Source organism: Balaenoptera borealis (genome assembly GCF_965194805.1).
Source record: "Balaenoptera borealis genome assembly, chromosome: 1".
Lineage (NCBI taxonomy): Eukaryota > Metazoa > Chordata > Mammalia > Artiodactyla > Balaenopteridae > Balaenoptera > Balaenoptera borealis.
This window is the reverse complement of record NC_138860.1, coordinates 21,741,284-21,956,201: the sequence shown is the minus strand read 5'-3', so window position 1 is coordinate 21,956,201 and position 214,918 is coordinate 21,741,284. Positions and strand designations below refer to the sequence as shown.

Sequence of the window (214,918 nt, the reverse complement as noted above, 5' to 3'; positions counted from 1 at the left end):
ATTTTTATGGTTTCAGGTCTCACATTTAAGTCCTTAATCCATTTCAAGTTTTTCTTTGCGGGTGGGGTAAGATAGGGGTCTGATTTCTTTCTTTTGTACGTAGATATCCAGTTTTCCCAACACCATTTATTGATGGGATTATCCTTTTCCTATTGTGTGTTCTTGGAGCCCTCGTCAAAGATTAGTTGACTGTATATGTGTGGGTTTATTTCTGGACTCTCAATTCTGTTCCATTGGTCTATTTGTCTTTATACCAGTACTGTACTATTTTGATTACTGTAGCCTGTAATATAGTTTGAAATCAAGAAGTGTGATGTCTGTAGCTGTGTTCTTCTTTCTCAAGATTGCTTTGCTTATATGGGATCTTTTGTGGTTCCATATGAATTTTAGAATTGTTTTTTTCTATTTCTGTGAAAAATGTCACTGAAATTTTGATAGGGGTTGCATTAAATCCATAGATTGCTTTGGGTAGTATGGACATTTTAACAATATTAATTATTCCAATCCATGGGCATTGAACCTCCTTCCATTTATTTGTGTTTCTTTCAATTTCTTTCATCAATGTTTTACAGTTTTCAGTGTACAGTTCTTTCACCTCCTTGGTTAAATTTATTTCTAGGTATTTTATTCTTTTTGATGCAATTGTAAACCAGATTTTTTAAAAGAAAATTCTCTTTTTGATGGTTTGCTATTAGTGTATAAAATGCAACAGATTTTTGTATATTGAATTTATATCCTTCCCTCTTGCTGAATTTGTTTATTATTTCTAATAGTCATTTAGTGGAGTTTTTAGGATAATATCATGTCATGCAAATAGTGACAGTTTCAGTTCTTTTTTCCAATATGGATGACTTTTATTTCTTTTTCTTGCCTAATTACTCTGGGTAGGACTTCCAATACTATGTTGAATAAAAATGTTGAGAGTAAGCATCCTTGTCTTGATCCTGATCTTAGAGGAAATGTTTTCAGCTTTTCATTGTTCAGTATGATGTTAGCTGTGGGCTTGTCATATATGGCCTTTATTATGTTGAGGTATGTTCCATGTATAACCACTTTGTTGAGAATTTTTATCATAAATAGATGTTGCATTTTGTCAATGCTTTTTCTATATCTATTGAGATGATCATATGATTTTTATGTGTCATTTTGTTAATGTAGTGTATAACATTTATTGATTTGCATATGCCAAACCGTCCTTGTATTCCAAGGATAAATCCCACTTGATCATGGTGTATGATCCTTTAAATGTGCTGTTAAATTCAGTTTGCTGGTATTTTGTTGAGGATTTTTGCACCTATGTTCATCAGAGTTATTGGCCTGTAATTTTTGTTTCTTATAATGTCTTTGCCTGGCTTTTATATCAGGGTAATGCAAGCCTCAGAAAATGAGTTTGGAAGTGTTCCTTCTCTTCAATTTTTTCGGGAGAATTTGAGAAGGATTGACATTAATTTTTCTATAAATATTTGGTAGAATTCACCAATGAAGATATGTGGTCCTGAGCTTTTCTTTGTTGGGTGATATTTGATTACTGATTCAGTCTCCCTATTAGTTATAGATCTATTCAGATTTTCTATTTCTTCATGATTCAGTCTTGGTAGGTTGTATGTTTCTAGGAGTTTATCCGTTTTCTTCTATGTTATCCAATTTGGTGACATAAAAATGTTTATAGTAGTCTCTTAGAATCCTTTGTATTTCTGTGGAATCAGTTATAATGTCTCCTTTTTCATTTCTAATTTTATTTATTTGAGTTGTCTCTCTTTTTTTTCTTAGTCTAACTAAAGGTTTGCCAAGTTTGTTTATCTTAAAACAGCTCTTAGTTTTATTGATCTTTTCTATTGTTTTTCTAGTCTCTATTTCATTTATTTCTGCTCTGATCCTTGTTATTTCCTTCCTTCTGCTAATGTTGTGGTTATTTTTATTTTTTAGTTCCTTGAGGTGTAAAATTAGGTTGTTTGAGTTTTCTTATTGTAGGTGTTTATTGCTATAAATTTCCCTCTTAGAACTGCTTTTGCTGCATCCTATAAGTTTTGGTATGTTGTGTTTCATGTTTCACTTAATTTGTGTCTAGATTTTTTTTTATTTCCCTTTTGAGTCCTTCTTTGAGCCATTGATTGTTTAAGAATGTGTTGTTTAATTTCCACATATTTTTGAATTTTTCAGCTTTCCTGGTATTGATTTCTAGTTTCATACCATTGTGGCATGAAAAGATATTTGATATGATTTCAATCTTGTTAAATATTTTAAAACTTGTTTTGTGACCTAATATATAATCTATCCTGGAGAATGTTCTGTGTGCACTTAAGAGGAATGTATATTCTGCTACAGTTAGATGGGATGCTCTATATATGTCTGGTCCATTTGGTCTAAAGTATAGTTCAAGTCCAATGTTTCCTTATTGAGTTTCTGTTTGATGATCGATCCACTGTTGAAAGTGAGATATTGAAGACCCCTTATATAACTGTATTGCTGTCTATTTCTGCCTTTAGCTCGATTAATATTTGTTTAATATATTTAGGTGTTCCAATGTTGGGTGCATATATATTTAATAATTGTTATATCTTCTTGATGAATTGATTTCTTTATCATTATATAATGACCTTCGTTGTTTCTTGTTATAGTTTTTGACTTTTGATATAGGTAGAGCTACCCATGCTCCTTTTTGGTTTCCATTTGCATTGGTTTCCATGTCCATTCCTTCACTTTTAGCCTAGGTGTGTGCTAAAGTTGAAGTGAGTCTCTCTTAGGCAGCAAATAGTTGAGTCTTGTTTTTTTAATCCATTCAGCCACTATATGTCTTTTGATTGGAAAATTTAATCCATTTACATTTAAAGTAATTATTAATCAGTTTATTATTTTGCCATCTTGTTTATTTTTTTAAGCTGTTTTGTATTTCCTTTGTTCCTTTCTTCCTCTCTTTCCGTCTTCCTTTGTGATTTGGTGATTTTCCATAGTGATGTGCTTTGATTTCTTTCTCTTTCTCTTCTGTTTATCTACTATAGGTTTTGGTTTTTTTGTTTTTTGTTTGGCTTTGTAGTTACCATAAGGTTTACATAAAACATCTGATAGATAACAATTTATTTTTAGCTCATAACAATTTAACTTCAATTGCATAGAAAACTCTACCCTTTTTGTCCCCTCCCATTTTATGTTTCTGATGTCATAATTTACTTCTTTTTATATTGTGTGTCCACTGTTGTATTCATACAACAAATTATTGTAGCTATAGTTATTTTTAATACTTTTGTCTTTTTACCTTTTTACTAGATTTCACACCACCATTTCATTATGAGAATATTCTGAATTTTAGAATACACTTATCTTTACCAGTGAGTTTATACTCTCGTATGTTTTAACGTTACTAATTAGCATCCTTTCACTTCCACTTCAAGAATTCCCTTTAGCATTCCTCGTAAAGCAGATCTAATAGTGATGAACTCCCTTAATTTTGTTTGGGAAGTCTTTATCTCTCCTTCATTTCTAAATGGCAACTTTGCTGGGTAAAAGTATTCTTGGTTGGCAGTTTTTTTTTCTTTCAACATTTTGAATATATCATAACACTCTCTCTTGGCCTGCAAGGTTTCTTCTGAGAAATCTGTTGACAGCTTTTTGGGGATTCCCTTGGATGTGATGAGTTTTATTTTGTTTTTTTCTCTTGGTGCTTTCAAAATTCTCTTTGTCTTTGATTTTTGACAGTTTTTATTCTAATATGTCTCAGTGAAGTCTTCCTTGGGTTGAATTTGTATGGGGACCTATGAATTTCATGTACTTAGATGTCTATATCTCTTCTCAGATTTGGGGAGTTTTCAACTATTATTTCTCTAAATGGGCTTTCTGCCCCTTTCTCTTCCTCCTCTCATTCTGGGACTCCCATTATGTGAATTATTCTTTTGCTTCATGATGTCTCATAATTCACATAGGCTTTCTTCACTCTTTTTTATTCTTTTTTTGTTTTTCTCCTCTCACTGGAGAATTTCAAAAGATTTGTGTTTAGTTCACAGATTGTTTCTTTTGCTTGATCAAGATTTCTGTTGATGCTTTCTTTTGCACTTTTTTTTTCTGTTTCATTTTATTCTTCAGCTTCAGAATTTCTGTTTGGCTCTTTCTTATAATTTCTATCTCTTTGTCGAACTTCTCACTTTCCTGTACTGCTTTCCTGATTCATGGAGTTGTCTATCCGCATTCTCTTTAGCTCACTGGGATTACAAAAATAGTTATTTTGAATTCTTTGACAATTCATAGATCTCAATTTCTTTGGGATTTGTTACTGGAAAATTACTGTGTTCCTCAGCAGTATCAAGTTTTCTTGATTTTTTTTTTTTTGTGTTTCTTGTAGCCATGTGTTGATGTATGTGCATTTGATGGAGGAGTCACTTCTTCCAGACTTTACAGATTGATTTAGCTAGGGAAAGACCTTCACCTGCAGATAGGTGTGGGGGCACCAGCTGGATGGGGTATCGTGGTTATAGCTCTGGGGAAGACCCAGCAGTGTAGTCTCCATGCAGCTCTGTCAGCTGAGGTCATTGTTGGCAAAGATTGCAAGGATCCTTCATGGCCAAGGCTGTGGGTGTCTGCAGTGACAGCAAGGGCTATTGGGGTCTTCAGTGGCAAAGGCTGTTGATCTCTTTTACTCCTGGGGTATATCATGGCTGAGGAGATCCCTCTTGGTGCAGGGTCCTGCTTGTGGGTACAGTTGCCGTTTAATGCATGGGTGCCCATGGAGCAGCAATGTTGCTGGGGACTGGAGCATGGATGCTTGCAGAGCAACAGCAGCCCCAGGGTCCAGGGCACTGGCCACTCCACAGTGGTGGTGATGTATGAGACACAGGTACACACCAAGTGGCCATGAAGCTGGGGTCTGGAGTGCTGGCATATGTGGAGCTATATTGGCTCTGGAATCTAGAGCACTGGGTAACCTGCAGTGACATTGGCTCTGGTGTTGAGACACAGGTGCACACAGAGAAGCTATGGGGCTGGGATCTGTAGCATGGGCACGTATGAAGTGGCCTCAGAGCCAGGATCTGAATTGCAAGTGCATACAGAGCAACTGCAGCTCTGGGGTCTGCGGTGTGCGCAGGGTTGTCAGGGGTGCTGGTAACCCTGGTTCCTGGCAGTGCAACAGTAGCTGCTTCTGGAGGGGGTGCACAGCAGCATCTCCCCTGTGGTGATAATTTCTGTTGGTCCCCTCAGTGGTGCAAGCTGCTGGTGTTCTCTGCAGAGCAGGCCCCTGGATTCTGCACCAAATAATGCTATGGGGTCCTCCTCTGTGAAAGCTGTGGGAAGTTCACAGCTGTCATGGGGAGCTATTGAGGTCTTCAGTAGCAGAGGCTTTTGGGGCCCTCTTTAGGCCACTAGGGACCACAGTGGCCTCTGCCATGGGGCTGATGCTTATAATACCCACTCTCTTCTTTTTTCCTAAAGGTCTCCAGATGTCGCTGCTAAGCCAGTGTCCCTAGCAGTCATCTCTGTGCTGTTATTTTCCATTTTTCACCCCACTGTGTTACTGTAGATTCTGAGGTGGACTCTTGAACCCTCCCAAGGCTATTTTCATTTGTGGATAGCTGTCTAATTGTTTTTTTGTGGGGGAACAAAGTCTAGTATTTCCTACTCTACCGTCTTGCTGACATTCTCTCATTTGCCCATCTTTTAATTGGGTTATTTTGTTGTTGAATTGTAGGAATTCTTTATATGTTCTGGATATTAACCTCTTATCAAATATATGTTTTACATATTTTCTCCTGTTCTGTAGGTTGCTTTTCACTCTGTTGATTGTGCCCTTTGATGCACAGAAGTTTTTACTTTTGATGTAGTTCAGTTTATCTATTTTTACTTTTATTGCCTATGCTGTTGGTGTCAGTGCTTCATTTTTATAACTTGTCCATACTGATAGGACAAGATTGAAGAAGAAAAGAATTATCCTGTACTTTAATCCACATTTGAGGTAATTCACATTTTAGTATCTAATTTATGACTTTAACATTTTTAAAGCTACAATTTTGCACTTTGGTCTGATGATCTTTGTTGTGCCTGCATTGCATGGGCATACTGATTAGATAGCTCTGTATAAAGGTCTGAGAAATTCTGAAAGAAAGAAACAGATTTAACTTTGTTTAACCAGGTTAACCAGGTTTAACCCAGAATTTCCAAAACCTATTCCTTATTTTACAGAACACTTACATTTTACAGAACATCGTACAAGTTACTAAGGTAACTTGAAGGATAGTTTGATAATATCTGGATTAGTTGATTTTTCAACATTCCTGGTTAGAAGAATAGCCTTTTGCTTCAACAGCAGTAAGATAAAATTCTGATTTCCACCTAAGCCCTGCCTCTAGATCAGTCACAAGTGCAGTATGTTGGGCGACATGCTCCAGCAGAAACCAATAAGGAGACTGAAATCAGTGGTTGTTATCAGTCAGCTATTGCTGCAATTAATGCTACATAACAAACAGAAATTTTTATCTTTATTAATTTTGTCTTGAATGCATACAAGACATTTTTGGATCAGAGACAAATTTCTTATTCTACTCACAGCAAGATGATCACCAGCCAGAGTAAAATTGCAGGAATGCTTTATGGGATAGTAATCTCAGTCTGTAGGCCTAGGACACAGAGAAATGAAATTTCAGTGTTATGTGCAGAAAGAAGAGGCAGCTTTCTCACCTTCCCTTTCTGAGAGAGTCTCTTTGGAGTCTTATTGGAAGCATCCTTACCCTAATCCTTTGGCATGTAAATAAGTCTCTCCAGGGAAAAGATAAGCCCAGTGTCTCCAGTTTTATATCTCAGAGGTATCTCCAAAGTCCCAGAGCTCATCTTCCCTTGAAATGTGCACATACCTCCAGAATTAGGTAAATCTTTCTAGAGTTCTCTCTCGCATTCTACTCTGTTGTATATTGTCTTTCAGGGCTTGCTTTGAGCCCAGGAAGCAAATCTCAGTAAAATTTGTTTAGAAAGCACTAACTGTGCAGAAACATAAAAATAGTTTCTCTACAATCTCGTACCACCCCAAAATTCAGTGGCTTAAGAAAACTATTTATTATTTCTTGTGAAATTAAATATCAGGTTGGGGGTTCTGCTACCCTGGGCAGTGCTTAGCTCATCTCGGTGGAGCTGATTCATGTATCTGCCATCAGTTGGCAGACAGGTGAGTGGTGGCCTCGGCTGAGGTGGTCTGGGCTCTGCTCTGTGTGGCCTGTCATACTCCAGCAGTGCAGCCCAGCCTTATCTTCATAGCAGAAACAGGGGTCTGACAGAGAATAAAAATACACAAAGCCTCTTGAGGCCTAGGCTTGGACCTGGCACACTGTCACTCGTGCCACATTCTATCAGTCACAGTAAGTAACAAGGGCTGCCCAGACCCAAGAGGTGGAGAAACAGATTCCATCTCCTGATGGGAGGGGCCACAAGGGGTGGATACAAGGAGGAGTGGAGAATTGGAGCCATCCTGGCAATTCATCTTCCACAGGGGTGCTCAGGATAGCTTTCTAGTGAGGAACTGAGCTGCCTGACTTCAAAGCAGTGAGTCTACCCTGATTCCCATAATTTAGATGAGAAACATCAACTCATAATTCTAGAGTCTCTGCAGAGTCTGGTCTACAGGCAGGTGGGCTTGGGGCAGATTACACCATGTGTGTGTCCCCCTCTTCCCCACCCTAATCACACTTTTTTCTCTCAGTATTTATGCTGTTGAAAAAAGATTAAAATGAACATCAAGGATAGCCCCGAAAGGCAAAAGAAAGGATCAAAAGCTAGCAAGTAACATGACAGATATGTGATGCTGGAGGAGGGGAGGGGTGGTCCCAGGCCCATCCCTAATACTTTCAGAGCTCAAGGCAAGAGTACAAATGGAGAGCCATGGGCCCAGTGTCTGAATATGTCAAGTTCTGAATCTAGCCAAACATTAAGTGAAATCTGTTCTAGATTCCTATGTTGACAAATATACCTTTATGATAGCCTGTAGGCCAGATTTGGTTTTAAAATTTTTGAACTCCTTGGAGGTCTGTGCTGGGAGCATGGGAAGAGCTGGCCCCTGGTCCCCAGACCCTGGCCCACTGTCTGCCCCCTTCTCTTTTCACTTCTGACTGCAACCCATACTACAAGGGGCCTTGTGAACTAGTGTATTCACGCAGGTGTACATACACACGAGGGTACACTTACGAACACGTGCAAGTTCTGTCCACACAGCTGTCTACCTTTTGGCAGTTCAGATCTGGGGAACAACACATAGATGTCCTATAAGTGGACTGAGGTCATCTGGACAAGCGATTCTAGGGACCTGGGCACTGAGCACGTGGTGAAGGGGGTGATGGTAACTCAGGCTTTGGGTGGGCTTCCTATCCGATGGAGTCAGGTGTGGCTGGAGAAGAGCCAGAGTGGGAGCCTCTAATCCCAAGGTGCGGGGCAGGGGCTTGTCTAGCCTGAATCTTAGGGTGGTTCTATGTGGGCCAGCTAGTTTGCTTGATAATAATGGAGGATTTAGAGTTGATTTGAAAAAAAAATAAAACTCAGGTCCTTTTAAAGTCAATTCTTCTTCCCCTGATGACTATTTTCCCATTTTCAATCTAGTCACTAACTATGGCAGCACTATGGGTTGGGGAAGGAAGGAGAGCGAAGCAGAAGCCAGAAAGGGTCCCTTGAGTCAGAGGACCCCAGAGATGGCCCAAGATGGCAGCAGCAGCAGCAAGCCAGCCTCTGCCAAGTAGAGCTCTGGGATCTCAAGAGAACCACTCATCCCCTAAAACATCCTTGTGTGGCCCACATACCCACGCACAGAGAATGAAGCCATCCCCACCAAACCAATATGCCACAATCAAACCATGGACCTCCTGTGCAAACAAGGGTGAATTTATAAGCAGCTTCATTTATAACAGCCAGAAACTGAAAGCAATCCAGATGCCCTTCAACAGGTGAATGAATAAAGAGATCGTGGTCAATGGATGTTCAGACAATGGACTAGTACTCAACAATAAAAATGAAGGAACTATCAATGCACACAGCATCAGGGATAAATCTGAGTTATGCTGAGTGAAAAAAATCCAGACAAAAAAAGAGTGCATACTGTACAGTTCCATTTCTATAAAAGTCAAGCAAAAGCAAACTCATCTATAGGGACAGAAAGCAGATTCGTGTTTGCCTGAGGATGGGTGTGGGACTGGTGAGAGAGCAGGAAGAGGAGGAAATTTTCCGGGGTGATGGACATGTTCATTATCTCGATTATAGTGATGGTTTCACAGTTGTATACATATGTCAAAAATTATCAGATTGTACACTTCAAGTAAGTTCAATTTACTGTATGTCAATCATACCTCAGTAAAGTTGTTAAAAAACAAAATGAAATAAAACAAACCTTGGACCCCACACAGTTTTTCCTTAGAGTTGTTTGTGACCTCTTTACTAGGGAGAAGTAAGACATTATCACACCTGGTCTCAATTGGGTTCTTCTGAATAAGATGTTCTAGATAGCTTGGACCCCTAATGGTAGCATTTTCTTTTCCCTGGGTTGAAGGAGCCACTGTTTGGGGTTGGGGGACCTCTAAATAGCCCAGGTCAGCCTGTGACCTTCATTCTCTCCCAGCTCATTCGTTCATCAGAGCCCTTATCTGAGATAAAGTCTCTGCCTTTTTCACTTCCACATTCTGTGGACACTGCCCAGTGAGATCATCTTTCCCCACTAGGGTGTCAGGATACCACCAAGGTTGAAAATATAGATTTTAATCCCAAATGCTGAGTGTTCTGGGGCAAGAAAAATGCCTGGGACAGCAGGGAAACCTTAGGATTTTCATTTCTGGGCATTTCTACCATAAATCTTCTGGAGACTTTCTTCTCTAAGTGAAGTCCTGTCTCCCAGCAGGCACTGTGAAGACTAGCTAGATAATATTCAAAGGTATCTCAGAGGATCTAAAGGGCTACATAGCACAGCTGCCAGAGAGAGACTATACAGTGAAACCACAGAGACAGAAAGCGGTGTGATGGAGAGATCTGTCTCTTAGGTTTTATTCTCGTGCTGTCTGTCATCTACCATAGGCTAGAGGAAGGGGAAGTGATTTTCCACAATAGCTGCACTTAAAAGAGAAAATACACTCTCTCTTTATAAAAAAAAAATATTGTAGAGGCTTCTAGGGTCACTGACCCAGCATCCATTTTCTTGCTGTTCCCCTAATAGAATCCTGATTTTCATTTAGCTATCTTCTCCCCTGTCCCATGTGTTATGGGTTGAATGGGTCCCTCTAAAATTGATGTCAAAGTCCTAACCCTCAGTATCTCAGAATGTGCCCTAGTTTGGAGAGAGTGTCATTGCAGATACAATGACCTAAGATAAGGTCACACTACAGTAGGGTGGGCCCCTAACCCAACATGACTGGTGTCCTTATAGAAAAAGGGGAAATGTGGACACTGAGACAGATAAGCATACAGGAAAGGCAATGTGAAGACAGACAGGGAGGAGATGGTCATATACAAGCCAAGGACAGAGGTCTGGAATAGATCCTTCCCTCAGAGTCCTCAGAAGGAACCAATCTTGCCAACATCTTGATTTGGAACTTCAGCCTCCAGAATCGTGCAATGATAAATTTCTGTTGTGTAAGCCACCTAGTTTGGGTAATTTGTTACAATAACCCTAGGAAACTAGTATACCATGAAATACTCAGGGAAAAGCTGATGCTCCCTTGTTCCCCTGGCTTCCATCCAGTATCACCCTCCATCTCCCCGGCCACCTTTCAGTTCAAGCAGTGCAAGCCTTCTGGACGGCGTGGTGTGAGGGCAAGACGCTTGGGACTGTGGCAGGCCTTTCGCCTCCATGAGGAAGACAATTTTGGGAAGACAAAGTGGAGCGATGAAAGAAACTGGGTCCATGTCGACACTCTAGAGCTTCTCCGTCCTTCGGTCAATTCTAAAACCTGCCCTGGCTCGAGGATTTTATTTATGAACAAATAAGTCAGCTTTACTGTTCAAGGCAGTTCCAAGGACACTTTCTGCTTCCTGCTCCCTGAACCAACTTACTACAGTGTGGTAAGTGCGGTGCTATTAGGGTTAGTTTTCTAATGAAAAACATGGGAAGAGAACATCATTCTCTCTCCATCCATCTTTACCCCACCCTCCCTGCCTTGCCCAGTTCTCTCTGCCGCCACCGCTTTGTCCCGAGATGGGGAGAGGTGACTTAGTTCAACCAACACAGATTGTTTGCTATTGCAAGACATATACTAAGCATTGAGGGGGAAGCAGAGCCAAACAAGACCCCACCTAAAGGAGCTTAGAGTTTAGTGAGGTGGATGAGATTTCCACAGATGACTAATATGACGTATAATAAAGTAAATAAATACTGTAAGATAACTACATGGAAAACTGCATGGGTTCATGAAGCAGGGTTGACAACTAACGGTATAAAGAAAGCAGAATCCTTGTTTACCACTGGGGATAAGGTTTCAATTGAGTAAAGACTGGTGTATTAGTTAGGGCTCTCCAGAGAAACAGAACCAATAGGAGAGATAGAAAGATAGGTAGATGATAGGTAGATAGATGGATGATTGATAGATAGATAGATGATAGACAGATATAAAAATTGTTATTATAGGAATTGGCCCACATGAGTCTGAGAAGTCCCACAGTCTGCCATCTGAAAGCTGATGAACCAGGAGAGCAGTGGTGTAACTCAGACTGAGTTCAAAGGCCTGAGAATCAAGGGGCTGATGGCTTTAAGTCCTGGTCTGAATCTGAAAGCCTGAGAAACTCGCAGTATTCGAGGGATGGAGAAGGTGGATATCTCAGTTCAGGCAGAGAGAGCAAATTCGCCCTTCCTCTGCCTTTCTGTTCCATTCAGGCTCTCAACGATTTGATGAGGCCTCCCCCTACCACCCCCGCCCCGTACTGGGGAAAGTGACCTTGACTTAATCTGCTGGTTCAAATGCTACTCTCTTCTGGAGACACCCTCCCAGACACACACAGAAATAAAGTTTAGCAGTTCTCTGGGCATCCGTTAGCCCAGCCAAGATGACCCATAAACGTAACCATCGCAACCAGTATGTGTTGTGTGTCTTTAATGTGCTTGGCTGTGTGTCAGATATTCGATAAGAGGCGATGAGGTGGTCATTACCGCCACGGCATCCATTTCCCCTTTCCCCTTCCCAGTAGCTCTTGGTTTTTGTTTGGGGGTCCAGGTCAACCAACTTGATCCTAGCCCTGGAGGCAGTACACCTGCCCCAGGCAAAGCTCATCAGCACAACTGACCCCCAGTCACCATACATGGTGGCTGTCAAGTGCAGCCATGGGACCTTTCTCTTGGAATCCATGGAGAAGTTGTCTCTCTTCCTCCGAGCTCTCTTTCTCTGTCCCTGTGAGGCCTGGAACGATGGCAACAATTTTTGCTTCAGTGAGTAAATATAACTGAGGATAAAGCCGACAGACTGAGGAGGGCAGAGACAAGAAAGATGGAGAGAGAGAATGTAGGGCTTAACACTCTGTGGCCCTCTGAATTAACCCAGGTCTGAAAGCCACAAAATTTCTAGACTTTTTAGTTATGAGTTAATACATTCTTTTTATTATTTAAGCCAATTTGAGTTAGGTTGTCTGTTACTTGCAACTGAAAATGTGCTGATGGATGCAGAATTCAAGAGGATAATCCCTTATCCCATATCCCTGGAGCCAGGCATGTTTCTTTTTTTTTTTTTTAAATAATTTTCTTCCTTGTTATGTCTTTTTAATTTAATTTAATTTTATTTATTTTTGGCTGTGTTGGGTCGTCGTTTCTGTGCAAGGGCTTTCTCTAGTTGTGGCGAGCAGGGGCCAATCTTCATCGCGGTGCACAGGCCTCTCACTATCGCGGCCTCTCTTGTTGCGGAGCACAGGCTCCAGACGCGCAGGCTCAGTAGTTGCGGCTCACGGGCCCATTTGCTCCCCAGCATGTGGGATCTTCCCAGACCAGGGCTCGAACCCGTGTCCCCTGCATTGGCAGGCGGATTCTCAACCACTGCACCACCAGGGAAGCCCCAGGCATGTTTCTAATTCAGAATTTTTTAGATTTAGATAAGTAATCCAGTTCCTAAACTGTATATTACATAACACCACAAGTGGGGTCTGGAGCAGCACTCTGCAAGCAACACATTAGTATTTCTGCAGTGAAACATATGAATATTCATAGTGGGAGGATAAACCAATAGTCTTACATTGGTTCAGGTCAAATTGTACCACCTTGGGAATTTGCCTCAAACTTTGGGAAAAAAACACTATGGCTGTCAGAGCTTTATGGATTCCAGAGTTGCAGATAAAGAATTGTGGCTCATATTTGCAGGAACATGGATGGACCTAGAGATGATTATACTAAGTGAAAGAAGTCAGACAGAGAAAGACAAATATCATATGATATCACTTATATATGGAATAAAAAAATGATACAAATGAACTTATTTGCAAAACAGACTCACAGACATAGAAGACAAATGTTGCCAAAGGGGAGAGAGGTGAGGGAGGGATGGCTTGGGAGTTTGGGATTAGCAGATGCAAACTAGTATATATAGGATAAATAAACAACAAGGTCCTACTGTATAGCACAGGGAACTATATTAAATATCCTGTGATAAATCATAATGGAAAAGAATCTGAAAAAGAAAAAAAGTGTGTGTGTGTATATGTATGTATATATATATATATATACCTGAATCACTTTGTTACACCAGAAACTAACACAACATTGTAAATCAACTATGCCTCAATAAAAAAAAGAAAAAAAGAATTGTGGCTCATTCTACATTTCTTCCTTCCCTTAAGTTCCTTTCGTCCAGTTGGAAGACAATATTTTAATAATCAAAACATTCTACATCAAGGTCATCTGAAACCAGTGCTACATATTGTGGTGCAGTCAGTGTGTTGCAAATGCACTTAATGCCCTAGTGACAAGTATTTATTAACAGAATTAACGAACTGGCCAATAAATGTGTATTGAGAATCTACTGTGTTGAGAGCACAGAGCACAGAGAAAGAACAAAGGGAAGGTAAGGATTAACTAGTCAGTGTTTTAAAAACTCCTGGCAGGGCTTCCCTGGTGGCGCAGTGGTTGAGAGTCTGCCTGCCAATGCAGGGGACACGGGTTCGAGCCCTGGTCTGGGAAGATCCCACATGCTGCGGAGCAGCTGGGCCCGTGAGCCATAACTACTGAGCCTGCGCGTCTGGAGCCTGTGCTCTGCAGCAGGAGAGGCCGCGGTAGTGAGAGGCCCGCGCACCACGATGAAGAGTGGCCCCTGCTCGTCACAACTAGAGAAAGCCCTCGCACAGAAACGAAGACCCAACACAGCCAAAAATAAATAAATTAATTAATTAATTTGAAAAAAAAATCCTGGCAGACACAAAAGTCTATTGTGAATACACCGTGAACCTATAATCTCTAAATTTTCCTCTCCCTACTAGTGGCTCCTTCAAAAAAAAAAAGCCAGGGTGGGTTCGGACAGTGGGGGAGGGGTGGGGAGAGGATGAAAGGAGGGGGGACCTGGCTGGAGTCCTGGAGAAAGGAACCCCCAGAGTGTGGGGGACAGGAGGATGGGAGCGGGTCATGGAGACCCTCAAATCCCAGATCAGAGAATTTGGTCCTAATGCCATGGGAAAGGCAGTGTGGTGTCACTCAAAAGCTGCTTCCAATCTTTTCAGAAGATGTGGAAAAAAGATGGGGTTTGGAGTTAGGCAGACCCGGAACCAGATTTTGGCTCTGCCACTTGTAGCGTGACCTGGGATGAGTTCGTTTTCTCAATTAAAAATTATCTTGTGAGCCTGTGTTGAGGAATCCAGATAATAAATATATGTAAAAACATCCAGTTCCCAGGCTGCCAGGTAGGAGATGCTAATTCAGTGGTGCCCGTGATTATTACATGCTGTTCTGCACAGTGTGTCAGCGGTTGGGAAATGGGATATGGGAATATCCTGCCAGCCTCCCTTTCCTTCCATGAGCTGCCCCGTCCTTCTCTAACTGAAGAGTGTCTTGAGTATAGCAGTTACCATAATTTGGAAGTTATATATGAGAGGAAAAAAACCCTCTTCTGCCGTGATCTCAGCCCTGGATTTTTATGGAAAGCATCACACTTAGCAAACATAAGAACCTAGTTCTGTTCTTTTCTATTCTGTTCTGTTCTATTGTTATTGTTGTGGTGGTCATTATTGCTATTATTACCGTAATAAACTCTATGGAGCACTGACAGTGTGTGGGACACAGCTCAAGACCTAGAACCAGAGCCAGTCCCTGCCCAACCCCTGTAAGGCGAATCCACTATTGTCCCTTGACTTTCAAAATCATCCAAATAAGCAGTGGTCTCTTGGAGTAAAATTCATTCCTATTGGCATCTGAGTCACAAACATTTTCACAAGGATCATTACCAGGCTTTTAATTTTTTTTTTAATTTTAAAAATAAATTTATTTATTGTATTTATTTATTTTTGGCTGCGTTGGGTCTTCACTGCTGCACGCGGGCTTTCTCTAGTTGCGGAGAGCGGGGGCTACTCTTCGTGGCGGTGTGCATGCTTCTCATTGCAGTGGCTTCTCTTCTTGCAGGGGCTTCTCTTGTTGCGGAGCACGGGCTCTAGGCGCGTGGGCTTCAGTAATTGTGACTCGTGGGCTCTAGAGCACAGGCTCAGTAGCTGTGGCTCACGGGCCTAGTTGCTCCGCGGCATGTGGGATCTTCCCAGACCAGGGCTCGAACCCATGCCCCCTGCATTGGCAGGCGGATTCTTAACCACTGTGCCACCAGGAAAGTCTCTACCAGGCTTTTTAGACATGACTTTTCGAGAATTGTCTGCCTGGCAGCCATAAAAATGTGTCGCTCAGATCTTCCACTGGAAAGGAGAAAGGTTGACTGATGGCTCCAGCGGGATCCAACGTGGCCCTGGCATGGAGGCCAGACTTCCCCAGGGCTGGTCCCAGTCAATGGCTATGCAAGGCAGAGGTCTGTGGCAGGCCCATTCCTGCAGGATGGGGACTCCCTAGATGAGCCACTTTGCTTCGGAGACTTCCCATCAGTTTGGCAGAAGCTTTCTTAGAATAGAGCTGAAGTCTGAGACTTTCCCACCTCATCCTTCCTCCTCTGTGGCCCCTCCACAGGGGCCAGACCTGTACCACCATCTGTAGGCTCTCTTTCCTTCTCCTGCTCCCTCTCCTTTGTCCTTCTGACATTTTTCCAAGTAAAAATCTCTTGCTATCTTGGTATCAGTTTCCCAGAAGGCCTGAACTAACATGGCTTTGTACAACAATTTGACTGGTGTAGCTGGCTGTGAGGGCAGAGGCAAGGTTGTGGACCTCCAGGCCATTTCAGCCTTCCCCTTGGACCTCAAGCCTACTCTTGGACATGGGCTCGTCCACCAGCACATCTTTGTCCCACATGGATTAGATAAGATTTTCCCTCTTGGCAAAAGTTCTCACTTGGCATGTGTTTATCTTACTGACTGCTTCTGGCTGTTTTTGCTCTGAAACAGACACCAACCTAGATAAAAGATGAAAACATCTAGAGTTGGCAGCCTAAAGCAGCTACCAAACAAATCAGCATCTCAGTCCCATTCATTGTTTTAAACAGGAAAATGAATCTTCTGGTCTCGCAAATTACACTTGGTCATGTAGAGATAACGGTGAATTATCCGCTTTCAGAGAAGCCATCCTTTAAAGAGGGCAGGCATGTTTCATGCTATTTAAGTCGAGATTTGAATGTCAAAGGGAGTATATGTGTGGCACTTTATCATAAATAATATGACAGATTCTTATTCATCACCTCTAAGATACCAAAGAGAGGGAAAGAAAGAATATGGGTCTCTGTTGGGTTGCTTTGCCATATTTCTGAATCACTACGTGATGAGCTGGAACAAGTTGGGTACCAGTTTTGGCAGAAAACCCCCGTCAATTTCAAACTCACTTCCCTGTGGCATCGCTATGCAGAGGACCTAAGAGCTGCCACAAAGGAGCACCTGCTTCTCTGAGACCAGCTGGCCAGCCCTCAGAATTTCCTGTGTGTAGAATCGAGAAGGTAAGAGATGCAGGGGGGCTGGAATGTGAGCTGGAGCCGGCTGCTCGGCTTGGCTTCTACCCTTGCCTGTGGAGTCCTTGGCCACGCATCCCTCGGGTCCTGCTGCCCTGAGAGATTGGTGGACACCCTGGAACCCCCAGTGTCACCCAGGTTGAGTGATCTCCCCTATCAACCTGGCAGATTTCCAGCCTTGTTTCTCTGTGATTCCCAGCAACCTGGCTCCTGTGTCTCGGTGGCCATGTAAGATCTATGCTGCCCTTACCCTTCATTTATACCAGCACTTCTTCATTTATCCTCTGTGGTCTTGGCTGCTGTGTCTAAGATCTCAAGGAAAATCCCTTGCAAAGTGTACTGATGACTTGCCTGTTGAACCCGGGGTCTCTGCCTCAGTCCCCCTCATCCAGGTCTGACTTCAGCGTTTGACCTAAAGATCACCCACTCCTGACCCTCCCTCCTCTCAAAGCCTCAGCAGCCCCACACTTTCCCAGCCTCTTCTCCTCCCTCTCCTGTTCTTTCTTCCTCCCTCCCCCTTGGTTAACCCCCAAGGAGAGATTTTCACCTCTTTTCTTTCTCAAACATCCCTCTAGGTGAGCACATTCTGCCTCCTGCTAGCTGATGACTTGCACCTAGTGAAAGCAGTAACAGCTAATACGTACCCCGCACTCGCTGTGTGTAGGCCCTGTGCTACACGCTCTACATCATTTAAGAAGTCCTATTATTACCGCCACTCTACAGATGAGAAAACTGAGGCATATAGAAATTACATCCATCCTTCAGCTTGACTTTTTACCTGGTATTTTCTTCTACATTTTCAAGAACGTGGAATACATTTTTACCTTGATGCCACCCTTACCTCTAATTTATCATGTCCAAACCTTGTATAACCATTTCCTCTAGAAATGCGCTCTCTTCCCATCCCCACTCCACCTCCCCACCTATATATATAAATATATTTTTGAAGTACAGTTGATTTACAATGTTGTGTTAGTTTCTGGTGTACAGCAAAGTGATTCAGTTATATATATATATATATATATATCCTTTTTCATATTCTTTCTCATTATAGATTATTATAAGATATTGAATGTAGTTCCCTGTACTATACAGTAGGTCCTTGTTGTTTATCTATTTTATATACAGTAGTGTGTATCTGTTAACCCCATACTCCTAATTTATCCCCCTCCCCCTTCCCCTTTGGTAACCGTAAGTTTGTTTTTTTATTTTTATTTACACTCTTCCTTCCCCATGACCTTATTTCCAATAGGGTGACTCCTATTTTTCCTGTTTCCAAAGGCAGGGACCTAAATTTTCTCTCTTCTTCATCCCAAGTTCTGTCGCTGTTTTCTTCAAATGCCTATTCTTTTGTGGGTTGGGAGAAAAAGCATTAACTGAAGAGGCTGGCACAAAGTCCTTCTCAGGAGAAAACAGTGTCGTTTTAGGAATTCAAGTTAAAGGGTGTGTCTGGCTGGAAAGCAAGGCTGTCAGTGTGGACTGGTTGGGCTGGGGAAGGGAGTCCCGGGAAGCGAGACGGCTCCGAGGAGGGAGGCTTGTCAACAGCCTCCAGTTTCCTCTATTCTTCTAGTTAAAAAAAAAAAAAAAAAAAAAAAATCCCTAAATGTTCAGTGGGCACATGACTTCCCAGAATAAATCCCACCTGTAAATCCCACCCCCTTTGCAACCAGATACGACCTGTCGCCCTCCTTCTGCCCAGTGGTTTGTAAGAGAAAGAGGTCCAGGCAGCCTGGGGGAACTTCCCTCCCAGGGAGGAGTGGGGCTCTTACCTTCCTCTTTCCAGAGGCCAGCTGTCCCCGTCAGAAGGCTTTGGGAATGGAGGCCACACACGGCAGAGCGAGAAGACAGGAGGATCCTGGGCCCTGACACCACGGGAGGCCACACCAGCCCCGGGGGCACAGCAGATTCCTGACCTCGGCATTGTCACGTGAGAGAGAAATGAGCCTCTATCTTGAGTCCGAGCTGCTGTCATTTGGGGTCTGTCACTCACACCAGTGAGAACACTTGTTAAGACAGACGCAGTGGAGCAGCTTTTTAAGAACAAGGTGTCCTTAGGCTTCCTGGGGGCAGGAGAGCAATGTCACCTCCCAACACCCCATGCCACCATCATGACCCTACAAATCTTCAGTAAAGCTGACTACCCCCTGCTTTCCTGTGTGAGTAGTTTGGGAGAAAAATCAAGAAAAGGGGATGTCCCCCCTCCCAAGTCAGAGAGAAGCTACCAGCTCCAAGAAGTGAGACAGAGCGAGATCAGTGCTCAAAGGACAGCATGAGAAATGGCTGTACAAACGTCAGGCTTTGAAATCACAGAAACGTCAGGGAGGGCATAGGACCTACTGTGGGACATGGGAAGGTTCAGCCTGTTTTTAGTGGGTCTCGAAAAAAGACTCCATTGCACATTTGCATTCTACATAGATTTTCTACTTTCATTCCCATAAATATCACTTCATGTCTAGATTAAAGCAGAGTCCCTAATCTTAGGTCTTTCTCTGCTCTAGCCCCTCTTAAATATTACTGCCAGATTTGCCTTTCTGGAACGTTCATTTCATCACAAAGACTAAAATCCTTCCTGTTGCCTGAAAGGCAAAATCAGAGTCTCTATAGTTGAAACTCCACCCCTCCCACCAGGTCCTTTCCCCTCCCCAACCAAGTAACTATCACCATTAATTGAATCTCCTTCTTTCCAATTACTCAGGTGGAAAACCTTGGCGTCTTCCTGGATGCTTTCTTTCTCTTACACCCCAGGCTATATCATCGGCTACAGCCAGCTTGTTGAGACCACTTTAAAAACACACCCAGGGGAATTCCCTGGCGGTCCAGAGGTTAGGACCCCATGCTTCCACTGCAGGGGGCATGGGTTCGGTCCTGTATGCCACGATGTGGCCAAAAAAAAAAAACCACCACCCAGCCTCCACCATTTCTCACCTTCACGGCCACCACACTGGTCCTCGCCATCATGACCGCTTGCCTTGGTTGTTGCATTCTTTCCTAATTGGCCTCCTTGCTTCCCCCCACTCTTGCCAACCAAGCCATCAGAGAGAGCTGCTAAATCTCTCCTTATGTCACTCAGAGGACAATAAAAAGGCAAAGAAAGCCCATCCAGGGGTCTACAAGGCCCTACACAATCCACCTGCCCATGACTTATATAACCTGATCTCCTATTCTCTCTTTGCTCATTTCACGCTAGCCGTGTTGGTCCCTTTGCTATTCTGTGGATATGTGGATTTAGCTCCTACCCCTGGGCCTTTGCACTTGCTGGTCCATCTGCCTGGGTTACTCTTCCTTCAGCTCCTCACATGGCTCACTCCATCAACTCCTTCATAGTTTTGCTCAAATGTCACTTATCTCTGCCTGGCCTTCTCTAACCATCACATTTACATTTTGATACTCCTCAGCCTCTCCAGCTCTCCCTTTCACTCTCCCTGCTTTATTCTCCTTCATAGCACTTTATCGGGTTCTAAATACTATACAATTTACTTATTATTTTACTCCTAGAATGCTTCTGCCCACTAGGATATAAGCTCCGTCACATTCCCATGTGGTGGCAGTAAGATTTTCCTGTTTGTCCCTTGCTCTGTCCCCAGGACCTAGCACAGTACCTGCCCATAGTAAGTGCTCACTCTTGGCTGGGGAGTGGACCTTATTCACCTCCTCCCCTGGCCCTCTGTCCTGGACTCACCAGGCTCCTCCATGCCCTTCTGCCCCCTGGTGTCACCCTCAGCTTGCCCCCCACCCCCAGCCTGCTCAGATCTGCCCCAGTTCTTCACCCTGTTGGGGTCTCCCCTCCCCCTCTCTTTCTAATCATGCCAACATGTCAAAGACACAATCAGGTGCCTCGTCCAGGCAGCCTTCCCAGCCCTTTTCCTTCCACACTGACTTCTCCCTTCTCTGGGTTCCTTTGCACTTGTAACTCTGGACAGAGGTGGTGGCTGTGATTGAGCCCCATCACAGGGGGAACAAATAGCCAAATGCGGAATTCTTTAGAGAGGAGTTGCTTCTACCTTTTCCCTAAACCTTGTGATTCCCCCAGGAAGAGAGGAAGAGGGGAAGGGCAGGGGCCCCTGCAGAGAGATGGCAGCTCAGATGGGAAAACCCCAAAGGACATTCCCAGCAGCCCAGAGGACAAAAGTGTGAGGTGTATGAGGTCAGCCCCAGGGGAACAATCGGCGGTCGTGCCTGGTGTGGCCATAGCCGCAGACACAGAGCCGCCACCCTTGGAATCCCTGCAGGCAAAGGGGACGTGGCCCCACCTGGTGAGGGGCAGGGACATGGGCAACCTTGGCTTTCCAGGTCATGTGATAATGAGCTGTCACTGAGATGACCCTCCGTCGTCAGGGTCCACATGCAGCATCTGTACTTGGTGTTTGCTCCAAGGAGTAAAGAGTATCATTTGTTGATCAGATTTATTCAGATGATGAATATACTAGAGAGTTTGGCAGGAATGCCACATCCGGAAGAACAGTGCCTCGTTCACCTTCAAAAATACTCCGAGGGAGACCCATCCTGTAGAAAGGGTGTGTTTCCCAGGGATGGATGGCAGCCTGTAATTACGCACAAATGGTTAGGGCCACACACAATAGCATTCAGTTTCTCTCTCATTTTCTCACGTGTGCTAGTCATTCTCAGCAGGTTGATAATTCTGTGAATGGCCAGGACCATGTCAGGCTGTGCCGTCTCTTCCAAAATGCCTAGTTCTGAGCACACAATAGACTCTGAGTAATTTTTTGATTGCCTAGTCAATAAACAAAAGACGAACATCTTCCTATTTCTATGTGAGGGATGCATACATACTGATCTAACGTCTGGCCATTTTCTGAGAATTCAGCATTGGCATTATTCGATATCCTCTGTCCCCACAAAATTGTGCTCCATGTAAAGGGAGAAAATAGATTTTGAAAGGGATTGAGGGGCCTGGGAATTATTCCGAGAGAGAGTGTTAATCAGCTTTGTGACAGAGAGTCAGAGAAGGATGGCTTGGGCTGTAGAGGGCAAGTTCACGCAAAGCGCAGTGGCAGCTCTGACAAGTTCAAGGCCATGTGGACGAGCAAAGCACAGGGGCCACCTCTGAACAGCCAGTTTCAGGATGGTCTGCCCACCCACCAACCGCTAGAGTGCACCTGGGGCCTCCGCACCACCAGCGACCCTCTCCCAGCTGATGGGATGGCATCCTCTGGAGTAAGACCAAGTCTCTCTCTCTCTCTCTCTGGGACCCAGGATCTTTGGGGCAATGGGAGTAACCGCCGTTTTCCTTCCTGTTAGCAAAGATTCACAGCAAGTCACCCAGGGCTGTTTGCAGCCCTTGCAGGTATGAGCTGAGGGGGCCCCTGCAAGGACCTCTTTGCCCCAGAAGGCCACCAACCGTGGAGTAATGTGAGGTCCTCCAGCCGATGGGACACCGGGAGGATACAGAGGGGCACTGAAAACTTGCTTTAACCACCTCTCAGGACTGCTAAGAGCCTGCTGTTCTCCCAGCCTCTCCGTGTCCATCCAGGAAGCTTGCACAAAACATTTCACCCCACAACAAAGCAAACACCTTGTATTACAGGATCTGCAATATCCCTCCCAGCTCCAGGAAGCTGCGGCTCTAAATTCAAGGCTTAGCTCGGAGAGGACGCAGGTCCTTTGCTTCTTTTCCTCCTCGGCCTGCATTTGCTGTTTCATCGTGTTCCTTATCTCCTCCGCCTTATGGGGCTGAAAGTAAAGAGAAACTCAAATCCATCATTTTCACAGTTTGTTGGCAGCTCAAATTCACCGTTTTGCAGTTGTTTGCAGCTCTTGGGAAAAAAAATGTGTGTTCGGAAGGGTGATGGAACCACAGCCTGGTAGGAGAGACAACGGTGCGATGGGATAAATACAGGTAAAAGTCCTTGGAAGCACAGACAGGGAGTGACCAGCTGCTCAGGGATGTGAGAGAAAACTGCAGAGGGGCTGGCATTGGAGTTGAGTCTTCAGGAAAGATTAGAAGTTTCCCAGCCTTCATCTTTGCTGCCCCATCTGCCGAGAAACCAGTCCCTTGGCAATTCCTGTGACTGGCTCTTTTTTTTTTTATGTTAAGACTTTATATTTTTAGAGCAGTTTTAGGTTCATAGCAAAATTGAGGGAGTGGTACAAAGATTGCCCATATACCCCCTGTGCCCACACATGTACAGTCTTCCCCATTATCAACATCGCCCACCAGAGTGGTACATTTGTTACAACGATGAACCTATGAGAACACATCATAACCACTGAAAGTCCATAGTTTACACTATAGTCCACTCTCAGCATTGTATGTTCTTTGGGTTTGGATGGCTGGTTCTTTTCATTCTTTAGCTCTCATTTCAAACGTCACCTTCTTGAACTGAAGCGTTCATCAATGGATGAATGGATCAACAAAATGGTGTATCCATACAATGAAATATCATTTGGCCTTAAAAAGGAGGGAAATTCTGATGCATGCTTCAACATGGATGAAGCTTGAGGACATATGCTAAGTGAAATAAGCCAGCCACAAATGACAAATATTGTATGATTTTAATTCTATGAGGTACCAAGAGTAGTCAAATTCATAGGCAGAAAGCATAATGGTGGTCATTGGAGCTGGGGGCAGAGAGGAATGGGGAGTTAGTGTTCAATGGATATGGAATTTAGGTTTGGGATGACGAAAAATTCTGGAGATGGAACGTAATGATAGTTGAATAGCAATGTGAATGTACTTAATGCTACTGAACTATACACTAAAAATGGTTAAAATGGTAAATTTTATATTATGCACATTTTTCAATAATAGAAAAAATAGATGCAAGTTACAACTGAGAAAAGGTCACCTCTTCAAAGAGGCCTTCCCTGACCATCAGGTCTTAAGAAGTCTTCCTACTGCAGTTGGTTGGTTACTCTCTGTTTCATTGCCTTACTTATTTCCTGCACGTCACTCACCACAATCTGAAATTATTGTACTTGTTTCCTTGTAGGCTTCATGAGGACACAGATCTTGTCTGTTGCCTTCACAGCTATATCATGCTGCTTGTGCCATGCTTGGCACATACTAGATGCTTAAGTATTTAGAAGGAAACACTGAAACCTCTATAAAATGCAAAGTGCAATAAATATGTCAAAAATATTATTTATTTCATGTGGCTCTTCTCGATCTGGAAGGATTCCACATAGTGAGGCTAGTTCAGGACCGAGGACCAGATGTGACCAATTGTTGCTAAAGGCAGCCACAATTTGACTTTGACTGATGTAGGCCTGAAACAGAGCCAAGAAGTAGATTGACAAAGCCTCATCAGGGCATGGCTCCTTGAGCCTGCTTTTGGCTGAAAGAAACAGAAACCTCAACTCAGAATGGTTTGGACAGTAAAGACCATTGTCCTTATCATCTCCCATAAAAAGAGATCTCGAGGTAGGGTGCTGCAGGGGTTGGTTAATTCAGTGGCTCATCTAGCATCAAGGTCCCAGTTTCTGTCCATACTTCTATTCTGCCCTTTTCAACACATGAGCTTTGTTGTGAGCTCATGATGACTGCCTTAGTTCCACTGTGCCACACCCAGACACAATAACACAATTACTCTTGTGGAAGAAAAGAAACTATCTTTCCTTGTGTCTCTCTTGGGCAAGTGAAGGAATCTTTCATAGAAGCCCCACACAGATTTCCCCTCATGTGTCCTTAGCCAGGACCGCATACCATGTTCATGCCTAAACCGGTCACAGGCAATGGGAATGGGACCACCATGACTGGCTTAGACTCATATAGACCCTTGGGATTAAGGATGTATCCAGCTTTCCCCAAAGCTCATGGCAAGCTAATGGTAGATGCATGAATTACTCTTGGCATTAGGAAGATGGAAATGCCTATTGGGAAGGCAGCTAGTAGTGTCTACCTCAGGGTGAAATTAGAGGTTTGAATCCATGTCACAATAGCCATCCTGGCATGGAGATGGAAGCATGGGTCATTCAAGGGGGCACTGACTATGGAACACCATGGCAGCCCCCAGGCCCCTGCTTCTTACCCACCACTGACCTTAGCTTATTTGGGATCAAACTGGCTACAAAGGGTTTAATGAAATTGATGCACACCTAGGAACTTGCCTCATCTTGTGATTTCCAAGACAAGTAACCATCACTCAACCTTCATCCAGCATGAGGTTTGCATTTACACAAGCCTGTGTTCAATTCTTATTCTGAAACTCTTTCATTCTTTGGTTCAACATATATTTATTGAGCACCCATTTTGTGTCAGGTATTATACTAGGAACTGGGATATAAGAAATAAAATGTCTGTCTTCATGGAGCTTACTATCTGGTCTGGGGAGAGAACCAACTAACATATTTTTTAAAATTAATTTCACATATGTACTGATATGTACTAAGGCGAAAATAGAATGATGGGATAGAGGGTGGTGGGACCAACAGGCTACTTGAGCTAGACGATTAGGGAAACTCTCTGAGGAGGTGAGAGATCTGAGTTGTGAAGGAAAAAGCTAGAAGGAAGATTTGGGGGAAGGATATTCCTTGTAAATACATACTCTTTGTAGCAAGAATAAGATTAACATGTTTAAGTCATACCAAATCAGCCTGTGTTACTGGAGCATGGAGGGCAAGGGAGAGAGTGGTAGGGATGAGGCAGAAGTTTCAGTAGCCTTGGAGAAACTATTTTAGTGGGGGAGGGGAAAATCCAAGACTTGGGTTTTGGACATGTTAATTTATCTAGGTGGATTAGCCATTTAAGGGAGGATGTAAGAGGTCCAGAACACAGAGTTGTAGACATGAAGCTGGAAATTATCAGCTTATGGATGATATTTTAAATCTGGGTGAGATCACTTAGGGAGAGATTGCAAAAGAGAAGAGAAAGGCTTCTAGACTCACTAGGTGTATGATTTGAGCATGTTATTCAGCTTCTTTGAGCTTGTTATTTTTTTAATTAATTAATTAATTAATTTTTAACATCTTTATTGGAGTATAATTGCTTTACAATGGTGTGTTAGTTTCTGCTTTATAACAAAGTGAATCAGCTATACATATACATATATCCCCATATCTCTTCCCTCTTGTGTCTCCCTCCCTCCCACCCTTTGAGCTTGATTTTGAACTTGTCTATAAAGTGAGTTTTATCGTATCTACCTTGCAGAGTTGTTATAAGAATTAAGTTAGATAATGTATGTGAAAGCACCTGGCACAAGTCTTGGTAGAGTCTAAAGAACTGTTTTTTTCTTCACGCTGAGTATCCTCGTCCCATTTTGTTAGATAATAAAGGTATGTATGTGAATCATTAAAATTGGATCTAGGTAAAGTGAGCGTCCAGGATTTGACATTCCTTTTTCTGACTGATCAACTTTCAAAAAATCATTCTTAGGCACTGGTGGATAGATGAGGAAGGAGTTCTGTCATATTTTTCTGCTAAAAGAGAGCCCAGATTTCCTTAGATGGGTGAGGGAGGATAGGTGAAAGAAGAGCTGCAGGTATAGGAGAGGAAGGAAAATGAGAAAAAAGTATTTCAGACAGCATATAATGGAACAGTGATGGAAAGCTCAAGATTTCAAACCTTTGTCTTTAGGAGATGGTGTCACTGCCCAGAAATAGACAGATCGGATGAGGAGTTAGTCTGGGATGAACGTAGAAGTGATGGTGAGCTTAGTTTTGGCCAGGCTGAGTGTGAGCTCCAGAGAGGGCAACCTGGAGGAGACAGCAAGCAGGCAGCAAGCATTTAGGGAATTTTTGTAGCCCAGGAGAGAGGCCGGACCTGGAGCTACAGGTTTAGGGGGCTTTGCATGGAGATGACTGAAGCCTTGAAAATGGCTTCATGGACAAAGTCTATGGTGAAACCCTTCTCCAAAGAGCTCTTTTACTGCTGTTTAATATTTCATGTGGTTGTTTGGCTTCCCTGTTTGATTGCAAACTTAACTGCTCTTCCACTTTCTCAAAGGTGACTTGGGAAATTGCCTCTCTCAGCTTCAGTTTCCTCAACTCTCAAATGGGACTAATAATACCTACCACATAGACGGTTGGGAGGACGAAAAGAGATCATCTCCTGGAGCGATTAGCATCGTGCCTGGAATGAGGCAGGTACACAATGAACACTGAATGTCGCCTCGATGTTATTTATTTGATTCAAAACTAAGAAGTGTTCTTGCATACCTGCCAGGTGTATAAACACTTCCTGTTCACTCAGGGTACGTGACAGTGGGGAGGAGGGGTTGAGGTGGGGACTCTAGTCCTATAACTTCCTCCTGCCCAACCCTGAGGTCACATCCTAACTAAGCTTGGGAGAACTGCCCAATCCCTGGTTTATATCAGTCCCTCCCACATAGGAGGGGAATGGTAGATTGCTGCAGATTCAACTGAAAATAGTCTTTTCCAGTTGCCACGGCCCACATACTGCTCTGAAGCCCGTCTCTAGCACAGATATCTAGGTCTCTTTTCTCCTAGTGGGACTGCCCCAGCTGGACATATGGGCGGTTGTCAGAGGGCTGGCGGGCCCCTGAACAAAAGAGAGAAGCAGCAGGGACACATCTTTCTTGGAAACCAGCCTTAGGCAGCCCAGGATCCCACAGTCTTCCCACCTTCTTTGCTTTTCTGCTGGGATTTGAGGTCACCCCCTCCCCTCAGGAGACACCCACGTGGATCTGACCATTATGATTTGCTCTCCCCTAGTCTGTGCTCCCAGGGAGGGGAGGGGAAGAAGAGTTTAATTAGGTCTCTGAGTTTCCTGATGCCAGCAAGAGTGCCCTCAGGTTGTCTGATGTGTGAGTAGCTTTGGGCTAGTTTCGAATTATTTTTAGGACTGTAAGAAATCAGCTCTGAGACCTGAGTCATGAGCAGGCTTGCAGGAATCTGTGGACATGGAGCTCTTGGCCCCTGGCATGAAGGGGAAGGAGGGTCTTGCCTTGACCTTGCAGCTTTTCCCTCTCAGAAGCCGAGCAGACAACCCTACAGGGGGCTCAGGGTGTACAGGGTATGCGTCCTTTTAGAAATGCAGCCCTCCTCACCCCACGCCCATCCCATTTCCCCACCAATTTTTTCTAAGCTATTTTGAAACAGCCATGAAAAGGTTTAGAACTGGTTTAAATTCAGGTAACAGTGATGATTCTCTGTTTGCAAAGACCTGGAAAGCCAGCTGTGCCCTTAAAGCCAAGGAGAAGACTGGATTTAGCTATTGCTGGGAAAACAGCAACTATTTCTCCCACGACCCTGGTTTGGCAACATACAAACATACCTTCAGAGATCTCAAAGAAAAACTCAGATTAAAAAAAAATAAATGTTGGCCTAACTTCAATTTACAGAGCAGTTACAAGGTTAGGACAAAGAATTTCACTCAAATAAAGCAGACCTCAAAAATATTGCAGGTTTGGTTCCAGAAAAAAGAGTATCAAAGAAAGTGAGACACTCTAAGTTTTGTGGTTTCCTAGTGCACATCAAAGTTATGTTTACACTATAGTCTATTAAGTGTGCAATAGCATGACTAAGAGAGCATATATAACTTAGTTAAAAAATACTTTATTGTTAAGAATGCTAACCATCACCTGAGCCTTCATAATCTTCTCGCAATAGTAACATTAAAGATCACTGATCACAATCACCGTAACGAATATAATAATGATGAAAAAGTTTGAAATACTGCGAGAATTACCATAACGTGACACAGAGACACGAAGTGAGCAAATGCTGTTGGAAAAATGGCTCCGATAGACGTGCTTGACACGAGGTTGCCACAAACCTTCAATGTGTAAAAAACACAGTATCTGTGAAGTACAATAAAGCCCAATACACAAAGTCTGCCTGTACCCCAAATGTTAACATTCTACTATATTGGTTTTATCATTTTCTCTCTCACCACATATACTGATACAGGGTGAGACTGATACAATACTATTCCCTAACCTGCAGACTTTATTCAGTTGTCATCAATTTTCCTATAAAGTCCTTTATAGCAAAAGAAAACCCAGGACTATATTATTCAGTTGTTGCATCACTTTAGTCTGCTTTAATTTTGAACAGTTATTGAGTATCTCTTTGCATTCATGATATTGACATTTTTTCATAGCGCAGGCGACTTACGTTGTAGAACGACCCTTCCTTCGGGCTTGTCTGATGTTTCTTTGTGATTGCATTCAGGTCATATGCTCTGGGCAGTAACACCAAAGCTGTGGTGCTGGGTTTTTCTCAGGGCACCGTATCAGGAGGCACGTGCTGCTCTCTCTTTGTTTCATCACCAGTGATGTTAGCTTTGATCATTTGGTTAAGGGGGGATGGGCCAGATTTCTCCACAGTAAAGTGACTTAATTTTCCCTTCTGTAAGGTTACTTTGTAATTAATAAGAATCTTGGGGGGAGATACTTTGAGTTGGTCTATATACTCCTCTAAATTTCACCCACTAATTTTAGCATCCATTGATGATTCTGGCCTGAATCTATCATTATGTTGATGGTTGCCAGGTGCTGGTTTTCTAAATCCATTATTCCTTTTACATTTATTTGTTGGTTTTCTACTGTAAGGAAGAACTTTCTCACGTATCTATCTATCTATCTATCCATCTATCTATTTATCTCAGTTTTTAAAAACAAAACAGCATGTTAACTAAAAAACCCCGATGTATTCCCACAGTGGGTGTCCTTCCTTGAGCCCTCACTGACAGCAAACGTGTCCAGGCCGGTCTGGTGAGCTGGGGGCCGGCAGAAGGAGTCAGTACATAAGAACTGAACTGCACTGGGGCTCTGCGTGTGGTGGGGGATTCGTGCTGGCCTCTGATAAGGGGCAGGGTGTGGAGCGCAGCAGGCAGGGATTGAAGGAACTGTCTTGTGTGAGACACCATGAATCTAAGAATGTGAGCGGCAGGCATGTGTGTCCCTAGGACAAAGCAGGGCTCACAGTGGGGGACAGGGGAGTTTAATATCCTGGGCACACGGCACCCTGTGCTGTAGGACCATACAACCTGGCAGCAGTGGCTGTGCAGGAAGATGCGGACACTGGGGTCTCACGTGGGTAGTGCCAGTGACTCTGACGCAGGCTTTCAGGAGGACGGGAGCGGGACAGAGGCAGAACATGGCCCACAGGCATGACGGTGGGGAGGGGCACCTACTCTGGGTACTTCCAGAGGCGACTTTGTGGGAGTCCAAGATCTTATATGAGCAGGTCAAGACAAAAGCCAGTTCAATGTCAGAGGCTGGAGAGGCCATGGGACACTGGAGTTCCAATTCACACAGCACCTGCAGCCTGGCAAACAGTCCCTGAAAAATGAGACTCGTTGCACTAGGGGCAGGGCTTGCTTGGATGCAGAACATAGTGCCAAACTGGTGCGCTGCCCCACCTGCCAGCCGCCCATGCTCGTCAGCACAGTTTGGTTGTCGCCTGCTCATTCCTGGGTGCTCCCCTGGGTTCTGAATGGCAGAGGACCGGTCCTCCTCCTCCAGACTTATGTACACCCGAGGGGACTAACTCTGAACGAGGCACTCGCAAAGAGGGACGAATGCACGAAAGGAGAGCACCCAAGAAAGACGGAAAATGAGGAGACGTGGCAGCACGAGGGAAGCGGCTTCGCCACATCTACCAAGTAGCTCCCTAGGAAATACTCAATCTTTCGTTTAATTGAAGACCGGAACATTATTATCTCTGGCACGAGAAGGAGTTATCCTAAAGAAAATTTACAGTGGTATTATCATCGACTCAAAAATAAATTACACTTTGGTCTAGTTTAATTTAGTTTCCTAAATTACACTTTGGTTATATTTGGGTATCATATCAAATCAGGCCTTGTGCATCTGTCTGTGAGAGTGAAGAAATGCTACGTTAGAAAGCCTTAATTTGAAATGCTGGGTGCATTGTCCACTGTGTACACTTTAGCAGTTTTCACTTGGAAGTTGATGGTGATGCAGTGTTTCCTACAATACAATCTTTACGTCAGGCTTTCGAAGAAATCTTTTCGAAGATTTACAATGAGGAACAGCTCGAATGTTACTTCTGAAGTGATTTTTGGGAAGCTTTGAGATAAGCCAACCTGCACTCCTACAGCTGGGCTGGAGGAGGCCCCCAGGGCCTCAGACACCTGCCTGGCCACCAGAGGCTACCTGATCTGGGTCCCTCTTTTCAGGGTGGTGACGGGCACAGTTGTCTGATCACCCGCCCTTGGAAGCTGTGTGTATGATGGTTTCTGAGCTCCCCTGTGCAGAGGTCATTCCTCCTGGATCAGGGAGTCACGTGGAGTCACAGAACAGCTGTCAGAGCCTGACCGGGCCAGCAGGGACCTTCCCACAGAGCTATTACATTTCAATTTCAGTAAATATTTAATGGCAGTCAATACCAGAACAGATGCTCTGGGATGAGAGTTCAGGAAGTACAAACAGGACCTGCCTTCAAAAGATGGACAACCTAGTTGAGATTCAAGTAACATTTATTGGGGAAAAATGGAAGAGAGTGAACAGAGCTTGGGGCTGGAACCACAGGGTTTTGTGTTTGGGTTTTGATCTTGTCACTTATGGGTTTCGGGCACCCAGTAGGACCTTTCAGGGCCTCCATCCACAAGGAGCCTCCGTGTCTCCATCATACATGGAGAATAACCATTCTTACCGCATGGGTTTCTTGTAAAGATTAATGGGAGACTAGACAAAAAGCACTCAGCGTGGTGCCTGGCCCAGAATAAGAGCTCAATAAACAATAGCTGGTTTTTTGAGGGCTTTCACATGCTGGGCATGTTTACCTATGTGGCCTCCCACACCCCGCTGAGCAGGGTGTTATTATTATGCCCCATTTACAGATATAGAAACTCAAGGCCAGAGAGGCGAAGGGCTTGCTTTTAGTTAGCGGTTCATCAGCGGTAGGGCTGCACTTGACGGCCCACCTCCTGGCACCTGACTTGACACCATCCTCACTGTGACACGACTGGCCCTTGTGGTGTCGTGATCATCTATGGAGAAGAAATATTCTGGCATCTTCTCAGCAAACACACCACTAATAACAATGATCTCTTACCTTTGTATAATCCCTTTAACTTTCCAAAGTGCTTTCACATCTAGTATCATTTGATCCCCTCCACTCCAAAGAGGAGTCTTCTCTGTTCAACTTGCAAAATCAACTTCTGCCAGGACTTTTTCTGCCTGAAAGACTGAAGCATGGCAGAATAAATGTTCTAGACAGTGTCTTTTCCAGCCTGGGCAGCAGATAGGGTGGCTTTCTTTCTGGGCTGAAAAGGCTCTGTTTTTTTTTTTGTTTTTTTGTTTTTTTAATATTTATTTATTTATTTATGGCTGTGTTGGGTCTTCGCCTCTGTGCGAGGGCTTTCTCCAGCTGCGGCAAGTGGGGACCACTCTTCATCGCAGTGCGCGGGCCTCTCACTATCGCGACCTCTCTTGTTGCGGAGCACAGGCTCCAGACGCGCAGGCTCAGCAACTGTGGCTCACGGGCCCAGCCGCTCTGCGGCATGTGGGATCCTCCCAGACCAGGGCTCGAACCCGCGTCCCCTGCACCGGCAGGCAGACTCTCAACCACTGCGCCACCAGGGAAGCCCTCCCAAGGCTCTGTTTTTATTTTGGGCTTTTGTGCAGCACCCGTAACCCAGCCCGCCCCACTTCAAGCTTCTTCCTGCTTTACGTCATGAACTAGGGGAGCGTTTCCTATTTTCTTCAATACTTTGAAAGCCTCTGACTCATCTTGGGATGAAGCAGAGGTCACATTGGTAGGATGCTTGGACCAATCTCTCGTCCTTACACCCCTTGGAATACACACATGTGCACACGTGTGTACACCTGCTGCTTCCCAACTGCCCTAATGAATGAGGCTCAGTGAACACGAATCGATGAAGCTCCACGGAAGTCTGCCACTTGTTTATGGCTCCCTTCCAGGAGCTCAAATGTTGATTATCCACGTGTCTCATCTCCATCTCCTTCAACTTGGCTCAGGGGTGCTCCCATTAATGTTATAGTCACTAGACACATTATCTTCCTTCTCGTTGAGCGAAGTTATTTTTCAAACACTAAGCACAAATAATTATTGAAGAAACACTTTGCAAAAACAGCATTTATGGAAACCGTACAATTCAAAATCTATTTTAGAAGCTTTTACAAAAAGCAGGAAATTTAGCGGGGGAAGCAGGTGCTGCATTCTTTTCATGATAAATGGCGGTGTATGCCCGGGCGAGGGTGGGGTGGGAGGCTGCCTGACTAGTCCCGGATAGAGCGGTACCAGAAGGTTTTCCAAACACAGCCTCCAAACCAAAATGCCCTTAGACTCAAGCAGCTCTGACCATAAAGGTAAGAATGAGAGGTGTGTTTTGCTGATCTGAGATTTGTAAGAAGTGCAGTCAAATAAGCAGTTGATTTAGTATCTCACCCCCTCCCCTTGCAGAATTTACCATTTGACATTTGGTGCCTGTGACCTCAGCAGGAGTTCTAAGGACAAAGCAACACCTGTGTCGACTGAAGAGGACATATCTGGGGTCTGGAGGGTCCCCAAAGCGTCTTTGAAGGAAACGTCTTGAAATCAAAAGCCATCTGCTAAGGGAAAACTCTGTTTTTTGTGTTTTACCCCCAGGAATCACTAGGTTCCTAGTGGAGGAGTCCAGGAAGAAGAACAAGACTGACAACAACCATAGCTGTCACTTTCCAGAACTTCCTGAGCCACAGACTTCACATACATTATCTTGTTCATCTCATAGCAATCCAGTGAGGTGGGGACCATCCTTATGCCCATTTTCCAGTGGGGGAAACTGAGTCTCACAGTGGTTACGTCCCGCGTGGACAGTCTGTCAGCTGGTGAGTGGCAGAGCCGGCATATAAACCCCACACCATTTGACTCTACATCCCACGCTTTACCTCCTTACTGCACACTGCATTCCTGGACCCCTTCCAGCCGTTAGCCCCCCACCCAAGGGGAACCACTCTCCTGACTTCCACAGCAGAGATTAGTCCTTCTGTATTTGTACTTTATGTAAATGGAATCATGCAGTGTGTGCTCTTTGGTGTCTGGCTTCTTTCACTCAACATTAAGTTTGTGAGATTCACCCACGTTGTTGAGTATGGCTGTTGATCATTGGTATGCTCTTGGCCGTACAGAATTCCATTGTGTGACTACGCTTCAGTTTATGTATCCATTCTATTATTGATGGACTTTGCATTGTTTCTTGTTCTTGACTATTACACAAAGCTGTATTATGCATATATAAACTTTTAAGGTTGTAGATAAAAGAATCTATATAGACAATCATATCATCTGTGGATAATGAGAAATTTTAGGTTTTTTTCCCCTTTCCAAACCTTATATGTTTTCTTTCTTTTCTTTTTCCTTCCTGATTTTAAAAGCCTTCACTGTTTCACCATTAAAAATAATTTTGTGTAGGTTTTGGTTAGACTTCCCTTATCAGATTAAGGAAATCCCTTTCGATTCTGAGCTAGTTAATTTTTTAAATCATAAATAGATATTTTGAATTTCATCGAATGTGTTTTCTCTATCTTTTGAAATAACCATATTGTTTTGTTCTTGTAATGCTAATGGGGTGAAAGATAATTACAGATTTTCTGAAGTTAAACCTTACATTCCTGGAATAAACTCAGCTGAGTCATGATGTGTTATTTTTTTCATAAAGTGCAGGATTTATTTTGCTAATATTTGTGTAGGATTACTGTCTTTATGTTCCTAAATGAAGTTTCTCTATGATTTTTCTTTATTATATTTTTCCAGTTTTAGCATCAAAGGTAGAGTGGACTCATAGACTGAATTAGGGAATATTCTTTTTCTTTTTTCTTCAAAGAATTTGCATAATATTAGAATGATATGTTCCATGAACACTTGGTAGAATTTACTTGTAAAATCATCTGTGCCTGGTGATTATTTGTAGGAAAATTAAACAATTGATTCACTTGTTTTGATGGTTATGAGCTATTTCTATTTGAGTTGGTTATTTTTAAAAGAATGTGCTCATTTCTTCTAAGTTAATGCATCTTTATGCATTCTTTGACATGTAGTTTTTTATAGTACTCTCTTATCTTCTTAGTCTCTGATGGATCTCTCATTATATCCTTTTTTATTTTTAATGTTATTTGTGCATTTCTCTTTCTTGCACAATTCTGCTAGAGGCTTGCCTATTTTATTCGCGTTTTCTAAGACCCAACTTTAGGTTTTTGTAAATCTTTGTTTTCTATTTCATTAATTTCGACACCTAAAGTTATCTTTCTTTAAATTTATTCTGTTGTTCTTTTTCTAATTTCTTAAGTTGGGTACTTAGCTCATTAATTTTCAGTCTTGCCTCTCTTATACGAATAAGCATTTAAGTCTCTACATTTCTCTCATTTCTCTCGTAGTATGTTTTTTATTGCATTCCAGAAGCCTTGGTATGTTGTATTTTCATTATTGTTTAGTTCTAAATATATTTAAATTTCTCGTGGTCTTTTATCCAAAAGGTATTTAAAAGTGAGATTTAAAAGTTCTAAGCATATGTTTTTGAGGTCTAAATTAATTGCACTGTGGTTGGAAAACTTGGTCCATATGATAAGGGATATTTGAAAATTTTAACCTTTCTTCTATTCCATGGTTAGTCTTTGTAAATATTGTCATATGGAATCTATGTATGTTTGATAAATGAAATGATAATTGCATTTTTATATTTTTACTAATTTTTTGTCCTATCAATAAATAAAAGATGTACCTTGAACATTGCCCACTCTGATGATGAGTTTAATTTCCCTATGTACTCTATCAATTTTACATTACATGTAGCATAAGACTTTTTAGAATTCCAGATGCATCAAACATTTTGTTATTGCATTGAGGCCCTATCTATATAACGCTTTTCTGTATTAAAGCCTACCTTTTCTGACAGTAGAAATCTTTCTTTTGGTTAATATTTGCTTCATAAATCTTTCACTTCCAACTTTTCCCTGTCCTTATGTTTGAATGTGTCCCCTGTGAATAGCACATGGCTGAATGTTTTAAAATATCTAGTGTGACTATCTCAGTCCATTGTGTGGTGAGTTTAGTCCTGTTTCATTAACGTGATGCCATATTTGTCTGTCTTTCCACTATGCTGTTACCTTCTGCTTCCTATTTATTTTTCCCTCTGCCTATTTTTCTCTTCTTGACTATTAAAACTTTCCATTTTTATTGGCTTTCTCATTCCATTTTTCCTCCTACTCGTTTGGAAGTGATGCTGTACTCTCTTTCTGTTCTCTGATGGTTACCTTTGAAATTATACCATGCAAAACTACTAAACACTAACAATAGTACCTCAACCCTCCTAGCAAATTGCACAACAATTTCCTCTTTCAACTTTTATACTATTATCCTGAGTATTTTCATTTTGTCTTCTTAAACATTTTTATTTCTATAAGTTATGGAAATTAGATGTTAATATTATTTTATGGACAATATTAATATTTGCCTACTTCTTTACTTTTTTGCAACTCAGACTTTTCTTCCAAGATTATTTCCCTTCTTCCTGGAGTGCATATTTTAAAGTTCTTCTGGCTTAGGTCTACTGGTAGTAGACTTGGTTTCTGTTTCTCTAAAACTGTTTTTATTTCACTCTCATGAGTGGAGGTATTTTTGCTAGGTGGACAATTCTAGGATGACTGTGATGTGATTTCCCCTCAGCATTTAGAAGATATTATTCCATTGTCTCTTGGCTTTGGTTTTTGCTGTTGAGAAAATTGCTGTCATTCCTTTGAAGGTGGTACATTTTCTTTTTTAATTCTTTTAAGATCTTCAGTTTGTTTTTGGTACTTGGCATGTTGTCTTCAATATGTCCATGTTTGGATTTACTTTTTCTTTGTCTTGTTGGGTAACTGCCATGATTACTGTGTCCTTGTACTCATGTACCTCAGTTTTAGAAAATTACCTTTAAATTAGCCCTCTTACCTGTCTTTTCTACTCCTTCCTCCTGGACTCTGATATGATATTGGAACTTCTTACTCTACCTTCCTTGTCTCTTTTTTTCTCTCTTGCACTTTACATCTTGTTTCTTTGTGCTACTTTCTAGAAAATTTCTACAGATCTATCTTCAGGTTCACCAATTCACTCCTCAATTATGTTTAATATGCTATTACCGCACTCCCTGAATTTTTTTAATAGCTAAAACTATATATGTCATTTTAAAAAGTTCTATGTCTTTTTCAAATCTCCTTCATCATATTTGCTATTCCTTTCTGCTTGATCATCTTTATGATCCCATCTTTTTCTTTAAACATTTTATATATGGTTATTCTCTATTCTGATTCTGAGAATTCTAATATTTCAAATCCATATGCATCCTAATCTGTTTTATTTCTGCTGATAATCACTCATTATGATTTGTGTCCTTGTGTGATGATCTACTGAGCTCACATTTGGCTGTTCTTGGTCTGTGGAAAACAGAATAGGATGCTTGTCTCCAGAGTGGTTTCTTCTGCCAGGACCAGGAACGCTGCTGACCTGGACCCGTGTCATCCCCTTCCATAGTCCCTGGACTAAACTGTGAATCTCAGGGTCAGCTTCTCCCTCTTGACATACTGTTATTTGGAATTGTCCTCAGAGCAACTCTGCCTGTATGTCCTCAGAGCAACTTTCCAATACTAACTACTCAGATCTCTGACTATGTGTGTTTGTGTGTGTGTGTGTGTGTGTGTGTGTGTGTGGTGTGTCCCCATGGAGGTCTCCCTTATTTCCATAATCTCAGCAATGCAAAGAAGTTGTATTTTATGAAAGATATACCTGTTCTGAAACAGGAGGACCCTCAAGATCACTAATCTCCCACACTATGAGACGTAGAAATTTGGGCCTGTTTTTGCATTAATAAAATAGACAGGGAGTATGAGAGTTCAGGGAAAGATGGAAACATTTCATTGCCATTTAAGCAATGCTAAGTAAATCCTAGTTATTGTTTGTGGCATATAATTTCCTAAATCTCGTCATTCTGTCATTGCTTCCTGGCTACCTCATGTGTATGAAGCTTGCTTCCTGAGTGCCAAGGGCTACCCAATATCCTCTCTTCTATTTAGCATCTTGAGAGCACCCTTGCCCACTTCACCTCATTTTGTAATGCCCGCAAGAGGCCTGACTTGCAGACTGGATGGAGTATAATGCTGCATGCTATAAGGCTATAATAGACAGAGACAGGTCCAAGGGAAAGGCTTGGGTCCCAAGTTGGTCCAGTCCAAGTCTTTCCTAGAATTTTCCGTATTGGAGGCAGAGAAGTCTCTCTTCTTGGATTGCAAATAAGAAACACGTAAGACTAAGGCTGTTGGTGGCCATCTTCCATGCCACGTAGGGGAGAGTCAATCTGTAGCCTTGATTAACACATGGGTCTGTTTCTGAGCTGAGCTTAAGAGGATGGGATTGACATGTACTCACTGCTATATTTAAAATAGATAACCAACAAAGACCTACTGTATAGCACAGGGAACTCTGCTCAGTATCCTGTAATAACCTAAATGAGAAAAGAACTTGAAACAGAATAGATACGTGTATACGTATAACTGAATCACTTTGTTGTACACCTGAAACTAACACAATGTTGTTAATCAACTGTATTCCAATATAAAATAAAAAGTTAAAAAAAGAAGACATTTACAAAATGATTATAAAGAAGCGGGGGGGGGGGTGAGTAGTTCCTGGCAGCTCATATTTTCAGATGGTTGCAGGAGGACTCCCTTGCTGTGCCATGACAGGGACCTAAGGCTTCTATCCCTTTACCACCTTCAAGGCAGTGAAAGGGGCATGGCTTTAAGCAATTACCATCATCCACCCAGTATAAGTGTCAATTAGGCTAATGGAGAAAATAAGATTCAGAACCTTTTGAAGTGGTCCTTCCTCCCCTTTTGAGAATTAGCTCACCTCTACTTGACCTCAAAAATGTAAGCTTTCCAGTAAATCTGACCCCCTACTTCCTGTGAGTTTCAACATCTGCAACATCAAAGTGAAACAATCACTCCTTTAGAAGCACAGAAAAATTAACTGGAAATAGAATGATGCTGGTTTCATGTGCTATGAGAAAGGGAAATGGGTCTGATTGCAACTAGATATAGAATTGGAAAATACCCAGAACTTTCTGATTTTTAAAAAGGCAAAATCAAATTGGCAAGTGTTTGGTGTCTCAAAAAATAATTTTAAAAAAGTCCATTATTGACTCTTCATTATACAAGATACACGCAAAGGAGAAGCATACAGTTCCAGATCATTTCAGTGACATCCCATACCCAGGAAGGATTAATGCCTGAGAATACTCAGGTGAATCAGTATTTTCTCCCCTCAATGCACAATCACTACAGGATCAGCATAGAGTAGGAACATTAATAAAAGCTGGTCCAATATGGAATTAATTCAATTGGATAGTCAGGGGAGAAACACTTCAATCCCCTAGAGCCAAAGGTAACTTGTTTAAAACTCCTGATATCCGGTCAAATGCAATTAATATCACTATCTGTTGTTCAAATCCTACAATAAAAGACATATACATGTTAATGTTTGACAAAACTTGGGTTATTTTACCATTCATTCCTCCCAAATTCTGAGTGTCCTCGCAAATCAGATTTTCAAAAATACTTCTTCCTTTCTTCTTTTTGGTTTCTTTTTTTCAAAAATATTTTGTCCAGCATTGGAGTCAAGAAAATATTATATAATAAAAGCTAACGTGGAGTTTTTGTTGTGTGTTCAACACTGTTCTAAATACTTTACATGTGTTGATCCATTTAATCACCACGACCCTATGAGTTATGCACTCTATTTCCTTTATGTAAATAAAGAAACTGATGCATGGATGGGTAAAGAACCTTGCCCAATGCCCCTCTTAGTTAAATGATGGAGAATAGATTTGAACATGGAGAGCCTGGTTTCAGAGTCTGGGTTATAATCACAATGGTATATTTCCTTTTCATCACTGAAAGGCCGGTAATGTATGGAAACAGCATAGGGAGTCGGAGAGAACTGGGTTCAAATCCCAGCTCTACCACTTACTAACAGCAGCATCTCAGAAATATTTCTCAATCTCTGTAAACCTCAGTTCTTCATCTGTGAAATACCGTAGCTAACTTATGTTATAAAGGTTATAAAATAAAAGGATATAAATGAATGTAAAAGTGTCTAGTGTATGTCAAGTGCCTGGCACATAGTAAACTTTTCATAAGGTTTGGCTAGATGATAGGATGTTTTGATCCCATAGTTTTGATCTGCTAAGTACTGAATACAAATATTTAAGTCAGAATACTAAGGCTATTACATTTTCATTGAGAGAGTATTTTCTAACACAAACTCCTTTAAGCCAATTCAATTCTGTGATCAGTTTTCTAAATGGTACAGTCATTGCTTCCAAATTTTTCTATTTTTGTTTTCAATTTATGAAACTTCTTTGCATTGAGACTGGTTGCATTTATTTTATCAGTGTTCTTGACAATATCAAATGTGACCAATTACAGCTTCTGTTGTTGTGGGAATTATTTCTACCAAGTTCAATTTTTCCAGGCCAAATTATACATAGATAAATGTACAGAGAAAATGTGCTTCAATTTTTAGTCAGTAACAACTGTTACTATTTTCAGTTTTAGCCTTTGTTGAGTTTACTTTGTGTTAACAAATTTCTACTAAATCTAGTTTTCCTGGGTTCAGGTTTTGACGTTCTCATTGTCACAAACAAAAATGCATTTTTTTCCAGCAATCAATAATGTTAGTTTTATTTTATTTTTAGAAATCTTTTGAGATAATTGTAGATTCACATACAGTTTTAAGAAGTAGGACAGAGAGATCTTATGTGCCCTTTATCCAATTTTTCCTGATGATAACATCTTGTAAACTATAGTACAGTATCACACCTAGGATACTGACATTGACAGCCAAGATACAGAACATTTCCTTCACCAGAAGGACCCCTCATGTTGCCCTTTTATCGCCATAAACACTTTCCTCCACCTCCATCCCATCTATAATCCCTGACAGCCACTAATCTGTTTTTTGTTTCTGCAATCCTGTCGTTTCATTAATGTTATATAAGTAGAATCACACACTATGTAACCTTTTGGGATTGGCTTTTTTCAGTCAGCATAATTCTCTGGAGATTCATCTAAGCTGTCGTGTGTATCAGTAGTTGTTTCCTCTTCATTGCTGAGTAGTATTTCATGGTACGGATGTACCACTGTTTGTTTAACCTTTTAACTGTTGAAGGACATCTGGGTTAACTCAGTTTTGGGTTATTATGAATAAAACTGTTATAAACATCCATATATAGGTTTTTGTACGAACATAAGTCAATTTCTCTGGGATAAATGCCCAGGACTGCAATTGCTGTGTCATATGGTAGTTACATCTTTAGTGTTTGAAGAAACTGCCAAATTGCTTCCCAGAGTGACTGTACCGTTTTGCATTTCCACCAGCAATGCCTGGGTGATCCAGTTTCTCTGCACCCTTGCCAGCATTCCGTGTTGTCACTATTTCTTATTTTAGCCATTCAATAGGTGAATAATGATATCTCATTATAGCTTAAACTTGCATTTTCTCATCCCATAACTTGTCATTTTATCCTCTTAACAGATTCCTTCCCACAGCAAAAGTTTTTAATTTTGATAAAGTCCAATTTATCAATTTTGTCTTTTATAGATTGTGCTTCTGGTGTCAAGTTTAAGAACTCTTTGCCTAACTTTAGATCCTGAAGATTTTTTCCTGAAAACTTTATTGTATTACAATTTGCATTTAAGTCCATGATCCACTTTGAGTTAATTTTTGTATAAGATGTGAGACTTGGGTTGAAGTCTTTCCTTCCTTCCTCCCCTTCTCCCTCCCTCCTTTCCTCCCTCCCTCTCTCTCTCTCTCCCTCTGTTACTTCCTTACTTTTTGCCTGTAGATATCCACTTGTTCCAGCAGTATCATGTTGAGCTGTCTGTCCTTCTCCATCAAATTGCTTTTGCATCTTTGCCGAAAATGATAATTGATCTTATAAATGATCTTTATTCTGTTCCATTAATGTATGTGTCTATGTCTTCATCAGTATCACATAGTCTTAATTACTGCAGCCATGTAATAAGTCATGAAACTGGGCAGACTGATTCCTCTCACTTTCTCTTTTTCAAAATTGTTTTAGCTCTTCTAGTTCCTTTGCCTTTCCGTATACATCTTAGAATAACCTTGTCCATATCTACTAAAAATCTGAGACTTTAAGAGGAATTACAATAAATCTGTTTATCAGTGGGGGAGAATTGACATCTTTATTATGTTGAGTCCTCTAATCCATGGATAGTAGGTCTATTTATTTAGGTCTTCTTTCTTTCATCAACATTTTGTGGTTTTCAGCAAGTAAGTCATATATACGTTTTATTAGATTTATATGTAAGTTTTTCTGAGTTATTGTACATGGCAGTGTATTTTTAAATTTCAGTGACCATGTGTTCATTGATAATATATAGAAATGTGATTGATTTTTGTATGCTGCTCTTGTATTCTGTGATCTTGCTAAACTCACTTATTAGAAGATTTACATAGATTCCTTCGGATTTTCTATATAAACCATCATGTCATCTATGAATAAGGATCGTTTTGTTTCTTCTTTTCCAATCTTATGCTTTTTATTTTCTTTTCTTGCTTTCCAGCATGATGTTGAATAAGAGCAGTGAGAATGGACACGCTTGCCTTGTTCCTGATCTTGGGAGAAAGCATGTAGTCTTTCACTTAGGTGTAATGCTTGCTGTAGATTTTTTTGTAGATGCTCTTTATCAAGTTGAGGAAGTTCCCCTTTATTTTTATTTTTCTGAAAGTATTATTCATGAATGGGTATTGAATTTTGTCAGATGCTGTTTCTGTATTGATTTATATGTTCATGTGCTTTTCTTCAATTTGCTAATGTGCTGGATTATTAATATGGTGATTGATTTTCAAGTACTGAATCAGCCTTGCAGTCTTGGAATAAATCCAACTTTGTTGTAGTGCATAATTCTTTTTATATACTGTTGAATGCAATTTGCTAACGTTTTGTTAAGGATTTTTACATCTATATTCATGAGTGACATTATTCTGCAGGTTTTGTTTGTTTCACACTGTCTTTGTTTTGGTATTGTGGTAACACTAACTTCATGAAATAAATTGGGAAGTGTTCCCTTCTCTTCCATTTTGTTGGAAGAGGTTGTGTAGAATTGGTGTTATTTCTTGTCTAAGCATTTGTGAAATTCTTGAGTGTTACCATCTAGCCAGGAGATTTTGGGGGGAGAGTTTTAAAATTATGAATTTAATTTCATTAGTGATTATGGGCTATTCAAATGATCTATTTCATATTGGGTGAGTTGTGGTAGTTTGTGTTTTCGGAGGAATTGGTCCATTTATCTAAGTTGTCAAACTTTGTGTAAAGTTGCTCATAGCATTCCCTTATTATCCTTTTGATGTCTTCAGGGTCTGTAGTGATATTGCTGTTTCATTCATGATATTGGTAATTTGTGTCTTCTCTTTTTTCTTTATCAGTCTTGTTAGCGGTTTGTCTATTTTATTGAATTTTTCAGAGAATTTTTCAATTTTATTTGAATTGATTTCTGTTCTTCGATTTTCTTTGCTTGCTTTGGGTTTAATTTTGCTCTATTTCTAGGTTATTCTAAGGTGAGAGCTTAGATTACTGATTTGAGATTTTTGCCTTTTTAAATGTACTTAATTCTATAAATTTCCCTCTCAGCACTGCTTTTGCTGTGTCCCACAAATCTGACATTTTATTTTAATTAAATTCAATGTATTTTAAAAATTTTCCTTTGAGACGTTGACTTAGGGATTGTTTAGAAGAGTTCTGATTAATTTCTAACTGTTGGAGATTTTCCTGGTATCATTGTAATTGTTTTCTAGTTTGATGCTTTTGTGGTCAGAGAACACATTTTGTATGATTTCAATAATTTAAATGTCCTGAGTTTATTTTATGGACCAGGATATGATCTCTCTTGCTATTTGTTCCATGAGCGCTGGAAAAGAATGTGTGTTCTGCTGCTGCTGGCTGGGGTTTTCTGTAACTGTTGATTAGATCCTGTTAGTTGATGGTGTTAAGTTTTTCTGTATCTTTGTTGATTTCTTTTTAGAAGTCCTATCAATTGTTGAGAGAAGGGTGTTCAAGTCTCCAGCTGCAACTGTGATTTTATTCCTTTTTCTAGTTCTATTGGTTTTTGCTTCATATATTTTGTAATTCTGTTGTTTATACATAGATGTTTAGAACTATGTCTTCTCAGTGGATTGACTCTCTTGTAAGTTTATGATGGTCCTGTCTATGGTAATTTTTGCTCTGAAGTGCACTTTGTCTCATATTAATATAGCCACTCTTTTGCAAATGTTTACTCCCAGTCTGTGGCTTATTTTCTCATTCTCTGATCAAGAATTTTTTTCTTTTCTTCAGTTTTAGAAGTTTGACTATGATATGTCTTATGGATTTCTATGGGTTTACTCTTTTGGGGGGGTTCACTCAACTTCTTGAATATGTAGGGTTAGCTCTTTACCAAATTTGAAAAGTTTTCAGCCATTATTACCTTGAGCACTTTTTCAGCCCTACCTTCTTACTTCTCTCCTCTGGGGACATGCCATGACTGTTAGAACTTCTGTTATAGTCCCACAGGTCCATGAGGCTCTGCTAATTTTGTTTTTTTTTTTTTTTTTTGGTAATTTTCTATTTCTCAGAGTTGGTAATTTTTATTGTTCTGTCTTACAGTTCACTGATTCTTCTGTCCCCTTCATTCTGCTGTTTAGCTCATCCACTGAGCTTTTTATTTTTGTTAATGTGTTTTCCAGTTCTAAAATTTCGATTTGGTTCTTCTTTATATCTTTTATTTTTTTTTTAAGCCTTTCTATTTGCCAAGACAATTTTATTTTTTGCTTGTTTCAAGTGTGTTCATAATTGCTTGTTGAAGCATTTTTATCATGACTTCTTTAAGATCTTTAGATATTTCTAACATTTGTCATCCTCACATTGACAACTATTGTCTTTTTCATTCAGTTCGAGATATTCTTGGTTCTTGATATGAAGCGTGATTTTGAATTGAAACCTGGACATTTTGAGTATTGTAAGACTGGATCTGCTGTTTTATCTGGCATCCTCTCACACTGTTCTAGAAAGGGAAGAAGGTTGAGGCCTTATTATTGCCAGGCAGGGGTATAAGTCCAGCTCCCCACTCAGCCTCCATTGCCACCTGAGTGGGGGGGAGAGGGCTCTCTCCACCACTGCTGGGTGGAGGTGGGGATGTTGGCTCCCCTCTAGGCCTCCAGTGATACCTCCCTGGCTGGGAGGACTAGGAGTGCCTCATTACTGCTCCCCACATGACATCTATTGACACCAGAGGGGTGTTACTGATGGAGGGTGATAAAACTCCTCTCCACTAGGCTTTATCTGATACCACTCAGTAGGGAGAGAGAGGGGTGCCCTGTTGCTGCATCGTGGTGGTGGTGGTGGTGTCAGTAGTGGCTGAAAGTCTAGGCTCCCCAAGTGGTCTCAACTGACTCTGCCAGGGTGGGGAGCTCCTTATTACATCCTGGTGAGGGTAAAAGTCTAGGCTCCCCACTGGGTCTGTGGGGGCATGGGTAATGGTTGGGGTCAAAAAATGTATATATTTATACTGGGGATATATATGTATATATAGAATATATTTTTTTAAGGGAAAAATAGGGGAAAGTAAATGTGCTTCATCTTCTGTCAGTTTTATTCTGTATTGATTATTTCTACCCGTAATATTCATAAAGAATTGGATAAAAGAATGAAAGTCTGTATTTATTTCTTGGAGCAAAGAGCAAAGAACATTAGTAGGGTAAAGGCATGGGATATGGATGTAGGGTCAAAATATTGTGCTTAATGGCTTTTGACTTTATATTGCCCACCATGTTAAGCATGGGTATAATGACCCTGGCCTTAAGTAGCATGCAGTCCAGCTTGGAAGCCAAGATGGGGATTGCAAAACGGATATGCCAGCAGAGCAGCAATTTCTAAGTGCTCACTAAGCCATAAAGTGAGCAGCTTGTCAAAGAAGGCTGATGCTGAGATGGAGCAGCCACGGAGGTCCCACATTTCATACAAGAGGCAGGATGTGAGCTAACCTCAGAGAAATCAGACTTGGGTATGATGGGAGGAGGCAGCTGGTGAGAAAGCAATTAGATAGGGAGAATGGAATTGACAAAAATGGAAAGTCAGTAATATAATAACAACTGCAATATTTAATTACTGTGTGTGTATTAGGTTCTGGACACTATGCCAGGCACCTTAGATTATTTTAATCATCCCTCACAACACCCCTTTGAAGTACGAAATACAATTCTATTTTACAGATGAGGAAACTGAGGCCCAGGAAGGTAACTTCCCCAAAGTCACATACCTATGTCAAGAGGAAGAGTTAGATTCATGGGACGTCTGTCTGAGATATTTTAAACACTTTCCTAGAATGCTGGGAATGTACACAGCATTTGGCTGGAACAGCGTTAGCTTGGGTGAAGAGAAGAAAATAATAAGATTAGAAATTGAGCCAAGATGTATGGGCCTTTCTACTTTTGAGCAAAGGAGTGAGGGCCTGAGTAGGCCTCTTTGGGGACAGCAGACAGAGGGGAACTACGGCAGGGAAGTAGGCCCAGTTTCCATTATGTAAGATGAGAATATGGATCTCACACTGACCTTTGAACAAAACCCCTTGCCAGGTCACCTTTCATGTCATTTCAAAAACACTAAGAAGACACAAATCTTCCAGTGGGGCTTACTCTCTCCTCTTTTTTTTTTTTTTGAAAGACAAATGTTACATTAGGGGCATTTAAAGAACACCTTTAGAATTTTTCAATAGAGACTTTGAGATGTGATGGGTTAAATTCTACTTAGCTTCTGGCTCCTTATTTTTTAAATGTCGTGTTCCTGAATCATGCTTAGCCATTCATTCAGACTGGTTAGGTTAATTAGACACAATGTGGGTAGACAGAATGACATCACATACCTCCTTCAGAAGAGACAGAGGAGAAACAGAGGGGAAGAGAAGGATTCTAATAGAATTTCGTTCCAAAAGACTGGATGAGACTGACCAAAAGGGGCGGGGGGGGAAAGAATTGGACCAAAAGATTCCAGTGAGCTTTTGGACAGCATGTCTGTGGTGGTGCAGTCAATCAGTAGTGCTAAAGGAATTATAAATATTTCCTATTAACACAGGAAGGGAAGGCCAAAGAAGTGCAGCCTGGGAGGATCTACAGAGAGCTGTTTCCAAAAATATTTCACAGAACATCAATCCCATGGAAAGATCCAAGAAAAAAAAGAGTTCCGTGGTTTGTGAAAAACACTAGGTTAATCAAATGTGTCTTTACTGCCAGACTTTTCAGAGCCTTTAAAAATTTCACATGCATTATGAAATCCCAAGAGGGGCTGTAGTATGCTGTGTTCCCAAATATACTTGTTTACAGAAATTCCCCCCACCCCTACCCCCACACACTCTTTTTTTGCAGATTTTTCTTGCAGATTTCTTATGACAGGTACATCACACTTCACACTTTCATAAGTTCTGGACAGGGAAAGACTTACCTCATGACACAGAACTGTATTCCCCACTGTAGATTTTTCTTTGGTTCCTCAAAGATGTGTCTGACATATGCTTCTAAGATTACTTGAGAACTAAATGAATATTTTCTACTTAAATCCAAATGTACAAAGGCAAGTAATTTTCTTAAAATTTCCAAATTTCTACCCCAACCCTCTCAACCATCCAAATGAATTAATAAACTAGTTCATCAGAGGAAATTGCAGCTATTTTATATACTTTAAAAAAATGAATGCTCAATTATAATCAGATTATAAAATGAATCACATTGCCACATCTCTTTCTAGCCGCCTGGGCTGTAAGCTATTTGTCGTCAGGTTCTCAGTGGCCTCCTCTCTGCTGCCCAGCTCGAACCCGGGCCTCCCGCCCTATCGGATCAAAGAAGTGGTTGGCAAACTTTCTCACGTTGTCTGCCCTGGACGCCCTGGAGATCTTTTGGAATTCACCGAAGGGTGCATCTTTCTCTCGCGAGATCTGCTCCATCTTCCGTTCCTTTTTCCTAATGGCTTCCTTAATGCGCTCGATGTGGCACTTTTCCTCCTTCTCGGCTTTCAGCTTCAGGATGTGATGATTCTTCTCCCGCAGGACGTTGAGCTCCCGAATCTGCTGCACCTTGTCGCTGATATTCCTGTGGACGTTACTCCTGGTCTGCAGGATCTTCTGGTCCGCGAGCTCCACGGGCAGCCGCTCGTGCCCCTTCCTCTGCTCCCCGGACTCTTCCGCGCACCCCTTGACCTGCTGGCACTGCTCCTCCTCCTTCTTGACCTTCTCCTTCGGCTCCCGGTGATGCTCCTTAATCAGGCCCTGGGGGATCTCTTGGGACCACTGGGAACTCTGTTCCAGGGACAGCTTCCTAAGGAGCTCCTCAGCCTTGGCCTGGCAGTCCCTGAGGACCTTCCGGGCCTGGTAATTGACTAGGGAGCTAAGACGGGTCTCCTGGATCTTCTTCTGGCCCTCGGTGGTGTGCACATGCCTCTTTAGACAGGCCTGCTTCAGCCTCTTCTGCAGCTGCAGGCTGTTCTGCTCCCGCAGGTCCTGCATCATCCTCTCGTGCTCCTGCAGGCGCTGCACCTGGTACTGCGTCCCGCACTTGGCCTCGGTCTCAGAGGGGGCCCCCTCCAGCTTCTCCTGGCGCTGGTTCTCTTGGTCCTGTAGCTGCGCCTTCCACCTGCGCTCCTGCCGGATCGTGTTCGTCGCTTGCCGGTCCCGCCGTCGGACACGCTGCTCCTTCTCCTGCTGCCACTGCTCCTGGCTCTGCTGCAGCAGCCGCTTGCGCTCTGTCTCTAGGGTCAACTGGACCTTCTGGTCCGAGCGCTTCAGCTCCTCCCAGGCTAGGGCCGCCTGCTGCTGCAGCTCCCGCATCCTCTGGGCCTTCTTGAGCCAGGTCAGCACCAGGGCCACAATCTTCCGGTCCCTGGAGGACATTACTGCCTCTTCCAGCTTGTTCTTGAGGATCTGGGTGTGCTGGTTCTGCATCGCCTTGCTGGAGAGCGAGGGCTGGGAGTACTGGCTGGCTAATGACTCCACCGGATCATTACGGTATCTTTTCTGGAGGTACACGCAACCTGACTGCGTCCCGAACTCTCTGGAGGGCACAGAACACCTCTTCGTGTGAACCGAGGAAAGGGACCAGCGACCGAGACCTCTGCAGGCCGGCACTGCCCACTGGTCTCCGCTGTGCACCTTTTCTACCCCGAAAGTTCCACTCGGGGGAGTGTAAGCTCCCTGCGGGTAAGGTGGGGGCGAATCTCCCCGGGCCGGAGGGTAGTGCTGGCAGGGCTGAGGCTGTTGCGGTGGCAGCTGGGGCTGCTGCTGCCAGGCCGGGCTAGGCGGGCTGCCTCCCTGCTCCAGGGGCTTGGTACCCGCCTCCCCCCAGGCGTCTTCCAGGCGCCGGCTGCGGGGCCGGTGCTTCCTGGCGTGGGCCGGGGACCTCCGGGCCACGTCGGTCAGGCTGCGGCTTTCAGGCGGAAAGTCCGGGTACCGGCGCCGGCGGGGCCGCGGGGTGGGCGAGCAGCGCAGGTGCGGCCAGGGCGCCGAGGCCTCGCTCCGCTCGCGGGGAGTCCCGGGCCGGGAGCACAGGCCCTGCTCGCTCTGCGGCCCTGACCCGCCCAGCCGCGCCGAGGATGCGCGCTCCTTGCGGGGCGGCGGGGCCTCCCAGAGGTCCGAGTGAGGCCACGGGGAGAAGCGGCCGAAGCCCTCCATGCTCCCTTCCCGCGCACCCAGCGTCTGAGCCAGGGTCCCTGGACCTCACGGGGGGCGCTGCGAAGACCCGCCCCGCCCTCGGATCCCGGGGGTCCGGGCCGCCTGTGACGCTCTGGCCACTTCACAATGCGCCTCCGCCCCCCGGTTGCCGCAGCCCTCGGCCCTCGGCCCTCGCCCACCCCAGCCTTCCTAGCACCCCGCGCGGTGAGAGGAGGGGGGAGGAGGGGAGGGGAAGGGGGGAAGAGAGGGGGGAGGGGAGGGGGAGGAGAGGGGAGTGGGGAGGGGCTGTAGAAAGACAGGGTGACCCTTAAAGCTGAGGGTGTGTAGTGAACCCCCACTGGTGTTTCAGGCAGGAATTTGAACTCGCATTTGTACACCTTAAAGTAGCAGAATTTTAAAAGTAGACAGGTGAAGGCATTACCCCCAGAATGGAATGCGGCGGGCAAGTCCTTTAGTCAGGGGTCCCTCCGTCTCTGCGCCTCTGCAGTGTATGCAAATGAAGCGGCCGTGGAAGCACGTTAATTCACTGCACCATCCTTCTGCCCTTTTAAGTTAGCAAGCCCAAAGTATACTTTTTAAACTTTTAGAAGAGAGAGAGAGAGAAAAAATAAACAACTAATTTGTTTTCTCCTAATATGGCAATTACTGCTTTTGTCAAAATATGAATGTTAAGTGCACATTTCTGAAATAACATCAGTGGACAGCATGCCGAAATCCCATTGTTATTGTTGTTTTCCTTTTTCTCCAGTTTTGTGAGATTATTTTTTCTTGTTGAGGCACCCAGGGCTAATGGGAAAAGCACTGAATTTGGTCATGCAAACTTGAGTTTGAATCTCCTCTGCCACTTTCCACTTGTGTGGTCTTGGGCTAGTTACTTAACTCTCCTGACCGTCAAATTCTGGAACAGTGGACTGGAAGAGGGGCCGTGACAATAGCACTGTTGGGCTGCCCTGAGGGTCAGATGAAACTATGTATCAAGAGCTTAGTGCCTTAATGCATTCAATAAACATTATTTTGATGTCCTTCTAGCCTTCAATTACAAATTGTAAGGTTTAATATATGGGTTTACAAAAGTTTCTACACATTCCTAGAGAAGAAGAATGGAATTAATGTTATCCTAAAACAGTTTAGGTAAAGGATAGAGTGCTAGGGAGGGGCGATGCCCAGGTTCTGTTGTGTTCTTCCTGGACTGTGGATCATGGCTAAGTCACTTCCTTTCTCTGAGATGTAATGAGGAAACAGTTCTGGATAACATTCTCCAAATATGGTCAATCCTTAAAGAAGAAAATTAAATATTTACTGATCCCAATCCTCTTCACCCACATCTCCTTGAAGTTTCACAGTGACCCAGCTAGGCAGGGCCAGTAGAACTGATAACATTTCCTTAAGACAAATCTGAGACTTGGCCATATTAACTGATTCCCCCAAAGATCAGTTGGTCAATGGTGGAAGTTTTGACTTCAGGTTCACTTGTCTTTCCATATCATGCTGCCTTTCAGGAAATGTACTTTGAATTGAGACGTGTTATGGACCGAAAGTTTGTGTTCTTCCCAATTCGTATGTTGAAGCCCTAAACCCCAGTGTGATGGTATTTGGAGGTGGGGCCTTTGGGAGGTGATTAGGTTTAGATGAGGTCATGAAGGTGGGGCCTCCATGATGGGATTAGAGGAAGGAACCAGAACTTCTGCTCTCTGCCATGTGAGATCCCAAACAGAAGGTGGCTGTTTGTAAGCCCGGAAGCAGGCCGTCACCAAGAACTGAATGTGCTTGCATTTTCACCTAGCACTTCCCAGCCTACAGAACTGTGAGAAATAAATGTCTGTTGTTTAAGCCACCCAGTCTGTGATGTTTTGTTAGAGCAGCCTCAGCTGACTAAGATGACATGCTTTACAAAAAATTATGATCAGTATATATCCGAGGGCCATGACAGCCATGTCCTTGAAGCCATGTGGTAGCAGCCTTAACCAGAGTGACTGAGGCCTCCCCAGGAGCCCACTCTGCCTGGATGGGATCTCACATGCAGTCATTAGCACGTCTATAGCTGAGGACAGGAGGTTGTTTCTACCCTAGGTTTCTATTGGTGCAATTTATACCATTGTTAGAGAAATTATTTAGTGATTATAATTTTTACTAGGAGGCAACTTTTACATAAAATAAATCAAATTTGAAATGGAATCATTTAAGTGAGGAAATATTTGGGCATGCACTGAGTTGTGCTGATACCTGAATGTCATATGCCTTTGCGGAAGCTTTGTAAAACATTTTGTACATCTACATGTGGCTCTGGCTGGTATCAGGCCATTTCCTGTTACAGAGAAGCAGTGCTGTGTGGGCAAAAGTACAACCACCCAAGAGCCAGGAGACCTGCCACCAGGCAGCTCTGCCACCTGCTGAATCACCTGAAGTGGTCATCTTATTCTCTGTCTGGTGACTCTGGTGGTTTCTTCATTGCTGCAGGAGATGATCTGTAAGATCTCATTCAGTCCCCAATGCAACTAGAAAGAGGAGTTCAATTTAGTAACTCCTGCAGCCTTCATTCTGCAAAACAAAAATGAGTTAATCCCTGAAAAATGCTTACAGCAGTGCTTGGCATGTGGTTGCTGCCTTATAAAAATTAGTCACTAGAGTGATCATTATCATTATTCCAAGAGCATTAAAACCATAGCAGCGTAGGACTGAATTTAAAGACCTAGTTTGGCAGATGTAAGCTATTACATATGGAATAGAAAAACAACAAGGTCCTACTGTATAGTACAGAGAACTATATTCAGTATCCTATGATAAACCATAATGGAAAATAATATTTTTTAAAAGAAGAATGTATATATGTATGTAACTGAATCACTTTGCTGTACAGCAGAAATTAACACAACATTGTAAATCAACTATACTTCAATTATAAAGCAAGAAAGAAAGAGAGGAAGAAAGGAAGGAAGGAAGAAAGGAAGAAGGGAAGAAAGAAAGAGAGAGAGAGAAAGAAAGACATAGTTTGGAGCAAGCCAGATTCCCAATTCAGGGCTCTTTGGCCTCTTTCTTGCCCTGAAGGTTCTCAGAATTCCTCATGGAATTGAGAACAGCTCACTCACCTCTGTTGACGATAGAGGGGACACAGTCTTAACTTCATGATGCCACAAACATTTATTGAAATCTGGGCCAGGATTAGAAAGATAATCAAAGGCCCTTGCCCACAATATTGCTAGGAGAAACACGTCCAGGTAACAGATGTGGTAAGTGGTTAGACAGTAAATTCAGCAGTATTCCTAGAGGAGGGAGGGATTAGTTTATAACGGAAGTTCATCCACGTTGTTCATAAGGGAAGAGTTCACATAGAATGATGGTGCTAAACCTGGGAAGGCAACTAGGATCTCGCCATACAGGGATGAGCAGGAGGACACACCCGGCAGAGGACACTGTGTGGCCACAGTGTGAAGCCTCAGAAATGCCTGGCACGTGGGGTCACGTGTGGTTTGTGTAGCGGGGACTTGGGGTATGTGTGCAGTGCAGTGATGGGTGATGGCACCAAAAAGGTGGGCTGGACCCTGATTCCATTGGGCCCTGAATGCTAGGCCAAGGAGCACAGGCTTCCCACTGGGCAGTAGGGTTCCAGCTGTGTCCAGAAGTGCTTCAGGATTCCTTGAAGCTGCCGGGAGCCCAGAGGAGGTGGGGCTAGAGGACTTTAGGGCAGCCTCTGAGGCGTCTGTCCCTGCTTCACCCAGAGCAGCTCAGAGCAGCTCAGATTTTATCTGTTTTCTATCGTGGGGTTCTTGGTAACACGTTATTGAAAAAAGTTGGGGCTTCCTCTGCTTATAAAAAAGGGTTAAAATCCACTATGTAGACAACAGTGAGTCAATAAAAGTCTTGAAACCAAAAAGTGACCCGATTTAGTTTCTATTTTAGAAAGCTCACCCTGGCAGCAAGGTAGAAGGTAAATTGAGATGAGGAGTATGGGGAGGGAAATTGGAGAAAGGGGATCAGTTAAGAAATTGGTTCAGTAATTGGGGCAAGCAAGAAGGAAGTGAGTGTAAACCCAGACATTGGCAAGGGGAGAGGGAGGGATGGATTCAAGGTATACTGCAGAAGTCAAGGAACCATGACCTGAAGGTGGACTCGATCTGGAGAAAGAGGGTTTCTACCCCAGGGGCCTGGGAAGATGGCGAGTGGCAGTGACAAGAGGTCTCAGTCTAGGTGACCTTGAAAACAGTGATTTTGGAAATCAGGTGAAAGAAGCTGTAATAAAAGTGACTATGGGGCTTCCCTGGTGGCGCAGTGGTTGAGAATCTGCCTGCCAATGCAGGGGACACGGGTTCGAGCCCTGGTCTGGGAAGATCCCACATGCCGCGGAGCAACTGGGCCCGTGAGCCACAATTACTGAGCCTGCGCGTCTGGAGCCTGTGCTCCGCAACAAGAGAGGCCGCGATAGTGAGAGGCCCGCGCACCGCGATGAAGAGTGGCCCCCACTTGCCGCAACTAGAGAAAGCCCTCGCACAGAAACGAAGACCCAACACAGCCATAAACAAACAAACAAACAAATAAATAAATAAATAAATAAATAAATAAATAAATAAAAATTGTATAACTTAAAAAAAAAAAAAAAAGTGACTCTGGCACAGAGCAGCAAACAGAATGTCTGGAAGAGGCTGATGAAACTGGGAAAAGAAACCTTATCTTTTGAGGTACCTGGTGACGAGGCTCCTGCTTAAAGCATAGCTGCCCAAGCGGGACAGGTGCTCTCACCTGCATTGTTAGCATCTGATCAAGATCCCTGGGAGAATGACTAGCTGGGAAGCCTATGTCAGCTCTTCCATCGGGCAGATGAAAGAGATGTTTTGTAAATGTTCAGCTGCCAAGCATTCCCTTGATACTAGGAACAATCAGCCTCCTTTTTATTTGGCAGAAAAATCCTCAGTGTATTTCACTGGAGGCCTCAGAATTTAGACCTTCTGCCAAATGAGGACATGGGCCTCTTTTCTGCATTTGTTGGAGACTTGGAAAATATGGCAAAATGTGCTCTAACCTCACAATCTGAATTGACTTATGGAATAGACATGTGTTTTGGGCCCTTACTCAGAATGACTGTTAGTGGGCCCTTACTTAGAATGACTGTTAGTGGTAGTGACTTCAAATTTGATTTCTTGGCACAAAGCAACTAGTTCTTGGATGGGCCAAAGGGGAGAAATAAACTAGAGTTTCTCCATCCAATATAGCAGCTGGCAGCCACACATGGGTATGAGCATTTGAACATGGGTAGTTCCAATTGTCATGTGTTATAAGTATAAAATACACACTGATTTTAAAAACTTACTATAAACAAAAGTTAAATATCTCAACACTTTTTATAATATTGGTCACTTGTTGAGATGGCATTTTAAACACAGTGGACTAAATAAAACATATTATCAAAGTTAATTTCACATGTTATTTGTTTTAATGTGGCTATTAGTCAATTTAAAATTATGTATATGTAAGTATATATCACGGTATATTTCTATTGGACAACACTACTCTAGATAATTGAGGTTCCTCAACATTCATGTTGCAAGTGAAAGCTTTCAATGTCTAGGTAATTTTTATTTTATGTAAATTTATTGCTTTGAGTAGAAGGGTTTAAAATGGCGGCATAGGAAGACCCTGAACTCAACTCCTCCCATGGACACAACAAACTTACAGCAACATATGGATGATTTTCCTTTGAAAAGGACCTGAGAACTAGATAAACAGTGCCTTGACAACAAAAGATAAAAAAGATGCATTGAGACAGAGAAGCAGAGTGTCTCACCCAGGTCCCCACCCCAGAAGCAGTGACCCACAGTTGGGAGGGATCCCAAAGATATAAAACTTTCCCTCAAGGAGTGAAGGGATTGAGCCCCATGTGAGGCACCCTGACCTTTGGGTCCAACACTGAAAAGACGAGCCCCACAAATCAGTGGGGATTAAGTCCAGGAGAACCATAAAACTATAGGGAACAGTGAACCCACTCTTAAAGGGCTTACATGCAGACCCATTTGCAGTGAGATCCAGGGCAAAAGCAGCAGAAAGGCAAAAATGGCAAAGAGCACCTAGACCATAAGTGAGGGAGACCCACTTACTGATTTTACAGTAGCTGCCAGAGAGGTAGGAACCTGCTGGTACTTTCTTGGGGATGGAAGTGCTGGTGGACACCTTTTTTACAATCTCATCCTAACTTGCTGGTGAAGAGCTGGTGAATGCCATTTTTGGCACCCTCCCTCTAGCCTGATAGCACTGGAGGGCATGCTCTACCCACCCCACAATACAACCCAGCTGGGTGAGGGCCTTGCCCACCCTGCACAGCAGCTGCGCCACAACTGGGCTGGGCGAATGCACTGTGTCCTGCCTTCCCCATGCAGTGGCCATGCTGCAACCAAGTCAGGTGAGCACCCGAGGGCCCTGCCTTTTCCACACAGCAGCTGAGACCCCACCACAGCTGGTGTGTGCATGCAGCCCACACGAGGGCCTCCCCTTGAGCACCTGGCTCTGGTGTTCAGGGAAGACTGTGCTTCTGGGCCCCAAGGGTCATCTCCTACACGAGAACACTCCTTCAAGACTGAGAAGTAGGTGTTTTGCCTGATACATATACACAAACACAGGTAGTCAGACAAAATGAGGAGACAGAGGAATACGTTCCAAACCAAAGAACAAGACAAATCCCCAGCAAAAGACATTAATGAAATGAAGATAAGCAACCTACCTGATAAATAGTTCAAAGTAATGATCATAAAAATGCCCACCAAACTTGGAAGAATAATGAATGAACACAGCAATAACTTCAACAAAGCAATAGAAAATATAAGAAAGTACCAAACAGAAGTTATAACTGAACTGAAAACTATACTTGAGGGGTTCAACAGCAGACCAGATGAAGTAGAAGGATGAATCAATGAGCTGGAAGACAAAGCAATGAAAATCACCCAGAGCAGGAAAATGAAAAAGAATTTTAGAAAGTGAAGATACTTGAGTACCTCGGGTCCATCATCAGGTGGAATAACATTTGCATTAGAGTGATCTCAGAAAGAGAAGACAGAGAGGAAGGGCCAGAAAAATAATCTGAAGAAATAATGGTTGAAAACTTCCCTAATCTAGGGAATGAAATAGATATCCAGGTCCAGGAAGTCCAGAGAGTTCCAAGTAAGATGAGCCCAAAGAGAACCACACCAAGACACATTATAGTTAAAATGGTAAAAGTTAAAGGTAAAGAGAGAATCTTAAAGGCAGCAAGAGAAAAACAACTTATAATGTATAAGGGAAACCCCATAAAGCTGTTAGTAGAATTTTCAACAGAAATTTTATGGGCCAGAAGGGAGTGGCATGACATAATCAAGGTGCTGAAAAGAAAAAATTTCCAGCCAAGAATTCTCAACCTGACAAGGTTATCATTCAGAATTGAAGAAGAGATTAAGAGTTTTCCAGATAAGCAAACGCTAAAGGTGTTCATCACCACTAAACTGGCCCTACAAGAAATGTTAAAGGAAATTCTCTAAGCTGGAAAGAAAAGGCACTAATTAATAATAAGAAAACATACAAAAGTAAAAATCTCACTAGAAAGGTAAATATACAGGAAAGATAGTAGATCAACCACTTATAAAGCAGGTATAAAGGTTGAAAGACAAAAGTAGTAAAATTAACTAAAATTATAATAATTAGTTAATAATTAGTCTGACCACAATGACCACTATGAAACTAGAAATCAATTACAAGAAGAAAACTGGAAAAACCACAAAAATGTAGAGATTAAACAACCAGTGAGTCATTGAAGAAATCAAAGGAGAAATTGAAAAATACCTGGAGACGAATGAAAACAGAGATACAATGTACCAAAATCTATGGAATGCAGCAAAAGCAGTTGAAGAGAGAAGTACATAGCATTACAGGCCTACCTCAAGAAACAAACAAACAAACAAAAAAACCTCTCAAATAAACAATCTAACTTTACACCTAAAGTAACTGGAAAAGGAAGAACAAATGAAGCCCAAAGTCAGTAGAAGGAAGGAGCAGATCAGAGCAGAAATAAATGAAATAAATACTAAAGAGACAAGAGATCAGTGAAACTAAGATCTGGTTCTTTGAGAAGATTAAAAAAAATAGAAAATAGAAGATAAAAAATATTGAAAAGCCTTTTGTTAGACTAACCAAGAAAAAAGAGAAAGGGCTCAAATAAATAAAATCAGAAATGAAAGAGGAGAAATTGCAGTTGCTACTGCAGAAATACAAAGGATCATAAGAGAATACTATGAACAATTATACACCAAAAAATTGGACAGCATAGAAAAAAAGGGACCAATTCCTAGAAACATGCAATCTACCAAGATTGAATCATGAAGAAATATAAAACCTGAAGACTGATTACAGTAGTCAAAAACCTCCCAACAAACAAAATTCCAGGACCAGACAGCTTCCCTGGTGAATTTTTCCAAACATTCAAAGATTTAATACTTATCCTTCTCAAACTCTTCCAAAAAAAAATCAAAGAGGAGGGAATGCTTCCACACTCACTTTATAAGGCCAGCATTACCTTGATACCAAAACCAGATAAGGGCATCACACACACACACAAAAATTACAGGCCAATATCCTTGATAAGTATAGATGGAAAAATCCTCAACAAAATATTAGGAAACCAAATTCAATAATACATTAAAAGGATCATACACCCCATGATCAAGTGGGATTTCTTCCAGAGATACAAGGGTGATTCAACATCTGCAAATCGATCAACATGATACACCACATTAATAAAATGAAAGATAAAAATTATACGATCATCTCAATAGATGCAGAAAAAGTATTTGATAAAATAATAACATCTGTTTATGATAAAAACTCTCAACAAAATGTGTATGGAGGGAACGTACCTCAACAAACAAAGGCCATATATGACAAACCCAGAGATAACATCATATTCAATGATGAAAAAGCTGAAAGCTTTTCCTCTAAGATCAGGAACAAGACAAGAATGGATGTCCACTCTACCAATTTTATTCAACATAGTGTTGAAAGTCCTAGCCACAACAATTAGGCAAGAAAAATAAATAAAAGTCATCCAAATCAGAAAGGAAGAAGCAGAACTATCATTATTTGCAGATGATATGATGCTATATATAGAAAACCCTAAAGATTCTACCAAAAAACTCTTTGAACTAATAAATGAATTCAGCTAAGTTTCAGGATACAAAATCAATATAGAGAAATCTGTGGCATTTCTATCAGAAAGATAATTTAAGAAAACCCCATTTAAAATTGTAGCAATAAGGATAAAATACCTAGGAAGAAATTTAACCAAGGAGGTGAAATACCTGTACACTGAAAACTATGAGACACTGATGAAAGAAATTTAAGAAGACACAAATGAATGGAAAGATACACTGTGCTCATGGATTGGAAGAATTAATATTGTTAAAATGTCCATACTACCCAAAGCAATCTATAGATTCAATGCAATCCCTATCAAAATTCCAATGGCATATTTCACAAAACTAGAACAAATAATTCTAAAGTTTGTGCAGAAACAGAAAAGATCCTGAATGGCCAAAACAATCTTGAGAAAGAAGAACAAAGCTGGAGGTATCATGCTCCCTGATTTCAAGCTATACTACAAAGCTATAGTAATCAAAACAGTATGATACTGGCACAAAAACAGACACACTGATGAGTGGAACAGAATTGATAGCCCTGAAGTAAACCCACACATATAAGAACAATTAATTTATGACAGAGGTGCAAAGAACATACAATGGAGAAAGGACAGTCTCTTTGATAAGTGGTGTTGAGAAAACTGGATTGCCACATGGAAAAGAATGAAACTAGACTACTGTCTTACACCAAACACAAAAATCAACTCAAATTGAATTAAAGACTTAAATGTAGGCCTAAAACAGTAAAATTCCTAGTAGGAAACATAGGCAGTAACCTCATTGTCATCAGTCTTAACAATGTTCCTGTGGACTGGACTCCAAGGGCAAGAGAAACAACAGTAAAAATAAACAAATGGGACTACATCAAACTAAAAAGCTTCTGCACAGTGAAGGAAACAGTTATCAAAACAAAAAGACAACCTACTAAATGGGAGAAAATATTTGCAAATCATGTATCTGATAAGGGTTAATATCCAAAATATATAAAGAACTCATAAAACTCAACAACAATGAAACAATCCAATTAAAAAATGGGCAGAGACACTGAATAGAGACATATCCAAAGACGACATACAGATGGCCAATAAGCACATGAAAAGATGTTCATCAGTACTGATTATTATGGACATGCAAATCAAAACCACAATGAGATATCGCCTCACACCAGTTAGAATGGTTAGTATCAAAAAGACAAGAAATAGCAAGTGTTGGAGAGGATGTGTTGATGGGAATGTAAACTGGTGCAGCCACGATGGAAAACATTTTAGAGATTCTTCAAAAAATTAAGAAAACTACCATACAATCCAGCAATTCCACTCTGGGGATTTATTCAAAGAAAACGAAAACAATAATTCAAAAACATATATGCACTCCTATGTTCATTGCAGCATTATTAACAATAGTCAAGATATGAAAGCAGCCTAAGTGTCCTTCCATGGATGAATGGATAAAGAAAACGTGGTATGTATACACAATGGACTACTACTCAGCCATAAAAAGGAATGAAATCTTGCCATTTGTGACAACATGGATGGACCTGGAGAGTATCATGCTAAGTGAAATAAGTCAGAAGGAAAAAGACAAATACCATATGATTTCACTCATCTGTGGTATCCAAAACAAAGCAAAACAAAACAAACGAACAAACTCATAGATACAGAGAACAGATCAGTGGTTACCAGAGGGGAAGGGGGTTAGGGGGTGGGCAGAAGGGGTGAAAGGGGTCAATTTTATGGTGACGGATGTGGTCACTTTGTAGTGTATACAGATTTCGAATTATGATGCTGTACACCTGACACTAGATAATTAAAAAATGTATTGCTTTGAAATTACCTTTTCTAAAAAGATAATAATTGGGTCAAAAGGTTTTTTCTTCAATGGCTGGATGATAGGTTAAATTATTAAGTTTCAGATTTTAGCTTTGCAGTAGAATTTCACAGGAATTCAGTTTTTTCACGCCCCACCCCCACTTTTTCCTTACTGCACAAGAATACGATGCCCCAAAGCAACAGTATCTGAGAATACAGAATAGGCCACTCTGTACATGTGCCTATGAGATATGAACTCATTAAAAATACCAGACCCACAAAACAGTGAAAAAAAATTTTTTATGGGAACACCCACGGCAGTGAATGAAAAACTTATGTTAATGCTGTTCTAAGAATGAAACTTGTAGCTTATAAACTTCTTTAAAAAAAAAAAAAAGAAGAAGATAGTGGGATAAGGACCTGGAAATATGAAAGTTAAGTTCCCATGGAAACAATCATTTACCCGCCATGCAAATATTCCATGTGTATGAGAGTAGATATGTGTAGAAACGAGGGCTGACCCATATTAAGTTGGAGCGTTGGAGTGTTGCTGTAAGTGCTTTATGTGTAAACTCTACCACAATGAAGTGAAGTAAGGACTGTTTTTTCTTGGGGCACAGAGAGAGAATCAGAAGATCAGGAAGCTAGCTAGCAGTGGAGCCAGAATCAGAACCCTGGCCCTCACCCTAACCTCTACATTGTATGCCCTTCTGAGCAAGTGCAACATAATTATAGTCAGAGAGAACCACGTGGGGACCAGAGAGCAGGACAGGATTTTAAACATTTCTAGTTTTGCTTCATCTTAGCATTCTGATGTTTTTCACATTTGTAACCTTAATGCAATTAAAAGCAGGAGATGGTAATCAACCAATTCTTATGAAGGAAAGAAGGACTTAAAATAAGTACTTTGAGAGCCGAAAGGGAGTTCACTTCCACAGTGTGATAACGGGATGCAGTTACTGGATCACTCAGCAGTGACACAGGAACACAAAACTGTGCCATAACGTTATTTATTTTTGAAATTTTATCACAAATAATTTGTAAAGTTAAACATAGGAAGAGGCTTTTCCAATGGAAATTTGCAAAAATAGTCACACTTAATAACTTACCCAATTTGGAATTCCTTCTTCATCCTCAACATAATATAGATATTATATTAAATTTTTTTAAAGAATGTGCTTTGCTGAAACTTTAAAAAATGTGTGGGGTTTTTAAAGTTTTATCTTTTTCTGTTTTGCTAAAATTGAGCCTGGCATTTTTAACTTCAAAGGAAATTTGTTTTTCCGAAAGGTCTAAGTGAGGGGAGATAGCTCTACAGTACAAGTCTGATGATGGATGGTTTGCTGTGAGTGCTGACTCTGCATGTAGTGTATCAGTAATAATGTTGTGCATTGACTTCTTTTTTTTAAAAAATTATTTATTTATTTATTTATTTATTTTTGGCTGTGTTGGGTCTTCATTGCTGTGCACGGGCTTTCTCTAGTTGCAGCGAGCGGGGGCTACTCTTCGTTGCGGTGCACGGGCTTCTCATTGTGGTATCTTCCCTCGTTGTGGAGCACAGGCTCTAGGCGCATGGGCTTCAGTAGTTGTGGCACGCAGGCTCAGTAGTTGTGGCTTGTGGGCTCTAGAGCGCAGGCTCAGTAGTTGTGGTGCACAGGCTTAGTTGCTCCGCGGCATGTGGGATCTTCCCAGACCAGGGCTCAAACCCATATCCCCTGCATTGGCAGGCGGATTCTTAACCACTGCACCACCAGGGAAGTCCTGTGCATTGACTTCTTTACTGATGTCATCAGCAGGGTAGGAACCCTCAGCCCACAAAAATTCCAGCCGCCACATCCAGCAGGCTTATCCTACTGTGGATATCATATGGTGTCTTTTCACTCAAAGCCACCCACACACAGGGCTGGAGTAGAATCTCGACAACCATGGGTGGCTTTGTCTGTGTGCTCAGCAAACACTTCTGTCCACAGGAACCTTACAAAGGTGCCTTTGTCTGCCTGCCTGGGACTCTGCATGGTCCAGTTCAGGGCAAAGTTATGAGCCGTTCTCCCTTCTGTATGGATTGGTGCTCCTTCTTCAAGTCTTGGTTTGAGGCACGCCTTCCCTGACCTTCCTGACCAGATGAAATCCCCTGCCATGCCCTCTCATAGCCATTTTAGAGCACCAGCTCCTCTCCTTGGTGGTATGTGTCCATTGCAGGGCTACACTTGGCAGCTCTGTGATTAACAAAGACCTCCACCAGTAAGTTCCATGAGAGAATGGGCTTGCCTGTTTTTGTCACTATCATTCACTGATGTTTCTCCAGTGCCTGGCATGGTGCCTGGCATGTTGTAGGCACTTGGCAAGTATTTGCTGAATGAATGAAATAAATGGTTGGCTGCACCTAAAATTCAGTATCTAACCACAGCTGAGCCCCCATGGGTGAGCATCAATCATTCTCTATGTGTATATGCACCTCCTGCAGCGATGATTTCCAATCTTTCTTACTTGACTCAATGCCCAAACTTGGCCCGCTCACTCTTCGTTCCTGTTCTCAGCCCCTACGTTTTAGACAATATCAAGTGTTATCAAAGCAAGCTTCGTCACCTTCCCCTTCCTCTGGACCTTCACCCATTTTCCTCTTCCTTTCTGACCCAGAGCAGAAATTGTCCCCATCCCTTGCCAAAGCCAACTTTCCCCGTACCCTGATCCTGCCCCCCCATCCTCCCCCAGGCCACTGCTCCAACCTGCATCCCCTATCTCGACTCTTCTCTCTTTTTCCAACTCCTTCCTCTCACCTCACAGCCATGCTCAGGTGACTCCCATCTTCCCAATACGTTGGCCCTTGGTGGTTTAGCTCTCGAGCACCGCTGTCCAACGGAACTTTCTGCAATGGGGGAAATACTCTGTATCTCTGCTGTCACATATGGAGGCTACTACCACATGTGGCTATTGAGCACTTGAAATATGGCTAGTGTGACTGAGACATGAAACTTTAATTTTATTTAGTTTTAATTAAATTTAACATTAAAATACACACATGTGGCTAGCGGCCTCCATATTGGATCCCACAGCTCTAAAGTGTAAGTTCCAAAATCATATTGTTTAGGTTAAAATAAATTACAGCTGTACCACCTCCTAACCATATGGCCTCGAGAAAGCTACTTAAGTACTAAACTTTTACATCTAAAATTATGCTAATGGTACTATAGTATAGAGTTGTTATGAATAAGATAATTCATGGTATTACATTTAGTGCAAAGTGTATATACTCAAAATGTATTTGTTTTTGTCATCACCATCATCTTCACTGTTATCCAATCCTATTGAGACTGCTTTTTCAAGCTTCAGGTCAGATGCTTTAATGACCAACAAAATCAGTTTAGTGGGTCTTGACTAGCATTTTTTTAGAGAAATAGACCAGACTACAATAAGAAATATGAGTGCTTCTCATGCAGTAGAAATAGGTATTAATTCATGAAACATTTGTTTCTATATACGAGTGCATTGTGTACCAGGCAATGAAGTAAAATATATTTCTCACCATGAGTTGCATAAAAAGAGTTGTGTTTCTCTAGAAGTGCTGCTTCCGAGTTGAGAAGGTCAAGACTGATATACCAGAGGCCAGATCCGCTGGCCTCTTCTCAACCTTATCTAGATTTCTCAGTCCTATTTGGCACTGAGGTCCACCTTCTGTTTGATTTTCTTTCCTCTGTTGACCTTTACTCTTTCCCATCCAGTATTTCTTTGAGGGCTACTTGCATCAGAATAACTCCAGGAGGGTAGGGACATATGGTAGTCAGCCTCCAAGTTGCCCCTCCACCCTGATTTTGTCTCCTGTCACTTCTGTGAACTCTCCTCTCACAGTAAATAGGACTCACCTATGTAACCAATAGGATTTTGCAGAAATGACAAATGTGACTTCTGAGGCTGGGTCATAAAAGATATTGTGGTCTCCGCCTTGCTCTCTTGGATCACCTGCTCTAGGGGAAGCTGGCTGCCACTTGATGAGGACACTCATCTTGGAATCAGAGCCTCAGGCCCAGATAAGTCTTCAGATTTCTGGCTTACAACTTGACTGCAGCCTTGCGAGAGGCCTCGAGCCACCCAGCTGAGCTGCTCACAGATTCTTGATATCCAGAAACCATGAGATCAAAAATGTTGCTGTGTTAAGATGTGAAATTTGGGGGTTATCTGTCATGCATCAATAGATAATGAAGGGAGTGTTCTCTTTAGATTGTATGTTCCTACTGAATCTGGTTTTCTGGGGAGGGGTCTAGGAATCTGCATGAATGTCTCTGGGTGATTCTTTGACACTCTAGAGTTTAAGAACCACTGCTCTTTTTTTCACTGACTGCCCTCCCTCTTCCTTCCCTCCCTCCATTCCTTCCTTCTCCTACAGTACAGTTCCCAAAAGCTCTGTCCAGGGCCTCTTCTCTTTTTATTGTGCACTCCCCAAGCAAGTACATCTATTCTGTGGCTTTAACAGACAGACTTGGAGCAACCCGTGGACCTACTTCTTCCACACCGAGCCCTCTTCAAAGCTCCTAAGCCCTATTTTCCAACTGCCTGCCTGATATCTGCATGTGTATTTCCCTCCAGCAAGTCAAACTCAATATGTCCAACATTGAATTCATAACCATCCTCATGAAACCTTTTCATTTGTGTTCCCTATTTTTGATAGTAATTTATAGCTTAGTCTCCTAGGCTCTAAATCTTCATATCATCCTTGCATCCTCTTTTTCCTTACCCTCAACACATCCGAAGATCTGACAGTCCTCTTCTTCAGTCCTCCATTCTCCCATGGCCACTGCCACCACTCTGGTTCACACGTCATTACCCCTTACCTGGCCTGTTGTGACGGCTGCTCCATTGTTTTCTCACTCTTCTCTTTCCCCACAACCTCTTCCATTCCAACCTTCAATCCACAACCTCTCCATTGTCTTTTGAATAAAGTTTAAACTCCTTGGTGTGTCATGTAAGGTCCCTAACAGTGAGGCCCTAACAGGATGTTCTACGTTTATTATTAATAGCCATCTCCTAACTCACCCCTAAACACACATACTCTCTCGGCACAAGACGTTATCCATAATTTCCCAAACATGCCTTGAAGTGGTCTATAACTTTTCTCATACTATTATGACCCCTAGAGAATTAAAATTCTCCTTTGAGAATAAAAAAAAATCATACTATAAAGCCCATTGCAAAATTTATTTGTGGTGCAGTTGCAATGGTAGATGTAGTTCATGTCTGCACCCTCTCATCCCAGTCCCCAAACCAGGTCAGGAGAAGGCAGGGGGAGAGTGTGGGTGCAAACCCCATTGAGCTTGCAGCTACTTTGTTGCCTTCGGACATGAAAAAGGCATTTTCAGCTTCCTGTGGGTCTTCACCTGCTTTAGCTACACAGGTTGTACTTTTGTGAAAAGACGCACTCATTATTCATTTATTGAGCTGATAAGCATTTATTAACCCTGTCCTAGCATCATGGTGGATATCAAAGTTAAGACCTAGTTCCTGCTCTTTGTCAACTCTGGTAGAGAGTAGCAATTGCCAGAAGATACTAAAGTATCAGGGGACTTCACAGGTAAAGGAAATCACCTCTAGGTTGGAAGGGTGGGGAGTGGGGATAAGTTATTGCCTACCTTCCTCTCCTTGAATGTAAGCTCCAGAAGGGCAGGCATCTTTGTTTTGTTCAAGTCTATATTTCCAGTAGCTAGATCAGCAACCTACACGGAGTAGGACCCGAGATATATTTGTTGAATGAATGGATGACTGAATAAAAACTTTTACGTAGAAAAAGTGTAGGTTCAGGTTCATAACTGTGAACTTCTTAAAGGCTGAGATGATAGCCATTTGCATTTTTATGGATTTGCATTGTGTTCAGCATACCTTAGGCACTCAATAAGTGCTGGATGAATGTCGAGTGATTCCATAGTGAGGTTTGTTTTCTCCCACCCCTTCCCTGGTGTCATTAAGTGTTAGCCTTCCAAAGAAAATATTTATGCTAAGTTGACAGTGGTTTTAAAGGTAAGAGTCTTTAAAAAACCAAGAAAAAAAGGCAAGGTGAAAGAAGATGAGACAAGATAAAAAGGTCAGGAAAATAACATTTTTAATGTAATTAACTACTGAAAGTGTTCCTGAAAGCACTGGTTTACCTTTACCTAAGAGTCAACTGAAATGGAAAATCTGACTATATGTGACATTGTTAAACCATCTCATTAGCAACACTTGTTTGATTTAATCCAAGAACCAAATATTGCTATATAGAGGTCAAAGCTTAAAGTTATTGAAGACTTATCCAATTCAGAATTAAATAAAAAGGCCAAAGGCCCAGAGAATGTTTATGCTGCTGTTCTTTTTTCCCCCCAGTGATCTAAATTTAACTAACTGAAATTATATTCTAAGTATCAGATATTTATGCCAGGCTCTTAAGTGGCAGCTAATTTGCATACTGAAATTACTTGAGACTTGTTTTAGTGAGAAGCCCATTGGGTGCAGAAATAATTGCTGGGGAAGAATCAAAAGCAAGAGAACATGATGGTCTTTGCCCTGAAGCAGCTTACCATGTAAGCAGGTGAAACAGATATTAAGAAAGCGGGGGCTGGGGGGGTGAGGGGTGGGGGGTGGGGGGAGGGAAGAAGTAAAGAAATATTTGAGTTCAGATTCATTTACAGCCTTTTGGCACAGCCTGCTAGTTGGCCATTGAAATCTGAGCTTTCCTTCTTCAGAAATGGTTGTCCCTGGGACTACATTTCCCAGCTCCCTTTGCATCTATGTGAGACTATGTGACTAGTTGGCCATGTGACCTCATTCTGGCCAATGGAATGTGGGCAGAAAAGATGTGGACCACTTTTAGGCCTGGACCTTATGCCTTACCCTCCTTCTTCTATGGGCTGATATAACTTTTTTTTTTTTTTTTTAATTGTACTGTCTTGTCCCAGTTTTGAAGCCCTGAATAAGAGGCTGGTCAGTCAGTTTCCCTTCTTAAACAGCCGATTAAGTCCACATCCCAAACCACTTCATTGTTGGGCCCTAACACTCTGGGGCCACGAAACATATACCCTAATTGCCCCAGAGTCAGGTACCGGACAACTAGGGATAACCCCCATGCCCAGAGCCCTGCCCCCAAATTATTCAACTTCGCCAATCCACAGGAAGACCATGAAACCTAGCTAACCCCACCCCACTTGCCATAAATCAGCTGCCCCCTAGAGCCCCAGCCTGCTGTTACTCTGTTCCTGGGTACAATCCCCTGTGTGGGCCTGCCTAGCAACCTTCTCTTGTTCAGAGCTCTAAGAATCAAAGAATTTTGCCTTTCATTTATCCAAGTGTCATTGTGTTGGGTCTCACCATCTTTAAATCTTATAAAACAGCTGAAATGGCAGTGATCACAGATTCTTGGAAACTATGTTGATGATGACAAAGTTGCCTTCTGTCTGGTCCTGAATGTCTTCCTCTAACTCTCCCATCCCTGCCCCACCGTCAGTGCCCTGCACTGTCCTAAGAGAAAGGAACTTCTATTATGTTGTTACTTGTTTTGGCTTATCGGTTATGTCAGTCTAGCCTACTATAATTATTATAGGAAAACAACCAACCCATTGCTAGGGATATAGTATGAAATGAGGAAGCCTCCTGAGAGAGACAAGGGAAACCAGTATCTCAATAATCTCTATGAGGAGGGGAGCTCAGGGTTGATCTTTTACAAAATGGCAAACTAGTTTTGCAGTTAGTCCTTACTGGACATCCCTCCACTCCTGTCCAAGGAAATGCTTCAGTCAAAAGATGCCTTATGTAGATAGATCTCCATTATCTCTAGTTTCAAAAAATATACCATCAGTGCACAGTATTCTCAAAGTTAACTTCATGTCCTTAGGCCCCAGGTTCATTCCGACCTTTTCCTCTTCTATGTTTATCTTTTTCCCCTCCTATCTTTTCCTTTGCATTGCAAATTAATTTCTAACTATCTAAGCATTACATAATAATATTCTCAACAAAATTATATACAGATAAATAAATAATGAAAGTAAAATATAAATTATAGAAATAAAACTATTCTTTGATTAATCCTCCCCAACAATTCCATCTGCTCTCACCAACCCAGATGCAACCCCACTGTCTTCTGTGCATGGTTTCAGGCATTTTTCCTTTTTATTCACATTAGTTGATAGAAAATCTATGGTATTGTTTTTCCATAAATCATGTCTTACTGTCCATTTTGTCCCACAATTTGCTTCTTTCACCCAACAATGTTTTGGAGAGCTCTCCATGGTCCTACATGGAGATCTAGTTTATACCTAATGACTACATACTGTTCCTTAGTGTGACTGTACCACAATTCATTTAGTCATTCCATTATTCAGGGTGTCTCCAATTTTCCACCATTACACAAATATCTTCAGTGAACATCCTGGGACATGCTTGCCTGAGTACTTACTCAGTCCTGGGTGCTCTTCAGGTGCTTTCTAGGAGATCCCATTTAAGCCTCTCAGCAGCTGTATGAGGTAAGTACTGACATCATCTTTGCTTAGTGGGTGAAGTGTTTGAGTTGAACTTGCCAGGGCTTCTTTAGGGGTAATAATGAGTGGTGCGTTTGCAGGGCAGTTTACCCTCCTCTAAGTGTAGCATGTTTTAAGGACACCAAAGGCTTTGTTTTAATCAGATACAGTAAGACATGTAGACATGGAAATGACTGTCAGGAAAGAGGTGTTTTTCTTTATACTCACAATTCCCTAGAAGCAGGAGGCATGGCAAATCATTCAGGGCCACTTGCGGAAGCACCAGAACCGGTCAAGAGGCAAAGGGAGTGAGGGGTGCAGTGGGGAATGTGTGGTTTTTATGGGAAGGAATGGGTGAGGTGGGTAAACAAGTTTATAATAGGCTAGTTTGAATAATTTCAGTGGGCTCTGAGGCGTAGGGGCTGTCCCTAGTTGTCTGGTACCTGGCCCTGGGGTGATTATGGCAGGGGAATAGTGACTCTAAGTGTGAGAGACCATAAAGGAGGTAGTGGGGTGTGTGGGCTCTAGTTTACTATCTCTAGGAATTGCTTAGCCCTGGGAAGGGCAGTCTCTCCAGGGTCAACAAAGCGCCAGGTGTCAAAGCATCAGAATACAGAAAATAAAAGACATGGTTAATACATAGCAATTTACACTCCTACCAGCAGAACATGGGAATTCCCTTCTGCCTGCATCGTCACCAAACACTTGATGTTATCAGACTTATATTTGTAGTCCATCTGATAGGGGAAAACAGTGTCTGTTGTTTTAATTGGCATGTTCTCATTAATTAGTGATGTTGAGTACCTTTCATGTATCTTTGGTCCAATGGTGAATAGTCCATTCCTGGCTCCTCTCTCCAATTTATTTCCACTCCTCCACAGTCTTCTCTCTTTTTCTTCAGACACAAACCAAACGTCCCTCCATGACTTTCCAAGCCTTTCTCAGTATGGCACAGGTGCTTTTTGGAATTTTTACTTCTTGGCGTTTCCCAACTTGTCTTCTAAATTCTACACTTGGTCTCTTTCCCCACCCCCTCCTTCCTGGTCTTTACACAAGCTGCTCCCTCTGCCTGGAAACTCACTGCACCTTCTCTTCCTTTTCTTCCCTTTATACACACACATGTGCGTACACACACACACACACACACACACACACACACTTCTACTCATACAACATATGAAGTCACCCCCAGGATCCTTTTCCAGCACACTTCATCCTATCTGCTTTACAATCTTAGCACTTAGCCCATGACCCTGTAATTGCAGATTTACTTTTCTACTCTCTCCATAGGTTATAAACTTGTTGAAGACAAAGATTGTATCTTTTATATTTTTGTATCCTCCACACCTAGTACAATGACTGAAACATGTCAAGTACCTGAGAATACACCTTGAATGGAGGAAGAATGGGTGAGAGGTGACTGAATAAGCACTTTTTAAAATTTAAGTATAGTTGATTTACAATGTCTCAGGTGTACAGCAAAGTGATTTAGTTATACATATACACATATATATATTCTTTTTCAGATTATTTCCCATTATAGATTATTACAAGACATGGAATATAGTTCCCTGTGTTATACAGTAGGTCCTTGTTTATCTATTTTACATATAGTAGTGTGTATCTGATAATTCCAAATTCCTATTTTGTCCCTCCCTCCTTTCGTAATCATAAGTTTGTTTTTTATGTCTGTGAGCCTATTTCTGTTTTGTAAATAAGTTCATTTGTATCATTTTTTTAGATTCCACATATAAGAGATATCATATATTTGTCTTTCTCTGACTGACTTCACTTAATATGATAATCTCTAGATGGACCTATGGCAGGGGGACAGTGCTGGCATGGTACCAGCATGGTACCAGCATGTTGCTGCAAATGGCATTATTTCATTCTTTTTTATGGCTGTGTAATATTCCATTGTGTATATATATTAAAAAAAATATATATATATATATACACGACACATCTTCTTCATCCATTCATTTGTGGATCGACATTTAGGTTGCTTCCATGTCTTGCCTATTGTAAATAGTGCTGCTAGGAATGTTGGGGTACATGTATCCTTTTCGAATTAGAGTTTTTGTCTTTTCCAGATATATGCCCAGGAGTGGGATTGCTGGATCATATAGTAACTCTATTTCCAAATGAGCACTTTTATCCTGTTCCACACTCCAGCCTTGGAAGTGTGTCTCCTCACTGAGTGTGTTATCCATCCAGGGCAGAGGTGGTGGGTGGATCATATGCTATGACAATTCTAGATCTCTACTCAAACCCAGCATCTAGTGCAATGCTAAGCTATGTTCTAGCATGTTCTGAGCTCATTAAATGGGTTGTGGTTGATTCTATGTTTTCCTGGATGGGGAGGATTGAGGAAACCCAGAGAGAAGAGAGAAGAATATCAACTGACTTCAGTCTGGTTTTCAATGCCAGGGCAAGATTGGTGGGGAAGGTCTCCTTTCCTTCTGCTATTAATCAGTTAATTCAGAAAATAATTCTTGATTGCTCTACTGTGTTCCAGGCTCTATGTTTAGCAATAGGTGGAACAAGTAGAGAAACACTTGCTCCCAGAGAACTCACAATCTACTCAGAGGCACGGTACCAGTCTGCTAAATGCAAGCACGTTGGGATGAATGAAAAGGTGTGGACTGTGGGAGGTGCTTCGTGGAGATAATGTTTAGACACTGAGGGTTGATAGGACTGTGAAGCAGTGTGCCTTCAAAGCTGGCATTCTGGGGTTCAGGGGTGCAGGAGCTGAGAGGTGCTCAAGAGGGAGGATGAAAGGGCCACAGAGCGCAGAGTGGTAGAGTGTGGTTGATGCCATGCTGGACATAAATTCTTTCAGACACTTCCTGTTCAAGTGCCATCGTGTCCTTTCTCTGCTCACAAACCTCCAATGGCTTCTCTTCTCACTCTGAGTAAAAACCAGATCCCTGCCAGTGCCTCTAAGGCCCACCTCAGTAGGAGACCTCTCTGACCTCAGCCCCCCTAGTTGTCTGCATCACTTACTCACTCCAGCCTCATTGACATCCTTCCTGTTTCCTGTACACAACAGGCAGCTCCTGCCTCAGCGACATTGCATCTGTTCTCCCCTTGCCTGGACATGCTTTTCTCTTAGAAAACTGCATAGCTCACTCCTTCGGGTTTTTACTTAAATGTTACCTTCCCAGTAAGGGCTTCCCTGCCTACTTTATCAAAAATTTAAGCCTTGATCTTTGCACAGCACATGTGATAGACTGCCAGTTTCCCCTGACCCCTTCAGTCCACTCTCTTCTTGCTTCTGGTCACCTGGTTGCCCCATAAAGACTACATTTCCCAGCTTCCCTTGTAGCTAGATATAGTCATGTGACTAGGTTCTCACTAATGATAGATGAGAGAGCTAATTTTTGTGTAACTTCTGCCTCCCTTGCCTGAAAGGAAATTGTTTGCCTTAGATTCCCTTTTCTTATCACTTTCCCTCAGACTGGACCCCAGACAGATCGGTGACCCAGCTTCTGTCCCACACATGAAGACAGTATCTTAGAGGATGGCAGAATAATGAGGTAGAAGGAATCTGGGTCCCTGAATGACCCTATGGAGCAGAGATGCCCCATCCACCTAGAATAGTAAGACATTCACATAAGGGAGAGATAAACTTCTATTTAAGTTACTGAATATTTGGATCACTTTGTTATAACGACTCTGCCTATGCTCTAACCTACATATCTCCTCTATAAATTCCCTGATTTATTATTCTGCCTACTACTTCACACCATCTAACACTCCCAATGTTTTCTTCTTTTGTGTATCATGTATTCCTTAAGTAGACTGTGAGTTATTCCAGGGCAGGGGGTTTAGCATCTTTGCTCACTACTGCATCTCCAGCACCTAGTACAGTGCCCAGTTCATAGTTGGTGCTCAATGAATATATTTGGAATGAAATGTTATTGTCCACTGAAAATGAAATCAAAGGCTATGCCATGAAGACAGAGCTTCAGTAAGTTTTGAAAAAGAATCCTAGGGCAAGGTGGGGGGCAGTAAAAGGATGGGAGAGGGGAGGGGAAAATGAGTGAAAACAGTGAGGAATGTCATTCATGGAGGGTTGAGAGAAGCGTGGAGTCCGAGGAGGGGTGGAGTTTTTAATCAGGTCAGAAAAGCCCCTCAGCTCTCCTGTGTTTGGGAGGGAGACTCTGGAGGCTTTGCTTCAGCATGTCTCCCCACTGGTATTGGTTTTGGCATTGACTTCTATATGAAAGAGGAAGAAAGATTAAGTTTTTTCCCATTTAGCAGGAAGTAAGTCATGCTCTCTCCTGCATTCCATCTACCCTTATTCTCGTCCTCTTGAGAAAAATCTACATCCTATATTCAGGATAACTTACCTAGAATCCTTGAGGTGGAAGGTATTCATAGCAATAGCTGTGACGTATTGGTAAAACCATTAGGATGGAACTGAACTGCTTTAGGTTTAATCTGATGCCTCCACTGGCTGGGTGGTCGTGAGTAAATGCATTGAACTCCTTTGTCTTTAGCATCCTCGCCTGTAAAATGAGTGTAACACTGGACACTGAATTGTGTCCCCCCCCCCCCAACCTCCAGTACCTCAGAATGTGACTGTATTTCAAGACAGGGCCTTTAAAGAGGGAATAAAGTTAAAATGGGCTTGTTAGAGTGGTCTCTAATCCGATATAACTGGTGTCCTTATAAAAAAGATTAGGACACACACACACACACACACACACAGAGGGAGACACCAGACACTTGCACACACAGAGGGATGACCATGTGAGCACACAGCAAGATGGTGGCCATCTGCAAGCCAAGGAGAGCAGCCTTAGAAGAAACCAAACCTGCTGATACCTTAATCTCGGACTTTTGGCCTCCAGAGCTGTGAGAAAATAAATCTTTGTGGTTTTATGACACCTAGTGTGTGATATTTTGTTATGACAGCCCTAGAAACTAATACATGAGATAATGTGGAAAGCTAACAAAATGGTGTGCTGTACCTGCCCTCCAAATGCTTGTCTTCTAAAGTTGCATTAATAGAAGCAAATTATTTAAAATACAGGATGTGCCAGTCCTATCGTATGCTGGTCAGAACCCACAGAGTGAATGTGGAATCCCCTTCTGGAAACAAACTCTGATTGCTTGGGGGTGGGTGGCCATTGGGAAACTGGGTCCCATCCAGAGAAAGGCTACAAGGCTGGCGAGGAGTCTAGGCACTGTGACACTGTGCGAAGTAGCTAAGTTTAACCCAAAAAAAGGAAGAGTTAAGGGGACATAAAGCCATCTCCAAATGAGTAAAGCACTGTCTTAAGGAAGAGGCATTCCATTTAGCTGTGTGGGCCCAGATGGGAGAGCCAGAACCAGTGTGTAAAAGTTTCAGGGAGGTAGGTTTCAGTTTAGTACAAAGAGGGCTTTTCTAAGAGAGCTGTGGGCAAACATTACAGGCTTCCTCAAGTATTCCATGAGGCTGCATGACCACTTAGCAGAAATGTCAGAGGTGGGACTCAAGCACAGGTCCTGTGTTTGCACCAGATAAACTTGGATGTTTCTTTCAATCCTGATATTCTCTGTACGACTGGATTGTATTTATCAGCTGGAGAACAGGTCTCAATAGTGCTTAGACATATCTCTTATGATTGTAAAGACATACACATGGTCAACAAATGTTTTTGAGTTTGTTGATTTGACGGCTTATTAGAAAGCTTTAGAAAATTTACTGAGAAAAACAATTACATAAATATTCAAACTCTAGAGGTCAGTCATAGGACCTTGGAAGCGTGGGTACCCAACTAAGATTCTGGAGCCCCAAAGCACAAGCTTTAGCAGAAACGAACTTGTGCTAGTGAAAAATCTTAAACTTATTCTATGCAAAGCTGCCATCTCAGTTTTACAAAGCAAAAATAAATAAAGAGAAAAAATGCTGAGTTAGATTTATCTGCTAAAAGTTAATCTATCCTGAAAGAATTTGTTCAAATTACTCCCAGTAAGAGTCGACACAGTAAAAGCTGTAATTTCCTGACTACCATCAGTATGTGAGATGTGGGGAAAGCCGACGGAAGCAGAGGATGATTTGGTGGTGGCATCCGAAACATGGTTTTCATATCCACAAATTGCTACAGAATAATGGGGTGCCGCTGGTTCTAAAGTGCCGCCTGCCTGCACCACCTCATTAGCTCACACCCCTTAACTACCGTGGCTGGGACGTAGGCCCTCGGAGCCAGGCAGGCCGAGGAAGGCCAGCCTTGCGCAGGGCCAGCGGGCGGCCAGAACCAGTGGGGAGTGAGTTGCACCCTTCTGCGGGCTGGGCTCGGGCACCAAAAGCCACACAGAGACAACACCGACGAGGCAAACTCTCTCCACCGGGGGCTGGGAGGGCAAACACCCTCGACCCCCTTGGGTTCCGATCCACAGCCCCAGAAGCCCCCCACCCCACCGCCGCCCCCTCCTCCGTACTCAACCTTCTGCAGCTGCACCGAGGACCCTCCCTCTCCCCGCAAGGAGAGCGTGCGCCGGGCGGAGGTTCGGAGGGGCCAGCGCATCTCCCAGACAGGCTAAGAGTCCTCCTGCACAAAGCCTGTGGCTCGCAAAAGGGCAAATATCAAGGGAGCGGGAGGAGGGGGAAGAGTGTCATTCGGGCTCTGAGGGGACACGCAGAGCCTTGGTGGGACGTGGTGAGGTGCGGAGAGCTAAACGCAGGAAAGGAAGACTTTGGCAATTGGCCGTCCCCCGCCCCGCCCACGTGAACCCCGTCGGTGGTGAGGGTCTTGGGGTGGGGACCGGCCGCCCTGTGCACTCTTGTCCCACGGGTTGGAGCCGCCACCGCGGCAGCAGCCTAAAGCGGAGCCCTCTCCCGCGCCGTGCCGCGCTCTGGGGGCACCGGAGGACGCGCGGAGGCCGCGGCGGCCACCCGGACGCGCGCGCAGCGCAGGCGGAGACCGCCGTCCTGCACCAGGAAAGGGGCGACCCGGCCCTAGGCCTGTGCCGACAGGTGCAGGCGCGCGGGCTTCCGATTGGTTGCGGCGGCGGCGGGTCCCTTCCCCCTCCCCGCGCTCGCGGGGCCCCTTCCCCAGCCGCGGCGCTGGCTGGGTCTGCGGAGGCGCGTGCCCGCCGCGTGCGTGTCCGGGCTGCGCGCCTCCGCCCCGCCCCCGCCCCCGCCCCCTCCCTCTCTCCGCGCCGCCGCCGCGCGCTCGGGAGCTCAGGTAGCGGGCGCGCGGGTACCTCCTCGGGGGCGCGCGGCCAGACTGTCGTCCTTCCCCCCGCAACTCCCGCACGCGTCCGCTCCCGGAGCCTGGGGAGGGAGAGCGCGGGCGCGGGGAGCTGGAGCCGGGCGCCGCCGCCGCCGCCGCCGCCGCCGCCGCCGCCGAGGCTTCCGTCTCGCTCGCTCGCGCAGCGGCGGCAGCAGAGGTCGCGCACAGATGCGGGTTAGACTGGCGGGGGGAGGAGGCGGAGGAGGGAAGGAAGCTGCATGCATGAGACCCACAGGTAAGACCGAGAGCCCCGGAAGGGGCTTTCTATCCCGGGGAGGCGCTCGCAGGCCGAGGAGGGGGAATTGGTGCCTGGCTCTGCTCCCCGAGGGAGGAATTTTTTGACAGCGCAGAGAAATCTCACTGGGGACTGGGCAGTAGGACCCATCCCGATCCTGGGGAAAACCAGAGAAGTAGCTGGGGGGATCCGGTGCCACCTCGTGAGATTCCTAAGAGTGAAATGTATAGGCCCGGGGAAAAGTGTTTTTTCAGCCCCAAGAGGCTGGAAGGCTTTAGACTTTCCTGTCGTGGTCACAGCCGCTGAATCCGGGGGACCGGCGCGGAGCCAATGTGCGCTAACCCCTGCCCTCCTTCCCCTCCTCCATCCCTCCCGCACGCGCAGCATCCCGCGGCGGCTGTTACTCAGTGTACCCCGCGCTGGGGAGAAGCGGGGGGAGCTCGCCGTGGGAAAGGGGGCGGGGGCCGCGCGGGGGAGGAATGGGGAAGGAGCAGGGGAAGCCGAGGGTCCCGGTCCCAGGGCGGAGGAGGGGGAGCGTGGCCCCCGGCGCCCCGGCAGCCTGGGGTATCGTCGTGTTCGCTCCTGGTTGCAGACTCTTGCAAGCCGGATGCCCTCTGTGGATGAAAGATGTATCATGGAATGAACCCGAGCAATGGAGATGGATTTCTAGAGCAGCAGCAGCCTCAGTCCCCCCAGAGACTCTTGGCCGTGATCCTGTGGTTTCAGCTGGCGCTGTGCTTCGGCCCTGCACAGCTCACGGGCGGTGAGTGACCCCGCCGTGGCGGGGAGGGCCTGGGACGGCAGGGAAGGGGAGCCTGGCCCTTGCCACTCCGCCCCCCCTACACCCCAGACTTCTGGGGTACCCGAGAATCCGAGGAGCCCCTGTGTCCCAGCCTGAGACCACCCTTCCTCAAAACCCCTGGAGTTCCCAGAAAATTCCTCTGTGGAGCCTGTATAGATTCACACGCCCACATTCTGTCTGGAGCTTCCCACCAGCCGCCCATCCTGGCTTCTCTGAAGGAAAGACAATAAGCCTGGCCCACTATTTTCACTTTGGCCAAAAGAGAGAGAGAGAGAGAGAGAGAGAGAAAGAAAGAAAGAAAGTGGTGTATTTGTGGCGAACGTGTGTTTGTGGACCTTTGACCCTGGTCTGTGCCCTCAGCAGGCAGAGGTCGGTTTTCAGCTTCTGGATTTAGGCCAGAGTTGCAAGAACCACCTTTGTGAATGTGAAGGGTCTGGAAATGTGACCAGACTGGCTGCAGGACAGCTTTATTTGAAAGTTAACTTTCTCTTTGGCTTGGGAGGTGGTGTGTTCAGGCATGCCCGTGCATGTTGGCGGTGGGGAGGGCATGCAGAGGTGTTCCTTCAGATGTGTTTCTGGAGAACTGCTTGGCTTCTCCAGGTCTGAGTTACAGGGGGAATAAAGTCGAGTGCTTTTTCTATGAAGTGGAAGTTAGCTGAAATCAAATTCAGAGCCTCAGTCCTCAGGGGCGGCTGATCTCTGACGCATTCGGTTCTGGGGGGGAGGGCTGTCTTTTGGTTGTGGTGGAGGAAGATGGATGGCATTCCTGTCTGGATTTCAGAGCCTGAGGGTCTTTCTGCCACCACTGCCCTTTGCTGTCCATTCCAGACTTCCTGTGAGAGCTTGCTGATGTGGGCATATTAAGAGGACAGAATCATGTTTCTGGAGCTGAAAAACTGTTAATCTACAAATAAATTATAATTGGTGGAAAAGCAGGCATTGATTGATACAAGTAAACCATTTTAGTGTTTTAAAATATTGCCGTTTTAGAGAATTCAAAGGTGAAGATGGAAATAATGGGTGAAAAATTAGTAGAGGTGGGGGAGGGCACTACCAAGTTGGGCTTTAACACAGAGGAATCAATAACCCAGGTGTTGCACTTAGAGGTCTGAGAGATGCCAGGAGTCTAAACGAGCTTCCTGTGATGTGCATATTTATCGGAATTAGTGCGAAAACACTCACTTTGGATGGGGGACCCGGTTTTGGTTTTTCAACAAGCGGTAACTTTTTTGGTGCTCCCTTTTTTTACAGAAATGTCTCTGAGGCAGGTGTCCTCTTCATAGAGGACAAGGTCAAGTGGGATGCCAGGCCAGCACCTGTGTGGCCTGCCAGGGCTCTGGTCACAGCCTCTGTCCGCCCGTGAGCTTTAGCTCCACTTGGAGGGTGAGTGGGACCAGGTGGGCAGGACAGCCTCGAGCAGGGCCTGGTCATCACCTGCCCTCTTCTCTTTTCTTGCCTCCAGTTATAGCTGTCATTTCCTTAAACCAGGTGCACGTGATTCTCCATCCTCTCTGTTCCTTTCTCCAGTGTAGATGGCAGGTTAGTCAGGGTTCATCTGTGTGTGTCTTGACTGTTGTTATTGGAAGTGTGAGGTCTGAGCACAGCCTGGACTTGGTTGGCCCTTGGTTCTGCCATTTGTGTTTACAGAGCATCCCCCCACTCAAGGATCTCAGAGCTCAGTACACAGCACAGCCCCCTCAGCCTCACATTAGTCACCCGTGCGGTTGTACAACACGTCTTTCGCTCCCCTCTTCCGAGAGGCAAAGATATCAACAAAAAGATCCAGGGCCTTAAAGAAGGCGGGACGAGGGTCACCTATCACCTCTCCCTTCTTAGTTCCCACACGCCGCAGAAAGGCTGGCCATCAGCTTTGTGTCATCTGGAACTCCCTCAGGCTGAGTGTGATTTCTGGAAGATGATTTATCATTTCAGAATTCTTCCATGAATAAACAGTTTGGGTGGAAAAGGGTGGTGGAGGTTGCTCTATGGAGTTCACTGTACAGAGATTTCTTTCTTCGGAAAGAAATCCACGTGGAGGCTACAGGATGGTTTCATTAAAGCAAATTCATTTTAATTCTAGACCAGTGCTTCTAAAATTTTAATGTACTTACGAATCACTTGGGATCTTGCAAAACGGCAGATTCTGGTTCAGCTGGTCTGGGGTGAGCCTGAGAGTCTCCGTTCCCAGCAAGCTCACAAGCGATGCAGTTGCTGCTGGTCCCAGGACCACACTTTGATTAGCAATGCTTTTGACGACGAATTCCTTAAAACAAGTTGGTTCTGACTCCAGACTTTCTGCCATCTCTCTCAAATACCCAAATACAAATGGCCTGTAAAGAGGCAGAAGTCTCACCCAAGTGTCTAATCTTTAGGTGACACACAGAACTGAAACTGAGCCCTCAGAGAGTGCTGTCTTTTTTTTTTTTTTCCAACCATGAAAAGGTGCCTCTTTAATAGACACTGTTCTGAAATGTGGATTTTCATTTTTGATTGCTTTCAATGGAAAAGGAACATGACAATAGCAAGATATAATAGTCTCAGCTAAGAGGAAAAAAAAAAAAAGAGCATGTGCCCAATACAAGAGTTACAGAAAAAGCCTGAACTAGAAAGGGAAAAATTGAGAAAATGATCAGATGAAGAAAAGGGGGGAAAAGAACTCTGTCAAAAACGAAATGCTTTCTCCTAGAAAGCCAGAGGTTCCATTCAATTCTTGGAGCCCTAAGGGAGCTTTAATGAGCCTGAGTTGGCCTGAGGTGACTTTTGGATGGCTCTTTCCCGGTTGCCGTTTATATCTTAGGAAAGAGGGCCCACATTTGGGGCCACTAAAACCATATACCGTGAGAGGAGTAACATCAGGTTTATAGGGAGACACAGGGCCTCGCTGTTCCCAGAATCTGCACGCAGCACAGCTTCGGCTGCTTCTCTCTTCTTCCCTCGCAGTATGTGTTCCCTGAGATGGTTTTTGGGTATTTGAGGGCTGCCCGGAGTGGTCCACCCAGGCTCAGAGGAAGAGAGCTAAGAGTTTGCTTTATATTTAGGTCCTTGAAGGCGAACTCATTAGTACAACCTTATAGTATCAGGAACACCGGCCACGCTCTGCTACTTGACAGCTTTGGGGCTTTGGGCATTGGAAGCCTCAGTTTTCTCATCCATAAAATGAGGATGGTGCTGCCTAACTTCCGGGATTGCTGTGAGGGATGGGAGTCATGAACACACTCAGTAAATGTAGACAGTAGTGAGCAGGGAGCTAACCAATCAGGAAGGAGCTAACCTTCCCGGCCTTTGTTTTATTCATTCAGTAAAACCTGTGACAAGCACTGCTGTATAGAATGTTCTTTTTCCCTCGAAGAACCCTTCCTCCCTCTCTATTTTTTGCTCAGTGAACACATTTCTCTTTCAGACCCAACTTAAAATGCCATCATCTCTCTCATATTTCACTTCCCCCTGCACTAGGTATAACTCTTTGTCCTAGTGTCATCTCATCCACTAGAGCATAAGCCCATTGAAGGCAAGAACCTTGACTTTATTTATTTTCATGTCCCAGGCACCCAACACAGCATCTGACACACACAAGATGCTCAGCTAATGCTGACTGACAGCAAGAAAAAACATTCCCAAATTGCTGCCACACCGTTTAGAAAATAATTACCATGGGCGGTTACAAAAGGACTGCAAGAGCGTCATGGCGATTGAGGCCACTTCCACTTGGAGGAGGCCTGGGAGGTTGGAGGAAAACTCGGGAAAGGTTCTAGAGAAGAGGTGGCACTTAGGATGAGATCTGAGGGAGGGAGTGGTTGGAGCACCTCAGGGGAGAGACACCTTGTGCAGAGGTGTGGAGGTGGTGATGTCATTGAACTGTTCAGGGAGACAGAACAGTCTGGATCGTCTAGAACATGGTAGACCCGCAGGGAACCAGGAGGTAAGGAGGAGGAATAGATTGGGACCCAATCGTAAGCCCCGGTGAGGATTCCGACTGTCACACAGCAGGCAGTGGGAACCACTGAAGGGTTTAGAGCAGGAAGGTAATATCATCTGAGCTATGCTCCTTTTCCTTTCTCTGCTTCCAAGTCTCTGACCCAGGGCACTCCCCATTGGGCTGCCCTGTCTGCACATCAGAGGTGTGGCACTAGTACCGCTGGCTTAAGCTCCTGGAGGTCTTGTTTGGGCCATGTGGCCGTAGCATTGAGCTGTGTGCCAGCAGGCAGGAACAAATGCTGTCTGCCCAGCTCACTGATTTGGAGGTGCCAGTCTCTTGGAGTTTGAGAAAGACTTCTTACGTGGTAGAGCGTAAGCTTCTCCTGCAGTGTTATGTCTAAAAGCCACAGTTTCAACCTGTACTTAATTCCATCTGTAAACAAAAGTCCCAGTGCCTCAAATTATAAAGCATGTTTCTTCAACAAAAGGCCACTCTAATATAAACAGCATGGAAACGCTTTTGATTTATCCCCGAGGTGAAATCGGAAAGCTTTGGGAGACAGGAGAAGGATTTCATACCACAAGTAGCGAATCTCTCATCTCAGAGGCCTGAAGTGGCAAGTTGGAGAGAGAGTCGGTGGTTCTTTAATTCCTGAGAGTAACGAAGAGTGTAGGTGAAGATTGCTCTCCAGTAAATATTGATTAGATACGTGAAGAAAAGCACCCATGTGACACTTTTCCTGGTGTCAGAGGCATATTTCAAAAGCTTCCAAAAGGCCACGGAGACTTGCCCTTAGCTGGGAAGCTCTGGTACAGCTTGAGAGCCCTGCGTTCTTTATAGGGGTGATAGATCAAGTTCAGTCTCTGCTGTTAAATAGCTTCATGGCTTTGGGCAAGTTGTGTAACTTCTCCTGAGCTCAATTCCTTCCATATCACTAACATTCTTTAATTCTGTGATTATAGGAATTTGATGGGTTCTGAACACTGTGGGTAAAAAAGCCAGCTCTGTTTTTTCCGTTCATGCATCCATCTTTTGCGAGTGTCTGTTGCATGCCCTGGGGATATGAAGATAAGGGAATGTAGTCCTTGATCCTTAGGAAACTGACAAGTAAGGGCTGGTTTCTTCTGGAAAGTTTGAATGCAGAAGGTTGCATCAAACTGTTTTCTTCATGTACATTTTTAATTCAATTGAAAATTTAGTGTTATTTATTGATACTGAAGAGGAAGGTCATTTTTCCAGACTTCTTTTATGCTTGTCTTATTTTGCAAGCTCATTTGGTGTTTGATAATTGAAACAACCACACTTAGTAACAGTATGTCTAAAGAGGTCATTGGGATCATTGTCTCTGAATTGAGGGAAAGAAAGGGGCAGAAAAATAGGTTTTCTAATTTGTTTATAAACACAGTTGCATTTGGCCAAAACCAACCACAGCACTTAGGACAGATGCATCAGATGTATATTCTCATGGATCAGATACAACAGTTTGTTGATTTATTGGTCCATTCTCACAAGAACAAACTGTCAACTGTTGCTAACCATGGAAGATTGGAAAAAGATGGGACAAGTTTTATTTATTTTATTTTACTTTTGGGGGGGGACAAGTTTTAAATTGGCCAGCACCTGAGTGATTGATAAAAATTTGTCAATTGTTGTAATAATACTAATGGCAAACCTTTAGACAGTGCTTACTCTGTGCCAATGCTCTTCTCCACATTTACATATATTAACTCATTTAATCCTCATGACAGCTCTACGAAGTAGGAAATATTATTGCTCAGGGTCACCCCGATAGTAAGGCATGGTGACCCATATTATCCTTTTAATTGTAAACTTTCTCCATAGGCATGGAAATGCTAATCTCTAAATGCATTTTTTTGCTTTTTGTATTTCAACCCAAATATTTCTCTTTAAGCCACAGTTATCAAATATTTTGGAACTGTGGCCTGCCCCACCTTGGAATAAGAGAACTCTTTTTTTCAATTAAAGTATAGTTGATATACAATGTTACATTAGTTTCAGGTGTATAACATAGTGATTTGATAGTTTTTAAGATTATACTTCATTTAAGTTTATTATAAAATGTTGGCTATATTCCCTGTGCTGTACATTACATCCTTGTATCTTATTTATTTTATTTTATTTTTAAATTATTTATTTATTTATTTTATTATTTATTTTTGGCTGCGTCAGGTCTTAGTTGCGACATGCGGGATCTTTGTTGAGGTATGCGGGATCTTTCCTTGCGGCGCGCGTGCTTCTCTCTAGTTGCGGTGCCCAGGCTCCAGGGCACGTGGGCTCTGTAGTTTGCAGCACACAGGCTCTCTAGTTGAGACACACGAGCTCAGTAGTTGTGGTGCAAGGGTCTAGTTGCCCCGAGGCGTGTGGGATCATAGTTCCCTGACCAGGGACACAGGGTCAAACCTGTGTCCCCTGCCTTGTAAGGGGGATTCTTTACCACTGGACCACCAGGGAAGTCCCTCTTATTTATTTTATACACAGTAGTTTGTACCTCTTAATCCTCTTCCCCTATTGTGCCCCTCCCCTCACTGGTAACCACTTGTTTGTTCTCTGTATCTGTGTCTGTTTCTGTTTTGTTATACTCATTTGTTTTATTTTTTAAATTCCACATATAAGTGAAAACATGCAGTGTTTGTCCCTCTCTGTCTGACTTACTTCACTAAGCACAATATCCTCTAGGCTTATCCATGTTGTTCCAAATGGCAAAATTTCATTCTTTTTTATGGCTGAGTAATAGTCCATTGTATATGTGTACCTCATCTTCTTTATCCATTCATCTGTTGACGGACATTAAGGTTGCTTCCATATCTTGGCTATTGTAAATAATGCTGCTATAAACATGGGGGCGCATATATCTTTTCAAATTAGTGTTTTCATTTTCTTTGGATATATGCCCAGGAGTGGAATAGCTGGATCATATGGTAGTTCTATTTTTAATTTTTTGAGGAACCTCTGTGCTGTTTCCCATGGTGGCTACACCAGTTTACATTCCCACCAACAGTGTGCAAGGGTTCCCTTTTCTCTACATCTTCACCAACACTTATTATTTGTTGTCTTTTTAAAAAAAATGTTTATCGGATTATAGTTGATTAAAAATGTTGTATTAGTTTCTGCTGTACAGCAAAGTGAATCAGTTATGCATATACACATATCCACTCTTTTTTAGATTCTTTTCCCATGTAGGTCATTACAGAGTACTGAGAAGAGTTCTCTGTGCTACACTATTAATATATTAATATTTGTTATCTTTGTTATTTATTTATTTATTTATTTATTTATGGCTGTGTTGGGTCTTCGTTTTTGTGCATGGGCTTTCTCTAGTTGCGGCGAGCAGGGGCCACTCCTCATCGCGGTGCGCGGGCCTCTCACTGTCGCGGCCTCTCTTGTTGCGGAGCACAGGCTCCAGACGCACAGGCTCAGTAATTGTGGCTCACGGGCCTAGTTGCTCTGCAGCATGTGGGATCTTCCCAGACCAGGGCTCGAACCCGTGTCCCCTGCATTAGCAGGCGGATTCTCAACCACTGCGCCACCGGGGAAGCCCCAATATTTGTTATCTTTTTGACGATAGCCATTCTGACAGGTGTACGGTGATTTTTCATTGTGGTTTTGATTTGCATTTCCAGGGGCACTCTTTTGTGTTGTGACTCAAAAGCAGAAAATATATAAGCAAATCAACAACAGCAACAGAATCTCTCAACTCGAGAAAAAGTGAGGGCCACAGTGCCTAAATCTTGAGCTCCAAATGGAGAAAGGGAAGGGGCTAGAAACTCATGAACCTATCAGGATGTGTTTTATTTCAATTCCAGTCTCTTTGTGACTGTCTGAGGAAGGGGGTCAGAATGAATGAGATATGCTCTGAGTCTTACCTGCCCTGAGGAGCAAAGGGTGTGAGAACAAATGGCTGGTCTCTGGGGCCTTCCGTTAGTGACTGTCAGGCCATCACCATCCCCTCCTGTTTATTGTCCCCAATGAGATAGCCTTAGCGACTGTCAGGCCATCACCATCCCCTCCTGTTTATCGTTCCCAATGAGATAACCTTCCCTGGAGGGGTCCTTTTCCATGCCATGTTGTCAAGCACTAATAATAACTTTAGCTAATATGTGCTTAGAGTGTTATGGTTTGCAAGGTGTTTTTACATGTATCACTACCTTTAATTTTCTTAACAACCCAGTGAAATGAAGAGACTTTGCTTTTTTTCTCTCTCTCTCTTTTTTTTTTTTTTTTAATTTGAAGAAACATTCTCTGGGAGGTTGATCTCCTAAGGTCCCACAGATAGACAAAGATGGATAAGCAGCCAGGCCTATGGGTCGAGACTCTTTTTTCTTTGTTGTTCGGGGCCAGCCTTTAAACCTGTCTTTTCATTTATACGATGTAGATGATAATCTAATTAGTACATATCAAAAGATAAAAAGAAAAATTATAGCTGAGGATCATGAAGATGATGAAAAGTTCCTTCAACAGCTTTGAAGTAAGAATAAGGTTTGGTATTTGATGAGATCTGAGCTCTGTTTACTGTCCAGGAAGATGTTTATGTTTGATGGTATGAGCTGAAGACACTAAGTTTTAAGGAAGAATTTGGCCCAGTATTTCTTCTTTAAGAAAAAGATTGCTCTACTATTCTAAGACAGAAGAAATTATCCACTCAGGAAGAAAAACAAATAGAAATAATTAAGTGAGTTGCTCACAAACTGGAATTGAAAGTGCATTGTAAAATAGCTTCTTAATTGAGAGTATTGTAATTGCTTTATTAATCTGAAACAAGGTAAACTGGGAACATCGGAGAAGTAAAACAAAATAATTCTTGACATTGTCTGGCGATTCCAGTAAACTTGGGAGCACTGTGGTGGGGGAGCCTGCATTAATTCACCGTGGGGTAAAGCCACAGGCAGACCCAGGAGGGCAGAGGGCTATGGGTGTACACAAGTGTGAACACGTCCAGTGAATGCCTGGTCTCCAGAAATGGATTTTTATCCTTAGAGGTGAGAGGACTTGCAGAGCCCAGTAAGATTGGTTAATAATCATTTCATCATTATCCCAATAAACTGACCTTTTCAAGAGAGAGGATGAGTAAGGTTTTCTGGAAATGACAGTTCGACCTGGTTATCTCCTGTTTCTGTTTGAAACTGGTGACTTTTATGTCCTGGAATTACCAGTGAGGGAGCAGAGCCGAACAAGGAAGGTCACTCGTGTTCAAGACGCCTTTTTTCTCCGAGTAACAAAATACAAAAAAGACCTTATTTCTTTGGTTTGATTGCATTTATAAAAGGTATATGTGATTGAATTGGGTGAAGCAGCAAGAGAGAGGTTCTTTTAAGAAAGAAAGAAAATCCATTCTTATCGTGGATTCTTTAAAACCTGGATGTTGTACAACACTGTGGCTCATCTAGCTGGTTTCCAAATTCAGAGTCTCTGTATGTAGAAGAATCCTTTAACACTTAAAGTCAGAAGATTCTGATTCTCTCCAGGCAGAAATAACAGGATCTACTTGTTTTGTAGAAACTTGATAGGTTTAGAGGCTTAATCCTGGGAGAGGCTCTCAATTATTCTATTACACTGCCTCTGTTAACTAACTCTGAGTCTCAATGTCAGAATCTAACCCAAGGATGCATTTTCAGGGTACTTTGGAGTACTTTGGAGTCAGTTTTCCTTGCTATTGTCACCATCTGGCTAAGTGATGGTAACCTATTTGCTGCCTCAGTTTCATTATTTGTGAAATACTTGGACCATCTGGCTCCCATGATTGTTGTGAGAATCAAATGCATGACTAGGGGGAAGAATCATAACTATCTGAGGTGTCAACGTCATCACTAACAAACTGATGATGAATAATGAATGTTTGCTACATTCACCATGCTGGGGTTAGCCTACCAAGAGCTTCATTTGTTTTGAAGGAATATAGTGTAACAAATACATAATAACACCCGATGGCACAGGCTGAGACAGGTGTGTGGTATTGAAATCACTAAGAGGTCACCGGGCCTTGGCCCCGGTATAGAACTCACTGTCATAATTCCTATAGCAGGTCCTATAGTGGAGATGTATCTTGGAGACTCTGGGGAAGGAGGAGGAGCAGGGGGGAGGCTTACCAAAGAAGAGGACACTTGAGCTAAGTCTTGAACAATAAAATAATTTTCCAGTCAGAGAAAGTGTTGGTTGAGAGGTGCTTTCTTTTTTTCCCTCCAGGAGAGAGCATACAGATACTAAGATTGAAAAGAATATGTACCAAAGACAAGGACTAGCCCAGGGCAGCCTTAGTAAAGCGCAGATAGATTGAGAAGACACAAGGGAGGGGGCCGGACAGGCAGGTTGGAGCTACATGCCCAGCTAATTACGACGTGTAGGAATTTGAACACTGGGGTCAACTGGTGACCTACAGAATATGTCTTCGGGGACATGACGTGATTGGATCTTTGCTTTAGGGAAGAATTTTTTAGCAATGTGAAGATGGAGGAGAGATAGAGAGACCTTTGCTCATGAAGGGTTTGCTGTGACTTGGTGGAGGATCCAGTGAGGAGCAAAACAGCTCTGACCTCAGGGAACTTGTATTCCAGCAGGGGCCAGTTAGAAGAATCTTGCGTTGGCCCAGGAGGGACATGATGAGGGCTTTAACTACAGAGGAATAAATGCATGTAACATAGATGAAGAAGGAGGAGGAACTGGGGCCAGACAGCTGGCTGGATGTGGGGACGGAGGAAGAGCCGTTAGCAGAGCCCCAGCAGCAGTCATTTGGAGGGAAGCTAATGAGTTCAGTTTGGACTAGGAGACTTGCATTGCCTGCAGGACACCCATTTGGGCACCATCCGTCCATCAGGCAGTTGAAAACTCGGTTAGGTGCTCAGGAGAGGGATTAGAGCTGGAGACTCAGATTTATGCATCAGAATCCCCTGGTGGTCCAGTGGTTAGGACTCCACGCTTCCATTGCAGGGGCCACGGGTTGGATCCCTGGTCGGAGAACTAAGATCCCATATGCTGCGTGGTGTGGCCAAAAAAAAAGTGGCAGGAGCTGCAGGAGGGGCATGACTTTGCCAGGAGGAGAGTGTAGAAGAGGGTTTGAGGAGGAAGCCCAGGAAACATCCACATTCAAATGTCAGGAGAAGCCAATAAGGAGGGTGAGGAGTTGTGCTGCTAATCAGTATTGGTGGTGATAATAACAAAACAGTGACAACGACAGTAGAACTTGATTCTGACTGTTGATGTCCCATTCTGTTTGGGGGCAGGAGGTTTAATCTTATGTTATTATCAGGATGATGTTTAAGTACTTTGAATTCGGGATGCCTACACCCACCGGACAGAAAGGAAAGCAGGGCAGGAGGGAGGAAGGCTCTGTTTGGGAGGATGGAGGGTCTGCACAGAGATGTTTGATGCTTGACTGCAGAAGCGTCGCAGTCTTTTCCAGCCTTCACGGGGAGGACGGAGCTAACGCGAGAACCAGAGCTGGACACGGTCACTAGGTGGTGTTTGTGTGTTCCCCCTCCTGGGGATGTTGAGCAGAGGGGATGGTGTGTGTGAGTGCGGTGAGGGTTGCCTGGGGGACCTCCTCCCCGCAGTTGCCCCTTCCTCCGAACTCCTGGGGGGCTGGGATATTTTACGAGCTCCGTGCTTCAGCTGCACATCCTTCTTACACAAATCCTTTGGCAGCCCTGTTCTCTGGTTCTTCAAAGATTCAGTCCTCTCAGGCTGTCAGTTAATCTTCAAAAGGTGCGATTGTCAGAGAGAGAGCCCTCTGTCACCCCCACCCCCTGTGACCAGCTCTGTCACCTCTGAAGCAAGTCACTTAACCTCTCCATGCTTTGGTTTCTTCATCTGTAAATCAGGGGCAACAAGGCTCGGTCCTTTACACTCCGCAGGGGGCCGGATGTGCAGGTATGGAAGAGGCAGGGGCAGAAGACAAGGGGTTTTATAAATACAAGACAGAGTTAGGATTGCCGGTCTGGAAGGAGACTTCTCCTCTGCGCCTAGGGCCATTTTTGCCTTTTGCTTTCCTAAATCCAAAAGGAAGATGCCCTGCACAGCACGGAAACACCTCCCCACGTGCGGGTCCTGACCCCCTGAAAGCTCATTTTATGCAGACACGATGTCAAGGCAGCTGGAGGAGCTCTTTTGCTGCAAAGGGGAATGTGCCAATCTGTGCTCCAGCCCTGCTGCCGGCGCCTTCAGTGAATGGTCGCGTCTGGAGATTGAGAAGGTCCTTGTACCGCGGAGAGGAACTTCTCAATAGCTGTTGGCCCAAGCCCAGTCAGCCCCTTTTGTGTGCTCACAGATGCCCCAGGAAAAAGCAATTCAACATGTGAGGCAGGCAGGGGATGGATTAAAGGTGCTTCAGAGGTCCAGGAGCGAGGCGGGGGCTCCGCGTGTCCCTCTCCGCCTCCTCCTCCTCCTGAGTCGTATTTCTCTGCCGGAAGCATCCCGGCACGCTGGGCCAGCAGCTCCGGGCTCAGGTAGGACAGTAGCATGAATTGGGAGCCGCGTCTGGATCCAGAGACTCACTAAGTGCTTGGTCTACGTGGAACTCCAGCTGCATACTGGCTCTAATCCTCCAGACTCTCTTTATAGCTTTGCGGATGGGATGCTGCTTTTGGGTGTCTGTGGGCTGGAGACCTTGGGACTCCTAGTCCTTAGCGGGAATGCCTGGAAATCCCGTTTGCGATCCATCCTCAGAGCCCTTCAGGAAAAGCCTGTTAGCCGCCAAGGGCGCCTTGCTGCAGCAGCCTCTCGGGTCCCCAGCTGTCCTCAACCCTGGAATGCCGGGTCTCATTTTGGGGAAGGAGCCCTTTAAAGGACAGCCCAATCAGTGGGCTTTGAATTAATAGAAGAGGGTCCTGCATGGTTTAATGAGGTAGCAGGGCATTTATCGCCTGAGAGCGGCTTTGCTGAAAATCTGCCTTGTAGTTTTCATTTACATGGTAATGAGCCCAGAGCTTTTGCCCTTTGTCACCTCCAGATGAAGGAAGACCCAGTTCTTTGGGGACTCCCCAAACACAGAGGATCTAAAACTGGGAGTGAACCTGCCCTGTCTCTGTGAGGATCGCCTTTGCGCCCTGGGCAGAGAACCGCAGCCACACTCAAGGGCGGATTCCTGAGAGTCTGTTGTTGCTGCTACTGTTCACATTGTTCTCTGTCGGTTTCCTCCAGCCGTGTGGCTACCAGAGGCTCTAATCAAAAGCAGAGCCGGGGACTGGTCTCTACCTCCACTTTGTGGCATCTCACCTCCCATGGGCCTTGGTCTTCTAATACTTGGCATTTTCTCTAGTCCCTGCTGTGTCGATGTTGTTGCTAAACTGGGTCATGTTCTCAGTGATGGAGCATCAGCTAACTTCCACGGAAATGCAAGAGGCTGCAGCAAGCCCGTTTCTCCTGGACCTTCCATTTACGTGCAAACTCTATTTTTTCAGTATCGTTCCTGGATGAAGGTACACATGTAAAGTTGCTCTCATCAAGTTGAAGAGCCAGATGACCACATATTCGTTAAAAGTTCCAGAAGAAAGATGATGCACTAAAGATGGCCCATGGACCTGGAAAAACAAGGGTGGGACAAAATTCAAATTGGATCTGCTGAACCCGTTCGTTTGCTCTGCCCTAAGTGAGGGTTAGGGTTAGGGTTCCTTGCCCCCCAGCTGGCCTTTACCCGGGCCTGGAACATTACCCGCCATCCTCTTTCTGCCTTCACTGAGCCTTCCCGTCCCCGAGGAGACAGCTTACATCTCCCTTCCACACCTTCTGAGACTCTTGGATGATCTCTGGCTTCCTTAGCTCTGCAAATCTTCTCTGTTGTCAGAAGTCTCACAGCACTGGAATCGTAGACTGTTGAGCTGGGGAGGACCATGGAGATGGTTGGTCCAGGGGGTTTGCACAGAGCCCCTTGGCTCCACCTACAGGGTTTGCCTGGACAGAGTGGGCACTGAGTGGGGACCAGGCTGAGCAAGCCACCCCAGGGCCCCCACCTGCTTCCACCTGGGTGTGTACCTGCTTTACATGGCTGCGCCTCCTCTTATTCTGTCATCAACCTATGAAAACACTGCACCCTGTCCAGCCCCACTTTCTAAGGAGGAGGGAAAAGAAGGTCTCTGTCACCTATGTGGCACTTTTAGTCACTAAGGACAAGGGGTCTGGAGACAGATCCCTGGGATTGAATCCCAGCTCTACTCCTTGGCTGCTTTATATGTGAGGCAAACTACTTAATCTGTCTCTGCCTCAGTCTCCTCCTCTGTGAAATGGGGATAATAAAACCCATGTCATAGAACTGTTGTGAGGAATAGATAGGTTAATATATGGAAAGCATGGAGACCAGTGCCTGGCTCATAATGAGATTTCATTAAGTGTTGACTGCTACTCTTCTCATTATCCTCATCATTATTATTTGTTTTGTTTTTACTTATAAAAGCTCCTGAAAGCTAGGGTCCATAGCTGATTAATCTTTTTTTACCTGACCATGTTCTGCGGGTTCTAGATACTCAGTAAACACGAGGCTACTGACTAATGAAGGTACCAAGGACCCAGAGAATATTTCCTAACTCAGACCTCACAGCTAGATTACAGGTTCTTTCAGGGCAGGCACCAGGCTTTCCCCTTGGTGATCTCGCAAAGCACCGCTGACGTAGCTAGTGGTCCCTTACTGGTGGCTTGGTCAACGGGTTAAAGGACTCTGCAGCCAGGACCTGCTCCCATATGAATAAAAGATGTTGTTGAGTTGAGCATTTTATTATTTCTAAACTGTCTCTTCCCTCTTGCATCTGACATCTGGGCAGGTGGCCCCAACAGCTGCAAGTAATTGGCAGGAAGGACACTGAGAGGGTTGACGTCTGGCTTTGCCTTGAACTGAATTATGCCCCTAAATTCATATCTTGAACCCTTAAACCCCAACATGATTATATTTGGACATAGGGCCTATAAGGAGGTTAAATTAAACCTATTAAGGTTAAATGAAGTCAGAAGGATGGGGCCCTAATCCAATAGGACTGGTGTCCTTATAAGAGACACCAGAGTGCTCCCTCTCCTTCCCCTCTCTGTGTCCCTGCACACAAACCAAGGAAGGGCCATGTGAGGACACAGCTAGAAGGCAGCCACGTTGCCTCTCCCTCAGTGAGTGACAGCACCTGGAGGGTCTGAGGTTTTTACCTACTCTGACCTGAGGGGGTTTAAACATAGCTCTGAGATTCTGAGGGTGAGAAAGGGAGGAGGTCTTTGCAGCCTCTTACCTCCACCCACTCTTATATTTACTCAACAGGAATTTATTAATCACTTACTGTGTGCAAGGACCACATTAGGTACTAAGACTAGAAACAGGAAGACGATACAGTCTCAGCCCTCAAGGAGCTCGTGTGTCTGTGCATTGGTACTGTTGTCAGTCTGCTTGAGCTGCCGTAACAAAATACCACAGACTGGGTGGCTTAAACAACAGAAATTTATCTTCTCACGGTTCTGGAGGCTGGAAGTCCAAGGTCAAGGTGCCAGCAGGGTTGGTTTCCGGTGAGGGCTCTCTTCCTGGCTTGCAGATGGCCGCCTTCTAGCTGTGTCCTCACATGGCCCTTCCTTGGTTTGTGTGCATGGACAGAGGGGGAAAGAAAGGGAGCACTCTGGTGTCTTTTCTTATAAGGACACCAGTCCTATTAGATTAGGGCCCCATCCTTCTGACTTTATTTAACCTTACTAGGTTTAATTTAACCTCCTTATAGGCCCTGTGTCCAAATATAGGCATGTTGGGGTTTAGGACTTCAAGATATGAATTTGGAGGGGGGGCATAATTCAGTCCTTAGCAGATATCAAAGGAAGACAAATGTTAATTCTAATAGAAAGATACTATGAGGATCCAGAGCTCTTATCCCAGCCAGGGGAGATCAGGGAAGGCTTCCAGGAGGAGATGATAGCAGAGCTGAGTGCTGAAGGAATAGTGGCAGTTAGGTGCACAAGGGGAGGAAGAAGCAATATGAGTCAAGGGTACAGCCATGTGAACCTGCGTGTGTGTGTGTGTTTGTGTGTGTGTGTATTTAAGGGGGCTGGTTTACAAGCCATTCACTTATGCATGCATCTCATGAAGTCATTCACCAAACATTTCTTAAGATTTGCTGTACACAGACAAACCACATACAGAGTCTGACAGTGGGGTCCAGAGATGATCTGAAAGCTCAGATTTGCAGAGTTTCCCAAATGAAAGGGCCATCATATTCGCTCTAACCGAATCAATCTACGGCTAGGCGCTCCCATTATTCCATTACAGTGGCAAGTGTAAATGACCACTAAAAAATCTATTGCAGATGGCTCCCCAGGCCACCCGGTGGGCCCACCCCTGGTTCAGGTTCAGGTCGGGTAAATGTTGGATTATTATGTGGAGTTAGCCTGTGGGGAAGTGACGGGTTAACATGCACAGTAGCAGGAAGCTATCTTTGATTGTGTTTCTAAGTCATTTCGGAAGTATCTTTTATAGAGCAATTTTTTCTCTCCTAGTCAAAACATTTCCTCTGTTCTTTTCTTTTTCCCTTCTTCTTATATTTTAAGTTGAAACAAATGGAAGAGCTGAATGATTTGTGAGTTCAGACTGGGTTGTGGTGCTGTTTTGAGGGGCCTGTGTTATGAGACCCTAATCCCTTTTGGTTAAAGGAGAGGTGTCGTCCAGACCAACCGAGAAGGCAGTGCCAGGTCAACTGAGGCCTAGCTCCCCCTCCCCTCTCTGATCCCCATAGCCTAGGAGTTGCGGCCTTGTGCCTGTGGACCTGTGAACCGGCTTATGGAGGTCTGGGAACCGTCCCTCCCCAGGCCCTGCATGTGTTTGAAGACGTGTGTGTGCATTTCTCTGAAGAGGGTGTGTCGCTGTCCACAGATCCTCAGATGGGTTCATGACCCGAAAGGGTTAAAAAAACCACAGGCTCGGTACAGAGTGCTGGGGAGTGAGTCTCTAGCAAGCTCCTGATGGAAATGGTGCAGAGAAGGAAGCCGTTTTCAAGGGCCTGGCAAATGATTTTTCCTCCTTATGAGTGCCTTTCTCTGGAAGTTTTGGTCTTAAACACCTAGGGGCTGAGGTTCAGGGTGTGCTGGGGAAAGAGGGTGTGAAGAGGAACAGCAGACAGGGAGGCTGACAAATTCATCTGGACTGGTGGCCATTGGAGAGCTGCCCCTTTAACTTAACCCTTCCTCCGCCCTGGCAGTGGCAAACAAACGCTGTGCGGTTTAGAACTCTCTGCTATTAAGTGGTTCCTCTATAAATATCAAAAGAATAAATAGAGAAGAGGTGGGGTGATCATTTACTCAACTAGCATCTGTGGAGCCTTTATTATGTGCGAGGCCCTGGGCCAGGCAGGGTGGGAGAGGCAGAGGTGAATGACAGGCGGGACCCGGGAGCCTGTAGGGTCATAGCACATGATGTGCGAGAAATATTCATCTTTATTTTTTCTCCCTGAAAATGTGGGCAGAACGAGAAATAGTCCAATAAATAGGCAAAAGCAATGCTTTTGTCTCGCTTATCTCTGTAAGTCAGCACGTCGCTGTGACACACTGAAGCATCAAGTGTGCCGATGCTACTGCTTCCAGTGTTATACGCGGATGGTTTAGTTGCTCATGAAAATAAGTTTTTTTGGTTATGTTTTTGCCATAATGAATATTAGGAGCATGATGGCCGTTCCTGTGGTTCAGGTGTGTGGTCCACCCAGGCTGGGCTTTGGATTAGCAGCGGTAGAACTGGAGAGCCCTACGGGTTTTCTAAATTGCTGGTGTGGAGATGAAGGCCCAGAGTTGGGGTGTGTTGTGGGTTTCACAGCCGGTTATTGGCACAGCCAGGCCTAGGGCCCAGTCTCTTCTCTGCTGGGGATTTTCTGTGACATCATTCACCGTCCTCCAGACACTTGAGGGATTATAACAATAGGGCCCATCTTTTGGGGGTTATTTGGATTAAATGAGAAAAGCATTTAACGGGAAAGCATTTGTAACTAGTTCTGGCCAGGAACAGAAGCTCAGTGAACGCTAGCCACGATTGCTTCTGCCATTCCTTCCTTCCCTCCCTCCCTCCCTCCCGGGAACCTTGTTCTCCATGAATTCCCTTAAAACCCTTCTTCCACAGGTCCTCTGCCCCCTGTGTCTTGGGTAATGTATTTCATATGTTTATGAACTGCTAAGTACTTTTTAATTTCCCTCCAATACATTTAGAGTTATAGGGGACACTCAGATCAGCCTGGCATGTTTTTTGTGTAATTTAAATACGCTATTGTTCTTCACACTTCACCTCCCTGGGAAGATGAGTGAGTCATTTTGCCCCCCTCTGTCTCCTCATCTGTCCGCGTGCCTGAGTCTCCCTGGGCTGGGGCCGGGGATCCAGTCCCCTTGAGGCCTGGCCACAGGGCAGTGGTGCTCAGCTGCCCAGGCCTGTGGGCTGGCCCAAGGCTGGTGTGACAGGTTCCTTTCTGATGATGGCTCTGTTTTGGTTTCCCGCAGCACAAGAGGTGATATTTTCTCCAGGGAACAGAGACCCAAACTCTCAGGCCTTTTTGTGCCATCCACTGATGGCCGGCAGCCCATTGTTTCATGAATACTCTATAGTGTGAATTGTTTTCTCTGAGCCTGATTCACTCACACAAAGACTCAGGAGCAGTGTAACGGGAAACCCTTCCCTTCATGCTGAGATCTTCAGGCTCCTGAGCAGGAACTGTGAGGTTTGACTATGTTTTAGTACAGGGAAACTATCAAAGCCAGCACAGAAGCAAAACTACGAGGAAACGATTGGTGATTTATGTAAGAATATTAATTCAGCACTTAACATACTAAAAAAAAGTGGAGAAATGGTATGCTTACGACTTTAAGAACTGAAAGTTTGAACACTTTTCTGTTACAAATATATGTTAGCAAGGATATCCACCTCAGTACCCTGAAGTTTGAGTGTAGTCAGTCTTCCATATCCGAGGGTTCTGCATCTGCAGATTTGACTAACCACAGATCGAAAATATTTGAAAAAAAACTTCCAGAAAGTTCCCCAAAGCAAAACTTGAATTAGCTGGGCACTGGCAATTACTTATATAACATTTACATTGTATTTATAACTATTAACATAGCATTTACTTAGGTACTATAAGTAATCTAGAGATGATTTAAAGTGTACAGGAGGATGTGCATAAATTATATATATATATATATTATATGCAAATACTATGCCATTTTATATAAGGGACTTGAGCATCTATGGATTTTGGTATCCTTGGGGGTGCTGGAACGAATCCTCCAAGGATACCAAGGGGCAACTGTATTTATATGCCTTATAATGCTCCTCTCAGACAAGAAATCATAGTATTATAAAATAGTATCTTAGATTAATTATTTCCTTTATGCATTCAAGTTAGAATTACTATGTGCAAGGCAATATTCCAGGTTCTGTAGAGTGACCCCTAAGGTAGGGGTTGAGATGTATTTAGTTGGAATAATTCTATTCCCTGTACTTGTAACAGAAGAAAGTATGTGTTGAGTACGTAATCATAGTGTTGTGAGGTCCAGGAGCGGGAAAGATGGTTTTTGGCTTGTTTGAAGAGAGAAGGATTTGTAACAGAAATGACACTTGCGGTAGGCCTTGAAAGGCGTGTACAATTTCTATAGGAGGACATGGAAAGCAGAGGATTTTCGAAGAAAGAGCATGAACATAGGCATTTGCCGTGGGCAAGCATAAGGTGTGTTCACTGCCACGTAAGGACTCACTGCGGCCTGAACTGAGAGCATGTTTTGGAAACGTACAGTCAATAAGGCTGGAAATGTAGTAGCGATATTATTAATAATGGTAATAGTGATGGCTAATGTTTATCAGTTACTTGCTTCATGCCAGGCACTTTTCAAGTGCTTTATTCATATTAACTCATGCAACCTTATGAATTAGGTACTGTTTTCAGACAAGCAAACCACAGCAGAGAGAGACGAAAGGACAGGCCCAAGGTCCTAGAATTAAGAAGGGATGGGCCTGGGGTCCAGTCCGCGCCATCTGGCCCTGGAGCCCTGCGTGTCCACCCCTCCTTGCCTCACTGTCTCCAGGCAGGGGTACCCTCAGCCATGAAGCCTCAGCTGTCAGACCAAAGATGAATCTGTCAGCTGCCCTCTCTGCTTTGGCTCTTTACCCCTCTTCCCCAGTACACCTTGAACCCCAGCCCAAAGGTGGTGGAGCCCAAAATCTCCAGAGAAAGGAGATCATAAGTAGGAAACATAATTCCCTAATCTCTTGAAGACTGTTTCCTTCCTGAGAAGTCGTTGGGAGGACATTGGCAAGGCACTGAGAGTTTCTGAAAGGAGCAGCGTGTTTGAGTCATGCTTTAGGGCCATGGTTCTCAACGAGGGCGATTTTTCCCCTCCAGGAGACATTTTGGGGTCATGACTCGAATGGGTGGAAGGTAGAGGCCAGGAATGCTGCCGAACATCTAACAACACACAGGATACCCGCTGGCAGCAAAGAAGTACGCAGCCCACGGTGTCCATGGGGCCGAGGTGGAGAAGCCCTGCTCTGGGGTGATGAGTCTGGCTGTGGTTGGGACAGGGTAGGCTGGAGGGGTCGTGGAAGCAGGTAACCAGGAGGAGGTATTCCAGGGGAGGGGTGCTAAAGGCCCAGAGGAGGCCCACTGGCAGCAGGACTGGGAGGGGAGAGAAAGCCGGGAAGACCTTTCAAAGGATGGATTCAAGAGAATAGAAGGGAAGATCAAGGAAGACCTTGTAGCCAGAGGTTCCCAATGTGGGTGTCAGAGAGAAGAGTGGAATCATTAACTGTAATGGAGATGTCAGGGAGAAAAGCTTACTTGAGAAAGATGATGAGTTTGGTCTTAAGATGGTTAAATTTTGACATGCAGGTGGGATTGCCCAGCAGGCGTTGGAGAATGAGGATGGAAAAGAGAAGTTGAGGGTATAAACGCGGATGTAGGAGTATTCTTACGGGAAGCAGTTCAGTGGTCTAGAGAGGAGATGGAGGGGCCCGGGGGCCTGGGGGTGACTCCCCTGAGGGCTGGTGGAGAGAGAGAGAGTCCGGAGGCCTGCATTTGAGTCCCAGCCCATGTCTTAATATGCCCATGATCTGGGACATGTCCTGGAACCTCTCTGTGCCTCAGTTTCCCCACAGGAGACCAAGGGAAGTTTCAGAGAGACAGACAGGGGACCAGGATAGGGCAGTGTTACCAAACTCTGGGATAACATGGTTTAGGGAGGGGGTAGTCAGCAGCGTGAAACTCTGCAGAGGGGGAGGGAACGGATGAGGGCAAGCAGCGGCCCCTGTGTTGGGAGCTCATTTGTGGCTTTGGGGCGGCATTTCTGTGATTGGTTTGTGAGCACCCTTCAATACAGGTTAGCCTCACTGGTATTATTATTACTATTTTACAGTGGGTGACAGAAGTTGTGCATATGTGGACTTAATAGTGAATTACTGGCATTATCTTTTCCCCCCCTTAAAGTAAGAGAGAGAAGCTGTAGGAGAAGAGAGAGAAAGAGGAGGCCCAGATGAGTTAGGAATGGGAGGGAAGAGACAACAGAGGGGACTTTGGGAGTATTTCTGCAGAATCTGTTTTTCTTCTTAGCCCCAAACTCCAAGCCTTGAACGTAAGAGATAGCGCTAAATGTTCTAACTCAGGAAAGCGGTCCAGATGGGCTCAAGGGAGCAAGCTGCCTGCCTTCCCCAAGTGCATGGCAAAGGGGCTCCTCCTGGATGGACCACAGGACAGGCCTGCTTGGTTTGAGAGCTCAGCGGAAGGCGAGTGCGCCCCAGCCGCAAATGGGAAAGGTCCATCCCCATTAAGCGGGGCCACGGGGTCTGGGGACCGTGAAGTGTGACCGGCAGTTTATCTGGCCTTGAAGTCCGCATCTCACTGGGACTGAAACATGCCCAGCCCACACCGATACGGAGAGCGGACTTTGTCCTTGGCGGCCCTTCAAGGGGAGGTGTTTTCTCAGGGATGGACAATTCTTGAGCGGTTCCACCAGTGTATTAAGTGCAGGCTGGCTCCATCCTTACCTACCAATAAGCAGGCCAATTTCACTCTCAAGAAAGGAAGCCCCAGGAAAGTGCGGTGTCAGCACAGGCTTACTGTGTCAAGAACGCCAGACCAGTGGGGTACTTGAACTCTCATGAAATGTATCTTTTCGTTGTATGAGACCCTCACCTGAGAAGCTGGGTCCCCTTTCCACCCCTCCCCTGACCTTTGGCAGCAACACTTTTCCTTCCCGGGGTCTTGCTTGTGTCAGACATCGTGTATGCCCGTAACGTACAAAACACGCCCACCTCTTTGAACTATTGTAAGCATGATCTTTGTTGTTCAGTATTAAAACTTGCAGTTGCCCCTTTGTCCATTTTATTAGGTGGTCAGTCTGTCTACATATATTCATTGAGTAGACATAGTTCTCAAGACTAAGCACAGATTTCTCATTTTAACTGTTCTTGGGAGTTGGGCTGTTTAGTTTTCTTAAAGTGCGGTATGATCTTTCGTTTAGTTTTTATTTTCTGAAGACAAGTAATCTGGGGCTTGGAGGTGGCTAAACAGAGTTCTGTACGGTGCCTTGGAGCTAGGCTCTTTCTTTCTGTTGGTGTAAATGAAGGTAGAGAGGTGGTGGAGGGTCGGGGGAAACTTATGGAAAGGGACACCCAGTGGGCTCCTGTAGGAATCACTGGACTCTGGGTTGGAGAGGAAAACCATAGCTCGTTTCAATCTTTTCCTCTTATTAAAAAAGCTATATATGTATGTGTGTGTGTATATTCACTGTTGAAATTGTAAACAAAAATTTGGATAAGCGAAATTAAGAAAACAGACGTCACACTAACCTCCTGTTAAAAATGTGATGTATGTCTATTTTCTATATGTACACGTTTTCCCCCCAAATGGTACTATATACGTGATTTTATAACCTGCTTTTGTTTCTTAACAATATATCATGATATCTTTTATACTCTTAAAATTAATCTTCTATAACAATTTAACTCACTGTGTAGAATTCCATTTTATGTGTATCATGTAATTTATGTAACCCTTGTGCAGCACATAAAATGATCAGCAAAAAACAGGCAGTTTATCCAGAGCGGGAGAAAACAGTCTGATAATTACAAAAATAAATGTATAATTACCAGCTGTAAAAAGTGCCAGGAGGAAAACTACTTGGTGTTGAAAGACTTGTAAAGGAGGAGGGAGGGGAATCTCATTTAGTCTGGGTTGGGGGAGTGTTTAAAGAGGGCTTTCCTGGGGAAGTTAGCTTTGACCAGAGAGTTGAGGGATTTAATTAGGTGAAGATGGAGGGAGAGGGTTCCTGGTGGAGGGAAGAGCTTGTGCAAAGACCCCGTGGCAGGAGGTGGCATAGAATGTTCCAGAACCTGAAAGAAGGCCAGTGTGGCTGGAGTGAAGAAAACCTCATATCTTTTTTTTTTTTTTAACATCTTTATTGGAGTATAATTGCTTTACAATGGTGTGTTAGTTTCTGCTTTATAACAAAGTAAATCAGTTATACATATACATATGTTCCCATATCTCTTCCCTCTTGCATCTCCCTCCCTCCCACCCTCCCTATCCCACCCCTCTAGGTGGTCACAAAGCACAGAGCTGATCTCCCTGTGCTATGCGGTTGCTTCCCACTAGCTATCTATTTTACGTTTGGTAGTGTATATATGTCCATGCCACTCTCTCACTTTGTCACAGCTTACCCTTCCCCCTCCCCATATCCTCAAGTCCATTCTCTAGTAGGTCTGTGTCTTTATTCCTGTTTTGCCACTAGGTTCTTCATGACCTTTTTTTTTTTTTTTTCCTTAGATTCCATATATATGTGTTAGCATACTGTATTTGTTTTTCTCTTTCTGACTTACTTCACTCTGTATGACAGACTAACTCCACCTCACTACAAATAACTCAATTTCGTTTCTTTTTATGGCTGAGTAATATTCCATTGTATATATGTGCCACATTTTCTTTATCCATTCATCCGATGATGGACACTTAGGTTGCTTCCATGTCCTGGCTATTGTAAATAGAGCTGCAATGAACATTTTGGTACATGACTCTTTTTGAATTATGGTTTTCTCAGGGTATATGCCCAGTAGTGGGATTGCTGGGTCGTATGGTAGTTCTATTTTTAGTTTTTTAAGGAACCTCCATACTGTTCTCCATAGTGGCTGCATCAATTTACATTCCCACCAACAATGTAAGAGTGTTCCCTTTTCTCCACACCCTCTCCAGCATTTATTGTTTCTAGATTTTTTGATGATGGCCATTCTGACTGGTGTGAGATGATATCTCATTGTAGTTTTGATTTGCATTTCTCTGATGATTAATGATGTTGAGCATTCTTTCATGTGTTTGTTGGCAATCTGTATATCTTCTCTGGAGAAATGTCTGTTTAGGTCTTCTGCCCATTTTTGGATTGGGTTGTTTGTTTTTTTGTTATTGAGCTGCATGAGCTGCTTGTAAATTTTGGAGATTAATCCTTTGTCAGTTGCTTCATTTGCAAATATTTTCTCCAATTCTGAGGGTTGTCTTTTGGTCTTGTTTATGGTTTCCTTTGCTGTGCAAAAGCTTTTAAGTTTTATTAGGTCCCATTTGTTTATTTTTGTTTTTATTTCCATTTCTCTAGGAGGTGGGTCAAAAAGGATCTTGCTGTGATTTATGTCATAGAGTGTTCTGCCTATGTTTTCCTCTAAGAGTTTGATAGTGTCTGGCCTTACATTTAGGTCTTTAATCCATTTTGAGTTTATTTTTGTGTATGGTGTTAGGGAGTGTTCTAATTTCATACTTTTACATGTAGCTGTCCAGTTTTCCCAGCACCACTTACTGAAGAGGCTGTCTTTTCTCCACTGCATATGCTTGCCTCTTTTATCAAAGATAAGGTGACCATATGTGCATGGGTTTATCTCTGGGCTTTCTATCCTGTTCCATTGATCTATATTTCTGTTTTTGTGCCAGTACCATACTGTCTTGATTACTGTAGCTTTGTAGTATAGTCTGAAGTCAGGGAGCCTGATTCCTCCAGCTCCATTTTTCGTTCTCAAGATTGCTTTGGCTATTCGGGGTCTTTTGTGTTTCCATACAAATTGTGAAATTTTTTTGTTCTAGTTCTGTGAAAAATGCCAGTGGTAGTTTGATAGGGATTGCATTGAATCTGTAGATTGCTTTGGGTAGTAGAGTCATTTTCACAATGTTGATTCTTCCAATCCAAGAACATGGTATATCTCTCCATCTGTTTGTATCATCTTTTTTTTTTTTTTAATTTTATTTATTTATTTATTTATTTATGGCTGTGTTGGGTCTTTGTTCCTGTGCGAGGGCTTTCTCCAGTTGCGTCAAGCGGGGGCCACTCCTCATCGCGGTGCGTGGGCCTCTCACCATCGCGGCCTCTCCCGTTGTGAAGCACAGGCTCCAGACGTGCAGGCTCAGCAATTGTGGCTCACGGGCCCAGCTGCTCCGCGGCACGTGGGATCCTCCCTGACCAGGGCACGAACCCGTGTCCCCTGCATTGGCAGGCAGACTCTCAACCACTGCGCCACCAGGGAAGCCCTTGTATCATCTTTAATTTCTTTCATCAGTGTCTTATAATTTTCTGCATACAGGTCTTTTGTCTCCTTAGGTAGGTTTATTCCTAGATATTTTATTCTTTTTGTTGCAATGGTAAATGGGAGTGTTTTCTTAATTTCACTTTCAGATTTTTCGTCATTAGTGTATAGGAATGCAAGAGATTTCTGTGCATTAATTTTGTATCCTGCTACTTTACCAAATTCATTGATTAGCTCTAGTAGTTTTCTGGTAGCATCTTTAGGATTCTCTATGTATAGTATCATGTCATCTGCAAACAGTGACAGCTTTACTTCTTCTTTTCTGATTTGGATTCCTTTTATTTCTTTCTCTTCTCTGATTGCTGTGGCTAAAAATTCCAAAACTATGTTGAATAATAGTGGTGAGAGTGGGCAACCTTGTCTTGTTCCTGATCTTAGTAGAAATGGTTTCAGTTTTTCACCACTGAGGATGATGTTGGCTGTGGGTTTGTCATATATGGCCTTTATTATGTTGAGAAAGCCTCATATCTTTAAAAGCCATTTGTATTTATTGGTTTGAGTTGTTGGTTCATGTACTTTGTCAATTTTTCTATTGATGTTTTTATCTTTTTCTTATTCATTTGTAAAAACTTTTCAAATATTCACCCTTTCACGTGTATTACAGTGATTGTCCTTGAAGTTTCTGTTTGCCTTTAATTGCATTTATTATAAATGTATCAACCTTTTTTCTCTACAGTTTCTGGTATTTGGTGTCATGCTTAGAAATTTCTTTGCCAGCACAAGGTTATTTAAATATCCACTTATATTTCCTATATTTTATTTGTTATATTTAAACTTTTAGTCAATCTGGAAATTCATTTGTGTGTATTCAGAGAAGTGGGGATATAGTTTATTTTCATCCAAGTGGTTAGCCAGTTGTACCGACACTATTGATTGAATAGTCCATCCATTTCCCACTGTTTTGAAATACTAGCTTCATAATATACTAACATGTTTAGATATTTGGGTCTGTTTCTGGACCTTCTATTATATTCCATTGATTTGATGTCTCTTCCTATGCCATTACCACACTATTTTACTACTTGTACCTTTTAAAATCTGATAGAGCAAATCCCCACTCACTACTTTTCTTTTTCAAAATGTTCTCAGCTAGTACCATGAAATTATTCTTCCAGATATATTTTAGAATCATTTTGTTAATTTCGTAGATTAATTTGGGGACAAGTGACATCTATTCAATACTAGTATTCTCAGAAAAAGGGCAAGTCTCTCCATTATTGTGAATCTCCTTTTGGGCTATTGGGTAGAATGTGTCTAAAGACAACAGCAGCCCTGAAGATACTGCCTTTTCATCTAGGAAATATCATCTAGAAAATATGACTGAAATGAAAACTCGACCGATAGCAGGACACCGAGGGCCCGCCGGTGGTTTTCCCTGCCCTGTATGCCCCAGGCCGCCACCTGTCCTCCTGACCATGGCTCCACTGTGACTGTGGTCCCCCAGGGCAGAGCTCAGTCACTGCCATGAAGGAAGTGTGGGTTTATCACGGCTCATTTATGCTGCCCATCCTTCTCTCTGCTTTGTATGTTGCCTCATTTACTTTTTTTCTTTTTTTTAAATTAAGACTTCAGTTTTAATATGAGTATTTCACGAGCAATAACAATAAAAAGTTTAACTCTTCAGGACATTTCAAATAAAGGCAAACATTTTCAATAAAGCCTCATTTACTCTTAACATGACCAGAAAATTAATGATCATGAGCTCTGTTTTACACCAGAGTCTGAGACCCTAAGAAGGGACAGAATTTGTCCTAAACAGGGACGGGTAGTGATGGGCGACCAGGAAGCCGGTGGTGCCTGCTGGCAGATGGTTGGAACGGGTTTGGAACCCAGGCCTCTCTGAAGACGAAATCCCACCTCCTTTCGCTAGACCGAGATGTTTGCTTCCCTCCCTCAGGCTGAGAGCAGCCCCTCGCTGGTCATTAACTGGGGAGGGGGAGTCGGGGGCGCCCCCTGTGGGTGTGGCCGCACACGCAGTTGTGTGGTGCTCTGGACGTGGGGAAGCAGTGTTGGATGTGTCCCTCGGTGGCTTGTGTATTTCAAATGAGACCTGGACCTGTGAATCCTCGGACGCCCGCCGCATGGCGGGACCGGGGACCACCGGCTCTTCTGCGTTGGGCGTGGTTCCTGGGAAGCTTGATGGGAGCCGCCCCTTCCGCTTCCCACGCCGTCATCACAGCTGGAAGGCGGACACTCTGCAGGCTCTGCCGGCGGCAGCTGCCCTGCCTCGCGTGGAGCCTGGGGTGGCGAGATGCAGCCGCAGCTCCGCTATTTTTAAGCTGTCCGCTATGCTCCGGTGGAGGCTGCCCGCGTCTGATGCTGAATCATGATCCAGCTTGCTAATTGCAGCTGCGCCTGTAGCCTGCCAAGTACCCAGACAGGCATCTGGTTCTGCATTTTGGGTTCTGGTGATCTAGTGGGGGACAGGTAGGGTGACAAACGACCCCCTTGACAGGGGTACCCGGCAGGCCCAGTACTGCCACAGCTCTTGTAAATACCTTTGGATTTTGTAAATTTACAAGAACCACCTTTCTCCAAAGAACAGCAGATCATGACCGTATCTGCTTCAAGCTGAGGACTTTGCACATCAAACACGTGTATTTTAGCCATCAAAGCTACTTTTATTCCCTCCCTAGAACAGATAGCACCTACACTCAAACCAGATTAAAAGACCATGTGTAACACACAGGAGGTTAGCTATATGAGGTCACGTATGTCTTTTTCGGGAAGACAGTTTTGGCTAGGTGATGATTATGTTTCTGAAACAATGGAGGTTGAAGAAATGCTCCTACAGCGAGTCCGGCAGCCTTTGATGTCCTCTCTCCCGCCACAGGCCTGATTGCATGGGTTCTCTCTCTCCCTAACTGCCTTAACTAGTTCACAGGACTGAGAGAGACCACATTTCACCTTCTGTGGGAAGAGGTCACTCTCTGATCTTTGGCTGGAACCTCTCTGACCCAGCCAGCGTCCTGGAGGTCAAAGCAGGTTGAATCCTGTGGCCTCTGGACTGAAGCCCCTTTGGATTAGCGAAGATAATAAAGGACTAAGTGTTGACATCCCCTTCCTCGCCTTTACTCTCAAAGCCTTCTCTGCACCTGGATGCCCTTCCTGTCTCTTCGCTGACACGAAGCTGACTGCGGTTTTCCTTCACAGCTGCAGCATTGCACGCTTGCCCAGCTCCATACCCCCAAGTGAGGACTCATGGGGTCAGGCCATTCCTCTGTGTCTGCCGAGGTGCCCAGCTCCTCCCATTGCCCCCCTTGGAAGGACTGACAAACCTGCGGTTCTTCTAAGCTTCCAGAGCCTGAATTCTTGTCAGTTCCGGGGGACAGGACCAATTTCCCGAGAGCCGAGCTGAGTCTTGGGGGAAGGAGTGATGGGCACAAGTGTGGCTCCCCTGGTTCCCAGACGAATAGGGTGTTTAACTTCTTGGCATTGTTCATTCTGTCTTAGGGTACTGGGCCTGGCACTCAAGCTCGTGTCACAGCCAGAACGTTCTTCCAGGACTGGGCTGTATGTAGTCATCCTCAGGGAATGTGATTCAAGCAAGAAGATCGCGGGGCTCTGTTACCTGCAGTTCTTCCCAGCCCTGTTGGGTAAAGGAGGACAACTTTAAGGAGATAAAGGATTTCTGTCATTGCTCTGTAAGGGGAAGGCCGGTGCATGAGGGCCCCAGTCCCTTCAGCTTCGCAAATTAGCCTCGGTTTCTCTCAAGACTGTTGGAAACTGCCCTGAACTGTGTGAGGGCAGGAGCGGTGGGTAGGCCTCATGACCAGCCGGTCCTGGGTGAGGGGCGGACCAGGCCCTGCTTCCTGTGGGCCCTTCAGTGTACGATTCACAAGGCTTGTTAGTTAAGTTAGTGGTGCCCCAGCGCATCAGAAACCACTGGGGAATTTCTACCAAGACAGATTTCTTGACCTCGCCTCCAGAGATTCTGAGAAGGCAGATCTGGGTGGAGCTTGGGGATTTATATATTTAACCAGTGCCACGAGATTCTGATGGGTAGCTAGCTAGGATTGGTAACCCTTCTCTAGTGACCCCCTCAGTCCCACACCAGATCTGAGAGGACTTGACGTCCCTGAGGGAAGGTGGCCACAGCTGCACTGCATCCCAAGACAAACTGGCCAGCGGGAGATGCCACCTTCTGAGCTATGGTAGGCAGGATGGGAGCCAGCGAGGTGGGGAGTATGGGGTCCCTCTGTTCCATCCCACCACTGCCCCTCCTGGCTCCTTCTCAGTCGACAAATAGACCTAATAGCTCCCCTTTAAAATGGAGACCCTTCCTCGATCCTGGCCCTGCCCTAGTGTTCTCCCTCTGCAGCCGAGCTCCTTGAAAATAGTCCATATTTAGTCTCTCTGCTCACTTCCATCTCACTCTTCAACCCACAACGATATGGTTTTCCCCCGCACTGCCCCACTGAAATTCCCCTGGTAAATGTCACCGCCAGAAGACATGGGAGCACTAAGTCCATGCCCACCATGGGGTCTTGTCTGTTCTCCTCTTTCTTGAAATCCTCTCCTCCCGTGACGGTGAGGACATCACTTTATCACCGGAGTTTCTTGGCCCTCTTCTCTTCTCGCGACACACAGTCTGTCCCATGCAAGCTTATCTCCACTTGTGGCTTGAATTACCACCTAGAACTGCACGTATTTCCCCACTCAGAACTTTTTCCTGGACCTGATGGGGATGTGCAGCTGCCTACTGGACATTTCTACTGAGGTGTCCCCCTCATCATACCTCAGCTGAATTATATTCTTCTCTCAAAGTGCTTCTCTCTCCAAGTTCCCCGTCTCGGTGACTGGCATTCTCATCTGTCTGGGCCTCTGATCCAGATCGGAGGACTGGACCCACCGAGTCTCTCTATCCAGCCCGCCCTGGCAGTTCTGCACCATAGGCACCTTGAGTACTGCCCCTCGTCCCCAGCCCCACTGCCCCCATTCCTGCTCTCTTCCTATTGTTCCTGGGCCATCGGAGAAGCCCAATTGGTGGGTTCTGTGCCTCCAGTCTATCAACCCTACTGCTAACAGAGTTGTTGTTCCAAAACACATCTTTGCTTGTATCATTTTCCTGCATGGGTCCTTCACTGGTCCCCCTTACAGTTGGAGTGTAACCAAATCACCAGACACAGAGCGCTCTGAAGGCTGTACCTGCGTCTCTCCCCTGCCTCAGTTTGGCCACCTCCTCTCTTTTTTCAGCTGTACTAAATGCCTGCAGGGTTCCTGGATACTCTGTGCAGCTCTGATCGGTCTGATTACAAAGCCGAGGACCTAAATATGCCTCTGAGAACAGTGGCTCCCAGCCTTCACCCCTCTGGATCCCTTTTATTATTTTCAACCCACTGACTTTGTGTCCTAAAAGAGAGGGACTACCTTTATTCAGCAATAGTTCGTTCATTTCTCTCCTTTTTGATTAAAGAGGTATGTGGATGTGAATATCAGCTTTTTCACCACCTTATAGTCCCAATCAAACAAAGAAACCTGGATTTTTATGTTGGTCTATGTGGATTTGTCCTGAAATAAATGTACTATTTCCATTCATCTTTCTAAAGAAATGAAAAATTGTTCAAGCATCCCCTCAGAGTCCGGGGACCTTGGGTGGAATGGATCTAGTCCTGCTTGAGAAAGAAGCTCTGCACAGAGGGATGGGTGGCCTCGGCCGGGCAGGCTCTCTGAGGGGCTCCTGGGATCTTTCTTCAGGGATTTGGTGTGCTTTGGCCTCATTTTTTCACTCTAAGCCTCCTTTGTTTTCTCCTGTGTTGATGCCAAAAACAATAGCCCTGCCTCTTGAGCTCCAAAGCAACCCTGAATGATGACTCTGTAAACAGATCATGTAGCAGGTAACCACACAGCTGACACAGGCGAGGGAGGGGACGTGCGACCTGCCACTTGTGTACACAGCTCACAGCCATGAGCACGTGGTGCTGGGCTTTCGGACTGCAGTGTCCTAATTGTCGTCTTCTGAGTAGATGGCTGATGCCGGTGGTGTGAAGGTTGCAGAAGAGCTTCTGCGATTCACACCCGGTTGTAGCGAGACCTCCCATTTCCTCCCACCCCCGTCGTCAGGAGCTCATCATTGGATCCTTCTATTTGTCCCTCACACCTTATGCTAAAATTAGCCATTTAAGGTCTCATCCACTGGGCACAGTCCATGGGGAGGCTCTAGGAAGTGTCATTCATGCATTCACACATTCAACTGATATTTGAGCGCTGAGGGCGCCGTGGAGATAGACACAGCCTGCCCTCATGGAATGTGCAGTCGCGATGAAGATGGACAGGAAAACAGTAACAATGAAGTGTGAAGCGTGCAGAGAATACGGCAGGAGCAGGGCTGGAGGAGCGAGACCAATTTGGGAGCCGATGGCGGTAGCCTGTCCTACCTTCTCTGTGACTCACCCGGTTTCAGGCTCTCCGGGGTGTTTCTGGGCCATGCAAGGTGTACTGGAGTCACAAGCTGAGGGGCACAATAAATCACACCTTCACCAAATACTCTTTGAACACCTCCCATGAGCCAGATACTGTGCTAGGTGCTGGTGAGATAGAATTAGCACTGAATTTAGAGTCAGAAGAGCTGGGGTCCAAGCCCGCCTAGAATACTAGCTGTGTGGATTTTGTTAAGTCCTTACGGAAAAATATGTGTATAGCTGTAAAAAGAGGATAATGCGATAATACAAGTGAAAGTATTGAGCAAAACGTTACGCAAGTATAAATATGGTAGTAGTGGCTGTTATCATTATTATGTTAATTTCCAACCTGGCCCATCAGACGGTTTTCTTCTGGGTGAGATAGTCATAGCTGAACCCCAATAAGAATTAAGGCCAGCTCATTTTTTTCTTAATAGAACCACTTTGGCAGTATCATTTCTATTCAGGCACCACTGTGCTTTTCCTGATGATTCTAATCGAATGCTAATGCTTTGAGCAGATTTCAACTTTTCCTTTCTTGGAAGCAGGTTTGCGTTTAGTAGTTGAAAGTATCTTTCTCATAAAACAGTTTCTAACAGAACATTTTACTAAGTCAGGCTACAGCTCTCCGTTACAATCACCAAGAAGCTATTGCATAAACGATGCAGACTCATACAAGTCCATAGGGCCATTGACGGAAATTCTCACCTGCTAGCCAAGAGTTTTAGGACGCACAGAAACTGTGACCTCTGGGTAGAGGTTTAACCTGGGAGAGAGCGGTGCCCTGCATCACCTCTCCCTGGCCTGAGTTCTGCCCCTCTGAGGCAGCCACTGTCAACACTTGTCACTGCTCACGAGGCTACCTTCACTTTTCTAAGTCATTTGCTTACACTGATATCTCTTGATTTCTAAAACTTAAAGGTATTAAAAGTTTTAGATACTACCTGTTGACTTCATATGGGAAGTTCCCTCCCCCAGTTCCCATTCTTTCTGGTCTCAAGACAGTTGTCTCCTAATTTTTGTTTAAATCCAGTCATTGTTTACATTCCATTGACGTGGTGAGTATTGTTCACTATACTAAGCACAAAAGTATACTCAGATAACATTTCCTTTTTTTTTTTTTTTTCAATAACTTTTTATTTTTCCAGGAGTTAACCATCACTTTGTTGGTATTTTGTTTTGTTCTGAAGTATTTTCTGTGTCCCTGCAATTAATTCTTCCCTAAATCTCCAAAACAACTCTAAATCTTTCTTAATGCTATTTTCTGTATGGTTAAATGCAATCAGTGATCTATCGATCGCATTTTTCCCTGGAGATATCCTTCCTGGAGTCCTCCCCCCACCATCCCAATTTGGACTTCCTGTTCTCCAGGTCTGCTGCCCAGTTATCTGGAGGGTTTGTCTGCCCTCCAGCGTTGGATTCCCTGTTTTCCGAATCTGTGTCTTCCCGTTTCTTGGATTACCCCCTGATTTTGATGGGGCAGATCCTTTAGTAGCTTCCTGAGTAAGGGGTTCGAGAGGTAAATATTTTGAGATTTGACTGTTTGAAAATGTCTTTTTTTTCTACTCTCACATTTGACTGATAACTTGGTGTGAAGCATAGAATTTTGAAGGAATCAATTCGTAGCCTTCTGGCTTCTAATATTTCTGATGAGAAGTGTGATGTCATTCTGATTCTCAGTCTTTTATACGTGACCTGTCCTCCCTACACCAGAAGCTTAGGATCTCTTTCTATCTCTTAGTTTCCTGAAATTCCAAATAATGTACACAATATGGGGTCTGTTCCTTTACTGTGGTCTTGTCCATTTGGAGACTTGTGCCTTTCATTTCTGGGAAATTTTCTTATATTACTGCTTTATTTTCTCCTCTTTGTTTTCTTTCTTCTTTCTGGCTTTCCTATAACTCCTAGATTGGTCCTTAAATGTTCTTATCTTTTATCTTCAATTTTCCATCTCTTTGCCCTTTTGTTCTCTTTTCTGAAAGATTTCCATGACTTTTCTTCCAGATTTTTGTCACATTTTTTTTCAGCTGCATATTTAAATTACTAAGAACTCTTTCTCTAGTTGATTCTTTTTTAAATAGCATTCTGTTCATGTATCATGGATACCTATCTTCTATTATATATTTGAGGATATTAACTGCAGTATTTTTCTTTCTGCACTGTTTCCTATTTCTTTATAGATTGCCTTTTAAATTGGAAACTTCCTTGCCCATTCGTAATTAATACCAAGACATGTAGGGAGCTCTGTGTGTGCAGGTGGGGTTTGTCAATTCCTGGGCATCACTGAAAATTGATTGGGCTGGAATTTCAGCCATTTCACTGAGGGTGGGGGGAGGTGGTCCCCAACTATCCACATCTGTAGCATCCATAAGTGTTTTCTCTGTGGCTGTTCATTTCTCCAGAGGAGAATCCTCTGATTTCTCGCCTGGGGTAGGGATGAGGAGATTCACCTGGATACCACCTTTCCTGGAGAGGGTAGAAGGGCAGTGAGGAGGGGTGTTTGGTCTAGATTTACACTTTCACTGAAGCCCCTGTTTTGTGTATGGTGCCTTTTCCCTGATCTCTGCTGTGCCTGGTATCCCCGAGTCTCCGAGTCTGGGACTGCCATAAAATGAACCTCTCCTCTCCTGCTGTGGTAGGGGAAGGATGATCACCTGGAGGCCCCAGCCAGGAGAGGGGACCTGGGTCTCACCGCTCCTTAATACATTTCAGCCCCACTTTCTGCAGAAGCTGGTACTGCCAATCTCCCAGCCTTTCTGAGGTTTCATGGCTCAGAAAGGGTGCCCCTTACTTTATTCTTCACAGCTCTGCTAACTTCTCTGTCCACTTTCCAGTTTCTTAAAAAATTAGAGACATTTTTCGCATTGTTGCTTCTCTTGTTCTCTGTGTCGTTGGGGGTTTACACCTTTTCATAATCCTTTATTTTCATTTCAGTGAAGTTTTGGGAAGGAGAAAAATTATCCATGTGTTAAGTGTGCCAAGATCAGCAGGAAACTCTGATTTCATTTTAATTTCTTTCAGAATGATTTTTTTTAATTGAGTGCCTACTAGTACCAGACGCTGTTCTAAGTGGTTGTGTGTATCATCTCGCTGAATCTTCCTGCTTGCTCTATAAGGAGGTACTGATATCCCGGGGGTACAGCTGTGGACACTTAGGCAGAGAGAGGTTTAGTAATTGCCCTGGTAGTGAGTGGTAGAGTCTGGTTTGAAGCACCAGTGGGGTCTAAGCTTTGACTGCTGCATCTTAGGAAGGGGAATGTGTGCCTGATTGTCCTGGGACAGTGATCTGGGCGAGGTGGACAGTTGGGGCAGTGTCACCCAGGGTGCTAGGAGCACGTGGCCAGGGGCAGTCCTTGGAGTGGGAACGTGGCGGAAGATGGGCAGGTGAGGCACCGCTAGAATGGTCCCCATCCTCCCCGGTGCCCCATTAGCCAGAGGGATCTATAAAGGACAAGGGCAGTAGACGGAGGGGTCCAGCTTCGGACCACCAAGCCACGGGAGGAAGTTTTAACCCCTGGTTCTATTTCCCTGTGGCCTGAAGGAGAGGCTTGTCTGTGGAGGCTCCCATCTTCCCACAAGTACTTCCAGTCACTGAGAATTGCAGAATAACTCACTCCAGTGGGGTCAGGCCATGTTTCAGTGCCCAGGATGCATATTTTAAAGTCTTGAATCCAAATTATAGCCTTAAAAATAACGAACAACCTCTAGTTGAAATGGGCAGATCCTAAGAAACTTTATATATCTCAGTGCAATGAACGAGGAAGGTTGGTGTGAAGTAATGCAGAGTGCCTGAAAATTGTTATAGATACCAGCAGCAGTAAGTATCCAATTTTTGCAAGAGACCTCACCGAAGTAATTTAATCCCTTTGATGCTCAGTGGAATTCAGGTACCATGTCTGAATATAGATATGCCATTTATACACATACTATAGTATTTTCTGTAGATACGTGTGTATCTGGTCACGTAGAAAACAAGCTGCTTTGAGGTAGCCTAGCCATGCTTCCTAATAACACCCTGCGAATATTTTATGAACTGCATCTTATGTATTTTACGGCTGCCTAGAGCATCCCGGACGTACCGCCCTGCCTGCTGCCTCGCGTAGTACTTGGCCTTTGACTGAGAGGACTGGAACTCAGAAGCTAGAGAATCGGGGGGCTTGTACCGGTGCCACACGGGTCCTCTGTCCCCGTGACTCAGCCCTCTCTTTGGGGGTTCCAGGTAGCAATCTAGAACCGCCAAGCTGGGATTTTATGGAGCTGAGTGTAGGTGGGAGGTCAGCAAGGTGGGAGGATGGGAAACTGGAATTCCCAAGTGTCCCTTTAGGCTTTATGAAGGACCCACTTGCTGCTTCATCCACTAGGAGCTGTCTTCTTCTCACTTTTGCTCTTGTTTTCAGTACAACGTGGACATTTCGTCATTGCCCTTTGGGGGGGTTTGGGGGTGGTTTTCTGGCAAGCACGGGGAGAGCCCACATCCTCCCTGGCCTCTGTGGGGCGCCAGCTCCTGCCTGCAGGGGCAGATGGCTTGGACGGATCCTTTCCGGCCCGGCTGAGAAAAGCCCACGAAGTCCTGCAAATCGAGACCTTGCACAGTGTGTGAGTTAGTCAGGGAGGTTGCTGTTGAAAAGTCTCAGGCCCCAAGAACGCCAGTTCTGCCTCATATAGGTTGTATCAAAGGCCTTGGAAATAAACCCAGGGCCTTCCAGGAAGCAGTGTGGGATGACTGTGGTTTCCAGGCCAGACTTGAATTTGCTTTTCCGAGGCCCTTTCAGTGGTGCTCAACCTGGACCGTGTGGGGACACGGGTTCAGCTGTGGTTTTGCTGGAAATGACAGCGCTCTGTTGGCACACAAGATTTCCCAGCTGGCTTGGAACGAGAAGAATAAATGTTCAGAAAAAGCTTGCATGTGGGACTCAGTAGCTCAGAGCGTTGGTTCCATGCTAAGGAATGGGCCTCTCTTGGATGCTGGAATTGGAACTCTAAAGGGCCACCAAATCTAAGCCATTGTCATTTTTACTCTTGATTATGGGCAGTGGTCGCCACTCCGAGCAGTTATGATTGCCAGTGCCGTCAGAGAATATAGTACGAATCTGATGTCGAAGTGCAGGTATAGAAATTTAAGGGGTGACATTGAGTGGATCCATTAAAGGGCTTGTTGGGCCTTTCACTGCCTCGCAGCAGGACAGTCGCACGGGTGGCAATCCTCCAGCAGTGATCTGACAGTGCGGGGGAGGGAGACTCAGCAGAGCTAGCATGTGGGTTCAGGCATTTTTATTGGAACAAAGATCCCAAATCACCATTTGGCAGCCCTCCTCATTCTGTTCCCCTCTCTCTGCCATCCTTACATCTTTGATGTCCAGTGGGTAAATACTTCCGTGATGACGAGGCCCCAGCTGGCTACATGGGGCTCTTCTCCCATAGGAGCCCCCTGATTTTGCATGAAACCCACCAGCTACAGTGGCTAGCACCGTGAGACTAAATGCTGCAATCAATTGTGTCTACAATCTGTTTACTTGAATTTGTCTCTACTGTACTTGAACTTTGTGGCTCCTGATGCCTGGGGTGCTGACTGTATGTTAGCTGCGTGAGGCTGGAGACACACAGTTTTATTTCTATTAATGCCAGGAGAGAGAGAAAGTTAAAAGCAGTAACTAAGACAAATGGCATTGCTATTGGCAGATATTCATTTGGCTGTCAACTAACCTGTTTTATTTTTCTTAGTGTGGACTTTATTTTCTCCTTTGCTGTTTTCTGACTCTCCTTGCTTAAAACTTAAAATTTGATGAAAATGGGCAATGAGAGTCTTAGGAAAGAATAAAGATATTTCAAGAGAACTGGGAAGGCTGTTAAGCAGGTGAGAGAAGGAAGGCCTGGGGAATTTTCCAAACAGAAAACTTTTATTTCTTAAATATGAAGTGAGAACAGTGATATGTGGGTTGTGGTTTAGTCAGAAATCCAGCCCTTTAAGTTCTGGACCTTTTATGGCTTTCCCTTGCTACAGCTTGCCAGTGTGCTTTTAATTTAGTGGTGGCAGCAGAGAAATTGCAAAACCTCCCCAACTGAGAACGTGCCTAGGAATGAAATGAGTGTTATAATGAGGATGAATGTGAGTTGCTTTTCCAAAGAAATACGAAAAGAGAGTAAGTTGTAGTAGTATACCCAAAAGAAGAGTCTCCCTTCTCTCCTCCTCCCTGCTACCCATCTATCATCCACTCATCTATCTACCCATCTGTCCATCCATCCATCCCTCCCTTGGTCCACTCACTAAACCAACTTTTTCTGAGCTCCACCCATCTGAAAGGCCAGCAGTAAGAACTTTAGGGATGCAAAATTGAATCAGGAGTGTGTGCCTTCCAGGAGCTTAGAGTAAAAGGTGAGCACAGAACACTATAAATATAAATGACTATGAAATAGCGAAAGCAAAAAAAGGAACATGTAGATGAAGTGCTGGGGAAGGTTAGAGGAGGGCAAGTTACAACCTTGGGAAAAAGGACTTGGAGTGTGAACGCGTGGGAAAAGCAGGGCAATTTCAGGCAAAGGTGTTTTCAAGTTTTTTGGAAGAAGATTATAAGTTATTGTCAGAACAGACAACCCACAGTCATTCTCGTTCCTTTATTGATCAAGAATAGGATAATTCGGGGAAATGGAGGCCATCAATAATCCTTATATTTTTGTCTGCATGTGTTTCAATCTTCTTCCTGATTATAAACAGATTACTGGACTTAAAAACCCTTGTTTCTCACTCTTCTCTATACCTGTTTTTAAGGCTGCTGAACTGAAGTGAAAATCGCCCCTGGGGAGTTCAGTGATCTGAAGAAGAAGAGATGTTAGGAGAGGGAGGCACGCCAAGTGGTAGGACAGGATCCTCAACTTCAGGCAACTGAAAGTTAGGACTAAGCACAGCAGCTGATTTTTGCTCTCTTGGCACGATCCAGTGACAGATGGATTTGGAAGCCTAGTGGGTAGAGCGTGGTGCTAATAATGGTTGTCAATTCCAGGCCAAAATAAAAGTTTGTGGAGTGGTGGTAGGGACAGATACCTCGAAAGCCAGGACTCACCTCCATCGGGAGCCAAATTTGACCCTGAATCGCAGAATCCCTTATGGATTCTCAGGAGCCAACTGGTCTACCAGCCGAGGTGGCAGGGACTGCCCCTGAGGCCTGGCTGCTGACACAAGGGCCTGATGGTCCTGGCTAAGTAAGGCTTATACCCAGCAAGCCTTGCAGGTGTTCCTGATGTCAGGCCATGGGGAAGCAGTGAGACTTGGGACACGGTTGATGAACGGCAAAGGCAGCAACGTCCTTGGTCTCCCTTTCCCTGGATAGGTGCACTGACTCTGAATGGTGTGGGCAGTCAGGTGGAAAAAGCAAACACAGAGATACTTTTTGACCAGAGAGGGTTTCCTGATAGGTTTCACCAGAGGAATCAGGAACTTTTCAAGAACAGAATAGGTGGATTCTCTATTCAGGGCAATTCAGACCACCCTGCCTGAGTATAGGATAGAGTAGGAAGGGGGCTGGTGTAGGTTTTAGCGCTGGCTCTGCCACCTACGCTAAGACCGTAAGCAAGTCACTTAACATCTCAGAGTCCCGTTTCCTCAACCCTGAAATAAAGGATGTAAGGGCCCGGTAGGAAGGACTAATAAGTGGGAGCCCTTAGAAAACATGAGGAGTCAAATAAATGTGAGATATTTTAATAATAGTCATACTTGGACATTTGGACACCATGATCATCATTTCCATAGCAGAGATGAAAAATGCCAATTTTCTTTAAAAAATTTTTTTACACAGCACTAATGATTTTACTCATGACAGATGACATTACCCTTGTAGTGTTCTGTCTCTGTCCAATCTTGGGTGCAGAGGAAAAGATTGCCTTTGTGGATAAAGAGATTGGAGGCTGCTGTTGAGAACTCTCTTCTCTCTGCTGCACGCTTCCCTGTGGACCAGAGCCAAATAAGAAACTACCCCTCAAAAAAAAAAAAGAAAGAAAGAAAAGAAAAGAAAAGAAACTACCCCTTAAGAAGATAGATTTTCAGCAAAATTGTGCTTTCTAAATGACTACAGATTTTTAAAAATTGAAGTATAGTTGATTTACAATGTTGTGTTAGTTTCTGGTGTACAGCAAAGTGATTCAGTTATACGTGTGTATACATATTCTTTTCCAGATTTTTTTCCATTATAGGTTATTACAAGATATCGAATATAATTCCCCGTGCTATACAGTAGGATCTTGTTTACCTCTTTTATATATAGTAGTTTGTATCTGCTAATCCTAAACTCCTAATTTACCCCTCCCCCCCTCCCCTTTGGTAACCGTAAGTCTGTTTTCTATGTCTGTGAGTCTTTCTGTTTTGTAAATAAGTTCATTTGTATCATATTTTAGATATGATATTTGTCTTTCTCTTTCTGACTTCCCTTAGTATGATAATCTCTAGGTCCATCCATGTTGCTGCAAATGGCGTTATTGCATTCTTTTTTATGGCTGAGTAGTATTCCACTGTATGTATATACCACATCTTCTTTATCCCTAAATGATTACAGATTTGACCAAGGAGACTTTTTGTATAAATGCCATGTCTTATTGAATGTGCCCACCTGTGATTATACAGGTGGCCCCCAGTTTTGCTCACCCTGGCTGGGCTCTGGCCTGCAATTTTCATGTCTGCCTTTTTCTAAGTGCACAGAGGATCCCTGTGGGCGAGTAGTGGCTCTGTGCCCCTCGCTGAGTTAGAGTAACAGGGAGGAAGTAGGGTCTGGGAGCCGCTCTCCAGGAGCTCAGCAACTCGTGGCCCCAAGCATGGTGGGGTCACAGTCACGTTTTAACCATATAATAGAAAAGCCACTTTCTCTTACTCTGTCTGGCAAATGGGTGAACTCATAGGATGAGTTAAACGTGGTTTACAGGAGACTGTGCACATTGTCGAAGCTTGGTATGAATTATGAATGATCTCTCCTTCGAATTCTGTAGAACTTCCATACCTTCCTAAGTTAATCTCCCCTGCCACTCTCAATATATTTCTGTTAGAGTCATGTTCTTTTCTGAATTTTTTCTTACAGCTAGATTCAATCAAATGATGGTATTAGTTGGGAATTCTTTTCTTTTTTAATTTGCTTGTTGAATTTTAAAAAAATTAAGATCTCAGCATAGAGGAGGGATACTGGTGCCAAACCACGTAATGAGAGCCGGCTTTAATTCCAGTCCTGGTTGGGGATGACCAAAGCGCGTCATTCAGATTTCCTGGTGCCTTGGTTGCTTTCCCCCCTTGGCGAAATGAAGGCCGGGGATTTCTAGGCCTGTCTCAACTGCGTTGTGGCAGTGGGTGTCACAGAGACACGCAAGAGAGAACTGCAGACTGGAGTGGCAGTACATTGATCATGGGGTGGGGTGGGGAGAGTGCGTGTTTACGGATAAAAGCCCTTCTGCCAAGAAGAGCAGACGCAATTACGGTAAACCATGTAGACGGTTCTCCCACGAGTGCCCATCACCTCCCTGTCGCTCGTTCCTACAGAGATGGGCTCAGTCCTTGCCCTCCCAAGGGCTGACATGGCCTCTCGGTGCAGTGGCAGCCGGGATATCCTCATGGCGCTGGGAAGGGGCAGGCTGGTCTTGAGCTCTCCTCCTCTGAGTCCTCGCCCTGGGCACCAGGCATCCTGCTGGCTTCCAGGACGGAGTCCACAGCTGGTGTAACCTCTGGGGCTGAGGTCCCTCGGCGTGGCCATCTGCTTGCCTGCTCTACACGCTGAGTCCCACCTTGTTCTCCATCCTGCCCCCGGCCTGGGTGGTTCACCTTGCAGTTTAGGTATGAAGCCCCCTCCCTTCTCCCGGCAGCAGCCTCATGGCACACCTGCTGCCTGTCAATTTTCAGCTACCTTCCAGGTCCTCACTGGGTCCCTTCATGCCACCTGGAAGCCCAGGGGCCCCTGTGGGTGCTCTCCTGGCCCCTGCCTTTCAGAACCCTGGACACACCACTGCGTTTCCTTTCTGCAATGGTCGTCTCCTGTTGATGCCAAGGCATCTGCAAGGTGGTCCTTACCCAGCGTCTCGAGAGGATGCAGGAAATAAGTGCCCTCCGCTTTTATCTTCTTCTCTTAACCTCTCTCCCTCCTCCTTCCCTCCTCCCTCCCTTTTCCCCTTTGCCCTCCCCATGTTGAGAGTCAGCCCCAAGGGGAGGAGGAACAGGACCCTGGTGCCGCCCTTACCCCTCCCTATTCTCTTCTTCCAGCCCCGCCCAAAGGCAGCAGGCTGTCTGTCCACCATCTCCGCCTGTCGGGTGGCAGGTGGCAGCCTTTCTCTCCATGCCCGCCTCCTTCCCTCCCTGGCCTTCCTTGCTGCTCTGCTCCCCTCCTTTGGGGGAAAGACTTAGCTGTAATTGTGTGAGGGCTGCAGGGAACATGATTATAAGGGAGTGAAAAATACATCTGTTTAACATTGTCAATATACCATTCCTGTTGCACAGACATAAGTAAAGCATGGTCTGTGTCCATGAAAAGCTCACTTTAGTCAAGGAGATGATAGATTGATAACTTATAATTTCAAAATAATTTGATAGATGCACGACTGTCGTCCAGTCCTCTACTCCCCACCACACACACACACACACACACACACACACACACACACACCCGAGGCCCCCTACCCTTCTAGTCACTTACGTTATGGCTTTTTCCAGCTTTTATCTTGTGTCACAGTTACTTGCGTACAGATTCTAGCTTCTAGAGGGCAGGAGCCTCAGCATCTGTTTGTAGCACTTGGCACAATGTCCTAAGTTTATTAAGTTTAAAAAACAATGTGTTAAGTCCTTCCTGCATACCAAGCTCTGTATTTGAGGCTGAGATTACAAAGATAAACAGAACAATGAGCTCTTAGAAACTCACAGCCCAGATCAAGGTTCCCAATGGAATTCAAAGGGTCTATGAGTTTAGATTAGAAAAAAAATCGCCTTTTGATTTTCACTAATCTCTAACTGAAGTGTAGCGTTTCCTTTACTTATAAAGGCAGGGGATTGACCAGAGTGATATCAGTAGTCCCTGTGCCTTTATCACCAATAGAAATGACAGATATTTCATATTACTTATGGTTGTTGTAAATATCTCAAAATATCATTTATGTTCATCACTCCTTTAAAATCAGGGTAATTATGAGACCCAGCAGTACATCCTGTTATTTAAAGTGTTAATAAAGGAGAACATAGATTACCATATCACAGATCTGTTTTTGAGAAATATTTTGATAACTGTATTTCAGTATGATTGGTTTCCTTTAGAATCCTATGCATTTTATTTTATGCATTTAAAACACTGCATTGAGAAGGGGTCCCTGGCCTTCACCAGGTTGTCAGAGGAACAAATACGTGATCTAGTTGGATCGAAAAACACATGGCTAAATAATTATAGCAACATAGTAAGTGCTGGGCTGGTGATGTGAGCACGACATTGGGGAGATACAGAGGAAGAAACACACGTACTGCCGGGAGAAGTCAAACATCTTCCCAGAAGAGATGAAGACCACTCAATAATGATGATAATAATAGTCAACATGTATTGATTGCTTACCAGGCACCAGGCAGAGCTCTGAGTGCTTTAGATATCATATCTCCTTTAAACCTCCTAATTGCCCTAAGAGGTAAGGACTTCACTGTTCCCGTTTCACAGATGAGGAAACTGAGACCCAGAGAGGTTGATTGACTTGTCCCAAGTTACACAGCTAGAGATGGGCTGATTCCGGGTTGAAGGCAGGTTGTCAGATGCTGGTGTCTGTGTTTTTCTCTGCGTGTGTGCTGCCTCCCGAAATGTTGCAGGAAGGAACACTCAGGGCCAGAGCCTGAGCCTGGAGCAGGCACTGTGCTCCGTCCTGAGTTGGCTCAGGTCGGCCAGCGTCTTACTGACGTTGCTCTGGCATCACCATCCATCTCAGCACAAGGGCCCCGTCTCCCTTCTCACCGGCTGGCTGTGTGCTGTCAGTGCTTCCGTCAGAGGCGGGGCGAGTCCAGTGCACCTGGGCAGTGGCCTGATCAGAGGGGCAGGGCTGCCGATGGAGAGGTGTCTGCAAGGACCCGGACTCACGTCTGGAAAGGTGCATCGGGAGAGCCGTCCGGATAGAAATCCGAAACATTGTAAACCATGTGGCTTCAGAGACTGTCGGAGTCAGGGGCAACCTTCCAAACTTGGAGGAAGTCAACTTAGGAAAACCTTGAAGGAAATGCCGTCTCCCACAGAAGCCGGGGCACCGTCAAAATGGTTCCAAGGAGAAGTAGGGCAAGTTTGTGAATGGCAGGGCTGTCAGTGGGGCGGGATCCAGTGGCACGGGGGCACAGTCCTGTGGAGGTGAGACCCTGTCCCAGGACAGCAGTTCCTGAGCCCGGGGCCATTGAGGGAAGAAAGAGACTTTTATAGTAGCAGACCTTGTCACCACTCTCGGGGGCTGTGGGGACTCGCAGAGGGCTTTTGACAGTGTGGCCTGGATGGGGAGGGGCGCCACGTGCCCTGAGACCCTCAGACTGAACCAGCTGTTTGCCTCTCCCTGGGGAAGTGGCCGGGTGCCAAGGCTAGAGTCAGCCACTTCCCGTTTTTAAGGACTCTGCCCCACTGTTCTGTCCCCCCCAAAGGAAATGTGGATGTCAGTGGGCAAACCCATTGTCCACGGGGGCTTCCTTGTGTGGCGCCCCAGGAAGCAGAGGGACAGGCCATCCTGGGCCCCGCCTGGGTGGGCAGAAGCAGCAGCCCCAGCCCCTGGGGGCTCCCGGCCTCCTGATCTTGTTCCGAGAGCGGAGCCCACCTCAGCTCACTGGCACCACACGTGGGTGGTGGAGCCCTGTTCTCCTTTCCGCCTTCCTTAATCCCTTGACCAGAGTTCTTAAGGATGGTCCCATTCCCACCCACCCTCCCCCATGTCGAAGACATTAAAAGCGAAGCAGGGCGGAGACCACGCGGGGCACTGCCTTGCTCGAGGTGCACGATTTCTTGAGGTGGCAGGGAAGCAGAGAGAGGAGATGAAGTTAACTTTTCCTACTTTCACTGACATTTTTAAAGGACAAATTATCAAACTCGTAGAAGAAACCGTTAAAGAAAAAAAAAACAAACAAACCTCTCCCAGATGAGGAAGGGCAGAAGGCAGCTTATTGAGGGCGTCACGCCCTTACTCAGCACGTTGCTTCATTGAATCCTCTCCATGACTCAGCCTGTGTTAAACTGGTTTTGCTGATGAGAAAACGGAGTCACAGAGGGAAAAGCAGCCTGTCCAGCCAAGACCACCCGGCTGACCAGTGGCAGAGCTAGACTCGAACCCATTTCTATCGACTTCAAGCTCTGGCCCTCCCCGCTGTCCAGTCCATTCCCCGACACTTCTCCCTAGAACGGAAAGGGGTGCCTCTGAGCATATTTACACCTTTATTTTCTTCGCTGGTTGGAAATGTCAGGAGGGAGCTTTTGACTTTATTGGAAAACATAAAGAACTGTGGATTAAAATTCAGCAAGAAGAAACTCGCCTTTAGAAAAGAAGTCAGTGCCGCTGGAAGCGCAGCTTTGTTCCTCCTGCCAGTGAAAAGCAGACCATCTGGCGCTCCCCATCGCGGCTTGCGATTTTCAGTGTGTGTTTCGGGTGCAGGCGCCTGACCCGGCGCTGGAGTCAGGAGGTGTCTTCGCGGGGAGGTTGTTAGGTCAGCCTCGTGAGGGGCAGAGCTTGCCGGGCTCATTAATCCCGCATTCAGAAGGCGAGTTAAAGAGCTTCCGCTCCGGTGCGGTCAAGGCCACAGCCAAGCGGACCTGGAACAGATGGGCTTCCTGGCCTCATGAGAAACAGGGATTTGAGGTTTTGAAAAATAAACAAATGATGTCCTTCTGGGAGTAGGAGGGATATGAGCTCTTGGCAAAGACCACTTCCCCAAATTTCTTGAGGGCTAAGACTCAGAGGAATTTCAGAGCAAAGTTTTCGCAGAACCAGGTTGAGATCTGAGCGACTCACGACCCTGATGCTTCACTTGAAGGCCTTCCCCCACCAGCCCACTCCCTTGTTTGTGGCCGCCCCCCATGAGATCCGGCTCCCAGACCTTCTGACCTCCACAGGGCCACCCCCCCCACCCCCGCCTCGGAGGCCCTCCCTTGCCCTCTTAGACTCACCGGCCTCTACAGTTCACGGCCTCTCCAGGTGGGGTGGTGTCGGGAGAGAGAGTGGGCTAGACAGTCCTGGATTCAGATCCTGGCCCTGTGACCCACTAACTTGATGACCTTGGGCAAGTTGCTCAAGCTCCTGGAGCCTCAGTTTCCTCAGTTGTAAAAGGAGGGTGTGGCGGGGAACCCCAGCCCCGCCTAACTTCTGCGCTCCACTGAGCCCGGCACTGGCCTAGCAGAAGTCTGTTTGAATGAGGGACGGATGAGGGAGAGACTCATCCTCAGGAAAGAAAAAGGCAGATAACCAGTGGCAGTTATCAGGGCGAGGAGAGAGCCCAGTACTGCCTGCTGTCTCCCTCATCCCCCTTCCTCCAGGGTTGCTTCTGGCTGAGGGCATGGAGGAAGATGTGGGAGAGGATAGAGAGAGAGGTCTAAGACTGCAGGAGCTGTTTTCAGTGAGAATTCTGTAAGCCACTGGGTGCAAGACAGTATTATTTTGGCCTCCCCATCAGACTGATGTAAAAAGGGAGAGACAGTCTCTCCAGAAGCACTTGGCCTTGTGCCTGGTTTCTGGATGCTGGGTAAATACACAAATAGTCACTCTCCATCCCAACCCCCTACCATTTTTTGGTCCTGAAGATTTTTGTAAGTCGTTTTAGGTTCTATCCACCATACTTTCCTGTCACTCTCCTTGCAAGCCCACCCCACAGCTTTATGTGCATCCGTGGTTACCTTGATGCCCTTCCTTCCAGCCTTTGTATGCAGGTCTTAACTTTTTTTTTTTTTTTGGCCGTGCTGCACCATGCTGCGCCGTGTGGCTTGCAGGATCTCAGTTCCCTGACCAGGGACTAAACCCGGGCCCCAGCAGTGAAAGCCCAGAATCCTAACCCCTAGGCCACCAGGGAGCTCCCCAGGTCTTAACATCTGAAGCCACTTTCCTTGAGGCTGAGGAAAGAAGAAGAGCATCTCAACACTTCTGAGTCACCTTTTCTTCTAGAGCCTTGCTATGAAATCAGCCCTATTTTTTCTTTGATTTGTTTTGAAAACCTGCTGTTGTAAGTACAAGCTTTTAAGACAGGCTGTGTAAATCTAGCATCCCCTTCCTTGCAATCAGAACTTCTAATCAGCAGTCTCTCCCTCCCAAAGGTTGGTCACTTTAATTTTGTTGTCTGATTCTTGAAACTCAGGATAAAGTACTGGGGAGGAGCCATCCTAGCAATCAGAGCTATTCTCTAAAACAAACTCTTTTTTAAAAATAGTGGCAGAAACGTTTTCCAGATGATTTTTTTTACCTGTAGCCCCCATATAGGAAACATGAAAAGTGGGGGGGGCCCCAGAGCCCCAATCCCTCAGCTTCTCCTTTTCCTTCGAGGCTGAACCTGGAACAACCCCTGTTCTAGGAGAGAGCGTTCTCAGTGGGGATCACTTGTCAGACACTCTGCTCAAAGAAGGAGGTTTTCAGAGCATTTCTGGATCATCTTTCTACTCTCAAAACCTATCTGCCCCACTCACTTCCTGCCCCTGACCTGCAGGCCACGGCAACATCATGCCCCCAGCCTCCCACCCTGAGGCTCAGGACCTGACCGAGTTGCTGTTTTACCCACCTCTGGGCTCTACCCCACAGCTCTGCTCAGATCAGACCTCCACTCCTGGAATGTTCAGGACTTGGTGTGACATTTCATTCAGTCCTCGTAACTCCACGTGGCAGGTATTATCTCCACCATTTTACCAACCAGTCAGGACACTGAGTCTGGGGGAAATTAACAGGTTTAGTAACCTGAATAAAGTCACAAAGCTAACTTGACCATAAAGTGAGAATTCAGCCCCAGGTTTGCTGACTGAAATCCAGATCAACATCACTCATCCCATCTTTCACTGCCTTCCTGCCACCTTGGACCCTAAGGGCCTGCAGTGCAATTCTGACACCAACTACCGGACTCAGCAGAGACCCTGTAAGTTAAGGGTAGGGTCCCCAGTAAGACTGCCCCCACTTGAGACAAAAGCCACAAGCTCTGGGGGTTCCCAGGCCACCTACTGGCTGCAAATTTGGGGGTTTCTACTCCCTCAGGTTTGATAATTCACTGGAGTGACTCACAGAACTGAGGAAAGTGTTATACTTATGATTATAGTTGTATTATAATGGAATCAAATGAGGACCAGTCGAACAAATAGACGCAGGTTGAGGTCTGGGAGGGTCCCCGAACAAAGTGCCCTTGTCCTCAGGACACACCACTCTCCTTCTATATCAGTGTAAATCACCAGCCAGGGATGCTGCCCTGAGCTCCGGTGGCCAGTGTCTGGACTGGGCTTTCATCACCGTGGGCACGAGTGACTGAATCATTGGCCACATGGCTGAACTCAAGCTCCAACACCCCACTCCTCCCAAGAGGTCAGAAAGTTGAGCTGGACGTCACCTGGCTCAGTGCTCCAACCCTCTAATCACATGGTTGGTCTTTCTGGCATGGCCTACCGCCATTCTGAGTCATCGCATTAGCATAAACTACTTGGAGCCCAGCATGAATAATAAAGACACATATGACTCAGGACATTCCAAGGCTTTAGAGGGTAGCTCCTAGGATCCAGGGCCAAAGGCCAGCCAGATTCTTTTTTTTTTTTTTAAAGTTTATTTATTTATTATTGATTGATTGATTGATTGCTATGTTGGGTCTTCGTTTCTGTGCGAGGGTTTTCTCTAGTTGCAGCAAGCGGGGGCTACTCTTCATCGCGGTGCACGGGCCTCTCACTATCGTGGCCTCTCTTGTTGCGGAGCACAGGCTCCAGACGCGCAGGCTCAGTAGTTGTGGCTCACGGGCCTAGTTGCTCCGCGGCATGTGGGATCTTCCCAGACCAGGGCGTGAACCTGCGTCCCCTGCATTAGCAGGCAGACTTTCAACCACTGCGCCACCAGGGAAGCCCCCAGATTCTTTATTATACATCAGGGCTCTGTATACTCTTTGCTTCCTGCCCACCTCCCCAACTCCACTTGGTCTGCATGGTCTACAGACTTCTATCAGCAGGCTACCATGACTTGTCACCAGGTAGCATCGCCCTGTTTCTAAGTCGGAAATGACCTAGGAAACCTACTGACTTTCATCCTCCCTTTCTCCAACTGCCTCACTGGCCAAGGGGTAACAACCATGAACAGAGAAAGAGAAACATGTAGGGATTTTCCTTGAGTCTCTGAATAAGGGAACCCAGCCTCTGGGCTGCACCTCTATGATTCAGGTCAAATCTGCCACCCTTGGGCTTCAGGTTACCAATCAGGTCATTTCCAAATCGCATTCGAATAGCCTTCCAGAGTTTTCAAAGCACTCAGGGATCCTTACCTCTCCAGGTGCCCCGCAGCTCTGAGATATGGACAGGGTCATTCCAAAACCCTCTTTTTTAGATAAGGGAACGAAGATCTGGAATCTTCTGTAATTTGCTGAAGGTCATGGGTCACTGCAGTGATGCAGCCAGCCTAGCAGCTGTGATTTACCCGCTCCCCTCCCCATCAGAGTGAGTGAGTAGCTATGCATCACTTTTTTTCTCTCGTGCAGAGTTGAGGCCAGAGCAGCTTTAGTTCCCAGCCTATCCTATTTGCCAGCTAATGAGACAAATTGTAGGCGCCATAAAAATTAAATAGCAGCTGGCTCATTTTCTTCCTATCCAACTTTGAAATTATGACAATCTCATCTACATGGTTGCTCAAGGTATGCGTGTCTGGGCCTGCAGGATCCAAGAATCCTTAAATGCACCCAGAATCAGATTTTTGTGTTTTTTCAGATTGGCTGGTATAAAAGATTGTGAGCACCACCTCTCATGAACCAATTGGAGTACATGATTCCTGCTCACCCTTGTTAGCTGCTAATTAATAATACCTCACAGGTGGAGGCAATACCTGCGGCTTCTCGCTGAAATAATAGTGAAGAGATGAAATTAGAAAATGAATTGCGCTTAGAGAAAATTAGCAAACAGACGAATCCTAGAGCACAAAGTTCTCTGCTGTTCTTCCAGCCATAAGAAGCAGCAGAGATAGCGAGCAAGCCTCAGCTTACCCTAAGTGCAGATTTTTCTATTTTGTTTTGTTTTTTGGCCAATAATGATAGTACAGGCTGCATGTTGACACTCAAGAAAGGACGATTTACTTGCTTCTATGTTATAGAAGGTTGGGATTTTATAAATTTTGCAAGAAAAATAAATAATAACAAAAAACCCAAACCTATTGCTAAATAAACAAGTATCTAATTGCATTTTTCTTTGCATTCATGTTATGCATTTATTCCTCTATTCAACTGCCCACAGACACCCTCTACCTCCTTCACAACTGTAAGACTGTAACATGACGTTTAAAACCATAAATTAGAGTAGAAGTCTGCAGATAAAAAAGGGCCAACGTTTCGATGCCCTTTAGTAACTATGATTTTTTTTCCAAGCAAAGCTGCTCGTCAGTAGCCCAAGGCTGCCTGGAGAATGTCTTACGTCATTGGTAGCGTTTCCCTTTATCCTCCAGGTAGCGTGTAGGCTAAGATCAGAGGGAAGGATATCTGTTTGGGGAACCAGTGGTATTTTGTCAAACCATTTCTGATTCACCTCCTTTCCTCACAAACCCACTGACTCCATTGACAGCATGTTTATAATACAGTGTTTCAGAAATTAAGTAATTTCAGATAGGATGTAGTGGTTCATTATCCATCCCGACCAGACGGCTGTGTTATCCTGTTTTATCCTTGGCATCCATCTGTTCTGCTTCTCTCCTAGTCTCCTGGTGCCTGCCCAGGGTGAGCACCATTTATTCTCAGGGTGCAGGCACCCCTCTTGGGGAGCAGAGCTATAAACCACGCCAGCACAATTCTAGATGTTAACAGCCCTTAGACGTTCACCGCAGACCTTCAGAGTCTTGGGCACTCAGAGTTAATGCCGCTCCTTGGGCAGGGAGATGATTTAGGGGGACCACTAAAGGGACATTCTGTTATTTGCAGGACCCTCTGTGGAATTCATACCCACCAAGGCAGAGCTAGTCCTCAGTACCGCGCTCCTCTAGAAGAATGTCGCAGTTTTGTTCTGTTTTGAATCTTTGAGACTGTGTGTGTCTGTAGAGAGCCCCACGGGCCAGCTCTCACCCACCTCAAATTTAACCCACCCTTGCCATTAGTGTTCACTTTTAAAAAGTAACATTTGTTTCTTTTTTTTTTTTTTTAAACAAGGAGATGCCTATTTTTTTAATAAATTAATTTATTTATTTTTGGCCGTGTTGGGTCTTCGTTTCTGTGCGAGGGCTTTCTCTGTTGTGGCAAGCGGGGGCCACTCTTCATCGCGATGCGCGGGCCTCTCACTATCGCGGCCTCTCCCGTTGCGGAGCACAGGCTCCAGACGCGCAGGCTCAGTAATTGTGGCTCACGGGCCCAGCTGCTCTGCAGCATGTGGGATCTTCCCAGACCAGGGCTCGAACCCGTGTCCCCTGCATTGGCAGGCAGATTCTCAACCACTGCGCCACCAGGGAAGCCCCGCATCCTTTTTGTATAGTTAAAAAAAAGTTCGTGCAGTATACACTTTTTGGTGTTTTGTTTTTTTCATTAACTACATGTGGGGAATTGTCCCATAATCATTAACATGGAATGATCAGGAAGTCCTCACAATGTAATTTTAATGGGTTCAGAGTGTTTTATCGTATGAACAGGTACTAGCAATTATTATGGTCCAGGTGCCGAATGGACAGGTGCTCCTGAGAAAATGCTATATGACCAACATGTTTGCAAACTGGGATGCTATGAATTTTATACAAGAGTCCCCAGTAGAAGAATACAGGGAGTGCACATTCTTGCTGCAGCCCAAGGCCATAGCACCACTGCTGTGCTCAAAAAAGCATCACGGCATTAGGCATCACGACAGAGGTAGGCTCTGACACCAGGGCACCATCCGGATTCACTGCTCTCTCTGCTTGGTTAAAGGCACTGTGTCAGTGCCTGTCCAGCCTAAGGAGAGGGATGCCTTTGCAGGACCACAGGACCCAGTAAAAGATAAGATGTGCAGCCTTTTCAAGCTGAAGGTCCATCTCTAACTCGTCACCAGTGGGCCACAAGTGAGGCCACCCCGTCATCCCAGGCAAGCCCTGGTGCCGGAGTTCATGGGCACACCGGATGTTACAACTCAACCACAGAATGCTGAGTGATGTGACGCTTTCTAAAGCAACGTAGGTCACGTGGGGAAACCAAATTAGCTGTGCTTTGTGAACGATACAATAAGGTCAGGAAACTCTGCCAATCAAAGACATGTCAGGGGGTATCCCAAAAGACTAGTCCTTTTGGTGGAATACATCTTATCCCCAGGGATGGCTTTCACCCAGGCCCCGTGCATTCTAGGATAGCTGCTACCAGGGTGGCTCCTCCCTGTTCGAACCAAACTTACGTACCAGGAGCGAGGCTTCGTGTGGAAACCAAGAGGGAAGAAGTGGCACAAATTCCTGTATTTCTCTAGAGCAAATGTAGTTTGCTTTGAGCTCCTAACTGCCTGGCTGATGAGAAGTTCAGTCTTTGTGTGTGCGTGTGTGGGTAGCTCATGGGGAACATGGGAGGCTCCTTCTCCACGTCCACATTCGTTGCATCCCACAAGAGTCCTGGGCTTCCGCGGTGCCAGGCAAGGAAAGCACTTGACTGCTGCTCTGTTACCATCCCTTCTTCAGCTGCCCGGGTACCTCCAGCCAGGGTCTCCGGTCCTGCTCCTCTGGGAGGGCTCAGGCTGCCCCCAAAGCGCCCCTCAAAGCTGAGCAAGACCCCAGGTACCAGCGCTCTTGGCCCTGACATAGCACCTGTGTAGCCCCTGATCCCCTCCTATCCCTGGAGAAGCCCTCCAGAGCCTCTGTCTCCCCGACCCTGGCCCCTTCCTGCTTCCTCCAGCCTAAGCTTTCTTCTGTGACAAAAATAACTGATCATGAGTAGGTAGACAGCACAGTGAAAGGCATAAATGGAATACTTGGCAGCCGTTCGGAAGAAGGAGGCTGATCTACACGTGGTGGTCTGTGAGATGGCTGGGAATACGTGCGAACTAGGTTGCCTCTTTCTAGTTTCACTTTGAAGCCCTTTTTGGCCTGTTGCAGGGAGGTTTTGGTAATGTCTTAGCCCGCTGTGCTCTGAGAGGGTTTGTTAGAAGAGGGAGAGAAAAACACCTCTCTATGCATCAGAAGAGCAATGTTGCCCCAATTTTTATAGTCAGAGAAGAACCACATACTCTACAAGTCTGTTAGAATGAATTCACATAGTTATCCTAGTTTAGAGGAAATCCTTTAGATTTAACAATCTGATCCCCATACGTTTTCCTGGAGGTAAATTTTGGTAATGGTCCGAGGTAAAGGTGCCATCATGGCAAGATGCCCGTTCCAGCAGGGGGCAACGTAGTGTAGCCCCTCTTTGAGGTTTGCCTTCTCCCCTCCAAGTAGGAAGAAGCCTGGATTAGGAATCTGGACCCTGTGTTCTAATCCCTCACTTAGGGATTTACTGTGTGAGTCTGCACAGTCATTTAAACTTTCTGTCACAAATTTCTCAGCTAGAAAATGAGGGGGAAATTATTTAGGTGACTTCTAAGATTGCTTCCCGCAATAACATTCTGTAATTTCTGTATTGCTAGAAAGTTCCAGCTTATATATACTTGCATAATGTTTTGTAGTTTTCAAAATAATTTTATAAAGATCCCATTTGACTTAAATAACCTTGTAAGGGAGATAGGTGATAAAACTGTATCTAAAATACCTTGCCATTTAGTAATCTAAAAAAAAGGTTCTGAAGAACTTAGGGGCAGGACAGGAATAAAGACACAGACGTAGAGAATGGACTTGAGGACATGGGGAGGGGGAAGGGTAAACTGGGACGAAGTGAGAGAGTGGCATGGACATATATATACTACCAAATGTAAAATAGATAGCTAGTGGGAAGCAGCCGCATAGCACAGGGAGATCAGCTCAGTGCTTTGTGACCACCTAGAGGGGTGGGATAGGGAGGGTGGGAGGAAGACGCAAGAGGGAGGAGATATGGGGATATATGTATATGTATATGTATGACTGATTCACTTTGTTATAAAGCAGAAACTAACACACCATTGTAGAGCAATTATACTCCAATAAAGATGTTAAAAATAAATAAATTAATTAAAAAAATAAAATAAAATACCTTGCCATTTAAATACGTGATCCTGACACATTCAGATAGAGGACCTGCTGGCACAAATCCCAGCAAGGAGAAGAGTGTGGCTTTGACCGAAGATAGCTGAATCCAAGGGAGACAGAACAGAAATGGTGGTTCCTGGAACATATGGGCACGGTTTGTATGGTGACTTTATATAGGTGATGGAAACAAGATTTTCCTTGAGCTAAGGGCATCTTAAAAACAAAGAAAGAAACGAACAAAAAACCCAAAACAGAGCCCTAATCTCTTTGTTACTTGCATGTACCGAGGTTTACCTGTTAATAGGACTGAAGACTGTCTTGGTGATAAAAGAAGACAGTCTTCTTGCACGATCTGGGCCTCACTCAACAGCTTCTTTTCCATCTTCTATTTCGTTTTGTATCTTGCTCTTCCTGCCCGTCCCCACATGCTGAAAAAGTCCCAGTGGCATTTGAGAATGTAAATAAAGGTTAGAAACCTCATGATCTGGACTCTAGTTGGTGACTGAACCATTCAAGGGAGGGAATATACAGTGTTTTTGAAAAGATTGTGGGTACTGTTAGAAAAGTTAGTACTGCTAACAGTTGGATTTTTATAAAGTGGCTGGGAAAGTGAATCCTATCAGACTGTTATCTTGATCTCACAGGGTTGGCGTGTGGGTGAAATGAGATTGTGTATGCAAAACACTTTGTAAACTGTAAAGTTCTCTCCATGTGGAAAACACTTTTCGTGTTGCTCTAAAGCTGTTGATTACAGAAAAGAAAGGGAATTTGATTTTTAATTACCTCTTTATTTAAAAAAATTTTAATTGAAGTATAGTTGATTTACAATGTTGTGTTAGTTTCTGGTGTACAGCAAAGTGATTCAGTTATACATAAATATTCTTATTCAGATTTTTTCCATTATAGGTTATTACAAGATATTGAATATAGTTCCCTGTGCTATACAGTAGGACCTTGTTTATCTATTTTGTATATAGTAGTCTGTATCTGCTAATCCCACACTCCTAATTCATCCCTCCCCTACCATTTCTCTTTTGGTACCTTAAGTCTGTTTTCTAAGTCTGTGAGTCTGTTTCTGTTTTGTAAATAAGTTCATTTGTATCATGTTTAGATTTCACATATAAGTGATACCATATGATATTTGTCTTTCTCTGTCTGATTTCCTTTACTTAGTATGATAATCTCTAGGTCCGTCCATGTTGCTGCAAATGGCATTATTTCATTCTTTTTTTTATGGCCGAGTAGTATTCCATTGTGTATATATATAAACCACATCTTCTTTATCCATTCATCTGTCAATGGGCATTTAGGTTGCTTCCACGCCTTGGCTATTGTAAATAGTGCTGCTATGACCATTGGGGTGCATGTATCTTTTCGAACTATAGTTTTCTCCAGATATATGCCCAGTAGTGGGATTGCTGGATTATATGGTAGCTCTATTTTTAGTTTTTTTAAGGAACCTCCATACTGTTTTCCATAGTGGCTGCACCGTTTTACATTTCCACCAACAGTGTAGGAGGGTTTCCTTTTCTCCACACCCTCTCCAGCATTAATTGTTTGTGGGCTTTGTAATGATGCCCATTCTGACCAGTGTGAGGTGATACCTCATTGTAGTTTTGATTTACATTTCTCTAATAATTAGCAATGTTCCCTTTTCATGTGAAGGGAATTTGATTTTTAGAAAATAACAAATAACCACAAGTATTTTGAAAGTGTGTTATAGGATTTTTTTTAACCAACCATGCATTGTCTTCTGGGCCACTTCAGTCTGAGTGCTTGTGCTTTGGGAGGTTTCTACCAATTTTTATCAAAAAGTGACTAGAAATCATGGAATTTGGCAGTGGCAGAGATCTGATAAATCATCCAATTACCTCATTCAGTGATGAGATGTTAAAACCCAAGAAGATCGCGTTACTTATCCAGGGTCACAGATCTGCTAGACAGGTCACCTCATTATACTCAATAAGGATTTGCTTTCGAAAAGAGCCACATTTTTAACTTCGCAGTCAGTTTTTAAATTTATCCTTGCCTTCTTCAAATGTTTTGTCAACTGGTAATCCTAAAGTTTATATAAACTGTGAAATTTCGATGCCACCATGTTCCATTCTTCTTCCCAGCTGATGGAAGAAATCCTCAGATTTTTCTGATGAATGGTTTATTTCAAACAGATAACGGTTTATTCTGTTTTTCCCTGTTATAATATCACAATCTGGAATAATTTTATTATGTTGCTGGACATGCTTTTACGGAGCAGTATCATGAGACTAGAGTGAAATCACATTATGAGTTAACATTGGTATCAGTTTTATTGGAGCTGAAACTGAGTGAAAGGACTTAGGAGTAATTGGGTAATCAAAGCGAATTAAATCAAGAGGAGAAAAATATCAGTTCTGGCATCAAATGGGGAGTGCTATGACTGCCACATCTGTAGTCTTTATCCATTTTAATCAAGTCGAAATTATGCTATTGAGACTTATTTCTGCTACATTTACTTGCTCAGACGTAGCCGATGTTATATTCATCTCTGGATATTTCTTGAAACATTAAAACATTCTCACTATTTCTTGGGAAATGTTACCTAACTTGATTACCATACAAATATTCCAAGTTTCTATTACGTTTATAATAGAAATACTGTGTATGCAGTATTCAGTGTAGATTCTGGGTAATGGAATCCAAAATACTGAGTTTTCAACCCACCTAGATAAATCCTGAGCCCCCCAACACATTGTTGGTTCTTCAGAAAACTAGGTTTAAGTGATATCCTGTTAGTATAAATTTGCTATAATAAATAGTAGACGGTACACAGCTAGTAGTACACAGCTAGAAAATGGCAGAGTCGGGATTCAAAGTACACAGTCTCACTGCAGAACCTGAGCCCTTAAGCACCCACTACGTTATTTGAAGTGAATGTATGTTATCATGTGGAATGACAAGGTGGAGTATATTTAAAGCAGTGTTTTTCAAACCTTTTTGACTGTGAACCACTGAAAGAAATATATTTTACATTGCAGACCAGCATGTGTGCACAAGCAGAACTAATAAAACCACACAAAACAGTACTCACCCTTACCATGGAGGGTGCACTCTGACTTCTCCTTTCTCTTTCATTTCTAAAAAGTGCTGGTTGTGACCCTGAAAATTGATTTCATGACCTACTGCAAGGCCACAGCCTGTAGATCAAAAACTCAAGGTCCTACATGCAGGCTGGCTCTGCAGGAAGTCCCAGTTCATGCCACCTGCTGAGTGAGCGCCCGTTAGCTCCTTCCCCCAGCGCCCAGCACTGTTTGTTGAGTGAGTATATACACAGATTATATTTTCCTTTCCCCATCTCTGTTTTAGTAAGTGCCCTCTCCCTTTCTTTCATTTTCTTTTTAAAAACAAAAAGCTGAAATTTTACCAAACATAGAGATGATTTAGACTGGAACAGAGGAGGTCAAGAAACACTGACTAATGATCTTGTTATGGAGATATGGTTTATTAATGAATCTTTATAAAGCAAATTACATTTTCTCATTGATTTTAATTGTAATTTCCACAGTGTTAAATTGTTAAATTGCTGTTTCTACCACATTCTGACTCTGGGACCTCCTCTTATCCCAGCAAGGGTCTTCTGTGGCCCACTCTGGCTTCTCTCCTCCAGGTGGGTTCATTTGGGAGGGGCTTACCAGCTCCTCCATCTCCATAAGAGTTGAGGCATTCCAGCAGCCTTGGGGCCCGGGTTACTCAGTCCTCCTAGCATTTCCTGGAAGATGTTTGGCAGCCCCTAAACTATCTAGCACCGGGGAGGGGGATCCTCTAATTGTTTGAGCCTGACCCTGGCTCAGGACGGACCTCCAGAATATGTAGAACTTCTCTAGGATCTCAGGCTCAGAAGGAACATCCACTGATGTTCAACTCCAGTGTGGCATCACCTTGAAGGGATGTCAGGAGCCTCTGATGGGCTGACAGGCAGAGAATGGACCAGCCCAAAAGTGCAGTTGGCTGCCAGGTGGCCGGAAACTTCTGGCACGTCAGGTAGTTCTATGTTATCAGGTCACCTATAGCCGACCTGATACACAGAAGCACTGTGTTTGAAAATACTGATGTTAGAGAATTGATTTATTTGCTGAATAGATTTCGCGTAATATGATTTCTGTAGTACTGCCTCTATCTTCCTCTTCTTTTTGTTGCTGATGCCTTGTTACAGATACAGCACCAGCTCACACAGTTTCTGGAATAAGGCAGGCTATCAATACATGTGTTCATTAACAAAATTAATTAAAGTAGTTCTAAGAGCAAGGGATTCTTGAGACGGTGGGGAAGATCAAGGTGAGGTGTGTGTTGGCAGTAAAGAGACGATCAAAGGGGCCCCTCATCAACAGATCCTCAGGACCTTCCCAATGCATTTTAGCTTGTAATTCAACAAGCCCAGATAATGAAACTTTCAGAATCTTTAAGAATAGGAAAGGTTTTTTGAAGATTTTTCTCTAATGCGGCAGAGGCATTCCCTTCTCGGTATAAATGCTTTTTGAAGCACAGTGATATTTTACTAGTTGGGTGGTTTAAAAGAAACTTGGTCTGCATTGCTGGTGATGAGAAAAAGAGAGATTTCAGCCCAAGGCAGCTGGAATTGGAATGTTCACATCTAATGGGGGAAAAGCCCTTACGTGGTCAAGAGGGACTTTCTCAAGCTTACTACGTCCTTCTCCATTTATTCTTTTGCTGTTGAGGGCAATAGGTGCTCCACTCACCAGGACTAATTCTGTTTCATGAAACTGATATCTGAGGTTAGGTCGTGATCCCCTCAAGAGCATTTTTCATCACCAGAAATGCTCTACAGATCCCCGTTGTGGTCAATGGCTGTCTGGCGGCTGACTGCCTGGATTCTTGAATGTTTGGGGGGGACCATAAAGCTTCCCCAGCCTCTTCATTCTGAGACGGTGTGCTGGGAAGTGTCAGCTTTGGGGGGAACCATGAGGATTTACGTCCTATTGAATCATTAACTGTTTCACCGTTGCTATTGGCTCAGTCCTGTTTTAACAGATACAGGGACTCCAAAACATTTACGAATACTCTTGCCCTCAAAGAGTTTAGGATTCATGAAGATTCGAGTCATTCACAAACGTGAAATACGACAGGAAAAGGCTAAGGGGGGACAACATCGTCAGTGGCAGGAGCACTGGATTGTGAGTCGGATGCCGAGGTGTCAGTTCCAGCTCTGTGATCAGAGTGATTGGACTCACCCTTGACCTCCGCAGGCCTCCGTGTCCTCCTCTGGGAGACAAAGGGGTCGGACCAGAGACCCTCTAAGGTGATTGTAATGCCGACCGTGTGAGACCGACAGTGGGTGCAGTCGGGGGTGGGGGGGGGGGCGAGGCTTGGGGGCTACTCTTGATTCTAACTAAAATTTGCAAACGTGTCTGTTTAAACTTTAGCAGGGTTGCCCTTTTCTCCCTAGCCCCCGGACCTTCTCACTAAGTAAGTGCATAAAAAATCAATTTTTGTGTCTCTATTCTGTTTCTTCCCCCAAAGACTCATATAGCAGTTTACAGGGAAACGGAAGCCCGGCCCTAGTTTGAAATTGATTTGGCTACATTTGATACACTCTTCCTTTCTAGGATGTGACTTTTCAGTTATAATAAGCCAAAAGATTGCTTTTCGCACCTCTTTCGTTTTTATGGTTCTTTTCAAAGACTTCTGTTGCTCACAGTAAAACTGTCTGGTAGGTTTCAGCAGACTCAGAAGTAACCAAATCAGAAGTGTCAAGACCTCATCATGAGATTGAGGCTGGATGCATTTCTTTGTATGTGAAGATGGAGATTCTCTCAATCCCACTGAGAACAAGTTCAAATTACAATCCTACCCATGACTTGTTCCTGGGCTCACAAACACTAAGCAGGAAAATCAGTGCCAGTAATGGAGACACCAGGACTTAAGAGTGTGACACAGGCTGAGAAAGCAACCAGAGGGGACCTCAGGCCGGGACTCTACAGCAGGCTGTTCAGACCCCAGGCCCCAGGCCCCAGGCACTGCCCCCGCCCCTGCCACTGTACCCCGACTGCCTCAACGGGCTGCTTACCTGAACTCAGGGGTCCAGAGAGAAATATCATCCTCTGGAGTGTGGGGACAGTCAGCATCCATGTTACTCACGTTTGTAAAGTGCATGAGTACCTTTAGGAAGACTGTATTAGTCTGGGTTCTCCAGAGAAAACAGAACCCATAGGAGATAGGTCACATGCACGCACTATTAGGACTTGGCTAATGCAGTTATGGAGGCTGGGAAGTCCAAGATCTGCAGTTGGCAACCTGGAGACTCAGGAGAGCTGAGGGTGTAGTTCCAGTCTGAATCCAAAGGCCTGAGAACCAGGAGAGCCCATGGTGTAATTTTCAGTCTCAGTCTGAATCTGAAGGCAGGAGAAGATTGATGTGCCAGCTTGAAGGCAGTCAGGAGAGAGCAAGAATTCTTTCTACTCTCCCTTTTATATTCAGGCCATCAACTGATTGGGTGAGGCCCACCCACATTAGGGACGGCAATCTGCTTTACTCAGTCTACCCACTCAAAGTCAGTCTCATCCAGAAACACCCTCACAGACACAGCCAGAATAAATGTCTGATGAAATATCTGGGCATCCCCTGGCCTAGTCAAGTGGACACATACAATGAACCATCACAAAGACTGTCTCTTGTAGATAGGTGTTGCACTCTGAATTGAATTTAGAAGCAACTGCTAGGGGATGCCGCTTCCAGGCACTTATTAAAATGGAATATTCCCTTTTCCTCCCACTTGCCCCACAAAGAAACATATTGGAAATCATTCTGTGAACTCTTTTCTCCATGCTGTGGCTACTTAGCTCCAAAGCATACACAGAATTTGAAGAATGGGGTGAAAGCGATTGGGACCTTAGGAGTATGGTTCCTAGGATAAGATTATTTGAGCGGGCTCATGCTCAAGTTATTTTCCACTCCTCTTCCCTAATACCTAAAGCAGCCCACCCCCTTAATGGATGTGTTATCTGATGGGGCTGGTCATCAACGTTTCAGAAAGACATTAAGAGAACAGCTCTACAGAAGAATGACCTGGGCTGGGAACTGATCCGCTCGGGGGTGATTTGAAAAGTGGAGTCTGAAGCTGTGGCAAGTCCTGGAAAATTACTATCTTTCTCAATGAGATTAGTTGTCCAAAATGAAGAATATTTTCTTCTTATACCATCCCATTTTCTGATTGCTCTCTTTTTACCGCTTGTTCTTATTTCCCTCTTCCATGCCAAGGGCTGGATCCCACGGCCAGCAACACCCTGATCATCAGCGCTGTCCCAGGCACAGGAACAGAGCCGGAGGCTAGCAGTGGTGACATGAAAGCAGAGAAAGTGGATGGAAATGCTCTTTTTAAAAGGAAGGAATAAAGAAAGAAAGTAACGAGTTAGATTCATTGGGAAATTCTGCTGCTCTCCCATCATCATTTCCACGATGCTCTCATCATTTATTTATTAGAGCAGGAGTCATTTTTCTGATGGATTCGGGGCTGCATCTTCAGCTCTCACTTGAATGATCTGTCCTTCTCTGAGAGAGAACAGCTCCTTGGCCCGGGGCACAGTGGTAGGGTGGTGTGACAAATCGAGGGGTCAGTGCCTAGGACTTAGCAGTCCGCATGGTTCATTTGTGAGCAGGGGGTGACCGGCCAAAAGTGTGTGTGTGGTGGCGGGGGAGGCACAGATGTCTCAGCCAAATTCTTTGCGTAAACCTACCTTGGGCCCTACAGTGGAGACGGAGGAGGGAGGCTGAGGTGTCTGAGAATGTGGATTGGAAGAAGGGTATAAAAATCTAAGGAATGCAGTCTACTTAGGCTGGGAGAAGAGAGGAAGGCGAGAGGGTGTTAGGAGAGAGTGTGTCTGTGCTGGGGGAGAGAATGCACACCTCCCTTGGAATACATAAGCTTAGAATACGTAAGCTTCTGGGATTATCAGAGTGATAGGTGTGACTGTTTGGTGGGATGGGGTAAGTATCTTTGCCTGATGAGTCCAGCAGAGCATGTGGCTCCATCCATTCATCCACCCTCCATCCATCCACCCTCCATCCATCCACCCACCCACCCTCCATCCATTCATCTTCTATTCATCCATCCAACCATCCATCCATCCACCCACCTATCCTCTTCATCTATCCATCCATCCATCCATTCATCTTCTGTCCATCCATCCATCCATCCACCCACCCACCCTCCATGCATTCATCTTCTATTCATCCATCCAACCATCCATCCATCCACCCCCCTATCCTCATCATCTATCCATCCATCCATCCATCCATTCATCTTCTATCCATCCATCCATCCACTCACCCATCCTCCATCCATTCATCTTCTATTCATTCATCCATCCATCCACCCACCTATCCTCATCATCTATCCATCCATCCATCCATCCATTCATCTTCTATCCATCCATCCATCCACTCACCCATCCTCCATCCATTCATCTTCTATTCATTCATCCATCCATCCACCCCCCTATCCTCATCATCTATCCATCCATCCATCCATCCATTCATCTTCTATCCATCCATCAATCCACCCACCCACCCTCCATCCATTCATCTTCTATCCATCCATCCATCCACTCACCCATCCTCCATCCATTCATCTTCTATTCATTCATCCATCCATCCACCCACCTATCCTCATCATCTATCCATCCATCCATCCATTCATCTTCTGTCCATCCATCTATCTACCCACCTATTTTCTATCCATCCACCTATCCTCTATCCATCCATCTATCCACCCACATATCCTCTATCCATCACCCATCTATCCATCTATCTATTCACCCACCTATCCTCTATCCATCCATCTATCCACCCACCAATCCTTCATTAGCAGCACTTATGGAATGCCCACACTCACTATAGGAGGAAGTGAAGTATAGGACCCTATTTCCCCCTCCAGGAGTTCACAGCCCAGTGGGAGAGACAGCTAAGCAGACCAATGACAGGGCAAGGGGCACGCTAAGAGAGGTCAGCCCAGGTGCCTGAAGGGAGGAAGAAGGCTCCCAGGGGGAGGCGCTACTTAAGCTGAGTCCTGGAGGCTGAGCACATTATGGGGCACATGCTTCCCTCAGTGGAGGTTCCGGCATAACTCCCCTTCCTGCCTCAGTGGAGGGCAATCCCTCCTCCAGGGTTTGGGTCCCCTCCCTGCCCACATCCAGGTGCAGGGAACTTACCCCACTTGCCTCCCCTTTGCTCCCCTTCATCTGCAGTCTTTGTTTCCCCCTGCTGTATAGAGACATATTCAAATCTCCTTCATCTTATAATTTTATTACAACAGTCAAACCCCTCCCTTGACCCTAATCCAGGGATAACTCCCAACCTGTGTTCTTTTGTTCACACTAAGCATCTGGAAAGAGAAGCCCATGCTTACTCTCACTGGCCCGCCCCCCCCCCCCCCCGCAAACATGAGCAGGCAGGCGTCCTCCCCCAGGGCTAGTTCTTCCTTGTCCCTGAAGCTGCCTGGGCACTGGTCTCAGTGCCCCCTGCCCTCAGCCAGTGGATGCTTCTCAGACTTTGCTTAGCGGATCTCAGCTGACACTGCCACCCATTCCTTCCTGAAACCCTTTCCCTTGCTTCCATGACACAGTCAGGTCTTCCTCCTCCATGGCCCTGTATTCCCAGCGTCCTTTGTGGGTGCCTCGGCTGCTGCTTCTCTCACGCTGCGCTCGTTCCCGGGACAGAGCACCCGCCCATGCCCGCACCAGCCCAGGGCACCATGGAACTTCAGACTCAGCCTCCAGCTCATCACCAGACATCTCTGCCTGGGTGTCCCCCCTCCACCAAGAACTCAAACTCCCCGGCCCCCCACCAGACACATCATTGCTGTCTTCACCTTGTCCTGTCAGTCTGAGTGCACGGCCCCACTGTCTACGCCGTCGTCGGCATCAGAACGTGGGCGTTATCCTAGATGCCTCTCTTTTAGTTCATTCCTCTAACCCCGTCCTCCATCCAGGCGGTCACAGGTTTTGTGATTCTGTGTCCTTAGTGTCTCATGTGGCCCTCTTTCTATTCCATTGCGTCTGCCTTGGTTCTGACTCCTCGTTTCCCACCCAGTTCTGGCACGAGCCCTGAAATCCCACGGTTCTCAGATGCTGGTCCTCCCTCGGGCAGGTGCGGGACTGGCTGCCTGAGTCATTGAGAGAACTTTCTAAAACTCAAGACTTCTGGGCCCGACCCCAGCCAGAGAGAGCCTGGATCCGTGAATGTCCTTTTACAAAGCTGCCCTCCTGCTCCTCTGGTGCAGCTGGTGGCCTGGAGGCACTTCCAACGAGCTTCCTCCCTCCTGCTTGGTCTATACGAGTCAGTCCTCTGTGCGAGTACAGGAAAGATCATTCAACAAAACAAATCTGATCCCAGTCATGTCTTTGTTCAAAGCTCTCAGTACGTGCCACGCCCCTACCCCTCACCTCCTCCTCAAGTCCAGACCCTTAGCTAACACATTCAGCCTTCGGGATCTGCTGTCGCCATCTCCTGCCCTCCCTTCACCACCCTCCACCCCAGGGCTCCACCTGTGGCAGTCACCCTGCCCCAAGCCTGGCAGAACCTGAACCCCAGCCTCTTCCCTGAAATGTGCTCAGCGGCTTCCCACCTCCATGCCTTGTGACCTGCCCCCACAGTGCCCTTCCTCCCTCTGGCTGGCGGGTGTCTGCCTAGCTGTGAGGAGTCAGCCCCAGACCTTCCAGAAGGCTGTCCCCTCCTCTTACCCTCGGCTTGCCCTTCTGTGGCCACCCAGTGTCTGATACAGCCTCTGTTTGACTTCCAGCGTGTGTGTCAGAGTGACTTTCACTCCCAGACTGCCAGGAAGCGTCCAGACCATTCAGGTTTCTGTATGTTTATGCTTCTAGGCTTTCTAGACCGGGATGGAATCACGAATTCCATTGCTGCTAGTTGCCCCCTCAATACCATAATGGGTATACGTTTCAAGGACCCACCCTGAGACGGCCAGACTCAGAAGGAAATCATTGACCTTCATCACTTAGGAAGCACTTGACAATTTACAGTACCTTCCTTTGAAACAAAAACATGAAGCCATCACTTAACGACCCGCCAGTACTTTATTGCCCTCCTCCCAGATGGGTATTAATCACCCTCCAAGGGGCTGGAAACCTGCCTCCACTGTCGGGGTACTCACAGTGGGGCAGAGCTGCGGCTGCGTGTCAGGGGGGCTGAGAGGCTAGATGGTGTCTCCTTTGTCAAAGCATCTTCTGTTTGATAAAGTATCAGACCTGCTCCCACTTAAAGATGTAATAGCGTCAGATGTGGACGCTGTCCACTTCCCTGCTTCCCTCCTTGACTTTTCGCTTGGTCCACAGCCGCATGCCCTCGGCAGAGAGAGCACGTTATGACTGCTGGACCCCGTGCTGCCACGGTGCCTACTGTGCTGTGTCGTGTGGCTTTCAGCACAGCGGTGCTGGCAGAATGTCCAGGGTCTTGAGGTCAGTTGGGGAGGACAGCAAGTGAGTCCTTCATGAGCCCATGAAAGTTGGGGTCAGGGAATCACCTACCAGCTGAGGACGTTTTGCAAGCCCAGTGTGTTACAGAGGATCAGATATCTCATGAGTCCGACATCTGGGCATCACCTGGAAACCACGTAAGTCCTCCAAGAGCCCCAGTGATACTGCCTCTGGGTCTGGGCTGAGATTTTCTAAGATGGCCCAGGCTATTCCTGTCCCTCTGCCACGTCTTGACCTGGCTGCGCTGGGGGTGGGGGTGGACGGGCACACCAACACCCATCTGGACGGAGTCATGCATAGTTGTTCTGGGTACCTTTTCAGGAAGGATTTGTTGGTTGATTTTGTAAGAAAATGGAGTAGAAGGCCTTCGTAGTGCACAGAAGTTTAGGGTTCTCTCTGTCGCCTGCATTGCTTTCCTTGGAGGATACGTTGGAGCATTGTGCACATAGACGACCCCTTCCTTATCCTTGGTGTCCCCCAACGAGCTCGTGACATTCATGAGCTCCGTGTGGCTACACAAAAGATCGTTCAAAAATGCAAATCTGGGGGCTTCCCTGGTGGCGCAGTGGTTGAGAATCTGCCTGCCAATGCAGGGGACACGGGTTCGAGCCCTGGTCTGGGAAGATCCCACATGCCGCGGAGCAACTGGGCCCGTGAGCCACAACTACTGAGCCTGCGCGTCTGGAGCCTGTGCTCCGCAACAAGAGAGGCCGCGACAGTGAGAGGCCCATGCACCGCGATGAAGAGTGGCCCCCGCTCACCGCAACTAGAGAAAGCCCTTGCACAGAAACGAAGACCCAACACAGCCAAAAATAAATTAATTAATTAATTAATTTAAAAAGTGAAATTCTTAAAAAAAAAAAATGCAAATCTGGTCCCAGTCATGTCTTTGTCCAAAGCTCTCAGTACGTGCCATGACCCCACCCCTCTCCTCCTCATGGAGGCCAGAGTCGGGCCTTCGTCCCAGCTGTCTGGCCGTCTCCCTCACCCCGACATCCAGTCAGTTGACAAGGCACCCCTGGAACCGGGATGTCTCACACTCTGGTGCCCTCCTTGCTGCTTCCATCACTTTCCTGTGCCCTCAGACCCACCACGTCTGACCGCACCATTGCCTGGGTCTCCTAGCCACGCTCTGGGCTCTTCCTCCTCCACTTAGTCCCTCAGGCTGCTGTCCTGTCGGCCTCCTGGTCCCCACTACCCAGCTCCATGGCTCCACGCTGGCCTCCTCGCTCAGCCGGGCTTTCTAGGGTCACCCCGGTATGTCTCCCACTCCCTTTTCCAACTCTGTTTATTCACTCATCAAACATTTATGGAGCACGTTCTAGGCAGAGCTGTGATAGGTTTCACGAGAGTGAAAAAGTCTCAAAACCTGTCCTCGAGGGGCTCATAACCCAGAATGAGAGGCGATCATTCTCCAAATGATTCAGTACAGGGCTGTGTTCACGTTACAGGGGTGGAACAAATGGGGGGGGCAGGGAGAGTGGGGTTAAGGAAGGCCTCCCGGAGGAGGAGAAATGTGGACCAGGCCTGGCTGATGGGGGTGAGGGCAGGGGGCAGGGGAGGGTGGGCATCGCCAGCCTGCCTCTTCCACAAACCCTGTATCCTCTCAGCCACCTGCTGCTCTGCAGACACGCCCGCGGTCTCCCGGCCCGGCCATTGCACACACCATTCCCCGGTGTCTCCCTCCACAAAGTTGGTTCTGTCCTTGAAGTCTTACCCGTCCTTCAAAGCCAGGCTCAGATTCCATCTCCCCCTTTCCCGACCACCTCTCCCTCCTCCGCTCCCTTCTGCATTTTGTACTTCAGTCTCGACATTTACCATTTTGTATTCCTTTCGTCGTTTACTTTTCCTCATCTCCCTACTCCTAGAACCTCTTGAAGGGCTAACTTGACCGTGAAACTGAAATCACTAATGAGCGCTTTTCTAAGCAAAGAGCAAAAAGCAGTGTGAAATGTGCACTAGAGTGTTTATTTTCTTGGCTTTTTTATTGGTGGAGTTGGGTGGCCCATAGCATCGGAAAGAATACAGCGTCTGCCATTTATCACGGGAAACCTTCAGCATCCGAAGAATATATTCAGAGGCACCTTTTCTTCTCTCTGTCCATGTAGGGTTCGATGACCTTCAGGTGTGTGCTGACCCAGGCGTCCCTGAGAATGGCTTCAGGACGCCCAGCGGAGGGGTTTTCTTTGAAAGCTCTGTCACCCGATTTCACTGCCAAGATGGATTCAAGCTGAAGGGCTCTACAAAGAGACTGTGTATGAAACATCTGAACGGAACCCTAGGCTGGATCCCAAGTGATAAACCCGTCTGTGTGCAGGAAGGTAAAGTGCTCCCCTCCACCCCCTACCCCCATCCCATGGAAGCCACTCACGTGGTCAGCTTGTGGCTGCAGGGGTATGAGGCTGTGTGCCAGACAGGGTGGTACCCTGGGCTGCTCTCTGTTTCAGGGCTAATCCTGCAGGCTGATGGAGGAGTATGCATGTTCAGTAAGGGCTGGGGCAGGGGATAAATGCATCTCAGCATCAGGAGTAATCGTCTTCCTTTTCTTTCTCAATTACAACCCAATTTATCACCATTTTTGTCAATGCAAGAGAGCAACTCAGATAACATGAGGGCCATTTATTATTGGGCTGCCAACTCAGCACTCACTTCCATGTTACTCAATAAAAAGTGCAGTAAATATATTGGGCCAGAACTGTATATAATGATACAGAAGATGCATGTTACTCAGAGAATTAAATCAATTACTACTTATCAGTTCTGCGTTAGACATGATTAATTTAAGGAAAGAAAGAACTGTGGCAAGCAATGGTAGATTGACAAGGTAGACATTTATTTCTAGCAGGTATCCCTAAATTTATTGGTCGTGACAAGATATTCATTTACTCCTAGCAATTATCCCTAAGTCTGTTGGTTGAAACAACTTTATATATGTATATATATATATATATATATATATATATATATATATATATATATTTTGCTTGTTTGTTTTCACTCTATAGAGATACTTTTAGAGTTTAAAAGAATGCATTGAGTTTAGCTACTTGGAATGCCAAATTGTTGATTATATATCTCTGATGATCAGCAAGGTTGAAGTAGGAATAGGCATGAATTAAGAATTAATTCTAGCCCCAAATTTCCATGAGGCACAGAACTGATATTTCATCAAGTTCGTTAGAAGAGAGTTTCACGTTCTCTCAACACCATTATTGATTTTATTTGGGGATGGAGCTTTTATAATAATGCTACGTAAACTCTTATTCTGATTTAGTGTGTATCTTCTTTATGAAACTTTTAATTTGGCAAGCATTGATCAAACATCTATTATGCTCCTCCTTTTGGAAATTATAAAGGTTGGGTAAGGTGGTGTCTTACCTTTAAAGTACTTGCTATCTTTGCTTTTATTTTCAAGGTATTTTTTAAAAAGCCAAAATTATATAAAGAATTAAGGTTTTTAAAAGTAAATTTATTTTTCCTCTTACATGCAGTCCATGCAAGCTATGATTTCTGTAAGATTCTATTAATTAAAAGTTTATTTAATATATAAGATAGATGAACAACAAGGACCTACTGTATAGCACAGGGAACTATATTCAACATCTTGTAATAACCTATAATGGAAAAGAATCTGAAAAAGAATATATATAACAATCACTTTGCTGTACACTGGAAACTAACACAACACTGTAAATCAACTCTACTTCAATTTTAAAAAAAAGGTTATTTAATTTGTATGTAAAGACTTTCCTGCTAAAACCTATGGCCTAAGATACCCAGTACTTAAAACCCAGACAAGCTCAAAAATATCAGAGAACAAAGAAAACAGTAGGCTTCCTGAATATTGCCCAGAGATGAAGGCCTTCTGTTACTTGGTCATCCTGGGGAAAAAAAAAAGTTTATCCCTTTTTAGATCAGCTTCTTTCCAACCTTGTACATTACAACGTAATACATAGTAATTCCAAGAAAGGGAGCGAAAAATCACCTTGGAGTAGAGGCTTCTATTATATAGGTCTGCGTGCATAATTCTGAACACTTAGCCCCAAATGTGCTGGGAGGGGCTGTGTACCTGGGGATGGCAGTGGAGTGTCAGTTCTTTTATTAGGCAACTTAAAATAAGACCAGGTGCTTCCAAAGAACGTTCCAGGATTCCTCATTTCCAGTCACAATGTTGTGCTCTAATCATCATTTTACAAAGTTTGGAAGAAAAGGTATTGCCTTTCTAAGTACGATGGTATAATTAATTATTTTTATATAAATGGTGGTCTTTGTTGGTCTTTGAAAGATCTGTATAAGGAGATTACTTTCGTTGCCCTCACGGTGGAGAAAATCATCACTGTTAGCATCCTAAGCCTTCTGTATGTGGCTTACAGGGGCGAGGGGCACACAGAAGTCTACTCCATGGATGTCGTAAAGCAGGGAAGAAGCTAAACTTTTTTTCCCTGGAGTTGTAAATGGCCTTTACTCCCTGATTAGGACTTATGCTGGGTGAATAGTAAGGGCTGCTCAATTCATTTGTTTCCGTTGTTAGGTAATTCTTTTTTTTTTTTTTAATTAATTAATTTATTCATTTATTTACTTTTTGGCTGCATTGGGTCTTCGCTGCTGCACACGGGTTTCCTCTAGTTTCTGAGAGCGGGGGCTACTCTTTGTTGCGATGCACGGGCTTCTCATTGTGGTGGCTTCTCTTGTTGCAGAGCACGGGCTCTAGGCGCATGGGCTTCAGTAGTTGTGGCACGTGGGCTCAGTAGTTGTGGCACGCGGGCTCTAGAGCGCAGGCTCAGTAGTTGTGGCGCACGGGCTTAGTTGCTCCGCGGCATGTGGGATCTTCCCGGACCAGGGCTCGAACCCGTGTCCCCTGCATTAGCAGGCGGATTCTTAACCACTGTGCCACCAGGGAAGCCCTGTTAGGTAATTCTTAGAGGGCTAATGGATTTTTCTGCATGCTGGTAATAGTGATAACAATAAATTATCACATTTTTTAGGTCATTAGAGTTTAAAAGTACATTCAGATTCACTATCTCATTTAACAAGTACAACTGCCCTACAAGACAAGTCTTATTGTCCTCATTTCCTGATTAGGAAACTGAGGCTCAGAGAAGTTACTCGCTTTGTCAAAGTCACACAGCTGATGAGTAAGCAGCAGATCTGTAACTCATTCTAAGCCAGCATTTTTCCTCTACAAGATTAAGTCTAACTTTCCTCTTGGTGTCACAAAAGCCCTACTGTAATCAGTTATGCAACAACACATTATTATAACAAATGGCATCATCAACGTTCAGAGTCGAAGGGACTCTAGAAATTAGATAATCCAAGCCCTCGTTCTAATTTAGTTTTTGTTTGATCAACAGGGAAACTGAGTCTCAGAGAAGTTAAGAGTCTTCCCAGACTTATATGGTGATTTAGGGACACATCTGTTCTAGGCCAGGTCTTGTCACTGTTGCCTGGACTCCTTCCAGGCTTCCCTGCTGTCAGCCAGTTCTGCCTGAGATACAGATTTTTAAAAATAAGTTCATATGCATTAAAATGCTTTATAACAGTAAAGTGCTCTACAGAAGCAAGGTGGTATTAAAGCAAATATTTTCTTGTGCATTCACAAAGATTCCCTCTCTTTTATTCTCCACTTCACCCTGTCACACATACCAGCCATCTCCCTTCTCTCCTTTTACTCCAATCTAAATGGTTTATTCCAAGCAAACTCACTTATAGAAGTTTGGACTTACAGAACTGATAATATAGGCAATGAATTAATTTCCTGGCACCCAAAGCCTCCAGCCTAAGAAATATCTGTGCTTGTCAAAGCTGCTTCTGTAAGACTAGAGCCAGCACATCCCTGAGCAAGGGTGGGGATACTTATGGTCCAGGGAGCAGGGGAGGTGACCAGTATGGTGGAGAGGGTACCATGGAGTTGGCAAAGGACTGAAAATACTGCCTGGGGGCACAAGGCTGCTGACATACTAAGTGCAGTGACTAAAGGCCAGGGGGACAGCCACCATCTGGGCCTCTTCCTTTCCAAAATCACTCAACTAGTCTACGGGGGGACACTTTCCCTGCTAATACATCCCTTTCCCACATTTCATAAGAAAAAGTATAGGTAAAGTCAGATTGACTTTGCATAAATTCATTTGAGGGGAGACCTTCAAGATGGCGGAAGAGTAAGACGTGGAGATCACCTTCCTCTCCACAAATATATCAGAAATACATCTACATGTGGAACAACTCCTACAGAACACCTACTGAACGCGGGCAGAAGACCACAGACCTCCCAAAAGGCAAGAAACTCCCCACGTACCTGGGTAGGGCAAAAGAAAAAAGAAAAAACAGAGACAAAAGAATAGGGACGGGACCTGCACCAGTGGGAGGGAGCTGTGAAGGAGGAAAAGTTTCCGCACACTAGGAAGCCCCTTCGCAGGCGGAGACTGTGGGTGGTGGAGGGGGGAAGCTTCGCAGCCACGGAGGAGAGCGCAGCCACAGGGGTGCGGAGGGCAAAGTGGGGAGATTCCCGCACAGAGGAGCGGTGCTGACCAGCACTCACCAGCCCAAGAGGCTTGTCTGCTCACCCGCCGGGGCAGGCAGAGGCTGGGAGCTGAGGCTCCAGCTTCTTCGGAGGTCGGATCCCAGGGAGAGGACTGGGGTTGGCGGCGTGAACACAGCCTGAACGGGGCTAGTGCGCCACAGCTAGCCAGGAGGGAGTCCAGGACAAAGTCTGGACCTGCCTAAGAGGCAAGAGACCATTGTTCCGGGGTATGCGAGGGCAGGGGATTCAGAGCACCGCCTAAACGAGATCCAGAGATGGGCACAAACCGCGGCTATCAGCGCGGACCCCAGAGACGGGAGTGAAAAGCTAAGGCTGCTGCTATGGACACCAAGAAGCCTGTGTGCAAGCACAGGTCACTGTCCACACCGCCCCTCCTGGGAGCCCGTGCAGCCCACCACTGCCAGGGTCCCGTGATCCAGGGACAACCTCCCTGGGAGAATGCATGGCGTGCCTCAGGCTGGTGCAATGTCACGCCGGCCTCTGCCGCCGCAGGCTCGCCCCGCATCCGTACCCCTCCCTCCCCCCGGCCTGAGTGAGCCAGAGCCCCCGAATCAGCTGCTCCTTTAACCCTGTCCTGTCTGAGCGAAGAACAGACGCCCTCAGGCGACCTACACACAGAGGCAGGGCCAAATCCAAAGCTGAACCCCAGGAGCTCTGCGAACAAAGAAGAGAAAGGGAAATTTCTCCCAGCAGCCTCAGGAGCAGCAGATTAAATCTCCACAGTCAACTTGATGTACCCTGCATCTGTGGAATACACAGATTCCACAATAGAATCTGTGACAATAGACAACGAATCATCCCAAAATAGAGGCAGTGGACTTTGGGAGCAACGATATATATATATTTGTCCTTTTTGTCTTTTTGTGGGTGTGTAAGTGTATGCTTCTTGGTATGATTTTGTCTGTATAGCTTTGCGTTTACCATTTGTCCTAGGGTTCTGTCTGTTCATTGTTTTCTTTTTTCTTTTTTTTTAGTATAGTTCTTAGCACTTGTTATCCTTGGTGGATTTGTTTTTTGGTTTGGTTGCTCTCTTCTCTCTTTCTTTCTTTCTTTCTTTTTTTTTTTTCTTTTTCTATTTTTAATTTTTAAATTTTTAATAATTATTTTTTATTTTAATTTTTCTTTCTTTCTTTCTTTCTTTCTCTTTTCCCTCTTCTTCTGAGCCATGTTGCTGACAGGGTCTTGGGGCTCTGACCAGGTGTCAGGCCTGTGCCTCTGAGGTGGGAGAGCTGAGTTCAGGACATTGGTCCACCAGAGACCTCCCAGCTCCACGTAATATCAAATGGCAAAAGCTCTCCCAGAGATCTCTATCTCAATGATAAGACCCAGCTCCATTCAATGACCAGCAAGCTACAGTGCTGGACACCCTATGCTGACAACTAGCAAGAAAGGAACACAACCCCACCCATTAGCAGAGAGGCTGCCTAAAATTATAATAAGGTCACAGACACCCCAAAACACACCACCAGACGTGGACCTGCCCACCAGAAAGACAAGATCCACGCTCATCCACCAGAACACAGGAACTAGTCCCCTCCACCAGGAAGCCTACACAACCCACTGAACCAACCTTAGCCACTGGGGCCAGACACCAAAAACAACAGGAACTACGAACCTGCAGCCTGCGAAAAGGAGACCCCAAACGCAGTAAGTTAAGCAAAATGAGAAGACAGAGAAACACACAGCAGATGAAGGAGCAAGGCAAAAACCCACCAGACCTAACAAATGAAGGGGAAATAGGCAGTCTACCTGAAAAGGAATTCAGAGTAATGATAGTAAAGATGATCCAAAATCTTGGAAATAGAATAGAGAAAATACAAGAAACGTTTAACAAGGACCTAGAAAAACTAAAGAGCAAACAAACGAACAACACAATAAATGAAGTTAAATGTTCTCTGGAAGGAATCAGTAGCAGAATAACTGACGCAGAAGAACGGATAAGTGACCTGGAAGATAAAATAGTGGAAATAACCACTGCAGAGCGGAATAAAGAAAAAAGAAAGAAAAGAATTGGGGACAGTCTCAGAGACCTCTGGGACAACATTAAACACAACAACATTTGAATTATAGGGGTCCCAGAAGAAGAGAAAAAGAAAGGGACTGAGAAAATATTTGAAGAGATTATAGTTGAAAACTTCCCTAATATGGGAAAGTAAATAGTTAATCAAGTCCAGGAAGTGCAGAGAGTCCCATACAGGAAAAATCCAAGGGAAAACACTCCAAGACACATATTAATCAAACTATCAAAAATTAAATACAAAGGAAAAATATTAAAATCAGCAAGGGAAAAACAACAAATAACATACAAGGGAATCCCCATAAGGTTAACAGCTGATCTTTCAGCAGAAACTCTGCAAGCCAGAAGGGAGTGGCAGGACATCTTTAAAGTGATGAAAGGGAAAAACCTACAACCAAGATTACTCTACCCAGCAATCTCAATTCATATTCAACAGAGAAATTAAAACCTTTACAGACAAGCAAAAGCTAAGAGAATTCAGCACCACCAAACCAGCTTTACAACAAACGCTAAAGGAACTTCTCTAGGCAGGAAACACAGAGAAGGAAAAGACCTACAGTAACAAACCCAAAACAATTAAGAAAATGTATAGGAACATACATATCGATAATTGCCTTAAATGTAAATGGAATGCTCCAACCAAAAGACTTAAACTTGGCTGAATGGATACAAAAACAAGACCCATATATATGCTGTCTACAAGAGACCCGCTTTAGACCCAGGGACACATACAGACTGAAAGTGAGGGGATGGAAAAAGATATTCCATGCAAATGGAAATCAAAAGAAATCTGGAGTTGCAATTCTCATATCAGACAAAATAGACTTTAAAATAAACACTATTACAAGAGACAAAGAAGGACACTACATAGTGATCAAGGGATCAATCCAAGAAGAAGGTGTAACAATTGTAAATATTTAGGCACCCAACATAGGAGCACCTCAATACATAAGGCAAATACTAACAGCCATAAAAGGGGAAATCTGCACTAACACAATCATAGTAGGGGATTTGACACCCCATTTTCACCAATGGACAGATCATCAAACATGAAAATAAATAAGGAAACACAAGCTTTAAATGATACATTAAACAAGATGGACTTAATTGATATTTATAGAACATTCCATCCAAAAACAACAGAATACACTTTCTTCTCAAGTGCTCATGGAACATTCTCCAGGATATATCATATCTTGGGTCATAAATCAAGCCTTGGTAAATTTAAGAAAATTGAAATCGTATCAAGTATCTTTTCCAACCACAACGCTATGAGTCTAGATATCAATTACAGGAAAAAATCTGTAAAAAATACAAACACATGGAGGCTAAACAATACACTCCTTAATAACCAAGACATCACTGAAGAAATCAAAGAGGAAATCAAAAATACCTAGAAATAAATGACAATGAAAACATGACGAACCAAAACCTATGGGTTACAGCCAAAGCAGTTCTAAGAGGGAAGTTTATAGCAATACAATCCTACCTCAAGAAACAAGAAACATCTCAAATAAACAACCTAAGCTTACGCCTAAAGCAATTAGAGAAAGAAGAACAAAAAAACCCCAAAGTTAGCAGAAGGAAAGAAATCATAAAGATCAGATCAGAAATAAATGAAAAAGAAATGAAGGAAACAATAGCAAAGATCAATAAAAGTAAAAGTTGGTTCTTTGAGAAGATAAACAAAATTGATAAACCATTAGCCAGACTCATCCAGAAGAAAAGGGAGAAGACTCAAATCAATAGAATTAGAAATGAAAAACGAGAAGTAACAACTGACACTGCAGAAATACAAAGGATCATGAGAGATTACTACAAGCAACTATATGCCAATAAAATGGACAACTTGGAAGAAATGGACAAATTCTCAGAGAAGCACAACCTTCTGAGACTGAACCAGGAAGAACTAGAAAATATAATCAGACCAGTCACAAGCACTGAAATTGAGACTGTGATTAAAAATCTTCCAACAAACAAAAGCCCAGGACCAGATGGCTTCACAGGCGAATTCTATCAAACATTTAGAGAAGAGCTAACACCTACCCTTCTCAAACTCTTCCAAAATATAGCAGAGGGAGTAACATTCCCAAACTCATTCTACGAGGCCACCATCACCCTGATACCAAAACCAGACAAAGATGTCACAAAGAAAGAAAACTACAGGCCAATATCACTGATGAACATAGATGCAAAAATCCTCAAGAAAATACTAGCAAACAGAATCCAACAGCACATTCAAAGGATCATACACCATGATCAAGTGTTTTACCCCAGGAATGTAAGGATTCTTCAGTATACGCAAATCAATAAATGTGATGCACCATATTAACAAATTGAAGGATAAAAACCATATGATCATCTCAGTAGATGCAGAAAAAGCTTTCGACAAAATTCAACACAAATTTATGATAGAAACCCTCCAGAAAGTAGGCATAGAGGGAACTTACCTCAACATAATAAAGGCCATATATGACAAACCCACAGCCAATATCGTTCTTAATGGTGAAAAACTGAAACTAAAGATCAGGAACAAGACAAGGTTGCCCACTCTCACCACTGTTATTCAACATAGTTTTGGAAGTCCTATCCACAGCAATCAGAGAAGAAAAAGAAATAAAAGGAATATAAATCAGAAAAGAAGTAAAGCTGTCACTATTTGCAGATGACATGATAGTATATATAGTGAATCCTAAAGATGGTACCAGAAAACTACTAGAGCTAATCAATGAATTCGGTAAAGTAGCAGGATACAAAATTAATGCACAGAAATCTCTTGCATTCCTATACACTAGTGATGAAAAATCTGAAAGAGAAATTAAGGAAACACTCACATTTACCACTGCAACAAAAAGAATTAAATACCTAGGAATAAACCTACCTAAGGAGACAAAAGACCTGTATGCAGAAAACTATAAAACACTGATGAAAGAAATTAAAGATGATACAAACAGATGGAGAGATATACCATGTTCTTGGATTGGAAGAATCAATATTGTGAAAATGACTACACTACCCAAAGCAATCTACAGATTCAATGCAATCCCTATTAAATTACCAATGGCATTTTTTACAGAACTAGAACAAAAAATCTTAAAATTTGTATGGAGACACAAAAGACCCCGAATAGCCAAAGCAGTCTGGAGGGAAAAAAACGGAGCTGGAGGTATCAGGCTCCTGGACTTCAGACCATACTACAAAACTACAGTAATCAAGACAGTATGGTACTGGCACAAAAACAGAAATATAGATCAATGGAACAGGATAGAAAGCCCAGAGATAAAGCCACACATATATGGTCACCTTAGTTTTGCTAAAGGAGGCAAGAATATACAGTAGAGAAAAGACAGCCTCTTCAATAAATGGTGCTGGGAAAACTGGACAGCTACATGTAAAAGAATGAAATTAGAACACTCCCTAACACCATACACAAAAATAAACTCTAAATGGATTAAAGACCTAACTGTAAGGCCAGACACTATCAAACTCTTAGAGGAAAACATAGGCAGAACACTCTATGACATACATCACAGCAAGATCCTTTTTGACCCACCTCCTAGAGAAAGGGGAAAAAAAAAAACAAATGGGACCTAATGAAACATAAAAGCTTTTGCACAGCAAAGGAAACCATAAACAAGATGAAAAGACAACCCTCAGAATGAGAGAAAATATTTGCAAATGAAGCAACTGAAAAAGGATTAATCCCCAAAATTTACAAACAACTCATGCAGCTCAATATCAGAAAAACAAACAACCCAATCCAAAAATAGGCAGAAGACCTAAATAGACATTTCTCCAAAGAAGATATACAGATTGCCGACAAACACATGAAAGGATGCTCAACATCACTAATCATTAGAGAAATGCAAATCAAAACTACAATGAGGTATCACCTCACACCAGTCAGAATGGCCATCATCAAAAAATCTACAAACAATAAATGCTGGAGAGGGTGTGGAGAAAACGGAACCCTCTTGCACTGTTAGTGGGAATGTAAATTGATACAGCCGCTATGGAGAACAGTATGGAGGTTCCTTAAAAAACTACAAATAGAACTACCATACGACCCAGCAATCCCACTACTGGGCATATACCCTGAGAAAACCATAATGCTAAAAGAGTCATGTACCCCAATGTTCATTGCAGCTCTATTTACAATAGCCAGGACATGGAAGCAACCTAAGTGTCCATCAACAGATGAATGGATAAAGAAGATGTGGCACATATATACAATGGAATATTACTCAGCCATAAAAAGAAACGAAATTGAGTTATTTGTAGTGAGGTGGATGGACCTAGAGTGTGTCATACAGAGTGAAGTATGTCAGAAAGAGAAAAACAAATACTGTATGCTAACACATATATATGGAATTTAAAAAAATGGTTATGAAGAACCTAGGGGCAGGGCAGGAATAAAGACACAGACGTAGAGAATGGTCTTGAGGACACAGGGGAGGGAAGGGTAAGCTGGGACGAAGTGAGAGAGTGGCATGGACTTATATATACTCTCACATGTAAAATAGATAGCTAGTGCGAAGCAGCCGCATAGCACAGGGAGGTCGGCTCAGTGCTTTGTGACCACCTAGAGACGTGGGATAGGGAGGGTGGGAGGGAGACGCAAGAGGGAGGAGATATGGGGATATATGTATATGTATATGTATATGTATAGCTGATTCACTTTGTTATAAAACAGAAACTAACACACCGTTGTAAAGCAATTATACTCCAATAAAGGTGTTAAAAAAATTCACTTGACACTCATGCAGTACATGTCAAATCAGGACATGGAAAGATGCTATCCATACCCTGATAGCCTTAAAAGGGGTGGGGTCAGTATTGTGGCGATTCAGACTGTGATTTGCACACCATGAAGAAGTAGTTTATTTTAAAAATATATATTCCAAGGAAACTAAAATAAAATGAATTCAAATCCACTTATATTATGAAAAAGTATCATATGGGGGGACAGAGAAGAATCTGCCTATGCCTTGCCAAAATCTATTTATTATCAATATTAATGGAAATATTTCATTACTTGACCATCCCGTGGTCCAGCTGGGATACAGAATACATCTCAGCTCTTATGGCATTGGTTATACTAGCTAGACACTAGTTTTTGGTTTTGCTTTAAAAAAGAGAACTAACTAAATAATTGTGCCTAGTTCCTGGGTAGGGTGAGAGCCTTACTTAGATTGCGAGATGATGTTGTGTAGCACCCAAATCCCCCCTTTATTTGGATTCTCATTTCTGGGAGAGTGTCTGGGACACCGTTTAAAGCCAGACACCTCTAGCCAGAGCTTCAGCTTCTGGGTGGATTCAGGATGCCCATGAAGCATCCTTGGATGTGGACTGTGTACCCCTTCTACAGAAACACACCTGTTTCTTGTCTCCTTTGAGTTTCCTCCTCCTGATCATGCACCCGGGAAGGCAGAGGCTACACCAGCACTGCTGCAGAAGTACATTTTTATGCAAAGGGTCTTCATATCGGAGGACTTCTCAGACCCTCCTCTATGAGGTGGAGGGGACCTTTCTCTTTTCTCCTCACCTTCTCTCTTGAGCAGCTCTGCAAATAGTCAGTGGTCACGCTGGTAAAGTTCAGATAGACCTGTACTAAGCAAATAAAAAGGATTTGGGTGAAGTTAGAGTCCCACAGGTCTCGCAGGCAGACAGCTTGTTCAAGTGTGAGTCTTCCAGAGCACGTTCCAGACCAGATTGAACCCCCCATGGCTCTTCTGTGCAACCCCAGGACCACGCCGCTGAGCGCTGGTGGGTCTGCTGAGCGCCGCTTGTTTGAGAACCAGCTCGCTGAGCAGACGGCTTTCTCAGGAAGTCCTCCCTCTGTGCTTGGAGCCGAGCAAGAGACAGAAGGAGTGTTTCAAGCACACATTGGTGTAGCCCCAAAGGGCCCCCCCTGTAAGGAGAGCCAGCCTTGGGATGGCTTTCCTCGCTCTGAGAAGGACCAGCGTAGCCCCTGGCAGGATGGTCTGGTTGGACCTACAGTCCCAGGGGCCACGTTGAGACCCATGAGCTTTGCCTGACGACCCACAGAGCAACCTCATCCGGCCTCTTGGTGCTTCTCAGGGGAAAGGTCCCTCCACCTAGGAGGGAGACATGGGTACCAATGACACGCTAGCCATGGTGCATGTGATGACCAGCTCCCCACACTAGATGTCACCATGTATATTACCTGCCAGTCTAAGCAGGCGGTTCTCATGCGTGAGGCGGGCAAGGGAGGCCCCAGCGCACTGGCAGCTGTTTCTTGTGGTGCTTCCTGGCCTATCTTCTTTCATCACTTTACTGTAAGCCTGGTGGAGCCCGTCTGCCTGATGCCCCCTTTAGACAGGCGATCTGGTTAAGACTTTTGCATCCCTCAGGTAAGCCTTTGCCCGCGAATACTTACAATGAGCTCCTCCAGGAGGTGCTAATTTTTTTTTCTGGCCTCCCCTTTACTCCTTTTCCTGACATTTGACTTCCAAGTGCAGTTGGCTCCAGCCATTTTTCGTCACTCACACACAAGGAAAGCACGTGGGCATTCTTTCCTTCCATCCTTCTGATTATCTTGGTATACATTTTATCATTGCTCTGCCCACAATTAGCAATGTTGTCAGAGCAATTGGGAATGAGTTTTCCATAGGACGTTGTGAATTGAGTTGCCTGTCCTGGGTCCTGCACTCTGGGGATGTTGACAAAGATGGATTCAGAGAGGCAGCAGTTGAAGGAGAAAGATCCCTAGACAGCAATCCAGAACCTGCCCCGCCCCCATCATTACTGGCAAAGTCTACCTTGGTGTTGGGCACCCGGCCCACCCAACACCCCCATATACCTGTTCCTGGTCTTCACATTGCCTCTGTTTTCCCTTCTCAGCAAGACTGCAGTGTTTTAGGAGGCGTCTGCTATTTAATTAATTTATTTATTTATTCATTTATTTAATGGCCGCGCTGCACCGCATGGGGGATCTTAGTTCTCTGACTAGGGATCGAACCTATGTCCCCTGCAGTGGAAGCGTGGAGTCCTAACCACCGGACCGCCAGGGAATTCTCTAGGCGGCCTCTGTTATATGTATTGGGTACCTATGCTTTATGCGCATTATCTTCTTTACTACAGCAACCCTGTGAGGTTCTACCATCTTACAGACAGGAGACATGGAGGCTCGGAGAGGCTAAGTTTTCCACGGTCTCATAGGTAGACCTGCATCCCAGTGGCAGAGCTAGTACCCAGATCCAGGTCTGTGCTTTCCAGTATGTTCATCTCACCTGACCAAAGCTGAGTTTTCCCAGGGGAAGGGAGGGGGAGCAAGTGACACATAATCACAGTGGGCCACACCCACACCTCACGGGGGCGGCATCTTGCTTAAACCGGTAAGAACCTATTCATGCAGGGCACCGGTTCCCAAAGTGTGTGCCAAGGACTCCCTGCATCAAGCACTTGTTAAGAATGCATATTCACACCTCCTGCATTAGCATGCTAGGAGTGAGGCCAAGGATCCTGCGTATTTTTTTAAAACTCTCAACAGATTCTTATGCAAAACAGTTTGAGGCCTACTCTTGTGGGGATGTGGTCTGATATTGTTTTACAGTGGGGAAGGGAACATGATTTTCTCTAGTGTAAAAGAGAGGTTCTGGGAGATCATTAATTCTTAGAATCAGAGAATGTCACTGCTGTCATTTTATAAACAAAGAAACTAAAGCCAGGAATGCCCTGGAGGTCCAGTGGTTAGGACTTGGCGCTTTCACTGCCGTGGGCCCCAGTTCAATCCCTGGTCGGGGAGCTAAGATCCCACATGACTCGTGGCCAAAAACCAAAACATAAAAACAGAAGCAATATTGTAACAAATTCAATAAAGACTTTAAAAAATGGTCCACATTAAAAAATAAGAAGAAGAAAAGAAACTAAAGCCTGTAGAGTTTAAGTGACTTACACAAGTTACATGGCAAATAAACCAGGATTAGGACCCACATCCTGACTCCTAGCTCAGTGCTCTTTCTACCATCCTGCTGGTGTGCAACCCAGGCTGCGTGTCAGAATCACCTAGGGAACTTTTAGAAATAACAGTGTCGGGAACTTTTAGAAATAACAGTGCCTGGAACTTTCTCCAAGAGATTCTATTTTGGTTGTTCTGGGCAATGGGAGCTCGGACATGGTATTTCTAAAAGTTCCCAGGGTAATTTCAGTTACTGCTGCCACCTGCACTTTTTTGTCTCAATTGCCCTCATTGTCTGCTTGTGGCTGAAGGTCACAGAGAGCACAGGAGAGCTGGCCCTGTCCCTGTCCCAATCTGCTGTGTCTCCATGCTGAACCCCTCTCTGCCCCAGTTCCTTGCAGAGTGCAACAGGGAAAAAAAATGAATTTTTACTTACTAAAATATTTTGACTCCCATAGACCTGACCAGGATTGCTATAAAAGATGAGTAATTTGATGTTAAGAAGGTTCCTTGAGTTTCCTGGGGAAAAGGTGCAATGTAAGTTTAAGTAGTATTATTACATTATAAATTTTTAATTAAAAAAATTCAACTTGACTCATGAGCTAAAGCTGGCAGTAAAGATGGCAGGTGACTCCTTTATTCAGTGAAACCGTGGGGTGCAGGCACTTTTCAAAAGCAAGGTAGTCCTACTTCTTTTTTACAGTTACTCCTATATTAAGGTGAGTTGTCTCCCATGGGGTTCCAGAAACTTCCCAAAACAGACGGATGCTTTAAAAATGTTTTATTTAGGGCCCTTTTCTTCTCGTGTGCATTTTCTACCATCTAAAATTTCTTTCTTGTTGCCTTGGACATGGGTTATCAGAAACAGCAGCCTGTGCCCACAAGGGCAAGTATTTGCATGTCTTCCCCTAAGATAATCTCTTCTCATTTTCCATCTTCTAAGATGGGAAGGAGCAGAGCACTGCCTTTCCCTGTCTCCAGGACCACTGTCATTACTTATTTATGATGCTTGTAACAGAAGTCACTGCTTCCCTACTCTCCCTCCCTTGTGGCTTCAGTGTGAATTTGGGTTTTTGTTCTTAAAAAGATTTCTTTAACTTAAATGTGGTCATGACTTGAAAGGAAAAACAAATCCAGAGGAAATAAGGTCAGGTCAGCTGGGGGCAGATGCAGCAAAGATAAGTGACAGAAATGATCAGTTATCATTGTTGCAAGATGACAGCCGGACCGCCTCAGACAAGGGTTCACAAGCCTGCCCAGCTGAGCCCCCTGTAAGTGCAGAGGCAAGATCCAAATCCTAGCAGCCTTTACCAGCTGCTTCCCGTCATCTCCCGTGTCATGTGACTGCTGCCATTCGCCCTCTCGGTACAGGGGCCATGGAGGTATGGAGTTGCTTTAAGTCGCAGAATTATTCGAGAGTGCGGAACATCCGCACGTGTACAGATCCTTGTCAGATCGTGCATAAAGGTCACAAAATGATTGTTAGCAACCTCGAACACCACGCCCATCGTGGAGATTCCCTAGAAAGCAGTTCTTCACAAGCTTGCAACTGAAACTTGCCAGAATTAGGTTGGCTGCTTGTGAAAAATACAGGGCAACCCATCCTTCCAAACCCATCCCAGAGGAAGTTCATTTTTCCCTCATGCTGATCTTGAGCAGTTTGGGGCTGACCGTGGCTCCCCAGTCTGCATCTTGAAGGTCCTGTTATAATGCAGGTCTCCTCAGAACCCCACATCGGGCCAGCGGAGGGAGAGGCCTTGGGTGCAGAGCTGCCTCCCAGCTGCTCAGATAAGATTCTGTTCTTTACTGCATTTGTCTGACATAGCTGCTAAGGATGGGCTGGGGCTTGTTAAATGTGAGCCAGCCTCTGCATTTGGACCGCCGTCTTCAATCTAGTCAGTCACCTTGTGTATCCATCAAGCAGTGGTTCCCAACTTTGACTTCATGGGAATTGCCCAAGGGGCATGTTAAAAATGCACATTTCCAGGCCTCCTCTTAGAGGTTTTATGCATTAGGAATCTGAATTTAGCAGGCACCTCCAGGAGATTCTCATGCTGGCAGGCCTTAAAACACACCTTGCGTTTCTTGCCGTAGGTGCTCCACAAGCAGAACATCAAAATGTAGGTTACAACCTATGTTAAGTCCGCAGCCCATGAGAATGGCATTTGAACGGTCTTCTTTTATTTTTCTTGTGAGCTCAGCTCTAGCAACCACATGCTTCTATCACTTCCTTGTTGTTGAAAGTGAAGGCTACTTTCCAGAAGGTGGAAAGAGGCCTCAAAGTTTTTTTAAAAATAAAATCGATAAAATTCTGCTTATAAAGAGAAGAGCAAGAAATCAGGTCGATTTGTCTCCTGATTTGTTGGCCAAACTCTCTGAACCAAACGCAGTTTCTCCAACAACCTCTATATCTACATAAGAGGTCAAATTACCTTCCACAAAGTTTCTGGAAAATAATTAAGGTTTTATACTTTCGGAAATTTAAATGCCACCCCAAGATGTTTAGTCATTCATTTCCCAAAATTCTGCTAAGCACTCTCTATTTGTCAGGCCCAGAAGCTCCCAGTTTAGTTGGGAAAGATCACTACCTTTCTGGTGAATTTCCTTACTCCTCTTTCTGGATTAATTTTGTTGTTGTTGCTTTAACCTTTAAAATTCATAAAATATAACATATAGAGAGAGATGTATACAAAACCAAACAATTCTGCAAATTATCACAAAGCAGACACTCTTGTCACCACTATCCAGGTGAAGTTATAGACCATCACTGGCACCCCAGAAGCACCCCCCAATCACCGTCTCCTCCCTCCCTCTCTGAGGTAACCCCTTTCCTGAATCATGGCAGTCATGTCCCATGGTAATCACTTAGCCTGGAAGTGTGCATTCCTAAACATGGTACTATTTTAAGTGTAATTTACTTTTGCCTTATTTTTGAGTTTATATACATGGAATTATAAAGTAAATATAATTTTATGTTGGACTCTTTTACTTTATGTTTGTGAAATTCATGCATATTATTGCATGTAGCTGTAGTTTGTTCATTGGCATTGCTACATCATGTTCTATTATATGAATAGACCATAATTTGGACATTCTGATGGTAATGGAAATTTAGTTTTTTTTCCAATTGGGCCTGTTACGAATAGTGCTGCTGTGAACATTCTTGAACACACCTCTTGGTGAATATATATATCCACATTTCTGTTGGATATACACCTAAGATTGGATATGCTGGGTCATAGGATATACCTGTGTTTAGCGTTAATAGGTACTGCCATTACCCAAAGTGGTTGTACCAGTTTACACTCCCACAACAGAGTATGAGAGTCCCTGTTGCTTCTTGCCAACACTTGGTATTGTCAGTATTTTAGACACTGGTGGGTATGTAGCGGTAGCTTGTGGTTTTATTGTACATTTCCTTGGTGAATAGGAGGTTAAGCACCTTTTTGTATGTTTATTGGGCACCATGTTATTCTCTCTTATGAAGTGCCTGTTCAATTCACTTGCCCATTTATCTACTGAGTTGTCTTTTTCTTAATGATTTTTAGGAGTTCTTTATATACGCTGAATACAAGCGCTATGTTGGTTATATGTGCTAAAAATGTCTTCTCGCATCATGTGGCTTACTTTTTTATTACTCTCTTATCAGTGTCTTTTGATAACAGAAGATCTTAATTTTAATGCAGTCAAATCTATCAATCTTTTTCTTTATGCTGGTGCTTTCTTTGTCTTGTTTAAAAAATGTTTTTCTACTCTGATGTCATGAAGACATTCCCCTATGTTATCTTCTCAGACTTCATTATTTTGACTTTCATGTTTAGATCTGTAATCTATCTGAATTTGATTTGTGTATGTGATATAATTCAGCACCATTTATTTGAAACACTGTTTTCACCCACTGCTCTACATTGCCACCTTTGTCATAAGACAGATGTCCTATTTCAGAACTCTCTGGTCTGGTCTATTTGTCTATCTTTGTAGCAATACTGTGCTGTTTTAATTACTGTAGCTTTATGATAAGTGTTGAATTCTGACAAAGCAAGTTTTCCTACCTTGCTCTACTTGTTCAAGACTGTCCTGACTCTTCTTGGCCTTTTGCATTCCCATACAAATTTTAGAATCAACATATCAATTGTAAAAACAAGTTTTAATTTTTAATATGATTGTATTGAATTTATAGATACATTTTGGGGAAGATAATGCCCTTATGATATTGATTTTTCATACAGGAACATGGAATATTCTCCCATTTATTTAGGTCTTTAACAGTTTTTCTCAATAATATTTTATAGTTTTCTGTGTAAAAGTCTTACATTCCTTTTGTTAGGTTTATGCCTAGAAATGCAAATATATTTGATGCTATTGATGATAAATTAAAACAATTTTTAATTGATGATATATAGAAATTCATGATGCTAAACTCATTTATTAATTTTTCTATTTATCTGTGTAAATTCTTTTTATTTTTACCACACACACAACTGCGTCATGTATGACATTAGTCAATGCAACTTCTCTTTTTTTCTTTCTGATCCTAATACTTTGCTTCCTTTTATTGCATTTCTGCTTTTGTTAGGAGCTTCAGTACAATGCTGAATACAGTGGAAAGAGTGAGCGTCCTTGGCTTATTCTCAGTCTCAAATGGAATGCCTATTTTTGCTACAGATTTTTAAAAAGATAACCTTCGTTATATTGTGTCTCCTTCCACTTCTAGCTTGTTAAGAGGTTTTTTTTTTTAATGTCATGAATAGATGTTGAATTTTATCAAATGCTTTTTTGCATCTACTGAGATAATAATACTTTTCTCCCTTATTCTGTTAATATAGTGAATTACACTGTTTGATCATCAAATGCTAATCTCACCTGGCATTCTTGAAATTAACCCAACTTACTTGTGATGTGTTTTCTTTTAAATTTGTTGCTGGATTATATCTGCTAATACCTTATTTATAATTTTAACATCTACTTTGATGAGATGGATTGGACTGAATTTTTCTTTTATTTATTTATTTTTTTTTTGAACAATATGTTCATTTTATTTTATTTTATTTTTTGACTTGAATAATATATATATTTTTTATACAGCAGGTTCTTATTAGTCATCAATTTTATACACATCAGTGTATACATGTCAATCCCAATCTCCCAATTCATCACACCACCACCCCCAGCCCCCCGCAGCTTTCCACCTTGGTGTCCATACGTTTGTTCTCTACATCTGTGTCTCAGTTTCTGCCCTGCAAACCAGTTCATCTGTAGCATTTTTCTAGGTTCCACATATATGCAGTAATATACGATATTTGTTTTTCTCTTTCTGACTTACTTCACTCTGTATGACAGTCTCTAGATCCATCCACGTCTCAACAAATGACCCAATTTCATTCCTTTTTATGGCTGAGTAATATTCCATTGTATACATGTACCACAACTTCTTTATCCATTCGTCTGTCGATGGGCATTTAGGTTGCTTCCATGACCTGGCTGTTGTAAATAGTGCTGCAATGAACATTGGGGTGCATGTGTCTTTTTGAATTATGGTTTTCTCTGGGTATACGCCCAGTAGTGAGCTTGCTGGATCATATGGTAATTCTATTTTTAGATTTTTGAGGAACCTCCATACTGTTCTTCATAGTGGCTGTATCAATTTACATTCCCACCAACAGTGCAAGAGGGTTCCCTTTTCTCCACACCCTCTCCAGCATTTGTTGTTTGTAGATTTTCTGATGATACCCATTCTAACTGGTGTGAAGTGATACCTCATTGTAGTTTTGATTTGCATTTCTCTAATACTTAGTGATGTTGAGCAGCTTTTCATGTGCTTCTTGGCCATCTGTATGTCTTCTTTGGAGAAATGTCTATTTAGGTCTTCTGCCCATTTTTGCATTGGGTTGTTTGTTTTTTTAATATTGAGCTTCATGAGCTGTTTATATATTTAGGAGATTAATCCTTTGTCTGTTGATTCGTTTGCAAATATTTTCTCCCATTCTGAGGGTTGTCTTTTCGTCTTGTTTATGGTTTCCTTTGCTGTGCAAAAGCTTTGAAGTTTCATTAGGTCCCATTTGTTTATTTTTGTTTTTATTTCCATTACTCTAGGAGGTGGATCAAAAAAGATCTTGCTGTGATTTATGTCAAAGAATGTTCTTCCAATGTTTTCCTATAAGAGTTTTATAGTGTCCGGTCTTATATTTAGGTCTCTAATCCATTTTGAGTTTATTTTTGTGTATGGTGTTAGGGAGTGTTCTAATTTCATTCTTTTAAATGTAGCTGTCCAGTTTTCCCAGCACCACTTATTGAAGAGACTGTCTTTTCTCCATTGTATATCCTTGCCTCCTTTGTCATAGATTAGTTGACCATAGGTGCGTGGGTTTATCTCTGGGTTTTCTATCTTGTTCCATTGATCTATGTTTCTGTTTTTGTGCCAGTACCATATTGTCTTGATTACTGTAGCTTTATAGTATAGTCTGAAGTCAGGGAGTATGATTCCTGCAATTCTGTTTTTTTCCCTCCAGACTGCTTTGGCTATTCGGGGTCTTTTGTGTCTCCATACAAATTTTAAGATTTTTTGTTCTAGTTCTGTAAAAAATGCAATTGGTAGTTATTAGGGATTGCATTGAATCTGTAGATTGCTTTGGATAGTGTAGTCATTTTCACAATATTGATTCTTCCAATCCAAGAACATGGTATATCTCTCAATCTGTTGGTATCATCTTTAATTTCTTTCATCAGTGTCTTATAATTTTCTGCATACAGGTCTTTTGTCTCCCTAGGTAGGTTTATTCCTAGGTATTTTATTCTTTTTGTTGCAGTGGTAAATGTGGTGTTTCCTTAATTTCTCTTGCAGATTTTTCATCATTAGTGTATAGGAATGCCAGAGATTTCTGTGCATTAATTTTGTATCCTGCAACTTTACCAAATTCATTGATTAGCTCTAGTAGTTTTCTGGTGGCATCTTTAGGATTTTCTATGTATAGTATCATGTCATCTGCAAACAGTGACAGTTTTACTTTTTCTTTTCCCATTTGTATTCCTTTTATTTCTTTTTCTTCTCTGATTGCCGTGGCTAGGACTTTCAAAACTATGCTGAATAATAGTGGCAAGAGTGGACATCCTTGTCTTGTTCCTGATCTTAGAGGAAATGCTTTCAGTTTTTCACCATTGAGAATAATGTTTGCTGTGGGTTTGTCATATATGGCCTTTATTATGTTGAGGTAGGTTCCCTCTATGCCCACTTTCTGGAGAGTTTTTATCATAAATGGGTGTTGAATTTTGTCAAACGCTTTTTCTGCATCTATTGAGATGATCATATGGTTTTTATTCTTCAATTTGTTAATATGGTGTATCACATTGATTGATTTGCATATATTGAAGAATCCTTGCATCCCTGGGATAAATCCCACTTGGTCATGGTGTATGATCCTTTTAATGTGTTGTTGGTTTCTGTTTGCTAGTATTTTGTTGAGGATTTTTGCATCTATATTCATCAGTAGTATTGGTCTTTAATTTTCTTTTTTTGTAGTACCTTTGTCTGGTATTGGTATCAGGGTGATGGTGGCCTCATAGAATGAATTTGGGAGTGTTCCTTCCTCTGCAATTTTTTGGAAGAGTTTGAGAAGGATGGGTGTTAGCTCTTCTCTAAATGTTTGATATAATTCACCTGTGAAGCCATCTGGTCCTGGACTTTTGTTTGTTGGAAGATTTTTAATCACAGTTTCAATTTCATTACTTGGGATTGGTCTGTTCATATTTTCTGTTTCTTCCTGGTTCAGTCTTGGAAGGTTAAACCTTTCTAAGAATTTGTCCATTTCTTCCAGATTGTCCATTTTATTGTCATAGAGTTGCTTGTAGTAGTCTCTTAGGATGCTTTGTATTTCTGTGGTGTCTGTTGTAACTTCTCCTTCTTCATTTCTAATTTTATTGATTTGAGTCCTCTCCCTCTTTTTCTTGATGAGTCTGGCTAATGGTTTATCAATTTTGTTTATCTTCTCAAAGAACCAGCTTTTAGTTTTATTGATCTTTACTATTGTTTTCTTTGTTTCTATTTCATTTATTTCTGCTCTGATCTTTATGATTTCTTTCCTTCTGCTAACTTTGGGTTTTGTTGTTCTTCTTTCTCTAGTTCCTTTACGTGTAAGGTTAGATTGTTTATTTGAGATTTTTCTTGTTTCTTGAGGTAGGCTTGTATAGCTATAAACTTCCCTCTTAGAACTGCTTTTGCTGCATCCCATAGGTTTTGGATCATCGTGTTTTCATTGTCATTTGTCTCTAGGTATTTTTTGATTTCCTCTTTGATTTCTTCCGTGATCTCTTGGTTATTTAGTAACGTATTGTTTAGCCTCCATGTGTTTGTATTTTTTACGTTTTTTTCCCTGTAATTCATTTCTAATCTCATAACGTTGTGGTTAGAAAAGATGCTTGATATGATTTCAATTTTCTTAAATTTACTGAGGCTTGATTTGTGACCCAAGATGTGATCTATCCTGGAGAATGTTCTGTGCGCACTTGAGAAGAAAGTGTAATCTGCTGTTTTTGGATGGAATGTCCTATAAATATCAATTAAATCTATCTGGTCTATTGTGTCATTTAAAGCTTCTGTTTCCTCATTTATTTTCATTTTGGATGATCTGTCCATTGGTGTAAGTGAGGTGTTAAAGTCCCCCACTATTATTGTGTTACTGTCGATTTCCTCTTTTTCAGCTGTTAGCAGTTGCCTTATGTATTGAGGTGCTCCTATGTTGGGTGCATATATATTTATAATTGTTATATCTTCTTCTTCTTGGATTGATCCCCTGATCATTATGTAGTGTCCTTCCTTGTCTCTTATAACATTCTTTATTTTAAAGTCTATTTTATCTGGTATGAGAATTGCTACTGCAGCTTTCTTTTGATTTCCATTTGCATGGCAAATCTTTTTGAATCCCCTCGCTTTCAATCTGAATGTGTCCCTAGGTCTGAAGTTGGTCTCTTGTAGACAGCATATATATGGGTTTTGTTTTTGTGAATTTTTCTTTTTTTTGTAACGTTCTTGTCAGGTTTTACAATCCAGATTATTCTGCACTCATAAAATGAGTGGTTTTGGTCCTACAGACTAGAACTCTGAAAGAGTTTGTATAAGAAGCGTATTCGTTCTTCCTTAAATGTTTAGTAGAATTCACAGGGAAGCCACCTAGACCTGGAGTTTTCTTTGTGGGAAGGTTTTTAGTTTTGAATTTAATTTATTTAATATTTTGTGGGATTATAACCACTTTCTATTTTTTCTTGTGTCATTTTTGGTAAATTGTACAATTTTTGTTTGTTTTTAGAATTTGACTCCATCTAAAATTTCTAATTTCTTGGTATAAAGTTTTTTACAACATCTTTTTTTTTTTGGCTGCTTTGGGTCTTCATTGCTGCATGTGGGCTTCCTCTAGTTGCGGCGAGCGGAGGCTACTCTTCGTTGCGGTGGAAGGGCTTCTCATTGCGGTGGCTCCTCTTGTTGCAGAGCACTTGCTCTATGCGTGCGGGCTTCAGTAGTTGTGGTGCATGGGCTTAGTTACTCTGCAGCATGTGGGATCTTCCCAGACCAGGGCTCGAACCCGTGTCCCCTGCATTGGCAGGCAGATTCTTAACCACTGCACCACCAGGGAAGTCTGACATCTTTTTTATTTTAATGTAACATTTGTAATGCTGTCCCTTTTTTATTCTTTTATGGTTATGTGTGGGGTCCCTCTTTGTTTCTTGATCAGTTTCATCAGTGATATACCAATTTTATTGATTTCAAAAAACAGACTTTTGGGTTTGTTGATCCTCTCTTACATATGTTTCTTTTCTATTTCATTAACGCTTGCTATTTTCTTTATTATTTATTTCCTTGTAATTTCTTCAGGTTCAGTTGTCCTTTTTCTAACTTTTCTAGAGGGGTTCTTAATTTGGGTACTTAATAATAATTCTAAATTTGTGTGTACCTAATAATATACCTCAATATATATAAAGCAAAAGTTAATAGAACTTTAAGGACAAGTCCACAGGGACTTCCCTGGTGGTCCAGTGGTTAAGACTTTGCGCTCCACTACAGGGGGCGTGGGTTTGATCCCTGGTCAGGGAACTAAGATCCTGCATGCCACGTGGTGCGGCCAAAAAATTAAAATAAATAAATAAATAAATAAAAAATAAATGCCTGATGACATAAGACTTTACAAAAAGAGCTCTTTAAGGACAAGTCCATAAACACAGTGAAAGCTTTAAACATTCCTCTCTTAGCAACTTATAGAGCAATCAAGAAAAAGCAAACCTACTAGGTATAGAAAACTTGAACAACGAAATTAACAAAGTTGACCTAACCAACTGCCAGGTGTACATTCTTAATTTTCAGATATTTCTCTTTTTCTAATATGTGCACTTATGATTAAAGGGAAATCTAGAGCCATAGTTTTGTCTGTGAGCATACATTTTAATATGTAGTATTTTCATTGCTATTCTATTCAAAGTACCTTCTATTTTTATTGTTATTTCTTTTTGGACCCATGGATTATTTTAGAAAGGTATTACTTAATTGCCAAACATATGGGAGTTTTACTTAGTTTCCAAACAGTTGGCCCTCAGTATCCACAGGTTTCACCAGAATTCACCAACCTCAGATTGAAAATATTCACACACACACAAAAATTCTAGAGAGTTCCAAAAAGCAAAACTTGAATTTGCTGCACACTGGCAACTATTTACCTAGCATTTATATTATTATATTATTATTTGAAACTATTTACATATCATTTACATTGTATTAGGGATTATAGGTAATCTAGAGATGATTTGAAATATACAGGAGAGTGCATGTAGGTTGTATGCAAATACTTCTCCATTTTGTATAAGGGACTTGAGTCATCTGTGGATTTTGGTATCCATGGGGTTAGGGGGAGGTCCTACTTGGAACCAGTGCCCCATGGATACTGAGGGATAACTGTATTCATTTCTATTTTAATTTCACTGTGGCCAGGAAACGTGCTCTATAATTTCAGTCTTTTGAATTATTTTGAGACTTTATGGCCCAAGTATGGTCAATTTTTGTAAATGTTCCATGTATGCTTAAAAGAAATATATAACATTCTTAGTCCTTCAGAGTGGACAGCTAAGAAACCACAGAGAATTATTATCCAAGTGTTAAATATAAAAATAAATACTTTAAATAACAAAACACTGGTAATAATTGCCTTCGTCAACCACAGATAAATAAAATATACCAATCTGTAGGTCAAAGAAAAACACTAAGTACAAGCAACATGCTTACTTATAATAACTTTACTCCACCCACATCCGTCGCACATGCCTTTTTCTCAGTGGTTTTAAGCATGACCTGATGATAATTCCACATTAACATTCGGCTGAGAGCCCCACAGGGTCTTGAATATCCTGTCCTGATGCTTCTTCAGGCTTCATAGGAGTCAATATCCTATGAAGAAGAAAGAAACAGCCTGAACTAGCCGTGCTCCCAAAGCAAAACTACCCACATGGTGGTGCCCCTTTTTCTGTGAAGCGTCCACTCTCTCCAGTCGCCTCCTCTCTGAACAGCACCAACTCTTGCCTCTACTTTTCTCTGCCTTATGTTGCTTGTTTATGATGACATCATCAGCCACAGTTGACTCCATTCAGCATCTTCAGCCTGATCCTGAGTAAACTATGGCGGTCAGGACAGTGTTCTCTGGATACTACTGCATGGAACAGTAGTTATGTAGAATAGTAGAGGTGTGGAACAGCACTGATACAGAACAGTGACTCTGAGGGATGTTAGTAGATATTAAGTGAAAAAAGGATTTTGTCGTACAAGATTTGGGGATCCCCCCCCAAACCACCATCACTTCTGAAAACAACTGCAAGTTCAAGGGTCCCCAAGACTATCAATTTCTGATTCCAGCTACAAGTTTGGAAGTCCCCAAGGCCATCCTCAGGTTCAATAATTCACCAGAAGGACTGATGGTACTCATGATTATGGTTTATTACAGCAAAAGGACACAGATTAAAATCATCCAAGGGGAGAGGCACACAGGGTCTAGGAAGCGCCAGGCATGAGCTTTCAGTTGCTCTCTCCCAGTGGAGCTGTACACACAGTGCCTGTTCTCCCAGCAACAATGTGTGTCAAAACACACGGAGTATTGACAACCAGAGAAGCTCACCTGAGGCTTGGTGTCCAGCATCTTTACTGGGACTTGGTCATGTAGATGTAGTTGGCCACTTATGTGTCTCCAGTTCTTTCGAAAGTAGAGCTGATAACTGTAGGGACCAACGTTCCCAGCCTAAGTCACATTGTTAGCATAGACTATCTGGTCTATGCTAAGCTCCAGATAAACAAAGATACTCATCTTGGGTAGAACAATCCAGGGGCTTAGAGGTTAATTCCCAGGAGCTGAGGGCAAAGGCCAGAACTCCCTTTTGGCAAGGCCAGCCCTTTACTGCATGTACCCACATGACACAGAGCATGTCATGGCCCATGCTTTAGAAGCTCCAGGAGCTCCCGCCACACTAAAATAAAACGAAATCCCCTGTCCTCATCTACAATGCCCTGCACGATCTGACTTTCCATCTCCCTCTTGCTTACTACAGGCACACCGATTTTAATTTTTTTTTTTTAACATGAAATTAGCCTTTTTTTTTTGTGGCCATGCTGTGTGGCATGTGGGATCCTATTTCCCCGACCAGGGATCGAACCTGTACCCCCTGCATTGGAAGCATGGAGTCTTAACCACTGCACCGCCAGGGAAGTCCCTGATCCTCTTTTGTGTTTTTAAGGACACTGAGCTCTTTCCTGGCCTTTGTAGTAGCTGTTCCCTCTGGCTGAAACTTCTTCCTGGTCCACACATGATTGGATTCTTCTTGTCATTAGGTCTTAGCTTAATAAAAGGCATTTCCTCAGAGGCACCTTGCCTGTCTACACAAATTAAAGGAGTGCCCAAGTCAGTTCCTATCCTATTACCTTGTTATGTGTTCATCATAGCAGTGATGATTGCCTGTTATTTTCTAGCTCACTTACCTGATAATTTGCCTGTTAGCAGTCTCCCTCATTGCAAATGCCGTAAGAGTAAGATACTTGACTTTTTCTCTATCCCCAGCACCTAGAATGTACTGGGCCTAGAGAAAGTACTCAATAACTCAATGAATGAATGAACTGATGGATGAATAATAAGCTTCACAAGTGCTGGCTTAAACAAGATCCAGTAGAATTCTTTACAGCAAGGCTTTCAGAGCCTTTAATATGCTAATATGAATTGTGAATCTGAGAGTGTATCATGTATTCATGTTCCTAGGAACACTTTGAGGGGCATATTAATGTTGAAACTTAGCATTTTTAAGGAATCAGATTTGTTTTCACGTATAACTAACATTTTAAAGGGAAACAAATCTGGGACTTCCCTGGTTGCACAGTGGTTAAGAATCCGCCTGCCGATGCAGGGGACGCGGGTTCGAGCCCTGGTCTGGGAAGATCCCACATGCTGCAGAGCAGCTAAGCCCGTGTGCCACATCTACTGAGCCTGCTCTCTAGAGCGTGTGCACCACAACTACTGAGCCCGTGTGCCACAACTACTGAAGCCCACGTGCCTAGAGCCCGTGCTCCGCAACAAGAGAAGCCACTGCAATGAGAAGCCCGCGCACCGCAACAAAAAGTAGCCCCCGCTCGCCGCAACTACAGAAAGCCCATGCGCAGCAATGAAGACCCAGTGCAGCCAAAACTAAATAAATAAAATAAATAAATTTATAAAAATAAATAAATTAATTAATTAAATAAAAGAGAAGTAACTCTAACACACGCCACATATTCTTCAAAATTCCTCTTTCTCTTTCCTGCTCCATCCTTTAGGACTCCGCTCTCTGCAACTAATCTGATCAATTGATTTGTACGTAGGTATACATGTGTAGTACTGCCTTAGGGCCTTTTATCCACTCTGTTATTTATTTATCATATTAAAACCTCATTGTTACTAGTAGCAAGATACAAAAATAATGATAGTGATAGGCTGGTGAAAAATGATTTCTGGAATGGAAGCTTTTGATATCCCTCAAATTTATCTCCAAAGTGCCCATTGATACCCTGTAGACAAAAGTTTTGACTGTTGACCTGATTCTACTTGACAGAATCAGTTATTGATAGACCTTTTTTCATAGGTATATTTCTTTGGTAACAATATTTTTGAAGCAGTTTTTACAAATTCTTTGTGTCAGCTGGATGCATTTGTGCTATAGAAAATCATGTTATTTCTATATGAAACTTTAGAATTGATGAAGATTGCATGTTTCTTTTCAGAGACTAAAGATACTGGTTTATGTCTTTCCAGAGAAATAAGGTCCAGAGTTGTTGACTGCTACCAATAACTGGTTAGGACATGTATTTATTCCAAAGCCTTCTTTCTACTTCACCCTCCTTCATTTGGGGGGCTTAGGTGCCAGACATTCTGGATTAAAAAATAATTAGAAAGGCTCTGGATGGTATTTTCTCCTGTCAAGGTTTAGGTTAGGCATTGTTAGAGCTGGTCTGTTTGAGTTTTGTGCTTACGCGTAGGGCATGGCCGCTTCTGGCCTCTCTACCTTGGTGGAGTTTGAACTCCAACTTTTGACTCCCCAGTGGATATGGGGTTCCACTCACATAGTAAATTGGTCCTATATCACTCTCTATGCTGACTCTTCTTTGAGTAGAGTACATAATTACTGGCATTTGGGAGGCTGTGAATTCCCTTTGAACCTATAGTCCCCTGCCTATGGAAACATGACATTCTAATTAGAAGTTCAAAGCATTCTATACTATAGACCACTATGCAGAGAAGCCACTCTTGGAAACAAGGCTTGGGTGCTTCCGCTCCTGGTCAGCCAGTGTCCATATGTCACAGTGTTCAAATGGCCAGTTCTGTCCATTGAGTTTACTGCCACTAGTTGGCCGCCTCCTGAGTATCCTGGTTAATTCCTGAATAAGTTTTAAGTCAACCATGAAAATAACTGTTAGTCATATAAATTACTACCACAGGATCTATTTACAGCCCAGATTTTACAGACGGATGCCTTGACAAATGTGTTTTTATTTGCTGTGAATAATTTCTGCATAGCGATATTGAAAAAAATGTAATTCACATTTTCCATTAAGAAGAAGGCAGCAGCGGTGTGCAGAGAACTGTCAATTATCTGTGACTCCCGTCATCATTATTCTGGGATTGATTTGGGAGGAATTCAGCTATTCTTGCAGAAAAACTATTGGTTAAACACGAACAGTTAGGAAACCTCTTTCTGCAGCCTGAGACACAAAAATGAGAAGTAAGATGGAAACCAGAACCCTGTTCTCCAGCCAAGACTCTCTCTGTTGAAATCCATAGGCAAAGGGAAGAGCTGATGATGGGTTTCCTCAGGGCAAGGCTTAGCTGCCAGGACTGCTCCGAAAGCCTGTTAATCAGCATCTCGAAGGGGCTGCAGGCGCACAGCGTTCTCGGGCAAAGGTCCACATGGCTTCCCTCAGCCTTTCTCTGCCAGGTGTGTACAAAGGTCTGGAGGCGCGGAGGGAATGTCAGAGGAAGTGGCGACACAGTCCCTGCTCTCAAGCTAATGGTGGGAATGAGGGCTGAGATCGAGGCAGAGCCGGGCTCGCAAGCGTTTGCCTCCGGAGGACTCATAGGAGATGGTGAATGGCCACCACCCCTGGGCTCTCAGCTGCCAGGGCCCTCCTCTGCCTGGGAGGCCTCTTCTGCCCGAGGCTTTCCCGTCACTAACATTCTGTTTTCTGGAGTCCGTTGTTGTCAGATTGCTCCCAGTAAACCCAGCCTCAACCCCACATCAAAGCTCCTGGGACATGATCTTTTGAAAGCTACCCAAGTTCCCAGCTCCCAGAGCCACCCTCAAGCCAGCCACCTGCATCAGGGTTCCCAAGGTTCATCACCCTAGAGCTAATCGTTCAAAGCTTAGAGGAACTTGAAGGTCAGACTTCCTATTAATACTATTCCAACCTATCCTGGATTCACTAGGCTTTGGGGAGTGGCTGAGAAACCCACTGAGAAATTTCCGAAGGAAGCTTCTATGATCATCAAAGTGCTGTTTTTAAATTTTGCCTTGTCTCAAAAAACGAAGAAGCAGCAAACTGGAAACATAACTCATCTACCTGACTCTAAAAGTAGAAATAAATAAATAGCTCATGCTTACAAGCATACATGCGTGTAAAATCAGGGACTTTAAAACAGGAGATGAAGAGAGACACGTGGTGAACAAAGTGACTTAAACCAGATGGGACTGACGTGTACACACTGCTATATTTAAAATGGATAACCAACAGAGACCTACTGTATAGAACAGGGAACTCGGTTCAACATTCTGTAATAATCTACACGGGAAAAGAATTTGAAAAGATACATATATACGTATCACTGAATCACTTTGCTGTACACCTGAAACGAACACAGCAACATTGTTAATCAACTCTACTCCGATATATATTTAAAAAAAAAATTAGATGGGATTAGTTGGGCGGTGTTTAGAGGGGGAGGGTCCAGCGGGAGCAGGATCCCAACTTCCCAGCGCAGAGTGGAGTGGCCCGCAGGGTAAACCGGAGGTAGCTAGAGTTAGAAGCGGATAGTTACGATTGATCAGTTTTATTTTCTCTTTTAATCATTTTGTTGCATGATTGTCCCCCCAACACCCTTCTCCTGACTCCATCGCCTCTTCCCCTCCCAGTCACCTGCATTCTGCTCTGACTCCATTTTTCAAAGACAACATTTGCTTTCTCTGAGCCTTTTGTGATACTGGCAGTAGTATGTGCTGCTCTATTTATTATCTTTTTAAAAACAGATAAGGTGGATGGGAAATGCTAATAGCAAATGCAGCCCCAGCTCCGCCGCCTGCTGTTTTGCAAAGCACATTTTCTTATCAGGCCCAGGCCCTCACCCCACAGGCAGAGGCGGGGGGACCAGGCGAGACCATCCAGCCAGGCTGTTCGGTGCAGCGCACGGTCCACAAACCCAGCCAAGTGGGCAACCAGCTAGATAGTTCAGGTGAATCCCCAGCTTTGGTCTTTCTTCACTCGTTTCCAAAATTGCTTGTAAGCTCAACTGTAGGGTGTAAAGTGTCGCGGGCAGAAAACAAGGTTCCTTTTGGACCTGGACCTCGGCACCTCGACCCCTCTTCCTATTTGTCTGTGAAGCAGGTTCTGCAGCTTCTGCCGCTTGCCCTTGGGGCCTGAGTCTAGTGATAACTAAGGAACCATTTATCAGATCGCCGTGTAGGTTGAGACCAGGTGTGAAAATAAGAGCTTTCTTGTGAAGCTGTGCACCACAACTGTTTGAATTCCAAAAATAATGTATCCTTTTTACGCAATTGCAGATTGCCGCATCCCGCAAATTGAAGATGCCGAGATTCATAACAAGACATACAGACATGGAGATAAATTAATCATCACTTGTCATGAAGGATTCAAGATCCGGTACCCTGACCTGTACAACAAGGTTTCATTATGTCGTGATGACGGAACGTGGGACCATCTGCCCATCTGTCGAGGTACGGGGCTGAGGCTGTGGTTCTCAGCTGTTCTTTCAGACTTGACTGTGGAGCGTGTACACGTTTCTCTAATAGGATGACAGGGGGAAACACAAAGCCACGCACACCTCATGGTTCAGCTGTACTGCACACTGATCACCACAGCTCTGTGTTTGGAATCTTCCCACAATTCCCTGTGCTTCTCTCCAGCTCTATACACCCAGCTTTAAAGTTTAAATGGGAAATACCTTATTCTTTAGTGTGTTGGATGTCTCCTTTATTCTAAGAAACCAAAAGTCATTGCAGAATTAGGAGCCTTGTAACTGGGCTGTGAACCCAATGATGAACTATTGTGTATTTAATGGAAATAACAGCATTTATACTGATTTCGGTTGTGGTGCGAATATATTTAAAGCCAATCTTACAGAGGCTATTTTCTCTTAATAATGTTATCCTTTTTTATAATGCATGAGGAGCAGAAAAATAATCAAATTCAAATCTCATCCAAACCGTACGATGAATATTTATCCTCTTGCGTTTTTTAAATTTGCTTGGGCCGACACAGAGGGCCCTATTTGTGAAAATAAGCCCTCGAGTTCCCATTAATTCTGATTTTATTTTTTGACATGCGACTTGGACCAAAGGACCAAGAAGCCCATGCATAATTCATAATCCAAGGGAGAGGGCTAGCAATCTTATTTACACCAAAAGCACTGGCATGTTAAAGTTGAGATGGATGTCAACTTTCTGCTTGGAAATCATGACGGGCAGACTCTGATATTGCTTTGTGCACTCCATAGTTGGAAATAAATCATTTCCTTATGTGAGAGTTTAAGAGTCACGGCCCCTTGAAGAAACAAAGGCTTCAGGATTAGGAGGACAGAGGCAACCCAGGTCCTCACCCTCCTGCATTTCTCCCCAGAAGCTTCTGGGTTGTTTAGCGTGTTATGTGTTACATTCTTAAAGGAGACACTTGATTTATTTATACTCCTAGAGACTCTCCAGAGAATCAGCAGCCGGCTTTCAGGTGGGGCTGTTTATCCAAATGAACTTTATTAGCCATGGATTCGTTCCACTCCTGCGGCGCTATCCGAGCAACGGCCAAGAAAATTATTTCAGACTCCAACCCCTTCTTGCTTTCATATTTTCCACTTGCCTTTCGGTTCTCCCACCCTTTCAATTTCCTTTTACGTCCCTTAAATACAGTACGCTTCTTTAGGAGTTCTTTTTATCCCAATGATTTTTTTTAAATGCCCTATGGTGATAGACATCTTGGGGTGTCATTGTCACGAGTTCAGGTGCAGGCTTGCCTCTTGCTCTGTCTGCGCCCTCTTGCCCCTCCCCTCTAGCACCCCTTACTAAATCTCAGTCATAACACAGCTTCGATGTTTTTTGCAGCAACAAAAGAGCTGGCCGGCTGCTCTTGAAAGGTGTGCTTCTTCAAACAGCAATACAGCCCACAGCCCACCTTCAGCCCTCCTCAGATCCCTCGGTCCCCACAGAGGAGGTGCCCCTGGTCTGGGCCCTGATACCCCCCTCCAGCCCCTGCACCTTGCCATCCACTCGCGTGGGCACAGCACGGTTGCTTTAGACAGCCTGACACCTCTCTAGCCCCCAGGGTGTGTATAATTGGCCCTTCAAGTGACATTTCATCCTGTAATTTTTATTTGCACCTATAGATCCAGGGGCTACAGCCTGAAGAACCGTCTCTCTATTATCTCGAAGTGCAAATAGAAATCACATTCAACTATTGAGTCGAAGCCAGTTTTCTACTGTATTTTTAGGACAGGCTGTCCTCCAACCAAGAGTGGACATAGCTTTCCTTCTCTGATTGGCTGCACGTGTTCCAACCCCTTTCATCTCCTTTTGGGGTCGGAGGTGGGAACCATTCCAAGGCCATTTTTCCCCCGGAACTTTGTGTTTTAGAGATCCATGGCCCGATGCTTCCTGCTCCCTGTGGGTCAGAGTTAGTTTTTTACTTAGGGGATGCAGTTTATCCACATGGGTAGCTTAGAACCACACTCCTTCCCAGAAGGAGGCAGGGGCACAGTCACGTGTGCCCACACATTGGAACCCTGCTCAGGGTTCTAACACATTCCCCTGTTGGTGTTGATTTGCTTATCTTTTTTTTTTCTCAATTATTGATCCTGTTTATGCCCGATTGCCAACCTCCCTCCACACATTTCACTTTTGCCATGAACAGTGTCAGTTTTCAGCTCCGAAAAAAAAAAAATCATTTAAGACAGTTGGGATTGCCCAAAACGATGGCTGGGCACCATGCATTTCTGGTCTGGTCCATCCTGAGTGTGGCTTGTTCCGGGCAGGGATCTTTGGGGTCTGTGGGGTCTGCGGGGCTCCAGGACACCAGAATGCAACAGTGCAGGTTGACCCTTGACGGCCCCAGAGTGAATGCCTCCTACATTGTGCACCCCTCACTGTGGTGTCTGTGTCTGCTCTGATACAGACACAGACACCACAGTCTAAGGCGCCGACCCAAGCAGTTCGCTGAATACGTGGCTCTTCGACGCTTGTATTGTAATGTGTCACAGAGTCATCTTAAGAGAGGAGTTCCATCATCTGCTGCAGTGCCTGCGTGATATAATTTGTGCTTGGTGATTGGAAGGGAAAGTAGGTTTTTCCATTATCCATTATTTACTACACACACAATTAGTTCTCCCCGGGAAGAGCACAGCTCTGCAGGGTCATTATTCCCTCCAGTGAAGCTGCTGAAGCCAATAAGAAATTCACTGATCACAGCAGATGCCACACCAAGTGGGCTGCTGTGCCACTGGGAATGTTCCACTGGGCTGCACAGGCTTCAGGACAAAAGGCAGCTACTGTTTTACAGAAGCAGGGATCCAGGCCTCATGCTCACTGAGATGGCACACAGAATTCTGTGCATGGTGCACAAACTCGCTACGGCACGTCTGCTCAAAGCCTGGTGCTATGGCAACAGCACCCGGAAACCTGCAGCAGTGCAAATCCTTGAGCTCCACACGGACCCACTGAACCAGAAGTTCTGGGTGGGTGGGCCAGCAGTCTGTCCTACAAGCCCTCTCTGGGTTATTCTCAAGTTCGAGAACCACTGCATTACATGTTACTTTCCTATTTCACCTAAAACACAATGGGATTTTCAAAACTTTCATTGCACTACGTCAGACAGGTGTCTTCCACTATCTGCTGCCATGGGATCCAGTTTGCATCCTAACCTTCTCAAGCTGCCCACCACCACTGCTGAAACAGGAAATAGTCTCTCTTTCCTCTGTGGCACCTCAGTGGTTCTCAACCCTGATGGCACTTTAAGATTACGTGGGGAGCTTTAAAAAAGATAGGGGTGCCCAGGCTGGATACTGACCCGGGCACAGGGCTGGGCATTGGTGTTTTTAAAAATTTCCTCAGGTGAGGGCTTCCCTGGTGGCGCAGTGGTTGAGAATCTGCCTGCCCATGCAGGGGACACGGGTTTGAGCCCTGGTCTGGGAAGATCCCACATGCCGCAGAGCAACTAGGCCCATGAGCCACAGTTACTGAGCCTGCGCGTCTGGAGCCTGTGCTCCGCAACAAGAGAGGCCACGATAGTGAGAGGCCCACGCACCGCGATGAAGAGTGGTCCCCACTTGCCACAACTAGAGAAAGCCCTCGCACAGAAACGAAGACCCATATCCTCAGGTGAAAAGGGAGCCCTCCTACACTGTTGGTGGCAAGGCAAGTAGGTGGGGCCCCTGTGGAAAACAGTATGGAGGTTCCTCAAAACACTAAAAATAGAATTAACATATGACCTAGCAATTCGCCCCCATGCATCTATCCGGACAAAACTTTAATTCAAAAAGATCCATGCACCCCAATGTTCACAGCAGCACTGTTTACAATAGCCAAGACATAGAAACAACCTAAATGTCCATCAACAGAAGAATGGATAAAGAAGATATGGTACATATATACAATAGAATATTACTCAGCCATGAAAAAGAACGAAATAATGCCATTTGCAGCAACATGGATGCAACTAGAGATTATCATACTAAATGAAGTAAGTCAGACAGAGAAAGACAAATACCATATTATATCACTTATATGTGAAATCTAAAATATGACACAAATGAACCTATCTATGAAACAGAAACGGACATAGAGAACAGACTTGTGGTTGCCAAGGGAGAGGGGGTTGGGGGAGGGAGGGAGTGGGAGGTTGGAATTAGCAGATGTAAGCGATTATATACAGAATGGATAAACAACAAGGCCCTACTGTATCACACTGGGAACTATATTCAGTATCCTGTGATAAACCATAATGGAAAAGAATATAAAAAAGAATGTATGTATATATATGTATAACTGAATCACTTTGCTGTACAGCAGAAATTAGCACAACATTGTAAATCAACTATACCTCAATGAAAAATAAATTAATTTAAACATTTCCTCAGGTGGTTCTAACATGCAGTCAGGGCTGGAACCACCGGCTAGGGGTGTCCCGACCCTCAGCTCCACCTCCCGTTACTACTTCCCTACTCGTGTCACCCTCTCGATGCCACTTGCAACTATAAAAGCAAATACCTGCTTTAGAAATAGAATAGGTACGTTGATAAGGAGGTCTGAGCATTTAAGACCAAGGTGTGCAGTCCTCGGAGGCCATGCCACGTTTACAGCGGGGGAAACCGAAAGACATATAGTGCTTTGTCTTTCAGGTGTACAAAGATGACCACGTGAAACACTTTCCTTTTTCTTTCCCACGTCGCAGGCTGCCTGAGACCGCTCGCCTCTTCTAATGGCTATGTGAACATCTCCGAGTTCCAGACCTCCTTCCCAGTGGGAACTGTGATCTCCTATCACTGCTTTCCTGGATTCAAACTGGAGGGGTCGGAGTATCTTGAGTGCTTACACAACCTTATCTGGTCGTCCAGCCCACCCCGGTGCCTTGCTCTGGAAGGTATCACATCTTATTCTTTTGGAAGTTGAATTTTGGCTTGTTAAAGTGGATGTTTCAATAGGAGGTAAAGAGCTGAGAATTATGGTCAGCAATAACTTCTGTTCCCTGAGTACACATTGCTTGCAGAGGCAGCAAGCCTGGTCATCTGCCATGAAGCAATACTTACAACCAGACATAAAACTGGCTTCCCCCATTCTCAGGCTTAAAGGGGATGAAAGAGAAAAGTTTCAAGCGTCAAAGGTTACACTGCAAAATATTGCAAAGTTAAATGAAATGTCTTCAAAAATTAATTTTCTCTGCACCAAATGAAAACAGATTGTATTATGGCATCATTAATCTCACCCCTCGTTTTATTGTTGTGTCAGTGTTTCCTCCTATTTCCATTCATTTTATGGCTTGGCTCTAAATGTTTTGCTGCAAGCACACGCTTGGAAGCCTGAAACCAAGAGATCTTTCCTCCTTGTTTTTGTTAAATGTATGTGATTATTTTTGAGTGTGGTTCACTAAAGACCACTAATCAGTGGTATGAAATGGTCGGGGTGGGAGGTGGTCAGAGCGTCCACTGCTGGAGTCAGGCCAGTGTCTGTGGGTATAGAGTCTATAGAAACTTCTCCTAGGCAAGCTGGGCATGCTGGCTCAGCCCTCACTTTAATTCAGGTCTTGAAATTATCATCGCAGGGAACAAACACCGACTTACTTCTTGGCATCTGAATACAGTGGGCGGGAGGGGGGGTCTATACGGGGAAAGAAAAAAATGAAAGGAAATCTCCAATCAAGAGCCCCTCCAAAGCCCATCTGCAGCTTTTCTTGGGAAACAAATCAAGACACAATAGAACGTAGAAACAAACAAGTTCTTACAAGCACCGTCTGCCTCCGCGCGTGCACCTCGGTGTGGGGCGAGGAGGTGTGTTATGGGGGGTGACAGCCAGAGGGACCAGAGGTGTCTCCTAAGGAAGACCGTGGATTGGCTGGAGCCATGGAGCCTCCTTAGAGAGAAAGGAGGAAGGGGTGGAAGGGAGGGGAGCCTGGTGCTTGAAGGAGAGAGAATGCCAGCCGGGGCCGTCAGTGGTGCTCTTCTCCTAGGCTGGTAAGCGGAACCCCCGCTCGCCCCGACTTCCCACCCATCCTGAATCTCCTAGGGGGTCAGAGCCCACAGTAGAGAGAGAGAAAATACAGGACACCCAGTTAAATCTGAATCTCAGATAAATAGCAAATACTTTTTTAATGTGAACATGTCCTAAATATTGGATGGGACTTACTCATGGTCAATAAGTATTCTTTGCTTATCCGAACTTCAACTATATCTCAGTGTCCTGTATCTTCATTTGCCACATCTGGCAACCCTAACCTAGAGGGATAAGGGTATCTCCTCTATTTCCACTGGGAACAGCTCTTCTGCTGTCTGGACACCGCTGGCCAGCGTGGTGAGTGTGGGCTGTTGGTGAATGGGGGCTTTTCTGGTTCCTGGAGGTTTCTCCCTGCTCAGATAACCAGAACTAGAGGACCTGTTAAAGGTATCATGCTGCAATTATATCAATTTAAAATGCTATTTTCAAATCTTTTCAAATTCGGTTCAAATGCCTTTGAAGCCATCATATTCTAAGCTTCATTTTGAGACTTTGAAAGCAGTTTTTCTGGAGCTTAGGGAATATAATGTCAATAGGCATAAAACAAAATCTCACTTTAAGGGGCAGTGAGCTAAGGTTATGAACAGGAAGCCGTGACTGGCTTCTGATTGGAAACGAGTCTCGTGATTTAACACAAGTCCCTTTTTCTCTGCCAGCCTGGCCTGTGCCCGAAGGGGACGCTAAAAGTCCAGGTGACAGCTGCCTGTGACAAGAAAGCCACCTAATACCTTTTTTCCTCCATTTTTAAAAAAATAATCTTTACATCCTTATTTTCAATACATGTTCCTTTCAATTACCTGATGCAATTAGTTTGTGAGACCCTTAAATGCTACCCTGGCTAAAGACACCAAAGACATGATTCTATACTGAGAGAGGCAGAGAGGACTAAAGGGTTTTTTGTCTCAAGACTTGATAGAAGCTGGGTTAAAATACAAGGTAAGGATCCACGAACAAAAAGTATCCAGATGCACCTGGGTGTTGGTATTTCCTTAACTCTTACTTCAATAGTGTATCATCTTTTTCAAAGGCGGTGACTTATTTATGCAAATTGTCAAAGGGTATTCAACGTAGATGCCCTGTCCCGACGGAATCTACCCACCCCTTTAATATATCACCCACGGTCCCCCATCCCCTCATTTTGTTTTCTGTCTTCCTGAGCACACAATTTGATTTTTCTTGATGGCAGAGTGAAAATTATCACACTGTGCTGTGGAATCATGATGCTCTTGGGGGCTTTGAATACATATTAGGGTGTTCTGACCCCTGATATGACTGGGTCTGGACAGCTGGGCCGTGGAAGCCTTTCTCTGTGAGCTTTTTATCCCCTTCCCTTTCCTGTCTCCCTATTAATCCGTCAGTCCATCACATGTCACTGTACCTGTCACTTCAGTTCCCTCCACCCCTCGAGCTCTTTTTTCTAACCTGCCACGAGCCGGGAGATGGGATCACCAGGATGGTCATGGAGGCGCTGTAGGGTATTGATTAGAGTGTGGGTTGGAATCAGACTGGCTGAGTTCACATCCTGAGTCTCTTACTTAATCACTTTGACCCAGGGCAAGTCACTTAGCTTCTATCAGCCTCTACTTCCTCATCTGTAGAATGCGGGAGATGATTATACCTGTGGGACTGTGGGGATCCAGTGTGATAACAAGTGTAACACATTTAGTGAAGTGCCGGGTGCACAGTTGGTGGTCGATCAAGTGTCCATCATTATTATTGCTCTTAGACTTGTGTACAGAGTCACACTAAATGAGAATCTGGACATGGCTGTGTGAACAAAATACCCAGGCTTTTATGCATTTACATTGCAACACTGTTTTGGTTGTTCAGAGGAGATTTTGGTTACTTGCATACTTTTAACTGTGTTTGTATAAGATGAATCCCAGATAATGGGAGGAAGTACTGAACAATAATAATGATTGCCAGTAATCTTGAGAGCTTACTTTGTAGCAGAATGTTTGACAAAGTATCTCATTTAGTCCTCCTATTGCCTTTGTGAGACAGGTACTATTTTTTTTTTTTAATATTTCTTTGGCTGAGCCGGGTCTTTGTTGCGGCACACGGGATCTTTTTTTTTTCGTTGTGGCGTGCGAACTCTTAGTTGCGGCATGTGGGATCTAGTTCCCTGACCAGGGATCAAACCCGGGCCCCCTGCATCGGGAGCGCAGAGTCTTAGCCACTGGACCACCGGGGAAGTCCCAGACAAGTACTATTTTTAACCCCATGTTACTGCTGAGCAAGCCCAGGTTTCTGAAGATTCAGTAACTCACCCAAGGTCACACAGTTAGTAAGTGGGGGAGTGGGGACTCGAACAAGGGTCTTTGCCACTTGGAAGCGCGTGCTCTTCATCACTAAGGTGCGTTATGTAATTACGCGTTATCTAATTTGTTCTGATTTCTTTACAATTTGATATTTTTATAGCCCTTTTTTTAAAGCGTTAAAAATTTAAAACAGTTATCACACAGGCAGGGATTTGTTCTCCTAGTCCAGTTCTCTGCCCTGTAGAAATCCCGGCTGCAGGGGGCCGTGAGTCCGGGCGGCAGAGAGCACTCCCCGCTGCCCCGCACGTGCCCACGAGTCACCCCGTTACAGCAGAGCCTCACTTCAGCCCCTGGGCTGCGCAGGGATTGTGTCTCCTCTCGCAGACCGGGCGACTGACACCTTGAAGGGTGGCGTGCCTTGTCCACACTGCCAACCCTTGGCCGTGGCTTCTTCCACTACGTAGTGTCTCCTCTCCCTAGTGGCAAAGAGCAGGCTTTGCTGGCGCCAGTGTTGAGTGGCAGCGGTCACACTCAATGTCAACAATCCCGTAACTGAGGCCTGGCTTCATGAAGGACTTTATAATTTGGAAGGAAAAACTCTGGCAGCTTCACCAAAGGTGGCAAGAATTCCCAGGCCCAGTAGGAAGGTGTGGGTGACGTGTTTCAAAGGCCTGGGGCCGTGGCACCTGGCTTGTTGAGTGGTAACGACACCCATCTCCTGTCTGTTTTCCCACAGCCGGGTTGTGTGGGGTAAAACACCTGAAATCACAAAATCTTGGACCACAATGTCGGCTACGTCATTTAAAAATACGCGAATGTATAAATTTGAGCCTGGAGGGAGCCCCATGGGTTTCTATGTGCTGGTCTTTCTCGCTGTGGGTCTTCATGTTTTCCATTCTCAGGTCGTCTTCATCTCTGAGGCTTTCATTTCTCTCTCTTTCATACACACACACACATACACACACACGCATTGAATCCAAGAAATCTTTAAAAAAAAAAAACAAAAACCTTTGACAGTGAATGTGGGCATTTTCTCATTTGTAAGTGCTAAGAACTCTGTTTACATTGTCAGCAGTGTTTATTGGACACCTGGTAGGCACAGAGTGACACCGAATTGAGCTCTGGGGAATTACAGAGAAAGAAAAGGACATCATTCTTTACTTTGAAGACCTTAACAGTCTAATGGGGAGAACAAGATGACAAATCCCGTTACCTAGAGACTAGCGTCATCACAGACTGCACCGCGTATGCCCACAGCTACCTTAACCAAAGGGCACGTGCGTGCTTCTGCATTTGGAAAGAGTGAAAGGGAAGTTCTGGTAGGTGGTATCGCAATTGTAAAATGAAAATTTCTGTCTGGGGATCTGTGAGTTTTTGTTTCTTTTCCCTGAAGGCCAAACAGAAGTGTGTTTTTTGTCTCTGCTTGGGCTTTGGGAAAAGAGGAAGAGTCTAAACATCTTACTCATTTGGAAGGACTGTACATTTTGAAGCTCTGTAGAGCTCAGTAGCCAAGGCAACATGCCTTAGTGTGTGTGAGGAGTGCTGGCCCAATGGTTTGAAGGTGGAATATAGGAGGATATTGAGGGGCATAAAAATAAGCAAACGAACCAAGCATGCAACAGACGGTTACAGGCAAGGCTGCAAAGACACACGTCTAGGAAGTGGTACTAAGTCCCCAGAATCCCATAGACACTGTGATGTTAGGGCTGCAAGGGATGTTGGCTACAGGTGGCTGCAGAAAAGGGCTCTTTGTCTGCATGGGGAGGAACCATCCAAAAGCCTTAAGTATCGGATCACTCCGTTCACGTTCAAGTTTTCAAATGTCCTGGAAGTAGTAACACGGGTGCTGGGTATCTATTGACAGGAATTCCTGGGAGCAGGTTAACGACAGCAGAGTTCACATTACTGCATCTTTGAGGCAGGTAGCAAGGGCTGGGAGGACAGATGGTTGACGCCCAAACTTGGAGTCTTTAGTCCCTGGTTGTGACCTCCCCACTTAAAGATTCCTCTGTTTCCCAACCATTAAATTAGAGGGCTGGATCCTTTAACCGAAAGTCTTTCTTCCAGTAGCCTCTGGGGAAAAAGATGGGATCAGATCTAGAAAGGACCAGTCAAACATTTCGTGAGATTAGAGTTTGAAAAGAAAGAAACCCAAATCAGTGGTATATGCTATTTTAAATAAATGCCTGTGAGATTCATGTATGCGTTCAGTAAAAAGTTTTATGTTCGTATGCCAAGTATTTTGCAAGGCACAGAGGATACAGAGGCAAACTAGTGACACGAGGTCTCTGCCCGCTGGGCTCACCCATCCCACGTGCAGTTCCTCAAAGTTCACTCTACACAGGTGGGGCTCGGTTCCGAATATTCCATTTCTAAGTTTTCAGGGCCTTTGGTGGTAGAGAAGATTGTCACGTACTCTGAGGCCGCCTGGAAGGGGTTCCCAAGGGGGTGTCTATGGTTTTGAAGGAACTGGGGTGGGTGAGCCACTTTTTGCTGTGTTGGATTGTCTGCCACGTGGTGCCTGGGCTCCACTCCAAAGGCAGCGGGAACACGGGCTTCCCAGGAGGACCATGAGCGTGGACCCCGGGGCCCAGGAGAGTTTGTTGTGCTTGTGTGTTTGCTTTTCCCAAACAGAGAAATAAATCGCTCCAGGAACCATAGGGGCCTGCGGTTTCATTTGCCATGACTTAGGCGGGGGCTTCCCCAATGCTGACCTTTCAACAGACTTTCTCAGCTTCATGGCTGGCATTTCTCCCAGGAACAAGCAAACCTGACCTCATTAGAAGCTGAATATCCAAGACGTTTTGTTTTTAAATCCAGACAGTCCCCAAACTCAGAATGCCCGAAGTAATTCCCAGCGCCCCGCCCCTTCCCATCCATTTCACTGCTCACGTGGTCAGAGCCGGAAGCTTAATCAGTTTCAGATGCAATTACAAGGAAAGGCAGCAGCGAGATTTCCTAAGAACCTACGAGTGCCCAGGGGTCCTTTTAGGTCTGCATCCTTATATAAGAAAAGAAGGAAAAATAAGAAATTAAAAAACCCTGTTCGATCAAATGTGAAATTACTTGAAAGGTTCCAATTTGGGATCAAAACTCAAAGCCAGTTTGGACGGGGTGGATTCCCAGTTCCTGAGAGGCCTTTTCAGTGTGCTTTGTTCCCGAGTCAAAACTCGTTTCTGGTACAAGAGGCGCCCGGAGGCAGAGGCGCCGGCAGGGATCTCTCTCCAGGAGCCCTGCCTTCGCGCAGAAGCGCCTCGGGACTTTAAATGAATCCTGTGTAGGAACAAGAAAGAGAGAGGAAGAACCCGGGCCTCCTCAGAAAAGACCTGCCCTGCGTCTTATCCTCGGCAGATTACACTCAAAGGAATAATCACGGCCCACCCTGTGTCAAGGTGGTTCCCATTTTCCAAAAGGAAAATATGAAGCACAGAAAGGAGTCCAGGCCTGGTCCGAGGAAGGTTGCTGTAAATTATTGTCCGTGGTGAGGTCACGTGCCGCCGTATCATCCCCTAAACCAGAGTCAGACGTGCTCCCATGGAGCTGTGTCCCTCTTGCTGCCACGTCACACCAGACAAGCAAAGGACTGTCAGGTCTCTCGCGCCTTCCTGCCCAGCCATCCTCGACCACAAAGTGGCCAACTGGACCCCTTAATTAGCTGGAAGCTTCTGTATTGAATCTTAAGTCAATCAAGGGAAATGACAGAACCAAGTCACAGCGGGATTTATTGGTGCTGATTTGGGACCATTGATCATAGAATTCAGAGCTTAGAAAGCCTTAGACATCACCGGTTTACCTTTCCCCCACCCTACGCACTGCACCCTGGCACTCCCTTTGCAGAAATGAATCAGCGGTGCTGGAGATGAGTGGATTTGTGCGAGGTCTCGGGGTCTGGGAGTGCCAGCGAGGTGCCCACCCCTGTACCCGGCTCTGGCACCACCGGACTGCCTCAACGTGGGGGGCCCAGGCCACTCATCTTCTCTGCCTTCCTCACTTACATTCTTGAACAGGGAGAAGCAGATCAGAAGTTTATCTTCTTAGGAGCAACTCCAAGGCAGAAAGCACCTTGTTCCTCCCTGCTTTCCCCTGGCACGTGGTATATGTACTCATCAATGTGTAGCTATTGTAACTAAAGCCTCCTTTGACTCCTTTGACTGTTTGTGGATGCCTGCTCCATGCCAGGCCCTGTGGAGGCACCTTTAGCACATGATCTCTCATCCTAATGAGCGTCATGAGAAGTTAAGTGTGGTGCCAACGGCAGATGAGGAAACTGAGGCTCAGAGAGTCTCCCCCCTTTCCCAAGGCCACCCTGCTCACAAGCGGTGCAGCAGGGGGCCCCCTGAGCCCACACTTTCTACCCACACTGCTCTTCCAGGCACTCCTAGGACCCAGAGTACCTGCTGGAGATTAGGGCCTGGGCTCTAATCCTAGCTCTGCTGCTTGCAGAGAGTCCATTTCGTTGGATGGGAAGGGAGGGAGTGGGAAGAGCTGATTTCTGAGGCTCTTTCCTAGCCGCCACATTCCTTGACTCTGCTCTGAACCAGAACGCACCCATCCAGAGGGGCCACCCTGCCCTCCGCTGGCTCTGGGAGCAAAGCAAAGGGAGAGTTTCTCCCCTGGACGACTGCTGACAGTTTTCCGGAGGCTCTTATTCAGTCAACCCATGAGCCTTCATCACCAGTAGGCAACTGGCAGGGAGAGGAAATAGATGTTTGTTGGGGGTCATCTTGGCACCAGCCACTTCGCTTATCTTTTTTTAGCTTTAAAACAACTCCAGGTATTATTATGCCCCTCTTCACTGACAGTCAGCAGGCTGGTAACATGGCCTCGGGGAGTAAATTGCAGAGCCAGGATTCAAAAGATTCAAAAGATTCAGTCAGCCCTGACCTGACTTCCCAGCTGTGCTTCTTCTCCTGCCCCTGCTGGCTCCTGTGAGAGAGGCCAGGTCCCTGCCTTCTGAATAATCTGCTCAGCTGCCCGTGGGCCACGTTTTTCTCTGCTGATGTTCCCTAGAACCTGGATTTTTATCATGTAAGAGATTTTAGAGGGAGGGAGGAGGAGGGTACACTATATGATTTGGCCCAAGCTGCACTGCATATAATGTTGGACAACATGGGAACTTTCCCTTCCTCCCTCCCTCTCCCACTTCCTTCCTTCCTTCCTCCCCTCCTTCCCTTTCTCCCTCCTTCCCCCTCTCCCTCCCTCCTTCCCAGTTAGGACTCTGGTACCAACCAGAGATGTACTAAATGCCGTGGGGCTATTGCTATTAGGAATTCAAGTCCTGCTCACCAAAACTGGAGTGATAATAGCAGCGACCCACTGTCACCCACAGCCACCCAGACCTCCCAGCATTCAGAGGAGACCAGCTGGCCAGGACCAGGGTCTCCCTCAGCCTCTCCTGGGCTCTCAAGCTTCCTGCAGACGCACCCGTGATCCTGCCAGCAGCCGAATCCAAATGAAATGGAGTCAGCAGACAATGAAGAAAGGAGCAGTGAATGTTCTTTTTTCTCTCCTGTTTACTCAGTGTAGCAGTGGGGCCTCTATATGGGAAGAGGGAGAGAGGGCTTCTTTATCTGCTTATCTGACCCTATACCCTTCCCTTTCCTTCTCTTCCAAATGTAAGAGGATTATACAGGGCTAGGAAATACTTGGCCAGGTGGTTTTGTCCTGTCCTCAAGGCTCTGAGACCCCCGGGGTCCCTAGGAAGCCAGCAGGGTCCAAGGTAGCTTTGTTCCAGCTGCCCTCACCGCCCCCCCATGGCACTGTTTTACATACTTGCATCTCGTGTTCCCACTTAAGATTTATTTGGAGAAAGAGCTTCCCATTGTAAAGTATGAAAATCATTCATCTAATTCTGCCTCCTTAGAAACTTGAGACCAGAGAAATGAAGTGATTTGCCAGGTCACAGCAGAATTCCCCCATCTCTTCAGACTCCCAGCCTTCAAGTATGTGAATCGATGGCTAATTTCGAACCCTCGTTAGGCATCCAACTTCCATCAGTCAAAGTCTTACGGGATTTCCCCATCTTACTCTCAAAAACAAAAGACTCTTCAGTTCCCTGAAGACAGATGTGTTCCCTGGGCCTGGAAAAGAGGAAATCTCAGGTCATCCCCCGTCATGTGTCAGTGACGTTGGCTAGGGAGAAGCCCTGTCTGAAGCAACGTGGAGGTCGCGTTGTGAACTGAAAATGTCTTCTGCCATCTTGGCACACGTGTTAGGGCATCACATCCTCTCCTGTTGTTTCCTGGCAATGAAAATTCCTGTATCCGGCACTGTTTGTATTACAGCTACCTTGCCTGTGACCCTCATGGGGTTTTTTATTAGAAGAAAATGCAAACTAGCAAGCAACCTTGTTAATTTATTGTTCACAAGCAATAGTAAATTATTCTAATACTATTTCCATGTACTGTTCATACATTACAGCAGAGTGATTACCAGAAAATAGCCGCCTGCGTGTCATAGCAGCATTTCTGAGGGATCACTGTGCTTAATTTTCCTCTCTCTCTTTTCTTTATACAGTAAGTAATTGCCGCTGTAGCACTTCCTCTTCTTGGGCACACGTCTCTCTTGTATTCAAGAGTAGATTGTGCCGTGGCATCAAGAAGCTTCATGATTCTTTTCTTTTTTTTTTTTTTTTTCTATATTGAATCCAGAAACACTAAGAAATCCTAAGAAAACCAAGAGACCTTGTTCCTATTTTTCAAGTGGTACCAAGTTCTCAGGCTTCCCGGCTACTACATTCTAGGCTCTTATTCTCTTGAATTGTCTGACTGCTGATCTGATAGATGGCCCTGAACTCCGCCTCATCCTCTCTCTCCAGGCCTGCTGTTTGCCAGCCGTAGCCCCTCGGCATGCTCTACCCGCCACCTTGCTTTCCTTTTAATCTCCTTGGAAACGTGTAGCCATCAACCCTCCAGCTCTCCTAGGATCATCTTTTTTTTTTTTTTTTTTAACCTCATTCAATTGCAGAGATTTTACATTGACATCAAAGAATAGAACTGATTCCTTTTCCCACCAAAGGTGAGCAAAGGTGGCAGAGTTCTGGACTGGTTTCTCTCACCAAATCAAGGAAAGAAGAGAACACCAATGGGGGACTTGGCTAACCGACCCCCCCCAATGTACTGTCACGTTCAGAGATGGGGTCCCACCAGATGGGCTCGGACGCAACTTCTCCCAAGGCCCCTACCCCTCAGCTCTCACCCGGGCAGGCAGCCTGTCCTGGAGCAGATTCAGGCCCCAGGGGGACACAGTGGATCTGAAGCCAGGCACCATCACTCATGTTTTTATGGAAATGCCTCCTGGTTGCAAGGCAAAGAGGTGGGGTTGAATCCTCGGAAACGGAATAAATGGGAAGCCCCCTCATGCTGGCTCTGTCGAAACCCTGTGTCAGATTGTGTCAGTAGGGATGCTGCAAATTTTCTGCAGTGGAAGCCACTCGTATAAAACGAGACTCCTACACGCAAGCTTCTCCTGGGGTCAGTGTTCTGAATTAGTCTGAATTCCAAACCTTCCATGGCAGAGAGATCTGAGATCTTTCACCCCTTTTTTGCAGGCCAGGCTGGATTCGAGGGGACAAGGTTGTGGGGACCAATCCCTTTCAGCCACCGCGTTCATGGTTCTCACCAACATGTATTTCTGCTTTGCCTTGTAGTCTCCTCATATTTTTGAAAAGCTTACAGGCGTGCAAGCAGAGGTCTTTATTTTGTGATGTTTAAATGTCAGGTCAGTGAAAGGAACGCACAACTAAGCAACTTCAAAGCTGCGGCCAGTGGTTTGAGCCACTGGCTATGCCGAGAGGGTGACTTCATCACGCTCAGAAAATAGATGGCTTGTACAAAAAGGAAAATCTTCGTGTTTTTCCTTAAACTCTAGAATATCTTCTCCATCCCTGCTCCAGGCAGGATTTATTTCCTTCTTTCCTCTCTGGAAAGTTAGATGACTTTGGTAATAAAACCTCTTGCAATCAGGTGCAACACAGAAGGTAATAAATCCCTTCAGTCACTCCCTGCCTTTTACAGACCGAGAGTCACCAGGAAGTATTCCGCAGGGTGGTTTGGGGGTCATTCCTCCCCAGTTCCCACCCCCAGCCCCACTTTTCTTTTTCTTTCTTTCTTTCTTTTTTTTTTTTTTTTTTGGCCGAGCTGCTTGGCTTTCGGGATCTTAGTTCCCTGACCAGGAATTGAACCTGCACCCTCAGCGGTGAAAGCACCAAGTCCTAACCACTGGACCGCCAGGGAATTCCCGCAACCCCACTTTTCTTCACAAGCAGTTACCAGAGCTCCCTTTTTTCCCTAAAGTGATTAGAAGTCTGGGATGATAGGCAGGTAAAACAGTCACACCTGTCTGTGTCCATCTTGGTGTCTTGCATCATTCTTTTTTTTTTTTAGTTAGAACCTGTAACATAATATCTGTGTTCGCATTCATTTTCTCTTCCTGTACAGGAGGATTTTTTGTTGTCTGGGGTTTTGTTTTTGCAAAAAGATGGTGCCCGACTCTAAATTGTGCCCAGATTTCTGTAAAGTCAAAGCGCTTAGCGGAGGTGGCCCTTCATCTGATCGTTCCTCTTCCTCCCAGTACCTGGGGCTCCTGCCGAAAAGTCTAGGACTTTGCTCACATGCTGGCCAGTTTGTTCTTCAATGGATGAGAACTTAATGCATTTTCTAACGCCATATCTTCCACTCATGGGCAGGGAGGTAACAGGTGCAGGCATTAAGGTGGTGGAAACAGCTGGAATTTTAAAGAAGCCAGTTATACTGGATTTCAGATTTTAAAACTAGTCCTTAGCTCAGGAGATCACAGGCAAACAACTGTGCCGACATCAGTCTGTATTTTCATGCCATAAATATCTTATTCCAAGGGAAATTTTTTTAAATTGGGAAGAAAAGTAAATTTATAGGAAGCTAGGAAGTTAAGAGTTCTATAGACAACCATGACTAAAATTGCGTGTAAGAGGACCCTTACTCTCCCATACTACTTGACCTTTTCAAAGATCCTGTGGTCCCTGGAGTTAACTGTGAGTGACTCTCTACCGTCCCCAAAGCATAAGGCTCCCCACCGTGGTTTCTGCCGGCACTACGCAAAGAGAAGAATGGTATCTCCCCAAGGAGCTCTTAAGGTTCCAGCCCTGGGATGCTGTCCTCCTGCATTGCTTTATTCCACTCCATCCACTAAAGCATAGCTCATGAAATAACCACTTTCATGTAAAACGATTCTTCTTTTTACTTCACTTTGAGGAAATCTTGGTGTCTAATTATTTCAGTGAGACATTCTGACATTAGCCAGGAAACCCTCCTGTTCTAGCCGGTTGCTTCCCTGTGGACCTGGCCCAAGCGCTTGGCCATTTCCTCCCAGGCCAAGGGTAGACTCATGCTGTACTAGTTTCCCAGCACTGCTGGAACAAAGTACCACGGGCTGGTGACTTAAAACAAAATTAATGTCTTCTCTCATGGTTCTGGAGGCTAGAAGTCCAAAATCCAAGTGTTGACAGGACCATGTTCCTTCGGAGACTCACCTTCCTTCTAGAGGTGGCCTTGGCATTCCTTGGCTTATAGCGACACCATTCCAGTCTCTGCCTCTGTCATCACGTGGTGTTTTTTCCCTATGAGTCTGTGTCTTCACATGGCTATCTTCCTTCTGTGTGTCTCTTCTCCTATTATAAGGATACCTATCATATTGGATCAAGGGCCCACCCTACTATAATATGACCTCATCTTAACTTTTACATCTGCAGTACACCCAATTTCCAAGTGAAGTCATATTCACGGGTAACCTGGGGTTAGGACTTCAACAGAACTTTTGGGGGAACACAACACAACCCACACCACGTGCTCCCCTTGCCTTGGCTTAAGAAGAAGCAGATGCTTCTTGTGTCTTCCTTGTACCTCTTGTGTCAGGTTTAAAGGACCGTCTTCAAAGCTTCCCAAACCCCAGCTGGCCAGCATCCTTGGGCTCCACCCACAGCCCTGTCCTAAGCTCGCCTCTCCTCTGGCCTTGTCCACAGCATCCTGCTGATGCCCACAGGTGGAACAGGAATGCTCTGTGTCCATCAGGTTCCCCCATCTTGCCTTTCTTCTCTCCCGAGAGGCTCCAAGGCTTTTCCAAACTCTAACCCCACTGTGCACAGCCCACATCTTTGCAGATCAAGAAACCCATTCTGTCACATCTGGTCCTTGGGTGGCCTACGCTCCCTTGTGCCTGTGCACACGTAAAAACCCTACAGCAAGGCTCAGTGAGAGAGCATAGCTTCGGAGTAAGCCTCACTTACGGTCAAATCCTCGGTCTTCTATTTATTTGACCTTGGACAAGTAACTTCACTTTCTTGAGCCTCGATTCCCTTCTCTGTATACATGAGGCCGTAACAATACCTGCTCTGCAAAACTGTGGTTAGGATGAAGTGGAACAGTGTGTGGTGTGTATGCTGCTCTCATGGTCGGGGCTTGTTCAAAGTTGTCATTGGCCTTTCTGCTTGCATTTTCTCTCATTGCCTCATAATATAGCTACTATACATACACAATATAGTTACTAATAATAGTAGCTATCTGTTTATCGGGCATCTATTTTTGTGTCAGACACTGTGCTTGATTTACAGCTATTATTTCTAATTTTTATAAAATCTCTGCAGTGTGGGTGTTACTATTCCTGTTTTGCAGGTGATGGAAACTAAAACTACCTCAGAAAGAGGTTAAATGAAGTGCCCAAGGTCACATAGCTCCAAAGTGTTTGAGCCAAGATTTGAACCCAAGCAAATGCGCTTTGCACTATGTAAAGTTGCCTGTAGGCAACTTCCATTAATCCACGGATGTTATGTCTTCCTGGCTTTTCTCACACTCTCTCCTTTCCTGCTCTTCTAGCTGACTTTTCCCCTTTTTCCTTTTTTCATTGTCCATGACTTCTAAGCCAGTAGTTTTGAAATACATTCAGATGTCAGAAAAGCATGGTGCTTTTCACAGAATAGCAAGTTTTTTTTTCTTTTTTGTTTTTGCAGAACACTAACGAATACTGTGTAAGCCTTAGAAGCACTTTTGCTAGCAGAAAACAGAGCTATGTATTTTCTATGTACAGTATGGGACCATACACATAAGTGTACACATGCACATACACGCATGCACCCACACTCAGCTAGGAAAAAAGCATAACCACTTGCTTTCCATTATCATGAACTTAGTACTCAATTATTTATTCCCTCATTTGCTAGGATTTGCTAACAGATGAGATTGAGAAGGCACAAGAAATTTAAGAAAAAATTTATGGGAGAAAAATTTGAAGTTCGGAAAATCAATGTGTTATGCATTAATATCAGTGTAGCACCTTGGTCCAATTTGTTCAGAAGGAACTTAAGAATTGCTGGAATACACCGGCAACATTTTATATTCAGCATGCTCTCATGGGGAAGGGTTTGCTGATTGCAGGGAAAAGCAGGAGACACCTGCTCTAAATGCTCCCTTCCCTGTGGGCTTTCTGTGTTAACTTGTGGGACACACACCTTTTTCATCTTGAGCCCCCGATTTCTCTCCCTTTCAAAAAATTAAGATGCCCCGATTACCATCAGGCATTCCATCTGTGGGAATCCTATTTGAGAAGATGTTCACAGGCATCCGAACTCTTTGACACCACAGATGTCTTGTGATTTATTTTCACATCGTGGTGAGTGAGGCTGTACTGGGCTTAGCCCCTGGTGCTTGAGTCACTACAAAGAAGGAAGGACACCTCATTGGTACCCAGAAACACGTGTCAGAGTAAATCATGGTTTTACACCTGCTCCCTCACCTGTGTGCTCCTTTGCGGCTTCACTGTGTCTCCAAAACTAGACACACTTTGGATTTCTTACGTGAAGCCGTAATTTTTTTTTTTGCACTGAAGTTTCACAGTCGTCATCAGATGCATCGTGTGTTCCTTCAGGGACACCCTAATGTGGTGACTCCAAGATGGAACGCAGATCAGAGCCCCTCCCTCAGGGCTGCCGGGTAACATTGATCTTAAATTTCATCTGTCAGCACATCTCCAAGCAAGTCAACACCTTGCTCCATCAGGCCTGGAAATAAGCAAAGGCCCAGGCTTGTCATCATTTGCTTCCTTGGGTGGACACATTTATTGGCCTTCCGTGTTGTTACAGCAAAACAAAAGTGGAAAACGTTATGTGCTGTATAATGTTTATTGATTCTCCCTGAGCTGAAAGCAAGGTTTTGGACGTAGCCTTGGAAGCAGCTGTGATTTTGGCATGGAGGATGCCAGGCAGCTTCCTGGAATCATTACCCAAACTTGCACCAGCCTGGGGCCAGCCGGTGGGGGCAGTGGCAGTCTAATTATTAGAAGCCAGCAGAACTCCTGAAGGCAGAGTTTTGGCTGGTTCTGTCCGTGTACAGAGCAGCGCCCGTGCTCTTGGTTCCTGAGAGGTGCTCGGATATCATGCTGCTGGTCTTGAGATGACGCCTTTGGACTTGAGACACAGACCTGCTGGCTTTCCCACCACCTCCCCGTGCTCTGCCAGGCCAGCTGAGGGCCAGATTCTGGCATTAAGAGCGAGTTTTCTCTCCTTGTCACCGCTGAGCTCAGCTGCAAAGCTTCGTCGTGGTCTGGGGCGGCGCTTCTCAGACTGGACTGTGTGTGTGAGTCACCTGGGAATCTTGCTAAAATGAAGTTCCTGATTCAGTAGGACTCGGACGTGGCTTGAGATTATGCATTTCTAACAAGCTCCCGGCTGATCCCAAAGCTGATGGTCCATGGACAGCAGTGAACGGCCTCGTGGAAGGTAAAGACTCTGACCAGAAACCGTGGCAACTTACTTCTCACACTCGCTCCCCTGGATGTTGTAAGCCCTCCATCCCAGCAGGTGGAGAATGGAGGGAGATTCATCTCCCCAGCTCTCAAGTCTGACCACCTAGGAGAATCACCTGGGGAGCTTCAAAGACCTGGCCACACCCAGGACCCCACCCCAGACCACCCCAGGTGACGCTGATGTGCAGGGTCGAAGGACCACTGACTTAAGTCACTAAGATGCTCCTCAGATGGTAAGATGTTGGCATGGCGGGGAGGGTGGGTGCCTGTCACGGTAGCAGTGAACTGCAGGAAAGCAAGTGCTTTGCTGATCCACACTGGAGAGCGTAGTAGACCCACTCCTGGGAGGAGGCTCCCCAAAATGTGTAGTGGCTCAAACAAAACAGAAGTTTATTTTCACAAGTGGAATTAGTGAGTGTGGGTCAGCCGGTGCCTCCTCTCCACCCAGTCATTCAGGGGCCAGTGGAGCCTCTGCTGTGTTCAAGGTGCAGCTTCTAAGGTCCTCTTGGGAGGTTGTCTCATCCTAGAAGCTTGGAAGAATTCCGTGCATCGGGTCTGGAGGAGTAATTATCACTTCTGCTCACATTTCACTGACCAGAACTCAGAGTAACAAGGGACACTGGGCAATGCAGACAGCTCTGTGCCCAGAAGGAAGAGGGGAACGGGATCGTGGGAGCAGCCAGAAGCCTCCAGCACCAGCCCTGTGGGCTGGATCTGGGCACACAGACTAAAGAGCCAGCTTCTCCCTACACGAGGACCACCCAGGGGGCCGCATGAAGCTTTGGAAGACTAAGAATGGAAACACGCAATCCAAATACCTGGGATTGTGGCTCAGAAGGATTAAAAAAATAATTAGAGGTGGGACTGTTTTACATTCTTCTGTCCCCCCCAAAATAATTTCTGTGAATGTTCACGAAGCACACAGACTATTTTTAAACCTTGTTTTCCTCTTCTGGAGATAGTGAAATATATGAATGGGCGAAGGACTGTGATAAGTGATGTATAATTCTCAGCTCTAAGTTCCTCCTTCCTGAGCAACGGCCTCACCTCATACTGCCTTCAGAGAGTGCGAACCTACAGATGGCAAGTCCCCCACGTCTCCATCACCCTGGCTTCGATCCACTCGTCCCTGTGTCCAGCTCTAGTTCTTCCCTCCGGCCTCCTCCTGCTCCTGTCAAAGGCCAGTCTGTCCGCCGATGTGCACAGGACCACAGCTCCTTTCACCTTCATAATGACCTTGCATTCCTTCTCCCACCCAGCATCACCAGCCTTGTCCTCCATGTTGGTCTGCTCCCGTAGAGGACATGTAAACAAGGTCCAGGGCTCCTGGGGGGCGGGGGGTGGGCAGGATCCCCCGGGCCTCCAGCTGCCCCATTGGCTGCTTTCCTTCAGCAAACTTCTCTGAGTCTACATTTCCTACCCCGCCCACTCCTCAGCCCACACTGCCCCTCTTCCACTGGCCACTCACCACTCTTCTGAAATCGCTTGCCTCAAGGTCACCGGTGATTTGCAGTTGTTCTCAGCTTGCTGGGAACTACTCCCCCCTGCTCAGAACAGTTTCCTGTCTCAGCTTCGTTGGTCCATCCCAGTCTGCTCGGCCAGTCTCTTTCACTCTCTCAACTGATTTCCCAGCCTTTGGATGGGGACCCCTCCTCTCTTCTCTCTACCCTCTCTCCCTAGGTGAGTTCACCCGGTCTCATGGTTTTCAGTCTTATCTCTAGGCTCATGATGCCTGAGTTCTTTTTCTTTCTTTCTCTATTTTTTTTTTTTTTTGCTGCACCGCGTGGCTTGCAGGACCTCGGTTCCCCGACCAGGGATTGAACCCGGGCTATGGCAGTGAAAGCCCAGAATCCTGACCACTAGGCCACCAGGGAGCTCCCCGATGCCTGAGTTCTTTACTGACCCCAGGCACTTTCTCCTGCTGCCTGATTGATACTTGGATGACCGTCTCACTGGCAGCCCAGACTCTCACTACCTCTCCCTTCCCACAAAACAAACAAACGAAAACCTAACGTGGTGAATGGCATCACCATCTGCCTGGGTCCTAATGGCAGAAATCTGGGGGTCATCCTTGATTCTTCCCGTGGCCCCCAAATTCCATCTCTCAGCAAATCCTATTGTAGAAACAGATAGTTCTAAATAGGTCCCATCACTCTCCTTCTCACCGTGTTACTGCCACTGTCCTGGTCCAAGCCGCCATCCTCTCTCACCTGGTTGCGGCAGCAGCCACCTGACAGCCCCCCCCACCTCCATCCCTGCTTCCGAGCCTCCACAGAGCAGCTAGAGCTTCCTCGTGAAAATAGGTCTATACCGGCTCTTCACAGTGTCCCTGACACTGTGGGTAAAATCCCAACTTCCGGCCACGGGGCCCACGGAGCTGCCTACACACTGCCCTGGCCGCCTCTGCACCCTCCCGTGTGCAGCCCCTCCCCTCTCTGGTCACACACGGCCACCACCCCCTCCTCCCTTCATCCCTCCGGCTGGCCCTCACGTGCGTCGTCCCCTCTGCCCGGGATGTTCCTCCCCACATGTCCCTTGACCACCTGTCCTAGATCAGGGCCCTTGCCCTTGGCTGCTCTGGCGTCTGGGGTATCCTCGGTTTCTCCAGCATGGGGTACACACAGCCGCTGTCCTCTGGCCCGTCTCCATCACAGGGGGCGTGAGGTGGTCTGGCCTTTTTAGAGCTTTTGCACCCCTGGTTCTCTAATCCCCTGCCAGGACCAGCTTACATTTTGGATCTTCTTGTGCCTAAAAGAACCTCTGGCTGCCTTTGGTCCCAGGCACCTTCCAGGCCTCTCGGGAGGTGGGGGCAGGTCGCCCAGGCCACCTCCTGTGTGTGAGAGTTGATGGTGTTTTTCAACAGAGAGAGGACACATCCAGACACATCCCTCATCCAGACATATCAATATTCATTTGTTTACTTATTATCTGTCTTTAGTGAGCCCCAGGAGGGCGGGATCAATGCATTATCTGGTTTCAATGGTTGTCCAAAAACTATGTGTTAAGTAAATGAATTAAGAAATGAGCAGGGCTTCCCTGGTGGCACAGTGGTTGGGAATCCGCCTGCCAATGCAGGGGACACGGGTTCGAGCCCTGGTCCGGGAAGATCCCACATGCTGCAGAGCAACTAAGCCCGTGAGCCACAACTACTGAGCCTGCGCTCTAGAGCCCGCGAGCCACAACTACTGAAGCCCGCATGCCTAGAGCCCGTGCTGCGCAACAGGAGAAGCCACCGCAATGAGAAGCCCGCGCACCACAACGAAGAGTAGTCCCCGCTCTCTGCAACTAGGGAAAGCCCGCGCGCAGCAGCAAAGACCCAACGCAGCCAAAAATTAATTAATTAATTCTTTAAAAAATGAAATGAGCAAAAGAATATAATCAGGAGGGACTCCCCTGGTGGTCCAGTAGGTAAGACTGTGCGCTCCCAATGCAGGGGGCCCGGGTTCAATCCCCAGTCAGGGAACCAGATCCTGTATGCATGCCGCAACTAAGAGTCCGCATGCCTCAACTAAGACCTGGTGCAGCCAAAATAAGTAAATAAATATTATTTTGTTTTAAAGTATAAGCAGGATACTTGAACAGAACGTGAAGAGGCTTTTCCTTCAGAAGGTCTGAAATGCAGCCTGTCCGAGTAAAATCGCTTCCCGTGTGTATGCCGAGGAGGCGGGTGCCCTAGTGCTGATAATGCAAAACAGGCAGAGGTGGTTGCAGAATCGTTTTTTTACACTTAGAAGTGCATCAGGCTTTCTTCCCAGCTTCATTTCTGTCGTGGTCCGAACACGGGTTGGAAAAGAATTTCCAGACACAAGGCAGAATATAGAGAAGATAGAATTTATTAGAGGGAAGGGTCACTGCCAGAACAGCTGGCCGACTTCCTAGTAGTCTGGGAGAGTCGAGCCCGAATGTGTGCTATTGATCAGTTTTTATAGCCAGAAAACAAAGGAATAGTCTGAGGTGAAAGTTTTGTTTACTGATCGGTCTAGGCACATATACCTTCCTTCTATAGGGTGGGAGTGGGACAGGCCAGATGCCTTTCCTTATTTGGGACAGGGTCCTGTTGCCCAGGTGGGCTCAGGAATTTCGTAACCATAGCAACAGGGTGGGGAGGGCGAGTAAGAGTCCAGTAGAGGGTGTGACGCTGACACTTTTTCAGGCAGGGTCGTCCTTTTTCCTTGAAGCACCATTGTCCTTGGAGCACCACGCCTCAGATAACCCTAAACTGTTATTTTAAAATAAGCTTCCTGGGACTTCCCTGGTGGTGCAGTGGTTAAGAATCCGCCTGCCAATGCAGGGGACGCGGGTTCGAGCCCTGGTCTGGGAAGATCCCACATGCCACTGAGCAACTTAGCCCGTGCGCCACAACTACTGAGCCTGCGCTCTAGAGTCCACGAGCCACAACTACTGAAGCCCACGTGCCACAACTACTGAAGCCCGTGCACTGCAATGAGAAGCGCGCCACTCGCCACAACTAGAGAAAGCCCACGTGCAGCAACGAAGACCCAATGCAGCCATAAATAAGTAAATATATAATTTTTTAAAAAGAGAGTTATTAAAAAAAAAATAAGCTTCCCAAATTTATAATTAACACTTTGATTGTCTGTTCCTTCCAAGTTTAAAGAACGCTCCCGACCCTCTGCCCCTACCAGGATGCACGGGGTGGTTTTCCTTGCAGCAAAGCTAATGGCCGGCCAGGTGCAATCACTAGAAACACTGCAAAGTGTGAAGATAAATGTTTCCACGTAGGGGACAAATGCATCTCTATTAGCAGCCGATTATGACAGTCTCAGAATCAAAGCCTCTACCATGGGTGGTTTTTATCTGGCCTCTGAGAAAACCTGCCAGCGAGATGCTTCCAGATTCCCTCCAGGAATGTTTGGGGCCAGCCTGGTGCAATCCATGTATCCTGATTGTACAGCACAGGCACTCAGCAAGTTCAGGCACCAGTGATACTAAGCGCTGTTATTTATTAAGTGCCTACTGCGTTCCAGACTTTTGTGTTACGTACGTTACATACACTTTCTAATCCTCACAACAACCGTAAGAGTTAGGAATTGTTGCCCTGACTACACGGATGGGGAAGCTAAACCCCCGAGAAGTTAAACAAGCTGCCTAACACCCTGCCCCCAACTCAGCGGTCTAGAGCTGGAATTTGAACATGAATTTGGGGCCCTCCATGCCCGTGCCTGGCGGCACACGGTGTACCACCCCCCTCCCTTGTCAAATGCAGGGTCCGGTCAGCCCAGGCCTTCCTTAGCACATCAGGGACCACCTGCCTCAGGGTTAAGGCAATGATTTGAACAGTCCTTTATCCTCCAAGTGAGGAAAAATGCTGCTGAAAACTGTCAAGTGAAAAAAATTGCACAACATGAGAGCTGTGAGTTAAGTTTTATTTGGGGCCAAATGAAGACTATAGCCTGGGAGACAGGCTCTCAGATGGCTCTGAGGAACTGCTCCGGAGAGGTGGGAGGAGGACAGTATACATGTGATTTTGGTGATGGGGATACGTACAGTCAAGCTCACGTCTTGGCAGAAGGTTGCTGCTGGTCACAGGGAGATGTCTCCATTAATGGTTTTAGTGCTTTTCTAGATATCAGAAGATGCAAGAAATTGGGCTCATAAAATCTCTTGAAAATATCTAACCGTCTGAAGGCCTGTTCTGCCAGTTTGTTCCAGAGCACAGAGTGCCTCATTCCTGATCTCCGCCCTGAACTCCTTTCACGGGGTGTTGAAGGTCAGCGGCTGCAGTGACTTAGTGACTTCATTCCTGTAGAACCAGGTGGAGAATGCTGATTTTTAGTCGGCATAACAAACTTGCATATATATATTTACAGGGCTTCTTCCGACCTCTCATGATGTTTTCTGGGCCTTGAAAATGCTCTGGTGATTCTCTCATCCTGTGGGGACTCCTGGGGATTTGTCTGGAGGGCAGCTAGGAGGAGAGACCTGCTGCTCTGTATAACCCTTGACCGTGGAAAGGACCTACTCTTCCAGCAAAGGTCCAGCCTCCCGTGAGCCGCTGCAGTGCTGGGGGCACTCATGGGAGGTGCAGAGGAGGGGGACCCCCCTGTGGCCACATGAGCCAGGAAGCCCTGGAGGCCACCAGAGTGGCAGATATTGCTGTCAGGCTGGCCGCACAGCGGACATCGAACCTCCCCTTCACTCTGGAAGGCAGGGCCTCCTTCAGGCCAGGAAGGTGGCTCTAAGAGCCCAGTGGCCTCCCTCACTGGGCCGGGAGCCGGACACTTCCTTCCCTGTGCTCTTCACAGAGGGGCCTTTGGGGAAGGAGGGGCCCTTGCTGCAAATCCCTGCTGGCATCCCAGGACCAGCTCTGTGCTGCTGGTACCTTTTCTCTCTCCCTCCTTCTCGTCCTTCCCTTCCCGTTCCTCTCCTGCTGCCTTGATCACCGACTGGGGATGCTCATGGAGCACCCTGGAGGGAGTGGATTTGGCAGGAGCCCCAGTTTGTGGAACTAGAAGTGCATTGGGTGACGGGACTCCGTGGCCCTGGGCAGCTCTGTGGAGGGCGTGCATCTGCTGGGACGGGAGATGCCCTGGGCTGGCGGAAAGCCAGAGCTCCGGTCCCGACTCTACACCAGTGTCTACCCGTGGGACCCGAGGCGCAGTCACCTGCCAGCCGCCATTCATGGAGAACACTTTGGGCCTGTGGACCTCGGACCCAGTCCTGGACCTTCCCCTGCACCCCCCCCACCCCGGTCCGCTGGCTCCCTGCCGGCTTTGTCCAGAGGGAGTGAGGGCAGGTGGAGAAGCTGGGGCATTTCCCCCTGAGCCTCGCTGCCCCAGGGCGTCTCCAGCAGTGCCTGAGTTTCTGCGGCCTCCATCTCCCACAGGATCACCTCCGTGGCTCCAAATTCCACGGGGGCCCGGCCACTAGGACACCTTCATCCCACCTGCCCAGGGGCAGTAGTGGGTTCCCGCTGCTGCGCATCTCAGCGGCCTCATTGTCCACATAGGTTTTTCCATCACCTGCGGAAGCAGTTGCCTCATTACGACCCCCTCTCTGTAGATGCCCGGTTCCTGGTTATCCCTGACTGCCCACTTACATCATGTTAGCTCGGAACTGAGGCCTGGCCAGCCTTCCCCAGGATAACCCTCAGATGCTCCCATTTTACAGATGAGGCCACTGAATCTCGGAGATGAGAAGCCACTTGTTCAGGGTCACCCGGCTGGTGAGGAGCTGAGCCAGAACTCAGCCCGAGCTCCTACCCACTCCTCCAGCTGCTCCTGGAGAACTTGACCTCTCTGAGTTTCTGTTTCCCTGACTCTGAAAAGAGCCAGCAAGGTCTGCCTCGTGGCATTGTTTGCAGGATGAGAGAGAGTGTCTGTAAAGAGCCTCTTGGCCCCAAGCCATGGGACACCCCCATCGCGTGGGCCCATCTTGCTGACCAGCCCCAGTGCCCGGCTTGCTGCCAGAAGAGAGCTCCCGACACACATTCCAGCGGCCCGTGTGGGGCGGGTAGCTCCCTGCAGATGCGGCTGCGTGGGGAGAGCTCTGAGGCCTGCCTGTGCGTCTCCACTGCCCAGGGCTTGGGTACCCCTGGGAAGAGGCTCAAAAGTTAACCCTCTCCCTGTTTTGGTCAAAGCTCGTAGCGGTTTCCATAGGCGTGGGTTTGAAGCTGGCCTCGGTGGTCTGGGCTTTGATTGTTTCTTGAGGAATGTTTAAGGGCAGTTCTGAGTCCTCGTGCAGGAAAGAGGGCTCTTTGTGGGAATCAGTGAACAAGCCCTAAACTCCACGAAAACCATCTTTCTGGACCCAGAGACAGAACCGTTCTTACCTGACAACCCAGAGTTTGGGTTCAAGAGAGGCAACTGAAAACAACTTTTTCTTCCCCTAAAATCATAGACTATGAGGGTTAGGAAAAACCATAAAACATTATCAAGGGTAGAATAAACTTCCATTTTACAGAGGAGAAAATCAAGGCTTAAATTTGGTTAAGTGACCTCTGTAAGGTCACGTAGCATATTGGTGGCAAACCAGGCCCAGGCCCCAAGGCTCCTCCGTGCTGGTCAGGGCGCCTATGACCGGGAGGCTGTGACCTGGGCCTGCACGGAGCCAGCAGAAGAGCTGCATATACGTCATTGGCCAAACCCCAGGAGGGCACCTGTGGATCAGGTCAGGCACACCCAGGGATTTGGATGGTCCCAGATTACTCCCATAGCCACAGGAGCAGGCTCAGGATAGCTGTTCCTTTCAGCGAAGATTCTGTCCATAAATATCTCGGTTGTATTTACTAGGTTGTCTGGCACATAATAGCATGCATTATTAATAGAGCAGCTTAACACTGTCTATTAAGTAGGCATACTCTTTGCGATGTAAAACGAACCTCTCTTTTACGATGTACTTTATCATTATAAAGTGACACGTGACAGCGACAAGTGCTCCGAATCTTATTGCAGGCTTCCGTCTGACCTCACGTGAAGGGACAGACGAAGGGACTGTCTTGGGGACAGCTAATCATCACTAGTCTGATGATTCATGTATCAGTGCATCTCTGAGTGATGTGTTCTCCGAGCTCAATCTCTGTTTTGAGGGTCCAGACAGGATAAGCATGTGGTTCTGAAACTCTTATTCTCCCCCACTGCCCAAGTCTGTCCGCTACCTCCCATGGTGAGTCACGGCGATTTCATCTGCCACCCGCGGCCATGTGAGCGCTACAACCACGGAACCGTGGTGGAGTTTTACTGCGATCCCGGCTACAGCCTCACCAGTGATTACAAGTACATCACCTGCCAGTACGGGGAGTGGTTTCCTTCCTATCAAGTCTACTGCATCAAGTCAGGTGAGCACGTCGAGGGCGTCCCTGGATGGTCCAGGTTCAGACTACTCACGGTGGCGGGTGGCTGTGTCCTGAGCCCCGTGCCTCCTCCCACACACCCTCCCCCCTCACACGCGGTGTTAGGGACTGGATATAGAAACTCATCTTTGTGGATACACGTGGCTGATACTTCCAAACCCTGTTCAGAGGGTCAGGAGTATTAACCCGCCCATGCCCGTGTTAAAATGCTGGCCCTCTGAACGGGTCCCTAGACCCCTAGCGTCCATGGAAGGCCCTGGCCTCTGTGCACTCTGTCTTCCCCCAGCCTTGTCCCCTTCCACTGACAAGGACACAGGCCCATGGGTGTGACCCAAGCAATGCAGGACTCAGCCTTTCTCTTCCAGTCCAGGACGCATATCAGAACACAAATGATATGATTATGGGTAAAACCTGCTCTCACTTCTAAAAACGTAAGCCACGTGCAAGTGTCAGTGCTTCCTACTTAGTAACAAATGCAAACCATCCTCACCCCTGGTCTCAGAGCACCCGGGTAGTGACCACACGACGGAGACTTGGGCGCCCGTGCACGTCCGCCCACCGTCTCCCGCCCACCCCGGTCCAGCCCGCTTGCCCCGGCTTTTTCCAGGTGTGGCCACGGCCACCTGCCCCAAGCAGGGGTGACGGCTGCCCCGGATGTAGCAAGGGGGGGGAAGCATTTGTTAACACAGCACAGCTGGAGGCCCACAAATGGTAACGCGAACCAGTGCGGGTGGAGTGCAGAGAAGTAAAGAAGGCAAATCCCTCAAACGAGCACACGGGAACCCCAGCGCCCGTCACGGCCCGCGAGCTTCACAGCTGCCTCGTCCTCTCTCCCGGCAGAGCCAGCGTGGCCCGGCACCCGTGAGACCCTGCTGACCACGTGGAAGATCGTGGCGTTCACAGCCACCAGCGTGCTGCTGGCGCTGCTGCTCGTCATCCTGGCCAGGATGTTCCAGACCAAGTTCAAGGCCCACTTTCCCCCCAGGTCAGTGCAGCCACCTTGAGCAGCAAGGAGAAAGGATGGTCAGCCTTCATGAGTGCAGAGTTGAGCTTCGAAGGGGGAATAGGGGAGAGAGCAAAAACACTCGCCTGGGAGGTTTTGGGGTGTCTGGGGTCAGAACACCAAGCTGGAGACAGACTCATTTCCCTCTTTCCGCCCCCCCCCCGACCCGTGAGCTCCCCGTCTCCCTCCTTCCCTGGATAAACGTTCTCGAGGCAGGCATCGTAGGGGGTGCAGAGAAGGGGAGCACCGTCAGGGCTGTACACCCTGCACCTCCCACCCCCAGGGGTCCCCCCATTGCCCACTATGTGCCTGCAGCTCTAGACTTACGTACCTTGGAGCTTCCAGGCCACAGGGAGGATAAGAAATACACAGAAGTAATTAGGGACAAGGTCCAAGGTGCGTGACCCAACAGAGGTTCAAAACCGGTGTGCGAAACCGTGGCAAGTCCCCGGAAGGAGAAAAGGCTCTGGATGGGGAGCCAGGACAGGGCTGGTGAGCTTCTGCCCCCAAGTAGGGTCTGAGCGTTCGGAGTGGGACCTGTGGGAGGGCGGGGGCGGGGGGGGGGGTGGTTCTCCATCCTCCTCGGCTGCGCAGGTGAGCTTGGGTCCGTGTCTTCATCCTCCCTGTCGTCATCACCAGAGAGGAGCTTGTCAAAGTCCCTCAGAGGCGGTCTGGTCCTCTCAGTGCCCAGGGCAGCCTGTGGCCCTGCCCCTCCGACGCTGGCCCCTTGCCCAGAAGCAAGCACACCAGCGCCCTTCGGAACCAAGAGCCACCCAGCACTGCTGCTGGCAGATCACTGTTCCTGGAAGGAGAAGTCATTTAGAAAGCACAGGGATGGGCTTCCCTGGTGGCGCAGTGGCCGGGAATCCGCCTGCCGATTCAGGGGATGCGGGTTCGAGCCCCGGTCCGGGAGGATCCCGCATGCTGCGGAGCGACTACACCCGTGTGCCTAGAGCCCGTGCTCTGCAACGGGAGGGGCCACCGCAATGAGAGGCCGGCGCGCCACAGCGGAGAGTAGCCCCGGCTCGCCGCAACTAGAGAAAGCCCGCACGCAGCAGCGGAGACCCAACACAGCCAAAAATAAATAAATAAATAAATTTATTAAAAAAAGAAAGTACAGGGATAAGTTTGTGAACATGAGAAGGAAGTCAGGGCACCGAACATCATAGGATGCTAGCCAGGGCTCCCAAGGGAATCAAGTATCTCCTTGGATTCCTGTGCCCATGTCAGAGTCTTCTCATTTGGGGACCTCATGCTTCAGAAAAGGGCATTTGTTTCTGCCCACAGGGACGAACTGGCCCCCAGGGTCGTGTGTACCACGCCCCTGGCAAAGAGCGTGTTGCTTAGTGGAGGAGGCGGCTCCCGGGACTCACCGCTTCCCACTCCGCCCTCTGCCTTCCGGGAAACTCACTCGCGTCTCTCGCACTCCCAGCCAGGCGCGGGGGCGGGAAGCAGGCGGGGCTGCTGGAGAAAGCACCTGCCCACCTTTTCCCCTCAACCTCCCGCCCCCAGGACGGCCTCATCCCACGTAGCAATGCCCCCAGCTGGCGGCAGGAGCCCCCCAACCTGCAAGCACCCCACTCTCCCAGCCGTGAAAGTGTGCTAGGTCGGGGGTGGGTGTGCACCTGCCTCCACGCCGGGCCCAGAGTGTGTGGACACCATCCTGGGGCCACAGCCAAGCTCCAGCTGAGGTGACAGAATCTTCTTTCCTCTCCAACCTGCCATCCGCCCTCTCTATCGTCACCGTTATTTTTTATGAGTCAAGGGACCATGTTCTATCATTGAGCAATTAGACTATCTAAAGAAGGCCTAAGGGTTATAAGGAGAAAGCTGAACCACATATTGTGATTTACAGTACACTGGAGTACTTGAACGTGGCCTGTAGAGCTATTTTTCTACATAGGCTTGGGAACAAAGTTTCCAGGATAGAGACTAAATATTAAGATGTTTTAAAAATGGTCCCTAGGGAATTCCCTGGCGGTCCAGTGGCTAGGACTTGGAGCTCCTGCTGCCAGGGACCCAGGTTCGATCCCTGGTTGGGGAACTAAGATCCCGCAAGCCGTGCAGCGCAGCCAAAAGAATTTAATAAATAAATAATAAAAATGGTCCCTAAGACTCACTTGATTTTTTTTTAAATCCCTCGAGTATTTATTTCCATCTTAGGTTACTCTCTAGTTGTGTGGAAACGTTGATCTCAGCTGTGCAAATAGATGATAAGGTTCTCAGGAGCAGGTCCAGGAAGGACTTTTTTACTCTAGGTCCCAGAGGTGTAGACGCCGAAGAGATGCAATGACAGCCGTGGGGCTGGGACCAGGGGGGAGAAGCTGCCACTGTGGGAGCTTTTGTTGGGGGAGAACGGAGAACAGAGGCATCCATCGGGTCGCCCTGACCCAGACAGCTTGCTGGTGAAAGGGACAGTGAGAGGTAGGGAGGCCTAAGTGAGAAAGGAGGGCAGTGTGAGACCCTGGAGGCCAGGGAGGAGGGGAGCTCGGCCGGTTCCAGACCCACTCACGAGGGCTGTGGAAGGGGAGAGAAGCTGGATTTGGAGCAAACTCTTCCTTTCCTCCCGGCTCCTGCCTTTTGGGGGTCATGGGCCTTGCAACCTCCCCCATCTCTGGGTGGCCTTAAGGATGGTGGAGCAAGGAGCCCCCCCACCAGAATCTCTAAGCAAGATGCTCCAAAAAGACAGTGGCCCCGAGCGTCAGAGAGAGGCGGCCTGACGCTTCCTCCACCTCAAACACCAGCGTCCAGACATCTCAGTCCTCAGATTTTGGAGCCCCTGCCGCTGGCGTGCAGGGGTTCAGGGTCTACACCACCACCCCCCCACCTCCAGCTGGGTTGTCTTCTCCTCCTGATATTTTACCTTCTGGCCACATCACTCAGCACCAGTTCCCAGCTGAGAAAATAAGGAACCAAGTTCCACTGGCCACTTACTGGCCACCCCGGTTCCTCCAGGGACCAGGAGCAGAGAGTGGTCACGGAGCTCGGGCTTTGGCATCAGACCCGCGGTGCGGAAGGTGCAAGGGACCAGAGGCCAAGGGCAAGGCCAGAACCGCGTGTGTGTCAGCGTAAGGGAACCCCCGCTCCGGGCAGCACGGGCAGAGCTTAGGTTCAGGTGGCTGCTGGGTCGGGGGGCGGCCGTGAGATGGTGTTCAGAGTTCCTTTTTTTTCTGTTGTTGTTGTTTTTCTGTCTTGACTAAAAATGAGTGATTTTTATACCGTAGCAGAAAACAAACACGAAGCATATGAAGCACAGGGGTAACTGAAAGGGGCACTTAAGGTCCACAGTTTCCCAAGCTTTTAACGGTACTGTTCCGTTTCCAACAGGCTTCCTCAGGGACACTGCCGGGGCACACTGGGGTGTTCGGTTGGCATGGGCCACATAGTCCCCTGTTCTCAGGTTTATGACCATAAGGCCGAGCCCAGAGGTCCAATGGGGGGAAGAAGGAAGTATGAGGAGATACTGGAGCCCAGAGGCGGCAGGAGGCCAGGAGGGAAGCAGGAGAAGAAAACCTCTCCTGTCCAGAGTGTGGCCCTGGTGGACGCACAATCTGCCAGAGGGGACCGGGCAGGGAGGCTGAATCTCCTGCACCACCTCCTCCCACGGCTCTGCAGCCCCCAGGACCCCAGCTGCAGTGGGGGGCACTGCGGCCTCGTTCCCGGGGTGACCTGTCATCTGACAGATTAGCACCACTTTCCTCTCCACAGGGGGCCTCCCAGGAGTTCCAGCAGCGACCCTGACTTCGTGGTGGTAGACGGCGTGCCCGTCATGCTCCCGTCCTATGACGAGGCTGTGAGTGGCGGCTTGAGTGCCTTAGGCCCAGGGTACCTGGCCTCCGTGGGCCAGGGCTGCCCCTTACCCGTGGACGACCAGAGCCCCCCAGCATACCCCGGCTCAGGGGACACGGACACGGGCCCGGGGGAGTCAGGAACCCGTGACAGCGTCTCAGGCTCTTCGGAGCTGCTCCAGAGTTTGTATTCACCTCCCACGTGCCAAGGGGGCACCCGCCCCGCTTCCGACAGCCCTGACACAGCTCCCAGCACGGCGGGGGAGGTGGCATCCACCAGCCCAGGCATTGACATTGCAGATGGTAAGCATTTGCCCCGAGGCCCGGGCCACCCTTGCACAGCCCCACCCTGCTCCCAGCTCAGGGCCAAATCAGTGCTACCGTCTCACTCAGCTTAAATTGCATCTTGCTCTCTCTGCATGTAGAGGCCGTGGGCAAGGCCAATTATTGGAAGAAATGATCAACATCTCACAAGTGATGAGCCCATTAACTGGAGGCATAAAAGAGCACCAAGCCATCCAAAGTAGAAAGGCCACAGTGGGTTTTCATAGCATCCGTATGATCCAGGATGCCTTTCTTCTTTCTCCCTTAATTAGGCAGGACTTCTGAAAGTGGTGCTTGGGATCAAGGTAACACACACGTGCTAAAAGGGAAGACCCAGATGCTGGCACGAGGGCCCAGCCCTGGAGAAGCTCTGGGTACATACAAGTTATGTTTATCAGGGGTGAAGTAAAAGATGTGTATGTGCCTACTGCAAGGAAAGGCAGATTGCAGCTCATGGCAAAATAGTAAAAATGCATCAGACTAATTAGGGCTGTGTTTCCCGGGGCAAGGGAGCACCAGCACCACTTTACAAATGAAAGCGCTAATTCCAGCTTATATTGACAGTAAGTAGCAGTAACCACATGGAAACAGGGGTCTCCTGGTTCCTCGTAGAGTTCCTTTTCTCCAGTACCACCCTGCCTCTCTGTACTTGAACTTGTAACCTTTTGGTTTGTATGACCATTAGGGTGCATGGTTGAAGCCTAACAGTTTATTTTTTATGAGCTGAGTATGAGATTTTCCAGCAAATAATGTTGTACAGAGGAGTTGGTTTATTTGCTTGTTGACTGATATGTGGAACTTAGCATTTTCTTCTTCTCACTGATTTGTAGGAACCGTAGACATTTTACTAAAGCTCACGATTCCAGATCTTTGCGGTGTCTTCCGGTGTATTGGTATAATAACCATCTCTTCTTTTACAGAGATCCCTCTAATGGAAGAAGATCCATAACTGGAAAAAGTCCCGGTGATTCTGCTGCCCCTTTGGGGATGGGCACCTTGTACTTTGGAGTGAGGCCTCTGGAGGACAGAGCTTGGGGGGATGGAGGAAGTTTTCTAATTTATCAGCATGGGGACGGTGACTCCATCATACGTCTCAGACTCAACAGTGAGGCTGATACAAAGGGCAGTGGCAGTGCTTTTAAATGAAACTTGAGGATTTGCCAAGACCAGTGAGGAACAAAAAGGATGGGGGGAGACCCTGTGTGGTCCTGGAAGAAGGTGTTAAGTGCATCTTGTGCTGCGGAACATGGGACAGACGGTTCCACGCATATCCCACCAAATCCCACATCCCGCTGACTTATGAGTATTACCCGCCTCCTCTGAAAGCATGTCACATTATGTAAATCGCTTCTAAAATCTGCTTCAGACTGTCTCTGGACGCCAAATTAGGATGGATCAGCCTCTGCCAGAAGTCTGTGTTGAGCTGCTGGAAGAGCGGCAGAGCGCCCCCTGCAGGCTCCCCAAGGAAGATTCTGGTGTGTCCCTTGGGCTGGACAACTCTGATCAAGGCAAGACTAAAGCGGGATGTGGCGGTTCCACTGAGAAAGGAAAGGAAAGACTCGGCTTTCTGGAAATTTCTTCAAAAAGCAGAGCTCCTGTCCTCCTTGCTGTCCTTTGGTGAAATATCATCAGTATTTGTATTCATGGTCTAGCACACGGATCCATGGCGTTGGCTAAATCTTGTGACTTTACACATGGTCGCAGTGTGTTCAAATAGCATCTCATGGTGGAGAAGTAACCAAGGTAATGTTTTGTTTCGGCATCTTTAAAAGATCCCACTTGACAATTTATCTGAGTCATGAGCCCATCTCCAGTTAACTAATAGGGTTGTTGCCCCCGCTGCCAAACTCAGACAGATTTAATTTTCCAAAACAGAAATTGTATCTGAAACTATATTCCTCCTCCTCCAAATAAAATATGAGGTTGGATTCTTTTTCCCCCCTTTTATTTTGTCCTGCGAAGTCCGCAGTCTCCGAAGACAGACAGCTCTCCGCTCCTGCTTCCCAGGCGTCCGGCTGTCCCACCCGCCTGTCCGTCCAGCACTCGCACCGCGCTCTCCCGGGGCCCACTGGGTGTCGTTCCTAAGAAAATGATTGTTAAAAACATTTCCCGAGTCTTGAAGTGTCTCTTCCAATACATGTTGATCTGTGGAGCTGATTCCGTTTCTCCTCTGGGTTTTAGACAAATACATTCGAAACTCTGATCCATAAAATTGCTATGCTGATAGAGCGGTGAGAGCTGGAAGCTTGATCAAATCCTGTTTTTTCTCGACACAGACTGATTAAAAATTAAAAAGAAAATGACACTTTGAAGCGTGGCTTCAATAGCGGAGTGGGTTTGGGTGGGCAGGGAGGGGCAGTGGCAGTGATCCCAGGGGATGGAGACAGCGGAGGACCAGGACCAGAGGCTGAAGGAGGGAGGGAACAGGAAAGGGCGTGCCCGGCCCGGTGCCCTGGGCAGCGGGGCCACCAGCAGCAACAGCTGAGCGAGTGGGTAAAGGTGTTTGGTAATTGTGACATTGTTTAGTGCCGGAAGCTGGTTTTCATGGTATACATGCTTAAACTCCATCTGGCCAGCTCAAAGACAGACGGCATAGGTGGCTGGGTGGGACCGGGGTCCGGAGTTCACTGTGGGCAGCCCACATCCTCCTGCCCCCTGCCGCCAGCAGCCTTCCCGGGGTCCCTGTCGGGCAGGTCTCAGCTCTTCTCCACGCCACGCCTGTCCTCCCCTCACTCCCTCTAAATGGAGAGCGTGTCTCAGAGACCACCAGGTAAGTGCCTCATTTCCCACCAAAGAAGCCTGCGAGGCTGTCTCCGGGGCCTGGCCTCGCCTCCTTCCAGAAAATGCTCTCCCAAAGTAGAGAGCAGCAGCATGCAGCTCGTGAGCCGAGCACAGCCCCCCACACCTGGGAGACAGGTAGCACAGGTGCAACGTACATCCAGGTGTTAGTGTCAACGTTGTTCTAAGCACAGAGGCTGGTAGGAAGGAAACGCCCGCTCAGTGACAGAGTCAGACGATGTCCAACCGAATTACCTGGATCCTCCCCTCAGTCCCTTTAGTGCGTGGCC

General features: G+C 45.1%; 2 protein-coding genes and 4 long non-coding RNA genes across 11 annotated transcripts; 3 read left to right on the top strand and 3 right to left on the bottom strand.

Moving 5' to 3' along the window:
* The first annotated feature begins 18,062 nt into the window (after window positions 1-18,062).
* On the top strand, window positions 18,063-24,093 carry LOC309627852. The gene is made up of 2 exons (XR_014243993.1): window positions 18,063-22,851; window positions 23,945-24,093. It is a non-coding gene; the product is annotated as an uncharacterized lncRNA (long non-coding RNA).
* Window positions 24,081-32,465, bottom strand: LOC309627839. Of its 2 annotated transcripts, XR_014243986.1 has the most exons (3): window positions 26,964-32,465; window positions 26,515-26,645; window positions 24,081-24,289 (listed from the first exon to the last, which is right to left on the bottom strand). It is a non-coding gene; the product is annotated as an uncharacterized lncRNA (long non-coding RNA). The 2 variants fall into 2 exon arrangements; XR_014243985.1 differs by having other exon boundaries at window positions 24,081-26,645.
* Window positions 32,466-44,503: 12,038 nt separating this feature from the next.
* CCDC185 (coiled-coil domain containing 185) lies at window positions 44,504-49,816 on the bottom strand. Its single transcript, XM_082389942.1, has 2 exons — window positions 46,229-49,816; window positions 44,504-44,974 (listed from the first exon to the last, which is right to left on the bottom strand). The coding sequence occupies exon 1, from the start codon at window positions 49,622-49,624 to the stop codon at window positions 47,744-47,746; it is 1,881 nt and encodes a 626-aa protein (XP_082246068.1). The 5' UTR covers window positions 49,625-49,816; the 3' UTR covers window positions 44,504-44,974; window positions 46,229-47,743.
* Window positions 44,504-75,440, bottom strand: LOC309627843. The gene is made up of 3 exons (XR_014243987.1): window positions 73,408-75,440; window positions 52,024-52,162; window positions 44,504-46,335 (listed from the first exon to the last, which is right to left on the bottom strand). It is a non-coding gene; the product is annotated as an uncharacterized lncRNA (long non-coding RNA).
* On the top strand, window positions 52,162-68,349 carry LOC309627858. Its single transcript, XR_014243995.1, has 2 exons — window positions 52,162-53,882; window positions 54,240-68,349. It is a non-coding gene; the product is annotated as an uncharacterized lncRNA (long non-coding RNA).
* A 173-nt stretch (window positions 75,441-75,613) lies between the features above and the next one.
* On the top strand, window positions 75,614-214,153 carry SUSD4 (sushi domain containing 4). 5 transcript variants are annotated; one of them, XM_082389953.1, is made up of 9 exons: window positions 75,614-76,230; window positions 77,106-77,276; window positions 145,004-145,216; window positions 176,685-176,858; window positions 181,576-181,764; window positions 206,529-206,720; window positions 207,576-207,720; window positions 211,447-211,829; window positions 212,771-212,938. In XM_082389953.1, the coding sequence occupies exons 2-9, from the start codon at window positions 77,141-77,143 to the stop codon at window positions 212,797-212,799; spliced, it is 1,461 nt and encodes a 486-aa protein (XP_082246079.1). In that variant the 5' UTR covers window positions 75,614-76,230; window positions 77,106-77,140; the 3' UTR covers window positions 212,800-212,938. The 5 variants fall into 5 exon arrangements, with proteins under 5 accessions (XP_082246079.1, XP_082246078.1, XP_082246081.1 ...); XM_082389952.1 differs by lacking the exon at window positions 75,614-76,230 and adding an exon at window positions 76,237-76,513; XM_082389954.1 differs by lacking the exon at window positions 75,614-76,230 and adding an exon at window positions 76,524-76,845.
* The last annotated feature ends 765 nt before the right edge of the window (window positions 214,154-214,918 follow it).

Coding starts and splice junctions, on each gene's coding strand:
- CCDC185 (XM_082389942.1), bottom strand. CDS start 49,624: ATGGAGGGCTTCGGCCGCTTCTCCCCGTGGCCTCACTCGGACCTCTGG.
- SUSD4 (XM_082389953.1), top strand. CDS start 77,141: ATGTATCATGGAATGAACCCGAGCAATGGAGATGGATTTCTAGAGCAG. Junction 181,765..206,528: donor CCGGTGCCTTGCTCTGGAAG/GTATCACATCTT, acceptor CCACTGCCCAAG/TCTGTCCGCTACCTCCCATG. Junction 206,721..207,575: donor AGTCTACTGCATCAAGTCAG/GTGAGCACGTCG, acceptor CTCTCCCGGCAG/AGCCAGCGTGGCCCGGCACC.